This window comes from Chionomys nivalis, chromosome 25 (assembly GCF_950005125.1).
Source record: "Chionomys nivalis chromosome 25, mChiNiv1.1, whole genome shotgun sequence".
Classification (NCBI taxonomy): domain Eukaryota; kingdom Metazoa; phylum Chordata; class Mammalia; order Rodentia; family Cricetidae; genus Chionomys; species Chionomys nivalis.
Window position 1 is genome coordinate 1,100,640 of NC_080110.1, and position 288,358 is coordinate 1,388,997.

A 288,358-nucleotide genomic window follows, 5' to 3' on the forward strand; every position below is an offset into this window, starting at 1 on the left:
TCTCTGGCTCTGATCTTCTCTCTTGGAGGTCCCAGACTCATGCCCAGACCAGCAGGGGTCCTGGCTCAGGACTACTCTCTTGAAGGTTCCAGATTCATATGCAGACCCACAGGGGTCTCTGCCTCTGGCCCACTCACTCAGCTGTCTCAGGCCCACTCTGGCCTAGGTCGTTGACTCAGTCCCGTTCCCGTAGCTCTCTCCTAGGGCCTGTTCTGGCCTCTAGAAACTCTCTAGAAGACATCCCAGATCAGGTTTAGTTTATAATAGGAATCATCACAGTTTGTGCCCTGCATCTGTAATGCCACTACCCCTACCCCTGCTGCTAATATACAGCCTTACTTGGGGGGTGCACCTAGACAGAACAGCAGAAGGAAGTAGAGGCTTTGAGCTTCCTGGGTGGGTGGAGTCTATACTAGAGTGTAGCTTGTGGCAGGCAAGGGTCGTCACTGAAGACATGGTCCTGCTAAATTTAGAATGGTCTATATTCATTCTTGCCTTTGTATATTTGATGGCATCATTGACCAAAATGACCTCATCAGAGCAGTTCATAGTTTGTAATTTGTCCCTAAATGCCCTGCTTTTGGTGGCTGTATGACTCCTGTCATGTCTTTGGATAAATCTCCTATCTTTCTAAATTGGCCAGAGTTGCTTGCTGCTGGAGTCCTTGACTCCTGTGGGTGCTAAGCTGAATGTGTAACTCCTGTAGAGACCAGTCCAGGGCACAGAGAACCATCACCTCCCTCATTCTAGAAGCCATCTTTCTATTACTGTAGCCCAGAGCTCAATTAGCTTTTTAATCCAACCACATTACAGTTGGCTTGTTTTTAAACTCATTGGTGAATGTGGGATTCTCCTCTGAATGCTATGAATGTGTTTTATTATCCTTGGTAAATAAAGAAGCTGCTTTGGCCTATAGCAGGGCAGAATATAGGTAGACGGAAAAACTTAACTGAATGCAGAGAGAAAGAAGGCAGAGTGAGGCAGATGCCATGTAACTGCCCAAGGAGAAAGATGGTAAGATATAGCCTTGTGGCAATACATGAATTAAAAGAAATGGGTTTATTTAACTAAAAGAGCTAGCTAGGAATATGCCTGAGCCATTGGCCAAACAGTGTTGTAACTAATATAGTTTTTTTTTTTTTTTTGGTTTTTTCGAGACAGGGTTTCTCTGTGGTTTTGGAGCCTGTCCTGGAACTAGCTCTTGTAGACCAGGCTGGTCTCGAACTCACAGAGATCCGCCTGCCTCTGCCTCCCAAGTGCTGGGATTAAAGGCGTGCGCCACCACCGCCCGGCACTAATATAGTTTTTGTGTGGTTCTTTGGGTCTGGGTGGCTGGGAAATAAAAAAACAGTCTCCGTTTACAAGGGGCCAACTGAGACCCTCGCCGCTTAGGGACAGAGATTCAAAGGCTAACTAAAGGAATATTGAGAAAAGTAGATTGTATGTGCTCCCTTCCTATCTATGTTGTAGAGAATAGTGTTTTCACTATTCTTCAGACATGATCTTTGAGGGAGAGCCCTTTCAAGTGTTGAAGCTACAGCTGTTCATTCCCTTGACAAGGAACGAAAATAAATGACTGAAACAGAGAAGAGCCTTCGTCCCATTCACTATTCCCCCAACACCCAGCAGCCATTTCCTTTACCCCTCCTCATTATTCAATGCATGTTGACACAAACACAGAAGGGACAGCATCTTTGTTTCTTCCCATCTTCCCCCTCCCAAGTGTCCCTCCTACTTCATGGCTTCAAACTCCAGTGAGTGTAGAAGCTGTCTCCTACCAAGTCAAAATAAATCAGGACCTTCTTTCCTTCTTCTCCAATCCTGAAGGAAAACGATGAATCAAAGCAACAGAGGTTGGGTGTTTAACATTGTGGGGACAGCTGGGTGCCCTGCGTAGAAAGGACAGTACCTATGAAGTTGCAAATCTGTCTTAGAGTCAATGTCTGAGCAGGGAATGGAAAGGCAGGAACAGGGTAGGGGTGACTAACACCTTAGGCTTACCCTGACTGAGAGAGTATCAAAGGGCTTTCTCAGATGTATATCCAAGCTGTCCTCACTGCCTATGGCAGAAAGCAAGCTTCCAACAGCACTCACATTGAGTCCCCAGAAAGTCCAGGTGACAGGATAAAAGCTATAGGTTGGCCTGGCAGCGGAGATGAACCTCTGACCTCTATACCCTAGGCCTTTGCCTAGGTGTAGAGTGTGAAAGCGTGGCCTTTGGTCCAGCCTCATCAACGGGGCTGAATCACAGTTTGCATTGTCACAGCACTCCCAGGTCTTGGATGCATAACGAGCCTGTAAAGCCCAACCTACGCCAGCTGTAGAAAGAACTTACAGATCGGATAAAGGTCTGGTTAGCCTAGGAGGAGGCATCCTGGACCCCAGGGATTTACCACAAAACCAGGATTGTTGGTGCTTTCTTGTGACACATGCTGCAGTCACTGACCCGAGTCAGTGCTTAGGAGACAGAATTATTTCTGAGAGTGAGCACCAATCAGCTGCCAGAGCTAAGTCATCTCATCACCATGTTTCCTGAGAACATAGCGAGAAGGATGCAGCCTCTTGGAACTTGCCTGCTTGCCTGGCATAGGGAGGGTCTGGGTTTGCTCTCCAGCAGGCCCATGTGAACCCAATGAGCAAGGGATGGAGAGAGAATCAACACTAAAAAGGAACAAAGTATCTATGCTCTGGGGACAAAGTATCTATGCTTGGTATTGAGAGAGAACTTTTTAACACTACAAAGGAACAAAGTATCTATGCTCTGGGGACAAAGTATCTATGCTTCATCTCTAGAGATAATTCTTTAACACTAAAAAGGAACAAAGTATCTATGCTGCTCCGAGGGATATATCCGATCATCTCACCTCAAGACGCTGAGTGTGTGTGTGGGGGGGTGTCACAAACTCAAACCCAGCCTGGGCTACTTAGTGAGGCCTTGTCTCAGAATAAAAAAGTTTAGAAAAGATAACAAGGCTGTAGCACAGCGGAGGATCCCTGTCATAATATGAATGAGGCCCTGGGTTCAAGTCTGGATTCCACAAACAAGAAAGAAGAGGAGAAGGAAGAGGGAGAGAAGGAGGAGGAGGAACACACACTTGGTACTATTGTATGACTCCATTTCTATAACATTCTTGAAATAACGGAGATACAGAAACGCTGAGCAGGCACGTGCTTGTCAGGAATAAAGTGCCTGGTATGTGGTATGTGGAACTGGTTGATTGAGGAAAATATTTTTTTTTTCTGTCAGAGGTAGCTAAGCCTGCCAAGAGCGAATATCCCATGAATCTTCGCCCACCTAGTAAAACTTAAATTTATGCAAAAGGCCCTGAAGCATCCCCCAGAACTTGATGGCCTGGAGTGCTGACTTCTTTCTACTTTTCTTAATTTCTTTTGTGCCAATTCCTTTAAAACTAGCCAAACTGAATGACTACAGGGGGAAAGACAAAATCTTCACCTGCTTTAAAATGAAAGTCAAGAGATCTTCTTGTCCTAGTGTGCTTGCTAGCCCGGGTGGGGTCAAACCCTTTTCTCAAAGAGACATTGCTTGGCTTAGCTACTTTGCTTCATTTGTGTGCTTCTTTGTGTGACACTGAGAATATTTGTCTTTAACACTAGAAGGGCAGCAGGAGGCAGATCTTTGTGGTGGTGGCATGGTGACTGTGGTGGTGTTTGCATGAATCTCCATACGATGTCACAGAACTAAGCACACACCATACCAATGCCAATTTCCAGGTTTTGTATATTAGACATACCTAATGTCCACCATTGGAGGAAGCTGTGGGGAAGGGACATGGGCCTTTATTTTTGCCATTTCTTACAAATCTATAAATAAAACACGAAGTAAACCAGCGAGTTGAAAACGAGATGCTCACAGTGTGACTGATCTCGTGAGAGCAATCTTCAGAATTAAATATCTGGGGACCTTGTTCTGAGGCTTGTGTTTGGTTTCCTGCTGGGAGCCTGTTTGACAAAGACATCATGTTACCAATGCATTCCAGAATGTTCTCTCATGCTAAACAGTGCTATCAGGTTTTGAGATATACCAATGTAATAAGGGGAGAGTCTAGACCTACAGAACACCAGCTCCGATGTACCCTGTTTCAGAGATGAGAAAGAAAGTCCAGGACATGGAAGAGGCCTGACCAAGGTCTCCCAAGCAGCTGATGGCAGAAGCAGGACCTAGTGAGCCCTTTGGCCACACCCACCATCCTCTGCTCCTTTCAGCTCTCCCTTTACCCCAGAGGTTTAAGACATTAAAATTCAGTATTCATCGGAAGGTTGACTCTGAAGAGTCACAGCCACAGGAGTAGATGAACATCAGGGCATCTTTTTTTAATTGCCTATTCACACAGACAGATTGTCTTTTCTTATTCGGATCTAAACTTGGAGATGTGTCCTTCTGCAGGGCACTCATTATCTGATGTCTCATCAGGAGCGGGAGCGAAAGTGCAGTTTGATTGCTGAGTATAGGTTCTATTTTTTTCCTCCTGAGCAGGAAGTTCGAAATCTACTGCGTTATTTTTAAAGAGAGTGGGGGAAAAAAAAAGAAATCATAATAACTTCCTCACAGGCTTAGTCCAAAGACATACTGCTGGCCTCAGTGGAGTGGGGAGGACCAGAGGTGATGCAGATAGAGCAGTCTGAGCCATTTCTCAGTGGAGGGGTTGGGGCCATACAAAAGGCAGCAAGGGGCAGATGGGGCTGGGGCTGGTGCCCTGGTGACAGGGGTCCCAGGTTTTTCCGGGACTGATTTTTACTGGGATTCATTTGAGGAGATGTGATTACCTTCTCCTTATCCACAGAACCACGATTCTCATTCCTGCCAGGCGGGCGACTCTGGTGGGGTCAGGGCTCTTTTTAATCTTTCGTGGAGCCTGGAACGTTAGGCAAACATTATGGGAGTCATGGACATAATCCTTACCTTCTTGAGTGGATTTGGAGGATGAATCCCTGGAACATTAATATTCAAAAATGTCCTATTTACAGGGAAGAAAATTAACTTGCTTATGTTGACATAACCATTCTTTGTTGACTGACCATGTGAGGCAATGTGCTGGGAACAAGAATTACAAACAAGATACTTAAGTTTTCAGGGAGGTTCCCCACATCCTTTAGGATGAACAGGAAAATCGAGGGAAACTGCAAGGCATCATGGGAATCATGTAGAAAATTCTAGAAACAACAGACCAAGGCATTAAATGTTCTTTTGCTTGTCCAAATTGCTAATTCCTTCTTCCCTCTGCTTAGCGTTAAGAGCTTAGGAATGCCTTCTTTCTGCTGTTAGCAGTGGGGGATCTACAGGGCACACCCCTTCTGATACTACCAGCTAATTGTAGTGAAACCTAAATTTTATCTTACACTTTCTTTCTTTTACCTTCCTTCCTCCCTTCCTTCCTGCAGCTTAGGTTGGCCTCACAGGTAACCATGGATGGAGCCGACTTCCTGATCCTCCTGCCTCTACTTTCCCTACTGCTAGAATTATAGGTGTGGACCATTCATCTGGTTTATATGGTGGCTGGGATTTGAACTTGGGGCTTAATGCTTGTTAGGCAAGCACTCTACTGACTGAGCTGTGACCCCTCTGAAAAAATTTTCCACAGACGACAATGTAAACTAGACATGTCAATGAGTTGTACAGAGTTTCAGGGTTAGTCAGGGGGCAGAACCAGGTTGGAAAGGGGAGATTCTAAGGCATCTATTGTTGAGAGGGACCTGGGAATGGACTGTCAGCCTTCCAGGGTCTCTGGAGGATGGGGCACTGGTCAGAAAGGGCATGAAAAGTGGCAGGAGGTAACAGTCATGAACGACTCCAGGCAGGCAGAGAGAGGTGAGTGCTGGGTTCTGAAAGCAGACCCTAGGCTGTTAGGTGTGCTTTTCTTAGACTTTTTGCCCACATATCCCAGGGCAACTCCTGAATGCAATAAAAAGTCTTCTTCATGGGACTCCCCACCCAAGCTGGAGTGACATTTCTGCCTGGGAATTTACATGAAAACTCAATGTGGAACCCACAAAGAATCAGAAAGAGGAGCAAACGGCATCATAGAATCCCAGGTTTATCTAATCTACATGGGAAGTAGAAAAAGACAAGATCTCTTGAGTAAATTGGGAACGTGGCGATCATGGGAGAGGGTAGAAGGAGAGTGGGGGAGTAGAGAGGGGAGCAGAGAAAAATATATGGCTTAATAAAAACAATAACAAAAAGAATCCCAGGAATTTCCATCCAATTCCGCCCTTGCGTGTTTCCCATTTTAGCCAGTGGTTGGTGCCCACACCTGGTTTCCCAATGGGGTGAGGATTCTGTTTCAGAGAAGAGGAATGGTATTTAGGGATAGCACCAAATTACCATGGGGGTGGGCCCAGAAGCCACAGTTGAGGCTAATTGAGTTAATCTTGCAGAAGTAGGGATGCCCTGTCCCTCAGATGTGGAGAGTCCCTGCACAGGCTCTCATGAGTGGCAAAGCCACTTGTTACAATAAGAATTGGTGGTGGCTACAAAACTCATTTTATTTTGCTAAAAGAAACACACTGAAGAGCTCATTCTCTGATTCTATGCAGGGGGAGAAGCAGGTCAGAAATGGTGGGCTTCCTGTCCTGAGAGGTTATATTCCTTCTCTCCCGAACGCTCTTTCCCAGACTGTGCCAAAGAACCTTCTGAAGCAGGCTGATATATATATATATACCCTTTGACTGATGGAAAGGAAACCTGGAGAATCACTCAGAGGTACACACAGACCCTTCCAGACCCCTCCCACTGCCATCTCCACATGCACCCCATCCTCTATGTTGTCTAGTTCCTATTCTCCATATGTTTTGCAAAGCCACATTCCAACCTCTCAGCTGAGGGAAGACCCCAGGCCTGAGCTAAGGGACGAGGCGCTCCTGTGTACCACACAGAGGATGCAGACTGTGGGAAATAAATTTTTTTTAATGACAGAGAAAGCACACCAAATTGTAACAGAAGCCTGGGCGGGAGTTACCAATGTACAGATCAACACACAGAGGTCCAGAGAGCATTAGACCTTTACAGAGAAACCAGCTAGGCTAGGGAGCAGTATCCCTGAAGATAAGTGACCATATGCCACCCTGTGTGTGACCTGGTTGTCACCTCAAGCAGCGGTTCCCTTTCTTATTTGATGGTAGGGATGGTTCACAATGACTACATGGAAGAGAGGCCTCAAGGACTTGCACCACAGAGGGGTGATACTGCAGTCGGACTCGGACTGGATACCGTGCCCGCCACACCCGTGGAACAAGACTCAATGTGAGTCCTTGACAGGCATTGAGCGAGTAGGACAACAGGTGGAAGATACAAGTTCCTTTAGACTCTAGGGTTTGGCGCAACTTCCATAAAGCATGCTAGGAAATAGGTTTATCAACAAAACTTTGCATCCTAAGAGATTAAAAACCACCCTCCCAGTTTTTAACCGTAATGTATCTAGGATTCAAAATAACGAGAAGCAAAAAGGCTGCAACTCAAGAACTATTTGGAGTATTGTGGCACTTTACCAATCTCTTTTGCATATATATATGTATATATATATACAAACACACACATATGTATATATATATTATAGGCAGAGCAAACATAACCCTGTCAATATAAATTTTCATCATAGATAATTGTAGACTGTACACTCTCAGAATGCAGAAAGTGGTGAGCCTATCTATCATACACTTTTCATCTTTAAAAATAATATTACATAGTCATACTCTCTGGCTAGTAACAAACTATGAACATCTTCTGAGAATACAGATAAAGCTCTGAGATTAATAGCAAATTCTCTGACGTGCTCCCCCACCCCTATTCGGTATCAGAAATGAACACATTTCTGTAAAAGCATCCCCAGAACCCTTCATAACCAGAAAAGAAACAAATATGTTTGTTTCACCAAATGGGCTTTTAGCAGGAAGTCAGGAAACATTATCTACTTTGGCAAAAGGAGATGAAGCACGGCATGATGCCTTATAGGTTCGGGTCCCATGCAAATGCATGTTTTGTTATATGGGGGTGTCTCAGTCTCAACCTAAGTCCACGGTCAGCATGCAGAGTATTGTCAACTACAGAATTCGAGATAATTAGAGACAGTTGGCAGTTGGCAGTGCACCTCTTTTGTGTAACCATGATTGAATCGCTAAGGCAGGAGTATGTGACCTTGTATAGATAATATCAGCAGGAATTTGTTGGATGCAAGTTTACATGGCACGGATCTGCAACTTACTGTCTAAAAAAAAGAACAAAAGAACCCCTAAACACAACTCAGTTGAAAATGAACCGTTAAGCTTTTAGAAATATATTTGAAACTACGAGACTGCTCTGTGTTTGCTACACATGAACGTTTTTTAAAAAGTTCCCGCCCCTAAAAACTGGCCGTGGGATTTCCTCATGCTGAGCAACAGCGTCTATAACTAACCACCATGACTGTTGCCTGAGCAAGAACAGCCTCCAAAGTCATTTGTCTGTCACGTGATGCTCTTCAAGGTTGTGTGGTTGAGTTCTTCGGCAGTCAACCAGGAAGCAGAGGGCCTTTTCAGCCTTGGTCCATCTGTTAGACTGTGGTCCTCAGCAGAAGGTGTCCATGGCTCCTGGGCACTTTCCATTGGAGGTGGCTTGGCTGCTGCATTGGCTTGCAGGTTCTGGACGTAGCTACAATCTAACCTGCAGACTCACGGAAGGTTCTTCACTCAGGAGCACACAGAAGCCAAGATCACTGACTGGAGAGAGGCTGAGGCAGTGGAGGCAGCTCCTTGGCCCAGCAGAAAGAGACGCCAGGGACAATTTTTGTGTATGTGTGTTTTGTGGAGCCAGTGCAGGAGGGAACCAGAAATCTTGCTCCGGGGAAGCATTTGCCACACGGAGGCATCTCACACCACGGAACCGCATTTGCCACATGGAGGCATTTCACACCACGGAACCCTTGGAGGAGGAGAGGTGGATGGACTGAATCCTAATGGCCAACGTCCTCTGTAAGTCCTGAAGCACATCCTGGCCCGTCCCTTCGCCGTTCTTGTCATACAGGAGCTGCTTGAATGCTTCATTTTCGATGAGGACCATCATATTTTTAAGAAAGTAGCCTTCGCAGTATGCCGAGAGCTCCGTGACCCCAAGGAACTGTGGGGAGAGGAAAGGAAGCAGGTGGTTACCATGATGGAGACCACTCACTCAGGTGCATCAGCCTGATGCTTCACCAAACCATCTTCCTATCCCCAGGCTGTGGCTTTGGAACTCCTACTCAAAGACCTGATGTTCATTCTTCTACATCTTGCCTTGTGCAAGTCCAGTCTTTTTTTTTTTTTTGAACCTAAGTTTCCCAAGTGTCAGGATGGGTGGGATAGCCTAGGAGTACTGTCAGGACATGGATGCACACAGAGACTCTATGGTCTTCAAGAGATCTCAGCAGTTGAAGCATCAGTCAGAGCTGGGGTCCTATCCCATATAGTCACCATACAGGCATCAAATTCTTCAGCTAGGAGAGCTCCTAGCACAGAGGTCACTCCTGCCATGCAGTCCTGCTCTTGGGTATCACAGGACAAGGCCTCATTCTGTATAGGAAGGGAAACAGGCCGAGAGGTCTAGCTCTTGGAGATTGCTTTGTAGGTGAGTCCCACTCCACACAAGTTAGTGCAAGTGGAAGGTAACACAACATACTTTTAGGTATGGCATCTGTTAATACTAACGGAATGGACGCTATACACCACACTTTAGCATCTCCACACAACTATCTACAGCTTCACATGGGACTGAAGCTCTCATTTCTCATCTTCTAGGAGGAGGTTTGTAGACTACAGCCCTCCGGGCTAAATCTGGCTCACAATTTGTTTTATAAACAAAGTTTGGGTAGAACACTGTCATGTTTTTCATTTTCTACCTATCTTCGATTGTTTCTGTACTAGAGGTAGACTCAAGGAGGAACAAACAAAATAAAACATCAAAGTTGAAAATAATTATCTGCCCCTTTACAGAACATGTTTGCTGATCCTAGTCCTCTGTTATTTTTTTTTGTTTGTTTGTTTGTTTGTTTTGTTTTTCGAGACAGGGTTTCTCTGTGGTTTTGGAGCCTGTCCTGGAACTAGCTCTGTAGACCAGGCTGGTCTCAAACTCACAGAGATCCACCTGCCTCTGCCTCCCAAGTGCTGGGATTAAAGGCGTGCGCCACCACCGCCCGGCTCTCTGTTGTGTTTTTTAAATGAAGAGGCCATGTCTTGCGCTGATTTCTTTTCCCTTCTAAGATGGCGTCTCATATACCCAGCCGACCTCAAACTTTCTATGGAGCTGAGGATTGCCTTGAACTCCTTATCCTCCTGTCTCTGCCTCTAGGGTGCTGGAATCACAGGTGTGAGCCACCAGGCCTAGAAGGCCTTACAAACTTCTTTGTTATATTCTGATGAGTAAGGTACTAGCAATGAACACGTAGGTCAATCAACACCAGAAAGACTCCTGTGGTTCCCAGACCTTTGTTCTTTCCACCACGATACTAGACCTGGATTGAGTTTTTCTATAATTGATGAAGCAGCTTGTCTTCGTTTTCAAACACAGAGATAACCTGAGAGGACCGTCAGAGGCTCAGGACTGAGCTGCTGGGACAGCTTCTAGGAAGAAGAGATGCTAACCCACGCACGGATGGGCTGGCTTTCTCATCGATCTAAATCCCACAGCTGGGACTCATGTGCTTCCCTGAAGCACAGGGCTGATGCTGTGGGGGTCTTTGCTAACATCCGGACCTTGGCCGTTAGCATCTGAATGCCTGCGATTCCTCTGGTTCAGAGCAAGCTTTCCTGCTTCTCTGCTTCTTTTTGCACTACCGTCCATCTGAAGCACAAACAGTCAGAGAGGAATCCCAGTGGCTGGAGAGCATCTGTCGAAGCTGCATCGCCCATAGCTGAGGGAAGTAGTGTACACACCGGGCAGGAGGCAGCTGGCCCTGCCCTTCCCTCATGTAAATATCACAGATGGCCTATGTTGATGTTGGCACTATTCCAGGATGGGATCTTGGAGGTAAAGCTGGTGTCTGTCAGAGCAGAGGCCCTGGTCACATGGGTGTACTTTGGGAGAGTCTGCTCCCCTGCCACAGAAGTCCTTGCTGCATTCCCTGTTGAAACTCTTATGGCATCAGCTGGCATTAATAAACCATGGTATGTGAAGCTGATGCTGCCAGCTAAGGAGCCTTAAGGGGACTGGGCCAGGACTTGCCAACGTGAAAAGTCACAGAAAATCTACCCGTGGAGGTCGGGCTTCTGGGGCAATTCAAATGACCATGGTTAAGGGAGGAAAGGAGGAAGACCCTGGCTCTCTTCCTGAACACAGAAGGCCTCTCTGGGTGGTGCCATTATGCAAGGCATCCCATTCAGACAAAGACAAATTCTGCTTAGCTGGGGTACAGGTAGAACATGTCAGCCTCAGGGTCAAAGTAAGGATGGAGAGTTCTAATCCACATAACCAGAACACTGTGTGTCTGTGCGCGCGCGTGTGTGTATGTGTGTGTAGGGTGTGTGTGTGTGCATGTGTGTGTGCATGCATGCATGTGTGTGTATGTGCCCCAGAGACACGAAGAGAATGGTGTTCTCACCCGTTGTGGTAGTATATACAAAAAGTATCTCCCATAGTTTTGTGCATCTGAACATGCAATCCCCAGTTGGTGGCACTGTTTCAGGTTTAGGTGGTGCAGCCTTGCTGGAGGAAGTGTGACACTGGGGGCAGGCTTTGAGAATAAAAGCTTCACACCACTTCAAATTCATTTTCTTTGCTTCACGCTTGCTCTTTGAAGACACGAGCTTTCGAGCTTTTGGCTTTCTGCCTCTTGCTGCTATGCCTACCCACCACAATGGACTCTTATCTGGCTGGAACTGAAAGCCCAGATAAGCCCTTTCTTCTGTAAGCTGCCTTGGTTGTGGTGTTTTATCACAGCACAGAAAAAAAAACCTGACACACATTTGAGTTTGCACGGGAATCAGGAATACCCCACCACCGTCCAGAGTTTCTAATTTGATAGGTTTGGGGTGTGACCTAAAATGCTTCTTGCAGCCCCCGCTGCTGCTGCTGGAGACCACCTTTTGAGACCCACCGTTCTAAACTCTTCTATTAATAGCAGAGACATTAATTAGACCCTGATTAGGGAAGCAGAATCGAGAGCCCAGTCCATGCCTGAGGAATCAGTCTGTGATGATTCTTGTGAGGGAAGAGTGAGTAACATTCCTGGGGACACTATTGCCTGGCTTACTTTCCAGTGTTCAAGGAAGAAAGGGAGGACAAGGAGATGTCAGATCTGGAGAAGAAAAGAAAGGCCTACGGTCTGGGGACGTAAGTCAGCAGTGGAGCGACTGGCTGATGTGTGCTGAAGCCCGGAGTTTAATCCCAAGCCACAGAGCCCCGGAACAGTCTCGGGAGCACAGGGCCGGCTTTGGGGTCAGGGGAGAGGCTTACCTTGGCGTGGCTGTAGATGTCCACACAGTTGTCGGTATTGATGCTTTTCGCACAGATAATCTCACAGTGTCGCTGCAGAGCCTCCAGCTGGAAAAATTTAGCGGCAGACAGAAGCTGGAATTCATAAAAAGAGACTGTTAGAGGTAGAGATGGGGAAGAGTGGTCAGCAAACCATAGGAGTGAGCCACTGTGATAGTTTGAGTGAGGAATGGCTCCTATAGTCCCAGGCATTTGGGCACATTGTCCCCAATTGGTGGCAGTGTCCGGGAAACAAGTTTAGGAGGTGTGGCTTTGTTGGAGGATATATGTCGCAGGAAGCAGGCTTTGAGAACATAAGCCCTTCCTCTACTCCAGTTGGCTCTTCTCTGCTTTGTGTCTGTGGTTCAAGATGAGAGCCCTGAGCTCTCAGCTGCAGCTTCAGCCACCGGGCTGGCCATCTGCCTCCTCCCTTTGGCTGTCATGAACTCTCATCTCTCTGGAACTGTAAGCCCAAATAAATCTTTTCTTCTTCAAGTTGCCCCAGTCATAGTGTTTTGGCTCAGCAACAGAAAAGCAGCTAATCTACTCCACAGGGTACCTGACTGAGGGTCAGGAAGCAGAGATGCTGGATGCACAGGTGAGACCAGGGGAGCAGGCCCTAGTTACAAAAGTTTCCTGTGGGTGGAGGGCAGGGTGGAGTGGATCACAGACACACCTCTCATAGCAGGTCAGCCCCAAATATCCCAAATCAGATCCAGCAAGGAGGAGGGGCTAGGACACCCATTAGCAAGGTGGGTACGACTGTGGCTTCCCCCTGCCTGTCCTCTCCGCATCTCCACTCCAGTGTCGCTCCTCGCCATCCTGGCTCAGGGACCGACCTTCACCCTGTCTTCTTTATGGGACTTCCTATCCAGATGCTATGGCACTCCCACTTTCTACGACAGAGTCCAGAAGGTCGGGGTCTTCATCCCATCGGACCATTGCCACACCCAGTCAAAGGTCAGCCCTGGGCCATGGAGGCTCCCAGAAGTATGCTGAAACTGGCAGGCTCTGGGAGAGGAAGTTATACTTCCCCCAAGGTGGGGAAGTGGGGTTTATCATGAGCCTTCTTGTGATTTTTTTTTTTCTTTTCCGCCTGAGACACAGTCTCAGTTTGTAGCCTTGACTGGCCTGGAGCCTGCTGTCTGTCTCAGGTGATCATCAGATCCCTCTCAGGTGCTGGAATTACGGGCATGAGCCATCATGGCTGGCTGAAACTTAAATGCAAGTCCATTCACCTCCATCGTATCTTACAAAGGGGGTCTGAGGGATGCTGGGTGGGTGAACATGCCCCTGTCCTGTGAAGGCAGCACACTCCAACTCCACAGAACTTGAGATTTGAACTTGTCATGTGGACACCCCTCTGCCTGTCCATTCAGCCCCTCTATCACAGTCTCCAGTAAGCAAACGAGTCAATGCAGAAAGTAAAATTTAAGATGCTTACAAAAGGTCACACCTGTCCCTGTGGTGGAGTATAGGATGGGAGGAGGGGTCCAGAGAGTCCAGGGTCTCTGGAGTATCATGGGGGTGGGGTGGGGGTTAAGAAGGGTAAGGACGCAGGACAAATTGGGCCCTTAGTGACCATGGCCCTACAGCATTCACCGTGGCCAAAGGTGACAAGAATCTTCTAAAACATATTTTTAAAACCATCTCAGATAGAGTATGCCCATTTTACAGGACAGCAAACAAGCTCAGCTAGGTCAAATAAACTGCCAATGTGATTGGGCTGAAGGACTTTAGGTACTAAACTGCCTGCTTTAAAAAAATTATTTAACTAATTAATTAGTTTTAAACGATAGGGTCTCATCCTGTAGCCTTCAATGGTCTGAAACTCCTCTGCAGACCTTGCTGGCCTCCAGCTCACAGAGCTTCACCTGCCTCTGCCCCCTGAGTACCGGGATTAAAGGTGTGTGCTACCATGCCCAGTCAGCCCCCATCTTTAATTAGGAAAATGGATTGGAGCTCTGGCTTTGGGTGGGGGAATAGAATGGGAAGTCAGGTGCAGTGGGAGAGGGTGGTGGTGGAGGTGAAGAGCATCAGGCATGGCAAGAGATGGCTCCCAGCTCTCAGCTTCTGGGTCCCAGAAGGCACTGTAGGGAGGAGAGCCGTGCCTCTCATGGATATAATTCCCTTAGCAACCACGAGGGGGAGCATGTCACCTAGGATACTCCCTGATGGTGCTATAGAGGTCCAACTGTCCCTGTGAAGATGGTACCCAGATTCCTCCGTGAACTTGCTTGCTCCTCACAAGCCGGAAAAGACTGGTTTCTACCCAGGGCCCCTGGTGCAGACAGTATCCCAGGGAAGGCTTTGCTTGGGAGGGCCACAGAGTTAGGGAGGATCACGGAGCTAGGAGGGCCCTCAATTATGAAGCCAGACAGAAGGGATGCTGAGGCAGCTAGGAATGCAATGTTCTCCTTACCTCCATGATCTCATTGTTTTTAATGAGAAGTGACTCTGGGCCACCGTAGTAGAGATACTGCATGACCAGCTGGAAGGAAGAGGACACAGTGAGTGATGCCCCAGCTGTACACAATATCACACCACTCTAGAACATCCCTCTACCTGATGGGGGACGTTCGGATAGGTTTTCCTGATGACACCCCGAAATCACGACCCTATAATTTCCAGGCTCTGCCTCCATGTCTTTGCACAGGACCAAATCAAACCTGAGCTTGTTTCCTCATGATGGATGACAACCATGGGTGCCCACCTACCTCTCATCCAGTCAAGCTGTACAGGAAACCATTTAGAGAGCCTGACACAAAACCTCCTGAGGTCTCAGAGAGACACTCTGGGCAACCAGCTCCTTATAACAAGTTGACAAAACTCCAGAGGAAGCCGAGAGGGGCCGAGGGCTTTGATATTCACTGAGAGTTGTGAAGGAGCCACGTAAGGCTCTCCCCTGTTATGTGACTTCCAAGGTCTGAATTGTGCCTTAAACTACAGAGTTTTGCAAATGCGTGTCCCGGAATGACTGAAGACCATGGATGTATCTGAACTAGTGTAACTGTCTCACATGGCAACCGTTCCTTTGCAAATGCACGCGTGCGCACGCGCACGTGCGCGCGCACACACACACACACACACAAACACAAAATAAACAAAACACCACTTTTGGGAAATGTGCAACACTCTTAAAGAAACTAACAGTGGGTCTATGCCACCCACGGCAAATCCTGATACACCATGGAATTACGTGGAATGTTTGCACACTTCATTAAAGTAGATTCCTAACAGAAACTGTTTTTTTGTTTGCTTATTTTGAGACAGTTTTCACTATGTCACAAACAAACTCACTATGTAGACCAGGTTGGCCTCTAACTCTCATTCTCTTGCCTCCACTTCCCCAAGTGCTGGGATAACAAGGGGCCCGTCACTGTATCTAGCATGGTATCTGTCTTTTATCTCCCTTTGCCTCTATTAGAACCTGGCCACATCTTCCAGCTCCCTCAGCCTGAATGAGCTCTCTCTGTAACAGTGGAGGCCTGCCCTCCTTTGGGTCAAGTTATGCTCACTGTGCTAAGGAACTTGGGTCATCTGAGAGTACAGATGTCTCATTAATTACAGTATCCCTGTGCCTAGCATAGTACCTAGCACAGAGACAGCACAGGGACACTTTATGTTATCATTATTACTTGGAATCTCAGGCTGACGAACTCACGGCAATCCTCCTGGCAAGAGCAATCAGTCTTCCAAGAGCTGGGACTGCAGGCACATGTCACCAAGGCTGCCTCATGTGACCATATTAGACATCACATGACTCCTGTGTCTGAGTCTCGGGTCTCTGTGTCCTGCCCACTATAGAGGTGGTGACATTATCTAGGCCTTGGGAAATAGCTCTACGTTGATCCCCTCCACCTCCTACCTTAGAGAGCAGGGCTTATATGTGTGTGAAATACTGTCAGTCAACATGGGGCTATGGGCTTTATTAAAACCAATTGATTCCTCTAGCAAGTTTGTTATGTAGGCCAAACCAATAGTAATAAGAAGCACCTCTGTAATGTGCACCCCCCCTGTTTACAAAGCACTTATCTGTCTGTCACAGACATTGTCTCATTTATTAAGGGTTGAGCCATGGGCTGAAATTGCTGCATTGGTGAAAGGAGACCCTGGGCTAATGGAACTTAAATCAGGCCATTCCAGGCCCCTTCCAGACTCTGTCAGTGCAAGCATTTTTTCTAAGTGGGTGCAACAAGCCCTTATTAGGCCAAAGGCCCTGCATACTGAACTGTTTTTCTTGGCGGGTGCCAACCTACACGAGGCAGGGACTTTTGCAGTCTGAAGGAGGCCTAGCTCCAGGTGTGGCCTCAGTGGGTCTGGCTCCTGCACACATATGATGTTAAACAGTCTCGAGGGAGGAAACACAGTGCAGTATCAATTACTAAAAATCCTTCTGCCCAAATTTGCATGCCAGAAGCACATAGAGTGCGTAGGATTTTGGGAGGCTCCTTGTGGGTCGGACTCAGCCTTCCTTGGCCTATTTCAAGCCACAAATGAGGCTCTTCTTTTATGGGGACTGGGCAGGGACACAGGCAAATCCCCAGGGCCCAATCAATCTTCCCTTCCCATTACAGGATCTTAAAGCTAATGTGGTCAGCAAACCGTCCCCATTGGAAGCAATCACAGGCCTGGGAATCCCTTTGAGGCCAGCCTTTCCCATGCAGGACTCTGACAAGTCTGCTGGGCAAACATTTACTGAATGCCTGCTCTGAGTCAGGCTCTTATTACTGGAGCCTCCCTAGTGAGAACCAGGCTTAATAGTCATGGGGTACTTCTTGGTGTGTGTGCGTGTGCATGCTTGTGTGTGTGTGTGCACGCATGTGCATACAGGTGCTCTGTTTCCTGCCTTCAGCTCATGATCTCACTCTAACAGGGCACAGGATTCATGGGGTCAGGTGACTTCAGAGCAGATTCATTTTTCCAAGGATATGATAAAACAACAGGATTGGGTTTGGTTTTAACCTTGGCTTTCCTACGGGCAGCCGTGGGAACTTGGGCTACAACCTTCCAAGAGCTTGTGGCAGGGCAGTTGAAAGGATCATGGACACAAGGGCAGTATTAGCTCTCTGGTTTGAACCCTGAGCCCGGGAGCATCAGAGGCTCTTGGCAGAAGTGAGACTGCCCATGACTGAAAGCCAGGTGGAGAGGTGGGCCCTAGGGGCTCACATTGAGTGTGTTTTCTGTTTTCACAGTCTGCTAATGTTCCGAAGATGCTGTAGAGAGAGAGCCTGGTTCCACGATGTCAGGAGAGGAAGGGGAGGCCTCCGTGCGCCCAAGGTTGGGACCTGCCCTGAGATTCTGCTTTTATGGGTCTGATGTACAGGCAGGACATCTAGGGGACATTTTCAAAGCTCCCCCAGGTGATATCTGTGTGGTGGAAGTTGGGGAAACAGGCTTTCTGTTTTGGTATGGTTTCTACTTAGAAAGAACATCTCAGTATTGAGTCCTGGAGCTGTGCCACCAGATGGGCTAGGTACAGATGCTGTTGGTTCTAACATGGCTGGGATAGACACATCATTTAAGTCCTTTTTGTGAGCTCTTTCCTTTGTCTGGGTCTCTCTAGCCTTCTTCTTGAGCCCAAAGCCTCATTCTGAGCCCTATAGCTTTGGCTTGGCCTTGGTTCTCTGTTCCTAGCCGTGCCCTCAATGTCCTGGGTCTAAACTATTACAGTACATGGCTCCAAAAAGGACATCCTCTTTGGCAAACACCCCGCATATCCTGTAATTGATGGGTGACTTGGGGATACCCCTTCTAGATGTATAAATCTTTGGGAGAGGGTGTCTCTTACCTTTAGGTCCCCTCCCCCAGTCCAAGCCTGGAGCTAACAGACACAGGGCTCCAGTGATTGCTGCGGGGCTTGGGATAGAGTGGGAGGGGTGAACTAAGTGAGCCTCAAGAGCAGGTGCTAACAGCTTAGTCAGGGGTGTCCCAAGGTGCTAGGGACATCTGAGGCCCCAAGCCTACCCCAGAGCTCACCTGGAAGATGGGGTACTTCACGTAGCCGATCTCTATGCAGGTGCTGTCGTTTGTTGGCTTGCTGGAGAGGAGGGCCTTGAACCTGAACAACACACAGAAAGACCAAAAAACTCATCCACAGTCCTATGGCTTGCCCAAATGACTCTTTTCATCATACAAATCTCTGGATTCTAAAACACAACTGGATTACAGCTGTTAGTGTCTATTCAAAGCTAAAGACCATGCTTGAAACTCACATCTTCTCCCACACTGGCCACTGGGAAGGAATAGGTGCTTTTAAAAAGCCCATCACTTCCCAGCACCAACCCAGGGTCTCCTCTGCAGGCCTTAGTCTGTTCTGAGTGCTTGCCCTGGCTTCCCTCTTGTCTGGTGCCCAGGGATCATCACCTGCCCTCATTTCTGTTGTCTGAGCTTTGCTCCAGGGAGACAGGAGCTTCTTCTGTCTTTGTGGGACATAAAGTCACAAGGGCATTTAACCCATCCTTGCTGACTGATCATCTGTCTTGGAGTTTGGATGCAAAGCCTCTGGCGGGTAGGGACCTTATCAGTGGAACTGAACTTCAAAAAGCAGGGATAGCAGCTAGGGTTGTAGCTCAGTCATACAGAGGTGCCTGGCATCCCTGAGGCCTTGGGTGCAATCCCCAGCACCAAATAAATTGGGCATGATGGTGCATGCCTGTAATTCCAGTACTAGGGACGTGAAGGCAGGAGGGTCAGAAATTCAAGGTCAACCTTGATACACAGTGAATTCCAGGATATCCAGAATTACATGAGATTTTTGTCTCCAAAAAGAAAAAGAGCAGCAATAGGAACAGTCACAGAGAAATTCCAGTCGCAGCAAAGCCGAGGGTCCGTACCTGGGAGAAGCAGTGAACAACAGCACTTTGTGAGCATAGAAGGGTCTTCCCTCTACCAGGAAGGTCACGTCAGACATTTCTTTATTGTTAAGAAAATGAGGATCTAGAACAGAAAGGAGGGCAGTGTGTTAGTGAAGGAAGGGTGAAATTGGGGCCCTCTGGCAAATGCACAGGAGAGGACTGAGAACCATATTGACCTCTTCATTCCTCATAGGTGATCCAAGAGTCACACCAGAGACAGCACCCATAGAGGATGAATGCATCCCTGCCACCCAGCTCAGCACAGGAGATGTTCAAGTTGACCTGTGGCTGGAAGCAGCTCTTGGACTGGCTCAGTGGCTTAGTGGAAGTAATGGCACTTGCTGAGCATGTGGGATGACCTGAGTTCTGGTCCCTGGAATCCACTTACAAGCTGGATGTGACCAGGAGTGGGTGGCTTACTCCTTTAATCCCAGCACTCAGGAGGTAGAGGCAGGAGGATCTCTGTGGTTTTGAAGGCCAGCCTGGGTCTACAGAGCGAGTTCCAGGACAGGCTCCAAAGCTACAAAAAAAAGTTGGATATGGTAGCACTAGTATCTAGAATCCTAGGGTTCCTATGGTGAGATGGATGGTGGAGTCTGAGAATCCTTTGAAGCAAGCTAGACTGGTGTACACAGCAGCAAACAAGAGACCCTGCCTTGGACAAACGGGAAGTCATACCTGACCCTGACCGTTGCAACTGTGCTATGACCTCCTGCATACCCAAGCTCTTACATTCACAAAGAGGGAGAAGGAGGAGAAGAAGCAGCCATATACTCCATAGCAGATATACCTCTAGGCAGAGCTTAGGGACTTCTGGGTGTGAAAGCTTGTCTATAAAGGGAGTTCACCCATCCCCGTGCCTCTGCCTTAGGTCCGGGGTCCCCTTGCCCAGTGGAAGTGGTGTAGAAGGGCAGCCATGCCCTTGCCACTGGACTCCAGGCTGTTTTCTCTCAAAATCAGTGATAAAGGAGGCAGCCCCCAACTCATCTCTTCTAACAAGACAGTGTAGCTAACATTCGCTTACCTAGTCTAACACATGGCACGTCAGGCTTTGTGCAGGGGGAAATCTGAGACACGCAGACATGACAGTGGCCACGCAGGCCAGGGTTTGAACCAAGGCTTTCTGATTCTATGGCGTGACTCACCAAATATAAGATCCCCAGGGTTACCTTTAATGTAGCCATGCAGACCCAAGGTCCTTCTTGATGGCCCTTGGAGTCGGTCCAGTACTTCTGCCTTGCTCAGAATAGTCTCGACTCCCTGCCTCCTGTCCTACCCATCACAAACAAGTTGTTTCTAGCTGCCAGGGTCTTGCGGTAGGCCACCTGCAGGCCAGTTGTCTAAAACTGCAGCACTCAGGGCTGGCCTTCCACAGTGCTTTCTTGGGGAGCAGCACTCGTGTTTGAGTTTGAGGAGCCACAGCATCTTCACCATCTACACAATTCTCCTGGCCTCATGCTCTGTGCAGGGTGTGCCTCATCCCTATGAGAGGTGCTCCAAACTAGGACCAAAGGCAGAAGAGTTTTTTTCCCTACGGTCACCCCCAAACTCCTGACCATTCTTCCCCTTCATTCCTCTTCATTCTATTACTACCCTTGTTCAGGTTACATCATCGTTCTAGACAGTTCTGGAGCTTTTGTGGGTCTCGTTGCCTTCACTCACCACAGGAGGCCTCTTCCTAACATCAGATTTCATGCTGATGGGGGCAGGGAGACTGTAGGATACGTTTGTGTTTCATACCACAGAGTCCTTGCACTCCACAGTTCACAAAGGAATCTGCACACACAGACTATGAACAGCTTGGCAGAGCAGCTGTTGATTTCTTGCTGCTTCTGAATTAAATCTCCAGCCCAGGAGGTGCTAAGAGGGGCCACAGAACAAGGACCAGTCGAAGAGATTGTTTTGGGAGAAGGGCTTAGAACTGTGACTGACCACATGACAGAAGGGTAAGACTGAGCTCTGGAATGATTAACTCTTTGTTTACACCCTCCCTATAAATCTTGGTGACTGGAGAGAAAAGAGGAGGTTTGTTTTTAGGGTGTTATCCCACTGCCGCCTTAGAGCCTGGGTTCCCTGAATACAGCACAGTTCCTGTCTCCGATGACTGGTTTTTGTGGTGACAAGCAGTGTGGGCTCTGATTACAATCCATCTCTCCCATTCTACAAACCTTCCAATAGCTCCCCAGGGCTCCAGAGAGGCCACACTTCTTTGCTTTTAAAAGAAGATTTATTTTTATTACTTTATTTATTTTATTACTTTTAGTGGCATGTATATGTATGTGAACATGAGAGCAGGTGCCTGCCGGCTCTGAATTTCCTGGTCTACCATTACAGGTAGTTGTGAGCTACTTGATATGGGTCCTGAAACAGAACTCAAGTTCTCAGGAAGGGCAGTAGTACTCTTAACTGCTGAGCCATTTCTCTAGCCCGAGTCCTTTTACCAGACCACTGTGACTGAGTTCCTTCACCTCTCTCTCATCAAGACTCTGTCTTCTTAAAAAAATACTTTATCTTATGCATGCGTGTCTGAGTGTGTACTATGTGTGTGCAGGAGCCCAAGGAGGTCAGGAAAGACAACAGGCATACTGGAACTGGAATTGCAGACAGCTGTGAGTCACCATGTGGGTGGTGAGAACATCTGAGTCCTCTGCAAAAGCAGTAAGTGCTCTTAGCCATGAAGTCACTTCTCCGGTCCCACCCACCCCTGCCTTCTCTTGGTGCTAAGCTTGGGAGTCTGACCTGAAGACCAAGTATCTTTCACTGCTAGTGAGAAAAATTGCACCAAATTCAAGAATTCTCCTCCTTCTCTGGTTATGAGAAGCAGAACTTAGGCTGTGTCCTGGACCCAGCCCTCAAAAATGTTTGTGCTAACAAGGAGCCCCACAAGGCACTCAGGTGGTGTATCTGCTGATTGATAGTCAGGGAAGGTCACTCTCCACAACTACCACCTTCTCATTTGGTTGACCTTTTCAGTCTGTTGCCCTGACAACCAATGTTTCCTGCAGGGCAGAAACACTTGTGACTTAGGTACAACTCAGATTAGTCACGGGCATGGTCGTAAAGTAACATAGACCCTTTGATGCTGCTCCCAACTTTCCCGTCTTAGCAGAAAGCTGCATCATATTTAAATGTCCACGTTACTCATAACAGTGATGAATATACCTTGATTCAGGTCCATGCACTCAATCTTTCAACTGATAAAGGCAGAGGAATAGTTTGGCTGCTGGACAGAATTTTCAGATGCTTTCATTTCTCCAGCATTTCATATTCACGGGGAAAGGATATGGGAAGTAGGGAAGATCCCACCTCTTAGAGGAAAAGGAATCCTTCATTGTTAATTTTTTATTATTCTCTGGGCAACAGGGGATGTGGGATTCTGCAAGACCAGGCTCAGGTTTCCAGTCTCAAGACCACCAGGTGTTTCTCTGTCTTTTCAATTCTGCTCTGCCTGTAGTAGCCCTAGAGCTTCTGGCTGAAGCCAGTGTCTGCCTGGGGGAATCTTAGGAGCTGGCCCTACACAGTGAGGAATTCTGGCATTGGCAGGGCTGGTCTTCAAGTCCCAGCTCCACTCTGTTTCCAGACTGCAGTCAAAGCACAGGATGGGTCACACCTGCGCCTGGGAAGCACTACTGAGAGGTGGAAGTTAGGTATATGGCTGGAGTCATGTGCAAGTATTCAAGGATCATATTAAGTGTTCAGTTATCCTCACTGGATTTCAGAGCACCTAACCCCACTGCTCAGGTATGCCTTGCTTTTTGAATTAAAAAAATATTTTATTTTTAATAAGCTATGTATGTGTGTGTTTGTGTGGGGGTACTCACAGAGGCTAGAAGTGTTGAAACTCTGTGGATCTACACTTATAAGGTTGTAAGCCTCTTGACAAAGGTGCTAAGAAATGAACCTGAGTCCTCCGAAGAGCAGGGTTCATTCCTAACCTTCGAGGCATCTCTCTAGCTCTAACCTGCCCTTGTTTCTATGGTCATGTGTGTGTTCCCTTCTTTTCACCATCTCCTAAAGCAGGACTTTCATTAGGGATAGTGCTGGCTCCTTGGTGTCTCCTGCTTACTCCTCTGCCATGGAGATGAGGGACTTCATATACGGGAGAGTAGCTGTTTAATCCTGCCGCTTTGATAAAACACCACGACAAAGGGAATTTAGGGGAGAAAGGGTTTAGTTTAGTTCACAGTTCCTGTCCATCATTGTAGGCAGTCAGCACAGCAGGAAGCAGCTGCTCACATCCACAGCCAGGAGCAGAGATACTGAATCTGTATGAATATTCTCAGTTCTCTTGTTTCTTTTCATATCAGTCCAGGCAATGGTGCCCACCCACATCAATAATCCAATGAAGACAATCTCCACAGACCAACCAAATCTAGACAGTTCCTCATTGAGATTCTCTTCCTTGATGATTCTAATTAGACTGTATCAAGTTGACTATCAAAACCATCACAGCTGGCATGGACAGTGGGCCATCTACCACAATCTTCTGTGCATGGGACATCAGGACTCCTCAGCAGTGCCCAGCGGCAGTGAATGAGGGAAAAGGTCCCACAGGTGAGGCACCACAGTCTCCTCATGCATGTCCTCTGTTGTATTCTCCAAAGAGATTTACCTCTTACTAAGGGAGATCTCAGTCCTCGGGCTTCATTCCTCCTCTGTCTGCCTCTTGTTTGTCCTGTGAAGTCCCCACCCTAGATTTATTACATGTGTGTACTTCTTTCCCATCCCTATGTTCCATGTCTATAGCCTGAATACACCTGGGCCACCGTGACTCACCCAGGCGTGAAGTCTGCTTCCTCTTGATCTCCGTGAGCTTGGGAATGGGGTAGGGACCATAGCAGTGTGTGAAGATGACGCACAGCTGCTGACTGATGACTTCATTCTGCAAAGGAAGAAGAGGAGCTGTGCTGTGGGAATGCCAGGGTGGTACAAGCCAGGCTGTCGCTACAGACACCTGTCCCCCAGGCAAGAGGAACCCAGACATCAGTTGGCACCGACCTGCTCTATGAGTCCAATGCTGAGTGCTTATGAAATTTATATAAAACATTTTCCCATCACACCTTGATCACTTCCTAGCCAGGAGAAAGCAGGGTTTTGTAGCTTCTGAAGAGAAAGCTTTCACTTCCAATTCACCTTTATCCGTATTCTCAAACTCTGGAAGCAGTCAGCCGTCCTGAGCAAGCAGCAGAAAGCCCTTTTGGCACCGTGACTGTGCCCCTCAAGGACAGGACGGAAGCTTCTGCTTCAGCTCTGTAATAAGTCGGATTCTAAGGCTCAGGCGTTTCGGAACTGGGAGTCATCAGTTGAATCACTTCTCAATAAAAATAAAAATAAGGACGGCGGAAGGCAGTTCTGTGCCACCAAACTCCAGCTGCCCAAGGCGCAGGGAGGAAGGAGACTGTGCTGAGCGAGTGACCTTCATCCCAGTGTTTGGTTCTTTTCCATCAGTCTTTCCCAGCTACTGCCCTCCATCAGCAGGTGAACCGGCTGGGGGTGGGGTGGAGTGTGACCCACAGCATCCTGCTTTTTATTGGGCAAGTGGCTAAACCAGGGGCTGGGCAAATCTTTACAACAGCTGTGGTTTGACTGTCTCCGAGGGCTCATGCGTTAGGGGTGTGGTCCCTTGTTCATGGGGAGATGGTTAAATAAACCTTTGTGAGACTGCAGGAAATTTGAGGTCCTTGGGTGTGTCTCTGACAGGGGATTATGGGATGCTGGTCTGCTCAGCCCTTTCTCTCTTTGCTTCCCAGCTGCTCCTCCCACATGCTTCTGTCGCTACCCCAGAAGCAATGGACCAGCTGACCACCAACCTCCAAAACTGTCAGCAAACCGAACCCTCCCTCTTTTAAGCTGAATATCTCAGGTGTTCTGTTTTAGCAACACCAGGCAGACTGACACAACAAAGTATCAAAAAAGGAAGGTTAAAACATGCTTTGTACCATTTCTCTGAAAATAAAAGACTGAAGACTTCTTAGAAGAGTAGAGTGAGATCATTATTTTTTCTTTATATTTCCCACTACTGAGTATTGTTTTTTAAATGATGACTTGGGACCCTAACGATGCCAGTGATCCAAGATAGTCTCAAAGTTAATCCCCGAGGCAGGACATAGCTCCTCCATGTGTGAAAGAAAATTTAAACCCTTCTATCAAAGTGGATAGATGGCAGAAGGCAGTGTCAGCTGGGACATGATTAAGAGAGGGGTCATTAGAGCGGAAGGAAGAAGGGATGGTGGCTATTCTCAAGGATGGCATGGATGACATGGATGAGCACAGGGTGAGAGGCACTCCTCCGCCTTGGCAACCACACCAGTGGCTGACACCCCACCCCTGCATTCATGGGCGAGCCAAGTGTTTCTCCCCACGAGCAGCATTAGAATTCCCCGAGAGCCGGTGTGGAACATAAATCCTTTCCTCTCTTTCATCGCCTCTCATTTTTGAGACAGCACCTAGATATGTAGCTCAAGCTCGTCTCGAACTCAGGATCTTCCTGCTTCACCTTCCCAGGTGCTGTTATAACAGGCAAATGCTTCCAACTGGATCCCCGGCTTTGAAAAAATAGCCCTTGTTTTCTGGAGCTGGGCAAAGCCTGGTAGCAGCGAGTGAATGAGTGGCGGAAATTACTGGGTAGGTGACAGTCATGGCTCCTTTCAAGGCAGCCTCCCCTGGCCATGACATCAGTAGATGTGGGGTGACCTTCCCATTGGCAGAAGGCTCTATGGTTGCATACCAATGTCTGGTTTCTGTCATTCAAGAAGACAAAATGACATTTCACAGGGAAAGGCACTGCAGGCAAACCCAAGGGGAAGCTGAGGGAGGGGCAGGCTGACTTCACTATTGAGAATGTGAGGTTTGCAGCAGCCAGGCTGCCTGGATTAGGATCCTGGCTTTTCTGGATCCCCCTCCAAAGGGATCTCAAGTCTATCATTTCAAATGGAGATGGTGATAACACAACCCCCTTCCTCTGGGGGTCCTTGGGAGGAGTAGATGAGTATGGAGGGTCTAGAATAGTCCCTGGCACACAGAATGTGGGTGATCATTATCCTTAAGGCATGTCCTTCCTTAAGTGCCCAGAGCCATCACTCACGGAAGAGAGAATCTGGGAGCAGTGTGAGGGCTGAATGGGGACACACCAGAAGAAAGGAAATGGGGGAAAGACAGACCTAACCAGGCTTTGATGAATGGATGTCACGAAAGGGGAGATTGCTCACACACACTTGTCCTGCTCTGGTGTTTTCTCTGAAGTTGATAAATTAAGCAGTTTTAGCTAACGGTGTTCACACTAAGTTCCATTTTCAAGGTTTTTCACAGAGATGGTTTGAGAGCTCTGCTATGAGGATCTGAGAATGTCTCTGGTGACTTCTGGATGCTTTTAAGATTTGATCCAAAATATGCTTAGAGGCTGTTTTTCATTGGCAGTCCATTGACAGGCAGAAGCTTAGACTGAAGCATTGCTCAGAGGCTTCCTGGGCCAGCAAGTTAGCTGATTTTCCTGCTTCGATTGATATGTAATTTTTAAACTTTTGGTGGTACTGCTAGTTATTATTCAGTGAGGGGCTTTAGACACACATACCTGCTTCATTGGGGAGTCTGTGATTCCTGATATGGGTATATAGCAGTCAGAATGATTGTTTTTAAATCATTGTAAGTCTTATGGCAGTAAGTCTTATGATAAAGGATCATAGGCTTTTTTAAAATTTAAATAATTGTATTTTTCATTCTGTTGATGGGGAGATGGAAGAAGCATACATTTTCCTATTCCTCATAACAAGCTGCTATGGTTAATAGACTTTGTCCCTCTGTAATACATGTTACAGCCTGGTTCCCAATCTGATGATAGTGAGGACAGTCAATAAATGCTAGCACTAAGATAACAGGATGAAGGACAGACTACAGAGGGGAGAAAATATATGCAGACCATACGGCTAACAAAGGATTAGTACTTGTCATCAATAAGGAACTTAGAATTCAACAACTCAAACAGAACAAACAATTCAACTAGAATGCAAGAAAATGATACAAAGAGAAATTCCAGTGGAGAGAATCCACGGATGCTGGACCAGTGCATGCTTGGGGAATGTCTGACTGCACGCTGTAGCCATGTTAACCTGCCTGTTTCCCTGTGGGCCAGTCTGTGTGATGTTTTTTCATACAGGTAAGGGTTTCCACGAAACCTCCTATGAAAGCAAATTAACCCTCTCTCCCCCGTTCCACCTGGCTGTACCATCCTTCTTGCACCTGCCTCCTTCCAGAGAATGGAACTGCCTGCTTTGTCTCTGGACAGCCTCTCCTGGATGTTCAGTCCAGCAGCCAGGGAACGGGTCTGCATGTGACAAAGGCCCTTCCTTCTGCCTCCCCAATGTGCCTGTTATGGTTGTTGGTGACTTTCATTTCCTTCCACTCAAAGGCCTCTCCCCCAAACCCTCCTCCTGTCAGACACTGGGGTGCTTGTGGAAGGCCTCTCTCCCCTGAGCCACCAGGCGAGATGAAACCTGTGGTGTCGGCAGTCTGGAAGGGATGGCTTTTTGGTGGCCTGGGAGCCAGGGGAACTTGGGGTGCTAGGCGTGCTGTATTTTGTGGTCTAGTGATGACTGTTTGATTTCAGCTGATAGAAATTCACTAGGCTCTGCAGTCACAATCTGGGGAATTTTCTACATTTATGTCTTACTTCTAAGTGATGTTTGCTTAAACAATAAAACCCCAAAGGCAGAATTCTTCATATGGCAAGGGTAGAGGGGGAGTTAAAACCAGACAGGTCAGAAAACACTCGATTATAGACACTGGGAATGCATCCAGCAGTCCCTTTCACCCAGGTGGTTATGGGTAATTTCAGTTGAAAGCCTTTTATCCACTTATTTTAACTTGGATGGGGAAGGGGAGGAGCTTGCTTTTGAAATGTTCCCAGCAGGGTCCGTTCTTCTTGAACTCACTGAGGCCCACTATACTCGGGCTGCACGGCACAGACACCAATCACAGCCAGCAGGAGCTACAAGGCTTGAGGCTCGCACTGCCCAGAAAAGCTGCTGAGATGAGCTCTGGCCTCGAGGCTCCAAGAAGCTCTGAAAGCAGACAGACTGTGTGGCTGGCAGGCTGATTCCGTCACCAGGGAAAGGTAGTTCTGTGTGCCCCTCACTCTCACAGCGAGCAGCCCATCAGCCTAGACTAGGACAGGTGGCTCATAGGCCAGTTTCTCCTGAGGCTTCACAGATTCCTTGTGGATGGACCCAGGAGTTCCACAAAGCCTGCCCTGGGGCAGATGATCACTCCAGTGTGGTCCCTTAGCTGCTCAGCAGTGGGTGAGCCTGGGCGGGTTAGTACCCACCTCCCTGCCTCCATTACCACTTTTTTGTTATACGTAAAATGTTTGTTAAATGGAAATGAATTTAGGGTTCCTCCAGAATTGCTTGTGAAGACTGTGAGAGTGAAACCTTCAATATGCTTAAGTGAGTGACTGGCTTGTAATTATATATATATATATATATATATATATATATATATATATATATATCATGTATAAGCTTTGAAAAAAACTTCATTTATGTCTTGAGGCATAATGAAGTTCATTATGAAAGGATTCTACAGACAAATGAGTCTGGGAAACACCTTAATTCCCTTTGACAATTTCAGGGCACTGAAGACAGAAGTGTTTACAAGGCATTGTCACCCTAGGAGAGGAGATAGCATGGTGACACCAATATTCACAGCTGGCTGTGCCTGCCACTGTCCCGAGCTGGTGTTTACAGAAGATCCTTGGGGAAGCACAGAAGGCCCTGCACCTTCTATGACGCTCTTCAAAGCCACTAAGAAAGCTTCTCTGTGGTGTCAGGGAGGAGTGGAAGGGCACTGGGATTTCCTATCACTTTGCACTCACAACCACTTAGAGGCCTGTATGATTGCTGATTCATTTACAGACAGGGAAATTGAGGCAGGAAGAGGTTTAAGAAGCTTGACCAGGGCTCCATGGCTAATGAGTGGGAGAGTTAGGATTTGAACCCTTGTAATTTGGCTCCAGAGTACATACGCTCAACCACTGTGTTATATGAGCCCAAGCACTTGCGTGATGCAGCGGCTTAGGGTAGGAACTCTCTAGAACCTTTCAGGGAGGTTGGTGCTCCCTGGTGCTTCTCATGGTCACAGTGCTGGGGGATTCTCTACAGTGACCCCTGGCCTTTGGCTGTTGACCCCAGTGGGTGTCAGGGAGCCAGTTCATCAAGGTTGCCCAAAGTCAGTACTTCCCACCCACACACAGGAGGGGGCTGCACACTTCTGGCAGGGACCTGAGTGTCTTTATGATATTCCCAAATAGATGACTCTACAGAGCTTTCGTGGAGTGATTCTCATAATTCCCCAAGAGCAAGACAGATATCTAGAAAGAGACGTAGAGATGCGGCCTTCCTTTGCTGGGAATGGAGACCTTGGTAGGGGTGAACCCCAAGGAATCAGATGAAGCTCCTCTGACAGGCTGTCCCATCAGAGGTGTTTATCATTTTGATACTGTGATATGATGTCATCTACACAGATGTTGGGCTTCATCCATAGTTGTCCTGAAATATGTATGTATATATGTATGTATCTATGTAGCATGAAATGTATGCAAACCTTTGGGCTGTATGTTGGATAAGCTGTCATTTTACATGTCCAGGGATGATACCCTTCCCCTCTTCCTACTCGATTCCCACAATTCCTTCGGGCCTGGTCAGCACCTGCACCTTGGGGGTGCCCGCTTTCTCTCTTTTGAATCCTACATTTTTTTAAGCCTGGTCCAGGGAAACTAGTTTTATATGCTTTTAGAACACATGGGTTGGTATTACCCCCTGGTTTGAGTGTAAGTTCCACAAGTCAAAAATCACGAACCTGCTCTTGTGCCTAAGTGCCTTGGGATACCGCAAATACTCAGCCAAAAAGCTGCCTCCCAAGTAACTATGCAAGTAGCTGTGGCCAGCTATGATGTTTAGGGACCATCGGCTCTGGAACTGTTCAGATCTGTGAGTCTCCACCCCACTCTCCACTGCAACCACAATGGCCTCACTGCGCCCCCGCCCCCCCCTTTGTACCTTGCTTGCTTTTAAGATTTCAAACATCAGGGGCAGGCCTTGGGTGACAAGCTCCTCTGTGTACTCCTCCTCTTGAATGGTCTTGAACTCCTTGAGCAAACACTGAATGAGAGGCCGGCGGTGCTGCTGGAAGGCGACCCGCAGTGACTCCAGCCACGTGTGCAGAGTCCATGGGACACCTGAAGGCGGGGCGGGGGAGGCATCGGGCCAGGCAGGAGGGGGAGGGCAGGAGAGGAGAGGGTAGAAAACAACCAAGGAACAGGAATATTTTCATTTGGAATTCGGCCTTTGTCTAGAATATTATCAAGCTGTGAAACCGAGGGTCTGGTCTCAGTGAATACAGGCGAGACACGCAGAAGCTGAAACTCTTACGCATAGGCGTGCGCATGCGCCTCATACTATTGGAGGGTGCATTCTACAATACCAGTCATTGCGCAGAATCTTTCAGTTACGCATTCTTACGTCTCCCTGCCTCTGAGTTCACTGCCTTTCTTCTACTGGGGAGGGGAAACCTCAGGAAAAGAGAGAGTTGCTTCAGGATTAGATGACATAACCATGCTCAGATGAGGGCTGAGAACCGTGAGATCAACCATTGAAATCAGTGGGAGGAGACCACTGCCGGGGCCCGTGAGAGACATTTCCACCTGTAGCCCCTCATCGCGTCTTCTTCTTTAACAAGGTCTCCTCAGCGGATGACTGCTGTATTGTGCAGTGAGAGGGCCAGGAGGGAGGGAGAGCATGCCCCGCCTGCTTCAGAACGAACAGATGGATGGTTCCAAGCCCCCGAGCTTAATCATGCAAAACAGACTCTCAGGGCAACAGCATAAATTTCCCACGTATTGAACAGTCCACCTGACAGAGACCCTTTCTAGAGTAGTGATCCAGCGGCTTCTATTACCAAATAGAACCCGTTTTTATGTCTTACGGTTCTCTTCCCTTGCCAGGTAAAAGTCACTAGATGGGTACTAGGCTAGCCTGGATCACCAGAAACACCAATGAGCCAGCTCTGGGCTATCTCACTGAAGAAAGAAAGAGCCACTGCTCTCCTGAACAGCTCCTGTTGACTCAGAGGAAAAGTCCTACTGAGGAGGCATTTGTCCTTGCCCCCAGGGTCACTGTGTTCATGGAGTTGGGTGTCCTACACAGCAAAGTCCTCAAGCCCTGGGAGCCACCTGGAGTGATTGTTAAATATACAGATTCCAGCCTTTATCCATCCAGACCCTCAACAGCAGAGCCTCTGGGTGCAGGGCCTGGCAATCTGTATTCAGACAAGCTCCCCAGGTGATTTAGGTGACTGGCTCAAGGTCCAGGGTTTGGGAATCAGGACAGGATGATCTAAGGGGGGAGGGGCTCAGGGCAGGCAGAGTGTTGCTGTCTGTGGGGACAGTGTGGGTGTCTTGGCCTGGAAATGTTCTGACAAGTGAAGGAAAAGCTCCCTGGGACCCCTTGACGTGTGTGTGAGTGTGTGTGTGTGTGTGTGTGTGCATGCTGTGTCTCGTGGTGAATGGTGCCCAGACTGACCTATACTCCTGATATCAATTGTCACATCCACGTAGCCATGCTCAGCGCTGTGATACATGGCCTCCCTCAGGGCCCTCAGTTTGGCCTTGCTGTTGCGGCTGGCGCACAAGGGGGGCGGGGCTGTTTCTGGCAGGTCAGTCCCCTCAGCCAGAATCTCCTCCAGGGACAGGATATCGTTCTTCTCCTTTTCTGGCTGAGCGAGCAGCTTGCGGAACACATTCCTGTCAATCATAAACCCAGAGAGGAAGACACTGAGAGATGGAAGGAGCCGTGCTGGGAGCAGGGGCACAGTAGGGGGCTAGGAAGCTGCTCACTCAGAACCAGGAACGAGAGGATAATTCCCAGGTGGTGGCTTTACGGATGGCGGGCTTTGGGGATGAAGGAGATGGTGGGGTATGACTGGCCATGTTTCCCGGAGGACATCTTGAGACTGAGTAATATCCAGAAAGTTCTGGAACTCTGCCCTTTTGGGCATGAGTCTGGAGAATTTGCTCTCTTTGGTGGGGGAGGGGTAGTGTGTAATAAAACCTGACGGGGCTTCTGGAAGAAACCTAGAAAGGATTTGAGCAAAGACGAAGAACTCTGTCATTCCTCTGTGAGTTCTTCTCACATCATGGCAGCTGACATGATGTACTCTGACCCATTCTGGCCAGGAGTGACATATCTCTGTGATTCAAGCTGGCTGAGAGTGGACAGAACATGGCAGTCTGTAGGCATGCACAGTGCAGGGAACTGGCTCTTGGCAGAAAACTGTGGGTGAGGGCACTCTTGTCAGGGCCAGAGCCTGGGCCAGCTCACTTCCACTGGGCCCCACAACCAGAGAGAGGATGGGTCTGGGGGGAGGCCTGGGAATCTGCATTTTTAACAAGCACCACTTGGGACCTGGTGGCCTTGGCCCATCCTAGCCTACCTGTGTCCATGGGCTGCGGCCTGGCTGAAAGAGTTCATGTCACCCTGGGGGGTTGTAGAAATTCCATTCCTGTACATGGTTCCTATCAGGGGGTCCGCACCACGCTCCAACAGCAAACTAACCAGCTCAAAATTCCCTGCAAGCCCAGAGAAGGGGGTTTTGTAAAAGAAACAAAAAAGAAAACAAAAGCCAGTCACAGGTACATCAAAGGCCACAGTGGGGGCGCCAGGGCTGGGGTAGAACTGGTAACTTACCAACAGCAGCTGCGAGCTGTAGGGGAGTTTCTGAGTAGTTCTCCTCACAGTGCTCCACTGAGCCTTCCACCTTGGCCCCAGCATCCAGGAGGAGCTGCAATGAAGTGGTCACTGAGACACACGGAGGGCGTGATTGGGGTGGGGGGAGGCGTCAGTGTCCTGGTAGAAACCGGTCAGATTCTAGTGTCCCCCTCTCCCAGGTCAGTGACCTTGTGCACTGGGCTGGAGGCAACTTCACCTCAGAAAAGAAGCCTCTCTCACCTTCTAGAACCCCAGGCTACCCACAGTGTGGTCCATGCAGAAGAACATGTTAGACACTTTGTTAGAAGGGCTGCCTCTCTGGCCCCAGCCTGGACATACTGAGCTAGTCTGTATTTTAACAGGCTCTCCGGGGCATCCTTAGGTATAGTAAGGTTTCTGGAAGCACTGAGAGAGAAGAAGCATCCAAATGCTGGAAATCTCTATTGTCGGGTCTGTGTCACAAGCCTTAGAGGGCAACTGACGTGGTCCCTTTCAGCAACAGGTGCTCAAGAGTTATGACTGACCCCCAGATCGTGTTCGACCAGCCAGGGGGAGAATCCCTTCCAGAAGACCCTGGATGACTCTGAGGACAGGTGAGGTGTTTAGTTCTCCAGTCAGCAAGATCCGGGGGGGGTGGGGGGTGGGCGTGTAGCAAAAGCTGCAGAAGCTTTGCCTCTCCTGCCTTCATTCAGTGCATTTGCTGCGATACGCGAGTTTATTAAAAGAGACTGGGGGCACTGTCCATACCCGATCACCACTCTCGGTGACGGTGACGGTGACAGTGTGCTCTTGGCCTGTAGCACATAACATGGGGAGAACCCACCATCTTTACTACCTACCTACTGCTACCTGAGGGCGTGTCCCCACGACTACACCTGCCTCAGGGATAAGCCTCACTATCAGTAGGCTCTGCCTGATTTTCAGTTGTCCCCTTTCCTGAATGAATGACTGAGGATGCCATTGTCCATCAAAGGGTTCTGTCTGTGTTTTCGAGATGTTATCAACTCCCTTCTTTTTTAGGTTCCCCTCTGTCCCCAAAGGGCTGAGTTTGATGTCCTATAAGCAGATGTCAGCACCAATGGTACTACATCACACCCAACCTCCTGAAATGCCACCATGGGTCTATCATGAGGATTCCCATAGTCAGGAAACATCAAAGGCTCTTGTGAAATACCAGCGCTGCTGAGCTGTCCCTGCCACTCTGATCTCTGCTGCACAGAATTCTGAAATGTGGGCCACATCAAAGAGGCGTGTTCTCGTTGTATCTGCGCTCACTGTGGGCCTGGGGAGGTCCTGGACTTAGATGCCAAGCTCCCTCTTCTGATGAAGTAAAGACCAAGTTAAGACGGAGGCTAGTCACCGACAATCAAGTCAACCATGGTGATAAAAGTGATAATGGCAGATGCAGGCATGTTACCGCATTTGGAGCTGTTTCAGAAGATGTGGGGAATGTACCGTAGACCCCCCCCCCAGGAACCGATTCTCAAGAGTCAATCCTCACACCAGTGCACTTTTCAAACATGTCCTTGTTGATCTGGATGCTTCTTCCCCACTGATTGGAAACCACTGGCATCTACAGAAAGCTAGGGCCGCACCTAAGGGAAGAGTCCCTCCAGGTACTGACCCTGGCCAAGTCTCGTGGCCATGTTAAGAATGTAAAAGGAGCAAGTCCCCAAAATACCAGCTGAAGTCCCACCTCAGAGCAACCAGGAAGAACTCCACAGGTCGGTCGCTCTGGACGTGAGGCTGCGTGTGGATATACAATGCTTTCATATTGGTTAATGCTTGGCCAAATGGATGCTTAAGTATAATAATTTCATTATAAAATAAGGATATGCTTCATTGGATTGCAATTAACCAATATGAATCACTCGGGGAGATACGCATGCTGGGGGGAGATTTAGATTTGCGTCATGGAGTAATGTCACAGTTAACAGTCAGATGTGGATAGGGAAATACTTAATACCTGAACTACAGGAATATGTCCATGCAACACAGCAAAAGTCAGAGCCGTCCAATGGCGGGTCTCGGGGTGGACGGATGGATATTTATGAGGAGTACTGACAACCTATAAACAAATTGAAGTTATTTTTAAAAAGGTGACCTTCACAATATTTAGGCTTGCAGATTCTAGCCTATCTGTGGCCAGGCACACAGATTAGGGAAGTATCAAAAAGACATCCTGGCAGGTGCCTGGGCAAACGGCGGTGACGTCAGGTAGTGACTTCCCCTGTTGGAGGCCCCAAGCAACCTCTCACCAGAATTGGGCGCTGGTCCTGCTTGAGTTTCTTAGGAGAGATACTGATGCAGCCTCCTGGAAGCAGGCCACTGGAGGGCTGTGTTTGGGGGTGTTATCAATGGGGGCTGTGTTTGGGGGGAAAGGTTTTTGAGCCTATGCTGTCTGTGCCTTCACTTTCCCCCTAAAAAGCATTAGCGTCCCTTCACTCATAGGGTGACGCTTGGAAACCAGCTTCTCTGCCGGTCCCTTTCCTTCTTTCTACTTAAGGAGGGCAGTGGTTCTGAGAGCTACAGGAAGTGAGGCAGCCTGAGACATGTCTACCTACATTTAAAATCCTCAAAGGGGCTGGGTGAGGGAGAGCTCTGTCTCACGCTTCCACAGTAGAGAAGATTGTCTCTCATTTGAGAGAGGATGTCCTTGCCACTCTGCTCACAGGTCACCTGGGCTGCTTAGTTGTAAACACTAACTGTATAACTGTAAACACAAGCACAAAACTTGCCCGGAATATGCCAAGAAGAAAGAATGAGAGACTGGCTTTCAGGATGCAGAAAGGGCCGTGGCTACGCCAAGCTGGGACGCAGTAGGGAAGCCGATGGCTGGAGGCTTGTGATATTAACTCCACCAGCTCACGGTGATCTGCTCAGCATTCCTAGGGCATGTAACTTTGGCCTGAGTGTCCTTACAGTAGACATCGGCACTGAGCAAAACCCACGGCAGAGTCTGGAGAGAAGGATCAAAGAACACCTCTAACTGAGGACCTTGACAGGGCCTGAGATGCTTAGAGACCCACAGCACTATGGGTCCCGTTATTACTTGACCTCTCTATCACTTAAAACTCATTAAGATCCAAAAGGGGTTTGGATTCAGAGCTATGTTTACTGTCTGCTTTCCTCAGATGAACATAAAACTCACCAATATTTTTTTTTTTAAGTACAGGGCAGCTCTGAAGGGCATCTAATTTTGAAGCAAAAAGGTTTCCCAGAGTTGCTGGTTGACGGCTGCAGCGTGCCAATCTCCTTGACATCTGCAGCTGCCAAGTGCTGGCTGAGTAGGCCTTCAGGCAGCAAAGAACAAAAAGAGCGAGGATCCACTTATTTTGAATCTCGGGGTGGTTTGGAGCAACTACTATTAACGGGGTTCCAAGCGTGGCTAGGTGCCCCTGCTAGGTGCAGATCACAGCTGGGCCCCTCCACGGGCATCAGTTCCTCCCGACAATGTGTGCATAGTTCATCTCATAAGCCACACCACTTCTTCAGCATCAAAGCAAGTGGTAGTTTCAGAACTTGAACCTAAGCCTGTCAGATGCCAAAGCCTTCAGGGAGGGGAGCTTCAATTTCCAGTCTACTGCACTGCATCCCAGTAGCTTTGAGATAATTCAGCCAACAAAGTGAGTCTGTGGGGCTGGGGATGAGGGGAAGACAGAGGATATCAGGAAGGGGAACCTCAGCCCAGCAAGCCAGGACAGCTTGTGCCAGGCATCAGGAAAAGATTGGGAAGCAGGAGTTTGTGTCCCATCCCAGAAAGGATGAGTCGGGAGCTAGGAGGTGCTCAGCCAACATAAGCCAGAGCTCCCTGTAGCTACCGCTATCGTTTCAAACAAAGCACAAACAGGGGTTGCTACTTGGGGCTTTGCTTGTGACCTCAGTCTGTGACACGGTCTGCCAGGTGATTTCACCACGGCTACAGTCACTGGAAGGGTTGAGGAGTGTGTGAGGGTGACTGGGAAGGGAAAGTCTGGGCTGGCAGGGCCTGCCTGCAGCCCTCTACACCCTCACCTCCACGTTCAGGTCAGCTCCGGCATCCAGCAGCATCTGCACCATCGCCTCGTCCCCGCGGACGCAGGCATACATCAAGGGGGTCATGCCCTGCGGTGGTTAAAACCAGAGACGGAGACATTTACAAGGTGGCCATGGTCGGTCGGCAAACGTGGGAGGTCTTAATGGTGTGTGTGCTGCTCAGACTCTGGCAGGACAAAAGAGTAAATGTGTGGACCTGTGACTCACAGGGTCACAACCTTCCACACTCTGGAAACTGCGGTGGAGAAGTGAAGGGGAGTGACATCACCATTAGCACCTATCTTTGCTTAAGTTGGAGGGCTTTCCTGAACTTCATGGTACAGCAGACCTAAGTGTGTTTTTGAGACAAGTGGCTTATTACAATCGGGGTAGGGATGGTTCACAAGAACTTTCCGGATTCTGCAACAGCAACCCTACACCATTTAACTACAATGAATACAGTTTCTTTGAGAGTTGTATCCGTCTCAGTGTGACAAAGTGTCCTTGTTGCTCTATATGGGTTTGGGGTCAGACAGAATCAAGGGTAACTGGGCATCCTTGAGCACATGGCCATCTGCATTGACATCTGTCCTCCTAACACCCTTTACAAGCACAAGGCTACGGAAGCAGGGAGGCCTTCAAGAAAACCTTCCCTGCTCTGCCTCCTTGCTCATCACAGAGCACCACAGCCTACAGGAGGGAGGGTTGTGAAGGCAGCTCTTTGGAAAAATGTCCGTGCTCCAGCCTTATCTCACATGACTTACCAATATAACCTTTAGTTTTACTAGAGACAGCTAGCAAAATTAAAATTATAAGAGATAACAAGTTGGTTTCGGGATCCATTTCTAGGCATAAAGCCAATGAAAAATTTCACACGTGAAAATTACTCTAGCATTGGTACCGTGCAATTGAAAACATTATAAGCAAAAATTTCAAAGTCAATGACAAACTGAGACGCACTTGTCACATTACAGGACTTTGTTCCCAATATAGAAAGAATTCCTCTAAGTAAACAAGAAAACAGTAATAATGCCAATAAAAAGCAAAGGAAAGCAGAAGATTTACAGGAATACATATGTAATCATCTGGAGCACAAAGACTAGTCAGGCCCCTGGGTGCGGGGAATGAACTCGGGAAAGCCTGGTGCATTTGAGACATTACTTCCATTTTAAAGAAACATTTCCCCAAGTAAGTAGAGATTGGAGCAAAGATTTGTCTAACATAAACATCTTAAGTATCTGACATTGGGAAGATGGTTAATGAATAAACACTGCAATCATTTTATACAGATACTAAAAGCAACTTACAAAAGAATATTCAATAGCATTACAAGGTATCTGAAATATAAAAAAACACTGAGAAAAGATATAATAAATCCCTGCTTTTAAACATAAAAGATACATATGATTGTGTACTAGGGATCCTTGGTGTTGTTCAAGAAAAATAGTGCCTTCTATCCTCTTCATGGAACTCTTGCAAAGAGCTGCCTGGAGGAGAAACGGTCCCACCTGTCACTTGTAACTCTGCACTAGGGGGAACAGCTGTCTGTTTTCTCTTTCTGTGACACCACCACCTCCCCAGGGTACCTCTGTGCCTTGTGGAAGCCTCTAATCTACCACCAGTTTCAGGATCTGCTGGGCACTGCCATGTCTGGGTGATGCCCTAGGGTCCCCAGACTGACTTTGGTGTCTCTTAAAGTCTAAGAGGATGGTGCGGTGAGACCGGCAGAGAACTGACTTTAACACTCCAGTAAAGAGACCTCAGGGTTGCAGAATCCTAAGAACAAGCGATGGGCAAGCTAACGACGTTATTTCCTTTCCTGAACAGGTCTAATTTTTCACTCCTTTGTTTCAGCTGCAATGATCATGTGAGCTTTCCATGAAGAAGGACAAATGTATTTTTTATAAGATTAAAAAAAAAATCCAAAACACTAAAAAGAGAAAAAAATGGAGGAGGGGGCATTATTATTATTTTAATATTATTATTAGTGATCAGCAGAGGGAGCCGGTGTCCTGCCAGCTGCTCACGCCCAGTACCAGCACTGAGAAGGCGCGGTGCGGTGCCAGCGGATTGGTACCTGTTCGCTCATGGTGTTGATTCCGTCGGGCCCCAGCAGAGACACCGCCTGCTTCACCAGGTCGGTCCGTCCACAGTTGAGCATTCGGAAGCCCAAGTCCTGCTTGAACTTGGCTTCAATGGCCACAGCGTCCAGCTTCCGAGAAGCACAAAAGCAATCGTCCGCCCTGAGGGAGGGAGAGATGGGTCACGTGGGTGCTGTCGGCTTTTTTTTTTTTTTTTTTCTTTTTCCTTCCCAGGGTCTGGTCCCTGAGAACAAATTCCTCATTTGCTTTTCCTGCAAATTGCCTGTTCTGGGCTCCCAGTTAAAACAACTGCCTCCTGGTGGCTCTTAATCCTCTGTCCTTGCTGTGGCTGGGTCTGGTCCCTTATCTGTGTGCCAGGATCATTCTCAGCTAAGAACTGTTATGCACATATTTACAGAGTGTTTATATAGATTAGGTCTTCAGCTAAACATCTTATATGAGTTGGTTCACTCATTTCCCACACAAGAGAAGGCAGAATGCCTGTGAGGAACTTTAAACCTCTGGGAAACAGGGACGAGAATTCCCCCCACACACACACACCCCAACCCAGGCCACTCCATTTGCTAGTGACAGAGCCTGGATTTGAACCAGAGTGGCGTGTGTGGAGAGCCAGGCTTTGGATCTACTGTGCCACCCTGTCCCCCAAGCGTAGCATCTACTGTTTGCTCGTTCGTGTGTCTGACCCCTCACACTAGGTTGTGGGCTTCTGAACAGGCATTTATTTGCCTGTGTCCATTCCAGGAGATACGAAGGCATTAAGAAATGAAGAGTAGGAACACAGGATGGAGTTGCTATGTTCCAAATACAACAAGCCAGAGAACTTGCTGGATGAAACGAGAGATGGCAAGGTGCTTCAGGGAGAAAGGGGGAAGGGAACGGATGGGAGAAGGTGAGACAGGCTCCATGTTGAGAGGACATTGCTATCTTCTCCCAGTGAATTGACCAATTATCATTAAATCAAGTTACTAAGCATTTGTAGAGTGCCCTGCTCTAGCTAGGTATCATATGTCACCATCCCTGCTTGGGAAGCCCGGGTGAGGGTGAGGACCTGCACGAGCCATAATCCCATGCATCTAATACAAAATATTGAGGGTTCAGAGACATTATTTCTAGTGAAATATGTTATGGGACTAAAGGTCTCTCTGCACCACACACACCCTAAGGAAGCTTTGTCTTCCTCAGAAGTTGACCCCTGAGCTGTGGTTGTAGGTGTGGGGACAGGAGAGGACGGAGGGACCCAGGACTTAGCTTCAAACATGGCATCAGCATCCTAGACTTTGGGGCACAGAATAGGACTATGTCTTGTGGCTTCTTGGTCTAGTGCATGTGGGCTTCGAACTTGGCTAGAGTTGCCAGATCAGGCAAATACAAATGCTAAAGCAACAGTGCATGGGGCATCTTTATATCAAAGCTTTGTCTATTGTTTATTGAAGACAGAAATTTAACTGGCTTTCCTCTTTTGTCTTCTGGAGAAGGGCACTGCTAACTATGCAGAGAAACTTAGGATCCCCTCCTTTAGTGTGGTGGCAGGGACTAAAAGTTTAGCCAAGGAAGCTCGCTACACCAGAGTAGCAGAGCAAAACCCTAGGGCACAGAGCACAGAGACCTCCAGGGGGCGTAAGTGTGGCATCTATGTGTGGTTTCCTAATGTACCAGGATCCTCTGGGTGTGTGTGTGTGTGTGTGTGTGTATGCGTGTGTTGTATGTGTGTGTGTGTGTTTATGAAAATCTCTGGGAGTTGATTCATTGACTGGACAACCTTTCTTCTGCTAGATGCTAGCCATGCCGGAAGCGGCTGCTTTGGGATATTACACAGCTCCCATCCTGGGGAAAGAACGTGCGAGCTAGAGGAAGGGCAGGGGTGCCGTGGAAGGCTGACTCTGTGGCACAACTCGGCTGTTGTGCACTGGAACTCACAGCAGCTGTAGTTACCTGGTCAAGACCTGTACAAGTCGGGGCCTATCAACATTTCACACGGAGGGAGAAGGGGTTCATGATGACCCACCCCTACCAGAGGACTTTCAGGTGGTTAATGGTTTCTGAGGGGTGTAGGAAGACATTTCTCCAGTGGTGCAGCCACTGGTAATGTGCCCATGCTCCTGCAAACAATGCGAGTAAGACTCACTGGGCTAGTAAAAAAACAAAAACATGGAAACAGAAGAAGGATTATTTGGAAAGAGAGAGGGGATCAGCAGGAGTGGGGGGAGACAAAAACAGTGTCAGAGTAGGGGATACAATCAAAATATATAACTCTGTGAAAGATGTCATGATGAAACCCAATATATGTAATTAATACACACGAATAAAAACAGTAAAAAGTAGTTCCCATCTGGGGACAGAGATGTGAGTGACCACTGTCACATAAAAACCCACCTAGTCATTTCTTCTTGCATGTCTGTCTCTAAGTTCCTTCCGATAGCCTCAGTACTTCATGGCCTCATTCAGATATGTGGTTCTCCCCTTTCCCTGCAATCAAGCTATATTCCATGTGACTGGGCAAGCATTGCCAGCGCCACACTGTGTCACACCCCACGCCAAGGAGATCCAGAGGACGGGGGCAGAGGCTAGGTTCACAGGACTCAAAAGCTTGTGAACAGAAAATTCTAAGAACATCATAAGTGTTTACCAGCTCCTGAGGTCCTTGATTTTAATTAGAAAGAGACAAATGGCAGGAAAATTACTGCAGCTAAAATGATGATAATTGTTATTACAGGAAGCTGACGTTTACTAAATGAATACTTAGTGTGGCGACCTAAACTCCTTCTGTGTGTTAACCCATACCATCATCATGGTGAACCCCAGAGCTAAGGGCTATGTGCAGCCTACTACAACAATGAGGAAACTGAGGCAGAGGAATTACCAGAGATACAGATGCTAAAGGACAAGCTGGTGTGTGTCGGGGTGACCTAACTGTTGGGGGTCGGAGGGCCCTGAACCAAAATATTATGTTCTGTCCATGTGTTCTATTAAAGCTGGACTGTGGGATATCTCTTAGACCTTTAAGTTCAGCGTCTCCAAACGAATTGTATGAACACCTCTGTCTACACCCTCTAAATGTGCTTCTGGTTGCCCTGTCTCAGCCACTGATGTTACTGCTCACCCAGGTGCTGAAACTGGAATCTGGCCTCCCACCCACATCCATCCCAACAGCACCCAAATCCCAAATCCATCCCCCTTGCTGCCATCATGGCTCTCGATGGGTCCCAGTGCACATCTCTGGGTGGAATAGTGTCGGAGTCTAATGGTCTTCTCGATTCCATTCTCCCCACCCTATGTAATCTCTCACACAGACTCAGAGTGAGTGTCAGTGTAGGCAGGGTCCTTTGGGTCCTTTCTAAAGCCTTTTAGTATTTTAGGGATAAAATTTGGCTCTTGGCACAGAGCTAAGGTCTTTCTTGCCCCAAGGACTGTGCCCCTGTTTCTTTCCCCTGGGAAGCCTTCCTTAGGGGTGGCTTCTCCTTGTCCTTCATGGATAAGCTTGACCATAGCCGAGGAGGCTTCCCATCAGACCACCTATACAAAGGTGTACCCTTCTCCTGTGTACACGCTCATCTCACGGCCAGCTCTCTCTGCCCCCTTGGTGGCGTCGTCACAGTTAGTGACTAGTTTTCTTAAACACACAAACACACCCCACAAGCCATTAAATTTCATTTAATTAATCAACTAATCTCTCTCTGTCTCTCTCTCGTATGTATACATGTGCACACACAGTGCATGTGTCGAGGGCAGAGAATAACTTTGGGAGTGAGTTCTCTTCTTCCCCTATATGGGGCCCAGATCCAGTTCGTGACATCAGCCTTGGTAGCAAGGGCCTCCCTCACTTGCTGAGTCATATTGCCAGCTCCTAGTTATTTTTTTCCCTACCAGCATGTCTAAGGACCAGGACCACACCCATCTTGTTCTCTGCTGTAAGCAAAGCAGAGTGAATGCAAATAGCAAGAACTGACAGGGAGACAGGTGTGGGCTACCTACCATGTGTTCTTTGTTCATACATGGAGACTTAATCTTAACTGACTGATAAAAATTACACACATGTGTTTATAATGTATAACACAGTATTTAGGAATATGTACACGCTGTAGACTGGGCAAATTAAGACAAGGTGTTACCTTACACGCTGAGTATGTCTGTGATGAGGGTGGTTCAGATCTCTCTTTTTCCTCCTCATGCATGCTGGACAAGCAATCCACCATCAATTTTCAAGTATGCAACACAAGGTTATAAACTATATTCCCCATGCTTTATAGCAAATCTCCTGAACTTACTTCCTCTGGTCTAATTGAAAGTTTGTATCCTTCAACTCACACGTACCTCTCGACCCTTTTCTGCTCACTGTGCTCCACTCTCTGCTCTTCGGAGAGCAACGTTTTCAGGTTGCACATGTAAGTCCACATTTGTCTTTTTATGCCCAGCTATCTCACTTCATGTCATATCCTCCAGGTCCATCCACGTGATGACAGAATTTCCTTTAGAAAAGCTGACTAGTGTTCTGTTGTAAACACACACACCCACACACCCACACCCACACACCCCACATTTTCTTTATCCATTCATCTGCTGATGGGCAGTTAAGTTGACTCCACTTAATTTCTGTAAACGATGCTTCAACTTGACGTGGTGCTATGACCTATCTCAGTGACTACTGACTTCCTTTAGGTGTCCATCAATAAGACTGTAGCATTCTACCATGGTTCTACTTCAATTTTTTTTTTTTTGAGGAACCTCCACGTTTTGACAACGGTAACATTTATACATTCCCACCGACAAGGCACTCGGATTCCCTTTTCCTTTTGACCATAGCTATTTTACCAGGTGGAATTGCATTTTTTTGTCTTTTTATGGTGACATTTTATTCTCATTTTAATGTAGAACTCTCTAATGAGCAGTGATGGCTGGCATTTAAAAACACACTTACTGTCCACTTGTCTTCTTCTAACAAATGTCCCTTCAGGTCCTTTGCTCTTTTTTAGGTTGAGTTATTTCCTTGTTGCTATTGAGTTGATTACATACTCTGGCTGATCACACCATAGCTGACGTGTTTGCACACGTGTTCTGCTCGGTGTAAGGACCACATGCTGTGCGTCTTTTATTCTCTGTTCAGTAGGCTGTCTCTTTGCTGTTGTCTCCTTCACTGTGCAGAGACTTTTAAATTTGATGCAATTCCCTTTGTCTATTTTGGATTTTTTCTTTTTGCCTGTGTTTTTGGGGATACATCCAAAAATCATTACCGAAACTAATGTCATGGAGTTCTCCCTTTGTGTTTTACATTTTTAGGTCTTGAGTCCATTCTGAGTTGATTTTTGTATATAGTACAGGATAAGGGTCTAGTCCCACTCTTCTGTGTGTGGACATTCAGTTTGCCCAGTACCACATAGTGAAGAGACTATTCTTAGCTTCCCCCTCCAGCCCCCAGGGCCGTTATGAAGCACACACTGACCTGGAACTTGCAACCCTTCTGAGTCAGTCTCTTGAGTGCTGGGATTACAGACAGGCACCACACACCTGGCCCCATTCATTCTTGAGTACAGCTGCAGGAAGCACCTGTTTACCGAGCAGCCTGCGGATGCATAGAGCAAACAGTGGTTCTGGTGTCTAAGCCAAGTCGAGCAAGCAAACTAAGCAGGTAAAAACCATTTTCCAACAAAGTGTGAAACATGGCTTCCGTTCAGCCCAGTTCGTCAGAGAATTGGACTCCAGCATTTCCGAGGACAGGGCTACAGCTCCACTCTTGGAGAGTCCCTGCAGAAGCTCAGAGCTGCAAACCAACAGGACCCCCTGGGGTCCAAGCAAATAAGTCTGCCTTTCTCTGTGTATGACTTATTTATGCGGCTTCCCCAGGTAACCAACTTTGCGGTTTTCCCTTTGAGTGGCTTTCAAGGATGCCGAAAAAATCCCGATCAATTTAAGTAAGAGGTTGGCCACTGAGGTGGTCAATTTCTTGGATTTCTCAAGTACGAAAGTCCTGAGAGACTGGTGCAGTATCTTCCACCACTTCATACACATGGCCTCGGGAAGGTGTTTTCCAGAGACTTCGGGCTTCAGGGCCTGAGTGCGGGGAGAGACTGCGCTTCTTATTCTCCTCTGTAAGGAGGGTGCACGTGGGTGAGGAGCTAATTCACTCTGCTCACCTCACCTCTCAACGCCTTCTGAGTGACAAATGCCAGCTGGCGATGTCCAGACACCTTTATGTGTTTATTAGCCTCCACGCCAGCCTGGAAGCGCTGAACTTGAACTCTGCGGAGTCTGTCACTGGGCTCAGGTCCGGCTCTGCTGCTCAGCGGCTATGTGATCTTGGGGCCAGTGGCTTTACTGTCTTGTGGTCTGGTTTTCTCATCTGTAACATGAGCTTTGTGTAACACTTTCCTTCCAGGATGTTAGCTGTGGGTCAAATGAGGTGAATCTCGGGAGGTGCGTAGAAGAACATTATGCAGAGAACACAGAAGCACAGGACTGGGGAGCTAGCTCTGTTGGTAGAGTGGTATACACGGATGCCAGTGCTTGAGAGTGGCGTGGAAACAGGAGTACCCCTGGAGCTTCCTAGCCAGTCAACCCTGCTAAACTCATGATCCTCAGTGAGAGGCTGTTTTAGAGAACAGGGGGAAATGCTCCTAAGAAACGACAGCCGAGGTTGATCTCCGGCTCCCATACACATGTGCACAGATGCACACACACACACAACAGGTATATACTCCTGTACATATACCATCCTCAAATATACATCACAAAGCCAAGTGTAGGCTAAAGAGAACACACTGTGGAAGAAACAAATCCAGAAATGCCAAGTACAAAGAACACAGCAGTCATGGTTCTTCTAAGTTCAAAGTAGACAGCGTTTCTAACAAACACCACAGGAATCAAGAAATTGAGGCAATCCTTTCCCCCAGTGGGGCTGCCTGGCTCCCAGAAGGCACCTGGTGCCAGTAGGGTTTTTTGCAAGCAAATTGTGATGGAGGATGCGAGAGAGAGCCAGTGCTGGACATGGAGACAGTTTTGGGGACAGTTTAGCAAGTGAACAAAAGCAGAGACCCTTAGGGTGCTGTGGGTCTATCTGCTGAGGTTTCTATCTTTTTATTTTTCCCTGCCCAGGACTGACCTTGATTCTGCTGGTGCTAGAAGGCTCCTTGAGGTTTGAATGTGCTGTCTCCCTAGTAAGTGGGTCTTGGGAATGCAGGCTGCCCACACTTCAGCTCTGTCCTTACCAATGGGGTCAGTCAGATTTAGTTTCCTTATACATAAAATGGGCCCATTGTAGGGCTTTGAATGCTTTATTGATTTATCTAGTATGAATATATAGCACTTCATACCAAATGTACATTAAGCTTTTTACAAACATCAGCTTTTTTTGAAGTCTTTATTATCTTTAACCCATTTTACGAATAAGAAAAAAATGTGACAACCACAGCTTAATTTGCTCGTTACGTTCTTCTATTTCCCTAGTATGATAACTAAACGTGGAATCTGGGTACTTATAAAAAAAAGACATATATTTGGCTTCCAGTCCTGCAGGTGCAAAGTCCAAGACTTTATGATTATTTTGAGACAGGCTCAGGCAGCCCCGGCTGACCTCAAACTTGCTGTGTAGCAGAGACGACCCTGAAATTCTGCTCCTTCCGTTACTATCTCTGGAGGGCTGGCACCCCAGGTGTTTAGTACCAGATCTGCTTTTATGGACTACTAGGAACCGAGTCTAGGGCACCCCAACACTAGGCAAGCCTCTATCACTGAGTTATATGCCTTGATCCTGAGAGTTCAATTTAGAGAGGATTCTCTTCACAGGTTGACCTCTGTCGAGGGCCTGTCTTCCAGGGCACATCATGGTGAATGGCACCTGGGCAGAAACTTGTGGGTGAGAGAAAAGGATTATATGGCAAGACAGGAAGCCAAAGAATGGGAGGGCCCAACTGACTCTTTTATAACAATCCTCATGAAGACTCACCAGAATCCTGTGGGTCCTACCTTCATGTCTTCTGAGGAATGCATCCCCCGTGACTTCCTGCCCTGTCCCACTTCTTAAAGGTCCCAGACTTTCACACTACGGACCAACACTTCAACAAATGAGCCAGACCATTGACACTCGTGGTCCCTGAATTTCCTTGCACACAAATGGACCCATTGTTGCATTTGCTCAGTCACAGAGCTGATGTGAAGTGGGGATGAGGCTAGCAGCCTGACCCCAGCTTCTGCCTCACCATCGGACGCTAGCAGCCTGACCCCAGCTTCTGCCTCACCATCGGACGCTAGCAGCCTGACCCCAGCTTCTGCCTCACCATCGGACGCTAGCAGCCTGACCCCAGCTTCTGCCTCACTATCGGATGTTAGCTGCCTGACTCCAGCTTCCGCCTCACCATCCTTCCTGTGAGGTAGCTGACCAACCGAGGGTTGTTTTGGATGAGAGCACAGTTTCTGAAGGGATTCCTCCCACTGTGACCCTGGGATATCTATGGCAACAGCCCACGTCATCACAGTCAGTAATAAGAAGTCCCCTTTCCTGCATGCTGATTGTTCAGCAAGCACTCCTGGGTGCTCAGTTTCTGTCACTGTAACTGATTCTCTCTTGGGAGCACTGCCACTGCCACCACCACTACCATTACTACCAAAACCACCACCATCATAATCACCACCACCACCACCATTACTACCACCACCACCACCATCATAATCACCACCACCACCACCACCATCATAATCACCACCACCACCACCACCACCACTACCACCACCATCATTACCACATGCCCCATCAGCTTCCTCTTTCTTCAGGCAGACACCTTGATGGCCAAGCTCCAACTCCTAAAGGTTCCACTACACCATTCTCTGGGACAAAGTATCCTAACAGGTGAGCCTATGGCGGACACTTTACATTTAAACCATGCCAGTGTCTGACACCAAAGACAGTGTGCTCCCGTGGGACAGCAAAACCTAGTGCCCTAGACCAGTGCTTATGTCCCCATTCTTCCTAGTTCCTATGAGACTTGGCAGGTAACAAACTCTGTAAGCCTCAGTCTCTCCATCTGCAGAATAGTGCATTATCCAACGTCAAGATCTGTAATGAGATTTACAGAGAAAACTCCCTGGACCGCTCAGCAGAGACCGAAGACAGACTGCCCGCCATTGTTACTATGTAACCTCAGGTTCTCTCTAGGGATTTAGCTAAACATTTCTACCTTCCAACCCCTCAAACATCTGACTCTAGGGAGGTCTTTCCTAACTACCAAGGCCTCTTATAACTGTCTGGAGGTCCCCCACTATAGCCGCTCATCTCCTGGGCTCCACTGACATACTGCTTTGCCCTTCGTTTACTTTCTATCATCCACACATCCTATTCTCATTCACGGGTTTCCCACCGTCAGGCAGGCTATCTGAAAAGGACAACTAGCACAGCCCCTCTCGTAGATGACAGCCAGGGGCCTGCCTGGGAGCACAGATGCCCTACAAAGGGAAACCACATTTTCCTGCTCACATGGAAAGAACTGGAAGTCTCTAACTGCAGGATGCAGGCTGAGGTGTTTGGCGGAGGATGAGTATGAGAGGATGTAACTCAAGTTGCCCAGGACTCCACCAATGGTAATTTGGGTTATGATATGGTTTCCCTAAGTCACTGGTCGACCAGTTGTCCTGGATGAGAATGATGAGAATGGCAATCAGTGGAATGTGAAACATTTAGAGACAGCATCCCAGACACACAGCTCATAGTAATAATATTATAGGCATTCACGTATAACACTTGATTTGGGAAGCATTTCACATTTCCTAACTATCTCAGTTCATCTTCGAAGCGACCTTCAAACTGAAGGCCATCACCCTCAGTTGACCGAACACTCTCAGGCTCTGCATCACCTCCCAAGGCTCACACAGTGTGTAAGCATCGGGGATGGTAGTAAGCCTGCAGCCTGACACAGCCCATGCTTCCTTATGTTTTGCCACCACAACAGGGAGTCCCCAAAGCAGATTTTAGTACGCCCACTTCACAGATGAGGAAATAGACTGGAAGGAGGTGGCTGTGGTACCCAAGTCACTGGGCTCCTTGTCGCTCCATTTCAACACAACCGTATTTCTCTTTAAAGGTCAGGCTTAAGTAGAGTCCTGTTTATTTCCCCTGACACAACCAACACTAGAGAGTTCATTGCTCCCGAGCCCCCCAACCCCGTGTATTACACTCTGCACCAGGTAGAGTCCAGGAGCTGCCTTAGGCACCATACTAAAACACTTCTCTCAAATAAGACCAGACCAAACATGTATGTAATATTTACACTGTTCCAGTAATTCTCCTAATTTATACAAACACATACTTCATACATGTGAATGCATATATATGCAAACATAAAATATTCATATACATATATATTTATTCACACACATACATATAAAATTTTTTCTTTAACCCTACAAAATTTATCTTTGTTACAGCTCGGAGAGGCTAAGAATTTTGCCCAAAGACACACTGTCTGTGGTGGTAGAGCTGAGATTTTAATCCAGGCAGGCAGGGGCTGGAACCTGATTTTGCTACCTGTCTCTACCATCTCTCCATGCAATCAAAGGCCTCCCGTGTTTGCTCAGACTCTTACTGCCGGATACTGGGGTGAGTGTCAACTGCCAAGCATGGCCTTCAGGTTGAAGGTTTTCCTGCAGTTCCTCAACGGAAGAGTCCCCATCTCTCAGCCACGTTGTATTTTCTCACTTGCCAGCCAATATTCCCACTCCAGTCACCCATTTCCCGACTGTTTTCCCCCAGATGCACGGCCAGCTTCCAATTCAAATCTTCTCCCCATTTATCTTGCCTTCCCCCATATTGTATTCTGGAGACTAGACCCATTGAGCAGCTTTTAACTTGCACATCCCCTGGGATCCAAGAGAGAGCTTCTTTGGCTCAGGAAACTGGGGGACAAGACTGTTGAGCTATTTGTACAGACCACAGAGGGAGTCAGGAGCAGAAGCCTGTCTTTCTTTGCAGTCACTTGTGGACACACTTACGTTTGGGTGGACTAGTGAGTCTCGGCTAGTAGGTGATGTCAGCATCTGGGGATGATCTGGTGGGATCTAGAGACACCTGGTTCACACATCAGGAAGGTGTCCTGGCATTCTTAGAACAGGGATGCAGCTGCTGTTAAACAGCCTCTGACACACAGGAAGGAAGGCTGCCCTCCCCCAGAACAACAAAGAATTATGCAGCCCCAAACATTAATGGTGCTGAGGCTGGGAAAGCCTGCTGTGGAGCGATGAGGTACTTACACATTACCTCTTTACATCAAGCACTTCCCATTACGGGATCCCGGGAGTGTGACAATCAAACAGTGGTTTTGGAAATGAATCCTGAAACAGCGTATCAGACGACTCGGCCTGACTTGCACATGGCCCACAGCTTCCTTCATAACACACGGCCCCTTAGAAAGCCTTCGTCAAACTCCTTGCCACAGGCTGCAAGTCCTGAAATTGATGACCTTTTCCCTTTGCTTCTGAGCAGCAGAAAGATTAACAATTCAATGGCTCTTTGTGCTGAAGCAAGCCATACCAAGGTCTCGGCACATTTCTAAGAATGAGAGAGATGGTATTACCGCAGCAAATGGAACATGCACAGCTTGCAAAGTTCCTGGGAGAAATCTCGGCCCAGGAATTGCACCCACTTGTAGTTTAGCATTACTGCCAAAGGCACATAAGAGAACTGGTTCATTAGACTGCCTCAGAGAAGGAGAAGCCAGCGTGGGACTCCATGGCCTTCACTCTGCCCGTCCTTTCTGCTGCAGGAGGGATATTAAGGAGCCTGGAAGCCTCCTCTTTGGAATCTGATGTTCAGCTAGCAACAAAATCCACTATCATTACCTGTCCCAAAGATGGAAATTCTGGGTCTGTTCAAATATGCTTACCAAGATTTATCTCAAAAGCAAGGGCTGCAGACACCCAGGAGGGTGGAAGACGTCTTTCTATATGAATTTGTTGTCATATTATTTTGAGCAGGAAATGATGAAGGAGCATTATAGATCTACTGCTTTGGCACTATGGTTATTTTTCATAAAGAGCAGAAAATAAGGTCTACCTCCAGGGAAAGCATGTGGCCTCCAACTAAGGAGCAAGCGCTCAACACGCCTCTTCTGCAGACACAGTTTGGCGTCCTCCAGAACCTTCCGTGGATTGTTTTAGGACTCAAATTTTCAGCTGGGCACATGGCTGCTCAGATAAAGACTACATTTACCAGGCTCCCTTGCAGGTATGTGAGGCTCTAGCTAACCAATAGGAGGAGATGTGTGTCATTTCTGAGGCTTTCTCTGCTCTCCACTTCCTCCCTTCCCACGGGTTAGATGCAGTCCTGTTGGGTGGAGCTGTTTGAGGAAGACTCTATCCAGGGAAGTGCTTGAGTATTGACCTCATGAGCTCTTTGACAGCTGTGGACTGATTATCCCTGGTTTGTTACCCGAGGGAGAATTTCAGAAACCCGTTTTATACAAGCCAAGGCCTTCTGCCTCTGTTGCAGTTAACAGCATAAATACTATTAATCCCCACCATAAATGCTTTTCAAATTTCAGTCAGCTCAGGGCGGTGCACAGAGAGTTCGAAGTAAAGGCAGGTGTTATGCTAGGTACTCGAGGTGTAAAAACAAAAGCAGCATCCCCCTCCAGGGGATTCCAGAAAGAACTGTGTGCTCTATCACTGTTTTGTGGACTCAGGGGAAGTTCTAGATTTATAATCCCCAATGCACTTTCAGGGGCACCAGCCTCTCAAATGCATTAAACAGGGCCAAGTAGTAAATATTTCAAGGTTTGTGGATCTCTGTTGTAGTTACTTAACGACTACTGTAACAGCCATAAAAGATGCCTGTGGCTCTTTTCCCATACAATTTTATCTACAAAATTAGGGAGCTGGAATTCGATGATGTCTGCTCTCTTTTAAAAATACTTTATTTTAAAAAATTAAAATATTCATTTTAAAATAAAAACTTTTAAAATGTTTAAAAATCAATTTAAAATATTTTATTTATTTTTATTTTCTGGGTATGGGCATTTTGCTTGTATGTTTGTCTGTGTACCACGTGTGCAGTGCCACAGAGGACAGAAGAGGGCATTAGATATTTAGGAGTTGGATACAGATGGTTGTGAGCAGCTCTGTAGGTGCTGGGAATTGAACCTGGTTCCTCTAGAAGCACAGCCAGTGCTCTTAACCACTGAGCCATCTCTCCAGCCATGGATAGCCTGCTCTTTGAAATTAAAAAAAAAAAAAAAATAGGATGCTAAAAACACTGAGAACGTTTTTCAGATTTACTTATTTTTATCTTATGTACATGTGTGCTTTGCTGATATATATATATATATATATATACACACACACACACACACACAGCTTTTTCTGAAAGAGCAGTATAGTCTTTTAGTGGCTGAGTCATCTCTCTAACCCCTCAGATTTTTTTTTCAAATCTGTTTAATTTTCTTTAAGAGAGTGTTTCTCAACTTTCTCGAACCATTTCTTAAATAATGGTTATTAACCCGGGGCTGGCCTTCTGCATGTGAAAAGGGCTGGTTATGTAGATAACTTTTGCTGCTAATTAATTATTTTAGGAACATACAACATAGATGAATATTGCAGTGACCTACTTGTTCATCATCCAATCAAAAAGGAAAAGCAGAGCATGTCAGGACAAGCAAAGTCCCCCCCGGAACACCATGGATCCCGCCATCATTGCTCGCTTGCTGAGAAGACTCCCGGGTTTGCCTCTGTCTAGGATTTATTCTCTGTCTTAATCTCAGGATTTCCTAACACTACATAAGCTCTCTTATATAAAAGTTAGGATTCTGCATAAATCCTTCTTCAACTTGCTTTTTGTTGTTGTTGTTTTGTGCAATATTCATTAAGTAACTCATGCAATAACCGCATAAATCTGGTTCATTTATTTCCATTGCTACTTGCCTTTTCATTAAATGAACGTCCCACAATTTATCCATTTGCCTGGAGACAGACAGCTTGCTCTCTCTCTCTTTCGCTCTCTCTCTCGTTATAAGTACTACATCTATGAGCATTCTTGTCAATGTCTCCTTATTTCCACATAGAAACATTTTCCTAGCATATAGATGTAACAGCAGAATTATGTGTTTACAAGTTTACTTGAATGTAGATTCAGGGCTGGGCGATGGTGGCACACGCCTTTAATCCCAGCACTTGGGGAGCAGAGGCAGGCGGATCTCTGTGAGTTCGAGACCAGCCTGGTCTACAGAGCTAGTTCCAGGACAGGCTCCAAAGCTACAGAGAAACCCTGTCTCAAAAAACCAAAAAAAAAAGAAAAAAGAATGTACATTCAGAGTCGCTTCCAGTGGTGTCTAAGAGTTCTCCTTACTCTATATCTTCACTCAAATCAGGTAGCATAATACCAGACTTTTAAAGAAGTGTGTGTGTGTGTGTGTGTGTGTGTGTGTGTGTGTGCATTGCACCATTCATGTAGAGGTCAAGGGGTGACTTTCATGGGCTGGCTCTACAACCTACCTCTTTGAGGCTGGGCTGGGTCTTTCTTGTTTCTTCCATTCCCTCCAGACTAGCTGGGAGATGCTCTTGATTCTCCTTTGTCCTATCTCTAAGTAGGAGTGCTGGGATTACAGTATTGCCACATCCCACATCCAGCTTTGACACGGGCTCCAGGGACTCAGGTTGTCAGGCCTGCAAAGTGGGTGGTTTTTTTTTTTTTTTTTTTTTTTGGCCAGGTGCTTTTCATTTATTTGTTTGTTTTTCATTTGAAAGACACGAAATGCATGCCCAACCATTGTTTTAAATTATATATCCAGGACTTCTAGTGAAGGTGTGCCCTTCCCACTTTTTTTCTCTGCTACTTGGAGAACAGTGCTATCTTTGTAAAGAGCTCTAGAATTGGCCAAAGCTGAGAAGTGAACTCCTAAGAGAAGTGCAGTCTGGTGGCTGAACTTTTAAACAAGAGCTATGGACTATTAGGGAAAAAAGGGAACTTTCCCGTTTCCCATCACGCCTCTGATTGGAGTTGCCATTCCAGAAGAGGGATTCTAGGAGAGAGAGAGGGAGCAAGGCCTTTGGAGTTACATGGACCGGTTCAAATCCCACAAGGGTTACACTGTCAGGCAAGTTTCACAACCTGCTGGGGCTTGGGCTCCCTCTGGTGTGAAGAACCAGGCTACTCACAGTACTGGGGGAGAATGAACAGAGCATGAGAAGTATCGTGACCAGGTCTTCCCTACAAAGGCTATCAAAGGCTTTCTTAGAAATCTAAGACAAACTGGAGAGATGTGTCACTTAAAAAGGTGTTTGCCATGCAAACATGGCAACCTAAGCCTGGATCCTCAGCACCCATGGGCTGAGCGGTGAGTGCCTGTAATCCCTTCATTGGAAGATCGAGATTAGCGAATTCCTGGAGCTTGCTTCCCACCCAGTCTAGGCCAATCAGTGAGCTCCAGGTTCAATGGGAGAATCTCTCAAAAAGCAAGAAGAATGATTGAGAAAGGATACCCATTGTCAATGTCCACAAAGTACACACATGTGTGTTGTGCACCCCCCCCCACAGGTCCATACAAACATATAAATGACATGCACAAACACTCCACATATGAACAGGGGAAGGGGAGAGGGAGAGTCGGAGGGAAAGAGAAACGCAAAAATGATATGAGTTGTGGCTACTCTTATTTTCTTTGTTGGCTACATGCCTCAGTTTCCCCCACAGGTGAGAGTGTCTCTCTCATTTTCCACGACTAACAGAAAAGACACAGGAACTCACCCACGTAGGGTAGTTCACAGTCAGGCTGGTGATCTAATGAGTTGATGAGCGGTCAGTGAACCTTGAGAACACAGCACCTAAGAGCAGGAACCTACAATTGCAGCGGGGACTGGCTCCCTACTGTGGCTGGAAGCTCCTCTGTCCTGGCTTATACTGAGTTTCCTGCAGGAAATCCTCATTACCTGTCCTATCCCCAGGGAAGAGAAAGATCCTGTATAACTAATTCTGTCAACCAGAGTTTTGCTTGGGAGGTTTGCTGGCATGTGAGCAAATCTGTGGGGTGTACAGAAATCTAAGAGAGTCAAGAGTGGGCCAAGAATTATTAAAAAATAAATAAATTGCTGTTCCCCAAGACGGCAAATCCCATATCGAAAACTAGACGTCTTCCAACTGCTAGCCTGGATCTGGAGTCCTAGTCTGGAAATGAGCCCCAAATGCCACTTATGATGCGGTTCTCTTTCGTCGCTGTAAGCGCCAAATATGTCCCCTCTGCTTTCAACACTTTGGACATTCAGGACACATCCCAAGTATTGGCAAACTGTCTGCCGCCTGCAGTCTGGCTTCCTCCCACACCGGGCTGTTCTAAGTGCCACTGCAGGGGCCACTAATGGCTTCCCAACTGCCAGGCCCTGGTGGCCCTTTATAGCCAACGTCTCCTACGCTGGCTCCTTTTTGTAAGTCCTTGAAACATTCTCATCCACAGGCATTCAGTATATATTTTGTTAGGGTCTTCCCCGAACGAAGGCTTCTTTCATCAAAACCTCTCAGCTGACTATATCTTCTTCCCTCTCTTTCTTTCCCTCCCTTTCTCCCTAACCCTCCTTCTCCCACTTCTCCTTGAGACAGGGTCTCATGCAGCCCTGGCTGGCCTCGAACTCAACATGCAGCTGAGGACTCAAACTGATTCTTCTCTATCCACCTTCTGAGTACACGACCATAAGCGTCTACCACCTTGCTCAGTTTGAGTTCTTGCTGCCAGCTTCTCACTTGGAGCACTTTACTCCAGGATTCAAGACCCCTGCCTGCCTCGGTTCATCCTCCATGCTGTCTCTAAATTATACATCTGATGTTTTCCTTGTTTTAACGTTAGTGACAGCTCACAATTCTTTGTCATGGGAATAAAATTCCCTTCACTGACAGAATTCTCTAATCCCCTTACTTCCTCTCCCCTCCCCTTTCAGACTGGTGCATTCCTGTTTCCTCTTCAGGATACAGATCAAAGAGTCCCTGCAGGAAGATCACAGCAGCTCCCTGGCCTGGGTCTCTCCTGACTGGTCATCTTGGTTTGTGCTAATTATTACTGGATGTCTCAGTTCATCTTTTGCCCAGATGAGAGCACAGTAGGACTGTCATGGGGTAGATGCTCTTTAGGTATTTGCTGAGTGTCAGGCTGTCTGGCTAGTTTGACATCCTGAGCAGCTTCTTTGACCTGTCCTTGACTGTGGTAATAGAGGACAGATGAGCCCCAAAGGCAGTCCCCTAAGACCAGGGAGAGGGCAGCATTCTGTGTTCCAGAAGGCACTAATGCATTGGCATCAGCACTCGGGAGGCAGTGGCTCAACTGGGTCACTAAGTCTGATGTCTTCTACAGGAGGTGAAGCAGGGATTGGCCTGCCAACGCTGCACATCCGTGGCTGCCCAGCTATGAATCTGCAGGGAGATAGATGACAACTTCCTCCAGGCAGGGACAGACAAGGACACTCAGGAGGAGAGAGAGCAGACTGCCAAGGTGGAAGTAATCCCCGCTCCACCAAGAGAAGGCCCAGGTGCTTCGTCTCTGCTGCTGACTTTTTAAGAAGAAAGTAGAAGGCCCGTGGTTGGGATTCAGGGATCTGTAAGGGCGTGACTGTGGGTATACAGGTCCCAGATCCATGCTTTCTCCATGAGCCCCACACCCTAAGAGCTGAATTCCTTTAAAACTGGAGTTTCCTTGGAGTCTCCCAGGCACTTGTGAACACCTAATCCACATATCTCTCTCACATCAGTTTACTTCTGTCTGATGCCCAGTTCTACTTTCTTGGTAGTGCTAAGATTGTGTCTGATATCACCTTGCTCAGTTGCTTACTTCTGTTTAGTGGCTGCATCTTCCCACTGGTAAGAAATTTCTGATGATCCTGACTCCTGCAAGCCCGTAATAGGATCTGGTACCATTAAGATCCCACACTAGACCTTCTGTATGTATGGATCCAAGGAGCTGGCAAGCCACAACTCAAAGATGTTCCCAAGAAACTCTACAGTGTACAGATTTTCTACACAATACGGTACAGAATGTGTTTGCATATTGAAAGAAATGCAAATCAGCTAGAGATAATTTAAAGTGTATAGGAGATTATTAACAGGCAGATGTAAACAATATGTCATTTTAAAGAGGACTTGAACATCCATAGGACTTGGTATCTATGGGTGTCCTGAAGCTCTCCCCCTCCAGCTGCTGAGAAAGGACTACTCCATATTTTTCTGAGACCAAGGTTCTCAACAACGGTCTTTGGTATGGGCTCTTCAGGTATGAGCACACACACCATCCATGAACCTGGACGTCAGCTGCACTTCAGGACCAGTTTGGAGCCCAGTTTGGCCAACTCAAACAAATCATAAAACATGCCAACCTTAGAAGGGTCTCTTGGGACTCTTAGGAGGCCTGAGAAGGGTTGAAAGATACAGGTGTGAACCGTTAGCCTCAGCCCCAGGCCTTGCCATGGTCAGCCAGGCCCTGAAGCAGTGGTCATTCTCATTTTTGCAAGGGATGGGGATAGTGAGTTCCCCTAGGCCACCTGACAGATGCAGTAGACCTAGATGAGAACACACTGTAGGGCTTGGCACGCCAGTGCTCTAGAAATACCACGGAAGAGCAAAAGTAAGCATGGAAATTACCAGGTCTCCCAAGTCCCAGTTGGACACTCGGCCCTGAGCTTTTCCACTGTCAGACAGCTCAGCCCTCTGCAAGAAGGATTAACTGTTCTCAAGAGGAGCGCATGGTACCCATGGTCCTGAGTCTTCTTGATAGGTGCTGCTGAGAGGATCTGAGCATACCTGACTGACTTTGTTTTTGAATTCAGCCTTCACTCCAGAGCCGGAAACCTACCTCATTCCAAGAGGAGGAAAACAACAGCATTTATCTTTGTATTTTTGAAGGGTTTCAAAACCAATCATCAAGAAAGCATACAAACCCTGCCAAGACGCGTTAACCGTTCTTTCATTCCTCTCCGTAGCTCCCCCACTCCCTCACCTCTCAAAGAACTGGAGGAAACAAAAGCCTGGCTCTGCAGTTTAGGTGATCCACTACTTCATTAAGGAAGAATAAATAGGCTCCCCTGGGCTCAGAGGCTGCAGCCACATGAAGCCGCGTGCCTTTGGAATATCTGATCTCTGTGCTAAGGCTGACTGTAGCTGAGAGAGAGACAGAAGATTTCTGGCAGCCTTTGACCAAGGTCAAATGAGTACCAGACCTCCTGGACCAGGCTGGTCCTTTCTGACTGGGTTCCATGTCACCTTTCTCCAGCAGTGAGCGACCAGCCAGTAGGCAATTACATGTGCTAATGCCATGGACACTTCGGCACCAATGCCACGCTCCTGCATTTGTTATAACACATGACCCTCACCATTTCCTGCTTGTTCTGCTTTAAGACAGGGGAGCCCAGCTCTGACTCAGAATGGGCTCTGAGTCCATCTGACAAGTTCTAAGTTGAATGGCTGGCAGGACAGATCAGCCCTCGTTTACAACAGCTGTGTGTCTTCAGGCGCATTCTGGAACCCCTCCGAGCCCCAGCTTTCTTCTCTGTAAAATGGGATAATGAGTGTGCTTTGCACAGTTGTTGGGGATGGCTACATACACGCTGCAGGGACAATCAGCATAAGACACAGCGTAGGTCTCTGGTGTCTTTGCTGGACGTCAGAATGAAAACATTTTTCTCTGATCCTGCTACCTGCATGAGGGAGATGGTAATTCCTGATTCACAGCATATTAAATGATGAAATGAGATGGGATTCTACAGAAAAATAGGGACTCTTTTTCATGTACTGATTTTTTCCCTAGTTTTTGTAAGTTTCTAGCATTTTGAAAAATTTTACCTTCTATCTGTCTGTCTATCTATACATGCTAAAGACGGAATCCAGAGCCTTGTTTAGGATAGGCAGGTGCTCACCAATGAGACACATTTTACACTTATTATTTGGGTAAATCAATGGAATCCTATGCAGTTATCCATCAGGACTCATGGGAGATTGAACCCAGGATCTCCTATAAATAACAAAATCCAAGCCAGGCGGTGGTGGTGCACATCTTTAATCCCAACACTAAGGAGGCAGAGGCAGGCGGATCTCTGCGAGTTCGAGGTCATCCTGGTCTACAAGAGCTAGTTCCAGGACAGGCTCCAAAGCTACAAAGAAATCCTATCTCGAAAAACCAAAACAAACAAACAAACAAACAAAAAAACCCCAAAACCCCTACAAAAACCCCAAAAACCAAAAAACAAAATCCAGAGATGCTGATATCCCTTCTACAAAACAGAACAATATTTGTATAGAGCCTGCATATCGTTTATATATACATTACGTTCTCTATGGATTATTTATAATACCTGCTATAATGTAGATGTTATATAAAAAAGCAATTATGTTCTATTATTTAGGGGAGAGTGACAAAATTGTCTGAACAGGGTTAGTATGAATTCTAATGTGGTCACAAACCAAAGAGATGCCAACATGGACTCTTGGTGTGATTTTCAGAATGACACACGTGGTCATCAGACCTTGCCTTGTGCTGGGTGAAGGGGACAGGGAAGAAGAGCTCCCTGGAGGCTCACATCCAGGCTATAAAGCTCTGAGAAATAACAGAGCCCCAGAAGAGGGTCCTAGCATCCTCTCATAAGATCTAGGTTGGGGGGGGCAGGTGGAAATGACAGAGCTGGACATAGCTGTCTTCTGACTTTATGGGTGATGTGCCCCAGGATCTCCAATAGAGGATCATTGACTACTCATGTCTTGTACATGAAATGACATAGTCTTTACACAAAACCTACCCAAATCCTCACACATTGTTAGGGTTTCTGTTGCTGGGAAGAGACACCATAGTTGGCTGCAGAACTCCTGGGACTGAGCTCTTACTACAAACGGTGATGCCTGCTGGTGCCTGTGTTTTCTGTTCAGCTCCTGAGTCTTTCACTTAATACCTACGTGATACTGGGAATTACCCAGTCTCAGGCACTGTGATTTTCTCCTCTGTTTTTTAAGGCACTTGAATATGTTAAAGGCCACCCAAGATTACTAATCAGTACGGAGGGGTTCCCTCAGTGTTTCAGGGGTTCTGGAGACTTGGGGACACCAGCTAGAGTGACTACTACTTTGTGAACACTGTAGTCATGTTTCACACTTATGACCTTGCCCTCTGTTTACACCAACCTGGGGAGGGGGCTGTCATTACTGTCTCCATGTTACTCTTGGGCAAGTGAAGATTCAAAGAGGTTAATTAACTAGTGGTGCAATTAATTAGCCATAGCAGAGGCATCTGGGCCCAAGCAATGGGACCCTGGGACCCAGCTCTCAAGAGAACTGTGGGGTCTTCTGAGAGCATGACGAGCAAAGTCTGCTTTTTCAGTAAGAAACCAGGAAACACCTTACTTTTCTGGTCACCAGTATAGGCTAGAGCTTACGGCAACCGAGAGAGCAGGAGCATCAGGACATCACAATCTGGGGATGGTGAGCAGAAGTGGTGGGAATAAGTCTGGTAGCCAGAGGCTGGGCTTCTTTGTCTAAAGCCTTCCTTGGTACTTCTGTGCCACAGTGGCTGCCTAGGCTACAGGAGTGGACAGTCATGTTAATCTCATTAGGTGGCTGAAGGGACTAAGGAAGCAGGTTGCTGGTACAAGTGTCCTGTTTATGGCTACAGCCAGCATATAGTAGATGCTCATGGTTGTTCACACAGTCTCTCCCTGGACATGCTGTTATTCTAGTGACATGGTATGAAGCATGGCCCCAAAGGCTCAGATTTCTGACTAAACCTCAAGGCAGAAACACACATTGGCTTGAACTCAGCCCAGGGGCTAGACTGCTGGAATTTACATCTTGATGGCTTACCATGTCAGTTATCTCAGACATGCTGCCTGATCTACCAGTACCTCAGCTTCCTTATCTGCGAAGTGGGCATAACAGCCGCATGCTTCACAGGGCTTGGGGAGCACTGCATGGGTACTAATCTATACCAGGCACTTAAAGTCGGGGCTCAGCATATGGTTAGCATTGGACACACACTAGTGGTTTTGACTCTGATCAACCCTTTGTGTACTTGGGCTGAGAAGCCGTTCTGGGTCTTCAGGAGCCCAGGTTTATATGACAGATCTGCAATAACCTTGCGGGCCCCTCCCTCCATTCCCATCAAATCCAGCTAGGACAGAAATCCCTGCTGCTTGGGGTGGAGTACTCCCAAGGGAGGACAGTCTGACATCAGGAGGTGGGAGGAGATTTGAAAATGATACGGTCGCCCAGAAAACATTTAAGGGAGTCAGGAAAGTGTGTGTTCACACGTCATTTGTTTTTTGGGCTGTTTGCATTTGGATCTGGGCAGGACTCATCTGAAGGAGCTGGCTGATGTATTTGCATTGCTTTTAGATAAAAAACAAACAACAACAACAACAACAACAAAACCCAAAAAACAAAAAAACTACAAAACCCAAACAAGGCCCCTGCAGGAGAGCCCTGGCCAGTTCATGAGTAATTCCCACCTTGCTGGAGGGGAGCCCTGGGGTATAAATCTGAAGCGGTCAAGGAGTCTCATATCATTCTCAAGCTGGAGGGAAGACAGAGAGGGTGCGCTCCCAGAGATTTTACTCTGCCGAGATTGGTCAGGAAAGTAAGGACGCCAATATTTCACAGAGGGGGATAGAGGAGGAAAGGAAGAGGAACACAAATGGAAGGGTTACCAACAGAGACTAGTCAGAAAGAACAAGACGCTTCGAATCCTGTAATCCACAGGGACCCAAGCAGATCCTTGGAGTTCAGCCGCCACCCCACTCCCCCCTCCCCACCTCGTTTGCCATTTCAACCAGCAGAGCATCAGCAGCAACAGTAACGGTGATACTCGGTGCCAGCAAGGAGGCGGGGGTGGGGGGATGGGGGGGTGGGGGGGTGGGGGAGTGGGGGGGAGGAGTGTAGTGCGTGTATGCCTTGGTGGCTGAGATCCACAAGCAAAGCTTGGGACTCTCCGCTTCTTCCTCCAAAGATAGCCCCAGGACCAATTCTCACAGTCCCCGCCCCCAGGGTCCCTGCGCCTCCCCGTCCCCCCGCCCGTCGCCCCCCACCCACTCTCCCCCTCCACCTACTTGAGCTGGCGCGGCTCGCAGTCCACGCCTGGCAACAGCAGCCGGGCCGCTTGGCGGACATCGTCGCTGTCCATAGAAAAGCTGCGGCGGTGGCCGGCATGCGCCACCGCCACTCGGATCCACTCCATCAGAGGGGGCAGCACGAGGAAGGGCCTGCGCAGGAGAAGGGAGGCGGGGATGTGTTAGGACCGCCAGGGAATCAGGGCTGCTCAGACCCAGCCCCGGAGACCCTTATCCCACCCCTATCCTGACTTCCACCCCCACACCCATCAGGTTTCCCTGGAGACCCTGCCTGGAAATTCCTGAGTGCGAGAGCCTTTGGAGACATCCTGACCCCACTGGTGACCCTGGGGCAGACTCTCTGGATTCTCTGGGCCTTGGTTTCCTCATCTGTGAAAGGGGGCTACCGAGGCCACCAAAGAATGCAGTATTACTCGGCTATGAGTGCTGTCTCTTCCAGAGATGTGCATGTGGAGACAGATGAGTCACTTCAAGCTCTAGCTCAGGGTCTGGGAGCCAGAGGAAGCCAATGGACACCTGGCATTACTTCACACTGCCAGTCCAATCCAAGGAACTCTCTGCCGTCTCCCTTCCCATCCCTGCCAGGCTTGTTGACATCCTTCTGGCCTCAGTTCTGCACTAGCACTGGCCTATGGAAAGGCACAGAGCATCTGCCAAAGCGGGATGGAAGCCAGGCACAGTTCACCTTCACAAGCTGGGGCCCAGGAACAGCCAGTAAGACCGGACCTGGGGACATTGCACACATCCCAGACACCGTGGGAGCCAATGGATGCACTGTGTGCCATGGGGACCCAGTTGTGGCAAGCGTAGCTTTCTAAGTGGATTTGAGCCTGCCTACCGTTTCATCCAGGGACTATATACTCGATTTTCACATTTGTATCCTGGAGTGTCGGAAAATACTTGAGTCCCCCTCCAGTTGGGATAGTATGAGGCTGGGCCTTGGTAATTTTTAAAACCTCCCATGTGTTTTTAATGTGCAACCCAGCTCCCTGGATGGCTTGTTAAAACGCAGAGTGCTGGTCCCACCTGCAGCAGTCTTGATTTGCTGGATCAGGAGAGGAACCTGGGAAATGGCATTTTCAATCAGTTCCTGCTACTAAGGGGGCTGGCCTAGGAATGTCACTCAACTGCTCTGAGTCAGTGAAGGAGGGATTGAGAATGGCCTGCCTGGGGAGGGTACTAAGAGGCAGGCTCCTTGGCCTGTCCTCAGAGATGATAAGTGCAGAGAGCTTATGGACACAGTCTGAGGCATGGGAGAGATGACCCAGCAGGCAAAGTCACTTGCTGCCAAACTTGATGACGAGAGCTTCATCCCGAGGACCCTCCCACATGGTGGAAGCAGAGGATCCAGTCCTGAAAGTTGTCCTCTGGCCTCTACATGACGCACACCGTGGCATTGTGCACCCTCATAAATAAATGCAATTAATTTAAAAAATAAACATAAATTGAATAAGCACTTCCCAGGCTTCCCATTTTAAGTGGACCCTACTTTGAGAATGGTATTATGCAGACCTGTAAGATTTCCTGCCTCTTGGCAAGGCCTGGAGGCCACCGAGGCAAGAGTACCCAGGGTGCCAGATTTAAGGAAGCAGGATCCTACAGCCATGGGAACGCAAAAAGGGTTTACAAGGCATCTGCTCCCTCTCACAGTACTGACATCACGAGCTTCCCACAAGGCTTTGGTGCCAGATCCCAGTTTTCCTAGAGTCAGAATACTGACATGATGTTAAAAATTACGACTCAATCTTTTACTGTCATCTCGGTTAACCATGATCATGACATCTTCTAAATGTTTACTGATGTTAAGGAACCTTCCTGGCTTTGGATCCGAAGGTTTTCAGAACTAAGAGTCAGACCTAAGTTGTTTGTTTACACAGTCTCTCTGCTGCTATCCCATATGATCTCACCGTTCTCTCGTGCTGCTTCCCAGCATGCACTCTGTTACCCAGAATGCACCTGCTACTCCAGGGGCACTGACCTGGTCTTGGGTCTTTGAAGGCATGCTATGCTCATTTCCTACCCCGCAGCTCAGGCCTCTGTGAGTAAGGTCCCCATCTCTTCAGAAGTCCGCATCCTATTTAACCTTGGCCACAGTTCAAGTCCCGCCCTCCCTAAACACTTGTCCTGATAATTGTGCCACACACACCACCCTCAGGTGGCTCCCACTTGGAAGGACTTTACTCCTTCTGCAGATGCCTCGTTAGCGTGTTAATTCCATCCGTGCAGAGACCTGGGCTGTTCAATTCACTGCTCCTATCTCTGCTGCAGGATAGTGCATAGCAGGCTGGAAGCCCTCAGTGTCTGTTCATGAAACTGAACTCATGAAACATGAAGACTCACCAATTTCTTACTGACTGATACTAAGAAAATCAAGTTTCTGGTCCTGGGACCTAGAGGTCAGACTCTCAGGGAATTTCTGTCTGCATCCACCTACTCCTTAACCTGTCTCTCTCATTCTCCTCATCTCTCCATCACCTAAACTGAATCAGGCACTCAATAAACACACCGACTTGAAATCGAATTGGATTCCACTGTCTCCAGGGGAAGCGGGGTTTATTTCAATCCCTGTGTCTCAGTCACTGCTGGAAACCAGTCCCAAGTGCTCAGAGAACTCCCCCAGGTGTTCTCAGGCTTCTCAGAGGTGAACCCCCTCCTGTCTTTGCTCAGTGGTCCCCAAGCCTTGTCCCTCGTGGATGGGAGTCTCCATTATAAAGCTATTCTGGTGCGGCTGCCTTTCACGCTGGAGGCTGGAGCATAGAGTGTGCCTGCTGAATACCAAAGAGGGGCCCTGCCACTTCTAAGTCGCTTCTTTACCAAGCCAGCCGACCAGCCCAGAATAAAAATCCTCAGGCCCAGAAGTTCAGCCCTCCTCTGGAATTTCCTATGTTCCTATTCTCTCAACACCACCTCCTCCCGTCATCCGACGCCAGCAGTTTATAAGCTCATGAATTCCTTGCCAGCAACTCATTTAAAAAACCTTATCTTGTCTGCTCAAAGGGGACAAAATCATATTATTTGAGATGCTTTCTTTGAAAGAGATAGTGATGGGAAGGAAATTTAGGGTTTTGAGTCAAGTGGTGTAGAGAATGCTCAAGAAAAATTATGGCCTCTCTCTCTCTCTCTCTCTGCATGTATGTGTGTGAGTGTATTTGTGCGTACACGTGTAAGCCAAAGAAAACCACTGGTGGTGCTTCCCTGAGGTCATCCATTCACCTTGGGTTTTTTGTTGTTTGTTTTTGTTTTGTTTTTTTTTTTGTTTTGTTTTTTGAGGCAAAGTCTGTTATTGGGATCTGGGCCTCTTTCTGATCCAGGTAAGCTAGTATGTACCGTTATGCCTGGATCTTTGTTTATTTATTTATTTTCTTAAAATCCTGGGGCACTGAATTCTGGATCCCATGCTTGTAAAGAAAATGCTTAAATCCCAGCTATTACCTAGCCCTCTTTTTGCACATTTTAAAGAGGATAGTGATTCATTGGGGCCCCTTGCTTTATTTAAAGGCAGTCAGTTAAAACCAAGAGCCCATGGAGGAAATGGTGACACCTTCAGAGGCTCCCAAGATTTATGTCAGTGTGGATGGGGTGGGATCAATAGAGCAGAGTTGGGTTTTGGACATCTGTATTCTAAGCCTACTTTCCCAGCAGTTCTGGAACACAGCAAAGTCATGAACTAAGCATCCTGGATGAACAGGGGAGGGGGTGGTTCAAACAGTGCTGTGGCCTTCATTGTAGCTTCAGGCAATGTAGGTGGAGTGGGGCAAAGATTCTGAAAGGGAAGAGAAAGCCTAGATGGGCTTCTGCAGGCTCAAGCCAGCAGGTCAGCTCAGGAAAGCCATCAGAGCCAAGATCCAGGGAGGAGGACATGCACAGATGTTGCCCCTCCCTGAAACCACAAGAGATCTGGTGACAATGTGAAGGGCAGGGAATGAAAGGGACTGTGGCTGGTGATCCAGCAGCACCAAATTCCAGTTCTGGGTCTGTTAAGAATTCACCTTGTGACTCTGGCTCTGGCCAATGCCATTTTAGCCCTTAGTATCATTTGGAAAGTGGGGTGGGTTCAGGTGAGACGGCTTAATTTGTGGGCTGGCAGCAATCTCTGTGAATGGCCAGACAGAAAGTATATGAGGCTTCATGGGCCATATGGTCTCTGCTGCAGCTAATTATCTTGTTCTAATAATCTCTGCCCCCATAGTGAGACAGCATCTACAAAACCAAATGAATGCAGTTAGCTATTTCAATAAAACTTTATTGATATCTGGTCATCGTTGGTCAACACTGGTCTGTTTAGTTCTTTTTGATTCTAAAGGTCATTGATTCTATTGGAAGAGTGAGTTGCTTGGGAACTGAGAAAGGGTCAGATCTATGGTCAGGGGGAGATGTAGAGAAGTCCATTAAGGTGTTAGTGACATGGACAGGATGCTTAAAAGATTGGAAGATGGGGATTCTCCCATATAGAGTCACACTCTGGCATTATCACAGAGGGTCTGAGTTTGGATATCTGGTCTCCAGAATACTAAGGGTGTAATTCTGAGGGAGATTTTGCATATGTATGTAGGAGTAGTGTGTGCATGTGTGTGTGTGTGTGTGTGTGTGTAGAGTAGTGCAGATGCATGTGTATGTGAAGTCCCAAGGTTGGCTTCAGGCATCTTCCTTGTTTGCTTCTACTTTATATTTTGAGGCAAGGTCTCTTGTTGAACCTGGAGCTCTCCAGTCTGCTCTAAAAATTCCCTGCCCACCTTCCACACACTAGAATTACAGGTGGATCATCATGCCCACCCAGATATTCTATCTATCTATCTATCTATCTATCTATCTATCTATCTATCTATCTATGAGACAGGGTCTTATAGTTTAGCCCAGGCTGACCTGGAATCTGCTATGTAGACCAGGCTAGCTCCAAACTTGCAGAGTTCCCATCTGCCTCTGCCTCTTGAGTACTGGCATTAAAGACATCTGCCCCCACATCTGGCTTCCTATCAGTTCTTTAAGTAGGTATTCTGGGGAATCTGATCTCTGATCCTGAGAACTATATAGCAAGCACTTTATCTGCTCATTCACCTCTCTAGAGGTCCTTTGTGTTGTATGCGGCCTCCACATCTGTAGCTATGATTTTAGAGTAGCCACAGGGAACACATAGAGTGTTACTATAAGAAAGGATCAAATGAGATCACGTATGCACCCTGACATGTGAACTCAGGAACTCAGTGGCTGTGGCTATAGTTTTCATCACCAACATCATCTTCAGCCTCCCTCGTCTGTCTCTTTGCTGGAGGAAAATGCGTTGCCACAAGGAGCTGCTCAGAGGGCTGCTCCCGCCTTCTTGTCACGTGGAAGCAAATGTCTGTGGTTGCTACAGCTCTCTGTCGTTAAGCCTTGTGGCCCTGACTTTTTGTTCTTGCTATTTGCTGAGACTTTCTCAGACTGGAGAGGAGTTTCAGTGTTTGACTATGGTTTAGGAAGCTCACAGTTCCAGCGATACAGGGAACGGAGAAAAAGCAGCTCACAGGTCACAGATTAGTTTCTATAGCAATCACCACACGATCTTGCTGTATCTTTGGACACCAGGAAGATGGTAAAAAGAAGAGGTAGACTGGTTATTATGGTGACAGTCCTACTGTGGAAGGTGTGGCTGGCCTGCCAATAGAGTGGTTCCTGTTGTTGTTGTTGGAATTAACATTTAACTCTATTTATGCTGAATGAGCCAGTTGCCTTCCATAACATGGAAGGACCTCACTACTCTTGAGGCGAAGGGATTCTGTCTCTGAACCCTTGGACTTGGCTATATCACCAACTATCTCCAGGCCTTCTGCCTCCTGGCCTGTCCTATAGTTAAGTCTTTCCCTGTGAGCATGCACATGTGTGATTGTGTGCACACACATCTAGGGTATATCAAAGTTTCCAGAGAAACAGAATCAAAAGGACATGTGTATAATTGACAGATCGATGTGTCATCTCTCTATTGATTTGTCAATAAATCTATTACTTCATCCATTCATGTATCAATTTACCAATGGAACTGTCTAAACAACCACCCATCTTTGTCTACCTATCTATTCACCCATTATCTACCTTTACCTATATATCTAACTATTACTTTGTCACTAAATTTGTAAATCAGTCCATCCATCCATCCATCCATCCATCCATCCATCCATCCATCCATCCATCCACTCTTCCACCCTTCCACCTATCCAACTCTTTTATGGAGCTATTCATATTTCCACCCATCTATCCATCCATTCTCTGTTCATGTTATTGGTTCTATCTCTGAGTAGCACACACCAGCAATGAGATTTAATTGTATGCAGATGCCCTTGTCCTTTCGAATCATTGACCCAAAGTCTCATCATCATATGTGATTGTCTGAGGCCTGGAGGAAGTGTGGGAAGGAAGTTAATGCCGAGGACCACTTTGCAACATCCTAAGTATGCAGGCACACCACTTGAAGACCATGAGACAAAGACATCATGGGTAGTGGCAATGCTTTCAGGGAAAAGTAGACATTTTGTGCTCAGAGAACAAGAGGGAATGTCAGCCCCAATTATGGTGATTACATAAATCAGCTGGAATGGAGCAGGAACTAAGGGGCATGAAGCAAGGCAATAACTTCTGCTAATGGTACCCCGGGGCAGGCGTGACATACCATAGAACACTTGCTGGCCTTCTTCTCAAGCATTCTGAGGATGGTGACTTGGAAGGCTTAAGAGCTGTAAGCAGAGTGCTAAGGTACAAGTGTGTAGGGCAGAGCAAAAACACTACTTGAAAAAGGGTCTCCACCTTGCTCACAAACATCCATCTTCTCCTCGCTATTCCTGCTGCCCAGGGATGTGGCTCCATCACATTTCCTGTCGTCTCACAACCTGACCCTCTTCCTTTGTATTTAAGCATCCTTCAGCATTTAAGCACTCAGCTCTCTTTCTCTCTCTTGGTTTTTCGAGAGAGGGTTCCTCCGTGTAGCACTGGCTGTCCCTCAACTGGCCATGTAGACCAGGCTGACCTCCACCTGCCTCTGCTTCCCTTCTACAGAGATCAGTCCCCTGCTTCTTAGTAAACCCCCTATCCTGACCTTGTAGGTCTTTTCTGACATCTACCATAGGCTGAGGACTCTGGTCTTGCCAGCAGTAGGATATCTGACCCACTGTCTCCCACTCAGATCTGTGGGAATAAACAAACTAGCATGTGCCTCTGTTCTCCGGAGAGCTTGCTACACCCTATCCTGACACGTTAGGATGCTGGACCTCTTGGATGAGAACTTGATCACTGCCTACAGGGTAGGGTAGTAATGGGGCCTAGGATATAAATGACCCTGAAAAATGCCCACAACTTCAGAAGTGGGGAGCCACCCTCTTTGTGGTAGTCTACCGCAGATCCCCTCATGGCACACAAGTGTGCATGCACACAGACATACACACACACACACACACACACACACTTACACATGATGGGCAAGGCAAGGGTAGCTTGCCTCCAACACTGTGTTCTCTGATATCCTGGCCACTGGGCCTTGGCTTCAGGAAGATGGCATTCTGGTTCCCTTGCCATAAACACGTGAACTGCCATTACGCTGCCATCGGCAGGTAGAAAGGAGAGGTTATGTAGATTTTTTTCAGCTCTGACTCACAAGAACCCCACTATCAAAACACAGGCTTGGGGAATGAATTTCACAGCCCCTGGTGCTACCACAGGAAACCCTATGTGTCTCCAGAAGCATGCTAGATCAGGCTGTGTTATTAGGTACCTGTGCAATTGTGAATCTATTCCACCTCTCTGGGCCTCAGTGACTTCACAGGCACAGTTTAAAGATTATGGCACCATCACTTCTAGCTTATAATAGCCACATAATTGTTTTGAAAGAAAGAAAACCAAAAATACTGAGATGAAGAACTCAGAAAGAAAACCGGTGAGGGTGGTTTCCAGCAGAACTCTGCTCAATGAAACTTTCTGTGCTGCTGATGCTCACATCAATGCTGTCCAGTATGGCAGACCCTGGCCGTGAGTGGCTACCAAGCACATGATATGTGGGTAGCGAGATACAGAGCCAACATTTTAATTAATTTATGTAGCCATGTACAGGTGATGGCTACCCTATGGACAATGCCAACTCAGGATCTTTTGGGGCCACGGTGATTTCAGACAGATTGAGGTAAGGAGAAAAGGGTGACAGTCAATGTCTTTGACTTTGTCTTTTCTTGATCATGAATATTGCTATTACTACAATCATCATCATCGTCACTATCACCACCATCATCAACATCATCATCACCATGACCACCATCACCACCACCATCATCTTTACCATCACTATCACCACCATCATCAACGTCACTGTCACCATGACCACCATGACCACCACCATCATCTTTATCACCATCATCTTTATTGTCACTATCATCACCATTATCTTCACTACCACTATCACAAACCATCATCACCACTATCACTATCTATCATCACCACCATTGTCCTTATCACCATCATTATCATGATTATGAATTGTTAACACTTTCCACTGTTCTTGGTTTTGTTTTAATCTTGGATGAGTGTTTCCCTACATGTATGTATGTGTACCACATGTATCCGTGGTACCCACAAACCCAGAAGAGGACACTGGATCCCCTGGAATTCGAATTAGAAGAGATTGTGAGCTGCCATATGAATGCAGGGAATAAAACCCAGGTTCCCTGTAAGATCAACAAATACTCTTAACCATGGATCCATTTCTCCAGCCCCCATCCTCTGTCTCTTGAGAGCTTCTGATACTCCAGGCTTGGCGCACACCAGCTCAGGCGCGTGATTTCATTTAATCACAGAAATAGCAGAGGGTGATGATGATTGCTCTCCCTGCTCTGCAAATGAGTGTACTGGTGTGAGGTGAGTGAGCCTCTAATGGGCACAGGCAGACACAGCTGTCAGGCAGAGCTGGGGTTTGATTGCAAGAGGACCAGAAATCACAGCCCATGGGTGAGTCATTTTTCTAGTGTTTCTCTAAAGACCAGTGCAAGGCTGACCAGGACGCTGAGCACTTGAACTCTGGTTGCTCATCTGGGACATAGGAGGCTGAGTCACAGTACCCCCAAGTCTCACTTCAGTAGGTAAAGGTCATGGACCCTATGTCTGTACATTATACAGAACCTCATTTTTGTATAATAAATGCTGTCGCTGTTTTATGCCTGTGACCATGACTTTGAGAAACCCTAGATGTTCTGGGCACAGTATGCATATTTCCCTAGACCCATTCCTTGACTGGGTTATGGGATTCAGGCCAACAGGAAGGTCTGAGGCTACCAGCCCTGGACTAAATGGCCAACTTCTGATATCTAATGTGAGGAGTTACTTAATACACATAAGAGTATAAAGAGTATATTTTTCTCTGTGTGGACGTTTAAATGAGATGGTGAGAAGATAATGTACGCTTCCCCTTTTTGCCTTGCTGGTCAGAAATCTCAAAGCTAAAACTTAGAAGAGATTTTTCTAGTTCATCACTTGTCTTCTGTGTTCTAAATGACTCTCTCTTTCTCTCTCTCTTTCTCCCCCATCCCCATGTGTGTGTATCTCCCCCCAACTCCGTGTGTGTAGATGTGTGTGTCTTTCTGATCCTCATGTGTGTGTGGTGTGTGTATGTGTGTGTGTATATGCAGGCATATGTACATACACATGTGTGAAGGCCATTGACCACCTTGGGTCCTGTCCCACAGATGTTACCACCTTGTTCTTTCAGATGGGGTTTCTCATTGACTTGTTGCTCTGCTAGGCTAGACTCTCTGGCCAATGAGCCCCAGGGATCTCCTATTTCTACCTCCCAGGTGTCGGAACTACAAGTATGTGGCAGCATGCCCTACTTTTGTATGTGGGGTCTGGGGAACTGAACTCAGACCCTCATATTTGTATAGCAAACATTTACTGACAGCCATCTCTGCAGCCCAACATACCTTTAAACTCTTTTTTTTTTGTTGCATATTTCCTTCTATAACTAACTCACACTGTGAGTCTAATTCAAGCCCCTTCCAGAACTGGCTTTTAGTCAGAAAGGATGGATGACTGAACAGACATCATCAGGTTCAGATGAACTGAAGCCCTAGCACAAACTGGGTTGATGATAAAAATGAAAACATCACCACGTGGAATGAGGAACCTTACTGAAGAGGCAGCTGATGACAGTGAGATAAAGCTTCCCATTAGGAAGAAAAATTAAATGAGGAATGCAGAGGAAGGAGGGGAAGAGAAGTCCCCCAGGAGGCTTCAAAACCCCAGGAGTGGGACGGAAGAAGCAGTGTTGTACCTGAAGGGAGCAGTCGTGTGGCCACTGAGTAAATCAATGGATCGTTGAGAAGAAAATGTCCTTGTGGTTTGCTTGTTAGATGACCTGTGGCCCACTGTATGTAGTGCCGGGTGTGGGATGTGGGTGGCAGAACTCAGGAGGCAACATACAACTTCAACCAGGGACTGTTTTTTTCAGTGGTAGGTACATGATTGGCTGGGACCCTAGGGACACTCTGTCCTTATCAAAGTAAACCATATACTTGTATATAAAGAGTCCATTGTTTATGTGTAATTAATGTGTGCTAATAAAACATAAAAAGTTGTCAGAAACTCTCACACAATTAGAATCAGAAAAACATAATTAACAAAAACACCACCCACAAGACTTGGGTTCTACCATTAAAACTTTTGCCACAAGTCGCAGTACCACAGCCTGCCTGAAGGGGGCCTCCTACTCACATATGCTCTGTGCTCCTTGGCCTAGTTGGCATTTCCCTCTAGCTCTTGAAACTACCTTCTCATTGTACCTATTCACTTCTAGCCTCTTGGTCTCACTACATATGCTCTATTCATTGTGGGATGTGCCAGGTTGAACCTTCAACTGCTTAAATCTGAGTCTACAATCTACCTCATGCCCCCACTTTCTAAGCACACCCATTCTCCTCTTGGATCCTGGCATACTGACCTAGTTCTCCTGGGCATGGACTTGTGAGGTGGTTCTTGCTACCTTTCTCCTCCAGTGCTACACATAGGAATTGAGTTTGCACAGGGGTTGAATAGAAACCACTCTCCTTTTTTGGAAAAGCAAGGCTGAATCAAGTCAAAGCTTATCACACTTTTATAGGCCTGGATGAAAACCCCACAGTCCAGATCTTTAAGAAAAGCATCTCTAGGGTGAGGTCATCATGCTTATTTATCATTGGTTCTGCTTCTTTCTGCTCCTTTCTGGAATACTCGGGATAGGGGATTTCACAGACTTAGGTGGTAAATAAATGTTCAGTTAAATTAACAATAGTTCCCAAGTACGTAGGCTGTGGAGCCATATAGCTCTGGGGTTTCGTTCTGGGGCTGCAAAATAACTGGGTCAACTGTCAGGCCACATGGTCAAGAACGTCTGAGTTCTTGCAAATTCAGGAAATGAGCAACTAGGTGTCCTGACTTTGGTCTGGCACATGGGAGGTGTTCAGTGAGGTATGGCTGCTTCAGGCCGCGTGTGCAGAGCTATGTCCAACTATCCTGGGTGAGCCATGAGGAGTAGACATGTGCACTCCAGGGAGCAGATTCCGTTCTGTGCACCTTAGAGCAAAAAGAGCCTCAGCCCTGAAAGATGGGGCCTTGAGGACTGGAGCTGGGCAAACCCTTGGGAAGGCTACTTGGGCATACAATAGATGGCTTTACTGCAACCTAGAGAGCCACCCCAATCTAAGTCCAGCACAATATTGCATTTTAATATATAAGCAAACTCATTTTTAATACAAAGAATCCTTTATGTTTTTCAATACTGTAAGCTGGTTGACACTCATAGAAATATTACTTATTGCCCAATGAAACAGAAGGGCTCATGTATTACTACAGTATATTTAAACCCACGGCACACGGTTTCTTACAGGGTAGGGGTTTCAATGCTGTGAAATTCTCATGCCCTCTTGTCTTATGGAAGGAAGGGCACAAAGATTATTCTACTTGATTCTAGTCACCTTGACTTAAAAGTGGTTGGATTACAGTGATGGACTACTAAAGTCAGTTCTGCAGCAGAGTAACTGAGAACTGGCTTGGTGTTATTTGTTGCTAAGCCCTGGTTCTAGTAAGTGTTGGTTATGTATGCTAAGGAAATTTGGGTTTTAAGACCAAAGGAAGACCTTTCCATGTTTGGATAAGAATGTATAGCTTGTGTCAGTAATGAAAAATGCCCATCTCAGTCATCAATGCGTAGGACAGTATAGAACACAGTGCTTTGTGGTATTCAGGTATACAGTGGGCCCAGGTATTCAGGTTGGGATAGTTTATATTATAGGCAGGCATGCAAACTCCAGATAAGGCAGTGGGAGGACACACTGTGAAGTTCCAGAACTGGGAACTCCATACAGTAAAGGGGAAATTCCTTGGACTATGGATACACCCAACAGGCAATTGGCGCAGGAGACAGTTGCTTCCTGGGAAATCCAATAGTAGATTCAAGGTTGTCCCCAAAATGCCGTAAGTAGAGATGACATTAAAGAAGGTGTCAGTCTGTCATATCAGGTGTGAGCAGGGGTCATGGGATCAGAGGGTGGGGTTGGATAGGGAGGAGCAAACCCTGCCTGTGCTCCTATCTGATAGAGCCATACATGCCACGTACATGACCTAGGTAGAAGTCCACATACAAACCACGGCCTGGGACAATAGTGAATGCCAATTATGGACTGCCTTCTGCACGGTAGACTTCTGTTGTGTATATTGTTGGAGTCTACCCAAAGAGAGTTTCATGAGCCATCTATTGCCATGGGGCAGGGGACATAGAAAACACAACAATGACAGGTATGGATAGAAGATGCTAGATACAAAGGTTAAACAATCAAGGCTAGATAAATTGAGCCCAAATCCAACAATCTCCAGCTCAGATACAGATATGTGAATGTACTAACGGGCATTGACCCTTTAAAAAGTATAAAAAAATGAGATTATTGGGCATAAAAACAAGCCAATCCATTCCATTAATTCTAGAAAATGAAGCACTATCTAAAGATGTCCTATATCAGCAAAACCTATTTGCAAACCAAGCATATCAACAATATTTAATTTTCTTCTAGCACAAAGGCCAAAGAAGGTTAATTGCAGTTATTTGTATGTTCAGAAAACGTTAGACAAATCTATTTATTTTTCAAATGTAAATTGCTCTAGATCTTTGCCAAGTCAAAAAAAATGAATGAAAATTAAAATTTGAGAGACAAAGAATGTGGTAGATAGCTCTCTAGGACACTCTCAAGGTGTGTTTATTAACTGTCCTGATACACCTCAAGAGAACCGTTGCTTGAACCTCTATCATGCTTGCCACAGGAAGGGAATGCTGAGTGTAGACTTCAGGGATTGCTTTGACTTTAGCGTTTTCCATGCAACGCAGAGAAAGCAATTATCTTCTGGCATTGACACAATTCTATAGCATGTAAAAGAAATGTCTCCAGAAGTTTCAGTTTAGGATTCACGACTAAATTCAGTTACTTAAGTAAAATGCTTATTATTAAATTTTTAAAAATTATTTTTATTGTCTCAACTTCATATATGTGAAATAAATAACATATTATAAATAGTAGACATATATGTACCTTATTCCTCTTCTATCAAACCCCTCCTTATTCCCAATAATCAAGTAGATCAATTAATTTTCTATTACACTTTAAATCTATTATCTTTATTGTGTGTGTATGTGTGAGTGTGCATAGGTGTGTGCAGGTCAGTAGACAACTCGTGAGAATTGGTTTTTTCCTTCCACCACGTGGGTCTCAGGGACTGAACTCAGGCCACCAGGCTTAGGGGCTAGTGGCCTTACCCAGTGAACCATCTGGTTGGCCCAGAGTACGCTCATTTTTGACCAGACCTCTGTATTATTTTCAAAACCGTTTTTCTTTATGTGGGTCCTAGAAATAAAACTCAGGTTCTCACACTTTATGGAGCATGTCCTCAGTTTAATTTATGTCTGTACTATTACCCCAACCACACTGAGGAGGGGCACTAGGTCTGTATCCTTCAGTGTTTCTACAGGAGCATCACCATCGCTCAGGCTGACAATGGTATCTGTTTCCTGCTCGGATATTCCTCCTCACTATCAGCATGAGCAAGGCTTGTCCTGTGTTCTGCTGCATCTAATAGGTCTTCCAGAAGTCTTTAGATTGGATGCATACATATTTGTTAAATGAATCAGTGAAAGTTCTGCACAATGGGTTCCTCCAGATGGAGTATCACTGCCTCCGGGAGGGAGGGGGAAGGCACATAGGAATCTAGAAGCTAAAAAAATTTTATGAAGCCCTAAAAGCTCCCGAAGTTACAAGATTTAAAAGGTCAAGACCCATCTTTAAAGTTCTGAAGTCAGCAATAAATAAAAATAAATAAGCAGAAAACAAACCACCATCACCATCAACAAAAACCTCTCGGGGAAACGAGAGACCATCTTCAGTGGAGCTGTCTGCAGATTGCAGGATGGGCAAGCATCTCAGGGAGGCAGCTTCTCAGGGTCACCCATGCTGTGCTGGGCCTTCCTGTTATGTCTTTAGTCACGCATGCTTTGTGAGCAATCTTTCACCCACATTCTTGTAAGTGACCACCATAAACTCGCTGGCTCATGCAGTGAGACACGAGTGTACTTGGCTCTGTGGGGCCCTATCTGGAGTGAATGGATGCCCTGCTCACATCCCAGGAAAGCCACGCAGCAGAATGTATTAAGCCTACCAGTGTGCTCGTCTTGAATGCTGGTGGGCTTCCTGCTTTACTCTAGGGGGTGCTTCTTGGCTTCTAAAGACTAAGGAGAATGATAAAAATAGCTAGATGTGATTATTTCTCAGCAGCAACGAGTGAATAAACTCCATATCCTTAGGACTTAAGGAGAGCTAGATTTGAGAAAAAACGAGGTTAAAAGTCAGATCTAGGACCCTGCCAAAGGCCCAGAAAAAATTCCATTGACCACCCCCTTAAGACGTTTGACCCTGAGAAAGATGGAAGCAAAGTAGAAGTAGCAGGCTAGTATTGGGCCTTTCTTCCTCAGAAGCAAGATGCCCTCTGAACCAGCTCCGTCATCAGTGCCGCTGGTGCAGGGGAGCAGCTGGCAAGGGCACTGGCTGAAAGGCTTTGGAATCGTCTCCGGGGCTCTGCAATACCCGGAAGGATGAGATGGAACGGGTTGTAAAGTTGCTGAAGGGATTGATACAAAGCTTCGGTGTTTTTAGGTAATAAGGGCAGACCAGGGCAGTGCCGGCTTCCAAAACTCTTTCCTTGCCTAGCGACACCTAATGTGTTTTAGCTCAGTCCAGCCCATCTTCAGAAGGTCAATCACATGGACATCACTGAGTGTTTAAATAACCTAAGCTCCTTTGCGTGTCTGACTTGCCCACCTAGGATTACAGCTCCCACTGCCCTCCTGATGGACTCTGTTCCAGCCTCCTTAGCCTCCTGGCTGGTCTGTAAGCTTGTCAAGTATGATCCCGCCCCAGGGCCTTTGCATTTCCTGTTATGATTGGCAAGGTCAGTCCTCCTCTAACCCCCTGGCTTGAGGCCTCACTTTCTTTAGGGCGGGAACTTTCGGTCCCAGCTCAAAGGAAGGGGAACTTTCTGACCGTCCTACCTAAAGCAGCTCCTTCCTTGATTCGAATACTTGCTTTGTTTCTCTATCTCTATACATGATACATTGTTATCTATGCATTTGTTCCCCTCCACCCCTCTTGTGGTAGCACTCGAAGCCCATAAAGGCGGGTATTTTGCCTGACCCGGTAGCTGCTTGCTACTTGTCTACTGAATGGGTGATTGCATGAATAAGCATCTCCTGGGCACCAACTTCTGAACTTGGTGATAACACTGCAGAGGTTCCAGCCCTCAGGGTGTCTGCTCTAGAAGCCTTTTGGCCAGGAGCACACAGCGTTCTAAGATGATGAAGTTTGTGCTTTGACATCAGTCACAGCTGAGAGGGTGACCTGAGCCTGTGGGAAGGGAAGGTTTACCACAGGGTATGGGCAGAGGGTATGAAATACAAGAAGATGGGGCATTTTAGGGGGATTCTGTGGAGGGGGTAAGAAGTTGGGAGACATTGAACCTAAGTTAGAAAATACACGAATAGGAGAACCATTTGGAGCAGTCTCAGTACTGATTGGTTCCCTGTTTATTAACAGTTTCCTTAATAAATGGGGGGAGGAGAATCTGGGGCTGTCCTTGTGTTTAAAGCCTTCAGAGTTTGAACTACTCAGGGGGTTTCATGCAGCCACTTGGTATTGACTTAAAAACCGCTTCAATGGCAAGAAGTCTGACAGTCATTAATTAAACCTGCCTGATTGTTAGAGCAGGATCAGCAGTTAGTGACAGAGGCATAAGTGGTCACCAACATAGGATGCAGAGAGCTAGAACTCAAGGCAAACTGTAGAGCGCCATGTCACTTGTTCCTGTCAAGTGCTCAGGGGTTCCGGGGCAGAGGCAGTTCCGCAGAGAAGGGCTTTGGAGGCTTATGAAAATGGTAGCATTCCCAAGCTTGTTCTCCCTTTCACCACTTATGAGCATCCTTCTCTGTTACACACACACACACACACACACACACACACACACACACACCATGGTGCCTAGCGTCTCGGAAGCAGTCACATGAGGGTGGGGTTTCTGTGTCAGGGGTTCAGGGGTGAGTAGAGAAGAGCGCTACAAAAGACTGTAGGGCTCCCTCCAGCCTTGCGGTTTGAACTTGGCAGTGAGAAGAGCGAAGCTTGGGAAAATTGCTACCTGCTTTTGCTAGCCTCTTCGCCAAAATTCCTGGGCGTGCCAGAGCCTGACTGGCTGAACCCTGACTGAATTTCTCAATCTTTTAAGACCGAGAGGAAGCCTGCCTGGGCAAAGTTTAGTACACACAGGAAAAACATGCGTCAGAGCACAAAACCTGAAGTCCACAATTACAAAGAAGCGCACACAGCCACCTCATAAATGAAAGTCTCAGCCAGGCGCATGCACAATGACCTTCGTATAAAAACAATGCCAACGCTTGCTTTGTAGAGTCCTAAAGATGTCTTTCCTTCTAGAACAATCAGGGAAGATGGGGGGGGGGTCCTTATTGGAAATTCTAGTTTCAATTTTGGAAACTCTCACAGTTTTAGCTAGGCGAGTATGTGCGTGCGTGCGTGCGTGCGTGCGTGCGTCTATGAAAACACAAAAACAACCTGAGCTGATCTTGCCAGGGGCTTTGCTGGAAGCCTGGAGGGAGGTTTCTCGTAGAAAAGCTACGGAGGCCCAATGTGCTCATTCTAAGAGATCCTTTATGTGATTGTGGAAAGAAAGCTGGCAGGCCTGGAAGTTACTGTTCCCACAAGGCACTGCTTCTTGAAAAAGGAAGTAGGAGGAGCCTGGCTGGGCAAGGCTCTTTCTGGGGGAAAGGGCTGGGTTTCTTGGCCGGTTTTTTCTCACATTAGCCATCTGAGGCCCTGTAAATTATCTTTCAATTGCTCTTCTCCAAACAGACTCCTCTTGTTATATCCACTCTCTCTAAATAGATGTTTTAGTCATGCCATGGTGGGTAGTTTTCAAAGAACAACGATTTGCAAATTGGAAACAATCCCAATGACCAGCGACTGGGGAAACATTAGGCAAATTACAGGACATTCAGAAGATGGACTATTTCACAGCCATTAAAAATTATGTGCATGAATGTTCTGCAGTACCCAGAAATGCTTATGGGACACTATTAAGTGAAATAAAAGGGATATAAAGTTATATATGCAGTACTCATATTTTAAAACTCGCACTATTTGTATTAAAGAACAACAAGAAACAAACAAAACCCACGAGAAGATGCCCTTAGTACTAATTTTTGGTTACCTCTGGGTACCGCAGTAGTAAATAATTTTAGTTTTTCCTTTTATGCTTTTGTGTATTTTCCAACAGTTAAAAGAAATGAGCTTATATACCTTTTCAGGAAAAAAATAACTAAAAATTTGAGTTTATCTCCTTTTACATTGCAGCTGTAAAACAACACAGCATACGAGAGCAAAATGGAAGGAAGGTTGGATGATTAAAACAATAAAAATCAAGAAACTGAGTCAGTCGGTGGTGGCACACACCTTTAATCCCAGCACTCGGAAGGCAGAGGCAGGTGGATCTCTGTGAGTTTGAGGCCAGCCTGGTCTACAAGAGCTAGTTCCGGGACAGGCCCGAAAGTTACAGAGAAACTGGACAAGCATAAAGGCTCTGCCATGGAGCCAGCCCATGAAGGATGCAACACTCAGGAATACATCTGGTGGGCAGAAGAGCGAATGTAGGCTAGTCACAGCTGTGCCCCGACAGTGATCTCCATCCCCATGCCAAAGAGTGGGCATCTGGGGACTGTTGCAGTGTTTGCAGTGTGTATGAGGCTGTGGTTTGGTTCTGGGTTCAGGGGCACCTTCGTGTTATCTCAACACCTTGGAGATGAAAGCAAAAGGAACAGGAGTTCAAAGCTATTTTCTACTGTTTTCCTTAGTGTGAGGCTAACATGGGCTTCATGAGACCATATTTCAAAAAACTGGGGGTGGGGGAGAGGAGAGTAGAAATTTGGCCTGGGGGGCAGGATGGTTCTAGGGCGCTAGGGTCTGAGAATATGTTCTGTAGGCCTCATTCTGCCCAGACACCCAGTCTCCCCGATGGACCCCACCATGCTGTGCCAGCTACCAATTCCCACTGCATAGCATCTGACCTAACTTGTACTTATGCCCGTTTTGAATTTTTGGCTTTTTCCTGTATGTTCCAGGATCCAAACACAGGGCACACAAAAAGCTGTTAGTTCCAAGCAAATCAAACCTCTTGCCTTTGGACCACAGAGGAGAGGGGGCCAGCTGGTGGCACCAAGCCCTGGGAACGCAGAGAATTGCACTCTGTAGACCATGAACTTGTCACCCGTCTCTGGGCCTCTTGCAGGAAGCTGCTTCCCAAATAGTTCTTGGCTCTACCTTGGTGTTATGTCCCACGTTGGCCTAACTCTCTTACCTACTCAGTACCAAGAAGAGTGAGTGACAGACAGCCCTCAGGCCTGCCTGCAAGGAGTTCAGTGCAGTGGCAGCAGACATAGGTATGGGTGTGTGTGTGTGTGTCAATCTGCAATGTCAGAGCTATGGGGGTGTGCCAGGAGGGCACGAAGAACTCTGGGGTCAGTGAGTGTGGGCACTTGGTTTCCAGCAAGTCACTAACGGGACTCTGTGACCTTGGACAAGGCCTCGAAATTTTCACTCTCTGCTTCGTTAGTAAAATATGAAGACGGGCCCTATCTGAGAGTGTGACCCTGAAGTTCAAGCTGGGGAATTCTGCCAAAGGCCCTGGCACAGGCTAGTGCTCCACAGCTGTTCTAGCTCTCCAGTGAAGGCTCCAAGGAGAGCAGAGGCTTTCTCAGGCCTCCAAGGCAACTTAGCACCATGTCTGCGGGAGAGGAGGAGGTGCAGATGCCTCCAGGGCTATGAAGGCTCTGTATCCTGCTCTTGCTCCCTCCCTGGCACCAGGGCATCCTATCTTCATCACTAGTCCCCTATAAGAGGCACAAAGACGGAGGCCACATGGGCAGGCCATAATTTTCCCTATACTTGAATCCCGTGGATGGCATTCTAAATATTGGGCTCCCAGCAAGGCCGGGCGGCAGTCTACCACTGTGGCTTCAGTACAGACAGGGCCTCCCAGGCCCAGTACAAGGCCAGACCCCAACTGTGGTTACTTCAGGATATCCAGGACACACTGTCAGGGTGGAGTGCATGAGGCTCTTTATCAGCTGTTAGGAAAGTATTTGAGGGGCTGGAGAGATTTTGGCTCAGCATTGAACAGAACTGGCTGTTATTCCAAAGGTCCTGAGTTCAATTCCCAGCACTCACATGGTGGCTCACAGCCATCTGTAATGAGATCTGGCACCCGCTTCTGGCCTCCAGGAATACATGCAGGTAGAACACTGTATATATAATAAATAAGTAAACCTTTGAAAAAGAAAAGCATTTGAACATTTTGGTGATGAAGTAGCTGTTCCTCTACAAATAGCTGAAGGAGGGTCTCCTGGTTCCAGCCCTGATCCTCCAGGGCTGGTCTTTGCCTCCCACCATGAATCTTTAGGTTTTTTTTTTTTCTTCTTTTTAATGTAGGGCCAGTGGCTTCATCCCTGAATGACCTCCCTGTGTTCACCGTGTAACGGCACGATTTGATCCAGCTTCCAAAGTCTGACTCAAGTACCGTCTTTAATGACCATAGTGTTCTGCAGGTGACCTATCTGAACCTCCCGTAGACACACTGCACTCCACCCTTGCCCCGCCGCCCCCATTCAGTGATTCAATGGTGCCAAGCAGAGCCATGTGAGGCCCCCTTTTTCCCCTTCTTCAGCTTAGGGACCAACCGACAGACAGCAGCAGAGTGTCACAGTTTGGTCTCACAGTTCTGGACCAGGCTGCTGACAGTGAGTCCATGAGCTGTCACTTTGGGACCTTGTCACCTTGAGACTCTTGCCCCTCTTCTCTGCCTCACCTTCTCCATCTGTAAAATTCAGACCCTGCTAATCACACATATCTTGTGGGAATCACGAAGGTTATTTGAATTTATTTGTCAAAAATGTTATAGTGCTTGTGCCCCATCTAAGGGATGCAGGCCCGCCAGCTTCCAGTGCTCGTGCCCCATCTAAGGGATGCAGGACCATCAGCTTCCAGTGCTCGTGCCCCATGTAAGGGGTGCAGGACCACCAGCTTCCAGGGCTAGTGCCCCATATAAGGGATGCAGGACCGCCAGCTTCTTGTGCTCATGCCCCATCTAAGGGGTACAGGACTGCCAGCTTCCAGCACTGCAAAACTCATGGTAGACACGGGATGGACACAGCTGACTGACACTGATGAGTGAATAACAGATCAGAAGCTTCAGAGTAAGTAAATATAATGAAAACATTACACGAGCTGAGATGCAACATGCTCAAATAATGTTGAGGTATCACTTTCTGGCGAGGCACAGTGGGAGAGGTTGGCAGAGGTCTGTCAGCAGGGGCAGAGTTAAAGGGAGACAGAGGAATGGGTTTTCATCTACTGAGCATGAGACCGTGGCTGATAAAGGTGTTGTCTATGCTTCAAAGTCCTGAAGAGGGGGATTTTAGACATTCCTACTACAACGAATCGGCAAACTTTGGGGCAATAGTTATGCTAACAAGGCCAGCTTGCTCATACATGGATCAAGACAGAACACCGTGTTCCGGGAGGATGTGTGGTTGCCGTGTGATGATTAGAAATCAAACCTCAGAGGCGGACTCTGTTTACCTTTACAGAAATTTAAGAAACCAACCACGTTTCTCTGAGATTTAAAAATTGTAGTCAAGTTAGATGAAGTGAGCTAGCAATCTCTGTACCATTTGCTATTATAGCAGTGTTTGTTGAGGCCCCAAGCAGGGAAAATACCAGAAGGAAAAGGGAAGAAGGAAGGGAAGCATACTGAAGCAAGACTGCTCTGGGCGTGATTTTCAGGCTTCTGACCTCAGGGCTCCTAGTCCCCAGGCAGGGCATGTGCCTGCAAGAGGTTGTCTAGGCTCGTTCTTCCTCCAGGCTTTGTGCCCTAGGTTGGTTCCTCACGAGCTGTGTGACCTCTTTAAGGGTAAAATTCTTCCACCAGATAGGGATAGCAAAAGGGGATGATGCGTAGGCTCGGCTCACACAGCTGTCGGGAAGATTCACTGATGCGCTGCCCTCAGAAGGGAGCTGCATAGTGGAAATTTCTGGAGAAACGGCACGGAGATGCTAACATGGCTGTTTTAGGATGTACTGGTCTAAGCCAGGCCTGGAGGCATAGACTATAAATCCAGTCAATCAGGAGGCTGAGGCAGAAGGAGCACAAGTTCAAGGCTAGCCTTGGGCAACAGAACAAGACACCGTCTCAAAATTTCTCAAAGTTAAAATTATAAAGAGGGTTTGGGGTGTAGCTCAGTATCAAAGCATTTACCTAGTATGTGTGAGAACTCAGTTTCAATCTCTGGGTACAGGATTGTATCCTTCCCACAAATGGAGATTTATATAATTGAGAGCAAATCTACAGATTTAACAAGATACTCATTAAAATTCAAATGGTACTCTCTACAGAAGTAGAAAAATAATTTAACTCAAGTGAATGCTGATTAACTAAGCAGTCTTGATCAAAGAGAGCAATGCTGTAGGAATCACAACGTATCTTCAGATTATACTATAGAGCCACAGTAACAAAACCAGCAAGGTATGGCATAAAACATACCAGACAAAGGGACAGAGTGAGAGTCTATATTAGGTTGATCTATGGATTGCCTTAGCTGAGTTAATTGATGTTGAAATACCCAGCCCATTGTGGGTGGCACCATCCCTTAGGTAGGGGGTCAGGAACTGTATAGATAAGAACAGAGAAATCGAGCGCAAGCGAGCAAGCGAGCGAGCAAGCATGTGTATATTTACTTTTCTCTGTTCTTGAGTGTAGATGTGATGTAACCAGTTATTCTGAGTTCTTGCTACCTTGACATCCCTGCGATGCAGGACTGTAGCCTGGAATTGTGAACGAACATAAACTCTTTCCTGATTTTTTTTTCTTGTTGGGGTATTTTGTCGCAGCCACAACCACAAAACTAGAACCCTCATTCCTCTTCAACAAAATCAAACACACACACACCATCACCACCACCACCATCCAACTAATAAGTGGGCAAGTGAGCTGAACAGAAAGTTTTCAAAAGAAACACAAATAGATGTGAGTGTATGAAAAATGTTCCATATCCATAGCCAACAAGGATGTGTTGAGACATCATCGAGAGGACATCTCACTGCAGTCAGAAGGACTGACCATAGAGAAAACAAGCAGCAAATACCTGCTCAGGAAGTGGGGCAAGCAAAACTGGCATTCACTTTTGACAGGTGTGTAAGCTGGAATATCATCCTAAAAGCTTGAAATCGGAGTGCTGAATAACTCAGCCAAACCACAAACCCAAAGGACTCCAAGTCAGCACCCACCAAGCTGTGTCAAATCCACGCTCACTGCTGCACTGTTTGCAACAGCCCGGAGAGGCAAATGGATGGAGAAAATGTGGTCTTTATACACTGCAGACTTTTGTTCAGCCATAAAGAACAATGAGGTTGTGAATTATTTGCAGGAAAGTAGACAGAAGTGCAGGTCAGCATGTTAACAAAATAAGCCAGACTCGAAGACTAATATCATGCTTTCTTGTATATGGGGAAATTAGGCTAAAATAATATACGTATATAAGACATAAATATAGAAGAGGTCTATTTGGGAAGTGGGACCGCAGGGAGGAAGAACAACAGAGGGTAATAGATGAATATGAGCAGAATTATGATCCACACATATGAAAATGTCACAATAAAACCCATCACTATATATGCTAGTTTAAAAACATTAAAATAAGCTTGGGGTTAAAAGATCCAAGAGGGAACATGGTGTGCATTCCAGCAGGTAGCTGGCCCTGGGTCTGTGATGATTCCTTTCATGGTGTTGGGGGAAAGAAAGAGTTCCCTGGCTGCTGTCCTAAAACGCTGCTTGCATTGAGTCTCACGGCAAGGTTTATGATGATGGCGATATTCTAGGTCCCTGCTGTCTGGTCCTGTCACTTCACAAGACCTGGCACTTCTCCATGAGGTCTCACCAGCGCGGGCATCTGAAAGAAGGCTAGGCTCATGGTGGCAAGAAACTGACTCTTTAATTTGGGTTGATTCTTTTTCATTTAAATTTAAGCACCCCCATGGGGAGGGATCACTGTACCAGGCTGGGCAGCTCTAATTTATGATTCTTTGCGTTTATTAACAGAAGGTCTCCTGGGTTGGAGTTGATAAAGTACTGGCCTTTGCGAGCATGAGACCATGAGCTTAATCTCTAGAACTCATTTAAAAAAACCACCCAGACATGTTGCTGTGTGCTTGTAACCCAGTTCTGTGGAAGCAGAGGCAGGAGGATCCACCAACTCACCAGTCAGCAAGCCTGGACTACTTGGTAAAAGACCCTATCCCATCCCAAAACAAACAAACGGAGGACCAAAATGAATGAACAAACTGATAAGGTGGCCAGCACATGAGCAATGGTGACTGAAGAATGACAACTGCCATTGACCTCTGGTCTCTGTACACATTCACACCCACATGCAGGCACACACACACACGTGCGCGCACACGCACACACAGACACACGCACACACACGCAGACACACACATGCATGCACACACATACACACACAGACACGCGCACATACATGCAGACACACACACATGCACGCAATCACTTGCATGCACACACACATACACACACAGACACACACACACACACATGCAGACACACACACACACAATAAATAAGAGTATTCTCCCCCTTCCTACAAAGCAAAGAGAAGCTGGTGTCAGCCCCCATGAGCATGCTGTGGTCCAGTGGGCAGATTCAGAAGAGGACTGGCTTCTGAGGGGAACAAATGTACCTGATGGCAGTCAGGCTACACCTGCATGCTGGGGGAAGGTGCTGTCCTTCAGCCTGAGCCTACCCCTTGGCTTGTCACCTGTGGGCGCAAGCTGTCCCTCTTCCTAGATAAATTCCCTAAGTAACCCAGCCAAAGCTGTTTAACAAGTCCCGAGGCTGCAGGTGTCAACAGCTCAGATGCCGGTGAAATCCCGTTTGCCTGAATGCTGTCCCCAGGGATGGCCCCTGTCAAACATTGCCTTGCCCCTCCTTTGTGTGGTTCTGCATTAATTTGCCAGCCTTGAGCTGTGTAGAGCCACCTTGGGGAAGCTGCAGGTGATCGTTAAACTGGGAGCTGTTCTTTGGTGGTAGCTCCAGAGCCATGCATACTGCAGGCTGGCCACGTCAGGACAATCCCACATTCCATTTGCTCAGGTAAACTGCAGAGGACTTCTGGGGTAAGGAGGTTGCAGCTAGTCCCCACTGGGATAGACGGTCATTAGGCACCAAAATCAACTGAGCCCCACCACTGGGAGATTCAGTCACTACAAAAGCTTATTTCTTGTCTGTATGAAGCTTTACAAAATAGAGGTTTTGGTATAAACTTTGAACAAAACAAAACAGAGAAAAAATGTTAGTACCTCGTAACAGTGCTATCCAGGCCCCAGCAGCTTCACCTGGGAGCCAGCTGGAAAGCTACCTTCAGGCCTAATGAAGTTTATCAAAATCCCATCGTTAGCCTGTTCGGAGCCCATGTGATAGACACCACGATAGCAAGGTGATGGTAGCCATTATTTCTAGTGCAGAGACCTTTAAAGCATTTAGTATACCAACTCACAAAGCCCCAAACACCCTGAAATCGTCTCTATGGTAGTCCAGGAAACTGAAGCTCAGAGCAGTTAAGTAACCTGTCCAAGATCACTCAGCTAATGAGTATGAAACTCAGGATCTCAACTGAAGTACTCTACCTTCAGAATTAAAGAAGAATGCCTACAGCACACTGAACAGGCATGCCCATGGATCAAAACCTCACCGTATCTTGTAAATACACTAGTTATTCTTCATCAGTTTCTCTTTAAAGTGCTGAGATATGATGAATGGGCTATGATGTTGGTTAGACTCTGGATAAGGATGGTTTTCTTACTATCAGCTCGATTTGTTTTGTCTGCAGACACAAATGTGAGGGTTATACAACACTGTCCTTGTCTGGCACAGAACAGAGGCTGAGCAAATAACAATATCTCATGCCAGCTTCCCCTCTTCAGTGGTCCTTTCTGATCTTCACTGATGACAGTGGGTCTCTCCACCTTCCTTCCTGCCCAGGCTGTTGCTCTGTTCCCAGAGCCTCTCCAGGCCAGGACCTGCATGAGGGTTTCAGATACTAAACTCAGAAGCATTAAGGGACAGTAAGAGAGCTTTTCTTGCATTTAGAGCCACTCCTGAGCTTCTGTGAGGACAGGCGTATGAACAATTTAGAGGAAAGAATGCATGATCATAGCTTTCTATTTTGGTAGCCGTGGGACGGAAGGTCGTTCTTATGTCAGGCTTGCCCTGGGTATCTCAGTTCTGACATCTAACTCACTGCTTGTACCTGTCCCATAAGCAATGTCTTTCTCATGTTACAGATGACAAAAGAAGATTCGAAGAGGCAAAAATCACTTGTTCAAGTTCTCAGAACTGCAGAGCTGGGCTGTGATTCCTAGATGCTACCCACCTGACTCACCAAGTGGTAGAATCTCCAGAAGATGAAAGTGATAAGGACTTTAAAAAAATGTTAACATCTACTTTGGTTTTTGAAAATTCAGCCAAGAAAAAGCAGAAAGAATGAGATAAATGGCTTTGAAAAATTTTGGGAAATGTAGATCATGTCTTTTTCAAGTGTGTCCTGGAAATTCTGCATTCCTTAGTGGGTCTCTTTAGACTTCCAGCTGCTCCAACCACACTGAATCTAGAAATAGACTCAAGAAGGGGAAATGGCTGCTGATAAACACAGTAGATAATAGAACCACACAATTGTATGGGCAGGGTCATGCAACAGCGTGTTATCAGGTCTTAGAAGTTTAGATCTGGTACAGTGAGGGGGGTGAAGCTGGCCACAGGTTATGAAGCTTCATTTGCATGCAGACCATTGAGAAATCAGCTTCAGTGATCTTGGTGAGAGGGAAGAAGTCCTGAAGCACAGCCCATGCAGCCCGGGCTGAAGGGAACAGAGAAATGAAATGTCACAGTGTAGCATAAGACATGTGCTGCAGAATGCTGTCCTCTGGGTCTAATGTGATTGCTGCTCCATTGAACCATCAGTGTCTGTGATTACCCTAAGGAGACCTGGAGAAGACTGGGCCATTAACTTTCTAACATGATTGGAGGATGGCCTCACAAGGCCCTGCTTCTTCCAAGATTAAGAAGATTAAGAGCCAGTTAATAGGGTTGTTTGGAGGAGGGGATCATGAGGGCTACACTCCTCCCCATGTGTGTGTGTGTGTATGTGTGTGTGTGTTTGATTAAACACACTCTTACACTAAATTAGACATGTGTGGAATCTTTTCCTGGTCTATTGTTTGGTGCTATATCTACATGTGTGACTAGATGGTTGTTCATCTGTCCAGGAAAAGTCACACCTCAACATGCTGGCGAGTAGAATTCAAGAGCAGGTACAAGAATCCTAGTTTTCTAAAGCCGATGGGAGTGCCTTCCTTAGAGACTAGAGACAGCAAGAGCAGCGGATTTGGGGATATGATGACTTCAACTCTAAGGTGATGTCAGTACTTTTCCCGAGGGACTTGTTCAGTGGGCAGCTGGAACTGGATCAGTCCATACTTTCATGCTATAAGTCTGTGTTGACTTCTCATCGTGCACCTAGCACTTATCTTGGCCTTGGCTGTGGAGTGATGGGTCAACCACATGTTTAGTTCACCACTGTGAAGCTCACAGGCATTGCACAAGCACGGGAATCTGTATGGGATCCCAGGTTACTGCACTGGGCAGGAAAGAACAAGGGGTTACAAGAAAAATTAGCTTGAGGCTAGACTGTGGGAACCTGAAGGGGAAAGCAGGGTGGGAAGAGGAGATTCTGGAGCTAGTAGAGGCAGTGTTTGGCCAGGGAGGGAGACACATCATCTACAGAGAGGCAAAAGCCACAGGTGATGTAAGAGGGTAAACAAGGAATCTCAACACTGTCTAGGCACTGAAAAGCTTGGAATCACTGAGCTGAGCCTCTGAGGACTCATAGTCAAAGATAGTGAGGTATTGGCATGTCTGGCTAAGAGATTTTGCTCTGGGACCACGGACATTTCCGCACCTCCCTGTGTGGGACTTGTCTGCACATGGGGATTGCCTAGGGGGTCCACTGATTTGGCCTGGAAAGTGAGAAACCTAGGTGACTCCTGATCCATCAGGTCAGGTGTTCAGATGACTGCAAAACTCTAGAAGATTCCTATTGCCTGGCCAATTTTCATCCTCTTGTTTGAACAGAACTCTGAGATGTGGGAGGGTCTAAAGGGAGCCCACCGAGGCCCAAGCTAATGTGATAGAAACAGCAGTCACTGACTTTTTAAGAACCACTTCAAGTGACGTAAAGAAAGCCTAAGACAGGACTCATTCAGCTATGTGCGCTTGACCAGCACAGGGACAACAGCCAAAGGGGCACTAACCAATTGGACCCTTGTGTGTTCTAGGCACTGTTCGACTCACTTGTTTCCAACTGCCCTGTGAAGAATTTACTTTTTGCATCCCATTTTATAGATGAAGAAACCAAGGTACACATGAAAGCATTTCCCCAAGGCCTCAGTTTTCAGTCAGAAGTGCCTGAGTTTGAGCCCAGGCAGTATATTTTAGAGCCCGTTCTACTAAGTGCGTCTCTGTATGAATGGGGGTCATTTCCATAGTTTCCATTGTACTTAGGTCAAGGAAGGACTGTGTTAAGGTAGCGCCTGGTTCATGAGCCTCGAGAAAAGACAGATGAGAAGGGAGTAAGGGAGGGGACATGCCCAGGTAGATTATTCCTAAAAGGTGCTTCCAATCCCAGACCTCTGAGAGGGTTAAGAGTCTCCCAGAGGATCCTGGGGTTTAAAGGTATGAGGAATCTGGGAAACTGTGTAATTCAGTTCCCCAGCATGTAGAAGGAAGGCTGAGGCCAGCACAAACGGAGGGACACAGCCCAGAGCCCCTCACACTCTTTTCTTCCCATAGGATTCCAGGCTACAGAGACAACCGAGAGACTTCTCCCAGGACAGCCCAATTGCCACTCCAGACCTGAGAGACCCTCTTCTGGCTGAGCAACTGCTCTGGTCCAACTGGGGCCCCAAGAGATCCATGAAGAAAGATGGAGACATCTAAGGAGGTGGCACCTCCAAACCATATTTTCAAAGACTGCACCCTAGACTGCACCCCAGTTCCTACCTGTCTGAGATATTCATGTACACTACTGTGACCCAGGCCACATTTATCCTGTACAGGACCAGGCACATACAAAACTATTTCCAAAACTCCACCAGGCTTTACGATGTCTCCCTGGGGCATGAAGTCCCCCTCCTGTGTTTTATGGGATAGGAGCAACAATTTCCTCCCATCCTCCCTCCATCACTCCCAAACCTCTCTTCATCTTAGAGGGCAATGCCAATCCATCACAAGGCTGGGGTGAGCCAAGAACTGTCTGTAACCTTGGAAACCAGGCAAGGCCTACCTTTCCACCTGGAGGTTGACCTTGGACGGTTCCACGTTGGGGTTTTCCCATTCCATTTGCGGGCAGTGCATGAAGTAGCAAAGTGTGTACAGGGCCTCCGGCTCCCAGTAGAGCGCCCCCTGCTTGTGGTGTAGGGGCGTGCCATTGCCGTGGTGCTTCGCATTGAGGGGCTGCAGGTGGTGCATCGCCCGGGACACCAGGTCACCTGTGGACAGAAGCAAGATTTCAAACCTCGCGGCACAGACACCAACCGGAAGATCTTAGCAGAGACTCTGGACCCCGGTTTCCTCAGCCGCTACATCCCGCGACAGTCCCACGTGAAGCAGAAAGGGAAAACATTTGCTGGTCATGTGACGGTCAGGGACTTTGAAGCACAGGCGTCAGTGGAATTGCTTACAATCCCGCTCTTCTGGGGCTCCAACTGCTTTCGCTCCCCTCTCACGCAGCCCAGAATGGCCTCAGAGTCACTATGTAGCTGAGGATAACTTGAACTTCTGATCCTGCCTCCATCTCCTGAGTGCTGGGATTACAGGCATGAGCTACCACACCCAGACTATGTGGTGTGCAGGAGCAAGCCCAGGGTTTCTTTGTGCATTCTAGGCTCCCTACCTGTGGGATAATGGTCTTGTATGCTGTAAAGATTTGTCACTTGTATTGGTTTAATAACCCGTTTTCTGCTGTCCTCTGCTAGTACAATAACTCACCTTTAAGAGGTGTATTTTCACCTCCAGTCCATGACTAGAGTCCCTTTGCTCTGTCACATGCTTCCTGCCTTGTTGCTTGTTCCTCAGCACAAAAATGGAACCAAGTGACCCCAGGTCAGCAACTCAGAAACTTGGCCAAGGTGTCCTTTCCTTTAGGTTTATTTCTTGGGTATTTTGTCACTGAGGTGTGTGTGCATACACGAATTTATGTTTTATTACATTTGTGCAGGTATCCACAGAGGTGAGAGAGCGCTGGATCTCCCGGAGCTGGACTTACAAGGTGGCTGTGAATCACCTGGTGTGGGTCCTGGGAGCTGAACCCACGTCCTCTGAGGCATCTCTCTAGCACCTAATACATTTAAAGTCTATTTATGGTGAAGAAATGGAAGTCCAAAAGGTTCCACAGCTTCTCAAGGTTGCACAGCTATAAAACATGTAAGAGGAGAGCTGGGATTTGAACTTAGGACTCTGCACAGAATCCATGCTCTTAGCCACAGTCCTTGAACATAGGGGGTTTGTTTCACCCTTCTCGGGACCAGCAAACCTGAGGACCATGCTGTTCTTTTTCTTTTTCCTCACAGGGACAGCGTACTTTTTATATTAATCTTTGTTTTTAATTACATGTATGCATGTGTGTATGAGTGTGGGTTTGTGCATGTGAGTGTGGTATCCGCAGAGGCCAGAAGAGGGAATCAGTTCTGCCTGGAACTCCAGTTCCAGGGCTTGTGAGCTACCTGTTGTGGGTGCCGGGAACTGAACTCCACTCAGTAAGAGCAGTAGGAACTTTTCATTGCTGAGCCATCTCTTCATCCTCAAACAAGACTTCTTAATGAAGCCACAACTGCAAGTTCTCATGGGTCACAGGGCAGATCTTCCTGGGGGTGGCCGACTGAGCTCAGAAACCCACCCTTGTCCTGGCAGAGACAATGGTTCCATCGTTCACGAATGCCGCCATGCCAAAGCGAGCACAGTCTTTGTGGCTACTTGCTCAATTTTAAATGTACTCATTTTGTCTTATTTAAATACATCCATGTAATGAGGAAAATTATGCCACTTTCACAAATAGAATATGAACATCACTTGCCATAAATAGAAAGCAAATGATGAGGACAGCTCAAATTTGGGTTCTGCTTTCTTCTTAAATGAATAACAAGTATCAGAAAGGGGATTGGGGCCCATATCAAACAGAGCCTTTCTTAAGTAATTAAGGTAAAAGTGTGTGACACATGTATTTCAATGCCCTTCCCCTGGCCACTAAAGTCATTTCATGTACAACAGAGTGTGTTGCACATCTTTGGAGCCGCTTGTGCAAGATGCGAAATGATTAGTGTTACGTGTCAACTGGGCTGGGCTGTGGAGCTGAGATCAGACATTGTCTAGATATTTCTTTGGGATAGTTTTAGGATCATTTTACTGAGAGCAGGTTCTGAGTACAGAAGCGGAACATCTGTGATGTAGATGGGCCTTGGCTAATTGGTTGAAGACCTGAGGGAAAACTGAGGCTGGAGAGATGGCTCAGCAGTGAAAAGCAGGCACTGCTCTTCCAGAGGACCGGAGAGCAGTTCCCAGCACCCACATCCGGCTGCTCATGGCTGCATTAACTACAGAATATCTGAGGCCCTCTTCTGGTCTCTATGGTTACCCCACATATGAGACATGGCAGGCAGGCAGGCAGACAGACAGACAGACACACAAGTAAACATAAATTTAAAAAAGTGGAATCCCCAGCAAAAAAAGGAATTCTGACTCCAGGCTGCAGCATTAGCTTTGATTAGAATCCCAGTCTGCTGGGCTGTCCTGCAGCCCACACTCATACCAGTCAAATCTTTCAAGTCTGCATTGTCTCTTCTACTCTTCCTTTGTCTTTTGAAACATAGTATTACTTTGTAGCTTACTTACTTTATAGCCTTGAACTCACTGTGTAGCCTGGGCTTGATAGCTTGATAGGACTTATGGGGATCCTCCTGCCTCAGCCTCTCTCCCAAGTACTGAGATTATAAACGTGAATTATTAGCTCTCCTCTCTCTCTCTCTCTCTCTCTCTCTCTCTCTCTCTCTCTCTCTCTCTCTCTCTCTCTTCCCCTCCCTCCTTCCCTCTCTTCCCCCCTCCCTCTCTTCCCCTCCTCTCTTCCCCTCCCTCCCTCCCTCCCTCCCTCCCTCCCTCCCTCCCTCCCTCCCTCCCTCCCTCTCTCCCCACCAACACAATGTCTGTGCTAGTCTCTCCCATCCCATCCTGCATTGCTGCATTGTGTGGTCAAACCTTCCACTATCCTGCTGCCTCTCAGTGACACACTTTAACCAAACTCAAAACCCAGGAACACAAACTCTATGATATCTAGTGGGCTGAGGTTAGGGGCCCTGCTGAACCATTCTGTGCACGGGTCACCTGTTACAGCAAACAATCTAGTCCCGAAGGTCCACGCTGCTGAGATGGGAAACTGAGGCCCATGTTGCAGGGCAAGGTGGGGTCAGATAAGGTTCCCTGTGTTAAGGTAGTGTGCTTGTGTCTTTCTCTCTACAGTGGTCCAATTTCCTCCTCCAAAGGCAGCCCAGTTCAACTGGCCAGCCCTTAGTCCATCTTAGAGCAATTTGGCTTTATGCAGCAAATGTATTATCAAATGCTCCAGTCCCCTGAGTCAGTAATCCACTTCTGGGAATGTGTCCCAGTGTTAGAATTCAAAATGCTGCAGAATCTTCACCCATGAGGATTGGCACCCAGACCTTATTTACAGACTCTCAAATCCAACAAACAAATGTCCAAAAATAATAAGAAAAGAAACTCTAGTACACACACAAGATCAAATAATAAACGTAGGCAGACGTCAAAACTGTTTACACAAAACTGCAATATCGCGAGGAGGAATCTTCATTAAAATGGTAAGTAGGAAAAGTACGAACTTCAAAATTACTTACAGTGTGATCAGGATTATGTTATTAAAAAGTATGCACAAAGTAAATATCAGGAGAAGGAGAAAGAATGTTGACCAAGGATTTTTCTGCCTGGAGGGATTATTTGCGTTCTCCAAGTTTCTGCAGTTTCTGAACTTTGATTTCTGGCACCTAGGGGTAGGTATTTCCTTCCCTGTGCTTCTGTCCAGGGTCAGACTTGAATATTCTTTCTCTCAAATGCTCTCAGGAGGGAGGAGCTCTTGGGGCCCTGAAGATTGACACACAGTTGGTGGCTGCTAGGGGGAGGGTTGTTAGTGCTAATTGTCAACTTGACAAAATGTAGAATCAGTCGGGAGAAGGGCTCGCTGGCATGGGTTCCGGGACCATCCTGGTTATGTTGGTTGATGGGAGACCTACCTACCCACTGCAGGTGGCAGAGGGTCTTAGACTGTGGAAGAGTGAAGGTGAGCTGAGCTAGCAACCAAGCATGAATTCATGGCTCTTTGCTCTTGACTGTGGATGGAATGTCACCTTGATGGCCCCACAGCAGATTGTAACCTGCAACTGTGAGCCAATTAAGTCCTTTATTTTTTGTTTCTTATAGGTTCTTTTTTTTTTTGTAATCACAGCAACAGAAAAGAAACTAAAACAAGAATCATGAGAGAGGCACGGGAGAGGATAGTAGGGGGTGAATAATATCAAAATATATTATTTACATGTGTGACAATGTCATAACGAAACCTCTTACATATTAATACGTATTAATAAAATGTAAGAAGAAATTTGCATGAAACACTTCACAATGATAAAAATCAAAAGTGAGTGGGAAATGGGGCTAGCGACAGCAATGGCAGAGATGGTGAGATGCTGGCAGGAGTTCCCAGCTGCCCGTCAACTTCCCGTATTCTAGGGGCACTTGGTGGGCGCTCTTAGCCTTGTAGTCTCACTGTCCCTCATCTTCTCGGGGACCACTCAGTTCACCTGGCATTCCCATGTCCCTTTTTTTCTTTTTTGATTTCTTAACTTGGATAGTTGCCCCACACCCTCACAGCTACTGATGGCTGATCAAATGGGCGGTTTCCAGGGAGCCCTCTAAAATGCCCTGGTCAGAATCTCATTTCCTTGCGTACTGGCAACACTCTTAATGAAGATGTAGCTCCTTAATTTTTGTAGCGCTTTGCAGTTAACTATCCACATGCATGCTTCCTTGTGGGGCCCCAATAAACTCTATCTATTGCTCTCTTTTGGGGAGCAGTATATGTCCTTTGCCTGCACCTCAGCACCCAATGTGCTGCTATTTAGTGGTGGCTCTCGACCAAGCTAATTTATTTTTCTGTGAGAAGGGAAAATAATGGCAGAATGGATTTGTCATCCATTTTAAGGGAAAAACATATATAAATTACCTAAACTTGACATCTTTGTCTGCAAAATGGAGATAATAACAATATTTATCTCATAGAATTAAATGAGGAAATGCATATACAAACTTACAGTACTCAGAAAAGGGTCTGGTACCTTGTTTGTGCTTAATTAGTAGTTAGCTCTATTCTTTTTTGTGCCACCATTATCATTACCATCATTATTGCCATCATCACCACATCATTTCATCATCATTACACGTTTTATCCTCACCAACATCAGCAATGATGATATCATGATGATATCATTTCTGTCGTCACCATAGTCATCATTACCAACATGATCACCATTGTTACATCATCTCTATCATCACCATCATCTCCATCATCACCATCATCATCAACATCATCATCTCCATCATCATTATCATCTCCATCATCTCCATCATCACTATCATCTCCATCATCATTATCATCTCCATCATCACCATCATCTCCATCATCACCATCATCTCCATCATCACCATCTCCATCATCACCATCATCACCATCATTATATCATCTCCACCATCTCCATCATCATCATCTCCATCATCACCATCTCCATCATCACCATCATCTCCATCATCATCATCTCCATCATCACCATCATCTCCATCATCTCCATCATCACCATCATCTCCATTATCATTATCATCACCATCATCACCATCATCTCCATCATCACCATCATCTCCATCATCACCATCTCCATCATCACCATCATCTCCATCATCAACATCATCTCCATCATCACCATCATCTCCATCATCATCATCTCCATCATCACCATCATCTCCATCATCTCCATCATCACCATCATCTCCATCATCATTATCATCCCCATCATCACCATCATCTCTATCATCACCATCATCTCCATCATCACCATCTCCATCATCACCATCATCTCCATCATTACATCATCTCCATCATCACCATCATTACATTATCACCATCATCAAATAATCAAATAATTGCTTTATGTCCATCATCACATGATTTCCCTCATCATTGTCATCTTCATTCCTAGACTAGAACTTTCGGTGTATCTCTAAGGAAGGCTGCCCATGTGAGATGAGTAGGCATAGAGATTTTCACCCTCACTACCCCTGTTTGAAGCTCTCTACTCTGTAAGTGCTACCTGCTGTCCTCCCTGTCTGTGACATGAGCACCAAACAAAAATTCATTTTTTTCCACCAGCTTCTCTGAGCTTGGGCAGCTGGAGTTCAGTTCAAGACACCTCTCTGAGAATCCATCCACTGGTAATTGTGTTTCTTAAATGTCAGCCATCTGGGAATTACTGTCATGATGTCTCTCATATCTGTGCACAGCTTGTACAATTTATTTACTTAATATTTTCTCTTTAAATTGCCTCACTTGTTCATACAAACAAATTTATTTTAAAAGGAAACTTTATATCAGCACCATAAATGGAAAACCAATATTTCCGCATGCTCATGAAATATACATAGTGATTAAAATTAAAAAGGTTCTGTGTATCACCTACAATCATCTTCCATGACAGCCCAGGGGATGCTTCTCAAACCTGCCCAGCTCTTATATATAGCCTCCTAGAAGCTGAGACTGCTGTGAGCCAGGAATGGTTTCCCTGGAAAAAGATCACACATTCCAAAAGGGGGCTGCTTCTGCTCAAAACTATGCTGAGACAGCCTTTTCAATTTGGAAAAGAAAGAAGGGAAAGAAGAGAGAAAAGGAAAGGGGAGGGTTATAAGAGGCAAGGAGAGGAGAGGAGGAGCAGGAAGAAGAGAGGAGAGGAGGATGGGGAAGGGGAGAGGAGGAGGGAGAGGGGAAGGGAGGAGAAGAAGAGGCAAAAAGGGGATGGGAACAAAGGAGGAGGAGGGGGAAGGGAGGAAAGGGGAAGGGAGGAGAGAAGAGGGGAGAATTTGTGTCAAATTGACAAGACCTAACCAGAACACAAGATTATGTAAGTGGTAACACTTGCTGGGGAGAACACACTGCCCTACTGGGGAGAGACTTTCCCACAGAAGCAGTCTGAAAGGTGGGCGGGGCTTCACAGGTGCAGCTTGTGTTGAGTTATCACCCTACCTTGGGTGACTTTTCAGTGGTGTAATTGTCTGCCTGTAAGTAACTTCAGTGAACTTCATAAGCTAGACTTGGGTGGAACCATTTCTTCGATCTGTCATTGATGCCCTATCTGGGGTGATTATGCTGTGTGACTTTTCACAGGAAAAGGGAACAACATGATCCAGCCCCATCATTATTCAGGGGTGACCACAGACTTCAAGTCAGTGTAAGAATGACACCCTTAGGATGGCACCTCTCTGTTATGTATGTGAGGACCTGTGTACGTTCAGCTCAGGGTCCTCCAGCTCTTAAGTTCAATAGAAAACTTGATATCAATCTGTCTTATAATCTTTGAGCGCCCAACATACAGCATTTTCTTCAGTCTTTGTGTCATAGAGCAACTCACTTCAGGCTGTTAATTTGTCATTTCAGGGACATTTTCCGAGCTGTGGGTGGTATACGAGATGCTCAGAATACAAAGTTCGTTCAGATACGGCAGAGAGTACAAAGAAAGCCACTCAAATGAAGACCTTCCTACTTTCTGACTGTGCATCCTCGGGCAAGACAGAGATTCTTCCTCACACCCAGCTTTTGGTTGTGAAATGGGAAGACTAACAATGCCTGGGTTGTGTGCCATGTCCTTTCCACAAAGGAGATTCAGAATTGGTGAATGTTTTTACCTCAAGACTATACATCAGTCAGCAGCCCACCACAGAGACAAAATACCTGAAGGAATCAAGTTGGAAGGAGGATGAATTTTGTCTATGGTCTCTTGACTCTGCTGCTCTGGGTCTGTGGCAGCTCAGTACCTCATGGAAGGAACATTAAGCAGAAGAACTATCTTCACCTCACAGCATCCAGGAATCAGTAAGAGAGGCAGTGAAGGCTGGCATCCCAATATCCCTTTCAAGGACACCTCACCCTCAATGGCCACAGACTAGAAGATAAGCTTTCAATATATGCCACTGGGAAACTTTCAGGATAAAATATGAAGCCCCATAACAGGAGGGATAAAGGCAAGTGTTCTAAGCATCCCAGTGGCTGAAAGAAGTTCAGAGTCTTAATATGATTTACTGAAGAAACAAGTAAAGTGGCATGGGGAGACACCCCAGCCTTCAGGGTTGGTCTCCTCCTTAGGGACTTGGCAACTTTTCTGAATGTTGTGTCTCTCCAGTTTAGCTTGGAGCCTGTAGGCTCTCAGAGCAAATGCAGGTTCTTAGAACTGGAGAAACAAAACTGCACCTGGTACCCCATCCTTATGGAGGGGGCTCTGGAATCTGAGCTGTGCCTCTTCAAGTGACTCTGGTGGGAACATAGTTCATGGTGATGGGTGGCAGATATTTCTAGCCCTTCAGCTCACAGGTGAGGCTGATGGAGGACATAGTGTTTAAATTCCTCTTGCTTCTACCTCCAGATCACAAAGTAGGGACAATCCGTCAAAAGCATATCTATATATTTATCACAGCACCTGTATTATTTCTTGATGCTGAACCAAAATAACCAACAAAAGCAACTTAAGATAGGAGGTGTTTATTCTGGCTCACAGTTTGAGAGGCTAGTCTATCACAGTTGGGAAGGGATGGTGGCAAGGGCTTGAAGCAGCTGGTTACATTGTAACCATCTCTCTCTTGAAACAGCTGGTTACATTGTAACATCTCTCTTGAGGCAGCTAGTTACATTGTAACCATCTCTCTTTTGAAGCAGCCAGTTACATTGTAACCATCGCTCTATCTCTTGAAGCAGCTGGTTACATTGTAACCATCTCTCTCTTGAAGCAGCTGGTTACACTGTCTACAGGCAGAAGCAGAGAGAAACCTGTTTTCTCCTCATGCAGCCCAGGAGGACCCTAGCTCATGGGATAGTGTCATCGACATTCCTTCCTTGGATAAACCTTTCTAGAAACATACTCGTAGACATGCCCAGAGGTGCGGTCTATGGTGATTCTAAACTCATCAAGTTAACAATTTAGATTAGCGAACATGGCACCCAGATTCCAAAGACATCAGTTGCTGCTATTATCCGTACTAGCTACTAAGAAGGGCTTCTGCTCTCAATCTTTCATCCATAAGACTGTTTCAAGAGCTGAGGCTATCACCTTTGCTGCAAAAACAGTGGTTTCTATCACCCACCTGGAAAGAACAATCTTTGGATATGAATAACAGCTCCCTATGTCCACACACACACACACACACACACACACACACAGAGAGAGAGAGAGAGAGAGAGAGAGAGAGAGAGAGAGAGAGAGAGAGAGAGCGCTCCAGTCTGTGTTGATTCAGACTGCAGAAAATGCCAGCCTAAATTACAGTCAGAGCCAAAGAGAATCTTATTACCTGCCTTCTATGCTGGGTCTTATCAGAGAATTCTGCACACAGACTTCAGGCCCATCTTAATGAATGCACAAAACACACTCGCAATTAGCAACACCCATTTGTGTGCCAACAATTCACACGTGAAAGTCAACATCCAATGATAACATGTTTAATTTACACAGAAAATTACCCTTAAACACAATTTCTGCAGCACGTTGCTCCCATGGGCTGCCTGCTTAGGTAACCATGGATTTGCTTAGCAAATTCTTTCTTTGAACAGGGGCTGGGGGGCATCTTTTAAGGTACCCTGGGAATAACCTTTGTATATGAGAGTGTTAAATGTGTGTAAGAATGTGTGTGTGTGTGTGTGTAGGTTAGAGGCCAACACCTGTCTATTCAATTATTCTCCACCTATTTTTTGAAACAGGGTCTTTCACTGAGCCTGAACTACTGATTTGGCTACGCTGGGAACAGTCAGGACCCTCCTGTCTCCATCCCTACTTCCTGTTCCCAGGCATGAGGGTTACACATGCTCTTTTGTGGGTGTTGGAGATCCAAGCTCAGGTCCCCATACCTGCCTTAGAATCACTTTAGTGACTGAACTATCTTCTGAGTCACGGAACTAACTTTTGACCTGTACAGAACTTTGTATTTGGAGTGTGGAGGCCTCTTCCCAAGCGATGTACACACAGACATGTTCCAACCCTATAGTCAGGTTCTACAGCTGGAATGGAAGGCCAAGGACATTTCCCAGAATGAGAAGGTCCACATGTGTGGAATTCTGTCTTCTGGTGATACTTCCCAAGGGTGTTGCTTGGGGCCTTGGCACATGCCCAAGACACCCTGAGAGTGTGTAAAATGTAAACATCCCTCACCTCCTTGTGGATACCTCAGAATCTTATTCCATAAATATCATGGCTTCAGAATTATGTGGAGAGATGATTCTGTCACTAAGAGCACTTCCTGCTCTTTCAGAAGACCTGGGCTTGATTCTCAGCACCCTCATGGTGGATGACAACCATCTGTAACTCCAGTTCCAGGGGATCTGACACATTCTTTTGGTCTCCTTGGGCACTTCACATACATGTTGTACATATGAACATGTAGGCAAAACATTCATACACATAAAAAATAAGTCTAAAAAAACACAGCATGACTATGCCATAATTTAAATGCAAAAGATTTGGTTTGATTTATAGTCTTGTATGTTATGCATTAAAAAACGTTCTAAGGTGGGGTCTCTAGACTTCACCAGACTGCCAACAAGGCCATGTTACTAAAAACTGTAAGACCAACCACACAACCAGGAGTGAGAAGGTTGTTACTGGGCCTATCTCATGGTTGGATGGAAATCCAACCTCCCCACCCAGAGGCCAGGAAGGCAGCTATTTCATGACTGCTATGGTTTGCATAGGAGGTGTCCTCACTTAAAATGCTCATCTATCGGAGGTTTGACTCCTGGCCAGTGGTGCTATTTTGGAAGGCTCTAGAAACTCCAGGAGGTGAAACCTAGGTGGAGCAAGTAGTCTATGGAGATGGGTCCTTGAGGGTCTCATGCCCCTGCTTTCTTCCTGTTTTGTTCTAGGCTTCCTGTTTTCATGGAGGTGAAAAAGGGCCCCTGGCCACATGCTCCCCCCACCATGATGGTGAGTCTCATAGTTAGCCAAGTAGCACAGAACCAAGTTGCCAGCAGAGGGACCTTCTGAAACTGAGAGCCCAAATAGACCCCTTTCCCTTAAGGTTTTCTGTTAGATGGTTGGTTACAGTGAAAGAAAAGTAATGAATGGGAGCAGTGACAGCCTCCCCCTCCCCCATGGCTTGCCATCACAGAGATGTAGCATGTTCCCCAAAAAGGCCATGTCCTGGGTGGGTCAGGGATTCCTCTGGGAGAAGGTGCAGGGTGGGTTCTGCGTCCAGAAGCTTCTCACTGCTCAGGATCTGCTGGAATCACTTTATCAATTTCTGCACAGTTTAGTGATGCAGAAATCAACATTCCAGCTCACCAGGAACTGATAGACAGATAACTGTTTACCCTTCAACTGCGTCTTGAACAAATGCAGTGGTAATCTCCTCTGCTTGGTGTCCTGGTTAGGTTTTATTGTCAACTTGACGCAGACAAGAAATCTCATGGAAAGAGAGGATCTCAACAGAGGGATTTCCAGGGCATTCTCAGACCAGATCGGCCAGTGTTCAGGTCTGTGGGGGAACTGTCCTGACTGTTGATTGATTGATGCGGGAAGGCCTATTCCACTGTGGGTGGTACCATTCCCAGGCAGGTAGCCTTGAGTTATATAAGAAAGCAGGCTGACCATAATAAGTTGAGGAGCAAACCAGCAAGTTACATTCTTCCACTCCCTCTGCTTCAGTTCCTGCCTCCAACCTCCTGCCTGAGTGTGTGCCTGGACTTCCCTCAGTGATGGGTGTGACCTGGAAGTGGAAGCTGAAATAAACCCTTTACTCCTCGGGACTGCTTTTGGTCAGGAGCATATTATCATAGAAACAGAGATAAATGGATAGAGTTGGTCTCCTGGAGAGCACAAGCCTGAATTAGGGGTACACAACCAATTATTCTTCAAACCTGGGGCACTCCAACTTTGACTATTCCTCTGTCTGAGTTGTTTTTGTATTGCTGCCAGAATGCCTGAAAGAAACAAGAGAGGGCCGGGCGGTGGTGGCGCACGCCTTTAATTCCAGCACTCGGGAGGCAGAGGCAGGCGGATCTCTGTGAGTTCGAGGCCAGCCTGGTCTACAAAGGGAGTTCCAGGACAGGCTCCAAAGCTGCAGAGAAACCCTGTCTCGAAAATCAAAACCAAAAAAAAAAAAAAAAAAAATAAAGAAAGAAAGAAAGAAAGAAAGAAAGAAAGAAAGAAAGAAGAGAGGAAAGATTTGCTTTGGCTCCCAGGGTTCAGTTTTCTGAAACCCTGAGTCCTCTCTTGGCCTCATGTCCTGGGGCAGAAAATCATGATGGAAGGAATGTGTGGTAAAGGTTGTTCTTTGCTTCTTTGTGGGTGGGAAACAGAGAGAGGGAGGCATACTGGAAGACACCAGTGTGACATACATATATATCCCCAAGGACACCCAGTGATTTACTTTCACTAACTTGGCCTCCTACCTTTTGCTACCTGCCAATAATGCTATCATATTATGAATCCTTCAAGGGATGAATCCACTCATTAGGACCAAACCTTCATGATCTCATCGTCTCTGGAAATACCATCACACTCACACCCAGAGGAGCACTTCCCAATCTCTTAGACATGTCTTATTTTTTTTACACTATTTATTTGTGTATTACGTGTGTGTGCATGTTCCAAGGTGTGCATGGGGGTATCAGAGGACAGTTGGAGGAGGGGGTTCCTTGTTTCACCATGTGGGTCCTGAGGATGAAATTTGGGTTAGTAGGCTTGGCAGCAACTCCTGAGCCCACAGAGTGAACCCAATGGTCCTCCCTGGGCATGTTTAAATCTGATCGCGTCAGCTAGCAAACTTGACCTCACATCTTCCCTTATTTCCTTTATATTTTTGGTCCCTCTTTCCTTTCTTTTGTACTCCATCCTTCCTGCAGCCCTATTATGTACCACATATCTGCCATTGCTCTGCCAGTGAACAAATAAAATATTTGTACTGTCAGGAAGAGAAAACAGCTTCCAGCAGGGAGAGAGACAATAAAAAAAAATAATGAAGTGAAATGTGTAGTGTGAGGGGAGAGGGGAGGTAGGGGGTTATTGTGGGTACTGGCTTTTTAATTGGAGTAATAAAGATGTTCTAAAACGGACCATGGTGATGGCTGCACAACTTGTTAAATAGACTAGAAATGATTGATTTGTATGCATAGGTAAGTGGCATGTGAATTATGCCTCAATAAGGAGACTATGGAACCAGAGATGTATGAAGTATGCTGTAGGATGGGCACGACACTCCAGAATGACAGGGATGAAAGTATCTATGGCTCCATGGACTGGGTGCTTATGTCTTCCCAGTTCACACATGGACACCTCAGCCATCAGTGTGAGACTGTGAGATGCTTTGGCAGATGCTTAGGATTGGGCAAGTCCAAGAGAGTGGGGCCCTCAGGGTCTTATAGGAAGATGAAGGACCCCCCTCCCCTGGCCCAAGTGAGAAGGTACCAACTGCAAGCCATGCAGAGAGTCCTCACCAGAAGCTGAGTATCTGACCTTGGATTTCCCAGCCTCAAGGACTGTGAGAAATAAATGACTCTCCCTCTCCCTAATCCCTGCCTCTGTGTGGACATACATGTGTGAGGGTATCTCTGTCTCCATATATATCCACATATGTGAGGGTATCCCTGCCTCTATGTATGCACATGTGTGTGAGGGTATCCCTGACTTTGTGTGGACATACGTGTGTGAGGCTATCCCTGTCTCTGTGTATTCACATGTGTGTGAGGGTATCCCTGCCTCCATGTATGCACACGTGTGTGAGGGTATCCCTGCCTCTGTGTGTTCACACATGTGTGAGGGCACCCTTGAAGGCTGGAAGAAGTGATCAAATACCTGGAGCTGCAATTACAGGTAGATGTGAGCCTCCCAACACATGTGCTAGGAACCAAATTAGAATCTTCTGCAAGAACAGTAAGTGCCCGTTGACAGAGGTTTCTGTCCTGCTCAGTCCCGCTGCCATTCAGTCCCAGAGAAACACACAGAGGTCTACATTAATTATAAACTGGTTGGCCTATTAGCTCAGGCTTTTTATTAACTAACTCTTACATCTTAAATTAGCTCACAATTCTTGTCTGTGTTAGCCACATGGCTTGGTACCTTTTATCAGTGAGACTTTCTCATCTTGCTTCCTCTGGGTCTGGGTGACAACTGCAGACTGAGTCTTTTCTTTTCCCAGAATTCTCCTATTCTGGTTGCCCTACCTATACTTCCTGCCTGGCTACTGGCTAATCAGTGCTTTATTAAACCAAAAAAGAGACAAGTCTTTACAGGGTACAAGACCATTGTCTCACAGTAAGTACCCTTAACTGTTAAGCCATCTCTCCAGCCCTAAAGGCATGTCTTTTGAGTCACCCTGTGTACTCTACTGTTTTGTTTTAATAGCCTAAAGTAAGACAAGGGGTCCTTAAAGAGTTATTGTTTCATAGTGGTGAGAAAGAAAGGCACGGAGAGCTGTTTTGGCTGGGGGAACAATCAGTGCAAAGGTCCTGAGGGTAGCAGGCCTGACAGCAGTTCTGAGGTCTTTGGTTTATCCTGTGGGTCAGAGAAGAACCAGTGGAGCATTCTGAACAGAACAGAGAGCTACTCTGACATGCGTGCTCAACAGATGCTGTTGTAGACATCAATAATGGGCACTGTTTAGAAAACATGCATATTGCCTGAAGCAGGCAGGGTGCCAAGCCCTGAGACGGGCATCTGTGTGTTCCTATATCAGAACCATACCCTGTGTCGGCTGAGATTATTTCTTCAATCTAATAAAAAAAAAATTGAGGCTCAGGGCAGATGAGGAATGGATTTCTCCTGCAGTAACGACAGAGCTGGGAGATTTACCAGGCCTCCTTTCTCTAGAGCCCTCGCCTTTCCATTTTCACAAGTACTGTTTTGCACACACAGCAAGCATGCAATAAAAGTGCACTGGCCAGGCCAGCACGGGCACCTGTGGCATGAAAGACTGGCAAGCCACTTTGGACACAGAAAGGCTAAGTGTCAAGGGCACCAGGCTGATGAGCTGGCGTCCACTTACTGAGTTCAGCGATGCTGCCCACACGTGTGGCCAGCAGGGATTGTTCAATGGTCCTCAGCTCTGACTGACTGAACATGGGTAACTCTCCTGGCTTGCTGGGCCGCTGTGGGTCTCGGTGCAGGTTCAGGCTCTCTGGTAAGCTCAGCACACCTGTGGTGGGGAGACACAGAGAAGAATAAATTGTTACTTTTCAATCCACCAAAGGAGAGGAACCAAACCCCCAAATGTCAGAAGCTGAGATGGGAAACCCATGCTCTGGACTTCCAATGCCTTTTGACACAGGATAGCATATAGAGCTCAGGCTAGCCCCAAACTTGTTATATAGCCAAGAATGCCTCTGGCTTCTGGGTGCTGGGATTACAGGTATGCACAACCATTTCCAGTTTATTTGTTGCTGGGGATAAAACCCTGGGCCCCACCCATGCTAGGCACACAGAAACCAACTGAGCTGCAACCCCAGTCCAGGATCTCTTTTAGACATGGATCTTGAGTTTAACAAACATGTGAACATTTATCTGGACACTGCATTTCCAAAGGCCATGAAACAGAATTGTTCCCCAGCCTGGCAATGAATCTGTCCACTGAGAGCTGCTTTATCTGAACCCGGAGATCCTCATCCTCTCTCCCAGACACAGCCAAGCATTTTGGGGCTGGGAGCAGTCCCTGTTAGTGGTGGCCTCTGAGGAATTCCTTCATTGATTCAGTAGATGTAACTGTTGTGGACAGGCTGTGATCTCTAAGGCAAGGCTTTGAGATTTCTCTGTAGAGATGCATATGGGAGCAGGGTTTGGGGGAGGGAGTCCCTAGGACTTCTGTACCTGGTACAATGAATGCCTACAGAAGTCCTCAGAAGGCAACACTCTTCTCTCCCATTCTGCTCTGCAAACCTTCAGTGATGACCTACCATATAGCTATGTGGCTGACCCAGAGGCATTTACCTATCCCTAGCCACCTCAGGAAAGACAGTGTGTTGCTGCTTCTTGAATCTCAAGGCTGATTAATTGACTTACTTTGATCAAGGCCATTGTTAACAGATGGGGTAGAATCAGCCCTGAAAAGTGCTTGTGACATTGAACCTTGCTATTTTGAGCTCTGCCTTTATCATGAGCAAAACATGCCCAGGCTTGCTGGCTCATCTAGGGAAGGTGAGAGAAATACACACAGTGTTAGCCAAATAGAGAGGAGGGGGGAGAGAAGAGAGAATGAGGGGGGAGAGAGAGAGAGAGAGAGAGAGAGAGAGAGAGAGAGAGAGAGAGAGAGAGAGAAAGAGGAGAAGAGAAGAGAAGAGGAGAGGAGAGGAGAGGAGAGGAGAGGAGAGGAGAGGAGAGAAGAGAGAGGAGAGAAAGAGAGAGGAGAGAGGGGGGCAGAGAGATGGGGAGAGAGACAGAATAGAGAGGAGAGAGAGGAGGGGGGAGAGAGAGGAGAGAGAGAAAGAGAGAGGAGAGAGGAGGGAGAGAAGAGAGAACAGAGAGGAGAGAGAGGGAGAGGGAGGGAGAGGAAGGGAGAGGGAGAGGGAGAAGGAGAGAACATTGATGCTCACAAAACAACCTGGGGACAATAAGTTAAGATCAACGTACAAGTGCCCAATGATGGAAATCAGCTGGCAGAGGGAGAGGAAGCAGAGCGTGAAGCCAGTAGCTCAACTTCACTCCTCATCCTGCTCAAATCACAGATCTCAGCAACCCCACCCTTATCCTGCCACTCACTATGCTGGCTGAGACCAGGGAGAAGGCGGCTAGAATAAACATTGTTTTGAATGAATGATAACAGTGGCTAAAGGATACAAATGCCCATTCGATTTTAATATCCGTATAGTCCGGAAATGATAAATTCCCATTAAAGACTGTTTCCAACTGCCTATTTGTCAAACATTTTGTAGCTCCGAAGAATGCACTCTGTATCACAGCCCAGAGCACAGCAATACACTTTTCATGTTTGCCTTTGGAAATCTTCCACAGAAAACTGCCTGCCCTTATTGTGTGATGTAGCCTGTTTTTGTTTTTCCCTTCTCTTCTGTGCATTATCAACAATAAGAAAAACAACTGATGGCTGTAGCCCCTCGGGAGAGCTCTGAGGACCCACTAAGGAGTTGGAACGGGCAGCGTGTTTGTGGAACGCCACAGCCTGGCAGGCAGACCAACCCAGCCTCACTATTCACCGGATCTTTCAGTTTTCAGGAAGACCAGACCTTCAGAGGGATGCCCACTATGCAAGGGGCCCTTCCGCCTCTCTCACCTTCCTATTGGACCCAGACAGTGATGCTCTAAGTCTCCTCCTCCCTCCCTCACATGACCTGTAAAGTCAGAGAGCAGACCAAGCAGCTGTTGCCGTGACAATCTTGGGTCTACCCCTCACTGAGGTCCCTGATATCTCTGTGACTCTAGCTCAGAGACTTCCTACCCCTCTTGAAAAGGTCACTACAAACGATACCAGAAAATCAAGACCCACATTAGGAACTGTGGTAAGTTTCACAGACTCCTCACTTGCAAGGGATGAAGGGCAGGATCAGGGGGCATAAAGAGCCAAGAGTGAGGTCCTGAACATGAGGGAGGAGGGACAAGGGAGTATCATAAAATTCCTCAGGCATTCCTAGGGACTCGATCCTGTGGTTGTCATCCCTGGCTGCGCATTATCCCACATCTGCAGCCCACATGATGCCCCACAGGGATCCACAGACACAGGACAAGGAAACGTGAGTCTGGAACCCTGAGCCTCACCCTAGCCTGATGCTTACTGTGTGTAAGGACTGGTCACAGAACCTCTCTGAACCTCAGTGTCCAGCAGTGGGAAGGTGGGGCCAAGCATTGGCTTCTCCTTTTCCCTGGGGCTTCAGGGGAGGGTGGTGAAATGAGATCTTGTAGGCTATCTTTCACGTGCTGAGAAGAAAGGTCCTCCACACGTGGCCCTGAGATGAAATCAGCATATAACACCCTGCCACGGGGTTTCTTCATATCTCATCATGCAGATGAACAATGTCCCTTCCTGTCCCTTTAGAGAGTTATGAAATTCAAATGTGGAAATGTCATTTATTCAAAAGTGCTTTAAGAACTAGATGATAGAGATTTATAAAATGTATAATTGATCTATTATGCCAGGATTATATATTAGGTTTTTCTTTTTGAGAACTCCAAACAGGGTGTTTTAGTTAGGGTTTTATTGTTCTGAAGAGACACTATAACCATGGCAATTCTTTTTTGTTGTTGTTGTTTTTGAGGGTTTCTCTGTGTAACAGTCTTGGCTGTTTGGCTCTTCTGGTCCTTGCTTTGTAGACCAGGCTGGCCTCGAACTCACTGAGATCTGCTTGCCTCTGCCTCCCAAGTGCTGGGATTAAAGGTGTGTATCACCACCACCCAGGAACCATGGCAACTCTTATAAAGGAAAACATTTAATTGGGCTGTGTTACAGTTTAGAGGTTTAGTCAGTTATTGTCATGGGAGGAAGCACTGAGGTATGCAGGCAGACATGGAGCTGGAGAAGGAGCCAAGAATTCTACATCCTGATAGGATTGGCAGGCATCAGGAAGAGAAAATGAAAGCCATTGGGCCTGGCTTTAGCTTCTGAAACCTCAAACTCCAATCCCAGTACACATTTCCTCCAACAAGGCCACACCTCCTTACTAGACCACTCTGTATGAGCCTACAGGGGGAATTTTCATGAAAATTACCACATAAGACTTTATACATGAACTGAAATAATTATCTTTTTCTAATGTAAGAGAGTATCTAGGTGGATATGAAGGGCAGAGCATCATATTTCAGTGTCTGATACAAGCCTGTTATTGCAGCTGAGGACAGAATGGCTCGGTGATTAAGACACAAGTTCAAAATTGAAGTTTGAAGGCAGGTGGGGGAGATGGCTCAGCCAGTCAAGTCTTTGCTGTACTCATGAGGAACTGAAAAGATCACATAAAAGCCAGATGTAGCAACATGCATCTGCAACCCTAACCTTGGAGGGAGGTGGGACAGAGACAGGCCCACAGAGCTGAGTTCCCTCTCAACATGGAGAAAACTTCTCCCATGTCCAGGCAGTTTCCTTGCCTGCAGAGAGCAACTAACGATGGTTGCTGTGGGCTGACTGTGATGACTTAACATAATAAGATACTGAGAACCTCTGACCTCCAGTGTGAGAGCCTCATCGATACTCTGCCCTACCAAGCATGAATTCCCATCTGTTTACTCTCTGGATTCAGTCTTGAGGGTCATCTTTCCAAAGTCTTGTGTGACCGGAGAAAGAATCTTTTGGTTTGGTCACTCAGAACGTAAACAAGCGTTGTTCTGCGTAGAATCTTGGATGCAACATGTCCAGCACCTCATCTGTCCTGGGGGCTATCAGTCTCTCTGCCTGCTTCCATTTTGAGGTCACAGCACAGCCCTGTGACAAACAGAGTGCCTCGACTTCCTCTATCTTATCACTAGTCGTGGGTCAAGGATGTATTTCCCCACAAGGAGAAGACCGTGTTAGCTATCCCCCATCCCCCAACCTCAGCCGCTCACCCTCAGGAATGACACTGTAAGGGGTGATGATAGAGGATGAGACCAAGCATACTGAGTACCAACTCAGTTAGACACTGTGCCCAGCACTTTCTATGTTTAGATTAAAATGTATTTGAATTCTCGCAGCTATACAAGATTAGGAAACCCCCCTCTCTCTCTTTCTTCTTCTTCTTCTTCTTCTTCTTCTTCTTCTTCTTCTTCTTCTTCTTCTTCTTCTTCTTCTTCTTCTTCTTCTTCTTCTTCTTCTTCTTCTTCTCTCCTCTCCTCTCCTCTCCTCTCCTCTCCTCTCCTCTCTTTTCCTCTCCTCTCTTTTTTAGGCACCATAAGATGACAGTATAGAACTCTCTGGATTCCTATGACCTTCCTTTGAATCATAGCAATAACACTCAACATTCTTTTCATTTTTAGCACTTTATGGTGGGTTGATACTGTATGACTACAGGTTGTCTATTTTGGTATTTTCTGTGAGTAGCCAATAGCTATGCCATTGCAACAGAAGAAGCCAGAATCAGGACATGCATGTACCATGCAGGGGGTTGGCATGACTCCATAGGTCTGGTGGTCTGGGCACAGGCTTGGGCTCTGTCTCATCTGCCTCTGTCTGCCAAGGAGAGTTGACTGTACCAACCCTGATGCAAACCGGGACTCATCTTCCACTTTGCCACCTTCCATGGAGGTTGCTAGGCTCCAACTTGGTTCCTCTAAGCCTGCCCCTCCCTCTGCAGTGTTTGGATAGTCTGCCTCATGGCTGGAGAAGCAGGAATGAGATAATATATAGAGACAACCTGGCACAGAGAATGTAGTCAATAAATGTTTGCTAATAAAGTAAGTAAATGAAGTTCTTTGGAGCTAAAGATTTAAGAAAGTCAATAACCCAGTCACTGCCAGAAGGCTCTCTTTTACTGAGAATTTATGAAGAAAAAAAAAAAAAGAAATATCAGAACATTTTTCCCCCTATGTCATCAGCTTGGAGCTCCTGGGTTTTTTTTTTTTTTGTTTTGTTTTTGTTTTTGTTTTTAAGACTTGGCAACAGGAAGAAGATTTAGGGCTGGCCTCATGAACCCACAGTCTGAGAAGCAGACCCTTCCCCTGGTAGTCTGAGCACAGTTCCTAGCTCACATTTTGCCCAGGAATGGATTTCCTTCTCAGAGATCTTTCTTAAAAATGTTGGACCCAGGGCCCTTAAGAATGAGAGTGGAGGAAACCTAAATGCAGAAATGTGGGTGTGGTGTCAGCGAGGCGTGTAAGGAGGGGCGTGGTGACCTTCTGAACAGGCTCAGCTGTGAAGACCGACCTCCACTAACTGGGATATCGTAGAAACGGAGCACAGCGTGCATCCCTTGGGGTCCTGTGCAGTAACCCTGAGGCGAGCCCAAGGCCGCCTCACAGCTTCACAGGCTGCTTAGGGACTCCACAGAGCAGTTCAAAGAGCATGAGTTCTGAGTTCTGGAGGCTGGTTTGGCCCAGGACACTGATGCATTTAGTTAGCCTCCCCTTAAGTACAGGCTTCCTTGGGAACACTACAGAATAATGGAGAACATTCTAGCATAACCCTCATGGGGGCCACTGGAAGATTAAATGAGTGAAATACAGCTTGCTCTCTATAAATAGCACAATAATGGCAGCTGTTATTATCATTATAATTGTGGTTGGAGGACAGTCCAGGGGGGAACAAAGGCTCAGAGGCAGGTGCTCTGCATGTGGGGGAAGTGCCTGGAGCTGAGGGTGCAGAGGGGGCAAGCAGACAGCCAGAGGTGGCAAGAAGACAGCCAGATGTGGATCTGGAGGACTTTGGTCACTGGCCACATTCTAAACCTTCACCTCCAGGGTGCTATGCTTCTCTGTTCACAGCCCAATTCCTAGAAACCGTAATCTGACATTGGATTTCTATTGCTTTCTTCCCGCCTCCATCTCCACTTACACTGGTCTAGCAAGTTCAAGGTTATTGTTCTGAGCCTGACTCTTGATGCCACACACATGCAGGCCCTGCTTTTGCAGGAGATTTCAGTCCAGACAGCCAGCGAGACATTGAGAAGCTTAGCAGAGACTGCTCCGAGCAGAGACAGAGAGGCAGGACAGGTAGGATGGAGTCACAGGCAGGAAGTGGCCCAAGGTGACCCCCACAAGCTGTCCTTCCCTCTGTGAGCTACAAGCTCACAGAGATGGGACTTTCCCCAACTGGGCTTAGTTTACAGTAGCTGCTATGTGGTTATGAAGACTTTGGATAAGAGGCCAGGTACAGAGACAATGGTATGTCAGTGTGGCTCTAACACTGAGGACTTAATGAGAATACTAACTGCAGGAGCAAGAAGCCAAAGGTTAAAAGCTCAGTTCTGATGTGGGATTCCCCTCTGTACGCTGTGAATACATTTTATTACCATTGGTTAATAAAAAAGTTGCTTTGGCCTATGGCAGGGTAGGATTGAGCTAGGCAGAGAAAACTAAACTGAACGCAGGGAGAAAGAAGGCGAGTCAGGCAGATACCGTGTAGGTGCTGAAGGAGAAAGATGCTGGAACCTTATCGATAGGTCACAGCCTCATGGTGATATACAAATTAATAGAAATGGGCTAATTGAAGATGTAAGAGCTAACTAGAGATACGCCTAAGCTATTGACCAAACAACGTTGTAATTAATATCGTTTCTGTGTGATTATTCAGGTCTGGGTGGCTGGGAAACGCATGAGCAGTCTCCTTCTACATAGTTCATTCATGCATTAAGTCAACATTAGCTGAGTACCTGCTAGGTGCCAGGCAATTCTCTAGGTGCTTGGGATTGGGTAGCAAAGTACTGGAGATTGTTGATATTTTAGTATTTATGTTCTAAATGGATGCTCTAATAAATGATTAAATTATGCAGGCAATAGTCAGTAAGTATTACTTAGGAAATGGCAGAAAAAGAGGAAGGGGTAAAGAAGTCGTCTAGGCAGAGGCTTGAAATCTGTACCTATCAGACATCTCGGGTGAAGAGCAGGCAACAGAGGGACCAAAGGGTGGTGAGTGCTGGGCTTGTTAGGGAAAGGAACAGAGTAACTTGGGAGAAGTAACTGGCAATGAAGCACTGAGGATGGATTGGGTGAAGCCTCATGGGGGACTCCAAAGTGTTGGGAGCAGTGAGACCCCAAATCCTGAATTTCTTGTAATCCCCTGATCTGAGTGCCTACAGCTGCTCTGAGCACGAGACCTTCAGGAGTTCCTGATGCCAGGAGAGTGGTTTCTGGTGGGTTTGGCTGGGGCGTGGCTAGCTCTATATAACCTACCCCTTAACACAATAAAGGGGTCATTCTTGGGGAATTCAAGGATGACCCGTGTCGTAGTCTCTCTGTCTGTGTGTGTCTGTGTATTTTAACATCCAGCCCCCTTGCCCAAAGCTCGCGAGCTGGGTGCACAGAGTGCAGACACGGGAGTGCGGTGGGCAGCACTAAAGTCTTTGGTTCTAACCCTGAACAAGGCAGGAACCACTAGAGGATCCTGAGTGGAGAAGGATGGAGCTGCCAGCAAGCTCAGAGCAATACAATAGCCATACTGTTCTCCGTCTCTCAGCTGTCTAGGACTCGAATGCTGCCTTTGGGCTCCTTTGGCTCAGCTTCTTAAACTAGACCTCTTTGGTTTCTCTAGGCTCTCAACACATATCTTAAGAGAGATCTCAAGATACCATCTTCTATCTTCACCTTCACAGCTCAACCAGGCCCTGGATTTGGCTGAGAGGGACCCCTGGCATGATCCTGTGCCCTCAGGACTTTCTGATGACCTTCATCTTCGGATGAGTTTCCCTTTCCCTCCCAAGATGCTGAGATAAAGGGGTTAGTCACAAGTTTGCATCCTTTTTTCTTAGATGTCCCTTTACCTTCTTGCTTCCACTGTAGAATTCACTTAAAATACATAGACTGTTTTCAAAACAATGACCATAAAGTTGCACATAGCCATCTGAAAAACCTAAACAGTAAAGCGTAGACAGACCCTCTTCTTTCCCTGTGCTTACCTCACTCTCCCAAGTGAGTTTATTACTAGTTTCTGATGTAAGATCTTTCTGTCCATACTCATTCACCCATCCACTCACTCTTCAACATTTATTAAACCCCAAAAATGTACGAGCTCTCCAGGGGATGGAGGTCTGATGGTTCTTGCCCTCAGAGAGCACAGAATCTAGCCAGAGGGACTAGCATCCACCTAATGAACACACAAAACACCATGCAAGTACAACTCTGCAAAATGCCACGAAAAGTCCATGTGCGTGTGAACCATGTGAACCAATGTGAAAACTAGAAGGTAGTATCTAATTTAATTTAATTTCATATACTTTTAAGTAAAAGACTGCTGTCTGTAGTCATTAGTATCTGTTTCCCTAAATCAATCTTCCTGATTCTAAATCAGTCTCCACAGCTTTCTTATTTTAAATAGAAAGACATATTCTCACTGATAGAGAAGTTCCTCACACAGTAAGTGTCGCAGGGGGCTGCCTGTTCATTCTCGACCTTCCAGAGTCCCAAAATAACTACACAGAAACGATATTACTTACAATACTGTTTGGCTTATGCTTATTTCACCTCATTTTTATCTCTTAAATTAACCCATTTATTTTATTTTTTATTTTACCACAAGGCTTACAGCTAGCAGCTTGTGTCTTTCTCCTCTGGCGGCTCCAAGGCATCTCCTCACTCTGCCTTCTTTCTCCCAGAATTCAGTTTAGTTTTCCTGCACCTACCTCTCTTCTGCCCTGTGCTGGCCCAAGACAGTTTCTTTATTAACCAATGGTATTCACAGCCTACAGAGGAGAATCCCACATCAATCAAGAAATCACACCTTTGCTGGCATGTGTCCTGCACAAGCCCTTCTCAGTTTCCCATCTGTCCTTGTAGTGTGTTTATAGTATCCAACCAGGAGTGTTTCCATTCAACTGAACACATTCAGTCTTTTTCTCTATAGGTTTAGGGTTGTGTTTAGGAAGTGCTTCCTCTATAGTGAGATGAATCAGTGGTCAAGACACTTGAAGGGCGAGCAAAAAGGACTGATGTTCAGATCGCCAAAATCCATGTAAACGCTGAGTAGGTATGGGGGCCTTCCAGCCTTGGAAGACAGAGATGGGATTCCAGGAACAAGCTGGCTAGGAATACTAGTCATGTTGGCGAGCTCTGGTTTTGATGGATGGAGAGACAGTGCTTCAAAGAATAAGTGGGAGAGAGTCTGAGGAAGAGTTCCAACATCAACCTCGGGCCTCTATATGCATGCACAGATATGTACATACATACACACATGAACATAAGAAAAAGAGTTTCCCTTAGGCAAGATTACTAAAAGTTAAGCATGTTTCTGATGGTAGTTTTAGTTTTGTTATCAATATTAAAACTGTGACCTATCTAGAAAGAACTAGAAGTCGTATTTTTAATTTTTCCAAAGTTCCCAGCCAAATGTGTCCCTTTCTACTGGATAAGCTACCAAGTAACCAATCAGCTGTGCTGCTATCTGCTGGATAAGGCAATGATTTACATCCACTCTCTCAACCACTGTATTTCGAGGTACTGCTGAGTTCACGTCCATATTTTCTACTTTACCCTATTGATCTCGTCTTTTTTCCAGTATAGGAAAGAAATTGCTTCATTATCAAAGCTTCATAATGCTTTAAAATCAGAAAAGATTAGTCTTGATCTAATTGTTCTTCTTTTAACCTTTCTTTTAAAATGATGCTTAGAGCCTATTTTTATCTCATTCTCCCTAATATTAATTTTAATTCTGAATTAGATCTCTGTGTGCCATTCAGAGTGAAGGCGATTGCATGGGAAAAGGAGTCAATGATGAGGCTGTGTGAATGCATAAGTCCCTTTAAGACAATGTTTGAATACACATTATGCTTCCTGAAACACATTTAGCTGCCCCCTTCCCAAATTTCTGTTTTTACCATTCCTCATGGGGACTGGCTTCATAGGCACAAGTGGAATTCATGAATGAGTCCTGGGTGGAATTCTTTGTAGAGAAGAAAGATCAGCGTCAAGGGAAGGTGTTAAAGCCACATTAACACCCTCCTGGGTATCTGTTGCAGAAATTAAAGGGAACTGAAAAAAAAAAAAAAAACCAGAGGGTTTCACACCAGTTGCCAGCAGCATTTGATGCCAAGGACAAACACTCACAGATCTCTGTCCTCCAGGGATAGACAGAAACCATTTCCAGGTAAACGCGAGGATCCCACTAGAGGGGAGGCTGCTGTGCCTGGCTGGCTTCCAGTGGGGGATTTCTTTCCAATAGAGCTTCCACATAGGAAGAGGATTATATATGCATCATGAAGCCCCTTAGGGTCTGCAAGATCCCGAGTCACCCACAAAAGATTAAATCACATACACCCCAGCTTCAGCGCTAAGTATATTTAATTGTGTTCTATGTCTTCAAAGCCTGATTTTCTTTTAATTAAACAGCTCGATGATAGATTTATTACTTATTTGATAAGATATAGTAGAGAACTATCCACTGAAATGTTAATAAATGGAAATAGCCTACGGTTGATGACACAGAGTGACAGAAGTGTGTGTGCACGTGCATGTGTGTGTGCGCGTGCGTGTGCATGCGTGTGTGTGCGTGCGCGTGTGTACATGTGTGCACGTGTGTGTGCGTGTGTGCGTGTTGACTGTATCCCTCTGTTAACATAGTACAAATACTAATAGCACATAAAAGCGCAAGTCTGCCATTTGCAGCCGCTCATGTTATACAGATATAAATAACTACTCGGCCTTTCACAATCCATCAAAAACACGAAGATTACTAAATTGGCTTTTAAAAACATTAGAATCCCATTAGGGCAAAATCAGCTGCTGACTATAGAGCCAAAAACCAGCCACAAGAGGACTCTAAATTTCTCGCTTTGTGACTGCTGATAAAAGTTAAAGGTACCATGCTTCCAACCAGGTTATGGGGCCTGCTGGTCGGTGGGTGGGTGGATGGGTAGGGGTGGGGTAAGCACTAACCTTTGCCGGGGAAAGGTTAGACACATAGAAGGATGCTTCTGGGGGCCATGTCCAGTTGAGGGAGTTATCAAAGCACAGAGTTCCTAGAGGAAGCTCTGACTCAGCTCCGTGGTTCCCAGCTCCCCACATAAGCCAGAGTCGGAGACTGATGTACAGAGATCACCCGTGTCGTTGCCTCTATATGGTGGCTCCAAAACACATATCTGCTGAACCCCCAAAACCTGTGAGTGGGACCATATTACATGGGTTTGGAGTCCTTTCTCAGCCTGGTGGCAGAACAGCAGAGGGAGACCAGGACACATTGATTGTTCTAGTTCATATCTGTTGCTGTGATAAGACACCCCAACAAAAGCAACTTAAAGAAAGTGTGCCGGGTGGTGGTGGCACATACCATTAATCCCAGCACTCGGGAGGCAGAGGCAAATGGATCTCTGTGAGTTGGAGGCCAGCTTGGTCTACAGAGCGAGTTTCAGGACAGGCTTCAAAGCTACACAGAGAAACCCTCAAAAAGCCAAAATAAATAGAGACAGAGGGTGGGGGAGAAACAAGAAAGGAAAGGATGGAGGGAGGGAGGGAAAAAAGGAGGGAGGGAGGAAGAAAGGAAAGAAGGAAAGGCTTATTCAGCTCACAATGCCAGGCTATAGGCCATTATGACAGGGAAGCCAAGGCAGGAACTTGGAGCTGCTGGTCACACCCACTGTCTGGAGCAGAAGGAGATGAACGTATGCAAGCTCAGAGTACCCAGCCTTCCCTCTGAGTTTACCACTCTAAGACCTAGATCCAGGGAAAGGTGCTGCCCCAAACAGGCAGGTCTTTTCGCCCCCACTAACACAGTGGAGACAATCTCACACAGACACACCCACAGGCCAACCTGATCTAGACACTCGCTCTTTGGGACTCTCCTCCCGGTGACTCTAAACTGTCAGGTTGACAATTAAACCATTACACTGATACATAGAGACAGCCTTGTGAGGAGGGGAAAAGGGATTGGAGTGGGTCACAGGGCAGCCGACAAAACTCGGGAGAGAAGATGGCAATCCTTCCCGTCAGCCTCCACAGTAACCAAAGCCGTGGGTGCCTCATCTCAGGCTTCCAGCTTCCAGAATACAAGAAAACACACAACTGTGCTTAGAATCGATTTTGTCTGCGGCAAGAGCTGAGTTCTCTCTGGGTGTTAAACACATCTGACTGCTCTGAGCCAAGAGCCCATGACCTTCCTCTCCCGCTTCAACGACCTTCAGTGGCTCCCTATTGCCTAGAGGATGAGATGGAAACCTCTACCCAGGGCTCAAAGGCCTCTGTGGCCCCTGCCTGGTCCAGCTGTCCGAACAAATTCCATCCTACTCATAAGCTCACAAAGCCACTCGTGTCCCTGGATGTCTCTGCTCACATTACTTTTCTTGACTCTAAGCTGTTCCCTCAGTTTTCTCCAGGACACATAGTCTACTTTTCTGGGTATCATGCTACACTGTTTCCCAGGGCAAGCTGACCCAGACTCCCCAAGTGCCCCCAGTTCTCCACTTTACACAGCAGGGTATGTGCAAATGACATTTGGGTGAGGACAGAAAATAATAGAACTCATGAAAAATAGGAGTTAAGATTTTTGTGACAATTGCTACGAGCCAGGCACTATTCACATCATGAATTATTCTAATCCTCATGTCTCTAAGTAGTTTGCTTGATTATCATTGTACAGATGATTAAAAGGGGGCCCAGAGAGGTTAGGTTTCTTTCCAAAGGTCACACATCTGGGGTTACAGTAGGGGTTGGGAATTAATCCATTTAACTTCAGAGTTTGCACTGCTCAGAGAGAAAGGCAGGGTCTGAGCTAGGAAGGACATGGAGGCACGTCTGAGATCAGTGAAAAGCCAAAAGCAGAGAAATGACTTCAGCCCAGAGTTCACAGAACCAGGCTGCTGTTAGCAGTGCAAGAGAAGATAACAGCCTCGGCCAGGGAAGGGTTGTGGCTAGAGCTTTACAAAGTTGGGCCTGTGCGGTGTTTGCACCAGAGGCACCTAAGCGTTCCAAATAAGCCAGAGGGCCTCGGTAGAGTAGAGGCCTGGTTGCACAGTCCTGTCCAGTGAGGTGACTTCTGTAGCAGGTGGGGCAGAAGACACACAGAGTCTTTGGAGAATCGCCAAAGCTGCACAGCTAACACAGCTCAGGGCTGGCCCTGGATTGACTCTGAATTCCAGATCAGGGGCTCTGAGCTTCATAACTGGAAGTCACAGATAGGTTAGGCTTGAGGGCTAAGAACCATTCCCCTAGAAACCTGGAGTATTGGACAGGATGGTTGTGGGTACAAGGAGCACCAGCCAGGTAAGCAGGAAGTGAGAGGAGGGTGTCTGGGAGTAACAGGGGTGTGCACTAATCTGCAGAGATGCTTGTCATGCCCCCGGTCCCAGCCACACTCAGCAGAGGCAGGTCTCAGTGGCGACAGGCTCACAGTGCCCCCTCCTACCCCGCCACACCTGAAGGATGGTTAACCCTAGGGAGCCAGGGGCTGGTTAGAGAAACATGCTTTCTATCTGAGCTTTGCAAGCCAGTGCTTGCACACACAAACACACAGCCCCTGTGCCTATACATACACATACAAGTCCAGTTGCCTATGCATTTGCTGTTAGTGTGTGTGCTCAACTATCTTCTGGTACAAAGCACCACGCCGCAGAGAAAAAATGATCCACTTCTCTCCCTGAGGGAAGTTTCTCAACAGATGTGATTATGCATCTTCAGAGTTTGTGTCTGTTATTTAGAAGCAGTGAGTCGTGAAATCACAGGCCCCAAAAGCTGGGAAGCCAGAGATGTTATGAAGTATGGCTGCTGGAGTCAGCTGCTGGCATCTCCAAACACCACACATGCCATGGTGGTCCTTTATCAGAGTTGATGCTTTTTCATTGTGATAAGCAAGACCCAGAGAGGGTAGGGAACTTCCCTCAGGTCACACAGTGTCGGAAAATGGAAACTTGCTTCCGGGGGGGGGGGGGGGGCTGATATATCAAGCTAAAGGAATCAGAATGTGGGGTTGTGTTCCAATCTCTATGGCCAGTGGAGTAATGTTCTCCAAAGATGTTTACCATATACTCATCAGAATCTATGGCTGTGAATGGGGGTTTCAACGTGGAGGGTTGAGCCCCTCTCTCAGGTTTCCAAAGGGACCTGGTGCAATGAACACCTTGCTCTTAGCTCACTGAGATCCATTTGGGCTTCCTACCTCCACAGCAAGAAAACTGGGTCATTCTGCCGGGAGGTCTGTGTGGTGGTCGAGGGAGACTTAGCATTCATGTTAGGCTGAGCCACATGAGAGGATTCTTGGGTGCTGGGTCTGGTGGGACCGTCCTTAAGTGGGCATCACTAGCCTTCCTGGAGGCCTGGTCAGCAGCTACATTGTACACAGTAGGACATGGGCACACAGGGGATCAATACCTTAAGACCTGTACCAGCCGCAAATGGGAAAGGTTTTCCTGCAGTTCAAGAAGTATGCATATAGGGAGCCCCTAGGAGGGGACTGTGGGTTTGCATTATGACATCCCTGTTGTCCCTCTGGCCCCTCTAACTCCTGTCAGAGATGACTGTCTCAGGACGGTTGTACCCAGTTCTAGTCATACTAGGACTGTAGTCTACAGCCCACGGGGGTTGTCACCTCCTAAGGCTTCCGGTAGCTGGGCCTGGCAAACCCAGCTATGACCTCCAGAGCAAGTTCGGGCTAGTCTCTGATTCAAAGCTGGTCTGCTTGCACAGCGTGTAAGTGTGGGAACACCGGTGTGGTTGTGCCAGGAAGGTAGGATCTGGCTCCCTCACAGGCTGAATCCTTAGAGGAAGCAACGGCTGATTCAGAATGAATCATCTCCAATCACACTGTGGCACTGAGCCAACTGAGGGAGGCCCGCCTCCTTCCCACTGCCTTTTCTCATATACTAGAAGAGAGAGGGCTTCATTGGTGAGGACACCCGGTGACGTGGGGGAGCCTTGGACTACACAGGTCCAGAGAGGCTGGCTGCTTTGGGATCTGGGAGTCCCTTCTATAATGAGATGGTGACCACCAGCCTATTCCCTGTCTGCAGGTCCCAGATTACTGACAGCATCACTGTGCCTCTGTAGTTACCTAACAGGAGCTGGAGCGAAAAGACCTGTTTTGCAGGTTCTGAAGGGCCTGTGACACCACATTCCATGTTCTGAATAAGAATGCACCCACAGGTACATTGCCTTTACCCAAGGACATATCCTACCCCACGTTCGTGCAAGTAACACAAATTAAATGTGGTGACACACACACACACACACACACACACACGACTGGAAGTAGTAGGGGGACTTGGAACAAAAGGATTTGGTAAGAGGAAGGAAGGCATAAGAGAAGATGATGGGAGAAAGACTTTGGTCAAAGAACACTGCACACACACACACACACACAAATATGAAGTTGTAAAGAATAAGCAAATTAATGATTCGCAAAACCTAGAGTGATCCTCAAGGCCCTGCTCCAAGAGAGGCTGGGCTTCCCTGAAAGTGTTCATCAGGAAGGGAAGGTGCTGCCTGGGGACAGTTCAAGTTCTGGGAGGTGTCAGGGCAGGAGGTGGGTCTTTGGACAAAGCCCAGCTCCCTGAGACAGAGCAGGGTGAAGGTGGATTGGCCCTCAGATGTCTGGAGAACACTGTGATGACTTCTTGATTCCTGGCACTTGACAGCTGGGGCCACCCTGCTTCCTGGACACACCCTGCAAGGTCGTGAGCAACCTGTGCCCTGGCTTATTTATAAAGCACTCCTACCTTTTGCCAGCCCTGGGTCTGGACAGCTCCCTGCTCCTTGCTCTTCATTCCCCACCAGGCTCCTGACAGCAGAGAGCCTGTCATAGCCCATCTTCTTGTATGAGTTTGGAGACTGGGGCCTACATTTGTAGGCCTGATCTGAGCTGCTTGTTGCTCTCTGAGAATCCCACTGCCCTGCTCTAACTAGGACCCAGAGTTCAATTCTCCGGTCTGAGTCCTTTTCTTACCATGTGGTTCTAGCAAGACATTCTTCCTCTCTGAATTCCCATGACTGTAGAGCAAGGGTGGTAACACCTCTCACAGTAGGTGTGTTATGGGGACTGAGGTATTCTCACAATGTAGCAGCTTCTTAAAGCTTCCCAAAGCCCCACAGCTATCGGCTGAGATAAATACATGGTGGTCCCCAATTGTCGGGGGGTTGGGAGGGCAGTGGCAAGAGGATCAGGACTTAGAGTCTGGGCTACAGATGGGATTTGAGGCTAGCTGGGGTTACTGGAGACCCTCCCACAAACCCCAACTACATGCCTTTTGTTTCTAGAAGCTCAGATGACAAAAGACCAAAGAGGACAGAAGTCCAGGGGGCAGCTGTTCAGAGAGGGTCTATCTGCACCTTTCTGGATCTAGGCAGACTGCATCTGTGTGTGCAGAGAACCATCCAGTTTTTATCTTCTAATAGCATCCTCTGTGTGTGTGTAGCTGTGTCTAGAGTCCTCTTTTAGGATTCTTGCCACGATGGGTTAGGTCCTATCTCCTCTTAACCATTTGTACCTGCAGGGATCCTATTTCCAGAGGAGATTCCATGTTAAGGCGCTTGGGACTTCAGTATAGGAATTCTGGAAGGGGCATATTCAAAGTGTCATACTTTAGAAGAGGTAGCGAACCTAAGAGATGCCTGGGCCATTTTCCTTCTGCACAACAGAGCAACCTGAGGCTGAGAGAGTACCAGTACTTTGGGAGTGCTCAGTTGATACACACCAGCTCAGATAGCTTGGAAAAAATGCTATTAGCCAGCCCTGTTAGAGGGCCCATCTTCATGTCCGGGTCTGATTTTGCCCAGAGAGATGCTTTGCCCAAGGAACACCTCCATGGCTCACAACAAAGTGGCCACTACATCTTCCCTTGTGGGTACAGCGAAGGGAGAGAGCAAGGGCTCGGCATTGAACAGCTCCTGTATTCCTCCTGGCCTTGTTTGCCATGCTCCTCCAAGAGCCCCCAAGGCAGCCTCAGCTCCAGGGGACCCCCAGGACTGTAGAGTCCTTTCTGCTGTGGCTTGGCCCTAGGGAGGCTCCAGTCAGCAGTCTAGCCTAAGGTGCTCACGTGTTTCTGGTCTGTCTACTGTCACTCTGATCCTAACAGCTGCACAGGAAAATATCCCCTAAGCTCAGGTTCTGCTGTGTTTATTAGCATGAGGTGCCTTCACAGCCCTTGGTGCCAGAGGGCATAAGTTTACCTCCAGGGAAGGCGAGTGCTGCCCAGGGGCACAAAGCCAATAAACAGTCAGTCAGAGAACTCAGCTTGAGGTTTTCCTTCTTTGCCTGTCTCTGCAAAGGGCTAACTTTAACAGGCATGCTACTTTCTTTGGTTGTATTGAGTTTGGCTGGACCTCTGGAGGGAGAAGCATCCTACAAGCCCTTACCTTTTTCTATGAGGGATGAAAGAAGGGGCTAGGAGCGAAGGCAGAGAGAAACACAAGCAGGTACCAGAAGCCTGGGTGGGAGGGGTCGGGTTTGGCTGGTCGGAGTGTAGCCCTTGCTTTCTGGTGCTAAAAGGGAAAATGTTGGCCTTAGAGCCAGGGAAAGCCACAGGCACACCCTGCTGTGTTCTGTGCCAGCTGAGCGGGGCCTCAGGCAAAAGAGCAGCTGGCATTTCTCCAAGGATCTTTCCCGTATTTGCTGCAGGAGAAGGCAGCTAGTACCTGGCAGGAGCATCTCTCCATTTTTTCCCAGATAGAACAACCGGTATATGGTCAATAAATTGTCATCATTAGGTGTCAGTGGGTGGAGATGACAGTGGTTGTGATGGGGATGAGGGATCTCTCCATATTCTGCAAATAAATTCTCAGTGAGCTTCAGCATGGCTTTCTGTCTCCTGAGACATCCGCATCTTCTAGCCCTCCCGTCAAAGTCTGTGCATCTCAGGAGCCCACCCCAGACATCAGCCCAGTTCCTGCATGACAAGCCAGTAGCCTATCAACTGCACTCGGCATATCACACTGCATTGTGGGAGGGGCAAGGCTGTGCTTCCTCAGCCTTGCAGGGTCAGCGCTTGAGCAAAGAAAATGCCTGGCCGATGTTCACCGAGAGGAGTGAAAAGATGGATGTTTAGAGGGAGGCTGACCCATGTCTGGCGCCACTCTGCTTTCTGTTTAGGAACCTCAGGCTGGGTCTCAGACTTATTGAGGAAACCCGAGGTGCTGAGGCACGTGCCTCGGGAGTTAGTCTGGCTGATAAAGGAACAAGGAATTAGCACACGAGTGTTCTGGTTCTGGATCTTGGGCTTCAGCTAATTTCTAGGCTACACAGTTGAATGGTCATGCAGATCTGAGTTCGAATCCCGGTTTCAATCCTCAGAAATCTCGTGGGGCCTATTTATTACCCCATGCCTTCTCATGACAGCTGGCAGCAATGATGAATTGTGCTGAGTCAAGCGTGGGGTGAACATGCTGCAGAGAATAGCTGGGGTGGCCCCACCCCCTTCCTAGGGAATTGTTATTGCTCTTTAGATGGAGAAAGGTCAATTTTCAAATTAACTTTATTTGGTATAGTTCACACCCAACATTATATTCATTGTTCAAAGTGCAGCCCGCCGAGTCTCAGCCAGTGGGCCATCTGATAACTAATTAAGCCAAGAACTCGATCGAGTCATAGAGTGCATTCATTACTCTTCTCATTGCCGTGACGAGACAAAAAAGCCATCAGAGAGAAAGGATTTGTTTGGGCTCATGGTGGAAGAAGAGATACAGCCAGTCTATGGAGGCCAGGACGGCTAGAGTTGACTATCACATGGCATCTCCAGAGAGTAAGGAGAGAGAAGAGTTCTGATGCTCAGCTTGCTTCCTCCTTTTTATCCTGCCAGGGACCCCAAGCCATGGATGGTGCCACCCCAGGGACCCCAGCCCACGGGATAGTTCCACCCATGCAGGGACCCCAGCCCACGGGATAGTTCCACCCATGCAGGGACCCCAGTCCACGGGATAGTACCACCCATGCAGGGACCCCAGTCCACGGGATAGTACCACCCATGCAGGGACCCCAGCCCATGGGATAGTTCCACCACAGGGACCCCAGTCCATGAGATGCTGCCACCCATGCAAGTGACTTTGAGAAGATTACTGACCTCTCTGGGCCTTGGTCTGTTCGTTTTTAAAATGGTGAGAGAACAGTACGTACTACTTAGAAGTGCTACGGAAGGTCCCTTTGTGAGAAATGTTAGAACAAAGGCCAGTACAGAACTGGCTGTGGGCATCAGCAGTGCCCTTCAAAGCAGAGAGAGCTTCACAGTGCCTTTGCCACCAGCAATGACAAGCAAGGGGCTCAAGAACCCAAACACATACTTTATGTCATCTGTGTCCTTCTCCCCAGCCGTCTGTGCTGCCCTGCCACACCCACATCTGCCCCCAGTTGAACTTGGAACAAGAAGAATCCCTGCTACCGTCACATGCAGCAGAGAGCAGCTCAGACTGGACAGATGTGTGAAGTTATCTTCCAGGCACGCGTGTGGAACACACACGCACACACACACACACACACACACACACGATCTTTTCTAAAAATAATCCTCACTATAGTTTTGTACAGTTCTGTAAATGTTGTTTTATAAGAGAAAAGCTATGTTGCATGTCCAGAGAATTATAAAAAAATAAAAATAAATAAAATGATGATCTCATTTATTGCCCTGCAGGTATAATTCCCTCCTGGGCTGGGAGAATAGATGATTTATGGGAAAGACTGGGTGATTTGCTTTGGAAGGTCAAGTGTTCTGCTGTTTTTGTTGCTTAGGTCTTCAATTTGAAAACACACACAAGCACACACACATACGCAAACAAACACAGATGCATGTCATGAGAGCACACATCTATACAAATACAGACACATGGGTATACACACCTGAATATACAATACATATGCACATACACACACACCATGTATGTGAATACACACATATGCATTCACCCAGACACACATGCACATACAGACACATTCCTGTTATGTACACATATGCAGACATATATACACAAGCACATACAGACTCACACACAATACATACATACACAGAGAAACACATGCACACATGCACACTTACATACACAATGCACACATAGAATCACACGGTTCCAGAGTCACAAGAGCTCTCCTCTCACAAAGCCATGGACTGAAAGGCAGATGGAATACCTGTGCCACCAACACTCACATCTGCTGTCAACCATGAGACAGCAGGACCAAGGGCAGATGGGCCATACTGACTCACAGATGTGGGAGTGGTAGAGATTGGGTAGACCAGTGACTTTTGGTGTGTGTGTATGCATGTGTGCATGTGTGTGCATGTGTGTGTGTGTGCATGTGTATGTATGTGTGTGTCTTCCCATACATGGCTAGGCAAGCACTCTGTTTACTGAACTCCTAGCCCAGTTGTTTAATCTTGTAGCTGATTGCTGGATCTGCACACCATGCTCCTCTAAGAGGCCTATGTGGTGGGATAGCCCCCACGTGTACATGCTTGTACATACAAACATTCGTGTGTGTGTGCATGTACATGGAGTATAGAATTCCTCAGGTCTTTGTAACTGGGGCTGTGACCCTCACAGTTGAAGGGGCTCCCTCCCCCTTTCAGGCTTTCTGTTCTAACCATTTGGTTGCATCTTTGCCTGATACAGCAGGAGAAATCTGGAATTAAGAATTGGAACACCTGCCTAAGGTTTGGGCTATGCTGCTTCTCACTCTAGGGCTTTGGCCAAATCCCACCCCACTGTCCCATTGGCTTAGAACTTCAAGGATCATTAGGCACCGGAAAACCCAATGACCCCTTAGTGTCTAGTTTCCACCAGCCATTACATCCGACTCCCTGCTGCAGGCGGATCTCCCCAAAGCACAGCATGTCCTTTGCTCAAAAGCATCCCGTGGCTTCAAGAAAAAAGGGTTTACATTTGTCATGGAGCATAGTCTACAATCAGGTGCTGTTTTAGACTCCCATCTACTTATACCCGAGTGAAAACTAGCGACTTTTGTGCCTAAACATTTCCAAGCTTTCAACCTTTGTGTCTTTATTCTTGTTCCCTCTGTCTCACATACCTTTCTCTGGCCTCGCTTCTATCTTCCCCTTTCTAGACATGCCACCAAGTTCACCTGCTTTGGTGACCCCTGCTGCACCTGGTGTCACCCAAAGCAATAGTGTCTGACCTAGGACCTCCCTTACATTAGCTGAGAACAAGGAACGTGAGATAGGCTTCCCTGAATCACATCCCAAGGCCACTCACTGCTTTGTGAATTCCTCCCTGCATCTCAGCTGAAAATGTGGAGCTGATAAAGCTGACAAGCTCAGAGAATTTCCATTTTCATCCCACCCTGTGAGGAATCGAGCCAACGCACGGGATCTCATGCAGGTAGTGGATGCTGAGTGCTATCACAGGAAGTGTGCTCAGTACATTTCTCTACTATCATTGCCATCCTTATTGGGCCCTGGAGAGAGGTTAGGAAAAGAGATATTCCCTCAGGGCTAAGGTGAAATGATAAAAGATCAATTAGAGCACACAGACCAACTTCTAATTCCACACTGGCCTCCAGAGGAAGAAATTACAAACAATAACACACACCTGCTTGGTGCTTAAAACGTACCAGACACATCCCCAGAATTTTATGGACACTGGCTCTAATTCCCAAAGCAGCCCTAAAACATGGAGGTCATTAGTGTTCTGTTCACTTGGTGGACACTGAAACGCACACCTGAAATCACCCAGCAAAGCTGAGACTTGGTCTCTGAGCCCCCCAACGCCATTGTGATGAAGAGCCTTGTGTCCTTAGAAGGCTAAGTGTGTGAAGGCTCCTGGCATGCAGATCCAAGAAGCCCTAGGGAGAAAACGGTAGCAGAGGCTGCAGAGGAGCTTCAAGGTGGCTCTGTGTGAGGTTGTCTGCAACCTCACGTGTTTAGTCTGAGTTCTAGCCAGAGCCACCTGAGATTGGCTGCCAATTCGCAGGACCAGAGAACATCTGGAGGCCAGATGTGCCCACCATTTTCTGAGGCTCGTCAATGTACAGACCACTTTCAAAACCTCTCAGCTCTCAAAGCTTTGAATAATCCTTTCTGGGGAGAAAGAAGAAGGAGGTAGGGAGAGAGCATCAGAAAGGCCAACTCCGCGCAAGTCTCAGGAGCAAACTTCATTTTCCCTGTGAGAGAAACACTCTGCAGGGGCGGTCCACACAGAGGTCACCATGGTTCAGGACACATTAGGGCAGACCTGAGGCTGGCGGGGCTCAGAGCCAATTCCGAGGGGTCATGGGCTAAGAAGGTGGGAATTGTTCTCAGTATGGCGAAGACACGGCTGTAGACTCCAGATGCGTGCTCTCTGGTAGGCAAGATCACAGAGGTTTTGGCTGTCAAAGGAAAGCACACGCATGCTAGAACATAAAGATGGGGGAGGGATGATATTAGATTATCATTTGAGACCTGAAAAGGCAGAGAGTGTCACCAGTTATCCATGGTGATGCTTTCTGTATCTGGATTAAGACTTTTTAAATTCACTCATTTATCAAATTCTACTCAAATGATTTCTCTCAGCCATTCACTAACCCAGTACTGCTAGAAGCAACTCTGTGTGAATGCAAGACGAGGAGCCGGAGACACAATGGTACGCGAGACCCCCGTGGCTCTGGCCTTTGAGGGCCGGCCTCCTGGTCTAACCCCTTGCCATCCAAATAGTCAAAGCTTTTGAAACCAGACAAGATCATGTCTCCTAAATATAAAGTTTAACCGTGTCACGTCCCAGCTTCCAAGTAACCATGCATACCAAGTAACCATGCATACCAAGTAACCATGCATACTATCAACCCCACAGCAATAATGTCTGCACTAGCTTGACTGGAGTAATGTGTAGACATGTTGGGCTGGACATCTGGGCCCTAACATGTCACTCTCAGCGGTGCCTTGAAGAAATGCCAGTGCTCATCACAGGTATGAGAATTCTCATCTAACAATCTGGGGCCCTGGGAATGACTTTCTCTACTCACACAGAGTGCATTCTGGATTTGAAGGTCTTGCCTGCTGCCTCAATTTTCAAGTGTTGCTTCCCAAGTCGTGTGATCCCATGGACCTGCCGTTTCATGCTTCTGGAAGAAGCATTACATACAGGAAAGAGAAACCCATGTCTGAAATAACTGTTTCTACTTTTCAAGATTTGTTTTTTTACTTTTAATTTTGCACACACACACACACACAACACGAGGGCATTGGAAAACCTGAGAATAAAGTTACATGAGGTTGTGACATAGGTGCTAGAAACTGAACTTGGGTCCTCACAAGAGCAGTATGTGACCTTAACAGTGACATCTGTTCACCTGTTTGTTGACCTGGTACTGGTGACATGCACTACAAACAACAGCAGGAGAGAGACCATAGTTGCCCTTGACTTCCCTTTGGTCAGAGGTGAGACACGCAAATGATCTTCTGTCTTCTTCAAGGCAGGAGGCCCAGCACCAGAAATTTAAAAATAAACTTCATTATTTTATTTTATGCATATGGGAGTTTTGCCTGCAGGTGTGCCTATGCATCACATGTGCCTGCTGCCCAGGGAGGCCAGAGAAGGGTGTTAAGATCTCCTGGGACTAGAGTTGCAGGGGGTTGTGAGTCACCCTGTGGGAGCTGGGAATCAAATCCAGGCCCTTTGGAAGAGCAGCCAATGCTCTTAACTTTTGAGCCAGTCCAGGAGAGCCTGGATTTTAAAGCAGGAAGATGGAGCATTTCCAAACGTAGGGAATAGACTCATCTAAATATCCCCGAGGAGCCAGCATGTAGCAGGGCCCTTCCTGTGGACACAGACAATGGAAATTTCCTGCAAACGGTGGCTGCCCTATTCACACTGAAAATACAGATTCCTTTCTTTTGTGTATGTGGCATATGTGTTTATGAATGTATGTGCATGCATGTATATAAAGGAGTGTGCACACATGTTCATGTGTGAATAGATGCCAGAAGCTGATATCAGATAACTGGCTCAATTGTCTGCCCTTTTATTTTTGTTGAGACAGCATCTTGCACTTAACCTCGAGCCTACCAGTTTAGCCAGACTGGCTGGCTGCTGAGCCCCAGGGATCCTCTTGTCTCTGTCTTCTGGCACTGGGATTATAGGCGCATGCTGCCACATCCATATATTTTCATGGATGCTAGAGATGAGAACTTAGGTTCTCTCGCTCTTGCAGTAAATACCGTACTTACTGAGCCATGTTCACAGCCCCTCAACTGCTTTCCTTTAGCTGAATCTGACAGACATTTATCGTTACATCTACACAAATACCCTGTTAGCACAAGCAGGCATGTAACAAATAAGAGGCACACTGGTGACTTGCAGACACCAGTAAGCAGGTTGATATACAGAGAAATGCATGAACACATGCTTCCTGCATTCTCTCCTGCACAGTGTTCTGTGCTCTCAAGGTGGGGGCAGATCCAAGGGTCCCTTTATTACACTAACTCTAGGAAGTCTCTAGAATACAGCTCAGGCATTACCTCTACCCTTGTCCCAGTGACCTCTACCCTTCTTAATACAGTCACAGAGCTCTGGTGACTTCGGACTGGAGGGAACACAGCAGGCTTTCAAGTGGTACATGATAAATACTCACACAGTGGAAAGAGTGAGAGAGTGAGCAAAAGAGTGGGAACACGATTTCCTCAGTAACTATTGTGAGATGTTGCTTTGTTTTGTTTTTGAGAAGCGCCTGTGAACCAGTCAGCCTGGTAGGTGTTCCTCACACATTCTCTCATGGAGGAAGATAAACTGGTAGCTCCCTTTTATAGCTGGGAGAACTGAGAGTCTATGAGATTGTGGGACGAGATCAGGTTTCACCCAGGCCAAGGAGGAGCTGTAACTGAGTCCAGAGCTCCTGGTACCCAAGACTGGAGATGACAAATCCAATGAGTGGAGGACCTTCAAGGGGCTCACCTTCCAATGTGGTTACTCTGGTTGCTTTCTGTGACTTTTGAGGACTTCAAAATCTCCAGACCAGAGCTTATTTGGACTGTGGATGGTGGAGGCTCAGGTAGGCAGCTCCTAGCTGAAGCTGGAAATGTCTTGTGCTCCAGGAAGCTCCTTGGGGGTCAGGCAATGACTGATTTGGTTAAGCTGACCCTGGACACTGTTACCCTGCACAGCCTAGGGCCAGTCAGCCAGCCATCCCCTCTGCCTGTTTGCTCTCTGATCTTCAGGTCCTTGCTTGGTTCCTGTCCCCAGCTCACTGATGGAAGTGAGGGCATGATGCTGCAAAACAAGCCAGTTTGCTTCAATGGCTGGGGGATGTTTGCATCTTAATCCATCCTGCAAAAGTGTGATCCATCACTTAATCCCTAGGCAAGGAGGAAGAACCAGAGCCTCTGATGCTAACACAGCTGGCTTCCTCAAGAGAAGATAAGACCATCTGTCCCTGGCAGTCTCATCCCTTTTGCGTTTGGAAACCTTCATCTGGAGTTACATGCTTTGCTGTCAAAAAATTTCCCACAGTGGCCAGGGGCACACAGGGGAGGGCCAGGGAACAAATGAGGACTAAGGAAGGGGCCATGGCCTTTGTTTCAGGAGCCTTGAGTGCAGGTCCTGGCTTCATTCATAGACTACTTTATGTCATGGTTTCCTCATTTTAAAAGAGAATACAACGGAACCATCTGCACAGGCTTGCACTGGAGAGGAAGTCAAATAGCCATGTAAAGGCCCTCTGTGGGATTATCTCATGTAAGTCCTAAGGTCACCCTGGTACCTTTGCTCACAAAGGGTCATGGCATCCAAAGGGTCAGGTCAGCTCTGCAAACAGTCATCCGTGATCTACGTGGGGAAACTAGAGTAGAAAAGATGGGGAACAGGGATACCAGGCCAGAGGTTGGTGTGGCAGAGGTGCTGGGCAGTGAAAATGGTTAGCATTCACCCCTGGGTTCTGATTCTGGCTGCTCTGAGCACCCATTGGTCAGCTGTGCTGTGTTCCACATCTTGTGCCCACCACATCCTTTGGTGACTATGACAACTTGATAATCCAGGTCTTGTGATCCCCTGCCTTTATAAGCGAGAAAACTAAGACAGGTCAAGATTGGGTCACACTTTTACCCTAAACCATTGCTCTTCTTGGTCACGGACCCAGGGAGCTGCTATCCTCTGAAGATCACCAGAGGGAAGTCAAAGCCAGCTTAGTCTGGCTGGAAGGTCACTGCTGAGTGGAGTTAATGGGTATGTGACAAACCAGCAAGCTGAATGCAGGGCAAACTAGGGGCTTGTGGAGCATCAGACTCGGGAGAAAGGTAGAGAGTGAGTAGGAGGGAGTGTGGATGAACCTCTTCCTAATGGGACCCAGAATGGACTGAGTTCATACACTGGCTCTGCACAGCAGTCACATACAGACCTGGATTCATCAAAGCCACTCCAGGGCTCTGGATTATTCTCTTCTCCTCACAGCCTGGAGAGTAAGATTCAATGGGGGAGGTGCAGGGGTGGTTGCTGAAACTCACTTTGGCGGTGCACCAATCACCCTAGGAGGCTGGGGACCAGCATTGTGCTGGAGGCTGGTGGCCTCCAGATCCTCCATGGCTGATATAATGCATTTCCTGTCCTTCCAGGGTCAAGGGCTCCCAACCTCCAGACTTTCAGGAGTTTCCCTGATGCAGCACCTCATCTCCTTTTCCAACATCTGTGTCCAGCCTGCGTTTTCCAGGGCTGAGCTGCTGCAGAAGAGGGCATGCTCTGGCCTCTTAATCTCTGCCCAAGCATCCCTGCTTCCCCTGCTTCCACCCTGGGCAGGGGCCTGCGGTAAGGAGAAGCACTTCCTTACAGGGACTGCTACCTGGTTATAAATCTTCCCCACTGTGGCACCCCAGGGTCCGGACACAGAGGTCATGCCCTCATTAGGGAATGGGGACTCTTAGTGGCAGTGGACAGCAGGGAGCCCTGCAGAGGTTTTAGCTTAGAATCAGTGGTTGGCTGACTGTGGGCGGAGCGTCTCCTCTCTAGCCCATGCTGGATGTCAAGTACAGAGGACTCAGCCACTCATCCCCCGGTATGTACTCAACAGGACAGTGTGCACAGTCATCAAGATGATTTCTAGAATATTCACAGCAACACAGGACATAACCCCAATGGCCGTTCACAGGAGAATAGATAAACCAAAGTGTAGTTTATTCACCAGGGCATAAATCCAGCCAAGACGGAGTTGACGCAACACACCAAACAAAGGAAATCAGACCGTAAAGACAAGTCCAGGCTGCAGGAACCTCTGTGTCTATGAGTTGGGAGTGGGGGGGATGGGAATGGGGGAGATGGGGGTGGGACTTGTCTGTTCTTCTGAAGCCAGGGAGGAGTGACGCTGTGGTGGTTACCTAGGGATTAACTACCCCCTGATTCCTGACCCCAGGGCTGCTTGTTAAGTGTTTTAGCTGACATGAAGGTACTAGGGTGTCTACTTCTGATGGTCTCACTTTCTGTGTGTAACCAATCAAACCAATTAAAAAGAAGCCTACCCCAGATAGGTTCTTGAGTCAAAAAAGTTACAAAGGATGACCACAGCTATAGTCTTGGTCAGGGGGCTTCAGTTACTAGTTTGCCTTGACCTCCCCTGCTCCCTGGGCTTCCCAGACCCTTAGTTCTATCCCTCTCTCTAAAGGAGGCATCAGAGTGGGGGTGGGGTGGGTGGGGTGTATTTGTTGATGGTGCCAAGGGATATAAAAGCCAAGGCCATACCCCAGGTATTCCTGACTTCCTCAAATGACCCACTCATATCCCCGGAGACAGTTGAACCTCACATGCTAAACCATGCATGCTCCATCTGTCCCGTTTTGTCAAGAAGATAGTACCATACACCGACAGCTATCAAAAGATCAACGTTCAGAGTCTGCTGGATGTGTGTCACGTGTCACATGTAAAATAATAATTACATGTAGAATAAATTCATACAGTAACTCTGGGCATAAGGCCCACGCAGTGGCTGTTATTGAACCTCACTGAAAATGTTGCACTCTGTCTTTGTACTGATTGCTCATCCACCATGCCACCCAGCAATTTATTATTGATTACCTGCCTCCTTCATGCCTGGCATGCTCAGTGGGGCACAGCTGTTTCCTCTGACAGCAACAACTGTTCTAAGGTGCCAGGGCTACCTCTGAGAATAAGACATCCACACCTCACTGTCCATCACCCTCCCCAGTCAGACCAAGATCTCACGTCCCCCAGCTGGCTGGTGAGGCTTCAGGGTCCCAGCTTCCCAGATGGCTTAGTGCTTTCTTTCTCGTGCCTCTGCTCTGGGTGGGTTTTCCCTTCGTCTCTGGCCAACATCCCAGGGAGGAGAGACAACCTCACCCACCTGAGGCTCAGTCAGCCTCAGCCTGGCACTAGGAGAGGTGCCACCAGGCCAAGGGCAGTTAATCTTGTCTTTAGTTAGCAGTCACAGTGGGTGACGAGGCCCAGGGGTGACCTCACAGATGGCAGCCTGCTCTGTGCTGGATGATAAATTGAGAACATCCAGGTCTGTGAAGGGCAGTGTCCATGCTGGCTCCTGAAGCTGCCCTTCTCACGCCTGCAGCCCAGTTACCACAGCTTCCAGTCCAAGCCTTCCAAGAACAAAGGACACTGGCCAGAATGTGAGTGGTACCCCTAGGGTGGCTTACCCAGCCACTCAGATGCTATGGGAGGAAGGAGCTTAGCATTTATTAAGCCCCGCCCAAAGCACCTGAATGAAATGAAAAATGAAATGTTTGCCCCGGCAATGCTGAAGCATGCATGGACAGCCCATATATGGCAGATGGTGGTTCTATTGAACTTGTCCATATTGGGTTTCATGGTCTAAGTTGATGAGGAAAACTGACCAGGTCTCCTCCTCAAGAGGGCACCAGATCTCATTACAGATGGTTGTGAGCCACCATGTGGTTGCGGGGAATTGAACTCAGGACCTTTAGAAGAGCAGGCAGTGCTCTCAACCACTGAGCCATCTCTAGTAATAGTGATAGCTAGCATATGAAGCTGCTGCCTTTGTAGGAGGGACTACTTGCATAAGACCTGCTCACTCTGAGTTGGAGAAGTCAAAGGTTACTGGGGGGGAGGATGGGGTGTTACATTGCCCTGTGGTGTAGCCTCATAGTTCACTTTTGTCCAGGAAATTAGCCTTTGCCTAATGCATGCAGGCAACTGTAACTAAAAGCAAGGGTTTGGGAGCAGAGAGAGACAGAGAGGGAATTATGAAGGAAAATAATCTGGTGGAAGGGGGAAAGAGGATAAGATAGGATGGGGGGACTTTAATTAAAGAATATGACACATGTGTATGAGATTATAGAAGAGTAAATAAATACTCCTGGGTCATGAAAGTGAGAGTGCAGCCCCTGCGCATCCCCTGTTGCAGCACTCGGGAGTGCAGGCCATGCACCTCGCCAGGGCAGTATAGTAGAACACCTATATAAAAAGTGCTGGGCGTGGCCATACATACACCTGCAATCCCAGTGCTGCATAGCCTTGGAGATAGAAGATTGCCCACTGTAACTCAGCTGCAGGGTTAGTGAGAGACTCTGTTTCAAGGGTATAATACAGAGAGCTATAGAACAGGATACCGGATGTCCTCCTCCAGCCTCCAAACATACCCATACATGCATGCTCTCTTCTTGTCTCTGTCTGTCTTTGTCTCTCTGTCTCTCTTTCTCTTGCATGTGCACTAATCTCTTTCTCTCTCTCTCTCTCTCTCACACACACACACACACATGCACACACACACATATACACACACGCTAAGTTGAATAGCATCTTCATCTGGATCTTATGTATCAATCTATTGTAGTCTCATGATCAATATAATTGACCGGACTCAGATGGCTTGGTAAACTCACAGGAAAACCACGAAGTGCGTGCTGGCACTGTGCCCATTTTAGGGCTCAGTAAGTCAACTCCCAGAAAGACGTCTCGTCAAAAACCAACCACAGGGCAAATACAGAATCCAAACCAAGCTGCCTGGTATGGCATTTAATTGCAGAGCCAGAATGGTGAGCCTGCTGAACACAGTCATCTCAACACCATTCTGCATGTGGAAGTCTGCAGCCTATGGGAAAGTCATTTGGTTCCTGTGATCCTATCCTGGGCCTGTGGTAGAGGATCTGGAGCTGCCTGTACCTGGGCCAGGGGAAGTCAGGGTGCCATGCCTCCTGCTGCCCCCCAGGCTTCCCTTCTCAGCAATGGGATGGTTGTCCTTGTTTTCCTGCAGGGTTTTGGGATCTATCTCACCACTAGTTCTGAATCAGAGGCTGTAGGAGGGAAGACAGTATTAAAGAGATTCTAACATCACTATTTTACAGACCACGATGCTGAGGTGGGGACGCCATGCCACCTGGGTGGACACCAGCCCCCAAGATCAGTCAGCCCTGCTCATGTCTGCTGTCCTATATTGTAGCCATCCCATCTGGAGATGGGAATGCACAGGCTGGGCTCTAAGCCTACTTCCCTGTGAGGTCTAACTGCTGTAAACCATGGGCTTAAGACATCCCAGAAAACTGCTTAATGTTAAGTACTCTAGAGTGAGATAGAATGAGCACCCGTCTCTGCCTTCTTCTCTATGTCCTGTTTGGTTTTCCACAAGACATACAATCCTGGGAAGGGAGAGTATTCACGTAGTTAGGGGCTTACCCTTTTTCCCACCAGCATGTAAGCCTCACAATGGGAGCCTTCCCTACCCTGCTCCTCCTTCTCTGCCTTGCCTATAACAGCATCCAGCACACAGTAGGTCCTCTGTAAAGACTCATGGAATAACCTTATGGATCAAGAAACAAGAGCACCTGCCTTCCACAAGAAGGAAAAGCCCCAACTCGTAATTCCTACAATTCCCAGCAGTTTCTCTTTGTGGCTGGTTCTCTCCTGTTCCCTCTCCTCCACTTGGTTGTTTGATGTGGTATTGTTTATTTTCAAGGTCGTCCTCAAAGGCTCTCATCACCAGCCTGCAAATCTCCCTCCCCCACCCCATAATGTGTCTGGCTCACCGAGGTTCCTGGCTGTTTCATTTCTCCTAGTCAGAAGCCAGACGGAGCCCTTTTAAACTCTACCTAAGAGGTCACTGGCCAACTTCCCTCTCTTGCTAGCACAAAGACGAGGTGTGTCCCCCTCCTGCCAGGCTCAGAGTAATGGAAAATAAACACCCAGATAACTGGCCCCACTCCACCTGCACTCCAGCCAAAAGCATGCCGGTTCTTCAGATCCATCCGAAACCCTATTTGATGCTTGAACTCAGTGCCAGCTGGTTTCTTTGCCCAGGCTTCTGAGGGGTGTGTTTCTCCACCTTAGTTTTGCTGACCTCAGTAAATGCTGGCAGGCCTGTGTTCAGCTCAAGTCCAGGGATGGATCTGGTGTCTCCAGTTCAGGGAAAGCAGAGAAGAGCTAGCAATGACCAAGGGTATGTCGAGTGAAGGCAATGACAGAGGTTGACCGTTGGCTTTGTCATTGGCCTATAAATGGGAAGGGAACAAGTCACAGCTGCAAGGAGCTGTGGACACATCTGGAGCCCCTGGAGCCAGCCAAATCTCTGCTTTTTGTTTACCAGTGGGTGGCCGAGCAGCTTCCAGAAGGGAAACCTTTGAGGGAAAACACCCTTCACATACAGAGGAGATGACAACCTTGAGGAACAGCTCCTTCTCCTCCAGTCCCTTCTGATCCCCCCAAAAATGAACCTGGCTTCAAGGCACAGGTTCCTCTGTAGCCCAGAGAGTGTGAAGTTAAAGCTGGGTCTTAGCATCTGTGTCTGTGCACACGCACATGTGCAAAGCACGTGCGGGTGTGTGAGTGTGCACCATAGAACCAAGGAATCCCACAGACTCCAGGAGTTCCTTAGGCAGGTCTTGACCTGGCCTTTACTTGAACTCAATATGTAAAATTTAACTCACTGAACAATTATCAAGTGTCCCGGTTCATGTGCTGAGGACAAGAGGGTGGTGACAGACAGTCCTGGGCTTCTGGAAACTCCCAGAAGCTTCCAGAAGCTGTAACTCAACAGGCTAAACCAGGCCTGCTACATGCATAGGATGCTCACTAGGAACACTGGACTGGAATATGGGCATGACAGCAGCCCTCAGATGAGACAGTAAAACAAAGGCCTGATTTTAATGTCACCTCAGCCTAGCAAAGAGCCCTTCACTCTAAGGAACCAATGTTTTTACCAGCCTCAGCAGCCCTGTACGGAGACAGCACCAATACGGTATTTGCAGAGCCCTTAGGCCAGAGGCGCTCCAGAATGAAGGAGCTGGGAGATCCTGAGATGACACAGCGGAGGTGCTGTGTACTGTATAACATGTGTGTTGTGTGCACATGTGAGCAGGCATGCAAATGTGCGTGCATGCATGCTGTGCATGTGTGTGCGTGTATATGTGCGTGCGTGCACACGTGTATGCAGGTGTGAATGTGTGTATGTGAGTGCGGAGGCCAGAGGTTGTTCCTTAGCTGCTATCCATCTTGTATTTTATGAGACACATGTCCTCCCTGTCCTGCATCTTGGCAAGTAGGCCAGTTGGTTGGCCACTGTGGGATTCCCAGCATTGAGATCGCATGGTCTGGCTGACTTTTATATTGCACTACTCTTGCAGAAGATCCAGTTATGAAGCACTGGAGGGCTTCACCACCACTTCAAGAAACAGCCTCAGCAGGATCAGGGACTGCGAAGAGAGAGAGACTTGTGTTTGGGGATTAGGGCTAGCTGCTGAATAAATTTGTGCTGACCATATGGAAAAAAAGACTCCTCCGGTTTCCAGAGCTTTCTGGGGTTTAAGAGCAGGAGGACTTGCTCTGCAGAGCAGAGTGAGTTGTGGGCACAGGGAGTAGATTGGCAGCAGCAGACAGGCTGGCTCTGGAACCAGTGCTCAGCATCCCAGCCCTGCAAAGGCTCCTCCGTGTGTGTGTGTGTGTGTGTGTGTGTGTGTGTGCGCGCGTGCGCGCACGTGCGCGCGTGCATGCTCTGAAGGCCTCACAGACTCAAGGCTAGCAGTTGCTCCCAGCATGCCCTCCCAGACTTCTTCCTTTTCACGGACCAGTGTTTCCACCCTAGGACTCAGTCACACAATTTGAAGCAAACCAGCTTTGGCTCCTCTTTGCTTTGTAGATATTGTTCCAGAAACCTTGAATCCCTTCAAGATTGCTCACTGATGGGGCAACTCCTATTATCCTTGAAAGGCCTTTTCTCTTGGTGAGGCGTATGAGGATCCTGATATCCCTCTTGGCTTGTTCTTCAATGCATTAGGAACACCTTCCCGTGAGCCGATGCATATTAGGACAAAGGGATACTCACAGTGTAGGCCCACAACTGTTCCCAGCAAAAGGCAGAGCTGCAGGAATGTGACACGCCCACCCTTGTGAGCACTGGTCTCATGCTGACTTTGAGTGGCTTTGGAATCCCCAGCTCTGACTGACTGGCTGTGTGTGACTCTGGCCACAGGACTTGACCATGTAAAATGGGAACGATCAGAATCACTCTCTTAGGAAGATTGTGAGATGAGATACAGCATGTGAGGTGCTGAGCAGGGTAGACAGAGCAGGGTAGTCAGCTCATAGCATCCATCACTTTATCCTTCATCACTATGAGCATCGCCACCAACACCAGGGATGCAGGACTTGCTGTGCAAGCATGAGGACCCAAGTTCTATTCCCAGAACCCGCACAATAAAGCGGGGGTAGGGGGACACATTGTCATTCCAGCCCTGAAAGGATGGAGAAAGGTGCATCCCTGGGGCTTGTTGACCAGTTAGCCTAGCCTACTTGGTGAGCTCCAGAGTTCCAGGCTACTGAGAGATCGTGTTGTAAAAAATAAAGCTGGCAGCTCCTGAGGAACAGTAGTTGAGCTGCCCTCCAGCCTCTGTACTCATATACACAAGCCAATACGCAAACACGCCTGTACATGGACATGCACACACACACACACGCGTGTGTGGCCTTAAACTTTCTGCAGGCAAGAAAGTGCAAAAGCAAGCAAGTTTCTCGGATCTGCGAATCTCCCCCTATCTTCTCTGCTGAAGATATTTCTAAGTGAGAGTTCCTTTGTGTCCCCCAGAAGGGACACCCCAAGCAGGACAGGAAGATGTTCCTTCCCATTTAGATCCCTTCTTCCTGGAAGCCCCCTTCTTTGTGCAGCCAGAAGGTGCTACTGGAAAAGCCCCGTTCTACTTCCTTAGATACTTTTAGAGACATTTGGCTTTCTTCCAAAGAGGTTATGCTGGGGGTGGACACTTGATCATACCCAGGATCCCTAGCCCCAGTCCTGGCTTCTTTGATGTCTGTAAGGGTAGGTATGGATGACTGGTTCGTTTTCCCGACTCTAGACATATCCATGCTCCCACACCCCAACTTCCTTGTCTCCGCCCCAAACTGTCTTCTTTTCCAGTGAAGATCTGAGACAGATGTTTCAGGCAGGAGGTATCAGCAGCTACAGGAGTCAAGGGTTTAGATGACAAGGATAGGGGACATCTGTTTCTGTAACATATTCTAAAAATTTGGGTGGCTTCTCAGTCTGATGGCCAGAAGTTAAGGTCACAGTGCCTTCATGGTTGGCGTCCTTACGGGGGCTCCAAGAGAGGGTCTGTGCATGGCTGATTTTGGGGGGCAATGATTTCAAGAATTCACTTAGTACCTCTCCCGGTAAGTCCCTAATGTAGAGCAGAAAAAGACAGTGAATTACTCAGAAGCAACTCTGTAGCATCTACAAGCTGCATTTCCATTCAGTAGCTCAGCAGGATGATTCTGACCTCAGAAAGGGAGTGGATGTCCTCTTCCTGTAGTGAGGGACATCTCGGGGAGAGGTTACAGCTTCGCATACATAGTTGTTGAAGAGACAGCTGGGCCTAGAACCCAGGCCTTCTTCCTCAAGTACAGGCCTTTTCCACACATCTTTTCTACAGTACCTTAAGTGCCTCTGGAGGTATGTGTGGCAAGGCTGTCGCCTGAGAGGTTCTACAGGGAGATTGTGGAAATGAAGCGGTGGTCCTAGCAAGAGCCTTTGGGTCACTGAGTATCTTGGAAAGGATTAATAGACAAGAAATGAGGATGTCTCATGTTTGCACTCCCGTTACGAGATGGGTGGTTTTTCTCTGACACTCGTTCTTGCCTTGCCACAGGCCCAAAATCAACAGGGTCAATCAACCATGGATCAAAACCTCCAAACTCATGAGCCAAAATAAACTTTGTTTCTCTGTAAGATGACCACTTCAGATACCGCTCACTGTCTTCTCCATCCACCAGGCCAGGGGGAAGGGAGACAGGTGGGGTACAGCCCCAATGACAAGAATGAGAGAGAGAGGAGGCGAGTGGAGAGAAATATTGGTCTTGTGTGAACTTAAATGTTCTATCCATTTAATTCTCCGCAAGGGACTGTTCTAATTTTCAGAACAAGAAATTTCAGAAACGTTAAGCAATCTGTCCAAGGTCCACGAAGCTAATAAGGACGGAAGATATTTGAACTACCCCCCTTCCACACACACCTATATTTTTCCTGCTGCCAAAGCCTTGGTCCTTACTTGAGAGCACTGATTACCCTTCCTGCAGGAAATGTTCGAGTCACGGACCCTGGAGTCCACTCAGCTGACAGGCACGCAGGCAAGTTGGCAAGCAGTGTGCAGCTGGGGCCAGACCTACGGGGCCCTGATGGCACTGCTGATCTTGACAGAGCTGAAGGGCTCATGTTATCACTATGCCCAGAAGGGTTCTCTCCATCTCTGTTGGGAGCCAGGATGGCTAAATCCACAGAATCCTTCCTGTTCTAACAAGTTTGGATGTGGCTAATCTGTACCTAGAGACCCCCATCCATGAGTTGATTAAAAGCCATAGATCAGCCTGCCTGCGACTTCCAGTGCCATTATGAATAAGAGCCATCAGGAAAGCTTCCCATGTAACCAATGTCCTCGAAATTGCCATGGTGACAGTTAATAAAACTTTGGAGTATATCAGCCAGCCTGCTCTGCTGCCAGGCTATAAAATTTGGGATTGCCTTTGAAGCAGTTTGTATTGAAATGAACCCAGAGTGCCATATCTCAACGTTCCATGCCCTCGGATTAAAAACAACCATGGCTCTCATCAAAGAGGATCTTGTCAAGGATTATCAGGAGACAGGACTGACAGGGTGGCCACACATGGTTCCAGAGACAGGCTGCCCAGGTTGAAATCCAGGTCCTATCTCCTCCTAGCTGTTTGACTTGAAGGAAGTTACACAACCTTTCTGGGATTTGGTTTCTTCATCTATAAAATGGGGCTAGAGTTCAGTAAGTGCTTCAGCGGGTGGTTACCAGCACCAGATGTGTCAATACAGAAGAGGCTAAGAGAGGGATTGGGACATACAAGTGCATAATCATTGAGTTAATGAAGATTATCTATATACATAGCCTTCTATCCCTTATATCTCTCATCTGGCCTATTTGGTAGTGGCCTTCCATGCTTATCCTCTGAGCTGAGCCTTGTGGTTTCTTTGGCCAAGAGAATGCATTATGTATGTTGAGCTCTAAACAACTGGTCAACCCCGCTCCATTCTCAGAGCCCTAAAGGAATCACTGCTCAGTTTCAGGAAGGGGACAGTGATGGATTCTGACTGTCCCTCTGAGGATAGTACTATCTGCAGGCAGTTGACCTCAAATTTACAGAAGCAACTAGCACAGAAAGTACAGCTGATTCTGATCTGTGACTGACCTAGAAGATGTGCACTGAAGGCCAGCTAGGACCAGCAGAGTCACTAGCTAGCCATAAATGCTTACTGCTTATATCCATTTGAGTCTAGGGGTGGCTTTTCACAAGGCAATATTTCACTAACCTGAGATGGAATGAATCCTGTAAACCATCGTACGTATGGAGGAGACAGCAGAGAATGTGATGGTACCCATAACTTGGGGGACTTGTGTAGTGGCATTTCATTTGTATTTTTAATAAATAAAGCTTGACTGAGGATCAGAGATTCAAACAGCCACACTGACCAGCCTTACAGACCAGGCAGCAATGACACACACCTTTAACCCCAGTTGCCACACTAACTTGTCATAGAAACCAGGCAGTAGTGGTGCACACCCTTAATCCCAGAACTAGAGAGGATTATAAAACGAGAGAGACAGCTCTCAGTCTCGGTCTCATTCTAAGATTCCTGGAGGCAGGATCACCATTTCGGACCGAGGTTGAGGTCAGAGCCAGTGGCTGGCTGTTTTGCTTTTCTGACCTACAGGTTGAACCCCAATTTCTGTCTCTGAGTTTTTATTAATCGTGCTACAGGCTTGAAAACCTACAGGGAAACAACACCAAACACAATCTCATAAGGCTGAGGAGATCAGTAAAGTGTTGGCCTTACAAGTCCGAGGACCTGAGTTTGATCCCTACACACTTTAGTAAAAAAAAGTGCACATGGTGACATCACTTGCAATCCCAGCGCTGGGAAGGAAGAGACAAGCGGGTCCCTGGGATTCCCTGGTGGGCCAGCCTAACCTAGTGGGCCAGTGCCAGGTCACTGAGAGACTGTTTTAAAAAAAAAAGTGATTTTTTTTTTTCCTGAAGAATGAAAAACAAGGTCATCCTCTGGCTGCATCCATAATAAGTACCCCCCCCTACACACACACACACGCGCGCACACACACACACGCACACGCACACATGTGCTCTGTCCCAAGTACTGCCCTCATAGTTATCAAGTGTCCTTAGACAGGGACTGACCTGACCTTGCTAAGCCTCAATTTATTCATCAGTGGAGTGGGGATGGAGAAGGCTATGTTACGTGCCCAGTGACCACACAGATTCAGTGCTCAGAGCCCAGCATCTAACACACACCATGGCCTGAGTGACTAGCAGCTGTTGGCGATTGTTATTTTAATAATCCAAACTGACCTGATTAATAGCGGTACAGATAGGAGCGGAAAGGCAGGGAGAGTAAAAATGTGATCCTGGGGTCCTGGGGTCCACTGGCTTTGGGGGTTGGAGTCCAGAGAGCAAGGAGGAGTCCTTCTACATGAGGAACTGCCCCGAAAGGAAAAGACCAGGGATGAATTACAGCTGGAGCCCCTTCATGTGATCTTCCAGGTGGCTTCCACCTGTCCCTGCTGGGCATAGAACATCTGGAATCCTTCTTGCTGCTATGGGAAATTCCACACCAGCCTTTGTCTCAGAAACCCTAGATGGACTTCCAATTGCCTGAAAGAGGTCAAGACCTGACATAGAAGCAACCCCAGCGTGGTGGGCTGTAAACGGAAGATCTGCAGCACCCTTAGTGGTCTGCTGAAGTCACTCTGCATCCCATAATAATTTTAATAAGGGTATCTCTGCTCCCTCATTTTGTCTTGGGCCTTGTAAATCAGGTAAACAGGTTACTTGTTTTGGGGGTCTAGACAGCTGTGAATCTGTAGGTACCTTTAGGTCAGATCAATGTACACAGGGGCCTACGTTGATTCCCTCGTTAGACAAGACGTGGGTACACATTCATTCAGCAAGCGCTTACAGAGTGTCTACTGTGACCCAAGCACAGGACTCGGTGCTAAGTATATATGAGCCACACAAGGTCTTTGTCCTTCCGAAGTCACCTCGTCCCAGCTGAGTTCATGATCTCTCCCTAAGTTTGGAATTTAGGTGCTCTAAACGGTCACATCTCCTAGCGCTCCCTGCCTTGGACTCAGTTTGGGGTATGGCTGGACATTCCAATTATTTCTGTTCCTGTCTCTTCTAATTTTTCAACAACAAAAGCAACAACAAAAACTTCCTTGTTTCGCCGGGTGGTGACAGCACACACCTTTAATCCCAGCACTTGGGAGGCAGAGGCAGGCGGATCTCTGTGAGTTTGAGGCCAGCCTGGTCTACAAGCGCTAGTTCCAGGACAGGCTCCAAAGCTACACAAAGAAACTATGTCTTGAAAAACAACAGCAACAAACAAACCAAAACAATAACAAACACCTTTCCTTATTTCTTTTTCAGGTAAAAAGATACCAGTGGACATGGGGCAGAAGGAGAGGCTAAACTCAAGCTATGTGCTTCAATCTCTAGATTCATGGTCTGCACTCCAATCTCAGCCTCAAATTCTGTGCTCCAATCTCTGCTGTCTTGATATGCACCCTGGCACAAATTATTTAACCTCTCTGGGCCTTAATTTCTTCATACAAAAATTGCAGCTTACACCTGCAACTCCAAATGATTGCTGGGAAATTTCAATGATTGGATACAGTGGAAAACACTTAAAATAAGGGTTTTGTACATTTTAAAAAGCGGTTTTGTCTGTTTATTTACTTTCTAACTCTTGAAAGATGACCATACACTCAGGATCTCAAAGCCCCTCCTAGCTATCCAGAGCTGTTGGTTTCAGACACTGAAGGGAACAGAGTGTATGACTCCAGACTTTCCTGTATAATGAAGAACATTAAGCTGATTTTGGAAGCCATCTCTCTCTCTCTCCCTAAACCCTGCCTGGCTCTCACATGGGTGGTTACCTGGGATCTCAGTGCTCCCAACCCGCGCCCCAAATGGGGTGTATAGAGAGCAAAAGATCCCCTGAAAACGGCCAGGACATTTCTGGAACAGCTCTTCTGTATCTGAAATTCAAACAGCTGCTGCTCCCTGTGCTGCTTCAGCAATAACCAGGTAGACGGCTTAGGACAGAACTCCAGGTCAACTCATGTAATGGCTTTGTCCACAAGAATTATGGAGCTATCCAGGGGCCTCTCCTGCTGGGAGGGTGATCAGAGCCTCCAGGTCAGTCTCTTCATTAAGACTTCCAGCAAGTTACGATAAAACTTGGACGCTGTGGACTGAGCCAAAGAACTCAAGCTTGGATCTCTAACCCTACTCCAGGTGGGACTGCGGATGCCTTTCAACCTCCTCCCAAATGTTTATGCAGGGGTTTCATGGCCCGGATATGAAGCTGTGCTGAGTGGGGGTGAGGAATTTTCCCTAAGTATGTTCAATGAGCTCTGGAGCAAGCCCAGTGGCTCTCAATTTTACAGGGTCTCCAAGCACTGACTGACTGCATTGGAAAACCATCTTCTACGCTGGACTCTGCCCCTTAAGACAAGCAGTAAAGCCTACCCAACTCTGCTTTATTCACTTGGAAAATCCAAGCTCCCACACTGGCGGTAGAAGTTGCTGTGAGCAGGGACAATTCCAGGTATCACTCCACGGGCAATCACTGAACGGTGGCCCAAGGTCTTCATAAGTCATTGTTCTTTCCTGGGGACCGTCATCTGGAACCTGAACTCTAACACTGACACCTGTTACTGTGACCTCAGAAACAAAGATGATGGGTTTCTAAGACATTGCAAGAGATAGGAACAGGACCGGGATATGGCTCAGCTGGCAAAGTGTGTGCTGTGGAAGATAAGGACATGAATTCAGATTCCGGCATCCATGCAAAGGCCTGGCAAGCGTAACGTCAGTACTAGAAGTGAGGGAGAGGCAGAGACAATCATGATCATTGATGAGCTCCAGCTTCAGCAAGAGACCCGGTCTCAAAAAACAGTTTGAAGAACCGTTAGAAAAGACATCTGATGCCAACCTGTACTTCCACATGCAGGTGCACAGACACACACACCTACATGTGCAGATACCCACATGAAAACAGACATCAGAGAGAAAGGAGGGAGATGGAGAGCAAGACAGGGGGAGACAGAACTCCATATCTAGCCCAAGGCAAGGCCAGCAAAGCACTCGGCTTCAGCCTCATCTTCATCATCTAGGTTGTAAAGCATTTGGGGCCAAGATTCCATATTTTCCTTCCCCTCTGGACATCTGCAGCCCCAGCCCAGGGCCTTGGGCAGGGGATTCCCTGAGTGATAATTCTTGTCTACCAGGGGTTGGAATAAGTACTGTTGGTGATTATCAGTTGTATTCACCAATGGAGACCTGACTGTGCTGTGAGAGGGGTATTACCGGTGGAAAGGGAAGACACAGTATAGACATGGCCAGTGAGACCGGTTCCCAGGTCTGCTGCCTGCCTTGGTGGTTCTAAGTGGAGCTTTCCAGAGAAGCTCTGCTGCACATCCTATGTGTGTCTTCCTCTCTCTGAAATATTCCATGGCTCCCTCTTACCCTTCTTCCCTATCTCTCATTTCCACACTCAGCACCTCAGTACATGTCACAGGAAGTCAGGCCTCCACCTGCCCCATTAGTGACACATGCCCGCTCTTCATTTCCACAGGGTAAGGAAAGCCTCCCTTTCTCCCAGGAGGGTAGAGAGCAAACTTTTGAAGTTTTCTCATTCACAAATTTACCATTCTGTGGTCTACAAATAGGTACAAGTTTTGTTCTCAACTCACAGATGTGAGGATAGGAACTGACTTCCTTCCCATTCATTGTGTGGCTTCTACATCAAGCTCACAGCACAGCTTCCCTCGACTCGATCTTTCTAGTATATAAATGGAAAATGGTGGCGGCTGCCTTGGAAGGTCTGCAGTTATTTGTTTCTTCATCACATTTTTCCACTGTTTATTTTGTAGACTCACTAGACGAGCATGGGAGTTCTGACAGGTGCCAGCCGCAGGGCGAGTGGGTCAAGGTTCACGGTGGATCTGGCTAGTGTCTGGAATACAGTGGGGAGTCAGTGGGAAACTGGCTTCGGGGAGGTTGGAAATACAGCTCAGTTGAGGAGAGTAGTTGCCTATCATATGCATGCCTTGGGTTCAGTCCTCAGAACTGTAGAAACTGAGTATCAGCACACACCTGCAATCCCAGCGCTTCAGAGGTGGAGGTAGGGAGATCTGAAGTTTGATGCCATCTTCATTACATTGTGAGATCAAGGCCAGCTTGGGTTATATGAGACTATGTCTCTCTCTCTTTCTTTCTACACACACACACACACACACACACACCGATTTTTGTTCCTTCTTGTGTAACATGAATTCTGATTATAGCAACAGATAAAGCATAGCAAGAGTTGTCTAACTTGTTGAGTGCATGCATGCAGAAATGAATGAATGAAATGGCTTGTTCTTCCAGTTGCCTATTTCCCAGTTGACTTTTCTGATTTTCTTTTAATTCCCTGACTGTTTATTTCTCCCTGGTGACAGACAATTTGGGGTTATCCCAGCCCTTTGGCTCTGTCTGTGGTCAGGAAATTGCTCCCTCATTCCTCACTATTATTTGCCTAAGTTTCCCACTTACCCTTAAGAAACAATCTAAAAACACAGATTTGTTCTCTACAGGCTGTTCTGACCAGAAGCACCCCACTCCCCGTATCTGTTTCATGGGACTGTGGCTGCTGTCATGCTGTATTCTGGTATCTTCCTAAGTTCCTGTGTTGAACTCCTAGTTTCCAAAATGGCATAAGGAGGTGGGGCTCTGGAGGGTGCAGAGGTGGTGAGGGCAGACCTCTCGTGGATAAGATGGAGGCTTATAAGAGACTCCCGCGAGATCTCACTCATTACTCTCGGGGAAGCACAGTGAGAAAGATAGTCCGTGAGACACAAAGGGGACCCTTCCTAGACAGCAAATCTGCCATAATCTTGGGCTTCTCAGCCCCAGGACTGTGGTGAATAAATGCCTGCTGCTTCTAAACTGTTCAGTTCGTGGCACCTTGTGACAGAAGCCCAATCAGACAAAGGCAGGTGCCCTGGGAACTACACACAGCAAGTCGAAAAGAGAAGGTTCTGGGTGGTCAGTGGCAGAGTCTCCCCACCCCTCACCCCTTCCTGGTTGTGCTTTCTTTGAGAGTCCTCCTGGGCCACTGTAGAGTGTAATTACCTCGTGAGATTTAGAGTCCCTTATCACCTACCCAGGAGCCTTAACTGTGGGAAGACAGAAAGAACACAGAATACACCTCCCTTCCTGAAATGCTGGAGCCTGCTGAGGAAAAGGCTTGGACTGTTAAGATGTAACATAGTAACATAAGAGCAATGTAACATAGTAATGTAACACAGTAACACCCCACATGTATCCACCAGACGCATGGCTAATGCTGCTACAAAGAAACTAGAGTGCTTGGCTTCCAATAGAAAAAGAGGGAAGTCAAATCCATGGTCTTCTCTACTTTCCAAACCCAAGTTAGAATAGAAAATGGTTAGAGCCAAGACGGTTCCATTCTTGCAGTACTGTTTTGAAGATTTCTTTCTTCATGGAAGAAAAATTCCAAAAGGAAACACCCCCTCCCTCCCTCATCTTCCTGAGTACCAGCTCTGTCCCCTCTATGGTGCCTTAGAAATGCAGAGAGAACAGCACCTCACTGGAGAACAAGAAGTAAAGATATTCTTCAGAATTTAGACCTGGGGTTTCCTCAAAGACTGCTAACATCAAAACTGCATTTTAAGCAAAGGCTCCTGAGATCTGGCAGGAAGAGAGGCTGGGTCCTTGTCTCCTCTGGGCTGGTGGAGGATGTGCTAATGAGCTGAGCTTTGACTGACAGGAGCCTCATTTTCCTCATCTGTAAAATGGGAGGAGCAAGATGCACTTGTTAATGACATCTCATTTAATGGAAACCATGGTCAGTGCATCGTGGGCTCAGGCCTCCATTCTTATAGTGGTCACTCTTGTTGCTTCCTCTCCTTTTCCTTCTATTCCTTGCTTCCCTTCTTTCTTCCTTCTGTTTGAGAATTACCATGACACAGCATTTCATTTTCTGGAGCCCTTGAGGACAACTGGGACGTGGCTCCCAGTGTAGGAGGGCAACACATATTCTCCGAGAGAAGAAGTCAAGAAGGCTTCTCTGAGGAAGTAACAGGAGGGGAAAAGCAGCAGGCCCTTAAAGGGGCTCAGAGTGCAGAACCTCCCTGGAGCAATAGAATGGGCAAGTGTCCTGAGTTAAGTCAACGTGCTTAAGGGCACTGGAGGAGGGAAGTCAGTGTGTGTGCCGTAGGATGACTTAGGGAATGGGTGGGACCTGGAGGGGAAGGAGAGGTTAAACACAGCTGTGCAACCTGGCTGGTAGGCTTCCCTTGCACCCAAATGAGTGCCCATCAGAACCAAGTGCACCTCATTTTGATGCACCAATTGTGTTGGGTGCTACCCCCTTCACACTGAGCTGCAAGGAGTGAAGAGGGCTTCTCAGACAAGGGGCTGGGCAAGACTTTAAGAGCCAATAAGGACCAGCTGAGTTTTCAGGCCATCAGATAAACCCTATGAAGGCAGTTAGATTTTATTATAGACACCACAGGAAGTCACTAATGGGCAAACAGCAGGGTATTAATGCCAGTAAATTAACATTTTAAAAAGCCCATTCCTACCAAATTTTAAGAATACACACAAGACCCAACAACAATAATAAAGGAGAGAGGAGGAGATGGGGGTGGGGGGTGATGGATATGTGTGTGGTCCTGATGTGGAGGATTTAACAGATGTATATCCACAAACCGTTCACCATAAAGCACATGAGGCGGGCATAAGCCAATCAGATCTCAGTAGAACAATTTAGAAATGAAATAAAAATTCCATTAGGGTTGTTGTATGAATATGAACCAAGGACAGAGGGGGAGTGAGGCAGGGAAGAGAGAACTCAGTGATGTGTCTGGAGATCTCCCCGTGTAAGGCCAGAGCAGAGGTGCTTGGGAAGGGGAGATGTAGGGCTAATTCTGAGCAGTTCAGTATGCTTCCGTGGTACCCAAGCCCTGCTCCTTGCTCCCCAGACAGCTACCAGAGAGCCAGGCAGCCTTGAGAGTCTGTCTGCTATTCCTCCCCAGAAGCAGGAGACTCGGAAACCAGTGCTAATTGGTCTGAGAGTTTCCTTACACATAACTAACATTCTCAGAGCTAAGTTCAGAGCAGACCCTGTCAAACGAAGCCCGCCAAGCTTATTGTTAAGCCGAGCATGTCTGGGGAAGGTTAAATTGAGGAAGAAAAACACCAGACTTCTCAAGTGCTGTTACCTGCGAGCTACGGCACCATTAAAGAGGCGCAATTATTTGCACCATACACGCGGTGTCTGTCTTTATGCTCAGACAACAAACAATTTTTTCTTCGAGAGAAAAATGCTAGCCACACTTCCAAAGCTGTTAACAACTGCAAAAATAAAATAAAAACCAGTGATGCCTTTTGTTTGCATAATACAACACCATTTGCTAATTGCCTATTATTGACACTAGTGGGAAGCATTTTCTTTAGCACTAGCTAAACAGACAGGCAATACCATTTTTTTTTTACTGGTCCTTTGTGATGGCTTAGCACCCAAAGGCGCCTCACCTGGAGCAGCTGCTTTCTGTCAGGAAACATCTGGAGCCCTGATTGTTTAGTTATTCTTGCAATGCTGAAACTGAACATGGGGCCTTACACATAGTAGGCAATTACTCTGCTAGTGAGTATATCCATGACTCCCCCCATTTACATATGTGTGTGTGTGTATTGGTGTGGGGGAGTATGTGTGTGCAAGGCTGTGTACTCTAGTGCACATGGTATGCCTGACTTTTTACATGAATTCTGGGAATCCAAATGCAGGTCATTATATCTGTGCAGAAAGCTCTCTTACCCGCTGCGGCATCTTTTTACTTTAAGACCAAGATCTCACTAAATCATTCAGGCTATAGCCAGGTAGACCTTGGACTTGTGACCCGTCTGCTTCAACCTCCTGAGCAGCAGGGACTGCAGGCCTGCAACACCATGCCCAACACACTCTGGTGCTCGAGGCAACTCCCTCCCATCACCAATCATCATAGAAAGCAGTGTGGTGCTGATGCTAATGCATCTTTGTGTCTCATCTGCAGTGGGAACTTTGGGGATACAATGGTCACAAAACTCAAGGTGGGACTATGAGCCATGAGAGTCATTCATTCATTCAAGAGAGAAAGAGGGAGAGGTTCTCAGAGTGGGATGTCTTTTACCTGCCAGAGGACATTCCCTAAGGAGAAGTCTGCAGCTTGTCAAGCATATCCTAATGTTCTCAATTCTGCAGCACATGCCCTGAAAGCTCGGCTACACTGGAGTTAGGTCTCTCATCAGGAAGAATCCATCCAACAGCTTCTTTTCAGTAGGATGTGAGGACTACTCACCCCAGGTAAATGGTTGACTTGCAGTCTCCCTGTTAGCTTCTAGAAAAACATCACAGTGTTCTTGGTAGGACAGAATCAGAGGTTCTGGGTTTGGCTATAGTAGCTGAGAGCTGAGTTAGGTCTTTCCCAGGCTCTTTGGATTCATCTTGCAGTAGAGAAAATCTTCAGCACAGACCACATGGGTCAGAGGGAGCAGATAAAATATAAGAAGCAGTTACTGTGGTTTGGACTTAGCAATGGTCATTATCTTAGTTACTTTTCCATTTCTGGGCTAAGATGCCATGGCCAAAGCAGCTTATAGAAGAGCAATTAGCCAGGCAGTGGTGGCGCACGCCTTTAATCCCAGAACTCGGGAGGCAGAGGCAGGCGGATGTCTGTGAGTTCGAGGCCAGCCTGGTCTATAAGAGCTAGTTCTAGGACAGGAACCAAAAAGCTACAGAGAAACCCTGTCTCAAAAATCCAAAAAAAAAAAAAAAAAAAGAAAGAAAAGAAGAAGAAGAAGAAGAAGAGAAGAAGAAGAGCAATTAACTGGGGGCTTATTGTTTCAAAGGGTTGAGTCTATGACTATCACGATGGGAACAAAACAGCAGGCAGACAAGCATGGAGCAGTAGCTGAGAGCTTACATCCTTCTCTGCCACAGGTAGGAAGCAGAAAGAGCTAACTAGGAATGGCATGGGCTTTTGAAATTTCAAATCCTACCTCTAGTGCCATATCTGCTCCAACAAGGCCACATCTCTAAATCCTTCCTAAACAGTTCCACCAACTGGGAACAAGCACTCAAATATATGAGCCTATAATGCTGTTCTCATTAAAACTACCATACTCATCACTACCCTGAGGCTGAGTCAAGGTAAAGATAAATTACCTTTCATGCCCATGGAGTGGATTGATTGCTAACCTGGAAAAAAAGGACACTGGCATGTTGTGACATGTTTATAGCTCAGAGACTGTGAATATTACAACCACATTTTTCACTGCCTATATTACCTAGAAGAGACTCCATCCTCGACTTATCACATGACAACATTCATGGTATAGAAAACATGGTTCCAGATTGGACTCTCATACTGGCTTGTGCTTCTTCAGTGGTCTTAGATTGGGTTTCTTTTAGTATCTGTGCCAAAATGCTCGAAAGGGATACGGTTGTTGGGAAGCGACCTGGGGGCAAGGGAAGGTGGAAAGTCTTTTCTGAATTGTTCCTTCTACTACTCCATCTGGCACCCTGGAGAATACTCGGGAAAGACAAGGTTGGGAATGCCCCCAGATGCTTCCACCAAGAGGCTGGTTAAACAAGCAATATCAGTACGAAGGGGAAAAAAATGATCCCCTCTTCTATTTGTATCTGCTCATTTATTTGCCAACTATGTCTCGAGCACCCATATGTACCCAGCACCTCTAGGGGACGGAGACAGATGCTGACTAAGGCAGTGTCTATGCCTTTTCCCGGCACAGCCAAGGACCCAGATTAACAAGCTAATGAATGAATAAAGACTTTCTTAATGTAAATGTCATCAAGGAAGTTGAAACATGGAAGCCACAGAGTGATTGTCGGGGGTTCTCGAGTGTGCTGGGACCCTATCCTTATGAACGCGCACTGATGGACATTTCTGAACATCTGGATTAGAACCCGGGTTTGGGAACATGTGTGCAGTGTCACATCATGTGTAAGCAATAAGAGAAATGGCTGATTGTATTTCCACAAAACCATGTGCACTTGGAGTAGCATCAAAGGGAAGACAGACATACACGCATCTAAGATCAAGATCTGTGAGATTTGGGGCTGTTTCTGTAATGCTCATCAGTGGATTCATGTTAAATAAGAACGGACACAGTGCTCCAAAATTAGGACCAGGCCAAGAAGGACAGGTGGCCAACAAGGGTGATGGGTGGGTTGACCACCAACATATGACACTGGTCATACTCAAAAGGCCAGTTTGCCACTTCCTAAGCTAATTTCTAGGCAGAATGAATCCTGCCTCCAAGTTCCTGTTGGGTCATATGCTCTTTCTCCTTTTCCTTCTCTTTAATGTTTTCTGGTGGAGTTCATAGGGTATTTATTTATTTACACACACACACACACAGAGAGAGAGAGAGAGAGAGAGAGAGAGAGAGAGAGAGAGAGAGAGAGAGAGAGAGAGAGGAAGGAGGAAGAGGAGGAGGAGGTAGAGGAGGAGGACAAGGAGGAGGAGCAAATTAGCCGTCTGCAACCTAGTGGAAGGCCCTCAGCAGAACCTGGCCATGCTGCTGGCTCTCAGAGACTCTATTTCTAATTTCTGAAACCCCAGGAAATCCATTTCTGCTGTAAGACACCCAGTGTCTGTCGGCCCAGATGTCAGCTTGCTGACATGCTCACCATCAGCCTCATATCTTTGTAGACACACTCACCCCACTCTCTGGAAGTCTCCTCATCTCTGTATTTCTTGGGCTGACATATTTTCTTAGAATCTGCTTCTTGGGAGAAATTCAGCCTAGGACAATGACCTAGTTGGTTAAGACTGTCATGGGGATTCAGAAGAGACAGGCATGGAAAAGAATACTCAGCCTGGAGTGGGTGCTCAGCCAATCAATTTCCATTTCACAGCCACACCTTCCACAGTTGTTCCACATGTTTCTAGAGCCATATTGTCTATCAAACGCTGCAAAGCCGAGCTGGACCATGCATACTGTGAGAGCTGATCTCCCCAACAGCTGTTTGAGTGATTAAAACTTCTAAGTATAGTTCATCTTTTGATTTGGATACATCTATTAGAGACATGAGATACCCCCTGCCCTAGTATCCCCTTTCCCTCCATGCTCTTCTTGCTTTGAGCAGGTTAATCCGGCTCTACCATAAAGAAACGGGTGTATGTGGTGGTTTGAATAGGAATAGCCCCCATAGACTCATAGATTTGAATGCTTGATTATTAGGGAGTGGAGCTATGGACTAGGAGGTGTGGCCTTGTTGGAGTCGGTGTGGCATTGTTGGAGAAAGTGTGTCACTGGGAGTGGGCTTTGGGCTTTCAGATAATCAAGCCAGGCCCAGTACTTTTTTCTTTTCCTGATGCTTGCTGATCCAGATGTAGAACTCTCAGCCGACTCTCCAGTACCGTGTCTGCCTATGTGCTATCATGCTTCCTACCATGATGATAATGAACTAAACCTCTGAAACTACAGGCCAAGCCCCAATTAAATGTTTTCCTCATTAAGAGTCACTGTGGTTATTATGTCTAGAACAGTGACCAAGATGGTATGGCAGCCAATGAGTCGGCTGTGAGTGAGGAAGATTTTCCTAACATAATCTCAGTAGGAAGGATCACCCAAAGCATTCCTCTCAAATGGAAGTATGCATGAGAACCTCCAGAGGACCCTGTTGTGAACGTGTAACTGAGTTTCTCTCTACAGGTTCTGTTATGAGAATCTAGATAACAGCCAGGAATGGCATTTGAGCACTTTCCTCAAGGGATTCTGATGCAGGGATCTAGAGGATGTTATTTATAGAACATATGTTTTGTTTATTTTCTTTACATTGATGGACTATACTGCTGGACTAGGGTAAACTCTAATTCATCCATCTTTTGATTTCTCTTATGGACACCTGTTCTATCTCTTCAGCTAGGGGCCAGGAAGATGACTTAGTTGGTAAGGTACATGCTGCACAGGCAAAAAGACCTGGGTTTGCATTCCCGCCACCCACCGAAAAGCTAGGCACAAAGTAAGTGTGCTTCTGTTATTTCAACACTGGTTGGGGGCGGGGGCACAGATGGAGAACCTTACAGGGTCCATACCTAGCCAGGGTAGCTGTATTGGTGAGCTCCACATTCAGTGAGAGACCATGTCTCAAAAAATAAGGTGGAGAGTCATAAAAGGTGTGCTATGTCACCATCTAGTTAGTCTACACACACACACACACACACACACACACACACACACACGGTCAAATGAAGTCTGAAGCCTGTTTGGCTGCTAGTTACAGACCAGGTGGAGCCCTTTTAAAAACATGAGCACTCAGTAAAGACTAAAGGAAAGGCCTCTCCAATGTCAAGGAATCAAGGAGGGAAGTTAATTCTCCCCAGAGTTGGCAGTCCTGCCTCATTGTGAATGCAATGTACTTTACAGTGACTTTTTTTGGAGTGGGGTGGGGGTGTCTTCCAGTTCCACAGGTCTCAAGTTTAGCGTGACCTTTAACCTATAGGGTTTGGCATCTTGAGCTTCATCTAGCCAAACCAAGATGACGGACAGGTGGAGGGAGGCCACAAGGCTTAGTTTTGTCTGACTATGTAGATCAGATTTACACTTGTAAGGCTTTCTGGAAGAAAAAGTCACCCCGTGCGGCGTGGTGCAGTATTTCTGATTGGCTTTTTTTCGAGTCCCTGCTATGTGTCAGAGCTCTCTGGAGTGCACAGGTGAAGAAGCCAAGCCTGCTTCAGGAAAGGGATAATTCGTGTGTGCTTTGCTACAAGAAGAGAAATCTAATGGAATGAGTCATGGTTTTCAGCACAGAATCAAAGTCATGGCCCGGGTTTGACAGGATTCATCTTTCACCCACATAGACCCCAGTTCTAGCGATCCCTGGATGGGGGGCGGGGGGCACAAGCACCTCCCATCTGGGTGTGGACGATGCTCCAGAGAATGAAGTGCCAAGGAGCCTGCGGCTGTAGTTCAGTGGTGAGCGCTTGACTTGGTTATGTGAAGCCCTGGGTTCAGTCCTCAGTACCACAAAAACTTAAAAATATCAATAAAACTTAGATTTAGACCAGATGTGGTGCCATGTACCTGTAATTTCAAGAATGCAAGATTCTATTTCAAAAACTACAAAACAAAAAAAAATTACAGCAATAAGCCTTGACTAGGAAGAATTCATTATGATAATAAAGTGTAGATCAAATTAGGAGATTAACATAATACATCTCAATCACAGGAGATTAAAAGAGATAAACGATTACCTCTGTAGATGGCAGTCAGTAATTAATTTTCTTTTTAGGAAGACTTTAAAAGAATCTGCTTTAATATTTGAAAAATTAAAAGCAGAGGGCATTTTCCTAATGGAATCAGGAACATCCAATGATCAACGTCATACTTAATAATGAAACACTAATGATATCCTGTTCAAGTCACATCCAAGAAAAGAAAAATAGTAAAAATGGCTGATTATCGATTTAAAACATAATTCTGAAAGCTGAGAAAATGATGGACAGATATATGAATGGATGAGCTTGTGGATGGGAGACGAACCCTGGAAAGAAGGTACTGAAGCTGTCCTAAGAAGCCGAGATGGATCCACTGTGAAATACTAATTATTAGAACATAATTGTACAGGACTTGCAAACGTAATATCGAAACAAGAAACATCAAAAGCCCTTTCCACCCCTTCCAGTCCAGTAATTGCACAGCTACAAACCTGTCTTCAGAAAATAGTCTGAGTTACACAGACAAGGACTTCACTGGAGGATAATCAAAGTGATAAAAGAGCAAAGGCGGAAACAAATTAAACATCCAATAAAAGGGGGGTGAGCAAATTCATTAGGATTTCTCCAGAATAAGCAGCAACTTAAAACAGCACTTGAACATTAAATTTTAGGTATGCAATATTTATACCAAGAAAATGGCCATGATGTCATACCAAATGAAAAAGTAATAACATAACATGCATGCTATAATATGATTTTGTAAACTATTGCTATAACCAACAACTAGAAATCAAATGCAAATGTATAAAATGTTTATCTTGGTGTTCTGCAGGTTCCTCTTTCTTTGGACTTATTGGTAATTAATTAGAAAATAAAACTATGACATTTTAAAAAATAAGTTGATGGGGGCCGGAGATGTAGCTAAAGCTTGGAAACTGTTTGCCTGACATGAACGAAGCTCTCGGATTAAGTCGTATCACCATATAAAACTGGGCATGGTGGCAAAAGCATAGAACTCTAGCACTCAGGAGACAGAAGCAGGAGGATAAGAAGTTCAAGGTCATCCTCAGCCATGTAGAGCTTTCAAGACAAACTGATGTCGCATGAGATCCCGTCTCAAAACAAAACAAAAAGCATTAATTGATACAATGTGAAGTTACAGTGTATACTTTGTGCATTGCTGGGTTTATGTCTAGGGTCACTCCTGGTATTGCCAGCCAATGCCAGAGAGTAAAACCCATGCATGCATAGTGCCTGATAGTCCAACAGCTTTTCTATGTTAGGGGTGGTAACTTGCACTCTGTTTATCTGTGAAATAAAACCAGAGCTACAGTTTTTCAAACAGATGGCCTTGCATGCGTGCTGAGCTTTGGTAAGAGCCCAATCCTTTGGTTGAATTGCTCATAAAGTTCCTTCCACCCAGAAGCAGAGAGAAGAATATGAAGAAATAAGAAATACAATCTCCATGGTGCTGACCTTAAGATTCAACCCTGGCTCCTGAGAGTAAATAGCAGAGCTTCTGAGATCCCAGTGAGCAGGGAGAGACAGTTGTGACATCATGCACAATCCATTTCATATATCCCTCTGAGGAGGGAAGACAGGGATGAACATGAAATCTGAAAAACTGGCATGGGTTGGGAGTGTGGTTGATCAATTTGTCTGGGCTGGTGATGGTGCAGTTTTTCATCCCAAGCTTGGAAGAGGAGACAAAGCAAGTCACTGCTGTGCAAACTCTAGGAATAGTACCGGCCAAGGTCAACTTGGCAGCTGGTCCCAGGCCCTGACACACACAGACTCTTTCCAGCTTGGGAAGGAACAGATCAGGAACATGGTCCCGCCAGCTGGTACTGAAAAATTCAGTGCTTTGCTTTCTGTGTTGCAAGCAAGAGAAGGAAGCCCAGACCACTCCCACCCTCAGTTTGCACAGGAAGTCCTCCTAATTTAGGGATGGTCCCTTCCTGTCCTGCACTAATGTGTGTGCTGATAGCACCTTGGTGAAGCAATATGGCAGCTTTGTGTCTTCCAACCATCCTGTCCCCTATTTTCTCATCTATAAAGAAAGAAAGGTAAGAGTGTGCCTGCCTCATACTATGAACGTAAAACAATACAAAGGGTTTTAGTGACTTATCCCAGGGTCTGCCACTAGTGAAGATTTATCAGTGTTGACTTTTGCTATTTTAATTGGATTTTTACCTCTTCACAGTATTTGATATTTTACATTGGATTCTCCCAAAAGCTGGCCCTCAGGCAGAGATTTGGCTATGTTGGTTGGCAGATGTTGGAACCAGGAGAGGCATGGAATTTATTTTCCCAGGACACTCCAAAAGAAGAAACCAACCCTGCTATCTTCTGAATCATAAGTGGATTTTATTGGGACTTCCCACTTTCATGACAGTAAGAAAACACACCTGTTAAAAAAAAAAGAAGCCGGGCGGTGGTGGCGCACGCCTTTAATCCCAGCACTCAGGAGACAGAGGCAGGCGGATCTCTGTGAGTTCGAGGCCACCCTGGTCTAGAAGAGCTAGTTCCAGGACAGGAACCAAAAGCCACGGAGAAACCCTGTCTCGAAAAATCCAAAAAGAAAACACACCTGTGCCGTTTTAACCACCTTTGTGGTTATTTACCACAGTAGTAACAAGGGGGAAAATAAGTAGCTCAGAGGATGGAGAGGAAAATGGTTGAAATGGGGAAAATGTACAGGAGTCAGCGGCTTTTGCTGGCTTATCAGCAGTGGGGACCTAGGGGTAAGACTGTAGCAGTGGGCATGGGAAAAAAGACCAATGAGAAGAATTAAGACTGCAGAACCCCCAGGACTTGGCAGAGGTTCAATAGGAAGACAAAGAATAGAATGATGGCAGAGTTTCTGGCTTGGACCATGTTGGCAGCTAGGAGAAGGCAAGGATGAATTCCTGATCCTCTGGTACCAGGGCACGGCCGACGACCCTCCCCTCCATAATGGCTGCTTCTGCACTAGCTGATCAGAACAAGGCCAATGTGAGTGAGCCACTATCAATCAGCAGCCCCAGAGTCATCAACATAAATAGGAGACCCCGATGGGGAAGTGCAAGGGACAGCATCTGGATGTTAGGAAGACTCAAAGAAAGAAGGGTTTGAACTGCATCAGGAAGAAGTCAGCAGTATCCCTTGGTTCTGCCAGAGCTGGCCAGGAGCCCCCTGGAGGTACTTCACTGGAGTAGTCCCCAGCTAGGTTCCCAGACTGCAGGCTCAGAAGCTCAAGGCCAATCTGCAGCAGGCTCACAACTCCCCACTACGGGACTCTGTATGCCCTGCCTCTTCCCTGTCCTCGACACAATGAGGCCAGCAGGCCACTACTTGTCTTTAATCATTCTAAACGGCTTCAAGAAGGGGAAAGGGGGACAACATCCTGCTGCGAAGTGCTGATGGTACAAAATGGGAGAGAATAGTAAATAGAAGGGAACACCCGTGAGATGAGCCAAAAAGAGATGCCAGCATTTATGCAAGTAGGCCAGAGCTGCAGGGGCGGGGAGGCGGAGGAGCTGCGCTGGAATGCAAATACCTTCTGTTGCAGCTAGGATGCTCAGCTCTCCAGGGAACCGGCAAGGCTGTGATAGACTGTCAGACCCAACTGTGGGGAGGGCTTCTCCCTTCTCCAGAACGTGAGGACTAAAAAGATGAGGACCTAGGAGGAACACACACACACACAGACACACACACACACACACACACACACACACACACGGAATAAAGGAACTAAGTGGGTTTTAAAGGGCCAGACTAGAACTTTGGATGACAGATGGTGGGAATGGCGCCACCATGGCAAGAGAGGTTCATCCTGCCTGTGTGTTTCAGGAAAGCATCTACAGAAGAGGCAATTCAAGTCTCTCTTCCGTAACAAACTTGAAAGTCTTGAAACATACAATTAACCTTTAAGCAAACGCTGCGGTGGCAATTTAAAAATGCATGACTGTATTCAACCATCACCCCTAGCTCGTCCCAGACATTCTCATTACCCTAAAGGAAGCATGTGCTTGGTCAGTCGTTGCTCCTCTCGCTCACCCCAACTCCCACCCTGACCTTCCATGACTGTGGGACTGCGTGAAGGGTGGGACCAGACTTGTGACCGTAGCACCTGCATAAAGCAGGTGCTGGAACATCTTCCTTTGAATGGCTGGGTAGCAGAAGAGATGAATTTTGAGCAGATCTTGAACAACAAACAGGAACATGGAGGCAGGGAGACAAAAGAGAAAGGGTCTAAGGTGATGGAGGAGGAGGAAGACGAGAAGGAAGAGACACTAGGAAGGGATTAGAGGCTTGAAATGAGGTTGGATCATGGCAGAGTGTGAGTGGGGTGTCCACAGACAAACCCTGGAAGGCAGACAGGGTTGGGGGCTGGGGCTTTGCCAGGGTAAACAGGACTCATGGAAGACAATAGCGGGCACGAGGTAACCAAGCATTCAGTTTAGAAATGATCTGGCTGCGGTGATGGGCTGAAGCAGGGAAGCCTGTGAGGCAGCTACCAAGAGGTGCTGGTCCCAGGAAAGCTGGGTGAAACAGAGGAGGACTGGCCACCGCGGTATTAACCAAGCAAACTTGACAGGTGTGTCACACTCCCTTTGGAACTGAAGGAGACAGAGATGCAAGTCTCCAATGCGCCTTGGGAGGACCTGGAGGGGTGCATAGCAGCAGGATGGGGAGAGGTGTCCTGACATGGGGGAGTTAAGCTTTGGGCTTGTGAAGGACTATGTGGTGAATCGGGAAAGATTTAGGAAAATTGTTTCAGTTCCTGACACTTACCTCCTGACATGTGCTGGGTTTCCGTTATAGATTCAGACCCTGGAGACCTTGAAGAATCAGGTACCCAAAAGAGAAGTTGCTAGTGGCAGTACTAACGCCAGTCAGCCTCACCCCGTTGATTCCAAGCTCCAGCATCCTCCAGGAAGGTGGCTGACTGCCTTTGAAGCTACCACTCCCATCTCTAAAGCTATTTGGCCCTTCCCCACAAGGAATATGGCCCACAGCATAGCAGTCCTTCCTGCCACAACCTTAGGCAGTGGGTGGGTGGGTGGGTGGGGGGGAGAAAAGAGCGGAGGCAGAAGGGTGCTGTTCTCCAAATAAACACTTAAAATTCTCAAAGACCCACTGCAGATGTAACCGTGCCTCCATCAGACCTCAGAGACATCAGGATGAAGCAGCCACAGATAAGGTAACCAGGGAGACGTCCCCAGGGTGCAGAGACTGACTATGTATCTATCTTTACACCACTTCAGAGCCCGCTCCGGCATCTCAAGGTAATGGCATTAACTGATTCCTCCCGGATCACGTGAGCCAGGCTTACAGTACCATTGTGGGGAGAAAGGCGCAAGCTGACAATTTCACGGATAAATTCGAGGCTTTGGGGACCTTCTTAACGGGTGAGAATAAATCCACCCCAGAGGCCAACAAAACCCAGGCAAGACTGAAACTATCCAAAGCAAACAACTCCGGGAGGTGAGGGGTGTCACTGACAGCTAGAGATGCCTGCCAGGGCTGTTATTTTAATGAAGTGAACCAGGCATCCTCTCAGAATGCTCTGCCAATGAGTGCAGGTCGCATTCTCAAGGCCAAGCCAACAAAGCTGCCAAGGATTGGCCTTGAAGTGTATTACACTGTCCCTGAATGTTGGTCTAAATAATTCACAGAGAGGTAGCTCTCTCTTTAACACAAAACCTGATGTCCACAGCCATTAGGCATTGCTGGCTCCAAATCCTGGCTGTATACGATATCCTTGCTGTTCTCACAGCCAGTTCCTCTCTGGTCCATCCCCAACCCTACCCTCCCAGGGCTATTATAAATCTCCATTCTCCTCCGTACAGTGGCTGAATGGGAGAGATATTGTCATTCTTTCTGCCTTCTTTGGGTTTGTCAAGTAGCTGAGGAACATGTGACTCTCGGTTTTTCAGGTTCATGTTCTTTTGCTTGGCATGGAGGTATGGTGTTTGCAGCTGGACAATGTACGGGGAAGTTTCAAGCAGTGCTATCAGGCAGGCTGTAGCTCGCATTGCTATGAGGCCTTTTTTAATGTCTCCCGGAAAGCCCGCTCCGTGACACAGAAAAATGAGCAGGCAGGATCCTCATTCATTATAAGAATATTCTCATTACGCCTCGGTTGTAGAGATAGGTTATTTTTGCCTACACAATATCCATTTTCCCTCACTTCTAGTACTGCACACTATGGGGGTGGGGAAGCATCTTCTGTACCACCTCTGATTCCAGATTTATAGTCACATGGCCAGATTGGTCAATCCCTGTCTTCCATTCCCTTGTGCAGAGTGATTAGGCCAGGAACAGGTCAGTTGAGGGTTGGGCATGTGATTTTGGTGACTTTATTGACTAAACTACCAAAAACGAAATAGTCTGTTCTTGTGGTGATTGCTGTTCATGGAAGTCTACAGATTCTGGGGATTACCCATGAGGAGAGACACCAAACTATGATGTGACCCCAAGACCACTTATACCTGAAACCCATTGCTATGGAAGTCAGTTTGACTTGGGTTTCTACTTTCATAAGCAAAAATTCCTAACACAATCCAGCATAGAACCTGGTCTACCAGCTTCCTGCAGATTTTCCTGTCTTTGCCTCCTGTGGAGCTGGGATTTCAGCTTTGCACCTGCGCATCTGGCTTCTTCCTGGGGCTCTTGGGCTTGAACTCAGGTTGTCAGGTGTGCTAGCAAGCGGTCTTACCTGTTGAGCCACCTGTATGGCCCACAGATCTTACTAAAGCTTCATTAAGATCTCCTCTCTCTGTTGCACAGAATCATTCAATGGTTTCAATGCTACTTTGTATAAGATTCAAAGGACTTTGGCAGTCAATGGGTTTGATCTCAGCTGTGGGACCATGTTGTCCAGGCCCTTACCTATCACCTTTGTCCTAGCTCACTGTGGCCTGGCCATGATAGTTTTTTTTTTTTTTCTGGAGACCACCCATCCCTCCATATTTCTCTGGATTCCTCTGCTTGAATTTCTCCTCCAGGCCCTTCTCGACTGTCTCATCTAAAACATTCTCTCTTGCTCACTGCTGCAGACTAGAATAGCATCTAGCTCGATGCAGGGCTTCTAAAAATATTGTTTTCTCGAGAGCATGGGTAGGCGCTGGGTGTGAATGAGTGACCTTGGACACAGCAGCCTCTCTGGCCCTCTGCTTTTTCCACCTGCGTTACACAACGTCTAGATGGTATGTAGTCTCTAAAGAGTAGGTTTTCTTAGACAGAGGACGGGGTAAGCTTCTGGGACTACTTCCTTGCTTCAACTAAGTTGCTGGCTTCAGCTTCATACATTGGGGGTGCAGTCTACAGAACTAGCTTCATGCTGCTATCCAAAGGGAACTCAGTCTTGTGCATGGTTTTTGCTAGGACTACCAACTCATAGTGCTCCCCACCTCCAGGCATGTCCTTCTAGCAGAAGAGCTGTATGGGCTTCTTATCTTTGCCTTAGATGCTAAGTAAGGCTAATCAGATTCCCTTTCTCTTCATTAAAGAGGCTCCCAGGGAGCATTCCTTCCTTCCAGCATTGATCAGCTGGTCAGCACGTGCTGTCCAGGCCTGCTGCCCCAGCAGAGAGGTCTTTGTGCTTTGGGTATTGAAAGGGAAACCCTCCCCACCCCCAGTTAGCCACAGACCTCTCCTTTTCTTTTTTTCCATGTGGTTTTGACACATTGGCAAATTTCTCAAAAACCACTGAGGTATGAAGTTAAAACAGAAAGGAAAAAAATCAATCTGTGGATGAGGCTAATTAAAATGCCTCTCCATAGGACTGTGCGGCTTCCTATCCCACACCTTGGAGGCAAAACCAACCTCAGCAACACTCATCATAATGAGAGATATGTGTGGGGTGGGAATAACTGGAGTAAGCCTCAGAGGACAGCCTTAGCAAACGGCTCCCAAGGACCAGGGCTCTGGAACTGGATTATCTCCCACAACAGCTCAGGAGCTTCAAGGAGAGAGGAGAAACATTCAGAATAAAGATGGGAACTTGGATGGAATGGGTCAATGTGGATCCCTTAGAGAGACTTACAAGGAAGGCAGGCAAGAGGCAGTCCTGGGGTGGGAGGTGGCTCTAGCATACTTAAAACCAGTACCAGAGGGTCTTTTCATCTCTAGGCTACGCACACGCTTCTGAAGGCAGCAGGCCCCACAACCCAGACAGTGGCAGGGCTGTAGGAGGACTGTGGTTATTATACCTTTCTAGTCTAATGTGATCCCTCTGGGAGAGCTGCTCATAGGCAGAGACACCGAGAATCCAGAAAGAACGGGATGGATGATGTGGTCGTCTGCAGAAAGACGTCACCTAAGACATACCACCTTCACAAAATGCGGTCCCCGCAAGAGCGGTTCCAACGGCATAACTGGGTTTATTCCTCTTCTGCATGTAGGGGAAATTGCTCAGGGCAGTCTTCCCAGCATGCAGATCTGATCATGTTGCCCTGCTGAGAATGCTCCCCATCACTACCTCCTACCTGGGCCCTGTGGTCTTTGTGGCTCTCTGTTTTCCCATCCACCCCTCATCCACATTATACTTTACTAATGCCACCCCCCATCGGCACTTCCCAGCTCACATTACCGGGCCCTTTCCCTCCAAGCCTTGTCCTCATCCCAAGAACATTTTTTCTGAAGCCTCAAGCATAGGTTAGCAAATCTGGCCTCAAACTAGCAGTCAGGATGATAACTGATGATAACTGACATCCAGGGGATACTTCTCATGTGGTCTGACACTTGGCATGTGTGTGCATATTCCTTACCTAGTTATTCACTTAACCCTAGCCACGACCCCATGTGGTGATGCATCATAGTGTTTTAATATCATAGGTGAGAAGCCAAGACACAGGTCCATCCAGCAGTGTGGGGGAAAGATCAGAAAGTGACTGAAGTTCCCCAGAAGCAGCCTTTAAACTGGGACTGAAAGAAGAGAATGTGACCATCGTGTGATTATCCAGGAAGAACCATCCAAGCAGCTAAAACAGCAAATGCTAAGGTTCACATATTGGAGAAAGAGGAGTCCTCAGGCAAAAGAAGATGCTAGATAGGTCTGCAGAGGTGGGAGATCTGGACCACATGCAGCCTCGGAAGGACTATGAGAGAGTCTGGATTTTATTCTGAGTGTCATTCTGGTATGGGTGAATCTTACGTGAGAAAAGCAGGTGAGTACCTGGAGGGGTAGGATGCGGGAGATACCTATGAACACATTTCACCTGCCCTTACATACCTGCCTTCCCCTGCACACAGCCCCACAGGTCACAGGCCGCATCCCTGGTCCATCTGTATCCTGCTAGGACTTTGCACCTCTGTGACACTGCTCGACCAGCCTTCAGTTCCCTGACTGAAAGCAAGTGTCCTCAAAGTGTTTTTGTTTCTTAATTAAATTCCAGCAACCTGCTCCTTTTAATTGCATCAAATTATCAGGCCATCTGTTACCTGGGCTTGCATGGAGACTGGGAGCTACTCCTGGAGAGGCTGCTGTACTCTCACAGGCATCTCAGCCCCACAGAAGAGGATTCTGGGAAGGGTTTTTAAAGCAGCCCTGCTTTTATTTAAAAGGTTGGAAATCAGCTGGCCGTTTTAAATCAATGCCATCAATCTCTATCTGCCAGTCTTGCTCGGAAGCACAGGAGGGAACTTGAGATCGGGAACAGGTGCTTCTGCCAGCTCTCTATCAGGCCAACTGTCCTCTTGCTGTCCAGTTTCTAGGCTACCACAGGCCACTGCCTCAGCCGCCACAGCTCTGTTGTGAGCATGCCCCTTCTGCTCAGGGCACGGGAAGTGTCTCTGTCAATTTCACTTCTGAAAAAGATCAGAGGGTTGGGTGGACCCAATGCAGAAAGGATGCGGGCTTTAGATGACTTCCAGCAGGCAGGGGCTTGTTTTCTCTGCCCCCACCAGCCTGGGAAAGGTGTCATGAGATGCACTGAAGAGTTAGAACTGTCTCTATAGCTTTTCTCTATGGATGGAGCCGTGGACAGATCTACAGGGAAAGGGGGTTTGGGGGGCTGTCAGGCATTTCCATCACAGGCAGAGGTGAGCAAGTCTCCTCTCCTACAACATTCAGAAGAAGTGCTGGACCCCAAAGAGAGACTGACACTTCTGAATCAGCTTTGTTTGTTTGTTTGTTTGTTTGTTTGTTTTTAAGCGTGCTCTGTTTGTGATAGTTTGTTGTTGCAGACCTGGGACACCAGGACAGATTTCAAGGTCAGTTGGTGGCAAGTTGACCTTAAAGGCTGTGCTTTTAGCTGTGGCCCCACACGGGTGAATGGATGCATGCAGGCACAAGGAAATCTCCTCACAACATAATTGCAGCAATGTCATTTTGGTGACTGGGTGAGGAAGAGGAAGACACTGGCAGGAAGAAAATCAATTGCTAATTTATTTGCCTTCAAGTGTGAACATAGGCACTCTCTATGCTTCATGTTGCTTCTCCATTAGAAATCCCAAGCTCAGCAGAAAGGACAGCAGGGGGACAGCAGGTCTTGCTTAGAGAGGCCGTGGGTGAGAACAAGATGGAAATAAACACCTGCCTGGGCCAGGCAAGCAGCTACATCCAGGTCACCTGCAGGTGAGTGGCTCCCAAGAAGAGAAAGAAGTAACATGGGTATAGGATATGATGGGTTTCGCAACACACACTCCCGATGAAGCACCTGTAGATTCAAACTACTGTTCTTCAAAGGGTTACAGGACCTTGGACATTCTGATGTCTCCTTCCCTCTGCCTACAAAAACAAAGGAGGATTCCAGATAGCTGGACGTCCAGAACCTGCTAACAGAAACAGTTGAGTCCTGGTCTTAAGAGGTGCTCATTGAAGGAAGGGAAGAAGTGGATATTGGTATTTTCTATATATTGGGTATTTATTTATAGATGTATTTCAGGCTGGTCTCAAACATCCTATGCAGGCAAGGATAACCTTGAAATTCTGATCTTCCTCTCGCCACCTCTGAAATGGTAGGATTACAGATATACATCACTATATACAGTTTACGGGACCCTGGGATCGAACCCAGGGCTTCACGTTTACTAAGCAAGTTCTCTATGAACTGAATGTCTCCAGCCTGGGCAATCAAGTCTTGAAATCACATTCTGATGCTATATTGACAACAGATAGGAGGCCGGAAGGACTTCCTCCTGCACAGGCACAGTGGCCCTGGTACTGTGGGCTTTATTATGCCACCCAGGCAAGTGCTTCTGTAGGCTGCCTACTGTGACTGTCTGACCACAGACTTCTCCAGTTTTCGGCTGGGCCTGCCTGAATTCTTCCAGAATCTGAAATTTATCCAAACTCTCATTATTGGCTGGCTATGAAACAGAGCATAAAATGCCAGTCTTTCTTCTTTCCCATTCCACAGTGAGAGGACACCACAACAGACCTCAGATCTAAACTGCCAGAGTCTAGGCTCAAAGAGCTGTCACCAGCCTCTCAGGGACCAGGGCAGCCTGGTGCAATGCAAAAAACCTTGACCTGGGGCCCCAAAAGAGGAGGGTTCAAAGTTCAGCATCATCACTGACGGACAGTTCAGCCTAGATGACTGTGTTGGATGATCGCACGGAGCCTTTCTTTCTGGGTCAACACCATTCCTTCCTGCTGGAGGAGGAAAACCACGACAAGTCAGCAAAACATGACAGTGGGAAGGGCTACTCAAATAATTCAAAAGAACCCAGACAGTGATCAACTGTGGCTCTAATGGAAGTGGGCACGGAAGGGCCCCCGAGGAGGGGACTTTGAAAATAAGACTTGACTGACAAGAAGTCATTCAGACCTAAAGGCAGGGGGAGGAGCATTGAGGAGACAGCCAAGAGAACAGGAGCCACATGGCTGGTGTCATGTGTGTACATATGTGGGGAATGGCAATGCTGGAGAGAGACTGGGGTCATGTTCTGTCATGGCTTCAAGCTGGGGTGCATGTTGAGGATTAAGTGGAGTACAGGAAAACCAGTAGCTGCATTTACTATGCACATGACAGCCCCTCCCCCACAGGCTCATCTGTATGACTTGGTTACCATCATGTGGGCTCTTGGAGAGCAAATGGGTCCTGAGGAATGTGACCTAATCAATACATTAGTTCTTGAAAATTCACAATATGATGGTGTTAAGTAGGAGGTAAGTCCTGATTGGTGGAAGTTGTCTGCTGGGTGTCCATCCTTTGGTCAATATCTTGCCCTGGCCTCTTCCTGCATTCTCTTTCTTTCTACTCCGTGTCTGACATGTGGGGAGCCTCTGCCACATAACTCCCGCCACCACGATGCTCTGGTCACAGAAGCAGCAGAATCAAATAGTATGGATTGAACCGTATAACCGTGAGCCAAAACACTGCTTCCCAACACACGCGGGTATTTATATGGGGTTATATAAAGCCTAACAAAATATCTTTTTTTGAATATCAAAGTACAAGAAGGAAATTAAATATAGTCTGACTAATGGCTACTAGACCATCTCTCCAATTTCCAAAATTAAATGTAGGCCTACTAAGCTATTGCTACTAGACCGTCTCTAATTTCCAAACGGGTATGCGCCTGACGATGGTATACTCAAAAAAGCTGGGGGTGGGAGGATTTATGAAAAGTTTAGATGCCTCCCATCAGGCTCTGAGTGAAAGTGGGGAGGGGCAGGGCGAGCCTCCAAAGAGCTTTGGTAAGTTAGGAGCTACATTCTCTGTTCATGTGACCCTCACATGATATGATATTGATTTCATTGCAAAGACCAATCTGTCTGAAAAGTATCAGAACTATTACCAAATACAAAATTATTTTTAATTCATAAGTCAACCTAACAAAAAGTGTTCATGAACATTTGGGTTCCAAATCCTGTCCACTTCCAACTTTCATGTGGCTTTACCCTCATCTCCTCTCACCGAGACACATGCTGTTCATAGCTGGTTTTTCTGGCCTTCCCTACCCATGCCATCTTTTCTCTCTTGCATTTCTGATGCCCAAGCAATGATAATTCCCTTTATTTATTTTTTAGAGATTTATAACATACACTGGGCACTGAAGCCCTGTGAAGCTGCGTAGTGGAGAAAGATCATCTGTATAGCTTTGTCTAGCCCAGTGTCTGGCAACTGGGCTACTTGCTGGCATTTCTTTGGGATCTTTACAGACTGATTATGTCTGAGGCCTGCTCTAGAGAAGGACATGGAAGTTTGACCTGGTAGAAAAACTGTCAAAAGTTCCCTGAGGAGCCTGGCGTGTAGGCACACTGGGACTCAGCGAAAACACTAACATCCAGCTTCCTCCAGCTCACTTGTCTTGCAGAATCTTTTATGTAACACCTATCTAGCCTCCATAGAACCAAGTGGGTAGCCTGTGGAACACACTTTGGGGAACATTGGAGCAAAGCAGTGTTTTGCAAACTATACCTTATCCTGCGATCATTCGGGGACTTTAAAGAACCATTTCCCAGTGGTAGCCTTAAGGATCCACTAGACTACAACCTGTGGTGAGTTCAAATAGGTCCTCCAGGTGACTTGGGTGATCCTGAGCTAGAGGAGCATCTATTGACAAAATTGGGGCATTAGAGGGGGATAGTGAAGAGTGTGGGTACACGCAAACTGAGGGCAAACTCCCTCAGTTCAGAACTTTCTTATCTGGAGGATTCTGACCTTTCCACAGCTGCACCCCACATTGCTGCCCTATCAAGAGGGCCATGGTAGAAGTGGGTACTAGGTCGGCACCAAACTTTTGGTTTGACTAGGTGCTTAAGGAATGAACCGTGAAGCTCCCACTCAAATCTCCCTGGGTTTCCATGTTCCTGTGTTCCTGTCAATGTGACTTCATGAGTGACACTGCCATTCAGAGGACAGTGGGCTCTTCCAATCCCTTTCACTGTTCCTTCAACCTTGCAAGACTGACATGCCCTTGGATGAATAGCATCTAACAGGGGCTGTAAAGGCCTTGGACAAGCTACTTGAACTTTCCAGATCTCAGCTCTTCCACCATTGCAAGAACAAAAAGAGGGGTTGTTTACAGAGCTTCAGCCTGATGCCTGGTTCCCCAGAGCCTAATAAACGTCCCCTGTTGATGAACATAGTAAATAGTACCAGGGCACTCCTGAAATGTGGTCCCTTGTACAAAACTCCCAAGTCTCAAAGGACGTTCTTCTCTCGGGATGAGTAGGTGGATGCTGGGACCAGAGCATCTTTGAAGAGGAGCAGACACTGCCAGCTCAAAGAGAGCCACAGGGCTACAGGACATCAGAGAATACACTCTCAGTCCCTAGAACCAATGGGCTGAACAAGAGTAAAGAGAGATCGTAAATAACACTATCCACTAAACAGCAAGGTTGAAATTCACACTGTGGAGCGTGGCTGTTTAATTTTTCCAGGCTGAGGAAAAACAGGGGAAGCTACTTGGTATAATCTATACAGCTTTATGGGGCTCCCAGGTTGATGGGTACAGGACGGGACGTGGAAGCTCACAGACTCACAGTCCTTACAAATTGGAACACTAAGTGCTGAGGATGCAGTGAACCCAGCAAGGTGCTGTAACTTGCCAGGTGAGGGCTGTAACAAAAGAGGGAAGGAGACATTAACTTATCAAACACCTACAGATTTTTCTATCTCCTGGAGGTATTTTAGATTGCTAGATGCTATATTGACTGCCTCACCAACATTATGGCACTTAATCCGCACAAACAATACGCCCACAAGGTAGGCATTACTGTTTATAAGAGGCAACAAGAGAAGCTTAAGCAGGCAGGAAGAAAATGAATACAAATCACATTTCAGTTCATTTAAGTACTAATAACCACGTGCCACTTGTGTCTTTCTCCTTGAGTTTATATAAAAGGTAAATCATTGGACTGCCAAATAGTCTTTGGGAGTACAATTGACCACAAGCTACCCAGGAACTTGTTGACTCTGATGATGATCCATGCTTCTGCAATCAGCCCTAGTCAACTCACTGAGTCATCAAAATGGACTCAGGTAGAATCATTTCTTTGGTCTTTGGTGTCACTATCTAGAATAAGTAGATGTTTTTGTCTGTCTCTCCAGGACAGACATGTGCTAAACTATATTTATTTATTGGCATGTATTCTACACAGATGTGGAGGGTCCCAGGTGGCTGTGGTTTATGGTCTCTCACACAATGAAAGGGTTTCTAATTTCTAGAAGAAATGGCTGGAGCAAAAGAAGACCTCAGCTGGGGCCAGGGTTTCACAATTGCAAACCTGTGCAGCTGTGCAAGACCCTGCACTTAGAAAGGATCTGTGCTGTCACCATCTTAAGATACCTAACAAACCTGAATGAGAGGCTCTGTGGTTTCATGTTGCACTGCAGCATACAGATTATACAACCAGTCATGACTGGCACTGTTGGCAGCATCTACCCAGGTCTGCCAGTGCAGTGGGCATCTGGATTCCAGATATGAGAGCTTCTGAGAGTGAGAACAAATGTTACAGAAAAAGTGTGTGAGAGATGAAGAGAAGGAGAGGAAGGGAGAAGCAGAGGGAGAGAAAACCCTCGGTGACCAGGAAGGGAGAGAAACCTACAGCCTAGCCCCATTCTTACACCAAGAGAAGTCCACTCAAGTCCCTTGTTGAAGGGGCCTTTCCAGACTCCTGGTTTCCCCAGCCATGTGTCCTTTGGACATTATGTCCTTTCCCAGAGGTCCTATGGTTTAGGACAGGTGCTTATGAATCCCTCAGAGCAGCTACTCAGGCTTTGCTCACTGTTGTATCCTTAGTACACAGCTCAGGATATATATATATGTCCAATTCCCATTTGTCCAACCATGCACAAAGGGAGGTCAGAGTCTACTGTAGCCAGCTGAGCTTGGCTCAATCTGCCTGCTTCTGAGACTCAGCTCCCCCACAGCACTGGGAAGCAGTGGGTGACATAAAGTCAGTACTGGCTTCCAATACCAGCTCTGCTCTGGAACAGCTAAATGACCCTGGGCAAGCTCTTTAACCTCCTGGGCACTCATCGTCTTCAACTGTAAAATGGAAATGTAAGATTAATGTCAGAAAAAAATAAAGTACATGTGAAAAGCACTCGGAAGAGAGGCAGAAAGTGGTCAGTAAATGTCAGCCATTCCCATCTCTCTGGATCTCCGTGTACTCTTCCTTCTTGACCCTACCGCCTCCCTAGAGATGAGCCATCCCTTGTCAGCTACAGCCATAAGAGTCCCCAGTCATGCTGAGCATTTAAACCATTTCTTGACAGTATTTAAATCTGCAAATTAGGAATGTCAACACTCTGCCTTGAATGAACTCACCAAGGAGGTGACAACAGCCCTTGGGGCTCTGGGTTTTAATAAAAGGAAAGATAACCAACAATATTAATTTTTTTTCCAAAAGCACCTGATGTATGCTTTCCAAATTACCATTCTGCATTTCCCTGCTCTCTGTGCACTGGAGTTAAATTACCTCGCTCGGAGAAATCTCTGCTACCAGGAGCCCACCTGGCTCCTCACAAAGCCAGTTTTAGCATCACTCGGGGTTTATTGTGGAGAGCACAATGCTCAGCAAGAGACAGTTCGGCCTATTTGGTCAGCTTGCCTCAGCTGACAGTTTTACTAATCTCATAAGGAGGGAAAAAGGTTTGACAAGGAGTTAGGAGCCAGGGTGCAGTCCAGTCCCACTGCTTATACATCCAGGGTCTATCCATGCATGATATGCCATGGGAACTTACCGAATACTACTGAGAGCATGAAAAATGGGCCATTGGGTGGAATCTTGGGTGAGCTAGGGCCACTGTGAACTCTGAGCTCCCCTCAGAAACATAGCCAGTGACAGCTGGGAATGAGGGCCAACTAGACTCAGAGGCCCAGAGCCATGGCGATGATTTTCTTAAGGAGGGGACTTGTTAAAGAATGGCTCGGTGAGAAAATGGGGGTGCTTGGGGCAACAGGAAGTCTCCTCTAGATTGGTAGCTAAGTGCATTGGCTCTCAGCTGAACTGAACCTTTTTGCTCTCAACACTGATTAGAAGCCTCAGGGAACTCCCTGAGGCCCACTGTGGTGTGACTGTGCCCATCTGAGATATGAACAGTTGAACAGTGGCTTCCCTGTGGCTTCTGAGTCTATAAGCAGCATCTGCCCCACCCCTAAGCTGGCACTCAGGATGGAGTGGCCACTGTGATGTGGGGACAGGGAATCCTGTGGGTCACCCTAGCAAGGAAAAGGCTGCACCATCCATCAGGGCTCCCTGGCAGTGAAAAAGCGCCTGTCTTGCCGGGGCGTCCCTGCACCATTAATCAGTGTTCCCCAAACCAGCAGAAAAACTGGGTAAGCATCATTCCTAGAAACCAGAAGAGGCCCCTGAAGAGTTGAACCCAGCGAGTTATTAATAAAATACTCCATCTTTCAGGGTGCTATGCAAGGCACAGGGGTGGGGTGGGAGCTGCTTTCCAAGGCATTAGGAGCAGCTCTGTCTACCCTGAATTTTAAAGAAACAGGATGCGGTGACAGGGAGAGGCTCCAGAGAGGAAGAAGAGCTGTACAGCCATCTGTCTTAACATACCGCATCTTCACGGACCAGTTCCCCAAACTGTCATTTTCTCTGGTCCTTTTCCCCTGCTCAAGAGGTTATGGAAAGCTTTCACTGTGGAAACAAGCCCTTTCCAGTAGAGGGGTCACAGATCATTGGAATAAAACCTGGTTGCCAGCAAATCCACTTTCTGCATAGATTCCAGACTCTAGGCATCTCACCAGGCCCCCTTTGACAATGTGCTTGACTTCTTCACCTGTTTGGTTAGCGGTATTGTTTTTTTTTGTTTGAAACGGGATCTTGCTATGTGGCTCTGACTGGCCTTCAGCTCCTGCTCCCTGCTCCCCCTGCCTCAGCCTCCAGAGCACTGGGACTACAGAGCTGTACTGCCTCACCCTACCATCTTTGGGTTCTGATTTGGATGGAAAGCAGGAAAGGAGGGTGTCTTGCTGTTGCACTGATGTTTCCTTGTTAATAGAGGCACTTTAGAGTGTGCGTTTATTAGCTTAAGGATCCTCCGCTCTCCCGGATCTGCAAATGGCAGCCCAGACAGGCCACAGCACCTCAGCTCCCCTCCTCCCACCATGAAGTCTGCGTCCCAGGGAGCTGGCTTCTTTTCAAGCAAGATTCCGCTACATTGATGGAGAATTTTTCCAGCTAAGGTGAATGGCCTTTGTTACATGTCCGCAGGAGGTGACTATCTGCAGACATGATCTCATTTTGTTCTCTTCTGCTCCAGGGTCGCTCGTGAGGACCTGCAGGCCCACCTGAGGGATGAGCAAAGCAAGGTTTGCAGAGATGGTGCAGGAGGTACACCCTGGGTAGAGGCAACTGACAGAGACACACTTCCCCTGCCCCACTTACCGGGATCTGGAAATGGACAAAGCCCAATACAAGGCTGACTTCCATTCTGCGTGTGCTGTGTCAGGGTCTGGGATGTGACAGGCCTTGCTTCATTCACCCCCAACTGGAAGCTAAGGGGTCCCAGGCAGTGCATATGTGACATTACAGGTCCTTTGTGAAGGCTGTTTGCACCCTCAGAAGTTGCTGATGCCACGAATCCAAGGTCTATGACAATAACCCTAGTCTGCAGGCTGCAAGCTGGGATTCAAACCTGCTCTCTCCCCTCTGATGTTTGGCCACTTGTGATATAGTGCCATACACAGTAATGTTCTTGGCCTCCAGGATCTCTGTCTCTCTGTGTCTCTGTGTCTCTCTGTGTCTCTGTCCCTCTGTGTCTCTGTCTCTCTGTCTCTGTCTCTCTCTGTGTCTCTGTGTCTCTCTGTGTCTCTGTCTCTCTGTGTCTCTCTGTCTCTGTGTCTCTCTGTGTCTCTGTCTCTCTGTGTCTCTGTCTATCTGTGTCTCCGTCTCTCTGTCTCTGTCTCTCTCAGTCTCTCTCTCTCTCTCTCTCTCATTCTATTCATCTGTTTCTCTCTTCCCCCTAGGAATAGAGCCCAGGCTTTTGAATATGGAGGCAGGCAAGCACTCTCTATCTCTCTACGCTAAGCTATGTACTGGAACCTGAAGAGGACCAGTTCTGGGTCGGCAGGAGATGGAGAAGTGCAAAGTGAGGCTGGGAGCTCTCAAGGATCCTGCAGTGGTTGTTACCACTATGCAAAAAGCAGAGGCCAAGGCTAAAACCACTACACACATGGGTCTTAAGAGAACGGTTCCTTCTGTTTTACTTTTACTTTGCTAATGATGATGTTCCTTTCTGCATAAAAGGCAGCAGTTATCAGCCTCTAGGATTCATAAGTGAGAAAACTGTCCCCAGAGAGAGAAACCAACATCAGAGCTGACTCCGTGCTGCATCAGAATGACGCGGGCCACCAGGACGCAGCATCATCGCTTCACCTTTCTAAAAGGGAGAAAAATTCACATCAGGGCAAGATCCAGCTGCGGCCTTTAAAGGGACTACGTTCTGCACTGCGGGAGAGCTCACAAGAACTCTGCCGGATTTCTGCAGCAGATTGCCAAAGCCTTGGGTGGGCCCAGCCAGGCATTCCTGGTGTTGAATATCCCCATCTGGCCACTTGGGACGCTGGGGTCTGGGGAGGTGTCTGTTTCCTACAATTACCAGGCATTAATGTAGTCACTGAAGTGGGGAGCCAGCTGGAAAGGATGGAGCCTTACCACCCAAAAAGACAGACAGCTAAATAAGTCATAGGCCCACAGACAGCCCGGCTGCCAGGCTTATGTAACTGGCTCCCCCTGGCTCCCTTTCGGCCAGGCTCTAGAGCAGTCTGGTCTTTTTGTGTGTGTGCTTTTGCTTTGTTTTCTGAGACTTTACCTCTACAACAGGCAGGAAAGAGATCAGACATGAAAGGGATCCCAGTGGGGAACACAATACAGGTGCTACTTCATTTGTCTTCAGGCTCAGAACCAAACCCCAGATTTCTGTGGGAGCCAGAATGCAGCCAGGAGAAATGTTTGGCATTGCATGGCTCTGCATGGCACTGCATGGCTCTGCATAGTTCTGCTTGTGAGGGATAGTGAATTGCTGCAGCAGGGGCTCTGTTTGGGGAATGCCTGTAGGCATACGACACATGCTAGGCACATGATACATGCTAGGCACACAATACATGCTAGACAATGCAAGGCATTTTCCTGGGGTGATCTTAACTCTCACTGCACTGGTGTTAGCCTTCAGTCTCTTCCCTCCTACCTTCAGAGGTCTAACTTGTCTAGTTCAGACTAAACATATCCCAGGCCTGAGATCTCCAGCCTCAGGAGTACTGATTCCTAGAAGGTAAGAATAAGGAGGTCACACTATGCTACCCCCCGTTAAATGAGGTGTGTGTGGTCCAAATTTAAATCCTTTGTGTAAGATGAAGACAGGCCCCCAGCCTCCCTTGTTGCCCCCTCCAACTTAGAGGTTTCCTAAATTGTGGTTTGATGTACTGAATTTTAAATGAAGTGATACAAAGCAAGAACGGGGTACCTATGTGACACCCTGGAATATAAGAGCCACGGCAGGAAATGAAGAGCTTCTCGATGCCTGAGGACTTGCAAAAGTGATGTACACAGGCCATAGCAATGTGGAACGTAGCTTCATGGATGTCACAAGCAACCAGTGTTTCAAATACCGGCTCACCTCAGGCTAGCCAGAGATCCCATGGGGAACTTAGCTTCTACTTCCTCTTTCATCTGGAGGATGCCTACTTGCTCTGGCAATGAGACTTGAGATCCTTCTTGGAGGAACCAACTTGTGCTGTGGTGTGTCTGTGTTATCTAATCTCTGTGGGGGCAGGCCCATGGCTATGGCTCAGCTGCTTTGGAAAATGCCTCTATTTGTGGTGAGAATGGGCACGCAACCACACCACGCTTCGGCAAACAAATTTTTGCCGAAGTATTTGCGCTTACACGGTCATCCCAACAGTGTGGCTGTCTATGGCCACTTGATGAGCCAAGCTTTCTTTTTCCAAGGGGTACCCACCTCAAGCCAAGCCCAATGCCAGTGCAAATGGTGCATGCAAGGTAGTCAGACTACATAAAGGCAAGGTCTATAGTGCCTAGCAAAACTAAGAAAGATGCAGAGGAGAAGGACCTGGTTAAACCTGCTTGCTGTGGATTCTCACTGCAGCCTGGACTTGTCTTGTATGTCCCTTCCTACAGTTATGGGTAGATGTCCCTGCTTAGACAGGAACAACAAGAGCACATATGAAAAGATGTTCATATGTATAAGATGTTCATATATATGTCAGTGTAGTGTAGACCCAGCATCTCAAACTGTGGGTTGTGACCCCATAAGGACCATATAACTGACTACAAAAGTATCCATAAACCAGTGAACAGCGAAATGTTGTTCTTGCAACAAGAAATCAATTCAAAACTCGAAAGCATTATGAACCGATGTTTCTGGTCATCCAACTCAGGTTGTAGCCCCTGGCTTCACTACAGTTTTTAGTTGTAAACATACAGCACACATCCTTAGTGTCTGAGTTACTTTTCTACCACTGTGATGAAACATTGTGACCAAAAGCAACTTCGGGAGGAAAGAGTGTATTTCAGCTTATGACTTATCGTCTGTCACCCAGGGAAGCCAGGGCAGGAGCTCAAGGCTAGAACCTGGAGACTGGAAATGATGCAGAGGCCATGGAGCAGGGCTGCTTATTGGCTTGATCCTCACAGCTTGCTCAGCCCGCTTTCTTATACCATCCAGGATCATCTGCCCAGAGTGTCACTGCCCACACTAGGATGGGCCCACCCATATCCATCATCAGTCAAGAAAATGCACAAGCTTGTTTACAGGCCAATCCAGTGGGCCATTTTCTCAGTAGAGGTTCCTTCTTCCAGAGTGACGCTGGCCTATGTCAAGCTGACATAAAAGTTAACCAGCACACTTAGTGTTATGTGTACACCGTACCATGGAATACCAAGGACTGCTGCCCCAAGCCCCTCAACTCAGCCAGGGTGGTCCTAAGTTCTGAACTGCAGTTCAGTTTCATGGTATGTACAAAGTTTCCTGTGCTGACAGGAATGGAATGGTTTCCTTATGACAGACGGAGGCATTTACTACCTTCCTACCACAATCCCTTAGCACGTATCAGGTCAGTATACTTCTGGATTGTCTTAGAATGTTTGATTTAAAAAGTCTATCTTTGAGTTACTGACTTAAGTTTCATAAGAAAAAAAAACTGTTCTGATAGATGAAGTTTAGCTGGGGGCTAGGACAGAATTTCCAGCAATTTCTGTGGTTGTCCTGAACATACTCCTGCCATTTTGTACTATGTATTTATGTAACAGTATTCCCAATGCTAACGATTATAAAAATCAAAATGTCAATCAACTGTGAAAGAACTGATGATGCTCTATATCCTATAGTATTAAGTATTCAGTGGAGATTTAATTCTTTATGTTAAAAATAAAGAGGCCACATGCATCTCATGAATAAGAAAATTTTTATCTTTAGTAAACGATAAAATTAAATATATAATAAAGATTTGATTTCAAGCAAATTTCATTATGATTTATTGCTAGTAACTGTTTATATATGTTTGATAGACCTATAGTCCCGGGGTTTTATAAACATTTGGGGGACAAAAGGGGTTGTGGCTGTGAAAAGTTTAAGAAATCCTAGTATCAAATAGAGCTAGCATTAAAAACTAGTGTGGAAAAGGTGTGAGGCAAATGACCTTCCTTAAGGACAATGTTAAAGCTCTATTTTTTTTAAAGATTTATTTATTTATTATTTATACATCATTCCTTACATGTATGCCTGCGTGTCAGCAGGGAGTACCAAATCTCATTATAGATTGCTGTGAGCCACCATGTGGTTGCTGGAATTGAACTCAAGACCTCTGGAAGAGCAGTCAGTGCTCTTAACCACTGAGCCATCTCTCCAGCCCCTAAAGCCTTATTTTTGCAGTACACAAAGAGATTAACAACCCATACATGAAAGGACAGCACAAACTTTACCATCATTATTAGGAAATGTTCTTAGAAACTTCAAGCTTAAGAAAATCATGATTGGAAAAAAAAGATCAATTTGAATAAAACAGAATTTAATATCTTCCTAGGACAAAATGCCCCTCAAAGAAAACTCAGCAGTAAAGAATACACTGGAGGAAGTGTCCATAATATAAGACAGAATTTAAAAATCCTTTCCCAGCTGGATATTCAGAAACACAGAGAAGTACATGGCATGCTGGTGACCCGAGATGAGAGGGAGAAAATAAATGTGAGACCCCACCATCTGTTTGGTGAAATTGAAAAGTCTAGTCGTAGTGAGGATGGGTGAGAATGTGGCGGCCCCGACCCCTCAGAGGTGCTGTGTAACACCCTACACGCTCTGGAGTACAGGCTGGCACAGGCCAGGCCAGCTGGCAGCTGAGTTCTCTGTGAGTCAGCACTTCCTCCTCTGGAGGAGACACCAGGATGGATAGCAATGGCAGGGACTGGGGACAGATAGCAGACCACATCTCCATCAAAATGAGCAGGGAACTCCATGCTTCCGCACGGATGTGCTTGGAAAACCACATGGGGTCAAAAAATTGAGTTTCAGAGTTTGTGGTTAAGCATGCAAATGTAACACCTGTATGATTTATGAACATACACACAAAGAGGGAGCATAACACAAAGACAGATTGGAAGACCATGCCCCAAATTCAAGACCAAGGCTGCCTCAGGGGAGGAAGGAGGAACCATAGGAGCCATACCAGGAGGAATTTTGGCTTTAGTGAAAGTGTTTGGCTTCTTTTATTTGAAAAAAAAACATGCAAATATGAGAAATTATGAATCTGGTAAGAGATTCTTACATTCTCTGAATTTTTAAATACTGAAAAGGAACATGAATCCTAAGGATAAAAAAAATTAAAAATTCATCATATAGGGAAAAATCATTTATGTCACTGTTCATCACAGGCCTACCTCCCCCTGGGCTGGGATGGACAGGGAGCTCCATGGGTACACACAGCTGAGTTGATGACCCTCCGCATGCATTGCCTCATTTCTCCTCATGAATACTAAGACAGGCCTCATTGACCCGGGAAGGAAGGGGTGTTTTGAGAAGGTTAAATGATTTTGCAATGCTCCATGGATAGGAGGCTTTGGACTTGAACTTAACTTTACATTTTAGATAGGTAAGGAGGGTTTGGGGCAGACAGGGAAACAGATGCTAAAGGACTGTGGAGATGCAGTGTGGGAGAGATGGGTGTTATCTGCTTGGATAAACAGCACAGCAACCCTGTACAAAGAGAACTATTCCTTCTAAATAACATGCATTTGTCCTATGTATGTGTCAGGGTGAGTTGCTATGACAATGTGCAGGACTTGCTTCTCTCCACCTCATAGGTCTTGGGGATTGAACTAGGTCATCAGACTTGGCAGAAAACACCTTCGCCACTGAGCAAATTGAGCCAGTCCCATAAATTATTGCCAACCAAACCTCAACTCACAGGTTGCTGGATCTTTATCTCATTACAGGGGGTTTTAACCTATGACACTGTACACATGAATAATGAGAAAATGACTGATATTTAATATGGAGGAAAGTGGGGGGCAGTGGAAGGAGGTTCCAATATACAAGGGCTGGGTAAGGCACTTTCTCTGTTGAGGGATGTGCGCACCCAGGCTGAAGTCGTGCGTGTGTTGCCAGGGGAACCTGCCGGAGTGAGAAGCTCAGAGAAAGCTGTGCTTGCCGCAGTCAGGTCTGTACCTTCACTGTGTCCTCTCCACTGTAGCTGAGGTTACACAGACTCCCTCTGTCCTGGGTCCAGCACCTCCTCATCCTCCCATCCTGGAGTGCATCACACCCCCCTGAGCGTTTGTAGTCACTCTCCACCCCCACCCACCCACCCACCCACGGTTCCTGGGTTGCCTTAGGTCAGTCACTTACCCTTTCTGTGCTAGACAAAGATGGGGGGATCTAGGAACAGCAAGCAGAAGAAGGGAGGCAACTGGGAATAGAAGGGCCCAGATTGAGGAAAGAGAGGAAGCCACCCCCTCCTGAGGGCAGATGACATTTCTAGAGCATCTGGGCAGTGTGTGACTGACTTGGGGGGCTGTGGCTCTACACTGAATGGTCCCCAGGTGGCTTCTGGAGAGCAGGAAAACGCCGAGAAAATGTTAGTATCGAAAACTTGAAACAGCACCACGCAGATTAGATGTTCAATAAACAAAAACAAAACTAGTTGGGGGCTCCGGGCTAGGGGTGCAAGCCATGCAAGCTGAGTGGTGAGATTGGCAGGGCATGAGAAAATGGGCAAGGGTCAAGGACACAAATATCTTGGACAGCTGTGCAGTTAGCAGGGATTCTAAATACCAAGCTATGAGACAGAGGCAGAAGCCCTGGCACGGGAAACATAAACCACATGTACACATGATATGCCTGGGCTCCAATTAAGTATACTTCCAGATGTCACCCGCTGATAAGGAGGGCACAACAAACACAAAGGTACCTTGGTTAGAGACGGGGCTAGACCTGGTATACAAGGGACAGTGGTGCTCAGGGATTCATAGAGAGTCAGAAGACAGAGAGCAAAAGAAAAAGGTGGGAAAAGCCTGGCAAAGAACTCAATTGATTGGTGGGTCACAGGCAACCCCCTGGCCTACCTCTCTGTGGGAGGCTGCTGTCTTTTATGATACCGTAGTGACCACAATGGCTTTAACAGTCCCACTACCCAAGAGCCTGCTCTGTATGGTGTCATTCTAAATGCTGCTATGCATTAAGTTATTGGATCATAGAGTAACCCTATAAGGAAAGGATTGTTGCCTTGAAGAGGAAGCATCTGTGGCACAGAGAGGCTGACACACATGTCTGAGCATGGTGAGAGCTGGGAACTGAGTTCTAATGCCAATGTTACAAACAGTTGAGCTCTACAAGTGGTCACATTTGAACAGCTCTCCAGCACTTACAAGGGCTTTTTGGCTTTCCCCATCTGTGCCTGGAGAGGTCTTAATGATGTGGCCATCACTCCCAGGGTGGATGGCATCCATTGGTAATCTTGGTTGTCAGGAGGAACTACTAAGCCAAAATTTTCCAAGGGAAATGCTGCATCTAATTCTCAGCTTGGCTTTAGAGCTCTGTCACCCAGGAGACACTGGTTGTCACCCGAGAGCCTCAGTTTCCCTTACTGAAAAGCGAAGTAAGAAGGGCATCACCAAGGGCTCGTGGGAGCCATGTGGGAGGATGTGTATGTGCTCGCTGCCCCAAAAAAGCTTGATTTGGGGATGATCAGTAGTTTGGGTTTCAGTAAGCCTTCCTATGGAAGCTATTTTTTTGGAGCTGTGGCTTTAAGTCAGGTGGGTCCAGGTGAGAATCTAGGATCTGCTAGCCCTGAACTCTCAAGACAGTGGACTGATCTCTCTGTGTCTTTCTCAGGTGTACCAGTACCCCACCTGACTTGAGACTCACAGACAGGCAGAAGATGTTGCAATGAGTGTCCTGGGGGGCGGGGGGGCTGTCCCAGTGCAAGAGTGCCCCCAACTGGTGGAGCCCCAGTCCGCAACCCTGGCGCAGAAACACCTGGGCTGAGTTAGTCCCTGGCATTCTGGGAGATAACAAGCTTGTAGGTCTCCTTCACTGTGTTCTGGGTGCTTTGTGGGCAGCAACGGACTGGAGGATAAAGCAGAGCCAGCGCAGCAATGAAAGCTGCCATGCTCATCTTGTTACCCGCAACCTAAACAGTTACTCTTGGATGGGGGTGGGGAGCAGAACGTCACTGTGCATAATTACACTGAGTGTGATCAGCATGTGGTCCTTGAGGCACATCCCTGCTTGTACCTCAGTTTCCCACTCTGTAAAGTGTGATAACAGGGATGCAATGAATCGAGATGCGGTAAAGGCTGCAAAATTCCAGGCACATAAGCGGCGACCAAAGGAAGGGCAGAGGTGGGGCTGTACCTGAGTAGCACAGCATTTAAAGGGTTTTGCTAATTTTTTCTTGCTTGCTAAAGAACTTTTTCTTTAAACGCACTCAGATCTTCCTGCAAATTTGTCGAGGCCAATCCCATTAGCGTTGGTTCCATTTTTCTACTCTGAGTCTCTCAAATAAGCTTGTAATCTTTGAAGGACCAAGAAGCCACCCCAGTCACCTCAGGTCAGCAACTCAGGCCCGTTTCTTAGAGAAAGGAAATTAAAAACTTGAACTCTGATTTTTAACATCGATTTGCTCCAAAACGGGGAAAATGTAAACTCGAGATTTTTCCATTAAGGAATGCAGAACGCAAAGGCCGAATGCCACCCTCCCGCATCAGATCATTGCTAAAAGAATGTAATACCCACAGCAGAAATTGAGCCCCCAAAAGTCACTGTCATCCTGTCCTACAGGAGAAGCAGCAGAACTCATTCTCAAGAACTTACCAAGAGCCAGATACCACAATCACTGCACCTCTGCTAGCAGAGCCCTGTCTCCATTAAGGAGGTCACAGGGACCCAGCAGAGAGACTCAAAGTGTTACAGATGCTTAGGCATTGCCTGGGACCTTAGGAACAGTGAGAGGAGGAGGAGAAAGGAGAGGAGGTGAACGACAAGGGAGAGGAGAATTAGATGGGGAGGGGGAAGAGGAAGAAAGGTTAGATGTTGATAGGAAGGGAAGAAAAAGGAGGAAGAGACAGGAGGAGAAGTCACGAAAATGACAAGAGAAATCCTAAAATCATTTGTTCGAAAGTACTAAACCCTTGAAGACAACATAGCCCCCAAAGCCCCAGTGTTTGTATAGATGCTATACTGAGATAAATAGCAAAAGACAAGAGCTCCCGTGTCAATCCAAGAGAGGAGGGTTAAGTAGAGTAGACTGTCTGAAGGACAGTCTGTGGCTGTGGTCAGGTAGATTGAGAAGGCCACAAGAAGGGGGTGTTCTTCATCCAGCATGCTGTCTGCACAGAGTATGTACCCCAAGGCACAGGAAGACAAGCAAGTGGGTGAACTTTGTAGATGGGACGGCTGCTACTCTTTGCAGAGCCTGGAACACTTGTGACACATCATGTGGACATGTGGAGATTTGTGTAAGAAATGTTCTCTCCATTGAATGATCACCTGCATGCTGGTGAGAGCTTGCCTGTATTGCCACCATGGAGTCTTTAAGTACCTAGCCTAGCTCCTGGAATAGCTAGCTGCTTAAGAAATACTTTTGATTTATGGACCATGGACAGACTGCTCACATGAAGAGAGGCAGAAAGGAACAGAGGAGTATGGGTGTTTGCTGTGGGTTTGGAAGGCACAATACCATCTCTTACAATCGCATACCCACTTACTCATACCTCTACCTCAGCTTATTATTCAGGAGGTCAAGACCTCTGTGGCATGCCAAGGATATCCCAATGGCGTTACATAATTTGGAAGCCATGTGTGGCAGACGCAGGGTGTGTCTTCCAGTTCACAGATGGTAGTGACATAAGTGTAATTGGGGGACATGTGGCTGATTGTCATCAGCCTCTTTCCTCTTGCCTGTTGGGGTGGGGCTCCCAGAAGTCTCATTAAGGCTTGATGCTTACTGATTCAACATGCCCTGCCTGGCATGCTAAGATTCCTTGGAAATCGCCCACTTTGGTGTTGTCTGAGGTCCTGGAAGTGTCAACAAGAGCAGCTGAGCCAGGATGATAGCTCCTAGGGACCCAGGTGTGCTCTATGGAGGGCATTCAAGGATAAGTGACCACCACTTGATCTTGTCACCAGGATGTCCTCTGGTCCAGGCTCTGCTCTATTTCTTTGCATCACTCAGCAGCGCTGGAATTTACTACAAGAGTTGACATGGGTGTTAAGTTTCTAGTCCTCAAGAAGGTAAACTCCTTTAGGGTAGCCCCTCTTCACTGTTGGGACTGCAGCACTTGGGATTTATCTAACCATACTGGAACATGAACTAAGTGAATAAAAACAGTGACTGAATGGCAAATGTGTCCAAATTCAACTTTTCCCCTCTGTCCAGAGCTATATATCTGAGGTGATACCAGGCCCACACCCCAGCACCCTTCTCAGGCATCTTAGTAAGCCTCTTCCAGGAAATACAAATTAAAATGATGCTTAAGGGGTGTTTTAAGTCATGAAAATTCAACTAGGGTTCCAGCTGGGCTGGTGGCATCAGCTCCTATCACCCTGGTTTTCTCTCCACTGAGGGGAACAGGGGAAAGGGGAGCCTTATTCCTTAGCAGAAGTTGTCATATGTTGGGTGAAGATTCTGTTGTTTCTATGCTGTTACCACAGCCAATACTCCTTGAGCCAATAGCCTTTAAGATACCAGCCCACTTGGGCATGGTCTCTTATACTATAAATGCCAAGGTAAAACTTGCACACTCTCTGGGCTGCTGAATTCGGTTCCTGTTTCCCACTTGTGCAGAGAACTGTTGGTCTGTGAGTCTCTCCCTAAATAAAGAACCCTTTATTATACTCTATTCTGAGTTAGTGTGGAACTATTTTATGGCATCGATCTACATCTGGTGCCCAGTGTGGGGTAATGTGAAATTCCCCTCTGTATGCTGTGAATATGTTTTATTACCATTGGTTAATAAAAGAAGCTGCTTCGGCCTATACCTGGGAAGAATATAATCAGGCTGGAAGATATATATATATATATAGAGAGAGAAGGCAAAATCAGAGAAAGGCCATGCAGCCACTGAAGGAGAAAGACACCTGCTGGAATCTTGCTGGTAGGCCACAACCTCATTGTGATGCACAGATTAATAGAGATGGATTGATTTAAGATGTAAGGAGCTAGAAATATGCATAAGCTAATAGACCAAGCAGTGTTATAATTAATATAGTTCCTGTGTGATTACTTTGGGTCTGGGTAGCCAGGAAATGAACAAGCAGCTGCTGCCAACAGTTCTGGCTGCAGTTTCACCCTTCCTACTTCCACAATTCTAAGCAAATATTTTCTGTTTCCTCATTCTTCACTGGCTGCTAGAGGAAGTTCTAGAATACAATCTACCCATGAGCCAGGCATGGCAGCTCTCAGCAAGAGCCATTTCACAAGGTGTCTGAGTGTCTTCTCAACCCTGTAGTGACTTACAGGTCTGCGGTCCAGCCTGTGACACTCCACTTTTCGTGCTATGACAAAGGGCTGAGCATTTGACGCTATGTCTAAAGGGTTGCCGTCCTGCCGCCTCACTTCCCACAGGAAGCTTTCAGAATGAAAGATGCTGTTATTAGCCAAAGTGCCTGAAATTTTCTTATCGCTAATTCAGATCGTCCACGAACACGCCATTTCCATAAATCAGTCCGCGACAATAGAGCTGCCCAAGCCCAGCACAGCGACGACAATAATGAGCGTGTGTATTTATGCAGCGCCTTTGTTCCGCAAAGCCCCGAACAATCGGCAATCATTAACTCATTAATCCTACAGCTATCCCTGAAAGGCAGGCCGGGCTGGAACCTCTCCCTCCCAACAGGCAGGGAAAGAACATGGGGAGGACTGACCTCTGGTTCTGTACTGGCTTCTCTGCTCAAGGGCTTCACAAACAGAACTCACTTGTAACTTGATGATGTAGGTACCGGTTGCTATGGCCTGAATGTAATCTTACCCATCCAGGACATGTTGAGATTTGATTGCCAAAGTAGTTATGTTAGGAGATGGGGCTGGTCGAGGGTCTAAGTCTCGCAGGTGAAACCCCACGAATGGATTAGAGCCTTTCTTATATAAATTCTTATTCTCATAGGACTGGTTGAGGAACCGTGAGAGTGGACTTTAGAAAGTGAGTTTTACTCCAAACTGTATAAAACAATGTCTTTTCAGAGTGTGCCTTGCCTTGACTGACAGACTCCATTTTACAAGCAGCTTTTGACTCCATCTTGAGGGTGGCTTTGCACCTATGTGGATACGTACATAGTTCCATCTGCCCAGCACCACCCCTCTGCACGGACTAACGGGAGAGGAAAGGATGCCATCCTATAAACTCATTGGGGTGAACTGGGGCTGTAGCAGCAGATGGGTCTACTGCAGTCAAAGCAGGAAGTCAGGCCAGAGAACTCACCAGACACAAGAGACAGAGGAAAACGTGTAATGCTCTCTCATCTGCACGCTATGAAGAAGTGGACACCAGTCCTGATATGGTCCCCAGTCAGGCAATTGCCGTCTGACTTTCCTACTGGGACAAGCAGAGAACTAACTGTCCCAGAGGTTTCAGTTAGACACCATCTGTACTGCTGACTCATCTGGACTTGCCATCCATCTGGACATCCATCCATCCATCCATCCATCCATCCATCCATCCATCCACCAGGACCTGGTCCTGTCCTTCACTTCACCTCACTCCTGCAGCTCAACTCTGACCCCATAGTGGCTTCTTCATCTAGTTTAGGGGTTCAGTCCGTTTTCTCACCTCCATAGACACGACTCTGCATTTCTACCAGCTTCTTAGCTCTGCAATTTTAGGCCTCTTTGAAGCTCCTTGCTTCTTTAACCCTATGTAGCCCTTCTGCAAATTTACATATCAATAAAGGATAGATAGATAGATAGATAGATAGATAGATAGATAGATAGATAGATAGATAGATAGATAATAGATAGATAATAGACAGACAGACAGACAGACAGACAGACAGACAGATGATCCTGGATCATAGAGCAAAGAGTAGATTCAGGATCCAAGCCAGGCTGGCTGATTCTGAAGCCATATACCATAACACTTGCCCAGATGTGGTACTCATAAGTCAGCAGAATGCCAGAGGCCAGACCTGAGAATGAAGGACAGAAGGTGCAGGCCGGAGGCCAGCCACATGTGCAAGTGTTAGTAGGGTAGATCAGAATTTCTGCCTTCAAAATGGCATCTGCCTCGAGGCTCCTACTTCAAACCCACTGAAGTTATTGAGAACTTAGTTTGAATAAACTTCAATGCTCCCATTGACCTGGGTTGGTGAAGATGAGAAAGGTCTTGGCAACAATTAGAACAAAGGTGTAAAAGGTAGGAAGGGCAGGGACAGACAAGTCCACTGTCTGCTCTATCCCAAAGACCCACCCACTCTGCCACAAATGAATCTAGGTAGCAATTAGCTTCCCCACTCCAGCCCCTTTCCTCTACTTTCCTTCATTCTCCATTTTGCTATTTTTTTTTTGACACAGAGTCTCTCTGCACAAACTTAAAATCTTTCTACCTCAGACTATGATATGTGTGTACCACCACATATAGCTCAAAGACCTTAAAAGAAATCAAACCCCATCACTCCCCGGGTTAAAGCCATCCAGTGTCTCCCTGTGTAAACCCCTTTTCCTGATACACAAACCCCCATTCTGGCCCACTTCTCCAAAGCCCCTCCACATCCCAAACACACCCATCCTTTTGGGCCCTGCAACTCACTAGGCCTGTCACTTCCATACAACAGCTTGAGGAAGCTCTGGTTCCTTCCAGACATCTTGACATTGATCCTCTTCCTGGTCTTACACTGGCTGATCTGTGCTTGTTAATGTTTTCCTTTGTTTGTTATATTTTTGTTAGAACGTAAGCTCCATGCCTGAGTGTTTTACTCATGTCTTGGTAATGATGCTGTACTCTGCCTGGAGAGCAGTCGGGTCCCTGTGTGCAATAACTAATCCCTCAGAACACTTATTACAGGAAACAACCCCACAATTCACAGAAGGCAGGCCCTTTCATCTCCCAACACCCTGAAGGGGTGTTCATTATCATCCCCCATTTTACAGGTAAGAGAACTGAAGTAGAAGACGTGATACAATGTTTCTAAGTCACACACTAGTCAGTGACAGAGCAAGGTCATGGATGTCAACTGCTTAGTCCACAATCTGTATCACACCTCACCAAGACATCCCCCTGCCGCTGGACTGAGCCCAAACTCCTTAAAATAAGGGAAAGGCTCACTATGGTCTAAGCTTTCCAGTTTTGCCTACCATTCCTTGATGCATACAATAGGCGCCAACCTTGTGGAGCCTTCTGGAAGCCGCTGTCTTTTGTCAGCCATTTGCTTTAGCTACAACTCTACCTTAACCAGGCATCCACTCATTTCTCATCTTTAAGGTTCTAGCTCAGGATGTCCCCTCAAACTGCGGGATAAAATCAACCTTCCTCCCTAAGTGGTTTTCGTCAAGCATTTTGTCCTAGTAACAAAAAAGATATATAGCACATCACTCAATATATAATTAACTATATGATAAACTGATACATACACAGTAGTCAATATGCATGTTTTAATGCAATATACATCTGTACAGATGCACAGAGTCCATCGTAAAATATACAAAAATATAAAGTGCTAAGAAATTAAAAGGAAGTCATATCCTGGAACAATTCTTTAGTCCTCTGGCATGCCGTCCTGCGCTCTTGTTTTGGAAACCAGATTATCAGGTTGGCCTGGTGTAAGAGGGGAAAGGTGCAAACATGGAAAGAAGAGATCCCAACACTAGATCATCAGTCAGGCACCCAACAGTGATTCGTCCAATGATTCACGCTATGAGCTTCAGCGACACTGGGTAAGTCTGGGTGAAAGAGGTCATTTCCTAATTGTGGGCCTCAGTTTCTCCATCTGTAAACATGGGGTGCTGTCTAAGCCCCCAGGGGCTTCCTTGAGCCCAGTGCCCACACAGGTACTGAAGCCTGGAGTCAAGTTCACTTTTCCTGAACTGAGCCACAAATAATCCCATGTCCAGAAAGGGCTGATTCAGTGAGATGTGCAGCCAAGTTCTTCTGTGGTCAACAGTTTTAAGTACTGGTCTTTTATTAATTAATTAACTCTGTGTCTCTCTGTCTCTGTGTGTGTGGCTGTCTCTCTGTCTCTTTGTCTGTCTGTCTCTCTCTCTGTGTGTATGTTTATAGAAAGAAAAAACCACAAAGAAAACATTAATTTCATCAAATTACGCAGAGATTGGGGAGTATAATGAAATCCATAAAACACTGCCTGAACTAAGAGCTCTCCACCTTCCATAACTTTTGGTGATAAAACACGAAACAGCAGAGCAGGGACACCGGTTCACAAATACGAGGTCTGTTAAACCAGCACTCAAAACACAGCTCACACAGAGGAGCCAGTCATTCATACTGGAGGGAGGGAAAGTGGGAGGCAAAGGCAGGTCTTTTATGTACCCAGGTAAATCTCAGCCTCACAGTACAGGATACCAGGGTTCCCAGGGACCTAAGAAGTCTGTTCTGCTGTATGTTAGAGGCAGGGTTGGATTCCTGCTTCCCTTACGAATTGCAGCCTGTGAGGTGCTGGGGTGGTTGTGAGGTGATGAGGTGGCCATGAGCAAGCACATTGTTGAGAAAGATTGAACTCAGTAATCTGTTTCAGAGCTCTGTAACAAGGAGGAGAGCGGGAACCCAAAGCCAGCACTCCCTCGCAGCCTTTTAAACCAATCTTATAAACTCTTGAGCATGCTCCATCTTTGCTGTCTCCATGTCTCCTACTACCCCTGCATAGCCTTTGGGTGCCCAGGCTGCAGTAGCTGGGACAGTCTTTGTTCTCAGTATAACATCTCATCTACTCTTCCTGGAATCCTATAGAATGACACCACCATCACCCTCATTGTGTGGAAGGGGAAACAGAGGCTCAGGGCATCTTGGCGATTTAGCCTAGGATCACTCAACAGGCAGCTGATACACCTAGGATGCCAGTTTTCACAGTTCTGGTGCTTATCCACCATGCCACAAAGCCTGCCATTGGGACCACTTCTTAAATTTCTTCTAGGACCTCCTCTTATTGTGTACTATGAGTAGGAGCGTCTCTCATGGAAGTGGAAGCCTGATGCTTGCCTACAGGGCAGAACATGTAGCCAACACCTGTGAGAGAATTATTTTCACAAGAGGCAGAAGACCATGCTCATTCCCAAAGATAGAAGGAGCCAGGAAAAAATGTAGATTCGACCATGCTCAGTCAGGATGGGAAACTAAAGGGGAACAGAGAGAAAATTAGCCAGTTTGAGAAGGATGAAAACCTGTCGATGGACTAAGGGTGTCAAGGCAGGAGCCACAGAGAGGGAAAGATGGTCTCTAGGGGGATGACACATTCTTCATATCTTTCAAAGACTGCAGAATATGGCATTTAATGTTTTAATAATTTAGGGCTTTTTATGACAATGAGACACATCTGCTCCTGACAGCACCAATCTACTTCAAGAGGAAGATGGGCATCGAAGAGGCTCCTTAAGGAGTTTGATAGCCATTTGGGCAAGAAACTGCTCTTGCCTAGACTGTTACATAAACTGGACACAGAAAACCCGCAAAAAAAGGACTGCTAAACTTGCCTAAAGGTGAGATGGTCTTTCGGGGTTCCTGATTCATGAAAGAGTCTGCGAGACATTCTGCAGGATACAGCAAAAAGTGACTAAACTGTCTTTGGAATTTCCTGCTTGATAAAAATGTCTGCTGGATACTATGGGCCTAAAGGCTGAAGATGGATGCCCTAACAGTACAAAAGAACTTTGGATGACTGTCCAAGCAGTGAGATGTCTCTGTCATTTCTAAAGTTTGAAGTTTCTTATTTCTTGTTTACTTAGGTAATATTATATCCTTCTGGAGTCTTTGATAAAGCTAAAGAATGGTTAGTTATAGTTATAGTTTTCCTTACTTATAATAAAAGATAAAATAGATATAAATATTATAACTGTAATTCTTGCTTGATAACCGTTTTGTTATATGTAATTTTACTATGTTAAAATGAACGCCTTTCTTTTTTGTTTAAACAGAAAAAGGGGAAATGATGGAGGTGGGTCATCTTTCTATCTGTTGTTTCATTGGTTAAGTAATAAAGAAACTGCCTTGGCCCCTTTAATAGGACAAAAATTAGGTAGGCGGAGTAAACAGAACAAAATGCTGAAAAAAAAAAGCCGAGTGAGGAGTCGCCATGATTCTCCCACTCCAGACAGACACAGGTTAAGATCTTTCCTGGTAAGCCAGCTCGTGGTACTACACAAAATATTAGAAATGGGTTAGATCAATATGTAAGAGCTAGCCAATAAGAGGCCAAAACTAATGGGCCAGGCAGTGTTTAAAAAAATACAGTTTCCGTGTAATTATTTCAGGGCATAAGCTAGCCATGTGGGCGGCCGGGTGCCGGAGAAGCAGCCCCGCCGCTCGTATTACAACAGACAACCCTGACGTGATTGCTTATGTGCTATGAGCTCTCCCAGAACCACAACTCCTCCCCTGTAAACAAGGTTAACAATAGTACCCAACCTGGAGAGTGGTTGAGAAGAGGAAACACAATCATAAATTGCTTTAAGCAGAGGGCCCAGCACACAGGAAGCCCTGAGTGAGTAATGGGAGCTGGCAGGAGTGTGATATGGTCAAGCCAAATGAATGCAAAGCAGGGGGACAGGGGATAAATAGGTGAGATCTAAAGAGGGAGCAATAACGTCACCTCTCAGCTGGGGGACATGAGCTTAGTGTTATTATATCTGCATATGGATCAGGTGGGGGATCAAGGGACAGGCTCCTGCTGAGTCACAAGCCTTTCTCTGGATGGGAACTATGGCTGAGTCATCTGCCAGTCCAGCCCCTGGCACTGGTTTCGTAGAGAGGGAGCGCTCCACTAACAAATGAGAAATTTACAAGTGGCTGGATTCCCTGAAGCCTGTCTGTCAGGATTTTATACTCCTTCCCTTCTCCATTCACTCAGCTTCCTTTTATTTCCCCGTTGACAATTCATCTCTCTTCTTCTTGAACTTCTATTGTGTATCACAATCCTTCTGGAAAACTAGGAGGTGCTTGAGAAAAGTCTAGGACAGAGCTGTAATTGAAACAACTGAACTTAAACAGTAAATAATTGAAACATGAAGTATTTATTACACTTGGCCACCTCTCCCTGCCTACGCCAAACGAGGTCTTTCCCTTGCCCTTGTGAGATGTGAGTGAAATCTTAAGAGGTTTATCCCATTTTTTTTTTTTTGTCTTGCTTATTCCCAAACCATCCGGTGCTTAAGAGGCATTTGACAAGGAAGACATAGATGCAGCCTATCAGCATAGGAAATACCTAACCAAGAACATTGCAACTTAAAACCATAATAAGAACTGAAACGGAGCCTTCTACTTGTAGGTCACCTCCATCTGGCTATCACTACCAGTGGCTCTTCCCAATCCGTCCACCGGCACACGCTGGTCCTACAAGACCAAAGACTTTCCTGTGGGGACCTAAGAGAGAGGTCACAAAGTATTCTGGGTTGCCCAAAGATTAGCAAAGAAAATGGAGATTAATGTGGAAGACGCTCCAATGGGATGCATACATGTGCAGACATTCAACAATGCACTAGTGAGTTCTACGTCTGTGGTGGGGATGGGGGCAGCAGAACCGCATGGAGGGAGAAGTTGGGTTGTGGTGAATTCTCCATGCAGGTCTCAGCCCAGTCTCTAGTGTGCTGTAGAGAGAGGAGACGTCTCCAGAGTTGTCCTGAGTTGGTGACTGCCATCGGGGTTCTTATTATTTCCCACATCAATGGATCGTGGGTGTAGGCTACCTAGAGAGGGGTGCTATTGGCTCAAGATCTCTTTAAAAAGGGCAACTTCCAAAATAAACTGAACATGAGAGTATACAGCATTTAGCTTAGAAAGAAGCTTCACGAGGCACCTATGGAGTTAGGACAGCCTGGGAGCTAGCCACCTACTCTTTTACTTTAGTGATGCGCAGACCACAAGCAGAGTGGTTGAGATGTTGGCCTCGAGTTCAGACAGGGCTCATATGGAACAGCCACCCCTTTATGCCTTTAAGCCTCGCATTAATACAAATGATCTGCTACCACATGTAATTTGTGTCAGGTTGGCTGGAAGAGTTCATATACCCAATACATTGATACAGTGATTGCTCCACCCAAAGGACAAAATGACTTCCTCCAGCCTTCCCCAAAGTCAGCTACATGCTCCACCCTAAGCCCAGGAGCCCAGAATAGAGTAAATAAATCCCTGCTCTGAAGTGAGTTTGAACTTAGAGTGGAAAGGATCATCAAAGCAAAGATTTACCCCTGGGAACAGCTGTTGCTGAGGTTAAGCTGAACAGTACCCGAGGAAAATCCACAAGGAGATCTGAGTTACAAGCTAAGAAGCCAGCTGTTCACAGTCGTCTTCCTCTGTGAGGGTCTCTGAGCAGTTGCTCTCTCGGTATGTACAAAAGATACTTGGAATCCCTGTGCTGCCAAAGGCTGGGTGGAGCCATAGCAGTGACAGAGAAAGACTTCATGAGGCTTCTTGAGAAAATCAGAAGAATAACGAGGTCACAGAGACACATTCAAATGCACAAATATGAAGGCCTGACCTTGGTCTTGGTGTGGGGAGGGTCCCAGGCCTGGAACAGGAGAAAGAATCCAAGCCAGGCTTCCAAAGTCAACCTCCTTGGGGGCAGGGAGAACCCTGCGGGGATCCAAGAGAGACCACATGCAGGAGCAGCCAGGCCACAGAAATGTAGGCTAGACAACTAGGGCAGTTCTGCAGCCAGGCTGCGTCTGCTGCAAAGGCAGGAGGGCTGGAGCAGGTGGAAGAGGCAACGGGACAGACAGCAGGAGCTCTCAAAGCCTCCAGTGCAGAAAAGGGGTGGAAGAGGAAATGAGGCAAGACAGGTATTGCAAGGTCACCTTCCTCACCCATCCTTGTCAAAGAAAGCAGGACTCAAGGCTCAAGAGCTATTCCCAACAGGCATGCAAGGTGTGGTGTGGCTCACCAAACCTCCTCTGATCAGGAGATATGCTAATAGTCCTATCCCAAAGGCCTCTCAGGATTCCTGAGTTCTTAGCTTCCATTTGCTGGGCTATGTATGGAACATGAATAGAAGGACCTCAGCTAGGGACTGGGAAGAGTGCTGAGCTGCAGGACCACCCTTCTTTCAAGGACTCCAAGGAGAGAAAGGAGGGAGACTCTTCGAACCCAACATTTGGTTTCATCTCTCTCTGGCTGTCCATGTCCATGGTTGGGCAAGTCATGAGTCCAGTGATTCCATCTCACATTCTTTATCAGGACAATGGAGGTGCTTGGAGACAGGAGGAAGATGAAAAGCAACAGTGGCCAAGGTGAGCCTTCTTCTGAACATCAGGGCTGCCAGTTGGGAAATGTCAACTGGTGTGGGAGTCCCCTCTGTATGCTGTGATTACCATTAATGAATAAGAAACTGCTTTGGACCTATAGCAAGGTAGAACTCAGGTAGGCAGGGAAAGCTAGGCAGGCTGAATGCTGGGAGAAAGAAGGTCAGAGTCAGGGAGAAACCATGGAGTAGCCATCAGAGTCAGATATGCTGAAACTTTGCCAGTAAGCCACTGCCATGTGGCAATACACAGATTCATAGAAATGGGTTAAATTAATATGTAAGAATTAGCCAATAAGAAACTAGAGCTAATGGGCCAAGCAGCAATTTAATTAATATAGTTTCTACATGATTATTCTGGGTCTAAGCTAGGCGGGTGGTGGGGAACCAACAAGCAGCCTCTCACTACAATCAACAATGTATCCTCAATGTATAGATGCTTTGTGGACATTCTTTTGAGCCTCACAATCACCTCACAAGGTGGGAAGCCCTCTCTGTATGTCTATATGTAGTCATATAGAGCCTCGCATAACACCTGATACAGACATGGTCCAAGTGAGGCTCATGTGAAGATTCATTCTCAACACACAGATTTGTTTATCATGTGCCCAGCATTGTTCTAGGCCAGTGGTTCTGAACCAGGGATGACTTTGCTCCACACATAGAAGACATTTAGCAATGTCTAGAAACATTAGTGATCGTTATGGATTGCCAATAACCCAAGAGGAGAGGAGTACCATTATCTAAGAGGTAGAAGTCAAATGTTCCTTGCATTTAACAGTGCAAGGAGCAGCCCCACGACAAAGAATTATCCAGTTCCAAATGTCAGTAGTACGGGCTTCTAACAGAAATGTACCGACAGACCAGGTCTCATTCCAGGACAAGAGACAGACAAATGAACAAATAAATGTCTATAGGTCCACTGATGAGAAGGTGCTAACAAAAAATAACTAAGAAAGAGTGGTGGAGTTATCAGAGACTCAAAGAAGGAGAGACTGGAGGAATGTGATGGGAGAAGACATAGATGCTCCCTGTGTGGGACAGAGACCCTGGGGTGGGGTGCACAAGGCATCCTCAGGCGTGGCAGGAGGACCAGATAATGGGAACATGTTGAGAGATGAAGTCAGAGGGTTACTGTGACAACCTGGCTAGCTGTATCAACAGCTTAGGTCTCCCCAAGGACACAGGTCATTCCCAGTATCAAACTTCTTGGTGCGACACATTTTCTGGAACCAATCTGAAGAAGATGCCAAGTTGAAGTGCACTTTGGCTCAAGGGAGGCAGCTTCCTGTATTACGAAATTTACATGAGACAAATTGTCCCTGCTTTGTTCTGTTCTGGGACAGGAAATGAATTTCAATGTGCTGGCATTTTTACCTTGTAATTGCTGGTTGGCTTTCATGCATTTGAGAATAGAATGTCTAAGGACACATACCATTGAAGAGTCAGATGCAGGATACAAAGTGATCCCGAGTACAATCTTCACACTGTCCTCTTAGACCCTATTGAGAAGACAGATATGTCCATTGATCCAAAACAAGGTATGAAGATCACCACGGGGCAGAGTTAGGATGAGGCAGAGAGGAATCAAACACAGATTGGAGTAGTAAAAATCTCAAGACATCTACCTAGTAACTTAAGGTAGAAATTACCAATTGTCTTGGGGTAACAAAGCACTATAAAGTAGACAAGATGATTTCACATAAGGCAGGGCAGCGAACAGCTCCCATCCACATGCCACTTGTGATCAGGAGTGTCAAGAAGTCTGAAGTCCTATCTGAACTTAGTGAAAAGAAGTTCTATGTTCAATTATTTATGTCTGCCATGTAGGAGGCAGAGCAAGCATCTCAGCCATCTGAGCTTGAGTGGAGACCAAGGAAAAGGAAATGTGCGTTTAAGAGTGAATTGTGTCCTTTTTCCAAAGATATGGCAAGACTATACCAGATAGTGCCACACTGTCAGTGTGGAAATGGAGAAGCAACTGAAGAGTCATAAGCTGCCTTTAGTGAACATCTACTTCCTCCCTCCATGCTAGGAATCCCAAGAGAAGAAGAGGGACAAGTTGGGTATGGTGACATACACCTGTAATCTCATAACTCCCAAGGCTGAGGTGAGGGGATCATCAAGGCAAGGCAAGCCTGGGCTACCTTGAGATACCCTGCCTCAAGGGAAGACTGGAAAACAAAAAATACTCTGCTACTAACCCAGTAACATGAGGTACAGAAGGCATTACTGTTTAAAACCACAGATAATGACTCAGAAGTAGGTCCAGCTCTGGGCCTTTAGTTCAAAATCCCTGTCCCCATCCTTCCTCCCTCTCCACCCCATTTCCTGTTGCCCAGAGCAAACCAGGCAAGAGAGCATTAGAAGCTTACCCTAGACCTTCCTTTACCAGCCAAACCCCTCCTTCCCAGAGTCTTCAGGCCCCTACCTAACCCTAGCCATGGGGCCAGGCAGAGTTCCTATACCTCCTTTGATGGGGGCCCTGATCACACCCATTCTACAGGACAGTTTAAGTCCCCTACTAACAGAAGTCACTTGGAGATGGGGTTTAGTCTAGTTGGACACAGCCAAGCTCCAGGATCCTCCTTATGTCTCTTAGTCAAGCTGGGATTGAGACAAGAGCCAAGCATAGATCTCAGATCTCTTTCATCCAGAAAAAGATGGGCCTGTTTCACTAACACCACAAAGAGCAGGGGAAAGTACAATGATTTGAGGTGCAAGCTGAGGTTTAAAATACAGGTAGGGGGAAAAGGAGGGGAGGAGGTATTTCTGGTCAGAATCAGCTGCTCATAATCTGAGGGCTGCCATATTGGAAGAGGTATCTGCCCTTCCTGGCCAATGTGGAGAGTCAAGAATCATGGCAGGGTTCACCTGCTCAGACTGATGGAGCTCTAAGACTCAGGATAGAAGGTGACAGAAAAGATCCCTAGTCTAGGGATCAAGCACTTATATAATACAATTTGAAAATAATAAAAATCCCTTTTTGGAAGACAGCCAAAGCATTGCTTTGCAGGGTCAGCTGTGTGGTCTTTAAAGAATACCATTACCCAAGAACCAAGTTGAGCAGTCCCATCACACGGCTACTCCAGAGCCTGGCTGCAAAGCCTTCCATAACCCCCACAATTCCTACGACAGAGCCCTTACTTCTGCTTTTATTTTTATTGTGTTGCAGAAAGGGGTAAAAGGGGAAGGAATGCCAAAAAAAAAAAAATCACATGTTTCTAAACCCATGTGCACAAGGAATACAATGATGTGTCCAACGCTTCTCATTGTCTACCATGTGCCAGACCTTTGTCCCCAAGGCTGGGGAGTGACTTGGTGACTGTGAAAAGGGGCAGGGAAGGAGCTACAGGGAGGCTTCAGGAGAGCTGAAAGGGGTTCTGGTGGGCAAGCCAACAGCGAGCTTCTGGGAGTCTGTGTAGGATATCACAAGGGTATCCAGCTATAATTGTGTGGAAGTCATGGATCGTCGGGTATGGACAAGAGGCAGTGACATTTGAGGGATTGGGGTCAATGGATCCTCCATTTATACCACAGTGAGGACTGGGGAAAACCACTTATACAGTCGCTGAAGTGATGATGAAGGTCCAAGAGAAAACAACACTAGCTAAGAGGTATGCTTTTAAACAATTCCCACCATTTAATTCTTACTACAACCTTTCAGGGTTCCTCCCACTCGCCCTGCTTTACAGAGAAATGGAGGCTCGAGTTCACATGGCTATTCAGTGACAGAGGCAGAACTGAGCCCAGGGTAACCTGACAACAGTTTTCTATTTGTTTATTGTGTCTCATCCTCTCCTAGCACTGCGAGGCACCTCCAAGATGTCCCTACTCAGAGCACACCACATAATTTGCAAAGGAAAATGTATTGCCTTTATGTCCTAAAAGCAAGGTTTAACAGGGAGCCCAGAGAAAAATAAAATGGAGGGGGGGAACTAGCGTACAGTAGAACTGATCTGTGATAAAGACGGGATGAAATGGGGCTGGAGAGGTGGGTCAGGGGTCAAGATGACCTGTTTCTCTTTCAGAGGACCCAAGTTTAGTTCCTAATATCCATGCTGGACAACTTGCAACCAGCTGTAACTCCAGCCCCAGCAGTTCTGACACACCCCTTTGGTCTCCAAGGGCACCACACATAGCTACATAAAGAAAAATAAGTCTTTTGTTTAAAATTTGTATAGAGGTTTGGTAAGAGAAAGATCCCACGATAATGCCTGGCTCCCTAGATGAACTTGGAACTTTCCTGTATATCACACATAAATATATATATATATGAACAATCTGCATGTGATTCTGGGCATGTGGTGAAGTCGCTAGAGTCATTGCCTTGCATCCATGAAGTCCTGGACTTAATTCCCAGCACTGCAATTAAAAAAGAAAAACTTCATTGTGAACTTGCACACCTGTAATACCAGCACTCGAGAGGTAGATGAGGGGAAGGATCGGGAGTTTATGACAATCCTCAGATGTAATTTAAGTTCAAGGTCAGCCTGGGCTACATGAGACCCATTCTCAGAACAAACACCTACCTGGGAAAGCTCTAGTCTAAACAAAAGGAAGCACGAGGAATGTCTTTGTGGCTTATTAAAGTCTTCCTGAATCGTGTCCTCAGAGCACAGACCCAAAAGCAATTATACTGCTGGATTTAAATGTATCAACAGTAAGGGCTTAGGTTCAATAGAAGACACAAAGTAAGAAGTAGCAGAGTGGGAAAAAATATTAGTGACAAGGATTCCAACTCAACAAGGAATTTACATCTAGCTATACAAGATCTCCAACTACCCAACAGAAGGGGTAGAAAATGGGCCAAAAAAATGGTTCAGGAACATGAATGGAAAGTTTATAAAATGGGGAGTGAAATGGTAAGTACCCAAAATCCACACAAATGAAGTCCACCATTGAGATTCCTTATTCTATTCGATGGCCTGGGAAGGCCAGAATGCAGTTATCAATACTAAGTGCACATAAACTTTATAAGCCAACAATGCTGGGTGCAGAGCAGAGATGCTTGCACGAGTCACAGGGGACAAATAAGAGGTTCTTTGTGTCAGCCTGGAGGTCTGTGGTGGCAGGAACCTGGAGGTAACCAAGGATGGACAGATACAAAATACTGTGGTAGCTTACAGTGTGATAGTCACCAGATCTGCTTGCTGGTTGGTTCCAATGTTTCCCCCATTAGACTCCTACATGTGAAGTTGGGAATGGCTCCGCGATCTATTTGAGACCCTTTTAGACAGAAGAGTTCAAAAATATTTATGCCATTTGCCCTCTTCTGGGCAAAGACTGCGTGGGCAGGTTTTATTTCCCTCTCTCTCAGCCATGATGACTGTGGAGGCTCCAACAGCCCCCAACTCTCAAGCATAGACCTTATCAAACCAATGGACAAGCCATGTTACCAAGCAGCAAATCTCCATGGTTTCCAGCTGTTACTGCACATAACTTCACTGACCTTGACTGGTTCAACTATATACTTTTTAGAAATTGATAAACTAGTTATTCAGCCAATTTCATGGGTAGATCTTTAAAAAAAATAGAACACAGGTAAAAATAGAACAATCTCCTTCAGGTAGTATAATTTCTAAAAGTCAACACACATACAGGCAAACACTCAATGATATTGTATATTTTAAGAAGATATATACATGCTCAAAGACATGTATTAAAAGCCATGATTGAGTGGAGAGGAGATTACAGACAAAGAGAAAACCACTGCCAACTATAACAAGTGAGACTGCACGCTAACGGTGGTGAGGTGACCATGAACTTAGGACAGCGAATAGCTCAATTATCTGTTGCATCTGAGACCCAGAGAGGAAAAGGAAAGAAGAAAAATGTAGGGAGCCTCTCTTCCCATTTTTAAATCCTTGGTGTGAATCAACCACGTGCAAGCATCTGGCTTCTTCTTCACCACCAAGTTGTAACTGACCCCAGGAGCTGTTCACAATGTGGCTTCCAGATGACCACATCTCCTCAGAATGAAAGGACAGATTACATCCAGAGCAACTCCTAGGGGTCCCTGCTACATTGAGACCTAAAGGAAATTGTTTTTAGAGAGGACAAGACAAGGCAGCCTGGAGAGATGGCTTCATGGTTAAAAGCACAGGCTGCTCTTGCTGAAGACCCGGGTTAGATTCCTAACACCCACATGGCACCTCATGCTCATCCGTAATTCTAATTCTAGGAAATCTGACACCACCCTCAGCTTCTGCAGGCACTGCACACACATAGTGCAAAACACACACACATAAAAATGATAAAATTTTAAAAAAAACTTAAGAGGGCACAAGACTGAAGGTAGACAGAGGGGAGGGCAGAGAACAGGGCCGAATCACTGTGGCAAACTCCAGGGAGGTTGCTCAGGCAGCCTGTGCCCTTGCTGTGAGGGGTCAGCCTGCTCAGATCCACACCACAGGAGGGAGGGAGACCCTCGGGGAATGTTCTAGGTCACCCTGTCATATTTGCTGTTCTCCTGGAATGCCTGGGCTCTGGAAGAGCCATCATGGAAATCTGTTCTGTAGCTCCATGACAACAACAAGATGAAAGATAGGAGTGTGAGAGACAGGGGAGTTCACCAGCATTGTTTTCAGCCCTACATGAAAAGACAGACCTTGGTTTGGATTCTGTCCCACCATTCTAGAGAAGGTATACCTCGCTGCATCGGCTCTGTAGAGGCAGGAAACAGGAATCACTCCACACAGTATCTCAGCATTTCCTCAGTTTATTTAATGAATGAAATAATAATGGAATGAATTGCATTTTATTTTAATGGTCTCGATGTCCCCCAACCCTGGCACTGTGTGAGCTCACTCTCTGTGTCTAGCTCCGTGTGAGCCCTCGGTAGAAACTTATGAATATTTTTACGGGCTACTTACTTATTTGGAATTATTTACATGCGTTTCCCTCAGCTACAACTCTGAGTACATTTATCTTAGAGGCAGCCTTCTTGGATGTAAATAAGGAATTTCAATGATCAAACACGTGAGCATTTGCACAAAGCTCCTTGATATTCATGATCAAGATTAATCTTCATATCTTGCTCTCTTACTGTGCTCTTTATGTAGATAAGTAAGACAAATTATGACAGCGTACACTTTCAACTCACAGGTTGTAGAAGTTGAGCTAGAAACCATGGAGCCAATAGGCTGTTCCCTGTGTGGTCCTATACTCAGAGTAGGACCATTGCTGTACCACAGAGCTTTGGGTAAAAGACTGTCGGGAAACAGAATGTTCATGGGGTTTCCAAGTGTCATTCAAATAATACTTAATAACTGCAATGAATTATAGTGGTGAGATCTTGGAGCCACTGGCTCTAACCAAGGGATGCATTGAAGGTCTCCAGATCTTAGACTACCAGACATAATACATTAAGTTCTTCCAGTATTCCTGCCAAACACACTTCACTTTAATATCACTTTAATATCAATACAAAGATGTCATCAACCTAATATAGAATGTGAGACATTCCTTAACGTACCTGGATTGCTTCTCTTCAAAGCCAGTCATCTATGAAAACATAAAAAGGCAAGGGGCTGCCCTGTATTAAAAGAGACTAGAGAACCTTGGAGATCAAATGGGATGTATTGGCTCTTAGATTCTATAAGAAGTAAAAGTGAGGAAAATCAAATAAGGACTCAAAAGCAACTGATATTAATGAACTCGTGTTCACTGCCGTTGGTCACATTACTGTTAAATCTCCTGGCTGTAATAATGGTCTTGGAGTTAGAGTTGTCCATATTTCTGTACAATACAGCTGGAGTGTTCAGGTGAAGGTAATATAATGTAGGAAAATAATTTATTTTATGTGTTTGCATGTTTTTCCTGTATGTATGTCTGTGTATCACATACATGCCTGGTGCCCTTAGAGGCCAGGAGAGGGTGATGGATACCCTAGAACTGGAGTTGTGAGCTGACACGTGGGTGTTAGGAATCTAATTTGGGTCCTCTGGTAGAGCAGCAAGTGCTCTTAACCCCTAAGTCATCTCTCCAGCCCCTGAAATTTAGTTTTAAATTGTACAGTAGACGAAAAATGTGGAGAGGTTATAGAAAGTGAGGGAGAGAACTTGCAAATATGAAAAAAATGTTCCCAGTGGATAAATTAAGGTCATGGGTGAGGCAAGGCCTTCGTCTCTATATACCTGCCATTATGTTCCTTTCCTACTCAAAGGCATAACTGGTAATTCAGATGAAGAGGCTTATTTCCTTTTTGCTCATAAAAATACATATATTTTCTCTTGACAGAGTATTCAATACAGAATATAAAATCATCTATTTTCATCCAACTTTCATTTTCCTAGTAAAACACATTTGCTAAATATCCCAATTAGGGACTAAAGAAAAAACCATGCTCTACTCTTAAAAATTGCATTTTTACTCGTTTGGTTGCTAGTTAAGAGAAGAGGGTTGGCCATGCCCAGGACACAGTGCTGGCCTCCTCCTAGGCTGCTCCCCAGCAGGCATGACTAATCAATCATGGCATACATTTTCCCTTAGCCTCAGCCTTTTCTATACCCTTAACTTGTACCCTATAGAGTTGTTCCCTGGTGTTAGGGCTTTCCCGTTTTATTTTCTTAAGACATTTTGCAAAGTGAAGAATGTTCACTTTCATTCCCAGGAGACTTATTAGTTCCACAGATTTTTTTTTCCTTTTACTTAGGATGTTTGAGTTCTCAAGGTTCCTGTTTTCCTCTCTTAATTATTCATTCAACACACTGTCTACTGTATGCAGTTGCCCCAGGATGCCAAGTACTGAAAGATAATAGCAAAAAACCTCAAATGCGGACACAGAGCAAGGAATGTCCATCTTACTGAAAAGGGAAGGGGAAGGCTCCAAAGAGGAGGCGGCATATTCTCAGAAGCTTCCAGAACAGCGAGTAGATTTCTTAAAAGGGGTTCACAGCAGCTATGTTACGAGGGACGTGTGATGTGTTCTCATAATGGGATATTCTTGTCCTGGCTTCCCCAGCTTCCATGGGCGCCTGAGTTGATTGTTACAGGGTCCCAGTGTGCAGCTGTTTTTGGCTGCCAGGCACCAGCTGCAGCTAAAGTTAGGCCTTTCACACTGGGATGTTTCCATTCCTACTGCAAAAGGTGAGAGAGGACCATGATCTGTTGTGATTCCTGCACCACTCACGGTAGTATGGTTTCTCTCTCCTAACACCAAAAATTCCAGCTTGTCATGAAAATGGCAGCAAGGGAGGAGATGGCAATGTGGGCCTGGACAGGGAACACAGAAAACTGGCGTTTGCAGAGTAGCTGCCTCTCTCCAGGTTGGTGGGCATTTCCAACAGCTCATCCAGCCTGCAGAAACCTTGGGAGGCATGGGGTGATGTGTTGTGCTTTTGAGAACAGTAGACAGCTCTCAGCAGGCATGAAATGAGTGTGAACCATTGTTGATGAAGACTGGTACCACCAAAATATAATGTTCATTTTTATGCTTTTCAGAAAACACAAAATCCCCGGTAGCTGGGTTAGGATCAAAGCCTGATACACTTATGAATTAGGTGAGGAGAAGAGAAAATAATTTAAAATTTGGCTTCTACTCTTTTTTTATTATTATTGCTATGTTTTCTATGTACACAATCTTTCCAGACCCTCAGAACCTCCAGGGAACTGATTGTTTTACTTTACAGACAAATCAACAGAAGCCCCAGAGGATTTTCTCATCCACCATCTCCACACCGGCAGGGACAATCACAACCTAGGGACACTTCATTTTGTATCCAGCTGGGCAAGCATTTCATATCAACTGTGCTATTTTTATCATAACAATCCTTTGACATGGGCCTGACCATAACCATCTTCACTGTGAAGCCGTTGAACCTAAGAAAGGGTCAGATAATTTAGTGCTGTGGTTTGGATATAAAATGTCTCCCGAAGTCTAATGTTAAAGGGTTGGTCTCCAGCTCATGGCACTAGTGGAGAGGCGGCAGACCCTCAAGAGGCCAGCACGGTTGAAGGAAGGGAACTCACTACGAGTGTTCCCTCGAAGGTCATGCCATGGTCCTGCCTTCCTTCCTCTTTGGCTTCTGGCTGTCAAGAGGTGAGAAGCATTGCTTCATCCTATGACAGAGACCCAACTCGATGGAGCCAGCTGACTATGGACTGAAATTATGAAATCATGAACCAAAATAAGCCCTTCTTATTTTAAGCTTATTTTTGTCACAGTGACAAAAATCTGAATAATACACATTCAGCAGGTATTGCTTCTGGGATCTAACTCAGGTCTATCTGATTCTAAGCCCATGTTCAGGATGGAGATCTGTTACTGCAGAATAACCCAAAGTCTCTGGGTTTTTTGTTGCTATGATGCAGCACCATGACTAAAACAACCTGGGAGGAAAGGGTTTATTTGGCTTACACTTCCTTACAGGAACTCCACAGGACAGGAACCTGAAGGCAGGAGCTAATGCAGAGGCCATGGAGGGGTGCTGCTTCCTGGCTTGCTCCTCCTGGTTTGCCCAGCTGGCTTTCTTATAGAACCCAGGACCACCAGCCCAGGGTTGTCCCCAACCACAGTGGGATGGACCCTCCCCCATCAATCACTAATTAAGAAAATGCTCTGCAGTCTTGTCTAAAGCCTGATCTTATAGAGGAGTGATGGCTATTTTTGGTTGTCAACTTGACTATATCTGGAATACACTACAACCCAGAAATGGAGGGCACACTTGTGATCTGGATCTTGAGGCTGGAAGACACATGGCTATAATCCAGACCATGAGGCTGGAAGGCACCTTTAATCTGAGTCACACCTTTGGTTAGAAGCCTATGTAAGGACAATGAAAGAAGGAAGGGTTTGTTCTTATCTTGCTTGCCCTCACCTTGTAAATACATCCTTTCCTTCCCTGGCACTGGAGCCTCCTTCTTGGGGAGTCCAGAATACACAGAAGACCAGCTCGGACACCCAGCCTCGTGGAACTGAGCAGTTACTGGATTCTTGGACTTTCCAATCACAGCTAGCCTTTGATGGATTAGTTGGACTGCAGCCTCTAAGACATTACAATAAAGTCCCCCCCCCCCGTCTCTCTCTCTCTCTCTCTCTCTCTCTCTCTCTCTCTCTATATATATATATATATATATATATATATATATATATATATATATATTTTTTTTTTTTTTCTGTGACTCTAGAGAAACCTGACTAATACAGAGGCATTTTCTCAATTGAGACTCCCTCCTCTCTGATGACTCTAGCTTCTGTCAAGCTGACATAAAACCAGCCAGCACAAATGACCCCTAGACCTTTAAAATTCTAACACCTGAAAGTTCAAAGTCCCTTTAAAATATCCAGTATCTCTCTAAAAAATCTAAAGACTTTTAAAAATTTCCAAATTTAAAAATCAAATGTGTGCACCTGCAAAATCAAAATAAGTTCAATACTTCATTCCAAGAGGGGAGAAATCCAAGGTATGGGATTCACTAATGGTCTGTGGGCTCCTCCAAAGGAGGCTACTTTTTCAGCTCCACCCTCTGCAGCACACACAGCTTGTCTTCCAGGCTCAGGCTGGCTCCACGCCACCACTGCTGCTATTCTCGGTGACCATCTTATGGTACCAGAATCTCAAAAATGCTGGGGTTTCCTCATTTAACTGGGATGCACTTCACCAATGGTCTTTCCTGGCCTCTCACAGTGCAAAGCCCCAGTTGCTCTCCATTGCCCCTTCAATGTCTTCTAAACCAGTACCACCTGGGACACTCTTACATAGGACCAAGTTTGGCTGCCAACATGAGGTATAAGTCGTCTTGGTTGTAACAAGAAGGAAAATGTTGATGTGGAGGGGCCATGAAGTCGGAGCAGCTTGAGGTACACTGAGCTCCCTGACAACTGCTGGGCATTGCCCAGCTCTGCAAGGGAAGTCTTGTGAATTAAAATTCAAGCTCCATTGTAGGAAAGTCCTGATTTGAGGTTTGCGTGTTACTACAGCGTCAGCCAGCGCATCCTGACCAACAGCCACCAGATCCTCATGTCAACTCGACGATGAAAATGCTATTATCACTTCCCAGACAAGACTGGAACAGGGAAGAGCCAACAGCTAGCCAAAGATCACATAGCTCATGAAGGGTAGAGACAACTGTGAACTCCAAGAACAGGAACCTCAGAGTCCTTACCCTCATCCTGTACTGTTTATTCCCTCACCTATGTCTTTTTAACCCATCAGAAATATTAACGCATAAATATCAAGGTCAACACATTTCTTACTGTACTTTACTCAGTGTTTATAGAATAAGAGAATTGTAACAACGCATTATTAAAGAAACACCAAAGTTGCTTTAAAAGGGGAAGACACAGCTTCAGCTTACAAGGTAATTAGAAGAGAAAATGGGTTATAACCAGGGTGGGGCTGTTCTCTAGGTAGTGGCTTGAACGATGGGAAGCCACTTAAACACACTCAGCTGCTCTTTTTTACCCAGATCCTGAGAGTCGGCACTAAAGAACGATAATTAATAGCCAAAAGGGCACCATTTCCCCTCCCCAAGCTGATGCTTTCTTTCTGATAAAAATTGTTTCTAGAGCTAGGGAGATCATGGTTCAAACCTGGGTTCAGTCCCCAGACCCCGCATGGTGGAAAGAAGGAACCTAGTAGCACACGTTACCGCTGATGTCTCTGTCTCTCTCTCTCTCTCTCTCTCTCTCTCTCTCTCTCTCTCTCTCTCACACACACACACACACACACACACACACTAGCATGAGAGCACCCCCACACCCAAATAAGTTTTTTATTTAACTTATTCACTGTTCTCTTCCTAAATCAAAGCAGACCCTTAATGAGTTAATCCAACATTTGAGGTCAAAATGGAGCCTTTGGAAACTTTCTGTCGTGGACTTGAAAGTCTCTCTCAGTTCTTGTCAGTGTCCTCTGCTGCGTGTGGTCCACCATAATTACCGCTTGTGGTAATTGGGGACACTGGGTTCCTTCAAAAGCAATTAATGAGCACTCACAGGAACAGGGCAGGTCTAAAGGTCAGTCCCAAAGTCAAAAGACGAGACCCATGCTAGTTCAATCTGGGGATGCAGACATTCTGGCAGGCCTGGCCTATGCTGCCTCTTTCTCTAGAATAAAGGTCTCGAGCCTTTCAGAAGTCAGTGGCACTGAAGGCGCAAAGCAGTCTAGTCACAGCGAAGAGAGCGCTCTTTAGAGTGGGGTCCTTGGGCAGAAGCCCAGCTTCTTTTCCTGCTAGCTTGGAGATCAGTGGGCAAGAGACCCGTCTCAAGTCTCAGTTCCTCATATGAGATGGGATCAGACATAATGTCTACCTGTTATTAGGAGAGCCAAAAGATAAGGCACGCGCAAAAAGTCTAGGATAACACTCAGCTCCAAGTAGCTATCATCTTATAGTTAACACTAAAGAACATGACTCCCCTCTCTAATGTATCCTATTTGTGAGGTACACCCTCTTCTCTAACACCCCTGACATTTGTTTTTGTGTTATGTGTATGGGTGTTTTACTTACATGTATGTTTGTATACTACATGTGAGCTTGGTGCCTGCGAAGGCCAGAGAGGATATCGTATCCCCTGGAACTGGAATTACAGATGACTGTCAGCTATCGTGTGGGTGCTGGGAATCAAACACAGGTCCTCTAGAAAGAGCAGCTGTGTTCTTCACCTCCAATCATCCTCTCCAGCCTTCTCCCTCTTCTCTCATTTCTTTATATTCCATTTACTCCTTTCCTGGAGAGGTGGGCTGATTCACGTGGTTCCTGAGTTTGGGAGGAAGAACTAGGCAGGCACAGCTCACCCCTTCTCTTGCATCCTCCTTGGGAGCTTCTTCACAGTCACAGTTTCCAGGCCAAGGGCTGAAGTATAACATAGCCAGGAGCAGGTACGTACACAAACCAGCTCCTTCAGAGGCTGCAGTGTTAGGAAGAGACTTGCCATGCATGTAGTGACTGCTGAACAGAAATACTACAGAGTGGGTGGGTCATACAGCAAACACACACGTCAGCCTAATCACTTGAGTTTAATCTCCAGGACCAACATGGTGGGAAAGAACGGGCTCCTGCTAGTTGTCATTTGGCCTCTGTGTACTTTGCACATGTACTTACACACACACACACAGAGACACAGTTTTTTAAGTCAGGTCTATAAATCTGCTGACATATGGGGGCACCTGAAAACTGTCATTTGGTGACTCACGGGTGGCATGGAGTTGACTCAGGAAGTTGGCAGAGACAAAAACAAAGTCATAAATGACACACACAGGTCAGTCTGGCAGCTGTGGTGCCCATCTTCCCAACCCTTTTATTTTAATGGGACATCATAAAGGTGCTGCCACCTCTGCACTAGGATTCTGTCTCGGAGCTTGTCCGTCACCAGTACCCCCGCATCTGAAGAGCAACCGGTTCTCTGAGAATCCGAGGACCTGAGCCTGGAAACAGTCTGCATGTGAGCGGCAGGCATCCAGAAACAGGAAGACCTGTGGTCACCCCCAGGTCACCTCCATATCTAATTAGCCTCATCTTCTATGTGCAGACTTAGGTCTTCCTACCCTCAAATGAGAGGTGGCTCACGTGTCCCAGCAGCCTCCTCACACTGACCGACAACGATTCCGTCTTGAGCTCCCCGTACCCAAACATTTACCACAACTGTCACCTGACCTTGGTTTGAGCACAGGAAGGTGCCTGGCTTCTCTATTAGGTCTCAACATCAATTTCCAGACACTGGAATGATGGCATTTCTTGGGAGCAGGAGGTCAGGTCAGCAACGATGGCCCGTTCCGGGTCCTTCCATCTCAGACTATGGCTGCTTATCCTCTACAGAACACAGAAGGGGTGAGCAGCAGACTTGGCCTGGAGTCTCACAGAAGCACCTCACATTTTAGGGGGCATCACAACCCTGAATGGGTTTTCATAAAACAGACCGTTGACTTCACAGCCACTGTCTCTTATTCAGTGGGTCTGGGGTGCTTTAGGTACCAAACTTGGGGAATCAGTAAGTGTGCCTGGGTTCTAAATCCCATCTGAGGTCTGGCTACACTCCCCAAACCTCCACCCTCTTACTTGTCTTCTTGTTCAATCCACTCCAGATGCTTCCATAAGCCCCAAACAAAGCAGTGTGTCCCCAACTTAGGACTTGCCATGCATTGCTCCTGCCCAGAAAGCCCTTCTTGGCCGTTTCAACAGTTCACTTGCTGACTTCTCTCTCTCTTATAACCTTCCATCACTTATAACCTTCACCCCTGGCTTCTGTTCTGTTCTCCGTAACACATTATCCTCCCGCCCCCCACCCCCAGCAACATACTCTATATTTTATATTAAGAATCGAACTCACTCCTCTCTTCCCCCAGGAGATGCAACTTCCACTGAGAGCCAGAGATTTTGTTGGTTCTGTTTGCCTGTAGATCTCAGAACAGTGCCAGATACAATGATTATAATTCAACATTATATTTTGTGGGAGGGAAAGAGAGTAAGGAAGAGAGAGAAGGGGATTGGAGGGCGATGGAGCAAGGAGAAGATGGGGGAGAAGGAAGGAATGCTGCAGACTTACAGGATTTTTCAATAGAACAAGTTTGTAGAGAATCAACCACTTTGTTGTTCTCCACAGAAGAGCTTTAGAAGCAGATCCATGAGCTCCTGTCTTCTTCCCATTGAGACCTCGTGGGGTGGGGACCCTTGCTGCCAAGCTCATGGGAGATGAATTATGTTTTGAACTCTGAGCTAACACTGGATGAGGTTTTCACTTTCCACTCAGAGGTCAGATTTCAAGTTCAGTGTTGATGTCCAGGAGATCCAATCAGAATGAAGCATTAAAACACCCAGGTGCACGAGCTCTATGCCTCGCACATAGTAGGTCCTTAATAAATGTAGATTGGATTCCTGACAGACGCTATTCTGTGGCTGGGCATCTGTGGCTGCCCCTAGAGGAGAAGACACCAAGTCTCTAGGTGATAGTATCCTTAAGAAAGGATGCAGAAAGTGGGATGCAGGGCTGAATCCCTCTCAGCTAAAAGACTGACTGAGGTCAACATGGCTGGAAGGATTGCCATAAGGTGACAGAGCTTGGAGCAATAGAAACAGTTCTCATGGAGAATGTCATTCCTCACTTTCTCTATGGTGGCTACAGCCATCAGAAACCCTACAATGGACCAGGGAGAATGCTCGGTTCCTAAAGTGCCTAACATGCAAGGACAAGAATCTAAGTTTGAACCTCAGGGCCCATGATAAACAATGGGTATAGTGGTGTGCATTTTTAATTCCAGTGCTGGGGAAGTATAAACAAATGTATCCTTGGGGCTCACTGGCTAGCCAGCCTAGCCTGCTTAGTGAGGTCTGGGCCAGTAAGAATAGCCTCTATAAGTACACACATACATGTGCCTGCTCACACTTGCACACACGCATGCACACACACACACCCTAAGCATCTCCTCTTCCCCACCCTGCTCCTCATCTCTCAGTGGGCATGAATAGTCATCCTTCCTCCTCTCCATCAGTAAAGAGAATTATTGCCCACTCATCTTGTTACAATGTATCCACTCTATGAGCACCCACCAACCAAGTGCTATGATACGTGGTAATCTAGGGAGGGAACAGACTCACAAGCGGGTCACTGACCACCACACTGTATCCGCCCCCAGCTGTGGCCCACCCGCCACCAATAGACGTAAATGGGTCTATCTGATCCATGGATAAACACTTTTATTTCAATAGTGCATATTTTAATGCTCTAACCACCAACATGCCTAGCCCATCAGACCTTCCGTGTCACAAGTTTTGCATAGGAAATTTTATGCTGAACAACAACAAAAAAAGTTAAACAAGTCATGGGTCAAACGACAAAAGGCTTCCATGAGGTACCACACAGATGCCAAAGGTCTAGGGAAGACGGGTAGTGTATTTTAATCCTGTCCGTGTGGCCCACCAGCAATGACACATTAAAGGAGTGATATTGGTTACTCAGCAGCCAAAAGCGACTATCCGCTGTGAGGGCTCTGCTCTGGGCTGGCGCAAACTCACTATTATTTTTATTATTGCTCCACTGTATCCCCCTGTGCCTTGTAATAGAAAGCTGGAGAAGCGCTTCAGTGGAGGAAGAAAATAGAGTTCTGAGCTCCAAGTTAACCAGCCTGTGCTGAGGAGATGAAAATAGATAACGGGACCGGAAAATGGCTTTGTGCCTGTCAGCCCGAGGAGCTGCTGGGTCCCCTGATGAGAAGGGAGACAGCTGGACAGCGATGCCCAGGCCTCCCAAGCACCAGCTGTCCCAGACCCCACCTGCTGCCTTCCGTGCATGGCATGTCATTTACAACACAGAAAGTCTATGCCCATGGGATGCTAGCTCTCAGAGCTGCCGCTCAGGAGAACCTGGGAGAACAGCCTGGCAGCCTGGGGAGGTGTGGGAAAGGTTCTGTATGCTGGAAGACTCCTGGCTAACCTGCATGGAAGAGTGGGCACCTCTAGGACGGTGCATGGGGCATCCTGAGCCCCAGTGCTACTCAGCAATCAAATGCAGCACTACATAGAGAAAGCCTTCTGCTAGCTGGAATGAGTGTGGTTTGTCTTCTCCTGGGGACGCATGAACAAGTGAACAGTCAGCCCACGTAGGGTGCCCACTGCAGATCAAACAAACAATTCCTGTTCCTGAATGATTTCCTCACCTCATTGAGTCAGGGGAGGAAATGAGAAGCCTGTGCTCATGCACACAGGCGACAGGGAAGCCCTGGGCTCCAATTTTTTACTTTCTGCATTCCCACTGACTCCCCACTGACTCCGAGTTCCTGACTGCTTATCTTCCTGTTCCTTCATGCCACAAGTCCTGGAGTCAAGAGACAAGGCTCAAAGGTATAAAGTCGCTTACACTCTCCTTCTGCTTTCCAGAATAGCACAGCCCCAGACTATCACGACCCTTGGTAGATTGGTGACTGAGGTGCACCCAGGACTCACATTGCCCTTATTGGGCAATCTTATGCAAGTTACAACCTGGGTAGCCAGTTGAAGAAGCCTAACCTATCCTGTCTGCCTACTGCTCTGAAACAAACACCAAACTCCTCCGAGGGGCTTCACAAGGAAGCACAAGTATATACATACATATATATATATTTGCACTCCCTTCCCAAAATGCCAAGTTCTGCCCAGGCTAGAAGAGGCTACTTCTTAACTAACCATTGCATTAGTATGTGAAGTGAATAATAAATGCAGATAGTTACTAAATAAACAAATGAAGACGCAGGGAAATAAAGCAAGGACAAGCCATGATGGGGTGCACAAGAGTTCAAATCCTCCTAACTCTGCCTGATTCATCATTCCAGTGAAGAGGGGACCCCCTTGACTCCCACAGTCCCACCCACACACTCACAGGGTGATGGAGAGAGGTATTGGAGGCCAGGTCAATCCTCTATCCACCATGGTCCTCAGAAAGAGGGGTATACTCCTCAGGGGACTGTGGGCTAAACACAAGACCACAGCCTCACAGGGAAGCAGAATAGTGAATGATCACCTTGATACCAGAGGAAAACAGGGATCGTGAAAAGGGAACCAATGTAAGTTTCTACCCTCCAAATCAGCTTCCATTCTGCACTTAAATAGTCTACAGAAAATGAAAATTGTCTGTTTGTGGGTCAACAAATGCCACCCTATTCTCAGAGAGAGAAGAAAATGATTCATGTTTCCAGATGGATGACAAGATGGAAAATCAACTCTGGAGTGTCTGTGCTCTGTGACACCCATCCCATGGTCTGTGCTCCGTGACACCCATCCCATGGTCTGTGCTCCGTGACACCCATCCCATGGTCTGTGCTCCGTGACACCCATCCCATGGTCTGTGCTCCGTGACACCCATCCCATGGTCTGTGCTCTGTGACACCCATTCCATGGTCTGTGTTCTGTGACATCCATCCCATTGTCTGTGTTCCGTGACATCCATCCCATGGTCTGTGTTCTGTGACATCCATCCCATTGTCTGTGCTCTGTGACATCCATCCCATGGTCTGTGCTCTGTGACATCCATCCCATGGTCTGTGCCCCGTGACATCCATCACATGGTCACGGTCATAGCAGAAGGAGAAGCCTTGGACAAGCCTGCCAGGCATCAGTCAGGGTGAGCCAGGATTTGTCTTAAGATCCCAGATGAAGATAGATGAGATAGATGTGTGTGTCCCAGCTGTGTGTTCCCGGTCATATCTGTCACCACACAACACTGCCGCTGTGTCCCTTTTAGCCAGTGGTTCTCAACCAAGACGCTTTAATGCAGCTCCTCATGTTGTGGTGACCCCCAGACATAAAATTATTTTGTTCCTACTTCATAACTGTAACTTATGAATCGTAATGTAAATATCTAATATGTAACCCAAGGGGTCGCGACCCACAGGTTGAGAACCACTGCAATGCACGACTTTTTCTATGTCAGGCATTTCAGAGTATGTGGTGGGGACGTTCTGGAGGTGGAACCTGAGAACATCTTACCACTGAGCTACAGCCTTCGTCATTTTTTAAAAAATGTTTACAGTTAAAAACCAGGATATAGTTAGAACAGAATGTTGATAAAATGTAACTTTTAGGACACAGAACGTCTTGTGTGCGTGATATTCAAACTTAATCAGCACTGTGTCTTTTTGTTTGTCAAGTCTGGTGGACCCATCCAGGATACCCATTTTACAGTAGAAGAAACAAGGATTCCAAGTCAAATAAATGGTTGAGATTTTGGAGTTGAAGCAGGAGAGTGAAACTTTGTCCACTGCCTTGGTTGTGTGTTCTGTACGCAGAGAAAGAATTTGAGGAGTCACCGTTCCCTTGGGGAAGCCCAGCACACTTCTACGTTAGTGAAATCACTTTCTGAGTCGATGCTGTCCCACATTCTGCTAGAGAGGGAGCCAGCAGCTGGAGGCCAGATTCTTCCCGAGTGAAAATAAGCCTCTCATTGCCAGGAATTTCAGTGTGGGAGGCAGCTACCGTAGCAGGCTGCTCACCCCTGCAGCACTCCATGGCTGACTGTCCACAACCCACGAGCACCCTCAGATCAGCTGCAGGCCAGTGGTGTTAAATAGGAAGATCCACCCCTGCTCTAGCCTTAGGAACTTGGGGAACCCATAGCTCCACAAAAGGCAGGTTCACGGAGGACCCACAACTCAAGGCAGAGGTGAGTCCCAAGTAGGTTACAGCACACTGGTACCTAAAGTCTTGCCTCCAGCTGTCCCTGTTGACTGGAACTCCACCCTAGATGCCTTCATTTCTGATAAATGTCACTCTGTAGAGAGAGACCCATGGCCCAGGCAGTGCACTTTAAAACAGCATGCCCAAATTTGACATAGTGGCTCAACACCCATACTTTCAGCCCTTGGGAAGTTATGGCAGGATGACAGATATGTGTTCTAGGCCAGCCTGGACTACAGAGTGAGACCCTGTCTCAAACAAAATAAAATCAAGAGAAAAACTAAAATAGCATCCTTGTCTTTGCTCCCTTACTCTCTTTGTTGCCATGACTTCCCTGCCATGATGGATATATCCCTTCTTTGATGCTGGAGGGGTCCAATTCTTAAACTCGAAACAATATGAAAAGACTAACAAACCTAGCATATTTCCTCTGGGAATAAGGCTCCCAGGATGCCTCCCCTGGGAATACAGGACCATGTATTTACTGGATTTTATACTGTCTGGGGCCACTGGTTAGCACAAATCAAGTCACTTTTGTTTAAACATTGTATTTTCTTTTCTTTCTTTTTTTTGGGAGGGAGCGTATCAAGACAGGGTTTCTCTGTAGCTTTGGAGCCTGTCCTGGAACTAGCTCTTGTAGACTAGTCTGGCCCCAAACTCACAGAGATCTGCCTGCCTCTGCCTCCCGAGTGCTAGGATTAAAGGCGTGTGCCACCACTGCCAGACTAAATTTTGTATTTTCAATTTCCTTGTAAGCGCTATGTCTTCTCGGGACAATTTCAGACTAAACTCAGTGTGATGTAGGGATTCCAGCCAGTTTCTACACCAGAGAATTCAGGTCCTCAATGAAAGTGAAGAAGCCGGAGTTTCATGGTCCCTCTTCGGTAAGAACTAAGCCCCAACAGAAAGAGGTTATCAAGACTGACAATCATTCAGCTTCCCCAAGAGATTTCTGGACCACAGGTCTTGGAGAACATTTGATGCAAGAGAGAAAGGTTTCAAAATTAGCAAATGAAAGAAGCCAGATGGAAGAGAGGAAGACCGGAACACACACACACACACACACACACACACACACACACGCCAACAACCAGCAAACCATAACAGAGCATGAGAAAACATTCTTTTTGCATTACACAAATCATCCCAAAAGTGCACGGTATGTTAATTACCCACAGAAGCTAGCATATGTGACAAAACAAAACCTCATTCTTTATAGAACACTGTGGTTTGGTTTATAACCCTTCCTCCATCTCTGGCCCACTTCCTCCCTTGGAAATGTATTCTTCATAAGAAGCTGTCTGATTCTGTTGTGTGGGGGGAGGGAGAAAGGAAGGAAAAGAGAAAACAAACCGCCTCGTCCTAGTCCTATAGCTCTACTTGAAATGACATCCCATACTGAAACATTAATTTGTTTCTTGCTATCCTCCATCACAGAACATAAGGTCTATGAACAGGTCTCTGACTGCTTTTCTTCCTTCAGCACTTAAAATATTGTCTGGCATACATAAGCATTCAGGATGTAGTCAATGGAAAGCTGGAGAGCTCCAAAAATATAAATATTCATGCATATGAAATGTGTTGGGGTATGGGTATATACATATCTACGAGTTTACATATAGCTCTGTGTACACATGTAAATACACACACTCATACATGCACACCAAATGTGCATATGTAAAACATAAGCCCAATCACAATTAAATATAAGCAATGAAGCATGGGCGTAGGCTTTCTGGATAAAACTCTCATGAGGACACATCCCACCCCACCCCATCTCACCCCACCCCACCCCACCCCCACCACCCGCCACCGCCACAACTCCGCATGTGCGGTTGCCTCTCTCAGGAATGTGCAAGCTATTCATCTTTCAAAAGTTGGCTTAGCTGCCTATCTCCTAGAACTTCCTATGTCCCTGCCCTACCTGACTCGAGACCCCTTTGCTCGGTCCCTGGTGCTGTCATGGTTGTGATCACTACCTTGCCTTATGACTAACTAAACAACAGCCCTCCTCTGTGTGTGTGTATGTGTGTGTGTGTGTCCACCCAGGTATGTACGCACATGTGTGCACGTGTGTGGATGCCAACGATGCCCTTCCTCAGGATCCATCCATCTTGTTCTATGAGAATGTCTTTCACTAGCCTGGAACTTGCTCATTCAGCTGGTGCCGCTGGCTGCCTAGTGAGGCATAGGGATCGATCCACCTGTCTCCATTTCCTCGTTGCTGGGTTACAAGTGCACACCACCGCATACAGCATTGCTATGTGAGCTCTGGGAACCGACGTCAGGTCCTCATGCACAGCATGCATTTTGCCGGCTGAGTCCTTCCCCCAGCCCCTGCAAGGCACATCCTGATGTCCTATGTGGCCCATCGTTTTCCAAAGAGGCAACATCTCCCATGTGCATGCTTTTAGCCAGCACGACTTTGTCATTGCCTTATCTTCTGGCCAGGGATGAAAGTGACACCTTTGGACTACTACTGTCCACACTACTTTTGGACAGGGCATTTTAGCTACTGCTGACTCTGGGAAGCCAGCCATCATGGAAGAGGAACCACTGCCCCAAGGGAACCCTGCTGTAAGAAGCCCAAGACGCATGTAGGACAAGCCACGGAAGACATGCTATAATGCAGAGAAGAGTCCAGAAGCATGGAGATGCCAAATATGTGAGCACAGACACCATCATGGGAACATACTTATCAGCCCCACCCACCATGTTGGCCTCACCACACCCGGGATGAACTGCCCACCTTGTAGAGCCTTTCCCTAGCTCCTGACACACAAAACTGAGATCAAAGTAAAATAGTTTGTTACTATGGTGTGTGTGTATGCACGTGTGCTCATGTGTAAGTTAACCTTGGGCGCCATTCCTTAGGAACTATCTACCTTGTTTCTTTGAGACAGAGTCTCTCACTGGCCTGGAGTTTATCAAGCAGCCTGGCCTAGCTGGCCAGCAAGCCTCAGAGCCCCCATCTCTCTGTCTCAGCAGTATTGGAATCACAACTGTGTGCCACCATGCCCATCATTTTTATGTGGGTTCTGGGGATAGAACTCCAGTCCTTGTGCTTGCTTGTATAGGAGCTTTAGGAGCTGAGTTATCTCTCCAGTCCTCTTGGGGTTGTTTATTGTGTAGCAATTTTTAATTGAAACATCTTCAATGACAAAGAGTTCCTCTTATTCAGTACTGTATCTCCTACTCTGAAACAGGGCAAGGATCATATATGACTCCATAAATTCCAGCCACACAGAACTAGTTGTACTAAATTAACACTCTGCAAGGCATGAAGACTGCTTCAGTAAGGAAAGCCCCAACGTCCCAGCTATCAGCTGAAGCGACTCCCTGGCCCCACTGAAAATGAATGTGTTGGAGAGTTGCTGTAGAGATTTGCAGAGCACGGAATGCTGCTTTAAATGATAGCATTCTAGAGAGATTAGACGAAACCCCAATTACCCCCAGTAAGTTTTAAAGAGATCTGCTGGCCGTTACAGCCACTGCAAAGCATCGCATACACACTCCATTTTTGTGCCTGGTTCCTGAGAACCCTGACACACTTCCTGGGTCCTGAAAGGGCAGGATGGTGGGGGGCTTACAGCAAGTGCTCAGTCAGCCACCAGCAGCCGAGGGCTCTGCCTCCAGTAAGAAGTGTACTTATTAGCAAAAAAAGAAGAGCATTCCAATGCAAAGGACCAGTCGTCTCTGGTTTCTGAGACAGCTGACTGCCAAACGCCCTCTTTGTTCTACCACAGAAGGCTGTGTTCTGACCTGGGGTGTCTCTCCTCATGGTCCATGGTGCTCCCTTTAGTGGCCTTCTGCCACAAAGTCCTCTAAGTTAAGCCTTTGCTTCCGTCTTCCGTGAATTCTGACGGAAACGTGCCTCAGGAGCACCCTGTCCATCCCATAATGGAACCCCTGCCTGGCCCGGCTCTCCCAGGGTGTCGGGAGCTCAAAGGGCGTTGGCCTGGGCTCCACTCTCAGCAGTCCCAGGCGAACCCCGATTCCCCTGCTTACTGGTGAAGGGATCTCAGGCCATGTCACTTAACCTCAGTAAATAGGTCTGGTGACAGCTTGTAGCATGTGGGATTGGTTACTCTGGGGATCAAATGGGACAGTCTTGTGAAACACTGGGAATATAGTCAGTCTGGCATGGAAGGAGCTTCTTGAGATCACAGAGCCCAGGACTGGGTGGCCAACTCCTCTCTGGTTCATCCTTCCTTTTCTTTTACTCGATGTCCCCGCTCGGCTTACAGCTCATGCCTTGTCCCCTCCCACTCCTGTCCTAAAGCCTACCCTGGCACCCGCTCAGCAGCAGCTCAAATGTGGGAGGCTACAACATCCCTAGAGGACTGTTCTTGCTGCTCTCGTTGTAACCCGAGGATTCTCAGCTTTTCTTTAGGGGGAGTTCGGCACCTCCTCTATTTAAGGAAATTGTGGAACAGCTGACCCCAGCCCCAGCTGCAGGAGTGTCCCATCTGCAATCAGATTGCAAAGTGAGTTTTTGAGGCGAAGAATCGTATTCAAAGAGTGGACTCCACCTGCAGACATGCTTCCTTGCCGGTCACTAGTCTTCATCTTGTATAAGATGCATCTGTGGCCCGGCTTGGTGGCGCACGCCTTTAATCCCAGCACTTGGGAGGCAGAAGCAGGCGGATTTCTGAGTTCGAGGCCAGCCTGGTCTACAAGAGCTAGTTCCAGGACAGGAACCAAAAGCTACGGAAAAACCCTGTCTCGAAAAATCAAAAAAAAAAAAAAAAAAGATGCATATGTGATTGTCGGAGCAGTAGCAGTCATTTTAGGACTATGAAGCTACCTTGAAACTGGAAGCCATGTGCTAAGGATGACATGGAAGAAATACAGAATGTTATATAATTCATCTCCTAGCCACGGACTATCTATTTGCCTTAGACTATTGTAGGCTAAGACAGAAAATCAACTCCCTACCTTGTTTAAGCACCTTGCTTTGGTTTGATGTCTGCCAAATATAATCTGGCATTAGGCTGTCCGGTGCATTTAAGTCAAGTATCATTATTGGCCAAGTGTGACACAGTCACCTCTGGAGAGTGCTTTAATTGAAAATGAGCCCGTACTCCAACTGGCGGAATATTGATCAGGAGGCACCCTCAGTGAGTGGAGAGCAGAAAAGACACAGAGTAACTAGAAAATTCTATCCCGACTTTCAAGGGCCCCGTGGCTTCAGAAAGAGTCAGGCATACATGGCTGCAAGTATCAAAGACTTTCCAACACTGTAAAGTGTGTTTAATACACTCCCAAGGAGCCTTCAAGAACAGTGGAAACTCAAGAGACGGGGAAGAGATGCAGGCTTGACTTGGAGAATAAGAGGGTAGGAACAGAATAGGTCCAGGTAGGCACCTCGAATGGAAGTTTGGAATTAAGAATGCAAGTGTGAGTGGGGTTATCTGTGGTTGACAAGATCCTCTAAGTCAGGATCTGGGGGTGCCAGGGAGAAGAGTTTGCGCTTAACCCTGCAGTCATTAAGGGATTACCCAGGACATCGGTGGTGATGGACAAGGAGGGAGACGATGGTTAAAGGAAGGCTCCAGCAAGAAGGCTGCTGTGGTCCAGAGGAGCCACCTTGCCCCCTCTCTGCCTCCAGGTGCCTGAGCCCAGACATCTTCCAGTTCAGATCCACAGACATTACTGCACCCTCACAGGAGGGGAGGAGGCAGAAAGGGGCTCCTGGTTCTACTGGGTCCCAATTTCACACTAGGTTCTATGGACAGCTACAGAGGACAATGTATGAATGCAGACATGTTGTGAGAATGACGGCAATGCCTCAGGTGGGGAAAGAAACTCTTGGAGGACCCTGTCTCCTGCCAGCCTCCACTGGGCTTCTTGATATTGAAGCAAAAAAACCATTTCCACCTGGGGTAGATGTTCATATTCTAATTTACTCAAGAGCAAGCAGAGTGGGAGAAACCAAGTGTCAAGTGACCTGAGTGTCATTCAGACCCCAAATCTGTGCAAAGGTGCTACTCCAGAGCCCCCAAAAACAGATTCGGGGTCTGAATGACACTCAGGTCACTTGACACTTTGTTTCTCCCACTCTGCTTGCTCTTGAGTAAATTAGAATATGAACATCTACCCTGTCTCAAGTCCCTTCTCCCCAGAAGAATAGTGAACTATGCCACATGGAAGCCTTGCAATGAGCTGCCAATGTGGTCACAGGGCATGGTGACAGTGGGCTGGGTGACCAGGGTTGTACCCAGTTCCTCTCACTGTACACCTTTGAGCCAGTCAACAGCCTGAGTTTCTTCCGCTATGCAGTGAAGCAGTAATGCTGCCCTCCTAGGAGGTGCAGGAGAAATTAAATGAGATGGTGTGGGGATAACACTCTGCAGAGCCTGGCATGTGACTGGCTTACTGAACAAGATCACAGGATCACAGGTAAGGACAGAGAACAAAACTTTGTTGCTTTTCCCCCCAAGGTATGTGCATCATGGAGATACCACCCTGGGGCTTTAGGGGGCTGGTATCTACACTTGGTTGGGCAGTATGGACTTTTTGCTTCTAAGGTTCAGCATCCTTCTTTACCCAACACACTCAGCAGCTGGTAGCGGTGATGCCAGGTAAGTCTGTGAATCCCCCCTTTCCAAAGGTCTAGTTTATGAACCCAGGCTGATGTTCAGAATGCACAAAGGCATAGGCTGCATGGAGCTTCCCTCAGCTCACAGATCCAAGAGTCCATCCTCACAGGGTGGCTGATTCTGAACTGGGGTACGCTGTCATCTCCCACTCGGAAAGTAGGTACAAAGGAACTATGAGTGCTCCTTTCTGCTCTTCAAAGAGAAGCAAGCTCTGAAGTGCAGGGTTTATCACAGCTGAGAATTTAGAAACAGAGACGCAGACTCCAGACAGCCATCTAGGCCATGGTCAGTGAAGGGCTCTTGGTTTAGCCATTAACCAAGCCCCCAAGACTAAGTTTGTACTCTTCTAAGTGTTGGGGAGATGGCAGTGTGTTAAACAAATTCCTGTTTTGTTGAGTATGCATGCTGTAGCCCCATTCACTCACTAAACAATTATGGTTAAGTGCCTACTCTGTGCCAAATGCTGTCGTAGTGAGAGGAAGGTGGCCAGGAGATGTTAATAGTTTAGTTAAACTGGTAAGTGCTGTGATACTCAGGAGTAAAGCAAGCACTCACTAAGTGTTTATAAGCAATGAGTTGTTTCATTTTCACCCCTAAACACTGAAGTGACCACACTGTCGAGGGAAGAAACTGCATCCAGAGGACTTTCCCAAAACGGTGGAGCTGGTAACGGACAGTGTTGAGATTGAGCCCAGATGATCCGACCACAGACTGACAGTGGTCAAACCAACCAGATCAGACAGCTCTGTGGTTAAGTAACTTAAGCCCCATGAGTCTCGGTGGCTTCAAGTCCCTGTTTGCTTACATCAGGGTCTGGGAATCATGACGGGTCCTGTCTGTTCAGCCACCAAACTTCTTAGGATGAAAAGCAAACATCCCCAAGTTTCAGAGCAAGCCAGTTTTTAAAAGACAGCCTCCTGGGAGCCGCGGATGCTGCTACTGGCCCTGAGAATGACAGCGAGCTTGTTGACTTGGAAGGTTGAGAAGCGTCTGGCTGGACAGGGATATTTTTGGTTCAGAGATGACTTTGATGAGTTCTGCCTCTGCTCCCTGGAATCAGAAGTGCCACCTGGGGCATAAGGATGTGGTGCAGAAGGGGGCGCGTTCCTTCTCTTCATGGATGAAAAGCAGAATCCTTAATGACCAGACAGCACCTCCTGCTTTGAAGCAGGCAGTTGTTTGAAGCTTCCAGCTCAGTTTAGTTTCAACAGTGGGTGTCTTCCTTCTCCTTCCCCCACCCCAATCTAGAGCTCTATCAAAGGGTTCCAAGCTCAGAATCCACCTCTCTCTTTCCTCCCCAAACCCTGTGGCCCAGTTGCATCTGGGACCCCCAGCATCACGCTTTGGGGTTCCCAGTTTAGGTATTCAGAGCCTCTGGGATGTTAGAGGAGGAAGCCCTTAATAGACTCCATGCCAATGCTTTTAAACTGAGTACTGTACAAAAGCCCCATGCTGATAAAATGAGAGGAGTCAGTCTGTCAAGGAGTGTGCAGTGTGAGGGCTGGAAGCTTGTTTACCTTCCTCCAGCCCTGAGGTCCCTCGGGTCCTTTATGGAGCTTGGGGGTAATAAAGCCCATAGAGAAAACATCATGGGTGATATACAGAAGTCTTATTCCCTCCTTCCTCTTGGGAAATCTGGCGAGCATCCTTTGGGTCATGGCAGAGGGCGTGGCTTTGGTAAGAAGCAGAGAAGCTCCTGTAAGCACCAAGTCTCAATTCCCACACCTCCATGTCACCTGCCACCATGTGCCCTTTCTTCTTCAAGAAAGTCCAACCTTTTGCTGACCTACAGATCAATCAGGCTTCTCATCAGCAACTCTTGCTGCCTCTCCTTGCTGCTTCCTCCTCTCTGCCTGCCTCACTCTAGGAAGAGCTCAACTCCTGCCCTCCTTCCTTCTCACTCCCTCCCATGCTGACTTTGCCCCACTTCATGCCTTTTAAGACTTCTGTGCCTGGGATTTCCATTTGGATTTCCCAGGCACTGTACTCTCTCCTGAATACTGTCTATGACTATCTGTCAATGCAAACACCTCCATCTGAGTGTCTGAGAAGTACCCGTATCTAGCCCCAAAATGGTGCCTGCAGAAGAGAGAAGCAGGGGCAGCACAAGTCAGGGAAGGAGCAGGACCAGGGCTGCCCATGGGTAGAGACTTCCTGCTCTCCTCAACCTCTTGCTCTTTGGGCACAGCCACCAGTGTCTGATGGGGCCGCATCCTCACCACACCCTCCCTAGCAGACTCCTCGAGGGTCTGTGGCACCACCATGACCCCGGAAGGGTGCCGACAAGCACTCACTGAAACCCTAGTGCTGTAGCCGCCATCGGCCCTGCTAATTCTCTCCTCCGAGGCACTGTTCCGACGTTACCTCATAATTCAAGGTCTTGTCCACGTCAAGCTCACATGTTGCTGTGGACCTCGCCTCACTGGCCATTGCCATAGGTGCAGTTTCCACGTGAGCCGACATTGGAGAATATACCAAACCCACCCTGACCTGCAATAGGCAAGTCTGCCTTGGTTCAGGACAGGACTTCTCCAGGTCAGCTAACCAAAGGCCCAAGAAGAGTCGGAGGTCAAAAGAGGGAGTGGCTGGCTCTTCCTGTCTACCTCCAGCACCTGAGCTTCCTAGAAGTATCAAGGGAAAGAGAAGGGTTGATTCACACTTACAGACTCCTTATGCTCATCACACTCCCTGGGTGGTGCCATGTGCCAGATCAATAAGACACGCCACCCAAAGGAGCTCAGTTAATCCACATGACTTCTAGGGTAGTCACAGCTCTTGAAAGATTCCAATCCCTTTGTCTGGCAGCCATCCTGACTGGCTCTCAGATGTAAATGCACCGAGAGACGTTCTTTCCACCCTCTTTCTGCATGCCTGATCTTCACAGCTGTGGCTCTAGCTGGCTCAGCAGATACGTGAGAGACCTCTGCATGCTCCTGCGCCCACATCCACTGTGAGATGGAAGGCGAAAGGCAGGACGCCACAGTGGGGCACTGCTTCCCGGAGGTGACCAGAAGGCAATAGACGGTGGTCTCCTTCCCAGAAGGCAATAGATGAGAGGCAGACTAAGAATCTGGGCTCCAGCTCTGCCCGGTAGTCTTGGTCAAGGCAGTGTCTCACCCTGGGCCTCAGTTTCCCCATTAGTAAAGTGTTACCACGTGAACCACATGCTTCCTCGGGATGATGAAAGAGAAAGGCAGGATCTGAGGTTCTTGGGACTTGAGTTCCTGTTCTGCCGTTGATGGTCTTAGCTTTGGGCAAAGGTCTTACATCCTCAGATTCTTTTCATCTCAAATAGGAGGATGTCAGTACCTAACTGGTCTTCCCATATTCACCCCTCCTCCACACTGTGATCAACATGAACTTTTTACAATACGTATTTAATCACAGACTCCCTCCTAAAGGGCTTCCCAAGGTCTGCGTAAAGTATCTGCAACATAAAGACACACGTTCAGATCCCCAGAACCCACAGACATATCCAAGTATGATTCTCTGTAAGACCAAAGCACTTGAGCACTGGGGTCTGGGACGTAGGCTTAGACAGGAGGTTCTCTGGAGCCAGCCTAACTGGATCAGTGAGCTCCAGGGTCAGTGAGAGATTCTACCTCAAAACATAAGGTGGAGAGGGATAGAGGAAGACATTAGAGATTGACTTCCGAGCTCCATAAATAGGTGCACACATGAGCACCTGAACACACATGCACATATATGAAGAGGGATGAGAAAGAGAGAGAGGGGGGGTGGGGGACAGCACTTTTGGAGGCTCTCCAGGGATCCCAGGAGAGACTTAATTTGGCAGATGCTTTGTCTAACTATTGCCTGTCTCCCTTCAATCTTCTCTTTTTCCATCCCAGCCACACAGGCTTTTCTTCCTTGCTGAAGGCTCCCCTCTGCCACAGGCCTTTTGCGCGTGCTATTTACATCTACAGGATACTCTTCCCCTCGCCACCAAACTGGACTTGCTTAAGCCTTGCTTAAGCTTTGCTTTCCTTACAGAGGCCACCCCCCTCCCAAACATATCAGCTTCAGCAGAGACTCACAACTCAATGGAATCTCTCTGTTGTATCAGGAGCCAAGATGCAAATTCGCACCTGTATGATTATTTCAGTGAATAAGTTTATCACAAACTTGCAAGCCCCAGGAAGGCAGGGACCAGGTTGCCTAATATCTAAGACAGCACCTGTGGAAACAGCCATAAGGAACAGAATAAAGTCATCAGTTTGTGCATGGCAGGGGTTATGCTTCATGATAGTCTCACTGAAGAAGAGAAGACAGTCATGGAGAGTCTAGGTGACTTACCAGTTTCTCGGTCAGTAAGTGTTGAGCCTGATTGCTTGTACACTATTTAAAATTTTTCACCCAATGAGACAAGGTTCTGGGAGCAAGGATTCTAGGACTACATAAGCATTTAAAAATAATAGCCACCCCATTAAGTATTTATTGTGGCACCCAACACTATTCTACTTTTACATGAAGCCACTTGTTCAGTCCTCCCAACAACAGCCTATGATGGAGAACTACCATTATCCTCAAGCCACAGGTGTGGGAACTGAGTCTGGAAAAGATTAAGTGACTTGCCTGATGTCACCTGTTTATAGGGACTAAAGGCAGAATTTGTACCTTTGTCCCCCTAACCCAGTTCTGTGGTTCTTGGGGAAGACAAGGTTCAGCTTCCACCACCAGAGAGTGGATTGAGCTCACTCCGTGTGCTGCAGACCTGTGCCTTCGGTTCTGCGTGTGAAGTGGTATGAGGTCCTTAATGCAGAGTATACAGAGAGCATCCCTTAGGGATAGTGAGCGAGCCTCTGCTCCTGGGCCTTGGCTGAGATTACACTGTGATCTGATCAAAGGCTAGCAGTGACCCTCTGAGAGGCCATGGAGAAGGACAGTGACTTGGGTTATAGCACTGTCCTGTGTGCCCGTATGTTGGTCATCAGGGTAGATACTGGTGCCAAAGGAAGACTTGCCCTGTTGGTTATGCTGAGGGTCTTTTTCTGGGGGCCTCGTAGTGGTCCCTGGGATTCTCATCTCTCCACTGGGTTGTAGCAGTTCAAAGCCCAGACTCTGGAGTCCAAATTCCAAACCCCTCACTTATAGTATTGGGCAATACACACCAGTGGCTGAACTCGGTGGAGCCTTCGTTTGCTCCTCAGGAAAATAGATTTTAGGGACACTCATTTCACAAGATCCGTGAGCAGATGAAATGGGGTCACATGGAAGATGTGGAAAGCCTAGACTAGCACCGGGTCCAGCAAGTGACAGCCCCCTCTGCGAAAAAAACACAAGGGGTGTCAGAGGAGAAAAGGTTCAATTTTCCAGATTTTTTTGGAACCTTGAAACCTTGTATTTTTCCCATGTCTGAGAGCTTCATCACTGTAATCCACACCACTTCCTGCACAGGAAGACACCATCAGTCATAAAGATAAAGACAGCAGCCATTAAATGTGTGTCGTGGAAGAGAGAGCAGAATAAACATCTCATATTTACGATAACACATTGATCTTCACATACTTAAGGAAGAACAGAGAGACTGACGTGCAAATGCGGCCTGGTCACATGCAAGCCATGCCACCTTAGACAAAGTCATTAAACTTTCTGTTCCTCAACTTCCCAATCTGCAAAAGAGTGTTGATAATGCTCCAAAGCCACAGAGAAACCCTGTCTCGAAAAAACCAAAAAAAAAAAAAAACCAAAAAAAAAAAAAAAAAAAAAAGAGTGTTGATAATAACACCTCCCTACAGGTATTGAAGTGTCTAGATATCTAAAGAGTGTAAGGTTGGGGTTGGGACCATTCGCTGCTTATCAAGAATTCGTAACTCCCAGCTTCTTTGCATCTAGTTAAGACCATGTGTCAGAGTAGTGGTCATTGGGACTGACATACGCATGCCCAGAACGGCCCCACAAAAACCTCTTATGCAGCAACTTTGTCTTTCTTACTCCTCCTATCAGCTGGAGTCTATATGAAAAAGAAAACAAAATTTGTTGTTGATTTTTGCAGTGCCACCAATCAATGGTATTGTGTGTGTTTAGGCAAATGCACCACCACTGAGCTACACTCTCAGTCCAGGAAACAACTCTGTTGTGTTCTGCCACTAAGATATCAGGACTTACCTACTACATCAATTAATCTTACTCTGACTAACACAGAAATAGTTACCAGAAGGGAGGTGCTTAATATATGTGACATGATTAGAAGGCAGAACACCGGAGTCCCGTGTTATGTATGTAGTGGTAAGATGTTTGATTCAACTGTCATCTGCGGTAATTTAGACATCAGGACTGATACCCAATGAGCTGTAGCTCTGTAGAAAGAGGTTAGGGGAGATTATGGCAATACACTGTGATGATAAACTCTGAGTTTGGCAGTTATTAGCTGGGGCCCAAGTAATCCAGTTTGCAAGTCAAATCAGAAAGGAATCATGGAGAGGTGGAAAAGAAAACAGTTTATCGACTCCCAAACAATGAGGGAAAAGGTTAAGAGGACTTGTAAGTGAAATAAGTACAAGATTAGCGCTGTGACCCTCCCCATAAGCTTAATAGCGTCAACGTGCTTGCCATGAATTTGAGAAAGAAAAGGAAATAGCGGGTAAAGAAGCAAAGCATGACCAGGCTGTAAGATCTGGTCCAGGAAATAACTCTTGAGTGAGGCTGCTAACACTCTACATGTCCGCTGTGAGTGGTCTGAGCATCCACTGAGGGCTCAATGGGATTAAATCCTGGATTCCCAAGATGGTACTTCTGAGAAGTGGGACCTAGTTGGCGAACTTTGAGTCACTGTGGAGGTGCCTTTGGAAGGTGGTTGAGTGACTATTTGGTAGTCCACCTAAGAAGGATATTTAAAAGCCCAAATTTAGTTTCACCTCCCTCCCTCCCTCTCTACCCTTGACTTAAAAGGTGACCCCACTCCAGCAGGAACTTTAATCATTGACAGCTGCAATGGCAATTTCCATAGAATCCTTGATGGAAGAGAGGCGAATCAGGCACTATGACTTTGACTGAGTTAAATGAACCTTTTTTCTTTGTAAATGTAGTTGCTTCATGCATTTCAGCGTGGTGACTCAAAGCTGACAAATACAATGGCATCCATAACAATCCCTCTAAATTGCACTGGCAGAAATCTCTAAGCTTGGGATTTAAAGGTCTTATCGCTTAAGCAATGAAAATAATCCTTGATATCCAAAAGTTCTAGGGAAAAAGCTATATTACAAAAGATTTAGAGCCTTTAAAGTAGCCATACCTTGTAGGACTCACTTTGAGTGTGGCCAAGAAGAATAAAGGGGGAAAAAAACCTTTCACGCTGGATAGAGCTGAGAGGAGGGAGAACAATGAACCAGCAAATTCTTCCCAGAGGGTAGAATCTAGGCCTAATCTAAAAATGTTAGCCATGGTCATGCACACAGGGCTTAGTTGACAAGCTCTCATGACTACTAAGGACCAGAGCCTGCCATGTGTCTCTCACTAGTTCCTGTGCTAAGAGGGAGTTTCGCTGTGGGTATCCCACCGTGTTATAATATGCTGTGTTGGTCCTTTTGTATTTGCGTTGCTTTCATTGGTTGAATAAAGAGACTGCCTTGACCTTTTGATAGGGCAGAAAACTAGGTAGGCAGGGAAGACAGAACTGGATGCTGGGAAGAAGAGCAGAGTCAGGCAGACGCCATGAATCTCTGGCCTGAGACGGACGTAGGTTATAATCTTGCCGGTAAGCCACAGTCACGTGGTGATACACAGATTTAATAGAAATGGGTTAATCAAGATGTCAGAGTTAGCCAATAAGAGGCAAGAGCTAATGGGCCAGGCAGTAATTTAATTAATACAATTTCTGTGTGGTTATTTCAGGAGTTAAGCTAGCTGGGCGGCAGAACACAGCCCGCTCCTCTTACTACACTGTGTGACTGCAGATAGGCTACAGGTCCCTAAATCATGAATAATCCCATTAAAAGTAGTGAATGGGACTGAGACTCATTCAAAGATCTTGAATACCGAGTCAGGAGCAATGGTCAGAGAGAAAAAAAAATGACACGAAGACATATTATTTGTGGTGTGTGTGTGTGTGTGTGTGGTAACAAGACAGATGTAGCTAGATATGGCTACTGATACATGAACAAGGTGACTTGTCCTGTAAATAGCTTTCTTAAGCCCCTTGTTTTGCCAGGCTTCCTCTTGTCTGTCGGCTGGATGAATGGAAAGGAGGTGCCACACACTGAAGATAACACAAAGCAAAACTCCTTATCAGCCAGGCCTTGGTACCTAAATGATACTCTTGAGTTCCTCCAGCCCACATTTCACCCAATCAGAGTTTAAGAGAAGAATGACCTTCAACGGAGAACTGGAGATTGTCTCTTATATCAACTGATGTGATTGTAGCAATTATAACACATAGAAGCCATTAAAAACAGTGCCTGGCTCATAATAAGCATTGGAAATGTAGCTATTATTCCTACAGTAAATACCCATTTTACAGATAGGAAACCTTGGGCTGACGGGGATGTCTGACCCCAGAGTCAGATACAGGTGAATGGTAATCAGATCCATTTTATAGATGAACTTATTATCTGGTCCAAGGTTGCAGTTAGCAACAAACTTAGACTCAAGAGCCTTCTTCCAACTCAGAGGTCATCACCACGCCACCTAGGTCATCACCGCCCCACCTGTGACCTCAGATCTCCAACTGATCCCTCATTGTCTTAGTAGGCCATGATTATGATGTTTCAGGAAACACCCTTGCAAACACCCCAACAAGGAACTGACGTGACTGCACAGAAAATCAAACAACCCTCTACTGACCCAAATTCCTAGCTTTAATTTACAAAGAGCCATTTAATTAAAAATGTGCTCTGAGTCCAAAGGCATGGCGCGTTGAGGTTCTGGGGAGTTTCGCTGCCTCCCTGAAGACACCAAGTTCCTCATGAGACGTTTTGTCCAAAAGAGCCACAGCGCAACACAGAAGAGCCACGGCGCAACACGGAAGAGCCAAGGTGCAACATAGCACAACCAGCTCCATTCCAGGAAAACTGCTGAGCAAGCATTTAGTGCGGACTCAGCGTCCACAGGGTGACAGAAAAGCAAAGGGCCTACAAGCCAACCAACTCATCTCACCAGTGCTGCTGAGGTAAGGCTCACGTTAATTAATGTTTACAAAGTGACTGGGTATCCCTGAGAGAAAAGAGACTGTGCAGAACCCCAAAGTATTGTTAGCAGCATCCCGAATAACCTGCTTCTAAAAGGAAGTTGTTATTTGGAAGTGCCTCCTATGAAGCTGGCACCTTTGCAGCCCAGATCATTGGGGCTAATCCTGTAATTGTCCTCCATGGTAGGTTTGCATTTCTTTTGGTTTTGTAAATGTGTCTTTCTCTTTCTTTATGTGATCCTCATCACATGGACACACACACACAATTTTATCACAATAATTTACCAGCTAGAAGACAGAGGAACCAAGACTGGAGACTGGATGTTTCTAAGCATAAAATCCTTCCCTGCTTTGGCCAAACTATACCGCCTCTTCCAGCCTTCCCTGAAGAATTTTCTGAGTGTATATCAAAATTTCATGCAAGTATCCCTGTGGCTTTAGTGGAGGGCATGCCTTCCCCCACCACCCCCTGCAGGGTATCTTACAATACAGAGGAATGTGTGAAGCTAAATTTCATGATGGGAGGCATGTGGACAAATATAGATACCTCTATCAACATAAGAGACATTTCTATCACTCAGTAGGATTCCTGAAGACATCTTTTTTTTCTTCAAGGAGTCATGGAGTTATGCTCACAAGCCAGTTCCTGAAGTAGGTATACAAACAATTGGAAAATAGCAGCCTTGGAATCCAAACCCAGGAGGTGACATTGGAGGCTGATCCCAAAGCAACCGCCCTTACAAAGGCTGGTGGCTAAGCTTGCCGTCCTAAAGACTGAATGAGCTGACTATATGCATTCACTCAACAAGTAGGAGAAAGTGTCTGCAGTGTGCCAGGCATTCTGAAGGGGCACTAGAAGAACGCCGTGGATGAGCAGGAGTAGAGAAGGAGTTGAAGACTCTTAGGGGAGGAGGCAGATCATTGGTGATCTAGGAGGTTGAGTGGTTTCTCTGGCGGCATTTAAGATGCAGTGACTAAGGCATGACAAAAGCCTTCTGCCTCCTTCTTGTTTTCAGTGCCAGTGCAATGGATCAAATCAAATGTTCACACCCCACAAAAACTCCACCAGTCCCTGGGGTCTCTGGCTCTTCAAAACACTAAAAATTAACACAAGAAAACCTAGGTCTGAAGAGTTTTTACAGCACCACAAAGATCAAGCTCCAAGCCCTGCCAGGCTGACTGGACCCAAGCCCCGCCCAGCTGAGCTGGACCCAAGCCCCGCCCAGCTGAGCTGGACCCAAGCTCCGCCCAGTTAATGCTGCCTCCCACCCCCTGTAGTTTTCGTTTTTTTCTGAATTCAGTCCTCCTAGTTTTGTGATTCCCCAGCCTTGGCAGTTTAGTACCCAAATGTGACGGAGAGGCTGTTGCAGAAGTGGCAGTACGTGTGGGACGAAGCCGAAAAACTTTCTTTTTTTTTTTTTATTAATTAATTTATTTAATTATTAAAGATTTCTGCCTCTTCCCCGCCACCACCTCCCATTCCCTCCCCCTCCCCCAATCAAGTCTTCCTTCCTCCTCAGCCCAAAGAGCAAGCAGGTTTCTCTGCCCTGTGGGAGGTCCAAGGACCACCCACCTCCATCCAGGTCTATTAAGGTGAGCATCCAAACTACCTGGGCTCCCACAAAGCCATTACGTGCAATAGGATCAAGATCCCATTGCCATTGTTCTTCAGTTCTCAGTAGAAGGAGGGTTTGAGCGCTAGCAAGATGGCTCCAAAGGGTAGAGGTGCTTGCCACCAAGCCTGAGGACCCCAGCCTGATCCCCAGGACCAACATGGTGGAAGGAGGGTGGAAGGGTCTTCTGATTTCCACTGTTTTAGACTGAAAACTGCTCCAAACTTGCCATCCCTGTGAAATCTGCATCCTACGTGGCTCCAAAGCAGCTAGTCCCAGGTCGTCAAGGCACCTAGTCCCAGATGGTCCCGCAAAGCCTGGACTACAAGCAAAGGGCCTTCACTCCTATCTCTCTCTCATCCCAGCCTTAGCCAGCATTCCGGCTTTCTTGGGTCTCCCCAAAATGATGTCCCAATGTCAACAAGAAGTTGTCACAGAGCCGGGCGGTGGTGGCGCACGCCTTTAATCCCAGCACTCGGGAGGCAGAGGCAGGCGGATCTCTGTGAGTTCGAGACCAGCCTGGTCTACAAGAGCTAGTTCCAGGACAGGCTCCAAAACCACAGAGAAACCCTGTCTCGAAAAACCAAAAAAAAAAAAAAAAAAAAAAAAAAAAAGAAGTTGTCACAGAAAAGATTGTGTTGCTCCTTATCATTTATTATCAACAAAAAGGCTGGCATTTAGGTCTCAAACCCAAAAGAAATGGCTAACTGGGGGGCCTATTTACATATCCAAGCAGACCTGGCTGCCAGGTTCTCCCAGCATTCCTCAGTCCCTACCTGTTACAGGGAATGGCTGGCATCCAGTCCAGGGATTGGGCTGCCCTTTCCCCAGACAGCAGGAAGCAGTTTAAAAAGCCAGGACCCTCATTCCTACCTCACCAGCCACCCTTTCCTAACTCCTTACCTTTTATAGTAAAACAAAAGAAAGAAATGTTGGGGACTCTGGCCGGCAATACCCGTCTGGGCATCTCTACTAAAGGTGCTTATACAGTCTCCCCCTTTCCTCCCCGCTCTTCTCACACGGATCAGCTCAGGGGATTGTCCACTTTGGACTATCCCAGATATTTTTGTCCCTGCCTTTGACTATGCTCTCCCTCATATCTACCATAAACCTCCTCTATACCTAAGAACAGTTATATCTTCCTTTTTATTTCTTTTTTTCACTCACACTGACCTCTGCATGGGCAGAATGGCACACTTGCACACACACACACACACTTAATAATTAAGAATGAAATTTAAGAAGCTCGAAGGCAGCTAGCTTGAGGACATCACTGTACAATATAGTACAACAGCTTCAACAGACGTCGAGTAAGTTCTGAGTGTGTATTAGGTTCTCCTTTTGGGTTAGAAGATGTAAAAAACACATATTCAGTACTGCCAATTTAGATGTCAGGTCTGAAAGGGGTGTAAGTGGGAACAAAACAGCAAATTGTCTGGGGCTAGTGCTCAACTGTGTGGATAATGAAGTAGGTTGGCCTGAAGGCAGGGAACTCACCTGCACCTGAAGTCACATATGCACAGCGGTTAAGAGTATGGGCTCTGAAGTAGGCCATCTGCAACCAAACAAGCAATACACTAAAACTCCATCTGTGCCTCAGTTTCTTGTACTGTACAAGGAAGATGACAGTAGTACATTTTGTTTATTTGTTTGAGGCAAGGTCTTATGCATCCCAGACTGGCCTCAAACTTTGCTATGCAGCCGAGGATGGTCTTGAAGGTCTCGTTTTTCTAGCTCCACTTCTGCCAGCTGCTTATTCGGTGCTAGGGATTGAACCCGGAGCTCCACGCATGCTAGGCAAGCGGTCTATCAACTGAGCTACATCCCTGATGGTAGTACTAGACAAAAGGAACGCAGAAGATCAATATGAATGAAATGATCCTGGGAATGGGTTGGCTGTTTTTGCCTTTTATCCAGTGTCTGCTCATTCCCTGGCATTTAAAAGCTGTTCAATAAATATTGAAGAACAGATGAATCCACAAATGAATAAATAAGTGATGTTAGTGAGTCAAAAGAGGGAAAATCTGTTATGGAAGGTGTGTGGTCCTCAGTAAGGCTTGCATATCAGACAGGCTGCCACACAAAACAGCTGGAGAAACAGGCTTGATGTTCAGGGTATGTTTTGGATGCCTGAAACATTAATCACTCATTTCTTAGCTCTTCTGTATGCATGCCTGGCCATTTTGAACAAGCCCATGGAGAGATTAAGAGATCAGGATGGAATACCAGTATGTCTTGGGCCAGAAAAGGCTGAAAGAAGAGCCCAGAAGTTAAGATGTGTGGTGTGGGGAAAGTCTGTGATGGCTTCAAGGCCCAGCGGCCACTCATTCACCCTGCCCAAAACCAACCCTGTGGTTTTCTCTCTCCTAAATTAGCCTTACTCAAAAAAGGGAGAAACATAAATGCTGCTCTTAAAAAGAGGTTAAAGATCCTAAAAGTAAAATTCATTTGGAAAAAGATTGGCTACTGACAGAGCTGTGAGGAAGCTGGGGGTATATTGTTTATTGAAACCTGCATTCTGCAGACACGTGGGCTGGGGCCCAGAAAGTCACCCCAAGTCCCAGTTTAGGAGAAGGACAGACAGAGGTGGGACAGGATGAAAGTGTTTGCAGTCTAGGGCTTCCTTGGGGTGGGGAAGGGGGATGTGAATTCGCCCCCCCCCCCCCGGAAAAGAAAATCGAGGGAGAAAAAAAACCTAAGAGGAAGCAAGGAAGGAGTTGTAGTGCTGAGGTAACTCTGGTTAAGGGATGACTGGGGGGAGGGGGGCACTACAGGGGGAGGAAGACTGAGCGAGTCTGTGCTTTCTGAGTGAGGGTAGTCCTCCAAACAAAGAACAATTTAAAACTCGGGGGTTTGCAGGTGGATCCCCGGTTCTGAAAAGGCACACAGGAAACCTCATGCTTTGTCACCAGATGTCAGCGTTCTCAGAGGGACGTCCTGTGTGCTTGCCGCGCGCGTGTGCCTGTGTCTGTGCACGTCTGTGCGTGTCTGTGTACTCTGGGGAGTATGGCTTAGGGCAACAGAGGGGGAAGGGCTCTGGCAGAGAAGTCGAAGATTCTCCAGGATCAGGGCCCCTCCCCCATCGTGCACAGGCACACACGCACACGCGCTTAGCTCTTTTCTTCCCCTCCCCCACTATGATCACATGCAGGTGAGGAGATCTAGAGAGTTCATCAGAGTAAATTTACAAACGGTTGAAGCTGGAGCTTTATGCCTCAGGAGCCTGCTGGCTCGTTCCTTTGCACACTCACAAGGCACTTGCACACACATGCGCGGGTACACCCACACGCGCACTGTTGGCACCCAAGAAGTCAAGGCAGGCCAGATACGTCTTTCCTACGGCTTGGAAGAAACAGACAGGCTGCAACATGAATGAAATCTACCCAGAAAGGCTGCTTTTTCGCTCCGACCACGCAACCCCGAGCCAAACCGCCTGGAATATGTAGCAAAGTTTTATTTCGCTTTTAGAGTCTCCAGTTACTCTTCTACCATTTCCTGTGGAAAACTGAAGCTTTGAAGTGTCTAGCTCAGGCTTCGCAGACAAGGACCGCCAGCGGGAGCCCCGGAAAACAAACGCCCCAGTACCACCTCCTCTGCTGCCAGGACCGAAGGTTCAAACCCACCCAGCGCCCTCCAGTGGGGCACGATGCGGGAAGGGATTTCAGAACCTCGAGGAAAAGGATATCTTTATCTGATAACCCCTCCCTCTTGCCCGGGTCCTTGGTGGTGCTCCTTCTCCCACCCAAGTGATAGATGTAAATCGCCCCCCAGAGTTGGGAAATTGGAATTCATGGCCTTGTCTCGGGTCTTCCCACCTCCTCCCAGCTCTGGGTTCCAGGGCTCAGAAACTGCTCTGGAAAACTTGGAGCTATGTAGTGTCGCCGGCCCACCACCACCACACATATACACCTCCCTCGACATTTTTAGGCCCACCTAGCTCTACCTCTACCCTTCCACCTTCGCCACAGCCAGCTAGCCATGCCTTCCCAGCGCACCTACAGCGACCCCAGAAGGCCTGGGGCAAGGGAGAGAACTGCACCGCAGAGAAGGCAGAGAAGCGAACGCACCTCCTCCAGATCTTAGCCAAACTCGAATGTGGCACTGGAATGTGGCACCTTCAAAATCAAATCAGGGTTCTAGAAGATATTTCTCAAGCCTGACCCGAGTAAAACAACATACTAACTTATGTGTAAAAATAAAAAGGGTAGTGGATTTTGCTCGCGTGCTGCGGGAGGCAGCCATCTCCTGGCCCTGCACAGGGGGGCGGAACCCTGTGTGCTCTGTGACTTTTATTACCAGTGTAAACTACGCGGAGCCCAAGCTCAGGAATGAACCTGCGGGTTTCTAGCTGTCTCCAGCCTGGCCACCATCTCAAAGACTGCGGACTGCGCGAGTGGCCAGAGAGACGCGGGAGGGGGTGGGGGACACGAGACAAACTTAAACCCGAGTTGATTGAGTTGGATAAGAGAAGGGGGGCATCGGTGCAGCTACTTACCGCTGGCGTTCTTCCCACAGATGAGGTGCTGGTAGGGCTGCAGCAGCCCCCAGATTTCCGAGTCGTTGTTGACCGTGTGCTCCAGGGTCTCCACGGTGAATTTGGGCGCTTCGTGAAGCGTATGGTGGTGGTGGTGATGGTTGGCAGCGGCAGCGGCCGCGGCGGGGGCTGTGGCCGTGGCCGGCGGGACTACGGCCGCCGCCGTGGCTGGCGGGACGCAACAGCTACTGCCCCCGCTGGCGCTGCTAGCTGCGCTGCAAGGGCCACCGCTCGCCGCTCCCCCTCCAGGCGTCTCGCGCTCCTTATCCGCGGCAGGGGCAGCACCCGGGCCTGAGCCGGGGCCTGGGCCAGAACCTGAGCTGGAGCCAGTGCAGGGGCCGCTACAGCTACGGGGTAGCCCGGAGGCCAACACCCGCGTGTAGATGTCCCGGAAGAGGCTCTCCATACAGGCCGTCAGGTAGATGGCCGCATGCTCGTGGATGCGCAGCGCCACGCGGCTGTCCACCATCCAGCGGTACACGCGGCCCACCGAGAAGGTGAGGCCGCAGCGCGCCGACTTGCCACGGCCTAAGCGGTCGCCGCCTGCGCTGCTCATGTTGTAGAGGGACAGCGCGGCTAGCGCGGCAGCAGTGCAGTGCGCCGCCAGGCCCCAGGACAGCACAATCTCCATGGCGCTCTGGATCTCATACTTGGTGCACTTGGCGAAGCGCAGGCTCAGGCGCTGCGCCTCTTTGGCGATGCGCACCAGAGCCCGGCTTACCAGCATCGAGAACTTGGTCAGTGCGTCCTTGGGCAGACTGCCGGGGACCGCTGGGCCTGCCCGGGGATCCCGCGAGCGCAGCAGCAGCAACTCCAGTTCCTGGAGGGTCCAGGGGACCTCGTCGAGGTCCGGCAGCAGCCGCGAGCAGTGCTGGCCGGCGCAGTCCAGCCCCTCGGAGTCTTCCACCAGGGCAGTGTTGACGGTGTCGAAGCTGTTGTGCCGGCTGTGCATGGAGTCAGCTAGAGGCGGCCAGCAGCTCCCGCCATACGGGGACGCCGGGTGAGAGTCAGAACAGCACAGAGACAAGTTGGAGGAGCGCACAGAGTCCGCCGCACCACCATAACCCGAGTCAAGCGTCAGATCCTCCAGCGTTCGCACCACCGGCTTCTTACCTCTCCTGGCCATCGCTGCGCCACTTCATGCTGCGGCCGACGGGGAGCCGAGAGGAAGGAAAGGCAAGGCGCTGTGGGCACCAGGGGCCACAGGGACGACAGCACGACTCCTCGTCGCCTAGGCTCACTTTCCCACCTGGCGTTGCCAGCAAGTGCCACCACTTTCGCCTGCCTCCCACAGGCGTCACCACTGAAAGATACACGACAGAGACTGAAGTCGTCTTTTGGAGTCGGGGCCAGAGCTGGGGTGCACTGAACCGCAAGCCAGGCCGGGAGGGAAGCTCCTGCCAGGACTCACGCCTTTCATCCAAAATAAAAGTGTCTGGCCCGCTCCTCCCTGGGACTGAACAGACGCAGAAGCCTCTGAGTGCTGGCCACGGTGTCGCTAGAACCTAGATCGCCCCAGATACCGCCGCCGCAGCTCGGCGGGCAGCGGTCTCCCGGCTCCCGGATCCGGGCCGCGGCTCCCTGAGCTCCCGCCCCGCACTAAAACGCCGTGGCCAAGCCGCTGCAAAACCCTGCTGAGCCCCAGCAAACCCTGGCAACCAGAGGGCGGGCGTATGCAAAGCAGGGCGGTGTAAGAGCCAATGGAATCCGAGGATGCTAATTACCTTTTTAAAAAATTCCGCCCCTCCACGCGGCACCGCCCCTCGGACACGCCCCCCGGCCTTGACCAGGGCGGCAGCTCGGAGGGAGCCCCTGCCTGTGAAACCAGGACCTATGGAAGCCGGGAGAAGGATGAGAGTCGTCTGTTACTCTCAGCGGTTCACAAAGTGTTTGCCTGAGGGTCACTTTCTGTTTTGGCACATTGGATTTCTTTCTGCCTCCCACCATCCCATACAAGAAGCATCCTCCTACCTCTTCAGGGCCCCTAATTCATGTGGGTATCTTGTCTCGGCATGGGTTTGCTCCAGCGTGAAGGAAAATAAACCAGGAAAGCAGAGGAAGCAGACTGATGGATGCCACTGGGAAGCGAATCTACAATCATAAACCACCTGTCACCAGGACTCACTGGATTTTGTTTGGTTCAGGCAGGAATGTGCACCCACTATTTAAAGTCCCAGGGTTTGCACCCAGCAAGGTGGTTCCCGGCCACTTTGGGGTTCTGGCAGACAATCTTCTAGATAGCTCAGCTTTAAAAAGGGCAAATTTGAACAGAAGGAGAATATTCTTTTTCAACTAAAGAAAGATACAATATATATAGACACACGAGTCTGCTACAGTTCTGTGTCTAATGGCATTGCCTTTGTTAGTGTGTGTCCCCACCTACCCTAGGAGAAACTATGCCTTATTCATCCGAGGATCCACAGCTCCTACAAAATCCGGCTTCTATAAGAAGCCCGCCCAGATCTCCCAAAACTATCTTGGGTGTTTCCACCACCCCACCCTCTTGGATATCTTCAAAGTTCTGGGCCCTGTTTACACTGGGTCACTACCATCTATTTATTTGCGTGAATTCTACGCTGGGCTAGGGAATTGCTGTGAATATGATGAGTTGATGAGGGACTGGCACGCTTTGAACTGCTGGTTTGGATTGTTCAACTACGGCCAGCAGGGATGTGAGAAGACACTCAGCGTCACTGATCATCAGAGAAACTACAAATCAAAACCCCGAAGAGCTGCCAGCTCATGCCTGTTAGGGCTGCAATTATCAAAAAGTCAAAAGATTACAAGCACTAGCAAGGGTGCGGAGAAAAAGGAACCTTGTCCTCTATTTGTGGGAAGGGAAATTAACATAATCATGGAAAAAATGCTAAAGATTCCCCCCCAAAATATACAAATTAGAAGTACTATGTGATCCAGTAACCCCACATCTGGATATTCATCCAAAGGAATAAAATTACTATCTACTGACACCCCCATGTTCACTGAAGCATAACTTTCAAGAACCAAGACCTAGAACGTTGTTCAGATTCCAAAAAAGGAGGAAATCTTGCCATTTACGACCAATGACTAACCTGAAAGACATCATTATGCTAAGGGAAACACTCACTTATGTGTGACTCTGAAAAGAACCACATTCACAGTAATAGAAAGCAGAGCGTATGACAGCGACGGCATGCCTAGGGGGAAGGAGAAGAGGGATTTGTTCAACATACAGATATGCAGGGATGGGTTACTGAGTTCTACAGCTCTAGAGACCTTGTGTACAGCATGGCATCTATAGGGGATAATGACGCATAAGGGAAGCTTTCTGTACGTGTTCTTATCAGGCAGGGGAAAAGGTCACATGTATGAGTTGAGAGATACGTTAATTATCTCGATTATGGTGATCACTTACAATGCATGTGTTAAACACCACACAGTATGCCTTAAATGCCTATAATTTTTATTTGTCACTCTTATCTCGGTGAAGATGAGGGTGAGAGAGTGGGATTACCTGCTATTTACCCCACATATCCCATGACGTCCTGTAGTTTCCATCCTAATACATATCCATGTCAACTTGTCCCTCTCCGCTCTCTGAGAGTAATCTGAGAGTCTTCCAAGAGTCCAGTCCAGTCTCATTTTGTCATACAAAACAAAAAATAGCAAAAAAAATCACATCAAAAAATGTGGACTCTCTCTCTCTCTCTCTCTCTCTCTCTCTCTCTCTCTGTGTGTCTCCTTTTTTTCTTTTGGTCTTGCAGGTATCTAAAGTTCACCCTGATTAGCTGGTTTCCAGGAATCCCACACCATTGTCAAATCCCCCTTCCCCTTCTGTAATATCATATGCTTTGTATAAGATTTAATGACCTGACCCCCGAATTCTTCTCTGGCCTCCTAACCTATCAGACTATACACACAGCAGTGTGTGTGTGTGTGTGTGTGTGTGTGACTCTCTCACATACAAATATTGCATGTGCTTGGCTCTATCCTTCTTACCATCTTATGAAGAGCATGCTGCCTCTTAACTTTTTTTTTTTTTTTTTTTTTTTTTTTTTTTTTTGGTTTTTCGAGACAGGGTCTCTCTGTAGCTTTGGTGCCTGTCCTGGAACTAACTCTTGTAGACCAGGCTGGCCTCGAACTCCCAGAGATCCGCCTGCCTCTGCCTCCCGAGTGCTGGGATTAAAGGCGTGCGCCACCACCGCCCGGCTCATGCTGCCTCTTTTATCCCCTGCAATGTCTTTGGGGATGCTGGTCCCTTTATGCAAATGCCCATCCCCCTTCTTCCCTGCCTGGAAAACACCTCTCTTCCCAATCTCTAGGATTTGGCTTCTCTTGTGAGTGTGCAAAGTTTTTGTTTGTGTTTTTGTTTTTCTCCTGATGCTGCCCACTTTTTGCCCAATCTGAAGAAAGTATCTCCATCCACGGCTCAGAGCTTGTTCTAGAGCCATTCTCATTTCTCTGCATGAGTTCCTGGTCATCTTGTCTACTTCAAGTCTATGTGCCAAAGACACTGGGGTGATGAGTGCCCAGGACACACAAAGACCCGAGGAACCCTTGTGCATATGGAGGAATCTCGCCACAAAGCAATGTACCTCACACTGACTCGTTTTCTTCTGTGGTGTGAGATCAACCTGGTACTGGCTGTTTTCAATATTTTCCCAGCCATGGGTCCCAAGCTTATCCATTCCGTCCATTTTTACCTGTTTTCTTGTCTCTGAAATGCCCAATCAACCTGCCTTATACAGTTGAGTAACTTAACTAAGGTTCCATGTAGTATAATAACCCTGAACATATTTGTGGTAGTTTGACTAGGTATGGCCCCATAGGCTCATGTGTTAGGATGCTTGGCCCAAAGGGAGCAGCACTATTAGGAGGTGTGACCTTGTTGGAGAAAGTGTGACATTGTGGAGGCAGGTGTAGTTGTTTTTTTTTTTTCTTTGCCCTTTGGGGGCCTGCCACCCAGCTCCAAAATGAATACACAGAGACTTTTTCTTACTTATACACGCCTGGCCTTCGTTTGGCTTGCTTCTACCCAGCTTTTCTTAAATTATCCCATCCACCTTTTGCCTCTGAGTTTTTACCTTTTTCTATTTCTGTATGTTTTTTTCTTTCCTTCTTATTCCGTGTTTGACTGGTTGGATGGCTGGACCCTAGCATCCTCTTCTCCTCCCTTTCTTACTCCTTCTCCTTCTTCTTTTCTTCTAATTATTCTGTCTGATAGCCCTGCCTATTTCTCTCTCCTGCCTTGCTATTGGCTGCTCAGCTCTTTGCTAGACTAATAAGGTGTTTTAGATAGGCAAAGTAACACAACCCCACAAAATTAAACAAAGGATGTAACACATCTTTGCGTTATTAAACAAATGAATGCAGCACATCTTCAACTAATATTTCACATTTCCCCTTTTCTGTAAAATAAAAATGAAAGGTTTTAACTTTACACAGTAAAGTTACATACAATAAGAACAATTATCAAGTAAGGGTTACATTCACAACGTCCAGTCTATTTGTGTCTGACAAATTTAGGGAAAAAACTCCATTTTCTATCCTATCTCAGTGAGTCCAAAGTTTAATACCTAAATTACTTTGTATCATAACTAAGGAAAACTGTAACTCAAATTAGTTTTTAACTTCACCAAAGAACCCAGAAGGATGTGATATTTCCTAACAACAAAGACATCTGGCTGCCCGGAGAGTCACCCACAGTTCCTTTGCAGTGTAGGGGCATCCATCTTCAGCCTATCGGCCTAGAATATCTGTCAGGTTTTTGAGTGAAGCAGGAACTTTGAAGGACTGTCTCACCTTTTAAATGACATATTTTATAGGTCTTTGAAGTGTCTGAAGATTATTTATCTATCTAAAATATATCTCTGTTGGAAACATACCTAACAGATCTACAAATTTGATTATTACAGATGACTCACTACTGACCTGTGTTTCTTGATTATCCTAAATAGTTTATAATAATAGCTTTCCAAAACTATAATTTTACATTACATTTTAAAGTAAATTACATAGATACAATACCTTAAACACGAGTAGGAACGTGTATATATTCTTAGTTTTTTGTTCCTGGCTGTTCAAGGGCTCACTGTCTGGCACAAACTCTTAAAGCAGCCATATCCTCTTTTTCTTTCCCCCAGTCTTCTCAGGTCCTAAAGATATTTGAGTACCACCTTGGACACCAAAATAGGGTTTGTTTGCTTCTTTGTTTGTTTGTTTTACTCTTTGCTCTTTGGGGTCCCGCCATCCAGCTCCCAAATAAATACACATGGAGGTTTAATCTTACTTATGAATGCCTGGCCTTACCATGGCTTGTTTCTTGCCAGCTTTTCTTAGCTTAAATTATACCAACTACCTTTTGCCTCTGGGCTTTTATCTTTATTCCATATGCCTTTCTTTGGTTGTGTAGTTGGGTGACTGGTCCCTGGAGTCCTCCTCATTCTCTCAATCCTCGATCCTTTCCTCCCAGATTTCTCCTCATATTTCTCTGCCTGCCAGTCCCATCTATCCTTTCTCCTGCCGTGGCATTGACTGTTTGGCTCTTTATTAAAACAATCAGGTGTTTCATGCAGGCAAACTAACACAGCTCCACAGTTAAACAAATGCAACATAAAAGAATGCAGGACATTTTTGCATCATTAAACAAATACTCCATAGCATAAATGAATGAAACACACCTTCAGCGTATATTCCACAACAGGCAGGTTTGAGGTCTCATATATGCTCAATCCGTGCCCAGTGTGGCAGTCTTTTTCCTTCTGCCTGTGGGTAAAGATGCAGACCTCTCATTTCCTCCGTATCTGCCTACATTCTACTATTGCAGCGTGAATGATATTGGGGTTCAACCTAAACACCAGAAAAGCAAAGCAGCCAGTCACTGGCTCTTACCCACTGACTCTTACCTCTACCTCAGTCCGAAAACGGTCATCCTGCCTCCAGGAATCGTCAGAATGAGAGTGACTGATAGCCATCTTTGTCTTCTCCCATCTTATATTCCTCTCTCGTGATGGGATTAAAGTCGTGCACCCCTACTGCCCGGTTTCTATGGCAAACTAGTGTGGCACCACTGCCTGGTCTGAAAGGCTGGCCAGGGCAGCTGTTTTACTCTCTGATCTTCAGGCAAGCTTTATTTATTAAAATACAAATGAAATGTCACTACATACCATGCTTCTCCCCATAACAATAACGGACTAAATCTCTGAAACTGTAAGCCAACTCCCATTAAATGTTTTCCTTTATAAGAGTTGTTCCGGTTATGTCTCTTCACAGCCATAGAAACCCAACTAAGATAATATATTCTACACTTGCCTATTTTTTGCACAAAGCGTTTACTACTTACGGAGTCAGAAGAAAGGAAAACAAATATTACTTATACGATAAAACTATCCCAGCTTGAAGGCCTTGCCATATCCCGAAGAAATGCTTTCTTCTCCTCTGAAGCTTCAGATGTACACTTGTGTCTTCTTTCCCTTGCAGAGACCCCACTCCTTAAGAGCTGGGACCTTGCATCTCACGCGGGGCCCACACTGATGGCCGTATTTCTTCACGCTGGGGATAAATGACAGCCTATCTCCAAATATTTCACACAGGCAAAATCTTTGTTAACAACATTAAATGACCAAGAGTGAGTGGCTGCCAACCCTGACAAGAACAAGCACACCCGCAGAGTGATAAAGGTCCCATGGGATTAGAAAATTCAACCTGGGAGCAAGGGAAGAGGGGTCGATGAGGAGAAGGAGAAGGAGAAATAAAAACATTCAAAATTGCACTTGACAGAGATAACCAACACTAATGATCTGAGCTGCATTCTGTCTTTTAAATTCCCCCCCCCCTGCTGTTTTCTCTGGGAGGTGTATGCGTGTGTCCATGAATGTATTAACACAGTTGGGATTTGTTCTCGTTATTTTTCTCTTGCCATATAATAAAACACTACAGCCAGGACAACTTATAGAAGAGTTTATTTGGACTTACGGTTCCAGAGTGTTTGAGTCCATGGTGGTGCAGCCGAGGCAGCAGGCAGCTGGAGCAGAAAGTGAACGCTCACATCTTAACCAGGAGCCCAAGGGGAGAGAGGGACAGTAGCTGAGTTGGTGTTCACGTCACTGTGTCCTTTGCCTCAGCTTGGGCCCAGAGTCCGTGAGCCATCCTGGGTCTTCTCACCTCACTTAGCCCAACTGGGAAACTTCCCCGCAGATGTGTCTGGAGGGTTGTCATCTAGGTGACTCTAGAATCTGTTGAGTTGTCATAAGCATCACAGGTGTCTAGCTAGCTTTGTGCACCAACACAGTATTGGGGTTCTCTTGGGGAAGGGTGGCTTGCTAGTGTGTATTAAATGCTCATCCCTTGTAACTTTCCAAAAAAATTATTACTCCAGGTGTTCCTTGCATATTTCTCAAAAGCAACGTAAAATGCTTTAAATACTTTTTTAAACATAGGATTTGGGGGAGCAACCGATGCCTTTTAGTAAAGTCAGTGGAAAGGATTACAGCCTTATCACACGAGGGAATACTAAGCAGCTTCAAAGAGTGACAATGATGGCCTTTATTTCCACAGCCTGTCTTGTTGGTGTGCAGAGAAATGTTTTAAGTGTAAGCTTCCGGGTGCGTGTATGCACAAAGGGTGACCTCATGCACTCACACGTGATCTTACTTGCAGAAAAAATGCTTTATGGAAAACTAGTAAGTGCATGACTCGGAGCTTTCTTGAAAGGATGAAAACACTAGCTATAATCAGATTCTTGAGATTTGTAGTGGTTTTTAAATTACTTTTTTCATGCAATATATCTTTATCATTTTCTTTTCTCTCCTCCCAACTACTCCCAAGAGTTTTGTATTTTTTTTTTTATTCTAGTCAGGCATAGTGTTGCATACCGCTAGTCCTAGCAGTCAGGCTGAATATCTGAGAGTTCAAAGCCAGCTTGGTCTATTAGTGAGTTCCAGGACGTCCAGGGCTATGTAGAGAGACCCTGTCTCAAAACAAAACACCACCACCACCACCAACAACAACAACAAAAATCCACCCTGAACTTTTTACAATAAGCAGGTACTGATTTTTACCAAAGTCATAAAACTTTCCCATAGAAAATAGCATTATTTTCTGCCCGAGATTCCGAACCCTTCCAGTCAATCCAAGGACTAAGGACTTCACCCATCAGCAGTTTATAAACAGAAAGTGTATTGACTATCCCAGCAACCACCATTGCAAGCAGCCTTATTCACTGCGGCTCATTTCATCTCTCCCAGCATCCGGCAGGCACGTGCGCACAGCAGTACCAAGCAATGTCTCTTGAGTTTAGAGCCTGGCTCTTCTCCCCACCCAAGCAGCCTCAAGCAAATTCCTCAGCCTCACTGTGCCTAACTGTGCCTTCCTTCTACACCATTACTTGAATCCAAAAACTTCAAAAGCTCGGCGGCAAGGTTTAAAAGTCGGGATTAGGACTCTTCAGGTAGGACTCTCAGGTAGGAGGTTGCAGCTGTTGCTCTGGGAAGACAGCCTGAGGTTGGGGGACCAGGTTGTAAGCTCCACCCACCTCTGTTTTCTGCTAGGGCCTCTCATTGGCTAGCCCCGCTCAGTCTCTGGAGGCTTGAATCACGTGAATGGGGTAGGTAAGGCAAAATAGTGAAAGAGCCCCGACGAGCTGTGAGCACGTAGGTAAATACTGTACTGCAAGCCGCCGCTATTATGGGGACTCGCACTGCAACACCACACATTTTGAGAGGCGAAGCTTCACCGGTATTTCCCCATCATTCCCGCTGTCTTTTCTCTGGTAGCCCAGTCCATCACCTCCTGCACACAGTTCTCAGGAGTCCCTCACTGGACCACATTTCCTCCCCGATTCTACTCTGCTGGAAGGATCCTTTTCTAAAACGAGTCCCATCAGTATCAGAAAGGAATAGTGCTAATCTCTCTGTCCAACTTCATCATCTTCCTTCCTGTTCAACCACCAGGTTCCTCAGTCCCTAAAACACATCATAAGCGAGGTAGACACCATCAGAAGTACGAGACTCCTGAGCCACGTTAGGCCAGACAGACAAAAGTCCTGTTTCCCTCGCTTGCTCTCTCAAGCAAGCTGTTATGGGGAGGGCAGTGGTAGTTGAGGAAAAAGCACGCCAAAATTTCGTATTGACTTGAAAGACCTTTTTCAGAACTTTGTTTATTCCAAGCACCCTTTAAACATTTTAAACACTGACCAATGAAGTGTTTCAGGCACTATTTCAATACCGATTATATTTCCTGCCCTCGAGGACAGTGCCTTGCTTCAATAGGCATTACCGGCTCTGCAAGGCTGGGATGTTAACGCTCACCAACCCCATTCTTCCTCTCCTTTGCTCTTTGCCTAAATATTGTAGCTGAAACCATTAATCACAAAAAGAAGCAATTAGCATGCCTCCAAATACACTTCAGGACAAGCACAGCAGCTCCACAGCCCGAGGCTTCACTCTGGTGCTCGGAGAGCTTGCCCACACGGTAGAGAATCAGCCAGTGCTTGCTAAATAAAACAGTATGAGTGTGCAGGGGGCAAAAAAGTAAAAGAAGAAGAACAGCTATTAGTTCCATACTGAACAAAGGGGCAAGGCCTGCTATGGAATTTTATACAGACACAGAAGTCTTTAGGATCACAACTTTAATCATTGTTTGTTGACCTTATAGAGAATTTCCCAATGTGTGTTCCGCAGAATGTTACGAAAGATTGAAGTTTGTGTACCACTGAATACTCTTTCTCACTTTTAGAGATTCATGGCAAACATTTGCACACGAAAGCCCTGTTTAGGGATGCTGAAATGGCTCTGGGGGCAAATGCACTTGCTGCCCAGCCTGATGACTGAGTTCAGGCCCCAAGATCCACGTGGTAAAAGGAGAAAACTGACTCCCACACTTTGTTCCGTGACCTCCAAATACACACTGTGGTGAGCAATTGTGCGCACACACACACACACACACACAGCTTTTGCAGCATAGAAACATATTTTTATTAATTAACTCGATAAGGGTTGAAATAAGTTTTTAAAAATGTTTTATTTTTCATTATGTATATATGTGTCTCTCTGCATGTGAGTTTGTAGTGTAGTGCTTGAGGAGGCCAGAAGAGGGCATCAGACCCCCTGGAGCTGGAATTACAGGTGGTTATGAGAAACCCTACATGGGTACTGAGAATCGAACTCAAGATCTCTGAATAGTGGCTCCAAACCCCTGAGACATCTCTCCAGCTCTCCCCCTCCCCCGCGAATTAAGTTCTACTGTGATCACGTATATGTCTTAGGGGCCTCTTGGCACACTCGTGCCTATTTATTGAATAAACAAAAGAATACACTAAGTAACTATTGCTGTACAAAATATTGTTCCAAAATGGGGAGCTTTCAAACAGCACATTTATTATCTCACATCTAAACATGGCTTAGACGGGACCTCAACTTCAGAATTCCATAGACTTCAAGAGGGTTGACTGAGCTGTAGACCCTTCAAATCTCATTTCAAGAGATCAACCTGAGAGAGTATTTGGATGTGTCTGGACTGGAAGCTTTGGTTTCTTGTCATAGGGACAGTTCCCAAGCAGATAACAAATTTCCCTTGTAGCAAAAAAAGACTGTTCCTTTGGTAATGTATATTTACTAAGAGCACAAATATGTTTAAGGGCCTGACAGCACCCCTTAAAGAGGTCAGAGGTCAGTTCTTTTAGGTGAGTTCGGGTATGTTTGGGGTGTAGACAGATCAACCCTTTTAGAATAAAATACTTTGACATAGACCTGCTGTTGACAGTAGTGTGGACTGTCAAGTGGAGACTAGACTTTTGTTTGTTTGTTTTCAAGAACAACCTTGGCTCCTGGAACTTGATTTGTAGACATGGCTGGCCTTGAATTCCCAGAAATAACCTGTCTCTGCTTCCTAGTGTAGGGATTAAAGGTGTGTACCACCACACCCAGCATAGACAGCAATTGGAAAGGAAGAAGAAGAATTTGGTCACCAGTGTGGCTTCCTGGTTAATTAGCACACATTCTCTTTCTCGTTCTTTTTGATGAATCACTGGGAGTGGCCTCTATGTGGTTCATGGAATAGCTACACCAAGACTCTGAGTTTTGAATGAGTGACATGAAATGCAGATCCAAATGTTCAGGGTGGAGGTAGAATGGCAGCTTTGTAGACACCAAAGAATATCACACACTCCTCTTTTGGAGTGCTGAGTAGAATTCAATGCCCAGCACCCTAAGAGTCAGGTGGTATGTTCAGTTAGTGAAGTGGAAGGAAGACATCGTATGTATTGCACCAGAAACTTTAAGAGCTCGTGTGCAGAAAGCCTGATGCTGGTTTTGCTTCCAACTCCGGGATTATGGCTCATTAAACTGATTTGGAGTTTAGGGCCTTTAGCAACTCTGAGGACAGGAGAGATGGTGGAAGACACAAGGAAAGTGAAAAACAGTATCATCTAAGACATTGCTTGCTGCTCCAAGATAACCTAGCTGATACAGTTGTCCTGCTGTGAATGTCAGCATTCGGGGCCCTGGAGTAGAAACTGTGTGTACAGGAATGTGTAGGCCATGGAAGCAGCTCCTCAGCCATGACTTTGGCTGTGTTTCTGCTGGGTCACGTCTCTTGGTTCCTATATTACAATGTTGGCTGTAACTCTATCCTGCCAGGAAGTCCTTTTCTTGCTCAAGTCACATAAGATAGAATTCTTTTGCTTACAACCCCCAAAATCCTAATATTAATTCTGTTTCATCCAGCGGGAATCTATTGATCCCAGTATGCCCATTACTCTCCTAACCACGGGCGGTGCAGTCATGTTTAATATTGGAACTCAATAATGAATAAGAGATACTCCTAATCTCAACTAATTTGCAATCTCATTAAACAAATGATATGCATACAAATGAAGTTGGTACTGAAAATTAAACACGCAACACTGAAGGCACATGTGTGCTCTTCACCTAGCAGCCTTCAGAAGAAAAAGAACATGTAGATAAAAGCAGGAGGTATGTATTTTGATTTCTTTGTGCTCCTTTTCACTCACCAAAATCAAAATCTTGGTTTGAATGATACTTTCTCAGCACTGTGATACGTACCAGTGCCTGGAACACAGTAAGCACTAAGTATTGATTTGTTGAATAACTAAATACATGAATGTGACCAAGGAGAAGTAGGTTTTGGAGTCAGTGGCCAAGAGTTCAAGTCTTAGCTCCTTGAAGCTTCTATAATTCTGCAAGTGTATGCTCACAAATTCCTTGCTGCAGCAAGGCCACCATTCATAGTTTCTCAGGAAGGACCAAGGAAGTGGACAGATGTGTGGCTGAGCTACAGGGAGTGTGCAACCACAGAACATACAATTACCTGGTGTGTACTAGTTCCCAGAATCCACTTCATCTTATCTATTACTTCCGATGGAAACCACTGCCTGGCATGTCCCACAGGCTGCATACATTGCTAGCTGCTGAGACTCGATCTGAGGCGCCTGAACCTTGAGAAAAGTGAAGCTCAGGGAACTGAATTTATGTCACAGGGAAAGTCTAGGCTGGCCATTGCTAACATCTAGCAGTTTTTTTGTTTGTGCTTTTCCGTAATACTGAATTTCCATAATCCTGAGAGCTTTCCGAGTCCCACCTCTACACTTCTTGCTGAGAATAAAACCCGAGGCTGATGCTGTGTCTGTGACCTGCAGCTGATGCTGTAAGTCAACTGCCCAGGGTCCATTTTTTTCTCTACTGAGAGATTTTGAGTTTCTTAAGAGCGAAACAGCATGCTACCATAAGATCTATTTCCTAATGTCTCCTGGAACTGGGTAACCATTGTTACTCAGTTCTGGCTGAAGGTACTTGAGCAGAGTGTGGGGCATGAGTAGAGAGTTGTTCTCTCTTTACATAGGCGGGACCTCTGTCTTCTCAGATACAACCTTCTTTTAGGAGGACTTAGAGCACAATAGGAAGGCCAGAGGTGAAGTGATCTTCATGTACTTTCAGGAACTCCTTGGGGAGAAAGAAAAACATCTGTTGGAAAGCTAGAAACTGGTGGCAAAGTCACTGTACCTGTCCTAATAAGCCACTGTTGTTAGACCTTTCGGTAGTACAGGAAATTCTAAACATTTGATATAATATTGGTCTAATCGGTGTTGACTCAGACTCTCCTATGAGCAAGACTCTATCCCCCATGGTCAGGATATGGCCGAGAACAACAAAAGACAAGTAAATTACTTTGGAGGTAGAAGAACAAAAATAAGATAGTAAATGCCTGTTGTATTGATGAAAAGGAGAAGCATAAGCCACAGGGGATGGGGCGGATGGAAGTCAAAGGGAGTGGGGTGCAATTTAATGAATGGATCAGGAGCACCTCTGGCGAGAGGAGAAGAAGAGAGGATGCTATGAGGGGAAGGCCAGAAAGTGTCTAGGCCAGGTGGGAAGATGTGTAAAGAGGTAGGGGGATGAGGAACAGTCTCCTGTGATGTAGCAAAGGAGGGAAGGGTGAGGCAGGGTCTGAAAGATAACAGCAGGGAGTGGGGAAGAGAGGACCATGTGAGGTAGGGGTCAGCAGACTTCTATAAGAAGAGAATAGTCCATATTTCAGGTTTGACGAGACATGGTCTAGGCAGCTACAGCTAGAGATAGCTAGAGCAGAGACCTAGGTCATGGATGTACAAATGGCCGTATGCTCGGACTTCATTTTCAAAATAGGTTGGCAGACAGGGCAACCTTGGCTACAGGGCCATAGTCTGGAGATCTGCTAAGGTTTAGATATTGAGCCCTGGTGTGTCAGTATTGAAAGGTGGTGTGGAGCCTTTAGGAAGCTCAGTGCAAGGTGATTGATTCATGCGGACACCATCCTCAGGAAAAGAATACAGGTCTAGTGGGTACGGGCTAGCACTCATGAGAAGGTTACTACAAAAGAGCAAGCCTGGCCCCTCCTTGGTTCCTCTGGTTTCTTGTCTTGCCACACAATCCTTGGGCACACAGGTCTTACTATGACACCATACACTACAGCCAGAAAGGCCCTCACCAGAACCAGCGCCACACTATTTAGGTTTTTAGTCTGAGCTGAATAACCTCTTTTCCTCAAGATATCCAGAACGGGTATATTTGTCATGTCAACAGAAAATGGACTAAGACAAATGTCTTTTAGATCAGGCTTTGACATTCTCTAGAATTCATTGGCTAGCTTTGGCTAGAAGTCATTGGCTAGTCTTCATTGGGATGACTTTGAGCACAGTGACATGATAGGAATTGCATCTTAACGGGATCACTTTGGAAATTGTATATATACATATATAGTATGTGTATATATGTATATATTGTATGTACATATACAATATATATGAAATATATGCACAATATATATGAAAGAGAATAGGAAACAAAGACTAGGGAGTGGGGTAGCAGTGAAAAAAACAACAGAGGAGAAAGTTAAGAAAGCTACTGTAAGACCCAAGGTCACTCCACACAAAATATTCCATTGGCTTCCAAATGCTGAAAGGCTACGACATTGCTACTCAAATGATTTATTCAACCCACGACAGCTCATGCATAGTTAATGCTAACTACCTCCCTTCCAATCCAAAAGAATCTGGAGTATTTAGCAACCCGATTTACTGAGCAGTACATGAAGAACATAGATAGCATCTAATTGAAACAGTGTGTATGTGTGTGTGTGTGAGCGGTTGTTAAATAGGCAACCTGCAATTGATTAAATTGGAACCAATACAGGACACCAAGATCCATCCATACACAGAGCAGCCCAGCCCCAAATGAAAGTGAATAACCAGAAGAATAAAAACCTGGATGGGGCCATTATTTGGCTTCATAACAGGGCAAATTCACCACCAGTGCTAGGATTTGGACAATGGTGGTGGAGTTAATTTTCTCCACTCTACATCAAAGATTTCAGGGATCTTTGGGTCAACAAAGAACTTTTATAGAGAGCAACCATGTCTACTACAGGGATAACCAAGGTTGGGATGCTTCAAGGCTGTCTGCTGAGGAATGAGATGAGATGGTATGATTGACAGATCTCATGGTCCCCTTCCCATTGCCATCCACCACTGTGCCCACTAGAGGGCACAGATCTTCCCAGTCTGAAGGGAGAGGTCCTCCAGGTGGGCTTCATTGTGCTAATTGTTATGCTAATCATGAAGTTCCTATTACTCTGGGTTCACATTGTGTCCAGGAGGAGGAGTCTCTCAGGGGCTGTTCTGTAGGGAGTGTAACGGTTCTGGAGATGGATACAGCCCCTCTGGTCTGCTCTGAAACCCATCACTGGTACGTTACTGTTGGGCCAAAATTATCTCAGAGCCTGTACCTTGAGGCCTATGGGATAGAAAAAAGCCTGGCTCAAGTTTGGGTGAGGATGAGACAGCAAAATCAAGGCAGATGCCCCTCCAGCCAGAGGGAGGGTTTGGCTGCCTCTCATTGTCTGGAGGTACCCCCACCTCACACCATGTCACTTAACCTATATAAGCTGATGCTCACAGTAATAAACTGAGTTCCCACTTTGACTGGGCTCCTTATCGCATCTGATTGTCCTGCATCGTGGGGCTGCAGAATGGACAGATAGTGCATTCAACTTTCCCTAGGGAATAAAGAAGCTCAGGAAGCCTGACCTGGTCTACTTCTAGGTCACCACTGAGCATGACAGAAAGCCTAATGATTCCAAGAACACTGGGGCAAACAAATAGTTGAGTAACTAAATTCATTTGCTTCTGGAAAGCATTGGTGAGATAGTAGAGACGATAAGCCCGCCCCTTTGGTCATGTGGTCCATCTACATTCCTGGAGAGAAAACAGTATTAATTCTCATCAAAACCACTCTGGACTGTCCAGGCTGGGATCCCGACAAAAAACAACAGTGAGAACCTTACTAGGGACCAAGAGCTAGGGTTTCTCAGCACATGTGAAACACTTTGGCCTGAGCTGACATAATATTTTAAGCCCAAAATTGGTCTCTCTGTGACTCTCAACTAATAATAGCCCACGACAGGTACTGAGCACGCCTTTATGGCACACACTGCTCCAGCTCACCATGGAGATTTTCATTTCATCAGCAAATGTGTGCTAGGATGGTCAGGACGATCATCCTAGATGAGGAAATTGGGGCTCAGGAAAGTCTAGTAAATCGATAACCATACACAGCTATGAAATTATGAAGCCAAAATAAAAATCCCAGTATTTTGAATCTGAAGCCAGCACAGGCATCATTTTCTGTGGTGATATTTTATTTGTGCTTTAGCAAATAAAGCTTGCCTGAAGATCAGAGTGCAGAGATAACCACACTAGTTAGCCTTACAAGCCAGGCAGTGGTAGCTCAGATCTTTAATCTCAGTATTTGGGAGTCACACACCTTTAATACCAGCACTAGGGAGGTGGAGAGAGAAATACATGGTGGGAGGAAACAGGTGCTCATTGCATTCAGTCTGAGGATTCGCAGGGACAGGCTCGCCCCTTTGGTCTGAGGATCCAGTAGAGGTAAGAACTAGTGGCTGACTGCTTTGCTTCTCTGATCTTTCAGCATTAACCCCCATATCTGACTTGGGGTTTTTATTATTAGACCAATTAGAATTCTTGCTACAATTTTCCTTTTCTTCAAGACTTTTGCAATTCCCCATTAAAAATAAATAAATAAAAGGACAGTTAACATTGGAAGCTCTGCAAACAAACGCCTTCGTTGAAACTACTCTGCTACTGGAGAACAAAGCAGAAAAACATCCAGTTGGCGGAGGGCGTGGCTCGGCCTCCAGAGTCCCGGCCCAGCGTATATAAAGGGTGGAGTTTTATCTCTAGCAACAGCCAAATCAGGCATGATAGTACACCACTTTATCCCTGGCACTGGGGAGCTGGAGGCAGGAGGGTAAGAAGGTTAAGGTCATCTTCAACTGTACTGTAAGTCTGAGGATGTCCTGAGATTCCTGAAACCCCCATCTCAAAACAGAACCAAACCACATAAAATGAACTAGAACAGGAAATGATTCTGACTGGGCCTGTGGGCCATTGTTGGCTGGCCTTCCATGGTGACATCACTCCTTGCTTCTTATGGCTCCTCCCCCTAGGCTGTATCACATCTGCTACAACAAGCACCCAGCCCTCTCAAGATGCAGAATCCAGGGGACCCCCGTTTCTTGGCAACAGCAATGAAGGTCTGCCTACAGGAAGTCTACTAAAGCATTGTCTCCATCAGTTCGCTTTGGCAGGCTCCTTCTCATTCCTGGATAGAACCTCAGCCGTGGGCTGCACAGTATTGTCTGTGTCTGCTTGTAGGTGGAGCCTGCGTAGTGATGGTGACGTACAGATCTGAACACGTATGTATTCGTTATGTTTAACCTTGTCGACTCCATCAAACCCAGACGTACAAAAGCACGTGTCTGTGAGGGGAGTTTTAGAGACAATTAACTCATGAGTGTTTGTTTTTTAACTTAATGTTTTAACTATCGAAGGGTTTAAATTGTGGATAGATTATCAGGAAGTGGCGATTCTGTGGAAGTCAGGCGTGTCCCTGAAGGGAATTCCTTGGCCTTCACCCCTTCTTCGGTGACTCCTCTTTACTTCCTGGTTCCCACACAGTGAGCACCTCTGCTCCCCTCCACCTCCCTCTGTGAGATTTCTGCTTTCCCACAGGCCTCAAAGCAATGGAGGCAGCTAACCACGAGACTGAGATGTTTGGTGCTATAGGACCGCAATCTTTCACATCTTAAACATTCTCTCTCTCCTCTCTCTCTCTCTCTCTCTGGTATTTGTAACAGCAATGACAAATCTTCATAAGGACATGATCTCATCAATGTGTCAGTCTCCTGCTCTCCCCCAGGTCGGGTGGCACCGAGGTGAGTGTATTTCAGACTTGGTTATACGGGAGCTCGAGCGTAAGAAGATGTCTAAATGAGGTTCTGTGTGGTACTCATGGATTCGTGGTCAGTTGTCGGTGGCTAAGCTGTTGCTCGCTGCCTTAGAGGAAAAGGAAGAGGAGGATGGCAAAGGGACAGGAGGTCTTCAAATACAGAATCAGGCTGGGGTGGTGAGCTTCCCCAGTAAAGGAAAGAGAATACACCAAGCCCCGAGACAGAACATTTGGCCAGTGTGGCTGGAGCACAGGGAGAGATGGGGAGGGGTTCAAGCTGAGCTTGGAGTTGTTGTCTGAGACCCGACAGGGATGGCTTTGCAGTGATTTTACTACGGATGCCACTAACCTTCGAAAGTATTGCTTTCTTTAAAAATATTATTACTAGTGTATTTCTGTGTGTGTGTGTGAGTGTGTGTGTGTGAGTGTGTATGTGAGTGTGTATGTGTGAGTGTGTGTGTGTGTATGAGTATGTGTGTGTGTGTATGTGAGAGTGTGTGTGAGTGTGTGAGTGTGAGTGTGTGCCACAGTGTACATGTGGAAGGCAGAGGACGATTCTGGATAGTCAGTTCTTTTCATCTACTGTAGATTCCAAGGCTCCAGCTTGGGTCTTCAGGCTTGCTTGGTAAGTGATTTTCGTGAGCGAGCCATCTCCTCCACCCTCAACGCATTGCTTTCTAATTGCGTTTTAATGCAGCAGTAAATTGGTAGAAACGGGAAAGTTTCCATTTGGTTGTTTCCTTAGAGTGAGAGCAACCGCACTCCTAGATCTCATCCTTCTCCCCCTCCACACCCTTTGCCGCATGGCTTCCCTGTTTCTGTCAGTATAACAATTCCCTAGAATCTGGGCGCGGTGTGGGATTTGCTTTAACCAAAGGCCCCACCAGGAATGGAGTGCAAGCAGACACTTGATGAAACATTTGCCTGCTTCACATCACCTCCAAAGTCTCTCCCGCCTCCTTAGGAGAAAGACACCCACCAGAATGAAGAGTCGGCCGTCTCATTTAAGGCCGTCACGGCTCTGCCAATAGCCAGTGATGTCATCCGTGAACCGCCTGGCCAGACCAGCAGAGCCTACCAGCTGAAGTCCAGCTGACCACAGCCATGTGAGTGAGCCCAGCTCAGTCCAGAGTGGCCAAACCAGGCAAGCTGGTGAGCTAAATATTTATGGAGATATGTCATTAAGGTTTCGTGGTCGGTTATTAGACAGCCTTGTAGTAGCAATGGAGATAACTGATTCATGTCTTAGACTCAAACTGTTCAAATCTAAACTCTTCTAACCTCAAAATTAAAGAGTCCAGATGGTATTTGAGATGCATTAGTTTCTTTAGCATGGTCTCTGGATACCTAGAGACTTGAAGACTGATCTGTTCTTTTTCATGTATGCTAGTATTTTGTGTCTTAGGGTTACTACTGCTATGGTAAAATTCCATGAACAAAAGCAACTGGGGAGGAAAGGGTTTACGACACTCACAGTTCCATATAACAGTTCATATAACATATATAACATCTAAGATAGAACAGTTCTACATAAAAGTTCATCGTCAAAAGCAGTGAGGGCGGGAACTCACACAGGGCAGGAACCTGGAGGCAGGAGCTGATGCAGAGGCCATGGAGGAATGCTGCTTCCTGGCTCTATCCCATAGCTTGCTCAGCCTGCTTTCTTATGGAACCCAGGACCACCAGTGCAGGGGTGGCACTATCAATTTCTAATTAAGAAAATGCTCTGCAGGCTTGCCTGAGTCCAATCTTATGGAGGCATTCTCTTAATGAAGTTTTCTTCTCTCAAGTGACTTTTAGTTTGTGTCAAGTTGACATAAAGTTAGCCAGCACAGTTTGTGTGTGGTGTGTGTCTGCTACTTATTATCTCCGTCAATACTTTGTGGTGTGTGTGCGTGTGTGTGTGTGTGTGTGCGTGCACACATGTGTGCACATACCCTTATGTATGCATGCATATAGAAATCATGGTCTATGTCGGGTGCCTTGTTGGTCACTCTCCACCTTATCTTTTGAGATACATTTACTCACTTGTAGCTCTCAACTTGCTTAGACTGTGAGGCCACCAAACTGAGGCCACCACACTTCATGGATCAGCCTATCTCTGCAGTGACAGCTGCTCACTGCTATGCCCAGTTTTTTATATGAGTACTGGGAAGAAAACTCAGGTCTCTATATTTAGGCAACAAATATTTCACCAATTGAGCCACCTCCCCAGGCCCCATTATGTCAATACTTATATAAGCTATGTCCACTCTGAACCCCAGTTTCTTTATTCATAGAGCACGTTTAAGGATCATGTCTACCCAGCAGGGCTTGTAGGGAGTATCAGTCGGGAAACACTTTGCCGATGTTAAACATTCCCCGCAATGTGTACTGATAACCATCGGCCTTTGCATGCACGGAGAACACAACAAAACAGCAAGGGAAATTGAACCATCTCTTAACCATGCACCTTAGGAGACAGATACAAGAACAGGCATAGGGCTTTGCATGGAGGTTGCATTCCTGCTGGCAAGCTTCATCTGTCACAGAGGATGATCTCTTACCTGGAACATAATGGGTTGGTTGTAAACCATTTTTCAGGTGCTAGATTGAAAAGGAAAGCCAGAAGCTAAGAAACTGCCTGACTCGTATCATCTGTGGGCCAGAGGGCATCATCCATCCGGTATAAAGAAGCATTGCTCATGAAGGGTCCTAATTGTCAGACAGAGCCCCTGGGCTGGCCATGCTGATTCATGATAGTCAGGTGGAGTTAATTGCTCCTCTTGTTTCCCTGCGAAGCTGTGCCTGGGCTCCCTGCATGGCTCCCAAAACCCACCTCTACACTGCATCCTCAGAATACAAAGGTACTGGGCTCTTCTTTTCCCTCTGCCGTCACTTCTCCCTTGTCCTCCACTCTCAGCACAGAAGCATTGGCCTCCACATTGCTTCCTGGCTCTCCAGTAATCCCAGTTTCATAGATACCTTTCAGTTTTAAACAATTGACAACCAGGTCAACTTTTAAAAACGGGGCTCCCAGTCAGCAAACTCTGGGGCGGAGAGGGTTGTTATGCTCTGTTTGTGTGGAAATGTGGCCCAACTGACTTCCTGGATATAACAGACAAACATGGTAGAACCCAGAAAACCGAAGTACCCTGTAGTGAAGCTAATGCTGGCTACAGGCTGACTTGGGAGGCACCTGTGGCTTTCCAGTGCCGAGGCTCCTATTCCCAACATCAGAACATCATTAGCAAGGAACACAGAAGAGACAGAAGAGCTTTCTGGAGATGGTAGCTCTCTGCCTGTCTGTATTTTAGAGTAGCTGCCATGCTTTCTTCCACGAGCATCTATTTTGGGGGCTCTCATTTATTTTTCTTGGTCTCTACATCAATCATTGTGCTGGTCTCCTGGCAGCTATCAGGAAACTCCACAGCACACGCCCCAGTAGGTGTCCCATCCTCCCAAGCTCTATGTGGTCTTGGCAGCCTGCAAGGCCCTGCTTCGAGGAACTGAAGGTAGGGAACACAAGACCCAACTTCCACCAGTGAAACTGCACCTTATCTTTTGGTGGCACTGTATTCATGTTTGCATATGTGCATTCATGTGTGTGTGTGTGTTCATCATGATGTTAGGCATCTTTTCAATCACTCCTTACCTTAATGTGTGTGTTTGTGTGTGTGCACATGTTTTTATACATATGTATGTGGGTACGCACGTTTTTAGATGTGTGTATTTTTTTGCGTGTGTATGCACTGGTTTGTGGAGGTGAGTGGTTCATGGGCTTCTTTCTTTATTGTATTCCGCCTTGGTTTGCTGCTTCGTAGATGAACTCACTGAACTCAGAAATCGCTGATTGACTATTGCGGTAAGCACCAAGGATCGTTCTGACTCCATTTTCCCTAGAGTCACAGGTATACACCGCAAAACCCATCTTTTACATGGGTGCTGGGGATCCAAACTTTAGGTCCTCAAGTCTGAACATCAGGCACTATCCCCATTGGCCCAAGAGCGCATCCATTCTGCTGGACTGGCTAGCTAACAAGTCTCCAAAGGATACTCCTGCCTCCTCGTCTCCACTGCTGGGATTGTAGGTAAGAATCACCAAGCCTGGCTTTTACATGGGTCCTTGTTACAAGTGGAGAGGGGAGGGGGCCCTTTGTTTGTTCTGGCCGCCCGACTAGCTTACACCCGAAACAATCACAGAAACTGTATTAATTAAAAGACTGCTTGGCCATTAGCTCTAGCCTCCTATTGGCTAACTCTCACATCTTGATTTAACCCATTTCTATTAATCTGTATTCACCATGAGGTTGTGGCTTACGGGGGAAAGATTTAGCATGTCTGACCTGGTGTCTCCATGGTGGCTCTCCCTGACTCTGCATTCTTCCTCCAAGAATTCAGTTCTGTCTTCCTCACCTACCTAAGTTCTGCCTTATCAGGCCAAGCAGTTTATTGATTAGCCAATGAAAGCAACACATAAACAGAAGGACCTCCTACACCAGGTGCTGGGGATGAAAGCTCAGATCTTCATGCTTTCACAACACACACTTTGCTGCCTGTGACATCTTCAGTCCTCTTTAGCACCCTCCTTACAGGGCTTACTCACGATCTCTAGCTGTGACTGTGTACTGAGCTGTAGTGGGACTTCTCTTTGGGAAGCCATCTCACAAATAATGACACAAAGACTTATTAATTATGAAAGTTCAGCCTATAGCTTAGGCTTATTCCTAACTAGCTCTTACAACTTACGTTTATATTAACCTGCGTTCTATCATGTAGCATTACCTCTCTTCCATTTTGCACCTACTGTTTTCTCTCTGTGTCTCCTGGCTTCTCCTATGTGCCTAGATTCCCCCTCCTCATCCTCTCTCTCCCCAGAAATCCTTCCTATACTTCCTGTCTAGCTATTGGCCGTTCAGCTTTTCATTATTCCAATCACAGACATATATCTTCACATAGCATACAAATATCCCACGGCACTGAGAACCTATACTAGAGGTTTTCATGGGCTTGTGAGATGCACACAACAGACCTGAAAAATACATCACTAATTAGGGCAAGTTAATATCTGTGACAAGACAAGCCCAAGGGGTTTAACCCAATGAGCGTTTGTTTCTTGTTCAATCACAAGTCTAAGTTATCTGGGGAGGGGAGGGGAGCTTTGTTCCATGCAGTCACTCGGGACTCAGGATCTACCAACATCCTCTAGGATCCCAGGATTTCTGTCTACAGGCGGCAAATGAGGAAAGAGAAGAAAATCACCCATGGAAGACCTTTATCAACCAGGATTGACCCATACCTCATTACTATACATGACATGCCCACTCCCATTTGCATGTAGAGAATTCTTGTTGGCACAGCCCCATAGGCCTTTGCCTGAAAAGGTTCTTAATTCTTGAGTCTTTTAACTTCTTAAAGTGGCTACCACTGCTTGTAAGAGAGGAAACGGTGGGAACTGGTACTGCAATGCATACCACACCTGTCCGTCAAGGTTCCCAGGACATTCTTGGACTAGAGCTGTGCCTCTTCAAGCTGTCAGTTAATCGCATTGCCCTTCTGTGGTGCTTCCCCCATCCCTGGATTGACATGGTGTAGAGTTTCATGCTTCCAGAATTTCTGATGCCTTACCGTAGACTCTGCACATCATAAATGCCTATTTGTGTATTTTGACTGTTAAGCCAGTGTTTTACACTCTCCACACAAACGTAACATTAAGGGGAGGGAGTTTGGGGTGTAGAGTTACCATGGAGAGAAAACCTTGGCATTACTTTTTTCCATTTCTTCCAACCCAGTTCCACACAGTAGACTTGGCTAGTGCTCCTGGTACATCCTCTCCCAGACTTTGGCTTCTTGTGGATGCTTCTTTCTCATACTTTCTCACAAGATTGTCTCTGAAATTAATTACTGGTTTTACATCTTCTCACCTCCCCCAGACTGAAAACTCCATAGCCAAGCAGAACTCACAGTTTCCTTTTTAAATCTATCTATCTATCTATCTATCTATCTATCTATCTATCTATCTATCATCTATCCATCCATCCATCCATCCATCCATCATCTAGCTAGCTAGCTAGCTGTGAATGCACACATGTGTGTAGATATATGTACCTGTGAATGCACACAGAGAGAAAGGCCAGAAAGATGACACCAAGTGTCCTGTTTATCACTTTTCACCTGTTCTTTTGAGACAGCATCTCTACCTGAATCTGGGACTAGCACTTTTTCAGCTAACTTGGAATCCAGATAGCCACACTGATCCTCCTGTCTCTGCCTCCTTTCAGAGCTGGGGTTATAGGTTTGTGGGGTGCCCAGTTTGTTATGTGGGTGCTGGAATTCAAAACGCCGATCTATGCAATCATGTAACCAATGCTCTTAACCTCTGAGCCATCCCTATATCCATAGAGCTCATTCATTCCTTAGTTATTGTATATCAGTCAGTTAATGATGCGTGATAAACACTCTTTAAAGTCAGTAATTTACACTAACAATTGTGTATTCTCGCTAGCGTGTCCACAGACTCTAGATTGATCTAGAATGTGTGCAAGCATCACAGCATATCTATAATTTACATAACTTAAACATTATTGATGATTTAACTTCACTGAATCTAACCCCAAGCTGACAGTTTTTCTTATTCTTCAGAGACCTCCTGGTATGTTGTTTTCTGGCCATGAAAAAAGCAGAAGGAGAACAGGAGACAAGCCTCTCAAAGTCTAGTCTCGGAACTGATGTACAGTCTCCCTCTGCCCATGTCTATTGCTAGAGTGGGCACACAGCCAAGCCCAGTCTCCAGGGGCTGATAAGGCAAGCTCTGCTCCTCATAGGACCAACTGGAAAACCACACACGTAGAGTGAAGACACAAATATGACTGAACATTTTCGAGCAATGCTGCAGTGTGTCACATGGCCGCGTCTCCATCAGCCAGCGAGCAGATTGCTCTGCACATCACAGCTGTAAATTAGTGTCATTTGAATGAATGTATAGGATATGCTCGGTTAATTAACCTCTCTGGGCTGCAAGAGAGAAAATGACTAGTTGGTAAGGCTGGGCTAATGGAGCAGGGTAATATATGAAGAGATTGATTTGTGTTTGTTCTTCCCTTTCCTTTTCCGGGGAAGCTGGGTGGAGCTTGTGTGCAGCCTCCACAGGGAAGAACAGAAACATCGAGCATCCTGGAGATGCTCCCAGATTTTATTCATATCTCAGGGAAAAGGAAGCATGTCACCTGACAGAGCAGAGGGTACACACATGCACACACACTCTACATAAACACCACATACACATCACACACACACATGATATCACACACATGTGCAAACACATTCATACCACAAACCACAAATACCACACATACATCCACACCCATATCACAAATACCAAACACGTGACAAATTCTATACATACACACACATCATACACACATAACACACACACATGCCACACACATTCACAGCACACATCACCTACCACACATACCACATACACACACCACAAATAACACACAAACAACAAATACCACAATACACACACGACAAATACCACATACACACACACCACAAATAACGCACACCAAAAAACCACACACACACCACAAATAACACACACACCACAAATACCACATACCTACACACACACACCAAAAATACCACATACATACACACACACCAAAAATACAACACACAAACACACACATACACACCACCACCACCATCACATATATACACTTCACCTTGTTCTTGTTCTGACAACATGAAAGGGCTTCAGCAAAGATGATTTCATTGCATGAGACAGAAAGATACTGCACCCTTCTGGAAAGAATTCTGAGCCCTGTGATTGGCCCCAGGATAGAGAGTTCTAGAAGTGAAGGACCACCTCCAGCTCAGATAGTGGAGACTGTGGCCACTCACCTAAGTGACCTTCCCAGATCCTGGGACCTTGGGGGCATGTGGGAGTCTTCAATAAGGTTCGAGATTAAATTTCTCACATTTCAGTGGAAATCAGAGTATGGTGTCATAATTGCACTGATTTAAAGGAAAAATTAAATCGGTCAATAGTCATTCACATCCATTAAACTGTACCAAAGTATAGGCTGGGAATTTTCAAGCCGAGGGTTCTTTAATATAAAAATAGTATTTAAATAGGCCGAGGACATTTGTTACCATTGGTATATGAAATCTTATAAATGCAAAGCCTGGTGCACTGCACCACGGGAGAGCTTTTCAGAATAAGACAGAGGCCCTTTCTCTCCATCTTCCAGGCATTGAGGGCTCTTTGTAAAACCCATGCAATCTCAGATTGTGAAGTTGAATTAGAAATAATGTTTAAATTATGCAGGTTTCCAGCTGTGCTGTGATGTTTGCACACTTTCTAGGAAATGACTAATTATAATTAGTGCTTAAATACAAAAGAGGTGCTGTCATCAAGAGAGAAGAGTACGGACTATTTTCACCCTCTCACGCTGGAGTTGCCGGCTGAAGGGCAGGAAGGAAACGGATGCCGGTACCCACACTCCAGGTGAGAAGATGGATTTAGATGTCCGTGGGTCATGGGAGGACAGCAGACACGGAACAGGTCCAGCATTAAGCATCTGATGTTGGGTAGTACCCGACAGGAATGCAGTGGGGAGGAGGAGGGGTTCCAGCTGAGCCATCCCCAGAGCTGGGCTTCTCAGGTCAGTCTCTTACTGCCTGTGGGAGGTCATTTAGCTTCTCCCATGGCTTGGTTTCCTGAATTACAAAGTAGAGCCAACCATGACTGTGCAGAATGTCGAGTTTCCTCATATTCTCGCCAAAAAAATAGCCACCTCTGATTTTAAAAGTTTCATATATATACACAATGTATCTTGTTTTTATTTTTACCCAATTCCTTCCCTCCCACTCCCCGCTTCCCAGCCTCATGTATTCTTTTAAAAAATAAATAAATAAAACCACTAAGTTTAATTAGTGCAACCTATGTTTGTGTGTGTGGTGGGGGGGGGTCATTCACTGAGACCCAATGGCAAATTTCCCCTCCTCACAGAAAAATGACTCCTCCCTCAGCAACCATCAGCTGCCATTAACTCCTCACATAGGCCACTGAGGGTCCCTCCCTTCCTCTGTGCTGAAACTTGTAATTCTCTTGATATTGTGGAAATCTTGTGTGGGTAGCCCCAGGTACTGTGATTCATCTGTGTAGCAGCCACATCATGTCCAGAGACAGTAGTCCTCCCCATCCTTGGGTTTGTGCTTTCTTTTCCTCCCCCATTCCATTATGTCCCCTGAACCCCGAAAAGGGTGGGGTGGAGTGGTAATAAGATATCCCATCTACCGGTGAGCACTCGGAGGTGCTTATTCTTAGCCACCATTTTTTGAGCACTTGTGAGGCGCCAGTCCTTGGGCTGGACCCTGTGATCTGGAAGGTTCTGTAGAAAAACAAAACCTTCCCATCGATGCTCTTCTGGCTTCAGTGGCCATTTTTAGCACGTGGGTTTACCAACTGACCACTTTCAACAAACAGCCTTTTGTCACGAGAGACAAGACCCAGGTCTTGTCCATGGCTTGTCACACCCTCAGTGGCTCTCACCTGTCTGGACATTGCAGACATGAGAAAGACATTTGGAGAAGGGAAGAGAGATGCGTTGACTTGTATTGAAAGACCGTGATGTAAATGCATTAGTGTTGCCTCATCTGCATCATAAACTCTTTGAGGACAGGAAGAGCCTGACATTTCTTCTGGCATTTGCTAAGGTGCCCAGCAATTCTGAGCACATAATTACTCCTGCGTTCCCATGAATAATTATCGAGTCCCTCCTATGAATAAGGTACAAGGCCATCACACTGACAGCGTCCTGTCTCTTGGGACTGACGTGAGGAAAGACAACCAGATTGTTAATGAAGCATCAACCCAGTCAGTATTCAAGCATAGTGAAGAGGGAAAATAGGGAAAAGCCCAACAGCCAATTGCTCCCCCCACCAGCACCAGCCCTTCATTCTCAGAATCCTGGGTTAACTTGGAGGCCACAGCCCCACTTCCTAGTGATTTCCATAATGTACTTGAGTCGGATTAACTGTTCTGACCCCTCCTGTTCCCTCCTTACCAGTTATCAGGCTGGATGGTCATGTGACTCAGTCTACAGGGATCTGCCCGTGGGCTTCTGGGAATGATTTTCCTCCCTGTTAAAACAGAAAACTACTTAAGAGCAGAAGAGAAGTCCACTTGCCTTGTCCTTACTGCTTGGATGTGACAATATGATATTGACTGTTGTGACAGCCGTCTGTGACATTAAGGAAACACCCTTAATTGTTGACACCCTGGTATTGGGCTGTATGTATCTGAACTGGTCAGTGTCCATTGGAATCTAAAGAAGAACTCCTTTACTTTCCTCTTTGTGTTTGTTTGGTTTGATTTTAATTTGCTTTTGTTTTTCAAGACAGGGTCTTACTATGTAGCTCTGGCTTTTCCAGAACCATGTATACTAGGCTGGCCTCCAACTCACAGAGATCCACCTGCCTCTGCCTTCTGAGAGCAGGGATTAACCCGTGTGCCACCAAACCCAGCTTCCTCTGTGTCTTAAACAGCTGAGAAAACAGAAAATGACAAGGTGAGGGGCAAGCTATCGTCAAGGATGTGCCTGTGGTCTCAGGGCCCAAGCTTCACTTTAGGCAGCTTTAATATGAGTTACGGACAGCGTCTTGAATAACAAATTGTTGTATGTGACACTCAGCCTCCAGAAAGTCTCACAAGTTTCCCAAACAGGTAATCTGTCCTTCCTCCTCCTCAGGATGGCATGAATAAAGGGAGCAAAGAGAACACAACTGATGGTATCAAGAAAAAACCTGGGCACTCCCTCCCATCAGCCACGACATGACTGAGCTACATGCTCCTACATGGTACTAACCTCAGCATTGCCTTCAAAAATCTCGTTACATGAGGCTCAGAAACCCCTAATATTTAAAGCTACCTTCAGTCAGGCATGCTGTTCACTGTGACCAAAATGACCTCACTGGTTTAAGCTTCTGAGAAGAGCAAAGGATGCTGGGAGGAACCATGCCAAAGGGAACTTATTCTGGTTTGGCGAGGGATGGAAAGGGAAGCATCTATTAATTCATGCCACTTTACCTGACCTGAAAGGGTAGGAGAGAAAGGCTTCACAGACAAAGGGAACAGCATGGGAGAAGATCTGGCGGCATCAAAGACAGGCCAGTGTGGCTGAAGTGAGCTCTGTGGGAGAACTCATGAGATGGAAGGCAGGGGAGAGTCAGATGTTGAATATTACCTTTATAGGCAGGGTGGAGCAGTGGGGTTCTCGGGGAACAAGCAATGATGTGGAGGTTTGTAAAAAAGGAATGCTCATTAATGTAGCACAAATAATAAAAACCCAGAGACAGATATTGGGGTTCAACCTGAAGATCAGAAAAGCAAAACAACCAAGCCATTAGAGAAGTCTTACCTCTAAGAAATCGTCAGACTGAAAGAGAATGAGTTCCTGTCTCATCCCGGCTTATATTCCTCCCTAGTACTGGGATTAAAGGTGTCAGGTACCACCACCTGGATCTGTTTCTGTATTGATCATGTGTAGCCCAGGGTGGCCTTGAACTCACAGAGATCCATCTGCCTCTGTCTCCCAAATCCTGGGATTAAAGATGTATAACACCACTGTCTGGCCTCTAGTGGCTTGATTTTACTTTTTGGTCTTCAGGCAAGCTTTATTAATAAAACATAAATAGAATATTGCTATACATTAAAGAGGGGCCAGCATATGTGAGGGGATGGGAAAGGAATGAACTGGTGGTGGACAAACGGCATCTGCAGTTTAGTTTGGCTTACGGTTTTGAGGGCTTCAGACCATAATTGCCTGGCCTCATGTATGCATGCATGTATGTATGTACGTACATATGTATGTATGTATGTATGTATGTATGTATGTATGTATGTGTGACTTGGGCAGTATGTGGAGCCACTGACAGAGGGACTAGCATATAACCCCAATGCATGGACTGACTTTGTGGAGCCAATTCTCTATGGAGAGATATGCGGTAGGAGGCTTGGTCCTGCCTCAACAAGGTGATGGGACAGACTTACAGACTTAATTGACTTCCCAGGGGAGACCTCATCCTCTCTGAGGAGCAGATGGGACATGGGGTGGGAGGAAGGTGGTGGGAGCAGAGGAGAGAGGAGGGAGGGGGAACTGGGATTGGTATGTAAGTAAATAATGTTATAGTAGGGTTGGTATGCTTAATTAAGCAGAGAAAATTTAAAATAATGTATATAAATACATATTAAAATATGCAACATAATAAAGATTAGGAAAGAAAAAAGCTTCACTCTATTTTCCAGCTGGTTTAAAACATGTGATGGCCCTGCCCCATCATCTAGTGTGCTGTGATTCCAAGCGTGTGCCCACCATGCCTGGCAGCCCAGTTCCTTCGGAGTCTGTGGTGTAGCTGTACATCAGAGCACAGGTCTATCATAGACCAAATACACTCTTCTCATGACCAAGACACAAAGGAGAGAGGGGAACCAGGGGTCCTTCGGTTCCTGCAGTGATACAATCACAATGACTTAGAGCTCTCTCATGGGCTTTACCTCTTAAAATGTATGCCACCCACCAATAATACATCCCGAGGAGAGGAGTTATCCACCACATGACCTTCAGGAGATGCTTAAGATTCAAACATGAGCACCATCCATTACCAAATGAGGGTCAGAAAGGGTTGTTATTTAAGTTTATTTAAGTAAAATATTCTCAGTGTTTCAAAACCCTTCTTCCAATGTGGTGATGTTAGTTTGTCAGCAAGTTGCACTGGATTAAGATCATAGGGATTTATTCTTCTCCCATAACCAAATTGAGTCTGGTGTGAGTCTTGAATCTTCCCAGCTGTCTGCTGGAAGCATTCATAAACATGTGACTTATCTTCATAGTCCCAGCCCAGCTGCTATACCTCTAAATCATCATGTGTATCCTCCCCAGCCAGAAAAAAGTGATACCTTTATCAGAAAAATAAAAGCTCTCACAGTGACATCCAAAATGGTTTCGTCCAAATATACCTGCAGGAACTCCAAGGATTAATATTTTTTCCTGGACATAATACCGCCCTGAAGAAAGTCTGAGATCTGTGATCTTTAATAAGGAAAACAGGGTCGTGTTTGTAGGGGGCCACCAGTGTTTGCTCTGCTTTTGGCCTTAACTTGGCAGCTAGATTCGCCAAGCCTAGTAGGACCTCACCCCCTTTATCCTATCAAACTCCTAGTTATAGATAAGAAAATTAAATTTATCAATTCAGCTATTGAAGCTATCAATTGAATGTATCAATTCAATTACTAATTCAACAATTTATCAAGTTTCTGCATTAAGAACTCTAAAGCTAATAGAAAAGAAAGATAAAAATGAATTACTGCAAATACATGTTCATAGAGCCAGAGGATTATGGCCTAGGAAGTGACAGTGACTGTCTAGACAGATAAGTCACAGAAAGCTTCACAGTAGAAGGGACTCTTGGCCTTGGGTCTTTACAAGTGAGTAAATATTTTAGTTATCATAGGCTATGCTATATTGTGGTAACAAGTAATCCCTAAATCTAAAGGTATTAACATAAATGCTTCTTTTAATATAAAATAGAACATACACATCTGGTTTGGAGGTATTCTTTGTGCCTCTCTGTCTTTTGGTGACTCTGAAGACCCAGGATCTGCCAGCCACTATCCCTACTGTCTCTTGAGACACCAGCATCCTCTCCAGATTCTCTGAGTGCTACTGTGTTGACCATTGTACTGTGTGAATTGGAGTGTATGGAGGATCAGGAACCCTAAACTGAACATCACCTGTAACTGTCCCACTCTGTTTCTGCTTGCATTGTATTGGACCAATCACATGATTCAACATTAATGCAACGGATGCAGGGAAACAGGAGCCCCCACTGGGGACCAGTTCTGCAGTATGTAAGTATTACGCTGAGTTCACTCAGTCGGCTACCCATCCTACTACTACCTATGATTACGAGGTAAAGAAAGGAGATACAATGTTTGAGGAAGAGGAAGGAGCTCCTGCAAAATCCTGAAAATACGGTTTATTGAAGCCACAAAGTGTATAACACCATGATTAGGTTTCAGATTTTGATGGAGGTAGGAACAGGGGCTAAAGAAGAGACTGGAGGAAGTAGATAAGATGGGTCGGAGAAAGTCCTTGAAGGAACTTGAATTTGCCCTTATCTTATCGGCAATAGGATGATAAGAGACATTTTTCATTTGAGAAAGACTTGAATGGATAGAGGAGGACAAACTGGAGAAAGCACTGCAAAGGAAACCCATTTGAGAGACAGAAGCAAAATTCTGAGACAGACGCGATGGGAGCCTGCCATAGGACAATAGAGAGAAAATAGGGGCAGACTTTGAGAAATATGGAGGCAGATATTTTTGCACGCAGCAAGCTTGTGTGTAGTTTTCTTTGTGTGTGTATGTGTGTTGTATATATACACTTATGTGACATGTGTATTTGAACAAGTGCCCGAGAGGTGAGGAGAAGGAGTTAAAGCTGGAGTTACAGGTCGCTGTGAGCTACCTGGCATGGAAGCAAAGAACAGAACTCATAGCTTCTGTCTGAGCAGCAAGTGCTCTTAACTGCGGAGCCATCTCTCCAGCCCTAACTTATCTTTAATAAAAACCTACTCAAAGGTTATTCGTATTAAAACAGCCATATCTTACTTTTCAATGTAAAATCACATTAGTCATTTTAGACTGTGCGATCATTATCACCAAACAGCAAATAAACCAGATGAGTCTTGAGTACGACATGCTTAATCATTTTTCTAAACTGAAAACAAGAGTTATTAATGTTACTGAATAAATACATAAAACTTACAGAGTGCATGTGTGCTAATTATGTCACATTTATTCAGTAGTTGCTTTTCTCATTGCTGTGACAAAATACCAAACAAAAGTAACAAAATACCAAATAGAAGTAACAAAATATCAAATAGAAGTAACAAAATACCAATAGAGGGTAGGACAGGTTCATTTAGGCTTGTCATTGGTAGAGAGGGCACAGCAGAGTTTGTGACTTTACCTAGATGCTACATCACACATCTTGACAGATCAGGAAATACAACTTGTACCCAAACCGGAAGGAGTTATAAACCCCAACGTCCACCCTTGGAGGCCCATTTCTACCATCTAGGCCCAACTCTGGAAGGTTTTATAACCTCCCAAATAGAACTCCAACTAACGTTACCTATTCCTAAGCACCCTATGGACAAGAGAACACGCAGACCCATGCCAAAATAAAAGTCTTGTCATCCTTGGTCTTCTACCAGACGTTAGTCATTTGTACACCACACATTTATGCTGATTCCACATTTGCATATGTGGATTTTTTTTTAATTTGACCATTATAAAGGTGTTTTTGTAAAGGGTCAGAACATAACTTTAGTCCACAGTTTACCCTTTAGTCTGTTCATCTTTACTTGCTCATTGCCAGGAGTCCTGGTCAGGCTCCCGGCCTCTGGTTTCTGCTACACCACTGATAATGGACTCTCCCTGAGGGCCCTCTTAAATATCCTGTTGTTGTCCTGTGTCATGGAGACCCTGATGTTTTGGATCTGTAGGTTTGCTCCAACAGTTCATAGATTGGGTGGGTGTTGAGGTGGACCAGCTCATAGCCCTGGTTCTGAGCCTGCATGGTAGTTGGGTTGGTCAGCTCACCAGCTTTGCCTTATTGTCACTACTGATGGAGTTCTCCAGCACTTCCTTGGTAGCTCACACAATTCAGCCTAAGCAAAGAGCAGGGCCAGTTGTTCTGCTCTGGGGCCCTCAGATCCAGGTCCAGGCCCAGGCACCCACAGAAGCCTCGGTGGCAGCTGGACCCACAGACTTCACAGGGCCATGGACCCAGATATGGCCCTAGGCAGCAGCCCATGCCCAGACATCTCCATGACTCCAGGTGGCAGCACCGGCCACCCGAATCAGCATGGCCCCAGATGTGGCATGGTCCTCTGACACTGACAAGGTCTGAGGTGGCAACCCAGACCCTGGTCGTGCACATGGCCCTCAGTGACAACATGGGCCCTAAAAATCAACTCAGACCCTGGCTGCTGTAGGGCCATGGACCCAGACATGACCCTCTACAGTAGCCCTAGTGTGGCTGACAATATAGCCCGAAGTGACAGTGCAGGCTACTCAGATCAGGATGTCCCCGGAGACAGCATGTTCCTTGGGCGCCCTCATGACCACAGGTTTTTGCCCACACCCTGGGTATCTATGTGGCCCTTAGTGGCAACGTGGGCCACAGACATTAACACAAGAGCCCTTGGCTGCTCTAGTGCTCCCGTATCAAGACGTGGCCCTTCGTCATAGCCCAGGTTCAGACATCTCCCTGAACTCAGGTGGCCAGTTGGCCGTTCACATGAACCCATTCCTTAGTACCCTTATCTCTCCATATTCCCTCTCTCCCCAGCCCACAAATAATCCCGTCTCTCCCTCTCTCCCACCTCCCCACCGAGCGCTCTCTCACCACAGTGGTGCCCAACTGCCCAGAGCCAGGGCTCTTGGTTGGGTCAGACAGAGGTGGTACTTGGCTGAGTACCGCCTACCTCAGTCACGAGGGATGGCATGGAGCTGTGGAGGTGTTGTTTTTCCTTTCTTCGGTGCCTGGACCTAGAGACTTCAGGCAGTACTTGGTATGATGGTGCTTGATCCCCACAGACCCAACAGTTTGGGTGCAGATTCAGGCCCGGTGGGGCCGGCAACGACTTCGTTCATTGTGACGCCCCGCAGACTCAAAAGTCTGGGGTGGAGCAGCGGTTCAGGCCCGGGTGTGGCCAGCGGCTCCTAGTTAATTGTGATGCCCCACAGACCCTAAAGTCTAGGACAGGGGGTGGGGAGGGGCCATCAGTGTCCTCCGCCAATCAACTTTATTCTTCAAGTTAAGTCTTAGAAACACAAGTGTAGGGCCAATGTGTATCTAGTTTTTCAAAGGATTTTGACATCCAGTGTCAAATTCTCTTCCATAGATTGATTTTCCTTAATGTGCCGTTCCCCCTTGTTATTTTTCAATACAAGAATTTGCAAGAAATCATTTCCTGTGGCTAAATGACTCTGGGATTCAGGAACTCTCATGAGCTACTCCCAACCTTTTTTTTTTTTTTTTTTAGTATGTGTTTCCTACAGACTCTGGAAGCGTTCTCGCTCTCTCTCCCGACAGGACAGTGTTAGCTTCTCCTCTGGGCGTTTGTTTAGGTTGTTCCTGTAGGCTCTGGAACCGAGCTCAGGTGTTTCTTTTCTAGCAAAGTTGACTCACGGTATGATCGTTTCTTTCCAGATGCCTGTTGAACTCTCAGCTTTCTCATAGATTCACCTGGGCTAATTATGTTTACCTAGCTGGACTGAGACACCTTGAGCAAACGCCGAGATTACTATACTGAACTCTAATATCCTAGACAGAGAAGTGAGTCTCCCAGCCTGCTACCATGACTTCAGTATGATTAAGCATTTCTGATTAATATCATTTCCTCTCCTGAAGATATTGGTAAGCAGCTAGATTAAAGGGAAAAGGAAGAAAACTAATGCCTCTGTGGGAATATATATATATATATATATATATATATATATATATATATTCACCCAGGCATTCTGCTAAACTCTTCATGAATACAATTTGAGCTCATTACTACAGCACTAGAAGGCCTTGTCACAGTAAGCAAACTGATTCCCTCAGAAGTTCAGTGACTTGTCCATAACTCAACAGCAGAACTGGAATTTGAACCTAGGAAGTACGGCTCTGCAAATACCAGCCACCCAGTGTTCTCCGCTAACCACCCTGGTTATTAATGTAGTCCCGTCAGCCTTCATAACAATCCTAGGGGCCAGGAAATCTTTTCCAAGCTACAGATGTGAAATCTGGGAACAGGAACTATTTGTGTGAGTTATAACAGAAAGCAAGCAATGGCGTTAGAACCCGAACCTGGAATATTCGATTCAAATTCTGCTATAATCTTAGTGTATATGCAGGAACTTGCCAAGATACCTTGTAAAAAAAATTGATTCTGAAGCCTTAGACAGAGATGTATGATCTCCATTAGGTAAATAAATGACCATGCTCAAAGAATATTGATTAGTTGACTGTCATCCTCATACTGAAGTCAATTTCTAAGGCAGCGACCCTAGACTGTAGTGGAAGCCCATCCTGACTATAGCAGCCTAGATCATCTATATCCAGTCTGTATCTCTGTGGGTTTCCTTTGATCTATGTGTATCTCGGAGGGTTCAATCTGGAGATCCAAGACTGGATGTTAGGAGTCTTTCTCTGTCCCACCTGCCAGCTCCCAAATAACCCCGTGGAGACTTCTTATTAACGAAAGCTCAGCTGATAACTTAGGCTTGTTCCTAACTAGCTCTTGTAACTTAAATGAATCCATTTCTGTTACTTGATATTCTGCTTTGTGGGTTTATCATCTTTACTCCGTATTCCCCTTGCTGCTTTCCTGCTTTCTCCATGTCTGGCTGGTGGCTCTGCCCTTCTTCTTCCCAGTGACTTCTCTGCTCTGAACATCCTGCCTGGCTGCCGGCCATGCAGCTTTTTATGAAACCAACCCGAGTGACACATCTTCACGGTGTACAAAAAGATTATTTCACAACAACTGGGCTTAGAAGATGGACTCCCATGTTGCATTTTTCAGTGTCTGGTGATGCCAGGGACGTGAGATGCTGTCAGAACATACCTACTGTGCGCGTCTCAGGCTCGTTGACTAATTCCAACTGTTTGCTGCAAAGAGACTACTGGAGTCAAAGCCAGTAAGGACCTTCTGTTGATAGAATGTTCTGATGTAGATTAATGTAATCCCAATGTTAGCAGATGTTCAAGGGCCTTATTTTCCCATAATATTATGAAATGGCATCTGAATATGCGAGAACGGAATAAAATGATTAGAATTGCAAATGCCACAGACCTATCAAAGTACACTAAATTTTAAACATGGATATAAAGCGGCATTCCATTTGTTCCATAGTAGTATAAAATGAAAGAGAAAAAACTTCACGGGGTAGAAAATAGAGGCTATGTGACCAAGTCTTAAAGAGCCTGCCTCAGTGGAGCCATCACCAGACACTTGGCATTTGTCAACAGTGGGATAAGCTGTGGACATTTGCAGGCATTGACAGGGAATCATCCTGAGGTTCAGGGTTTCTTTCAATCTTGACATTTTAGAATTCTAGAAAGGGAGGAAGGCTATTTTCAAGGACATGCTAAATAAAGGTAGGTAAATGGCCCAGCAGTTGAGAGTACTACCTGCTCTTCCAGAGGTCCTGAGTTCAGTTCTCCGCAACCACGTGGTGGCTCACAACCATCTGTAATGAGATCTGGTGCCCTCTTGAGGTAGAGACCTGGTCAGTCGTCCTCATCAACTTAGACCATGAAACCCCATTTGAACAAGTTCAACAGAACTGCCATATATGGGCTGTCCATGCATGCTTCAGCATTGCCAGGGCATAAATTCCATTTTTTTCATTGCAGATGAAGATATGCCTTTACAGGGTCCTTCATGTCAACACCTGTTCAGATGCCATCTGGCACTGCTGCTTACCAAAAAGGAGAATTCACCCCAGGCGCAGCTTGCTCCCTGCTGTTACGGGCTGTCAGGTTTTCCTTGAGTTTCCTCACTAACAATGCCTACTGTGAGGGGGCAGATGGCTATGCTGTTTTAGCCTAAGAAACAATAAGCTTGCGAGTGGCCTTCTATGAAGGAGGGGTATCTGGGCAATAATAGCAGTGAAAGCATCTCTCAGAAGTTTCGTTCAATGCCCTATCTCAAAATTCCCCACGGGGAGCTCTCTACCCTTTGCTCATGAGCAGGGAGTGCACATGTGTGGCATTTCCGTGTCTTTCCCCCATTCTATCAGAGTCTTTCCAATCTAACTCAGATTCTATTTGGTTGTAGCTTTTGGAACCAGAGCCTTTTGCACAGAGCAGCCAGGAAGTGGTGGATATGTATCAGGTAGAAGCCTCCTCAATGTCTTTATGTTTCCACGTGGAAGAACTACCATTAGATCAACACTTTCGCTCTTTCTCCTTGGAGAAGTGATTTTTTGGGTCAATGAACATAAGACAAGGGTTTGTATACTCCACCACCTCATCACCATTCCCCAGCCAGATGCCCAGGAAGCATTATCAATAGCTCTTAGCGGTTTCGCTCCAGTAGGAGGGACCTGCATTTGGAGACTTAAGATCAGCGCTGGAAGACCTTAGGCAGCAATCGCCAAGCTCTAAGCTGCTCTTATTGTTTTAACAGTAGGAAAGCTCACACTTTTATCTCTGGCTGCCAGATTCCTTGGGATTTCCCTCAATTAATTAGGAATTCAGGCGGGGAGCAGGGGTATCATTTATTAACGCTCTAAATCCCCACTGTAGAATTCTCTCTCATGCTGACAAGACCATCTTGATTTAGCCCACTCATTTCTCTAGCCTTTCCCCACACTATCCCCTGCCCTCCTTTTCAGTCTCCCAAGAACATTAGAGCATGTGTCATTTCTGTCCCTGGGTTATTTCATGCATTTATGCCTTTGTTTATATATCCCTTCTGCTTGCCCATCCACCTCAACCCCTACCCCACATACCCATGCATCCATCCTGATGTCCCATTTGAAGGAATGCTCCATCCAGGAAGCCCTCCTTGATTATTACCTTCCTGCCTATAGTAAAGTTTGAAATGAACACACCACATTATTTTACAATATCCCAGTCACCACTGGATTGTAAGTTTCCTGAGAGGGACCTATGTGCTCTTTTCTGAACCCTTTGGGAGCTTCCATAGTTGACATGCACATTCAATTTGTGTCAAATCAATCAACAAATCAGGGAATAGTGGGTGATTCTCAATCCTGAAGCCAAACTCAATCAGGGATGACATTTGAACTAAACCAGCCGAGCAGGCTAAGGTTACAGCCCGAGAGAGATGGCCAAGCTTTAAGCTCATAGAGCATTGACGAAGGGAGAGAAGTAAAAACAGACAGACAGGAGGAGGAAGGTAAGATGGGAGGAAATGGAAGGGTCTGTCCAGGACAAGCCTTACAGAATGGAGTCTATAAGGAGCAAATGGCACCCACTGTGAAGGGTGTGGCTAGAGCAGGCCTGTGGTTTGAATGTGTGTCCCCAAGTACACATGTTGGGAACACAATCCCCCAAATTATATGTCAATAGATTTGGGGAGTAGGTGCCTTGGCAGTGTGTAGAAGTACATGAGTTCATATACCCGAGGCTTTCGGGACAGCATTAGCCTTATTGTAAGAGAGAGAGTACCTGCTGTGTGGTTGTGTGTGGTACTGCCCACCACGTTAGGATATAACCAGCATTCCCATTAGATTCCCGTAGGGGCTGGCACCATTGCCCTTAGACTTCCCAGGCATGGCAATGTTGAGTCAAACAAGTGTCCACCCTTCAAAGATGATTTAGTGCCAGGCATTTTGTGACAGCAACAGAAAACAGACCCGAACAGGAGGAAATAGAGGCGAACTGTGGGAGTGAGGAGAAGCTGCGAAGCCTGGCCCCATCTTTGCCACTAAAAACTAAAACCCATTGGGTGGTGGTGGTGCACACCTTTAATCCCAGCACAGGCAGAGGCAGGCAGATCTCTGTGAGCTCGAGGCCAGCCTGGTCTACAAGAGTTAGTTCTAGGTCAGGCTCCAAAGTTACAGAGAAACCCTGTCTCGAAAAACCAATAACCAACTAACTAATTAACTAACTAAATAAATGTATAGATAGATGATAGATAGATAGATAGATAGATAGATAGATAGATAGATAGATAGATAGATAAGTAAATAAAACCTTGAACAATTTTGGACTAGGCTTTTTTTTTTCCTGGGAGGGAATTTTCTCATCTACCATCTTGTACAGGCCCTCTGTAGTTTAAATATTAAATGCGTCTCTAACTCCCATTCTATAACATGCTGGAGACTCTTTCCTGAGTGTAAGTACACACGAGTTTCATAACGTTATAACACAAACTTCACATATAGATGCAAATATGTAATGCTATAATATCAAATGTCCGGTTTAGTGTGTTTATTCAGTCAAAGGCACTTCTTGTATTTTGCGTTCAGCTCTTATGAAATCAATGAGATTAAGCTCAACTCTTCCTGAGGTCCCTTCCAGATCTGAACTGCTCAGTGGGCTGTTTTTTTCTCTGCTCCTTGAGCATTTAGTCTCCCTTTCCGCTGGACAATGCGCAATCTAAGACTAACACCTTTAAACTGTTGAGAGAAAAAACCCAAGCCACTGTTTACTTAGTGTTAGTGCTATATTGTTTGCTCTGCGCTGTAAGGAGGAATTGAAGAGGACCAGAGAAGATTCCCAAAAGGAGGTGGACTGCTTAGGGAACAGGACATAGGTAGAAAGACTCATTGGGCGGGTGCCCTAGGAGACTAAATGAGAAATACAGCCCAAAAAGAGAAAAGGAATGGGAGAAATAGTATAATTATATTATAATCTCAAAAATAAAATAAAAATGTATTTTTAAAAGTTAACCAAAAAAAAATCTAAAGGTAATCATTGTTATATATAGGCTTACATATATACAACCCAATCTACTAGAGTAAAGGGCAGAGAAAGAAAAGGAGGTTGTTTTTGGTTTTTTTTCTGTTTGTCATGGTGCATTCAGGCTGTCTGCCCTCCTGAAGTCCATCTCTCTGAGAGCCATTCTCATGCATAGCTGAAGAGGTTGGCCCACGGCCATGTCTATACCCTGTGAGCCGTCTCACACTGTGACCACATTAATGGATCAGCAGTGGACACCAAACCAGTTTCTTGGATCCAGTTCCTCTACCAGAAATATAGCTCTGGTAACAGGGGGCTCCACAGGAAGGCTGCGCAGGAAAGTCTCCAGGGGGAGATAGTGAGAGGCAGGAAGTCGCTGAGGAGAGCTGTGTGCAGAGAGCAGCTGGGACACTGTAAGAGTCTGTGACTCCCGGGAGATGGAACATGTACCTGGATTCCAGCAAGCCAGCTCCTGCTCCCTCTCCTGAGGACTCTGTCTAGCATTTCCTGTTCTTCCATTTCAGCTTAATAAGTGGTAAGTGCCTTCTTCCTGTTCTGGGCAATAATAACAACTTGCCTAGGATAGATACAGCACCAAGGCATTTTTCTTTTCTTTAGCAATTCTTTTTTATTATTATTATTTCTATTTCATGTAGGTGAGCGTGCTGTGTATGTATATGTGAAACATTAGTACAGTGTCCGTGGAGGCTAAAAGGAGTTAGATGCCTGGAACTGGAGTTACAGAAGGTTGTGAACCATCATGTCAGTGCTGGGAATTGAACATGGGCCCTCTGGAAGAGCAATCAGTGCCCTTAACTGCTGAGCCATCCCTCCAACACCTACACACAAACATTTTTCTATGAGAACCCCACAACAACTCATTGCAATGGATATTATTTCTCCATTATTATCTCGATAGCAAAGCTTAGAGAGAGACAACATGGCCTGTGCCAGGAGCCAGCTAGCTGTACTCCAGCTGTAACTCAAACCAAGGGTTCTCAGACCTTACAGGTCACAGGAAACCTTCCTAAGAACCTTTGTCAAGGTCAAAATTATCAGATGACCCCAAGAACACATCCCTGTAATCTGGAGAAGATACTCTGAGCTCTGAGCAGCATTCCCAGACTGACTTAACATCTAGTTATTTTGAGTTCCCCTTGGGGAGGGGTGGGTTTAAAAAAACTTACTGAAAATATACAAGTTGACTGCTGTGTGGAGAGAGAAAAGCTGGGGACAAGAACTGGATCTGATGTGATGACTGGACCGTGCTGCAGGGTCAACAAGGAAACAGTGTCTGTGGCAGAATCAGGTCATGGTGTTGAAGCAGAACCAGGTGAGAACAATGTCTGCTATCTTCACGTGGTTAGTGCTGGCCCCCAGGATTCTCCCTTGGAGGGAGGGACTTACAGAAGAAGACCCAATGGCCACACCTAAAGTATGTTTAATGATGCAGATTTTTCATCCTATTATACACAAGTCAGAAAGAATATGTTCCGATATTTTGAAAGGTAAGTGTTGTCACCCTGTGCTATACGAACATGTCCTTTCTGCCTTGAGCTGTCCGTATTCAGAGTGCACACATTGTAATCTTCCCTTCAGCTAACATTACCAGATTATATGGGAGGGGGTTTGACAGTTCTCATGCTTTATGATATCATACTGGGCCTGTTGCCTTCATAGATGGGTGATCCCAGCACTGCAGATCTGCACAGTTCTGCTGTCAATCCAGGTTTAGTTAAGTGCTCCTAGTCCAGGTGATCCATCAACAAACAATGTAGCTGAGCAGTGGAAGATGGACAAAGCCCAAGCCATAGCAACAGTGAGAACCCGGAGGAGGCTATAAGTTATGAACATTATTTAAGTTGATCAGATCATCAGGTGTCCATCACCTCTCTTGTTCTGCTATGACTGCCCTCCTCTTGTTTGTATTTAATGGACATAGCTTTAGGAACACTTCAGAATAAAAGCCCAGGCCATCTTCATCTTTGGTCAAGCTTGATTGTCTGACCCAAAATAGAAACATTAAATAAACGCCACAGCCCTTACTAGTAACATTGTAACTTCACCATCTAGTGTCAATTTCCACCTTCACAAAAGAAGGTCAAATAGAACTTAACATTTTTACGGCTTATCAGGAAACTCCCATAAATTCATGTTTCTTGCAAAAAAAATTCTTTTTGCTATTCTAAAAATCAAATTTCTAACTTCAGAATTTGTAAGAAGCTGATAGAGTGAAGAAGGGAAAAGGTGGCCCAGTTGGTAGAGCACCGACCTAGCAGCAGGCTGATCTGGGTTCCCCTCTCCTCAACTCTCCTCAGGCCACACCCCTGTGACTCCAGCAGCAGGGAAGTGGGAGGGGCCAGGAGTTCAAGGTCAGCTGCAGTTACTAAATAGCAAATTCCGGGTGAGCCTCCCTTACCTAAGACCATGACTCGGAAAACTAAAGAAATCAGACATTGTATTTGTTAATCTTATTAAACCAAATTCAAAGAAAGATTTCTTCAGAGAAAGTCTAAATTCTAGGAATTTAAAAGGAAACATGCCTAAATTCGTGGAATTTTTCCAAACTAAAGTAATTAATGCTTCAAATAAATTTGAAAGTGGGTATGTGCATGACACTTAGGAGGCTGAATCCAGAGGATTGTGGGTCTGAGACCACCAAAGATTATAATCAATACCTTGTCTGGACAAGCAGTCATATACTCCACCCCCAAATTTTCTCTTTCAAAGTCAGCTAAATAATTCATTGAGCCAAGCAATATCCATTGACTAATTGTCATGCTTCCTACGTTATTGCAAAGACTCTACATGCAATTTCCATTCTTGTCACTCGACCGTTATGGCCCTTCAAATCCCTGTTACCTGAACTTCTTTGACATAATATGTGTGGAAATTCATTTTCCTCTCCCTGTCCGTTTCGGAACATCCATTCTTCCGTCAGGGCTCAGCTAGATGTGTGTCCTTTAGGACACCTTTCCTCGCTTGTCCATGACGCTACCCCATGAAGATTAGTGGTACATTCCACTCGGGCCCCAGGAGACCAGACCTCAGGTCTCATCACGCACTGGGGATGTCCCCTTGCTCTTTAGCCCCACGCTCCTCTGCTCCCCACAACGCTCTCTTCCTCTATAACGATCCCTCTTTTCCCATCTCTCCCCTAATAGGAAAGTAATTGCTGAGATGATGAACTTGAGCTACCGATTATTCCACAGTTCATTAAAAAGAGAGATTGCTGTTGCCATGACTGCTGCATCTTTTGCAGAAGACAGGGACCTTCTTAGCCTGCTCTGGTCACCCAATGGGTCTTGGCTCTAAGCCAGGCCATCTTTCTCCTTCTCTTCTGTACTGTTCATAAAGTAGGATAACATACAGCTGTGGGTGCAGAGATGTAACGACCTCTATTGGCTGGCTCTGCCATCCTCCCATCCTTCCGTAATTACAAGTTCCTGCTAGGCCAAGGCTGTGTTGCATATGCTGTTCTATCTTTGAGGGAAGAAGAATAGAAGAGACCTATTTGGGCTCCCAGATCAGCTATGGTCTGGCGGTCTGGCTGCTTGTTAGAAAAGTCCTAATTTAGGTGAGTCGTAGTGAGGTGACAGAGCCTGACCATCAGGGCAGTGGACTCATGCTCTCTGCTTAAGTTGGTTTCCTTGATACACATACTAGAATTCAGAATTTTGGAGTTAGCAACTCATCGAGCCTCCATTGCCATCTCCAGCATTCTTCTTGGTGAAATACTGGAGCCCAGTGATTTTCAGGCCTGGATGTGTGCAAGAATCACCTTCCCCATGGGAAGTTCAGACGATGCTATCTATAATAATGGGTGGCTGCTTGTCGGCCTCTGCAAAGGAGTGGTTAGCACATTCCTGCTCTGCCTGAAGACATGAGTTCTGCAACCAAGCAGGCAAAAACAGCTTCAGGAATTAGTGGGACGAAACAGAGTTCAGAGTGACCTTGAATTACATTCAGGTCTGTGCATTTGTTAGAGACAGGGGTACATCAAGAGCTCTGCTTTTGACACCTTTGAAATAATTGTGAAGTTCCAAAGAGCTCCCCAGGAAGCTAATTGTTGTCCACACTTACTTCATTCAGCTTCTGGGGGCATGGGATCCCCTGAGATCTAGGCACAGGGTCCTCTGAAGCTTTCAGATCCTGAGCACTCTCTCTCTCTCTCTCTCTCTCTCTCTCTCTCTCTCTCTCTCTCTCTCCCCTCTCTCTCTCTCTCTCTCTCTCTGTGTGTGTGTGTGTGTGTGTGTGTGTGTGTGAGAGAGAGAGAGAGAGAGAGAGAGAGAGAGAGAGAGAGGTGTTCTGGGGGAGGGACAGACTTCACTCCTTTCATGCTCTTGCTCTAAACATATGTACTGTGTCTTTAAACACAGTGCCAGCACGATGCTCCTGCAGCAAGAGTCCACAGCATCTGGTAGCATCTCAAGCAACCCAGGAGTCTCTTGTTACTCAGATTATTTATTTATTGAGGCCTACTAGGCATTAGACTCTGGGATAAAGTAATCAGCAAAACAAGTCTAATTCCCACCCATGTGCTTTCTACATTCCGATGGTGGGAGATTCATTTTCACATCTCACATGTATACAGGACATGTGTTCACTGAGCAGAATTTTCCTATTTTACCTAAAAAGCTCTCTTTGTCTCTGTCTCTATTTCCCTATTTCTGTATCTCTAACACTGCAAGTACACAGTTAGCTTCATGTGTGTGCATGTGTGTTCCTATATCTTTGCCTTTGTGCATGTGTGCATGCATGTGTACATGTGTGTGCATGTGTATGTATGTGCACACAAGCCAGTGCACTTGCCCACATGTACATATGTCTCTATCATTCTCCATCATTTTTATTTTTGTTATTATAGATGCTCTCTCTATAAGCCCTGACTGGCCTGGAATTCCCTACGTAGAGCACGCTGCCAGACTGGCTTCAGAGTCACAGTTACCTGGTGGCCTCTGTCTCCTGAGTTCTGGGATTAAAGGCATGAGCCATCATGCCAAGACCATTTTTTTTAAAGACCAAGTCATTCACTGAACCTGGAGGTCACTGCTTTGGCTAGCCTTACTAGTCTGTAGCCCACTGGGATCTATCTGCCTGTCTCTCTCTTCCTAGTACTATGGTTACAGACACACCTTAGCTTTTACATAGGTGCTGGAAATCTGAACCCAGGTCCTTATGCTTGCACAGGAGGTGCTTAGATTCACCCTCTGAGCCATTGCTGTAGCCCCATAGTTGACTTTTATAAAAAACTGAAATCAGTCTTTCTCTTGAAATTTGCAAACATCTCTGTCCTTTGCTTATTCTCTATGAGCAATGGTTCTCAACCTGTGTGTCATGACCCCTTTGTGGGTTGAACGCCGCTTTCACAGGGGTCACCTGAGATTAATGGAAAACACAATATTTGCATTTATGATTCATAACAGTAGCAAATTACAGTTATGAGGTAGCAGCAAAATTAATTTAATGGTTGGGGTTCCCACAACGTGAGGAACTGCATGGAAGGACCGAAGTGTTAGGAAGATTGAGAACCACTGTCTGAGAGGATGCTGTCTTCCCTCCTCTGCCCATTCCCGTCTGCCTACAACAAGGGGCCCCAGAATTTGTGGCCATATCCGTCCAGTGTTTGTATCACCTCTTCTACACCAGGCCTTTCCTGTGACTCAAATGTTCCCAGGATTGCAGTGTGGACATGGACCACACTGTTAATTGACATGTCCCTGGCCCTATGAGTGGCCACAGGACAGCTGTTCTGAGGACACTTAGGAGCTTTCTCTGCAGGCTGTCATACCCATGGGGTTGTGTGAGGCCCCCTGCAGAGAGGTAGCATGAGGAGAGAGGTGGATGAATTGTGTACTGGGGACTGGAACTGCGTCTCTCCGGGTGGTCATTTTCCTGCCCTGAAATGGAGAGCTCTAAATTTAAAGCTGGCTTTCCAGGGCATTACATTTTTATAATCAGAGAAACATAGTTGTCAGAATAGGTGACTACAACGTATTTTTAGTTTACAGCTTCTGAGCCTGATTTATCACGTTTAAGAGTTTGTATAAATGGTGTTTGGATCTCTGTTTGGATCCTTATTCTAGGTCCCACAGCTGCTAAGGCCCTTCTAAAGAAGTGAGCACCATGAGAACCAACCTAGGCTGCCTGGTTTATGGTGCTTTCCTTCACCAGTTCCCTGTGATAATGAAGGTGATAAGGACAGTTTTTTTTTGTGTGCGTGTGTGTGTGTGCATGCATGTGTGTGTGCATGCATGTGTGTGCATGCATGTGTGTGTGTGCGTGCATGCGTGTGTGTGCATGTGTGTGTGTGTGTGTGTACCATGTGCACGTATCTGTATTGGTGTGTATACCTGTGTGCATGCACATGTCCAGAGTAGAATATTGAGCCTTCTGGTTTACCACTCTCCTCCTTATTCCCATGAGACAGGGCTTCCCATTGAACCTGATGTGAGACTGGCTTCCAGCAAGCCCTAGCTATCCTCCTATCTTCACCCTTCACAGCACCGGAGCTACAGGCACGTGCAATCATGCCCCCCTTTTAAACATGAATTCTGGGATTCCAAATTCATATCTCCATGCTTGTACAGAAAGTGCTCTTACCCACTGGGCCATCTCTCCAGACCCCAAATAAAACTGTTACTGACATACAGTATGGATATATAAAAGTCTCACTGAAGGATAGCACATATACTCAAAATTATACAAACACAGATACACACATCCATGTGCTAACTGGTTGAAATGTGACATAGAATATAAGCATCTCCTCAGTCCCTTTTCAATAACTTCCATTTTTACCCTTCCCAACGGTAACCAATACTTTATTTTCTTCCTTCTTCATTGAATTTTTCATAATTAAAATCATAGTAAACACAACCTCTTATATATGACATTTTTTCAAAAATATCATTTTATGACACTCACCAATATTACATGTAGAAAGGGTTCACTCAATTTCAGCATTATATAGTATTCCACTGAATAAGTACACATATTCTCTAAAGGAATAGAATTGATTAATGACTATATATATATATGCATGTATGTGTGTATATGTATATGGGTGTCTTATTAAATTGGCTACATGATATGGTCCAGGTTGTCCAACAATGACTGTCTTACACTGTAGAGGTGGAGAATCTGCTAGTTGCTTGACCAACAGCAGGTTGGATGTCTCAGGCATCCCAATCTGGCCTCCAAAATTCCAGAACTGATCTACAGTCTATATTGGAGGCTTGAAGAAGTTCACTCTAATATCAGCAAAGAAATGCAACGACAGTAAAATCAATGAACTTTCCAAGAGAGTGAGGTAAACAGGCAAAAAACACACTCTTTCTTCCATGTCCTTTTGTCTGTGCTGCCACCAGAAGGTGCTGTCCACATTTAGGCTGCATCTTCCCACTTCCAATAATCTGATTAAGAAAATCCCTCTGGTCGGGCGGTGGTGGCGCATGCCTTTAATCCCAGCACTTGGGAGGCAGAGGCAGGTGGATCTCTGTGAGTTCGAGACCAGCCTGGTCTACAAGAGCTAGTTCCAGGACAGGCTCCAAAACCACAGAGAAACCCTGTCTCAAAAAACCAAAAAAAAGGAAAAAAGAAAAAAAGAAAATCCCTCTGAAGTGTACCCATCACCTTTGTGTTTTAGTTGATTCTGGATCCAATCAAGCTAGCAAGTAAGGTTAGCCATCATACCCATTTTCACTTATTTCTTCTGGTCTCTGATAGACCTTTGGGTTACTTTTATTGAAACTCCTAAAAACAATGAAGCCATGACAATTTCCACATGACTCTTTCATGTTTACATAAGCTCATTTATGTTGAGTATATGTCCACAGATGTGAGATTATGAGAAGGGCACATTCAGCTCTGACTAGATGCACAAAAGCTGAGTTGTCTGGGAAGACTTTAAATTATTCCTTGTTTGTCTTGTACAAACTCATGGTTTCTATTTCCTCATGTGTCAACTCTGTTAACCTTGCTTTCCAAAGAATCCATCCATTTTCTTTCAATACTAATAACTTGTTTATAACATTCTTTGATTAAAAGAAATCCACAGACACTATAGTGATAGTCTTTTGTTAATAAAAACTGAGCCCTTTTCCTTTTTCCTTTTACTCTTTTTTTGCTATGAGTTTATACCTTTCCAGATGTTAACCTTTAATTTTGTGGACTTTCTATACTATTTATGTTTATATATTGTTTGCTTTTCCAACTTTATCTTCTATGAGCTCGGCTTGTTGAGTATTTTCCTACTTAACACTGTATTCATCTATTGTCTGCATCTGTGACAGAATCTCACCTGTGACAGCCTTGGTGAGTTACTGAAGAAAAGGAATTTGTGTGTCTTAGTTCCAAGACTGGAAATTCAAGGTGCTGGCATCTGGTGAGAGCCTTCTTGCTTCATTGTAACAGGATGGATGTTTACACGTGTGAGAGGGGGCGAAGGAAGATGAGGATAGCAAATGCCTTGATTGTTTTAATTGTGTGAGACTGAGGGTTTGTGCATGTGAGTGCAGTGCCTATGGAGGCCAGAAGAGGGAGACCGATGACCTGGGACCTGAATTATAAGAGGTAGTGAGCCTCCTGGCACGGGTGTGGAAAACTGAGCTTAGGTCTTCTGCAAGAGCCGTATGTGACTTTAACCATTGACCCGTCTCCCCAGCCCTGAACCTACCTTTATAACAACTGAATCTCTCTCTTTCTCTCTCTCTCTCTCTCTCTCTCTCTCTCTCTCTCTCTCTCTCTCTCACCCATTCATGAGCTCCTCTGACCTAGTCAGTCCCTAAAATTTCTATTTCTTATTAGCATTCTGGCAACTGAATTGCAACGTG

The 288,358-nt window shown here is 46.6% G+C and overlaps 1 protein-coding gene across 3 annotated transcripts; it reads right to left on the reverse strand.

Annotated features, from left to right (window-relative positions):
* Nucleotides 1-6,912: 6,912 nt before the first annotated feature.
* On the reverse strand, nt 6,913-239,857 carry Abtb3 (ankyrin repeat and BTB domain containing 3). 3 transcript variants are annotated; one of them, XM_057758172.1, is made up of 17 exons: nt 238,226-239,857; nt 106,313-106,462; nt 91,260-91,464; nt 62,195-62,347; nt 39,142-39,307; nt 37,065-37,154; nt 35,017-35,118; nt 33,030-33,123; nt 32,776-32,911; nt 31,866-32,086; nt 30,345-30,523; nt 24,070-24,175; nt 19,273-19,375; nt 18,416-18,497; nt 14,859-14,927; nt 12,419-12,532; nt 6,913-9,109 (listed from the first exon to the last, which is right to left on the reverse strand). In XM_057758172.1, exons 1-17 carry the CDS (start codon nt 239,388-239,390, stop codon nt 8,900-8,902), a joined length of 3,345 nt encoding a protein of 1,114 aa, XP_057614155.1. In that variant the 5' UTR covers nt 239,391-239,857; the 3' UTR covers nt 6,913-8,899. The 3 variants fall into 3 exon arrangements, with proteins under 3 accessions (XP_057614155.1, XP_057614156.1, XP_057614158.1); XM_057758173.1 differs by lacking the exon at nt 35,017-35,118; XM_057758175.1 differs by lacking the exons at nt 31,866-32,086; nt 32,776-32,911.
* Nucleotides 239,858-288,358: the final 48,501 nt, after the last annotated feature.

Coding starts and splice junctions, on each gene's coding strand:
- Abtb3 (XM_057758172.1), bottom strand. CDS start 239,390: ATGGCCAGGAGAGGTAAGAAGCCGGTGGTGCGAACGCTGGAGGATCTG. Junction 37,155..39,141: donor TCAACACCATGAGCGAACAG/GTACCAATCCGC, acceptor TAACCACCGCAG/GGCATGACCCCCTTGATGTA. Junction 18,498..19,272: donor TTGTTCACTGCTTCTCCCAG/GTACGGACCCTC, acceptor TGTGTTGTTCAG/GTTCAAGGCCCTCCTCTCCA.